Source organism: Vulpes vulpes, chromosome 8, assembly GCF_048418805.1.
Source record: "Vulpes vulpes isolate BD-2025 chromosome 8, VulVul3, whole genome shotgun sequence".
NCBI classification, from domain to species: domain Eukaryota; kingdom Metazoa; phylum Chordata; class Mammalia; order Carnivora; family Canidae; genus Vulpes; species Vulpes vulpes.
Window position 1 is genome coordinate 75747755 of NC_132787.1, and position 288358 is coordinate 76036112.

The following is a 288358-nucleotide window of genomic DNA, read 5'->3' on the forward strand; positions in this document are numbered from 1 at the left end:
TGCTGTGTCATTTTATAGAGATGGAAATTGAAACTTCAAGAGGTTATAGAACTAGTGCAAACCAGACCAAGGAAATGGTCCAGCCAGGCGGAGATACAGATCTATAGGGATCCACTGGGATTTTCGGGCCCCACTTGGGATTTCCAAACACATTCTTGTTTTATAATCTGCAGACACAGAAGTCCTCATTTGACAGAGGCCACATTCCTTTACATTGTAGGAAATGCAATGACAGTGAATCACCATTGGGGGGGAGCTCTGATCTCCCCTTTGTGGCCACCCCTGCTCTGAGGATGTGCTGCCCACTTGTGATGGAGACAGCCTTGAAATTCTCTGTGTCTACGGGAAGGAAGGAGAGGGATTTTGTTTTTCACTTTTGCTGCCATAACTAATTTTATTTAGGAGAGCATTGTGTCTTTGGAGAGAGAATTGTAAACAGCAGGAGAATAAGAGGACTTCAGAATGAGCTTGTGTGTGCTCCAGACTTCCGCCAGCTCATGACAGCTTCCTGACCCCAGCAGACTGGCAGCCCCTGGGCTCATGGGACAGATGTTGGCTAGGAGCCAGTGTCTGAGCAGAATGGCCTGGGCTGGACAGTGATTCTCCCCAGCCAGTGTGGCAATGAGCCCGTTCCTGAGAAGGCGCCTTGGCTTGGAAAAACACACTGTGGGTTAGACATTGGCATTGGGAGCAGGGATCTGAGGCCAGAGACATGGCCAGGCATCCTCTGGGAGGCCCGGCTTTGCTGCTGGGCTAGTGCATGTTCTCAGGAGAACTGGGCCCAACTTAGGAAATGTCCTATCACTCAAGAGGAAATCTGATGCCTAAGAACTGATATAATTGGGAGACTGATAAAAATTAGACTGAGAAGTGGAAGGCCTAAATGAGGAGCCATAATGTTTACTTTTCCTTCAAAATACCTTCCCTCTTGCTTATCTCTGATTGTGAATACAACATATTCATCCAAGAAAACTTGGAGCAGTAAATAGAAATCTCTCATAATCATTTCACTCAGAGATTTCACTTCTATTTTTTTAACTCCTACTTTTTTAAAGACTATATCCTACTAATCATTTTATCAGGAACACGAAATCAGATTAATTAAGACCTCTGATTCAAGACACACTTTTATGATCAATGGCTTTCTTTTTTTGTTTGTTATTTTTAATAATGAGCATTCCCCATCCAAAATGAAAACTAGGTTCTTTCTAATGATCTATAAAACTTTTGGGCTCAATTTTTTCCCTACACATACACATCTCTCTGTCTACATGGCCTTTTTAAACTTTTTTTTTTTTTTTTTTTTTTGCTTACTCAAGTACAAGCTGTACACACACCTTTGTGTGCCTCTCAGGGGGTTTTTGGTGGTGAAATTTCATCACTCAGGTAGTTTTCCACCGTACTGCCCTTTGGATCTCAAAATGGAGTGCCCATTTATCTCTTTCTGTGCAAGGGCAGGCAGGGTTGGGAGAGCCACCGGAATACATCCCCTCATTTATCTCTGGGGCTGTAGCAAAACCACCTCCCCCAAGCTCAGGCAGGTGTCGGGTCAGCTTGTCCTTGAGGATCTTCCATAAAGGAGAGGTTTCAGTGTCTACCGTGGCCTCCATAAACTGCTGTGGTCAGACATGCGTCTTTCCATCTGAACCACCACTGCCCGATTTATGAAATTCACATGGCTTTAAAATTACTTGGTAGAAATTTAAAAAGCTGTTATTCACCATCATGTGCTTCTCAACCTTCTCCAGAATGTACTTTCCTTTCTGTCTTGTTTCTTGTCATTGATTTCATACTTTGGCTATTCTTCCCTCTATTATTTCTCTTTAAGTTTTAGATCAGGACTTTGGGCATGTTCACACCCCAGACCTCACTAGGGAGGCAACTCAGCATCCCCTATGAGCCAATAGAGCTGGTTCACAGCTGTGGGAGAATTTCTCCCTTCGTCCCCACTCCCCATCCTCTTGTTTCCTCTGTTACAGATTTTCCCATCTCTTCCTTCCTCACGTCCCTATGCCTCTCCTTCCAACCAGGGTTTGCGGTAGACAAGTGTCCAATATTGGATGAGTCACATGCTGTATCCTGTGAAAGTCTTGTCTTATGGATGCCAGAAGCTACTGGTGAGTGCAAGAACAACTTTGATGCTCATTTGAGATTGATAGGTATCAGGCAAATAGTAAAAGTTTCATGACTTTGCTGCAAATAAATGATTTTAAAAATCAACAAATGCAAAAACAGAGATTTAAAAAACCCAACATACAAATACCCAAGACAAAATCCTTTCCTATTATGGTTAGTATTTCCGGCAAACTCAACTTGGGCTTTTGACTTTCCAGATGCTCTTGCATAGGGCTCAGTTTTGTTCCTCTTTAATTATGTGCTTTCCTAGTGCCCATCTTTGCACATGTACTAGCCTCATCTGAAACCGGTCCAGATCACCCCTGTACAGGCATGTTAAGGTCAGGCCAGGCCAAGCCTGGACACAGACAAAGGAAGTGAGTGGGAGACCCTGAGGGGAATTTTGTTGGATCTGTGAGCTTGTTGCATCATCCAGGCCCTCTGATATATCCAGAGGAGACAGACCTGAGTTCTGGCCCAGACCTGCCACTTATTAGCTGTGAAAACTTGGGACAGTCAGCCAACCCATCCAAGGCTTTGTTTCACACAGATCAAGTGGATAATGGTTCCCACATTGTCACACTGTCGTGATGGATGAAACATGTATGTCACATGTCACCAGGGTAACTGGCAAAAAGAAATATTTGCTAACCGTTGACCACTGTTCTTATTATCAACAATGATAACAACACTAGAGGAAAGGCTCCACTCACCCCAGCCCCCTAGCCCGGGGCTCACAGGCACCATGTAGCTTGCACAGGCCACCCACCCCATCTGGATGCCAGTCTCCTGGTCTCTTACTCCTGCCCCTGTTCCTGGCCTGCTTTCTCCTTGCCTGAACCTTTGCCTATGAGCTCTCCCACTGCTTGTGCCTTCCCCTCCAAGTTGGCCTCCTAGATGCCTACCCAGAGCTGGCACTTTTCAGCCATTTCCTGACACCTCTATGCAGCTTCATTTCTGGTGACTTATTCTGCTCTGTGCTCCCAGACCCCCAGGGGCATGTCCTAGTCCTTGTACAGATCATGGGTCTAGACAGCAAGGGGATTGAAGACAGGAATTAGGGTGTCCTCATCCCATTCTCCAGTCCCTGGCAGGGATCTGGCTGGAAGGCACGATGCACTGGATGAAAGCAAGGAGAGGAGGTGGATGGGTAGTTCTTTCTTTGTTGAATCCAACTTTAATAAAATGTTCCTTTCTAGTTGCAAGACCAGAGCAACTCATGTCAAACATCTTTTGCATTTTAAAATCTTTGTTTCTCTTAATGATCCCTCAAATCAAGCCAAAAATATGTCTACCTTTTGATAGTTTCATTAATTTCCTTTCAAATCATTTCATTTGGATTCTATGCAATTCAGGTGAACAAATATTTCCACAATACTCATTATATGTTGGGTATTACTATGCACACGTGACTGAGAGGGGATGGTCAGAGTTTCTGCCTGGACAGAATTCACATCCTAAAAGGGAGCGAGATGGTGAGCACAGATCCGTAGCACACAGGGTAATTTAATTTTAATAAGAGCTACCCCAACCACCATTCACCACCACAAAAGAGTCAGAGTAGAATAGCAGGCTGTGAGGGGTGGTGATGTGTGTATGGAGAAGTCCTGAATGGTGAGGGCAGCTGCCCCCTGGGGATCTGGGTAAGAGCATTCTAGAGGAGTGGCAAGCGTGAGGCTGTGGGATCGCAGAGTGTCAGTGTGTTTCAGGGACAGAAAGGAGGCCAGTGGGCCAGAGCACTGAGGAAAGGGGCCAGGGTGAAGAGGTAAACCAGCATCGCGATTGCGAGGACAGCCGCATTTTCCACTGCCCAGTTGGAGGACCCCCTTTGGACTTAGAATGTGGGTGCTGACAGCTACGCTGAATCCCAAAGCCATGAGCATCCATGGCAAAGAGCCATTTCTGGGTGGCATCTCTGTAAACAACACAAAAAAATGAAAAGAATGCCATCGTCCAAATCAGTGAAAATGGATAACAAGTTGAAAGAATTTAAAAGCAAACACTTTGGGGTAGCACTTTTCCTTCAGTAGCCTACTATCATGATGTCTGCACAGCTGCAAAAGGACATTAAAGCTCTGGGAGGGAGCATTGATAGAACTCCTCAAATAAAATGAAAGGAAGCAAAATTGGCACCAACCGTGGGTCTGTTTTTCTGTCGTAGCAGGTTCAGAATGGGCACGTGCGGCTGACAGCGCTGCGCCTCATCCCAGACGTGCTGGATGCTGGACACTCATCTCAGGAAGGCTCCAGACCCCATGTGTACAAACAGAGGAAAGGTTTTAGTTGAGAAGCTACGAGGGACCATGAATGAGATGCTACCTGAACAACAGCAGCAGCAACAGCAAAGACTTGTATTTCATGGAGAAGTCAGACACTTCTAGAAGAGCTGCGGGGAACAAAGACCATGCAGGGAAAACAAGTCCTAAACTTAGAAAGTTCTTTTGTGAAGGGAGAAGACATGGGCGGAAGGCAGAGGCACTGCACTGTCAGCTAAGCAACTGCTTTTTGTAAATCACTCTCTTCTGGAGCTCTGCATTTTTTTTAAATGTAGATAAGCAGCCTAGCATCCAAAGCAAACTCAGCTTAAGCTGAGAATCCAAACAAACCATAAAGATGCTGGTACCCCAGTTCAAATCCAAGTGAAAGCAAAGAACAAAAGGAAGCAATGTTGCTTGTGAGAACATGTTGATTTTAAGCTAGCTTTTTTTTTCTATTTCTTTTTTTAAGATTTTATTTATTTATTCATGAGACAGACACACACACACACACACAGAGAGAGAGAGAGAGAGAGAGAGAGAGAGGCAGAGACATAGGCAGAGGGAGAAGCAGGCTCCATGCACCGGGAGCCCGATGTGGGATTCGATCCCGGGTCTCCAGGATCGCGCCCTGGGCCAAAGGCAGGCGCTAAACCGCTGCGCCACCCAGGATCCCGGGATCCCCGATTTTAAGCTGGCTTTCTAAATTGCCTACACTGACACTTTGGATGGAGTGGCCTGTCGTAGTCAAGGTATTTATTCTTTAGTGTGTGTGGAATAAGGAGGAAATGCACCTAAAAAATGAATTTAAAATGAAGCTTTAGATATCTTCCACACATGATCAAATTATAAAAAATTGAACCAAAAGACCAGCTACAGTTATGACATATTTTTCGGGATGAATTCTAGAAAATTAATGTGGTGTGGGTGAGAGAGCAAGTCTTTGGGTATTAAAAAACCCAGGAACTGAGCAAAAGCACATGTTTATTCCAGAATCGCCCAATACCCTCCAAGTAACAAGTGCTGAATGTTGAATTCAGCTTTAAAAAATGGCAAGGAGAGCAGTACACAGCCCTCTGCACATGCTGAAATACAGGCACATTCTTAATGCTTTTAAATGTGAAATAATTACAAACAAAATGACTTAGAGAAACTATAAGCATCAATGCAAGTTTCTGACTTCAGTTGGGAAAACAGTGCATCTCACCTCAAACAAAAGGCAGACACTGTGCTTTATCCCAAAAAGGAACGGAAGAAAAATGACCTTTATTCCACACTTCCGTGTGGTTCTGATCTAATAGCATGACAGATTGTGGAAGACCACCTAAAACTTTGAGCAAAGACCCTTCCCCATATTCTTCTTAAGAAGCCCAGTGAATATGCACTAGGAACGTGGGTGGTTTACTTTCCATGAGATGCATTGGGATGGGAAGAAATAAAAGAAGAAAATCTGAAGCCCAATGTGAAATCAGACACAAATAAGAGACCTTCTTATCACAGATGAAGGAAAGAGATTAGTAGCTCACCAGTGCATTCCTTGATAGAATGATTTCAATGCAGATAGGAGAAACCAGAATTTTAGGATTTCACAAGCTCTGCTGAAAATAGTTCTACATATGATGTTTTAGATATAAGAAAATTAGAATAGTCTGTTGGCAATATTTTTTTCCTCTTCAGCTTCAGTGTTTGCTGGATGTTAGTTCCAGTCAAAATGAAGTAGTTCCATTCCTCCCAGGTTTCTTCTCTTGCAAACAGAAATATCCTTGGACATAACACAGCAAACAGGAAGTCTCTGAAAGGGGGCAAGAAGGTGGACTGCCCAGAGATGTCAAGACTTGAGGAATGACATGGTGGGGAGTTCAGTTTGTTTATTTTCCTTCTAAATGGGACAAAGTGCTGGAGAAGTTTGTAACTCAGAACCACCAACAGATACAAGCAAGAAAAAAAATAAAAAGCTCCACAAAAAGCCTGCTTCCCCCAGCCAAAAGACTGGGAAGTGAGCAGCACTTCCTAGCAGCACAGAAAATCTTTGCATAGTACCCCACCCAACACCAAACACCTACAGGAAACCTGTCTGCTGTTCCAGGATGAGAGTAGTACTGATCTATAAGTTCCGTGTCCTGTAGGTGGAATCATCACTAGATTCTGATCCCTCTGCTGGGGGGTTGCTCTCCCATCTCCCCACCTGGCAGAAACAGACAGTGCTCTGATTCCCCCACTGCGAAACCGAGTGGGGAACAGATCTTCTACACTTCCACCCAGCAGAAGCAAGTTGTAATGGTTCTTCTTCAATATAATTTTGAAAACTCCTGAGAAGTCTTACCCAGTGTCCTGTTCTTCTTCCTTCTTGAAGTGCTAGACTCCTTCTGTTAACATTTTCTTTCTGTTTAGAGATTCCTTCAGTCATTATTGAAAATTATGCCCCTGAGGACAGATTTTCTCGTGAAGTGTCCTTTCATCTGAGAAGGTCTTGGTTTCCCCTTCATTCCTCTAAGATATTTTTGCTGGGCATATAATTTGGGATTGCCAATTTTAAAGGTTTTGTTTTTGTTTTTGTTTATCAAACTTGAATAATGTGGTGCCACTTCTTTCTAGCTTCCATGATTTCAGAGGAGAAATCACTACTATTCACATTGTTGCTCCCCTGTAGATAATGTCTCATTTTCTTTCTAGCCTCTTTCAAAATTGTTTGTCTTGGGTAATCTGAAGTTTAATTATGATACATATTGACAGATAAGGTCCTCCAGCCAACCAGCCCTCCTTACCATGGGGGTCAGGCAAGTGCCCACTTACGCCTGAATAGCAGGCTTCAGACCCTTGCCAGCCTATGGGATTATTAAAACATGTTAATCACATCATCCCACAGGATACAGTGGTCACCTCATACTCTTGTTACTACAAAGCCTGCCTCCCATGGCCCCTGCTGGTTCACTGTACTCCAGACTATACACTGGAGTCCAGGTGGCCCTGAGTCCTCCTTCCTGGGATGTGAGTGCAAGTTGTTGACAAACTGCTGTTAATTTTATCTGACTTGTGTTGGGTGCTAGGTGTTCCACCATTCCTATAACAGTAGGATGGGGATCTCTCACCATTGGAGTGAAAAGGAGGTGTTCAGCATGGATGGAAATGGAGAGTCTTATGCTGAGTGAAATAAGTCAATCAGAGAAAGACAATTATCATATGGTTTCACTCATATAAGAAATAGTGAAAGGGACTATAAGGGAAAGGAGGGAAAGTGAGTGGGGAAAAATTAGAGAGAAAGACAAGCCATGAGAGACTTCTAACTCTAGGAAACAAAAAAGGGTTGCAGAAGGGGAGATAAGTGGAGGGGATTGGGTAACTGAGTGACAAGCGTTAAGGAAGGAACATGATGTGATGAGCACACTGGGTATTATATGTTGGAAAATTAGGGGAAAAAGTGTTCAAAGCAAGTGTAAATGATCTAAATTCAACAATTAAAAGCCAGAAATTGACAGGATAAAGAGCGATGACAATAACAACATCAAAACTCCCCATGCAGGCGCAGCGGTTTGGCGCCTGCCTTTGGCCCAGGGCGCGATCCTGGAGACCCGGGATCGAATCCCACGTCAGGCTCCCGGTGCATGGAGCCTGCTTCTCCCTCTGCCTGTGTCTCTGCCTCTCTCTCTCTCTCTCTCTGTGACTATCATAAATAAATAAAAAAATTTTGAAAAAAAAAAAAACTCCCCATGCAACAACTTGTCTTATATGTTAATTTATAAGATAAATTTAAAATTTAACCATATAGGTGGATTGAAAGTAAAAGAATGGAAAAAATATACCATGGAAACATTAAGTAAAAAAAGGTGAGTGTGTTAATATCAGATTAAGTAAACTTTATCAGAACAAAAGAATACTGAGGACAAAGAGGGACATTGCTTAGTAAGAAGAGAGTCAGTACACCAAGAACATAGCAATTTTAAACATAAATGCAGGGCAGCCAGGATGGCTCAGCAGTTTAGTGCCACCTTTAGCCCAGGGTGTGATCCTGAAGACCTGGGATCAAGTCCCATGTCAGGCTCCCTGCATGGACCCTGCTTTTCCCTCTGCCTGTGTCTCTGTCTCTGTCTCTGTCTCTCATAAATAAGTAAACTCTTTTTTAAAAAAAATAAAAACATAAATGCACCAAACACCAGAGCTTCAAAATAAATAAAGCCAAGCTGATAAAACTGAAAACACAATTATAGTTGGAGAATTTAATATTCCTCATTCAGCAACTTATAAAGCTACTATAAAGAAATTTGACAAGGGTATAGAAGACCTGAACAATACCATCAACCAACAGGATCTAATTGACATTTACAGAGCATTCCATCCAATGGTAGCAAGATACACAATTTTTTTCAAGCATTCATGGAACATTTACCAAGATAGACCATATTCTGGGTCATAAAACAAACTTTAACATTTGAAGCAATTGGAATCATATAGAGTGTATTCTCTGACCACAATGGAATCCAGCTGGAAATTGGTAACAGACAATTAACAGTGAATTCTCAGAACACTTAGAAATTCATTTGTCAAAGATGTAGTCTCGAGGGAGATTAGAAAGTACTTAATTCTGAATGAAAATGGAAACACAAAATATCTAAATCTCTGGGATGCTACTAAAGCAGCACCAAGAGGGACATTTAGCAGAAAAGATTTCAAATTAGTAATCTAAATTCGTACCCACCAGAGAAAAAGAACAGCAAAATAAACCCAAAGCAGAGCAGAAGGAAGGAAATAATAAAGAACATAAATTAATGAATTTGAGAACAAACAATAGAGAACAATCAATGAAAGAAAAGCAAGCTGGTTCTTTAAAAAGATCAATAAAATTGATAAACTTCTAGCAAAATTGTTGATAAAAAGAGAGAAGGCATATTTTACCAATACCAGAAATAAAATACTGAATTCAACTACAGATCTTGCTGTCATTTAAGAATAACATGGGAATGCTAAAGCAATTTTACACAATTCAACAGCTTCGATGAAATGGACCAAATTCTCTAAAACACAAACACATAATTCTCCAGTATGAAATAGATAACCTGAATATTCCTGTAACTATGAAATAAATTATATCTTTAATTTAAATCTTCCAAAAACGAAAATGTCAGGCCCAGCTGGTTTTACTTGAAATCTCCAGTAAACATGTAAAAAGTGGAACATGGATTTAAACATAAATTTTAAAAATATAGGATATTTAAAAGGAAACATAGGAGAAAATCTTCAGGATCTAAAGCTAGGCAGAGTCTTAGATATAACACCAAAAGCGCCATCCACAAGGAGAAAAAAAAAAACAAACAATACACTGGAATTCATCAAAATTAAAAATTTTTGTTCCCTAAAAGATTCTGTTAGTAAGATAAAAAGACAAGTTGCAACCTGGGAGAAAATATTTTCAGACAGCTATCTGACAAAGGTCTTCTATCTAGAGTATGTAAAAATCTCTCAAATTCAACAGTAACAGATAAAGAATCCAGTTAGAAATGAGGAAAAGGCATACACATACATTTCACCAGATAGGATATAGAGGTGGCAAATCAGCCCATGAGAAGATGTTCAGTATCACTGGCCTTTCGGGAGATGCACATTAAAATCATGATACTAATGCTACACACCTAATGAAATTGCTAAAAACAAAAATAAGGACATATCTAAATGCTGGCAAGACTCTGGAGAACCTGGATCACTCCTGCATTGCTGGTGGAAATGAAAAATGTTATAACTACTCTGGAAAACAATTTGGCAGTTTCTTAAAAAAACTAAACATGCACTTACCATATGTCCTAGGAAATTATATTCCTGGGTATTTATGGCAGAGAAATGAAAATATGTGTTTGCAAAAAAAAACAAAAAACAAAAAACTGTACCATAATGTTTAATGGCAGCTTTATTCACATTAGTCAGAAACTGGAAACAAGCCAGATGTCCATCAATAGGTGAACAGTTCAACAAACAGTAGTACATCCATACCACTAGAGTACCACTCAGCTGTAGAAAGGAGCAAACTGTTGACATACACAACAACCTGAAGGAATCTTCAGAGGATTATGCTAAGTAAAAAACAAAACAAAAGAAAAAACACCACAAAACAAAAAACAACCCTCAAAGGTGACATATCATATTATTGCATTTATATAATATTCTTGAACTGACAAAACAGTGGAAATAGGGAACTGATTATAGGATGTCGGGGGTTAAGGAGTGGGCTGGCAGGGGGGAGCAGAGTGGTGGTGGATGGAACTTGGCAACACAGGGCATCTTGCTGTGATGAGTCTTGTCTCTATCTTGACCGTACCAATGTCAATACACCAGCAGTATATTTGACTACACTTTTACAAGAGGCTACCATTGGGGAAGACTTGGTAGAGAGTACATGGGGTGCCTGCATTATGTTTTACAACTGCACAGGAATCTATACATATTACCTCAAATTAAAAGTTTAACTTTTAAAATGCTGAATAAGAGCAGGCCCTGCCATAGTCTTCCCCCATAGAGCTATTTTTATCTTTTTCAGTTGTATTTCTTTGAGATTGACTTCCATATTTTTCTGGATGTTTTGATTGTTGATCTTTGGTTTATTAATTGAAGACAATTGGAGATCAATCTATAGCTATTGATACTTTATGGTAGTTGAGAACTTAATTATTGTGGCAAATTTTTAATTTAAAATTTAATCGCTGGGGCTTTGAGTGTTCTACTTTCCGCATTGTCTGTTTTCTCTGCGCCTCTGTAGTTCTGTTTGTTTGTTCTGGAGTTCTCACACTGAGACCTTTTCTCAGTGTGGGCTGCCCCTGACTCTGTCTTCTTATTTGTGAATTTACTGCAAGTTTGAATGGCATCCCTGTGTGACTATGGGGTAGGGAAAGGGCAGGTTTGTTGGCAGGTAGGCTTCACTGCAGGAGGTTGGCCTTTAGTTAGTGGACCCCAAGTGTCGGAATTGGACATTCTCCACCCTGCCAGGGGTGAATTTAGGGCAGATGGGATGGCACCTTCTGGCTTCTCAGTGCTGGGCCAGGGTCAGAGAGAGGTTGCGGTGTGTTCATCCATATTCCTCACATCTGATCATGACTGGGCACCGTGGGCCATCTCCTCTCCTGGTGGGATGCCTGGCCTTGTGGGTTAAGGAGGGCATCTAAAGGGTCTGCGGCTCCATATGCAGACTGTCTTCTAGGTCCTATTTCTGGTAGCACCCCCTTTTCCTCAGGAACCTGGCACTCCTGCAGTCTGGAGGGTCTCTACCCTTCCTGTTGGAGCCTTCTCTCTGCAGGCATGTAGGTGACACTTCCTCACTCTCCTTCCCCAAATTTTCCTCCTGTTCTCTTTTCCAGTTAGTGGGTGACACCTCTGTTTGTTTGAATACTATTCATCATTTTGGTGGGGTTTGGGAAAGGAGAGGAGATAAATGTGTGAGTCTATGATCTTTGTCTGTAGTAAGTTGAACAACTGCCACAATTTCCTGTGTTCTAAGATGCCATTGTTCATTCAATCACAGCATATCCAGAGCAAAAGGAACAGTTACCACATCAAATGTTCACATCTATTATGAGATGCATTCTGATTTTAAAACAGCAAAATGTTCTTGAACTTGGGAGAGTGTGGTAAGCTCGAACTTCCCTTCATGCCTGAATTTCCCGTTTATTTTGTCTTCCTTGTAGACTGGGTGAATGCTTCTCTGAGAAGACAAGCAAACAAGAAGAACAGAGAGTTGGGAGGAATAAAGAAGGCAGCAAGGGCTGCTCATACGGCTGCTCCCCTCCCCCTCCACTGTGAAATTCACTGTTTCTTCCTTTTTCCCAGAAACAGCAATCTACCAAACTTGTAGGAATTAAATTTAAATACAAAGAATCTAGAGTCTGAATTGGGCCAAAGCCAAGCGCGCTGACATGCAAGCATGCAGGGTGAAGTGGTGGAGGGATGGCTCTGGGTAGGAGTCATCTAGGGGCTTGGTTGTCTTCAGTCCCCTGAGACCTGATAGTGTGACCCATCCCCCTGCGACCTTGGGCAGTATTGTCTTTGGTTGGATACTAACCAATCCTCAGCCGCCACAAGTGGAATGTTTAACATGTGGAAAATCTTTATATTGAAACTGCACAAAGGGCAAGGGTCATGTGAGGGGAGTAGGGTTAGAGGGCATCCACTAGACGAGATCAGTCAGTGTCTTATTACACCATAAGAGCAAGAGCAAGCCTGAGTCTAAACAGAGAAGGAGATGTGTATTTAAAAGATAAGATGGAGCGTAGGCTGGGATGGCCTGCCTGAAACTTCTGGAGAGGCAGTGATGGTCCATCCTGGAAGGAGGGTGCAGCTTTGTCTATCTTGGTACAGAAGAAAAGTATCTTCAAAGAAGAGAGAGTACATGTTCCTCTTCAGAGTGGAGATCTCTGGGAATATTGATTTCAGTGTATTCTTAGCAGGAATTCTGTGTAGGAGTAGAACTGTGGGTGCCATTTCTTGGCTTCTTTTTTACTTATTTGTAGTTCCCACATATTCTATCATGAGCATGGGATACTTTGGTCACAAAAGAGTAAAGCAATGCAAAAAGAAATTTTGAATCTTGCATATCTTGCCTTGGTTTGGCCCTTGGAGCTCAGTTTTCTTGTTTGTAAAATGGGGATGACGACAATGCTACCAAACTCATAGGCTGAGTGACAGGTGATCATAAGCACTTGGCTCATCGCCTGCCCAGGGCAGAAACTTGTGCTACATTTCACGTTGACATTGGCTGTCCTGGTGACCTGTTCTGAACCATGACATGAACTGTGTGCCTAGGGGCATGTGGGAAAGCAGGAAGTCCACGAAGACAACAATATTGTAAAAGCTTTGTCTTGCCTTTGAGGAAAGAGTGTGGCTAAGTTTCAGAGGGGCATGTCAAGGGATAAAAGAGACTTATTTATAGGGTTTCCAGGTTTAGCAAAAAAAAAACACACAGGACACCTAGTTCAATGTGAATATCAGATAAACAATGAATAATTTTTGGTATAAATATGTCCTATGCAATATATTTTGGACACGTGTATAGCAAGAGGAATTTGTTGTTTATCTGGAATTCAAATTTAACTGGGCATCCGGTATTTTGTCTGGCAGCCCTCCTGTTTCTCAGTGCCATGCATTTACTTGTCTCAGCTACTGCTGTCACCTTCTCTGTGGGCTGCAGGCGCGTCAGGATTTGGGGCTTGCTGACTTTCTGGGGTAATCTAGCTTGGGCCCCTCCTGTGTCCATGAGTCTCACAGTGGACCAAGTGCACAGCTAAGCTTGAGTCAGCCACCAAGCTTCCTGACCCTTCTGGAAGCCTTGTTGTGGATCCTCTTTTGATTGCTGTTGCCCTCAGATCTGGCCCACTTAAAACCTGGGCTCTCCTGGAAGCAAGGGAGAAATGGTCTGTTAGGCAGTTGAGGAGCTTGGGGTCTCCTGGGCACACACTCAGTGTTCCTGCTTCACAAAGGTGGGGAGACCTTGAAGCAAACTTCAGACCCATGACAGCAGGGAGTCAGGGTATAATGCTAGCCACCTCTCTTCCTCATCCTCCTCTTCCCAGGCCTCCCTGCCCTTGACCCCACATTTTCACCCTTTAGAATTTCCAACTGAATCCCTTGCTCAAGGCTAGGAATGTAGCTGATGGTTCTGGTCGGTGGTGAGCCCAGACTCATTGCCTCTTTCTAGGCCTTTCCAGTAGGTTCTGCTATCCCCAACCCCCTCTTCTCTTGTTCTCTGGCTGCTGCCCCTCTAGCACGTTCCCACAGTCAGATGCTTTCATGGCCTGTTGTAGCAACATCCCCGAAATTCCCGAGGGGCCCCTGCCTAGCCAGTGTGTTTCCTTTTCTCAAGTGTACGTGGGAATGAGGGCTGTCTGCTGGGATTAACAGTGCACATGATTTCCTAGACTCTCTCAGCGCCTGCTTCCTGTGGAGGGCCCCTGAGTTCTGAGCCATGTGGGTCCCACGTGCCTGAAGCGTGGGCGTGGAAGAGCCCCGGGGGCCTCCTGGGTGACTGGCCCCGCTGGTGGCCACGCCTCCTCCCGCCTCAGTGGACCCCAGTGCAGAGGTGTATTGCTCTCTGGAGCTGACTGTAAGATCTTCAGGAACACTGTGAGTTGGTTGTTGGCCACAGCCTTTATTAAAAATTATGTAAACTTTCCATTAAATATATCAAAAGCAAAGGTGATGAATGGTAATGAACTCAAATCTTACCATTTCCTAATTATTTTAGTACAGTTTTCCACGATCTATGCTCTCGAGTTATTTTCATCTACGCTCTCCGTACAGGTGGGACTGCTATACAGCACGATGGTATGGGGCCACCCATCTCTTCCCAGTTCTGGGTTCAGTGACGTTATCACATTGGTAGCTTGACATGGACCACTTAGGAATATTTACACCATGGAAGTCACCAAATGCTATAAATTAGTGTTTTATTCTTTGGAAAGCTGATGGTTAAACATTTACCAGCATACCAGGGCTTACGTGCCATTGGTTTGTTTATCGAAAATAAGTGGAATCCTTTAATCACATCGTTTGAGCACTGTGCAAATGGGCGCCAGCCTAGCCGGTGACATCACTGGTTTAAATCTGAGATCCTCTCCTTTCTGCTGTTCCGATGCCTGCAGCTTCTCTGGACCTTGGCTCTCCTCTGCCCATCCCCTTTGCCTCCTCCCCAGCACTCAGCAGCTTGCCCGTCTCCCCACCACAGCTCTCAAGCATTTATTATGTAGCTTCCCTTGGATTTTTAGCCAAGTCCTTCCTTTCTTGCCACTGGGTTGTCTTTGCACATTCTCCTGAGTGCATCACAAAGTGCTAGGGACACAGTGTACTGTGCTCGCAGGACCCTCCCAGGCCATGCTAACAGCACCATTGCCCTTAGCAGAAACAGCAATAGCTGTCTCCACCTGTGCTCATGCTACCTGGACAGCACTCGGGAGTCCCCACAGGCCTGCCTTGTGCATTTCTCCCTTCATCCTGACACCTTTAGGAGAAATGAGAATTCAGGGGTATGACTGAATATTAGCTGGAAGAGAACTTTTCAGGCTGCCCTGAGCAGCATGTGGAACCTACAGATTTTATCTGAGTAGTAAAGGGGAGGGCTTCACCCCTTCAAACTCCAGACTATGCAAAGAGAGACAGTAGTTGAAACTGTGAGCCGTGGGAGGGACAGTTCATCTGGCTTTCCTACTTTTACTAGCTGAGTGAACGTGGGCACTCTCTGCCTCAATTTCCTCATCTAAAAATGCAGATAATATCAGTTCTTGTCTCATAGGGCTTTTGTGAAGTGTAAATGAGTGAATACACATAAAACTCTTAGAACACTGCCTAGCTAATAAATGTTAATCATTGTCATTACTGGAGCTATATGCAAAAATTGTTTTCTTTTCTTTTTTTTATTTTATTTTATTCATGAGAGACACAAAGAGGGAGACAGAGAGAGTTAGAGACACAGGCAGAGGGAGAAGCAGGCTCCATGCAGGGAGCCTGATGTGGGACTCGATCCTAGGTCTCCAGGATCACACCCTGGGCCGAAGTCAGCGCTAAACCACTGAGCCACCCAAGCTGCCCAAAAAATTGTTTTCAATAAAATAGTTCTGATAACAAAGAGATTTAAAATATAATATTATGCAGCCATCAGAAAGGATGAATACCTACTACTTACTTCAATGTGGATGGAGCTGGAGGAAATTATGTGGAGTAAAATAAGCTAATTGGGGAAAGACAATTATATATGGTTTCACTAATATGTGGAATATAATAAATAGTGAAAGGGATTGTAAAGGTAAGGAAGGAAACTGAGTGGGGAAAATTTAGAGAGGAAAATAAGCCATGAGAGGCTCCTAACTCTGGGAAACAAATAACGCATTACAGAAGGCGGGGGAGGAAAGGGGATAAGGTAACTGGGTGACAGGCATTAAGGATGGCAGGTGATGAGATGAGCACTGGGTGTTATACTATATGTTGGCAAATTGAATTTAAATTAAATAAAAATAAATAAAAATATAATACCTTAAAAAAAAGAAAGGGGTTGAAAATTAGTGATGTAGCCTAAAGGCCTTCATTTTATTTTACTTTTTTAAAGTTTTTATTTATTTATTTATTTCTTTATTTGAAAGAGAGAGAGAGAGTGGGGGGAGGGGCAGAAGGAGAGAACTGAAGCAGACCCCCACCCCCACCCCGCTGAGTACAGAGCCCACTATGGGGCTCTATTTCACAACCCTGACCTCAAGATCACGACCTAGGTCAAAAACAAGAATTGGAATCTTAACCAACTGAGCCACCCAGATGCCCCCTAAAGGCTTTTATTTTATACATGAGAAAATGAGGCTTAGCTCTGAGAACTAGGTCTCCACACAGAAGCCAGAGTGGTCAGGGGCGGCCAAAGAGGAGGTCTCTATATAGTTTTACGTATGCCCTCCCTTCTGTATCCCATAATACCCTCAAGCTTATCAGCATGCCACACTGAGAGCTGGACTTGACTTCCAGCCATACTTGGGAGTCTCATTCTATAACTTGTGACAGTCACTTGTAGCACAGGCCATGGGGTTTAGGCGAGCACATGTGTGTCAATGACAGTGATGACACCAGTGGTGACCAATAACGCCACGTGCGGTGGTGCCACCAATAACGCCACCAATAACGCCACCAATAACGTGCGGTGTTTATCTGTGTGAGGGTGTGGAGCTCTGTTGTCACAGAGCTTACATTCTCGTAGGTGAAAGAGATAATAAGTGAACAATCATGATATAATATCAGATGACAAGAAGGAAAGATCACTCGTGGGCAAGGGGGTAGACAGAGGCAGGGTGGCAGACTAGACACCTCTGTAGGCACCCATTTGCCCTGTGAGTTTGTCTACACTGTGTCCAGCGTACTGTGGGTGGGCTGGGGGGCTCATCGGCTGGGGCCTCGACACCCGCTGTACTGTCCTCGGAGCTCCTCTTCTTCCCACAGCCTCATCTGTCTTCCTCGTCTAAGTGGGTCCCAGAGCCTTTTGTCCCCTAGCCCCGAGAGTCTCATTCAGCCCTGCCCATGGCACTCTCCTGGGTGGAAGATTAAATGTCCTTGCAAAATCACAAACCCCTGGGGCCTTGAGCTCCTGGAAAGACAGTTCTCTTGCGTGCCAGCTCCTCCAGCCATGCATGCTCATGAGAGATTCTGAGGGGTGTCCTTCTTGGGATGCATGATTTGCATCTGAGAGACACCATTTCAACCATTTCTTTGAAGTCCAATAATAAAACTCTTAAAGGAAGTATTGATTGATACTATTTCTTTTTGCATTCATTCACTGGTGCTGAGAGATCTTTACGGTGTTATAAAAAAAAATGTGATAACATGGTACTGACAGATAAAAGGATGCACTTTGTAAGTTAGAGGGAGGATTTCAGTATGATTTTGCACACCATATGAGCCATCTCCTATCCCCCACCCTCCAAATGACTCTGACCCTGGGGTTAGGATAGGTTTTATCAGAATGATTCTAGAGTGTGAGAGCTTATGCTGTCAAGGACCTAAGTTGTAGTTGACATCTGATGAAAAGGGACACTTGCCCTGGTGGCTCTGGTTTTCTGCACAGGGACTATTCCTAGGTGTTGGATGGCTCTGATGGATTGTTTGTTGCCCAAACATGGACCCTGCCAAGGACCTCCTCAGGACAATATAAATCACCCAAACTGTGATTTATACTGTCCTCAGCTGCCCACATCCCCCCCTCAGCAGCTGCTTCCTAGACACCCTGCTGCCTCTAGTTCTCAAGTGTTGTCTTTGGAAACCACCTGCCCCACCTTCTCCCTTCATCCCATCCTCATCCCCCACCCTCTCTCTCTGTCTTTCCTCCCACCATGCCCTCCTTCCACCATCACCACCCCTGCCTCCATCCCACCCCAAGCTCCTGCACCTAAACCATATTGCCAGCTCTCCCCCTTCCTCTGCTCCCCCAGAGCTGTCAACAGATCTCTGCAATACAGAGGCATCCCTGGCTTCAGCTTGAGGCAGAGTGAATTTTCAGTGGCTACTGGGACTCTATTTGCACCATGTGTCCCATGTAGTGGAGACTTGGGGGCTGCCGCCAGGGGCTTGCTTCCCACCAGGTTTGATGGAGCAGAGAGCTGCCTCCTAAAGTGGTACAATTTCTCCCAAAGACTTTCTCATAGTCAATAGTTATTTGCAGAAACTTTAATGGAAAGATGCAAATGAAGCTGAGAACATTAATATAAGAGAAAGAATGAATCCCTCATGGTTGGTAGCACATTCCACAGAAACCAAGAGAAGGTTAAGATTGGAGCACGCTTCTGGAGTATGATGGGGAAGGTGCAGGGTAAGAGTGACCCAGGCAGGATCCAGCCTGTAGCTTTTGCCCAGCAGGTATAATAAGGGTAGGCCTGGGAGGCATGTAGGACAATTTTGAGCAGTTTTACTGCCCAGAGTGGTGGATGGTCTCTGAACCAAATGCCTGGTGTGTCCACAGCTAAACCTGGTCATGTGGCAAGTGCAGAACCAGCAGCAAGGTTGCCCTTCTGAGTGCTGGGGAGCAGATGAGGGTGGGGGGTGGCAGGGCTCTGTAGTGATGGTCAAGTTCGCTGGGGCCACCTGACTCCAGACAAGAAGGCTTCACACTTGAAAGTGCTCAGGAGCAGGGCCTCTCCATCGACTGAGGCACATTCTGAACAGGCTGGGTGGGCCCCACAGGGCAGTCTAGCTAAACACTGCTTTCCTTGGGAGGCGTAACTCACATACCCCAGTCCTGTTCAGAGAAGTTCCACTACACTGATCAGAGTAAATTGAGTGTCCTGCTCTGCCCAGACATTGAGGCCTGGCAGCATGTCTGGTCTTTTTGGGCGAGACTGGGAGAACTAGAGTGGAGAGCCCTTATCTAGCATTTGGATTGAGGAAGGGCCCCATGGTGCTGGTGATGATCTTAGCAACAAAAGAGAATACAGTTGTAGCCCCTACTTAACCAGTGTGGCCAATTTTACATGAATTGGAATCAAGGGTATTTGAAACTTTTGAAATAATACAAAGCTTCCCTAGTTGAAAAACAAAAATCACATAACTTCAAAGCAGTGGAGAGATGGGTAAAGGTGGGGAGCGTGAATGGATTGTCTTCAGTTTCAGCCACTGGGCAGGTAGACAGAGGTCTCATTGTTTTCTGGTGCAAACCATGTAGCTCATGTGCTTCATGACTCTTATGGTTTTGTGGATTATTGTGCAGTCATTTGAACTTTTACTGTGTTATAATCTCTAAAACTGAAGCAAGATCATTGAATTATTCAGAGGATGGTTCAGGTTCCATTGTTACAAAAAAATAGACCCATATTCAGTAACTTTGAGATGAAAGTTAGAAGAGATCGGATGTCATAAGGAAGACCTCAAACACCAGGAAATACCAATCTCTGCATTTAGGACAACACCTTAAGAAACAGTGGAGATAATGCAAAAAATAAAAGTAACATTAAAGATCCACAAATAGCCCCTGGCCCCTTACTTTGTAGTCCTTGCAAGGGAAAATGACTCCAGCATAACCTTGGCTTCCGCAGCCCATTCCCCATCTAGAATGTTCCACCCTGCATCCTTAGAGTCACCCATCCCAGAGCAGATCATTTCCTGACAGCTGCAGCTGGATTATACCACTTGGAGCAGTGGCCTCAGAGAAGGGTGTGCACAGTGTCAGCAGCTCCAAGAGAGGGGTCAGTGGATCCATTCCCAGACCCATTTCCATGCCTCTAGGCTTTGCTGCACCCACTGGATGTGCATGAAAAGGTTGAGGAAGTAGGACCCATCACCTGCTGACTGCAGGCACTTGGGCAGCATGGGATTTGGAGATGGTGGAAGGAGTCTAACTTTTTGCCCATGCACCTCTGTAGCTTTTGATTATCGGTAATGAGTAGATACTTACAATTTTTAAAAGTGGCTAATTAAAAACAGTACAGAAAGAGGGATCACTCTGCTGTGGAAATTGGACCTACTTAGAAAGCAAGAAGGTCTGTGAAAAATCCTGATACAAGGAGGCCAAGCATCTGTCTCACTGCCGGCTGTCCTAGTGCTTCTCTGCAAGAAAGTCATCTGGACCAAGGGCAGCTTGTGCCACCCTCACCTCCCCCCACCTCTGCCCCTCCCTGCCACCAGCATGGTCCTCACCTGTGCAGTTCTTGGCCTGGCCACGTGCAGAAGCTCAGGGGAAAAGGCTAGCCAGGGTCTGCAGGAGAAAGAAGGGGACCCCATCCTTGTTCCTAGGAGAGGCTTCTGGAGAGGGCCTAGGCAGATCTCTTGGTGCTGGAATTGCCTGAGAAACAGGATAGTCTTGGCCATCAGACCACTTCCAGGGAAATAACCAGTAGCTGGGAGTGTGGGACCTTTGTGACCCTAAGAGAAAGAGGCACCTGTGGGCATGAGCCAGGGAGGGGTCAGCAGCCTCCAGCCCTTGCCCCATCATTGGGAGAGGCTCCAGAGTGCCAACTCATGGAAAAGAGAGCTAGGAGATGTGTCTGGAGGCTACAAAGTGCACACCAAATGCTCTCTTTGATGGGGAGGTGACCGGGGAATTGACCCAACTCCAGCACGACCACCCCCAGCTGCCCCTCTGAGGCTCCGCATGAACCATATGCTGCGGGGTGTGGGGGTGAGGCTCAGCTACAGCTCCGCTGGGTGCTGCTTTTTGGAGATGGTGTCACCTTAGTGACAGGGAAGGACTGAATATGCAAGCTGAGGGACAGTGAGCACACAGCACATCCTGATTCTGACCAGTTCTTCCCCATCACAAATCCCGTTGAATGTGATTTTCCGAATGGCACTGAGCAGCCCAGGGCAATGCAAAGTAATGGTATTGAAATGCCCAGCAGGCAGCCATCCTGGTCAGAAATGAGCATTTCTGCTGCAGACATTCATGCAGGCGTTCAGAGCAGAATGGGATGCTGGTCCTTTTGCTGTGGTCCACACATTTCCACTCATCGGGACAGCAGACATCGTTAAGAGCTGCAGTGTAACACAAGATTCTTTGCTGTCTTTTTTTTTTTTTTTTTTTTTTTTTTTTTTTGCAGAAGGCATTATAAAACAGAGCTGACCTTGAAACAGAAAAGAGTAACTCTGTTAGCATGCTTTCACAGGTTTTAGCTCCTGTCTGTGGGCAGTTTGCAAGCGTTTCCCTCCTCCTCTCTCCATTCATTTATAAAGAAACCTCCTACATGGTGCCATTAAAATAAAACCTTACTCATATGCTTAGTCAGTCCTAAGAAGCATTTCTTTCATATGTACCCTATGAATGAGTTCTGGAGTAACAGGTCTAGAAAACGAAACTGCTCGTGAAGAATATGAAAACGATTTGAAAAGGTGCCAGAAAAGATTCTGAGTGTGCATGGGGTGGGGTGGGGGGGTATCAGCGTATCAGCTTGTGGGACTGTTCCAAGACCTCTAGGTTGTGACTACAAATGAACACTGAGAAGAGAATAGATAGTCCAGGTTTACAAAATGGGAGACCCGCCCTTCCTGGACACTGTGGGGGCTTCTTCTAGCGAACAAGCCACTTCTAGATGCAAGCACTCGGGGCTGCCTGTTGATGACATGGGTTTTGTGAATGCCCTGGCTTTGGGTGTGGGCTCTGCTGTATATAAGCTGTGTAACCTGGGGCAAGTTGCCTGGCTTGCCTGAGCTTCAGTTTCTTTGCTGTAACAAGCAGATAATAACAGAAGTTACTCCATAGGATACCCCTATCCTGGGACACCTGGGGGGCTCAGTGGTTGAGCATCTGCCTTTGGCTCAGGGCGTGATCCCAGGGTGCTGGGATCGAGTTCTGCATCAGGCTCCCCACAGGGAACCTGCTTCTCCTTCTGCCTATGTCTCTGCCTCTCTCTGTGTGTCTCTCATGAATAAATAAATAAAATCTTAAAAAAAAAAAAAAAGAAAGAAAGAAAGGATTCCCCCATCCCTGTCCATCAGAGCTCAAAATTAGATTAATCACAATCCTTGGTAATAACAGGCTCTACCTCTGATTTATGTGTGGCTTGTCTTTGCCATTTACTATGTAATTAGTTATTTCCAATAGCATAATGAGCTTTCAAGTATCCACCACCCAAAACGAAAGCTCTGACTAGGACAGTAACCTATATCTCCCAATATGGTCCCCAATAAATCATTAACCCCTTCTCTCCACGCCTGAGGTCCACTGGCACTTCGAATCTCATGTTCCTGATACCCCTGCTTTCCCTTATGTGGCTGAATGCTTCTGTATGTATTTTTAGAAAATATGTGTATTTTTATTTTAGTTGTTCTTAACTTTCTAAAAAACAGTATGCTATATGGAACTTCTGGGGACTGGCTTTTGAACTTAATGTTAGATTGCAAAGATCCATCCATAGTATTGTGTGTCACCATAATCCATTTGTTCTGACTGTGGTGGCAAAGGAAATGGACTTCCTGGGGTGTAGTCACCACTCTCCCTTGGAGGGGTGCTAGGAAAGGGAGGTCCCGATCTGTGCTAATTAGAGCAGGACTATTATAATCACACTGTGCACCTCCGCTGGATCCAAGTGTAAGAGCTTCTCCTGCCTTTGAATCTTGAAACGGGATCATGACAGAGAACATAGGAAAGTTCGACTTCAGGAGATATGCCAGACCTTTTTCTAAAAGCTTTGCACCAGGCCACAATGCCACAAACTTTATCTTCTCCAACACTTCATGGCATCAGACATTTTACTTTTTTTTTTTTTTCGCTAATCGAATGGGTAGAAAATATGATCGCATTGTGATCCTTTTTCTTTGTCTTTTCATAAATTTGTTAGCCATATATGGCTTCCTTTTCTGTGAAATACCTCTTGGTCCTCATTTTTACCTGGGGTTGCTTGTGCTCTTTTCTTAAATTGATTTGTAGCATTTTTACATATATTATTGATAATAAATCTTTGTGGTTGATATCATGAATATCTTGTTCCAGTTTTTACCCTGAGTTTTCACTTTTAATTTTTTTTAAGTTTTTTTTTTTTTTTCTTAATTTTTATTTATTTATGATAGTCACAGAGAGAGAGAGGCAGAGACAGGCAGAGGGAGAAGCAGGCTCCATGCACCGGGAGCCCGACGTGGGATTCGATCCCTGGTCTCCAGGATCGCGCCCTGGGCCAAAGGCAGGCGCCAAACCGCTGCGCCACCCAGGAATCCCTTTTTTTAAGTTTTTATTTTAATTCCAGTTGCTTAACATACAGTGTAATATTAGTTTCAGGTGTAGAATTTTAGTGATTCAACAATTCCATCCATTACCCAGGGCTCATCACGACAAGTGCACTCCTTAATCCCCATCTAGTTCACCCACCCCACACCCTCCTCCCCTCTGGTAACCATCAGTTTGTTCTCTATAGTTAAGAGTCTGTTTCTTGGTTTGTCTCTATCTTTCTCTTTTTTTTTCCTCTGCTCATTTGTTTTGTTTCTTAAATTCCACATATGAGTGAAATCATATGGTATTGGTCTTTCTCTGACTTATTTCACCTAGCATAATACTCTCTAGCTCCATCCACGTCATTGCAAATGGAGTTTTCATTTTTTAAAGGTATCTCCTGGTGAATAAAAGTTCTTGATTTTAATATAGTTGAATTTATCTTTTTACCATCAATTTTATGTGTGTGCCTAAGAAAATCTTTAGTGACCAGAAGGTATACAAGACAGCTACTACCTGTATTATCCACTATGAATTTTAAATTTTGTTTTTAACGTTTCATTTTTTAATCTATCTGGGGTTATTTTCTAGGTATGGTTTGAGGGAGATAGCCAAGGCTACCCCTACACACAGGGGTTATCTAATTTTTTCCAGCTCCCTATATTGATCACTCTCCTCTCCTCACTGACCTTGTCGTCTGTCATGGACCAAAATTCTTTATACACATGAGTCTTTTTCTGGGATCTCATTCATAGTCCTTGACAAATTTTTCTGTCCAGCTTCACAGAAGTCCAGGTGTCCTATAAGGTGTCCCCCTCATTTCCTTTACAGAAACATCTTGCTATTTTGGTCCTTTACTCTTTCAAATGAGTTTAGAACCATCTTTTCAGGTCCTGGTAAAGAGACACCATCATGGGAGTTTGGTAGGAATTACCGGGAATGAAATATTATTATTACAATATTAAATCGTATTATCCCTGTATATATATCTCTCCATTTACTTAGGTCTTCTTTAATATGTCTTGATAAAGTTTGGTATTTTGTCTCTTAAAGGTCTTGCATCTATTGCTAGATTTATTCTCAGGGAATAGATACTTTCTGATACTATCCTTAACGGTGTCATTTTCACTATGTTACCCAGTTCTTTGATGTATATATATTTTATATCTTCAAATTTTATTGTTTCCAAGAATTTGTAGATTTTTGGAATTTGCTATGTAATAATTTTGTCTTATGCAAATGACTGCAGTTTTACTTCCTTGATAATGTTATTTTAGAGGTGAACTGGGTCTATGCAAATAAAGCAGCTAGTAAGTGCTCAATAAATGCATGTGTTTATGGACATGGTCATTATTCATCAGTGGAAGAATTTTAGAAATTGCCTTAACCAATTCCCTCAGGTTAAAGAAAGAAACAGAATCGTGGAGTAGTTTAATGATTCACACAGCTGTTCAGTGCCAGGATAGGCCCAGAAAACCCAAGTCTCTGGGCTGCAGAAACAAGCGTCCTTTCTCTTAACCTCTAGTCACACATCAGTGTGTGCCTCTGTCTGGCATGAATGACTCTAATAGGAGTGTTTTTGTGAGTGGAGCTTCCGCACATCCATGACAAGCATTTATTAAACAAGCAGCAAGAATTAAGCTCCTTCTGTGTGCTGGGCTTGCACATTGTGCATGCTTCTAGCAGAGGAAAAATGCACATATTGCAAGTCAGATGTACGGAAAATGGTATTTATTTCATTTTTAAAATCATCTATAGCGGGCAGCCCGGGTAGCTCAGCGGTTTAGCGCCGCCTTCAGCCCAGGGCCTGATCCTGGAGACCCGGGATCGAGTCCCACGTCGGGCTTCCTGCATGGAGCCTGCTTCTCCTTCTGCCTGTGTCTCTGCCTCTCTCTCTCTCTCTGTGTGTGTGTTTCTCATGAATAAATCTTTTAAAAATCTTTAAAATTATCTGTACCAATCTTATCATTTTCTGCTGAAGTCAGGGGATGGAGGTGAACCTGAAAGCAACATAGACTCTTTTGGTTTAACTCACTTTAAAAAAAAAAAAAAATTATTTATTTATTCATGAGAGACACAGAGAGAGAGGCAGAGACATAGAGAGAGAAGCAGGCTCCCTGCAGGGAGCCCATGCAGGACTCCATCCCAGTATCCTGGGATCACAACCCAAGCTAAAGGCAGATGCTCAACCATTGAGCCACCCAGGTGCCCTGGTTTGACTCACTTTCTTTTGGGTATCTATACAGTTAAATCAAGATTCATATTTCCTTCTTAAAAGGCACCTCTTACACAGTCCCTGTCCTAGGTTGGCAGGCAGACGAGAGAGAAGCTTATGGATTCTTATGATGTGAGGTGGGGTCCCTGGACTCCTCCAGGCTTTGGGACATAGCAGGTGTTGATTGGGCTGGGCCTGGTCCAGTCTCTGAGCATCTGTGTACTGCTGGCCCCGGCTGGCTCTCCAGGTACTTTGGTATTCCTATGGGTCAGATCTCTCTGACCTTGCAGATCTCTCAATCTCAGCCTTGTCTGGATCTGTCCCCACCAAGACCCTTTAATGGGGACCTCGGGGAAAGACAACTCACAGCTACACCCAGGTGTTTCCCCTCTGAGGGCACATAAAACATTGGGGCCTTTTTCAGGCCACTTGAAAGCAGAGGGAGCACCAAGCTGGTTTACCTAGATACCCCTGCTCCCTGTGCCTCGGCTGTATGGATGCAAAGCAGCCTGCGAGATAGGATCTTCTCAGACACCAGCTCAGCCTTGACTTCTCTCTCATCTAATCCTCTTGTCTGCCCCTCCACAGGCTGGGTATTTCTACTTCCCACCTCACAGAGGACACAGCAGGACCAGGATGCACCTCTGCCTCTCCTTGCATCTGTCTTCCAGAAAGACACCTACTTACCCTTCTCGCCAGGCTAGGCATCCCTAAACAAGTCTGCCATCTTCTCTTCATTCAGGCTTGTAGCAAACTCCATAGTCAAATTGGCCAGCCTTGACTCTTGAAAGACTAAGGGAGAGTTTTGAAATCTAGAATAATGTGTGTCCTTTCTCAACAAGACCCATTTCCTTATAGCCTCTAAAAGTGTTGGTTTTGACATGCAAATCTCTTCTAAGTATTGTCCTAGTTAGCCGTGGTAATGTTTGGCACCGGGGTGATGAGTAAGACTGCAGTTGTGTGGAACAAGCCCGTTGGTGTGTACAGGTGACTGTCTTTGTGGACGCAGGATCCTGTTCTCCCGTTCCTCAGCCCATCTCTGAACTAATGAAAATCCAATCTGTCTGTCCTCAGTGGTCTGTCCCTTCTTAGTCACTGCCCAGGATTCTGTAACCAAACACACCTCAAAGAATGGCCTCTGACTTCCACCCTGCAAATCCCTGTGCATCATCCACTTGGTCTCCATTCGGCCTTTACTGAGGACTTACTATGGGTACAGCTCCGTGAGAACCTAGAGAGTGTGACAGAAGAGCTGCCTTCCAGTTGCTCAAGGGGATAAATAAAACACATGTGTAAAGGAACTGGTAGCAGGTATGTTTAAGTGGCAAAATGCAATGTAACCAGGAAGAGCAGGTCCAGAGAATCAAGGAAAAGCAAGATGATTGCAGACTTGTTTTCTTGGCCTCTACATATAAGAAGAGCAATATTTACCCCTGATAAAGGCCACTGTGCTTTAGGTAGAGGACACAGCCAAGACTTTGTCTCTGTAGACCACTGTTCCACCAGGGCTGGGTACCGAGTGTGTTTTCCAGCTCTGACTGCATGGCTGCTGTCTATAACAGCAGGCTGCAGTTCCGTTCCTGGTACTGCATCCTCTCATGTGCATTCAGGAAGGCAGGTGACTCAGATGGAATCACTCAAACCATCAGATGTGGCAGGCTTGCTTTCCATTGCCAACAAAAGTTAAATAAATTAAAAGGACTCTATAGGAGCTCTCTGGAAGTTGGTCTGTTGTGAAATGTGAAGTGGGGCCTTCCTCTGGGTGGATGCTAAAAGACATGCAATTCCATTTTCTTTGGCCTTTGATTTTTTTTTAAGATTTTACTTATTTATTCATGAGAGACACACAGAGAGAGGGAGGCGGAGACACAGGCAGAGGGAGAAGCAGGCTCCATGCAGGGAGCCTGACGTGGGACTCGATCCTGGGACTTGAATCCTGGGACTCGATCCTGGGACTCGATCCTGGGACTCCAGGATCACACCCTAGGCTGAAGGCAGCGCTAAACTACTGAGCCACCCAGGGATCCTCCCATTTTCTTTGGCCTTTTGGAGCATCTGCCCAGGCAGCGTTTTTTACTGCCCACATGAGATTTCAGTTGAGAGTAGAATTTCTCGATTCACACTCAAAGTTGCTCTTGTCTTCCTGTGACCTGCAGGGCCTTCGCCTGATGCCAAGTATGTGCTTGTGTGTGTGCGTGCTGTGTGTTCATGTGCATGCATGTGTATGTATGTGCATGTGCCATGTTCATATGTGTGCCTACATGTATGTGTGTGCATGTGTGTGCATGCACATGAGGCTCATTTTGCACACCTCTTACACATACACCCCTCATTGGTCCTCGTGAGTCATTCCTGAGATGTAGGCAAGTGTTTTCTGCTGCTGTTCCTGTGGCTACTTCTAGCTTAATTCCTCCAGGGTTTTTCAGTATGTGTTAGAGATAGCTCGAAAACCATTTAACCAAAGAATTTGGAATTGTTCATCAGTGGACAACAAAAGGGTGTCATTGATGTGGGCAAAGGTGAGGAAGCACAGAAGTGTTTACTGAGGAGGACAATTTTGAATAAGGAAGGATTGCCCATTCTGAAACACATCTTATCATTTCGATGTCCACACATATGTATTGTATTTTTAAAAATTTTTACTAAAAAATATGTGCCAGGGGCACCTGGGTGGCTCAGTGATTGAGCATCTGCCTTCTGCTCAGGTCATTGATCCCAGGGTCCTGGGATTGAGTCCCACATCGGGCTCACTGCAGGGAGCCTGCTTCTCCCTCTGCCTATGTCTTTGACTCTCTCTGTCTCTCATGAATGAATAAATAAAATCTTTAAAAATAAATAAATAAAATTTGCCAGATTGTTCCAATAGAATTTACAGCATCCTATACTTTATATTCATAATTAATGCTTTTTAAAAATTAAAACTTAGGTTTTTAGTGTGGTCAAAGGAAAAAACATCCTGATGAGACAATCACCTTTTTGTAAATTGCAATACCCTTTTCTTGGAGTTTGGTGAGGATGCAAGAACTTGTGTCTGGTGAATAGAGAGGATGTTCAGCAGCCACAGGAACCAAGCATAAGAATGGTGTCAATCAGAAAGCAAGCTATGTGAATTTATCAGTACAAACCCCAGGATGCCAGGTGGCTTTTGTCACCATATATGAATCAGAGAGAAAAGATCTATCTCCTCTTCTGAGAAAATAAATAAATATACAAATAAAGGATTGCCTTCAGGTCTTTTGTGCTGATAAAAATAGCTAACATTTTTGATCACTTATTGCCTGCCTGTGGTTGTTCTAAGGGCCATGTGCATATTTACTCAGTTCTTCTTAAAACACCCCATACAGTCAATGGTTATAGTATTTTCACTTCCATTTGACAGATAAAGCCACAAGCAATACACTAGCTTGCCCAGAGTTACTCAGCTAATAAGCAGCTGAGCTGGGACTCCCACTCAGCAATGCAGCTCCAGGCCTGGCTGCTAACCCCTTCTTCCTTCTTGGCAGCTGCCTTCACAGAGGAATTCAAGAGGTGGGTGGATTTGATGTAATATTTCGTAATGGGCCTCTTTCCATCCATTTTTCCTGGAGTCTTCTAAGATTGGAGCTGGAGAAAATTTCCCTAGCTCTCTCTCTAAGAGTAGGGGCATGTTTCTGGTGGCTTCTTTGGCCAGCTCAGGCTTAACCAGAGTGAGCATGCACCCCTATCCCCCCAACCTTGGTCCACTCTGCCCTTGGAGACTGTGTGGGGCTGCAATAGCAATGGGACTTGAGCAAGTGGGTCATGGGAGGTGGGGTGCCTCACTCTTTATGTCCTGGGACTCTTGATGTGCTTGTCTTCACTGCACTTCACCTCCTTTGAGTTTGTGTAGGAAAAAGGCTTGTGCTTCTAATTTAGCTCCTTTGGAGACTGTCTTGGGTCTGTGATCTGGAGAGGTGTGAACAGAGCTGCAGAGTGTGCAGGGGCACCCAGGAAGTGGAAACAGGAACAGAGCTCCTTGCCATTGGGGCCCCCTCACCCCATTTCCAGGAACAGGCCAGATTTAACCTTGGGATGTTATTTCCAAGGGAAGGGGAAAGCTGATGCCTGATTCTGTGCAGAGACACCTCACATGGAGGGTACTGCCTTATACTAATACTTGTGTGTGTTTTAGTCAGAGAAGTTCAGGTTACCAGACTGTCTTCTTCCCTACACGGTCTCCCCAAATCCACTGACCCCACTGGGCCACCCACCGAGGCCCATTGCCCCAACACTCCCTCTCTCCGGAGACTAAGATAAATGTAGGTACCAGGCTCGTGGAACAGAGACCATGTACTTCTGCTCAATTTTTCTATAAACCTAAAACTACTCAAAAAGTAAATCTGTTAATAAAAAGCCAATTTATGGGCAGCCCCAGTAGCCCAGTGGTTTAGCACAGGCTTCAGCCCAGAGCATGATCCTGGGGACCCGGGGTCAAGTCCTGCGTTGGGCTCCCTGCATGGAGCCTGCTTCTCCCTCTGCCTGTGTCTCTGCCTCTCTCTTTGGGTCTCTCATAAATAAATAAATAAAATCTTTAAAAAAATAAATAAATAAAAATAAAAAGCCAATTTAAAGTGAAAAGAATTAGTTATTTAAAAAAAGAAAGGAAAGGAAAAAGGAAGGGTGGAGGACATTTTTGGTTCCCTAAGGAGTGCTTATGTGGCTTAAACATAGGCTGGGTCTCATCAGGGAGCCGGTCCTGAAAAGGGATCCATTTGTGAGCTCTGAGAGCACTTGACATTGGGGCGGGGTCCGGTGACAGGACACTAGGCTGATGGTAGATTCTCTCTGACTTGTGATGGCAAATAGGATTCCACACACAACCTTGGTTTGGGTGGAAATGGGACCTGTGGTGAAGGGAAATGTATTACCTTGAACAAATCCTTTCTAGGTCACGCTGTGCACCAGGGTGACTCTAGAGGTCCTCTGGCCAAACTCAGCTGCCGGTCACCTTACCACTCGTGCTCCCTTGGATGAGCCTCTGCTTCCAGAGCCAGGGGCACCATTCCTCCTTTGCACAAAGATGCTCAGTGATCTCACATAGCCTGGACAAGGCAAGCAAGCAGAAGAACATCTGAAGTGGTCAGTTCTGGCATGCTCACTGGACTACCCCAAAGTCAGGAGAGAGACTCTTAGCTTATAAAACTAAGAGAATCAAACAGAAAGATCTACTGTCATGTAGAATAAAAAGAGCATTTTATCAACCCAGAAATATTCATTGGGAACCCACCCTGAATAAAGCACTGTCTAAGGTAACTTTAATAAAGAGTTGGCAGGGATGGTCTTTAGCAGTTATGCCTATAGAATCTGGCCCTCATCATTAGCATTTGGCCAGCTGGTTTCTAATAGGTGGTGTTCACTTCAAATGCCCATTGAGTGACTTGTAGCAGGTGGGCATCGTGCTGAGTGGTGAGAACACATGCTGGCTCCAGACCTGGAGAGCTCCCACAGCAGGGAGAGATGGCCCTTCGCACACTTGCTGATACCACTGATAACCGGGGGGGGGGGGGGGGGGGGGGGATAGGCAGGGTGGTACCAGGTGGGGAGTGGGGGGAAGGACACACTTATGGGGAAATGGTTACACTGTCGGCTCAACGAGGTGGAAAGGGTGTGCAAACCCACATCTCTCACATATCACATCATATCCTCATGATGCTTGCTCTGTCCATATTGGCCAGTGCTCACTTGTGGTCTTCTTGGTGATTCATTCATGGCACTCGAATACCTCTAGAATGGATACTTTACATTGCGATCAGATATGAAAAAACAGACTTACTTGCCATTAATAGACCATATTAGATTGAAGCGTGGGAGTGACCTTATATTGATAGCAAAAGACTACACTGAAACAAAGCAGTATTCTTGATTTTCTTGCCTATGGCTTGTTCCCCCTGTGGAAAAGGAAGTTCAGCAGGAATTTGAACCATTTAAAGCAGCCACTCTTTCTCCTTGAGGAGGTCAGAGGGATTCAAAGGAACTGAACAGGACAGCACTGTTTCCCTCCAAGACACAGGGCCCAGTAACAACTAGATCTTCTATGGTGGAGAATGCACGTGGGTGAATCTTGTGTGTGTATTGCCCATTCATTCATCACTGCATTCCTAGAAAGTCCTTAGAGTGTCTAGCATGTGCCAAACATGGGGGGAGCAGATCAATGAGACATGACCTTACGCCCTCCTCCCCCCCCGCCCCATGGTCTAATGTGTGTGGAGTAGAGGCCCTACCAGACCGACCACGCACTGAGCATGAGAGGACACTGGCAAGGAAGAGCGTCCTTCTGTCGGGCTGAGTTAGGTGAGCGAGCTGCTCGCAATGTCCTTAGAGCTGAGCTCAGGAGACTAACTGGGATTCTAGCAGAGGCTTCAAAAGAGAAAGGGAAGTGAAGAATTCAGGGAAATCCGTGTTGCTCAGTTAGATTTTAAGGCCACGAGGATAGGGGCTTCCAGAAGGTGTAAAAAAGGGAGTTTGGGTCAGATTCTGGAGTGTCCCAGATGCCACTGAGGAGCTTAGGGTTTTGGTAGACAAAGGGGAGTCACCGAAAGTGTTTGAGCAGGTGACATGGAGCTGATCTTTTAGGAGATTATGGGTGGTTATGTAGAAGAAGAGCCAGAGCCGGAAAAATGACTCAGGAGGCAGAGTGAAGCTGACAGGGCCAGGGGGTGAGATGCTGTGTTCATGTGGACAGAGGAAGAACACCCATAAATGTTGCAGTGGGGTTGTAGCATACAGCACATGCACCTCATATAACACACGTGCTTGTATATATATTTCATTTACACTTTTGGGAATGAACACACAGAACATAGTGAACTTTCTTCATGTTTGAAAACTCAACATATTGACATTTGAAATTCCAAATAACAATATAGTTATGCTTTGCTGAGCCCTGACCAGATCCCAGGTAGGTTCTCAGCCCTCCAGATGTGTTAATAATTTTTTTAAAGATTTTATTTACTTATTCATGAGACACAGAGAGAGAGAGAGGCAGAGACATAGGCAGAGGAAGAAGCAGGCTCCTGGTTCGGGACTGGATCCCAGGATGTCAGGATGCCCACTGAATCCTTTCCATACAGAAAAGGCAGTTCCCTAAAAACAAATGAACACAGCTGAAAGGAATCTATTAGCTATATTAAGAAGCCAAAGGCAGACACTCAACCATGCAGCCACCCAGGTGTCCCTGTTAATCATTTTTTAAAAATGATCTTACTTATTTATTTGAGAGAGAGAGCAGGAACAGGGCAGGGTGGGGGTCCAGAGGCAGAGGGAGAGGGAGAAACAGGCTCCCCACTGAGCAGGGAGCTCAATGTGGGGCTCAATCCCAGGACCCTGGGATCATGACCTGAGCTGAAGTTCAGCTTAATTTACTGAGCCACCGAGGCGCCCCTAAGTGGGTTAATCATTTAATCCCTACGATAACCCGATAAAGTGAGCACTGTTATTATTACCATTTTATAGTTAGAAAAATTACTACAAATTGAGTAACTTGGCTGAGTTCACACAGATAGCCCCAAAAGTTCTCTAAGATAACTTGCAACAGACTTCCTTTAAATAAAATTCCACCAGGCTATTCAAAATGTAGTGCTTTTTGGCAAAGTGGATCTCACAGTTTTTTCGGGAGGGAGCAGTGTGCACAGTGACTAAGCCCTCGACAGGTAGGGTACCACACTAATGAGACTTTTTCTTCATGGCCCCTGGCCAAGTTCACTTTCACATCAGCCGGTCATTAGCCTTCCTTCCTTGCTTTTATCAGCCACCTTGACTTCTGTTACACTGACCCCGCAGACATTCTTTCTGGCTTTTGGCAGTTTCCTGTCTACCTACCCGGCTATTATAATTGGAACAAATAAACATTAAAAGTGACACCCATCCCGGTCCCAGGGAGTTGCCATCAGCTTCTTTCTAGAAATTTGATCTTTTAGGACTGTTTCATTTTTTAGACTTCTTAATTTAGCTAATAGATTCCTTTCAGCTGTGTTCATTTGTTTTTAGGGAACTGCCTTTTGTGTATGGAAAGGATTCAGTGGGGGATGCAAAGGTGTCTCTCACAGAGAGCCCATGCAGGTCTGCATAACTGGCGGGAGTTCAGTTCTCTTCTGCTCACATTTAGGGCATCTGCTCTGTCCAGACCGGGCCAGTCCTGCCATTGAGGAAGGAGGGACAGTCCAAATGGGCAGGGGGCAAAGATAGGTGGGCTCTTTCTGGGTCTCTCCATAGCACCATGTGTTTTTTCCCATTCAATAATTTGAAAATACTTTGAAGATTGTGAATAGCCAAGCTTTGTGATTGTTACTTTATTTTTTTTTAATTCAGAATTTTAATTATGTACATAAATAGCGACATGAGAACCAGGAGTTCTAATGCTGGACATTATCTCTAGGTAAAAGGATTTCCGATTAGTCCACTGGTAGTATGGTATCACCCAAGATAACAAAGAAGCCTGGTATAGTTTTTCCTGAAGAAGAAAGCCAATTTACTACATTCAGTACTGACTTCTCTGCCATTTTTCTGTAGAAAATGAATGGAGTTTCCAATGTTTACCTATAACTGATTAAAATGGGCAGAGCATGGAGCATTCTACTTATTTCCAGGTGAATTCTTCAAATTTTATGGCTTTTGAAAGTTCTCCTTCCACAAATCTTCTTCAACTATGTATCCTTGTAAAACCCAGTCATATAATTTCTCCCCACTGACCTGGACAAATACGATGGCTTGTTGTGGATAATAAAGAGAGGCAGCTAGTCCCATAAACCCAGGGGGATACACCAGCTTCTATATTTTTGACCCTCTAGCCAAAAGAAGTCCAACAATGCCAGCAAAACCAATAACACCAAGTCTTGGGAAAAAATTCAGGAGGTGCATTTTGGAGATACTCATAGCTGTCTAACCCCCATTGAACCAAGCTCTGCATCTTGGGCTTTGTTTGTGAGTACATTTCCTGACAACTTGTATATGACTCGCAATAATGTCAGAGATGTGAAATGCTTTCTTCAAGCTGGGTCCTTGGCTCCTCCACATAATTAGATTGACCCTCAGGAACCGAGTAGAGTGAAAGCTCATTAACCTTCACAGAAGTTTTGTGAGGTGAGTCCCTTTTAGGTGACACATAGACTTTAAAGGTGAGCAGACTCAGGCTGGCCGGCCCCACAGACCTCCGAATTACCTTGAACATGTTGCTGGCAGAGGTGACTCCGGCAGGGTCTGTGATTGTTTCTTTAAAGGACATTTTCGTAGATGGAGACCAGGCTATTTCATGTGGCACCGTATCCTTGGGCCCATTAGACTGGTACTCAGTGAACAGCAGTTTGGGTGGTGAGGGTGAAGTCACAGGATGTCATGAGTGTGTCTGCTGAATGTGAGGCCTTGTGCCATGCGCCCCATCATCTAGAATCCTTGAGAAGGGAGTAGAGCCAAAAGGAGAGGAGAGGAGAGAATAGGACAGAAGAAGAAGAGTAGGGAATGGAGAGAGCTATAACACTGCGGTTTCTTTTAGGCAAGACAAAAACCATGGGATGTAGATTTAGGCAAACAAATTTAATTTAAAAAATTAGGATCCATGCCCAACATGGGGCTTCAACTCATGACTCTGAAATCAAGGGTTGCATACTCTACTGACTGAGCCAGGTAGGAGCCCTTAGGGAAACAAATTTTAAAAGTGGAAGGAAACTGAGTCTCAAACTAGATAATTATCCCTGAAAAAGACATTCACTATCTCTTATTGAATTTTTAACTTTGTGTTACAGAAAATCTCAAACCTATACAAAATGGAATATTATAATGAACCCCCATATATCCATTACCTGCCTTCAACAGTCATCACCTTAGAGTCCTTTTTGTTTCATCTAAAACCCCATCCACATTCTGGATTTTTTAAAGCAAATACCAAATATTATCATTTTATCTGTAAGTATGTCAGTATGCATCTCTAAAATATAAGAACTCTTGTTTTTCTTAAACATAACCACGATGATTATAATTTTAAGGAATGATTTTGAGAAAAATTCATGAGGTTTAAAAAAGAAATTTCCAGCATGCACACCCTACTTATTACTTTTTGGTTTTAAATGACTCTGTCATTAAAGCCTGCTTTGCACTCTGACTCTGATCCTTCCAGAAGCTGCTCCTCGAGAAGTAGGAGGTGCTATGTGAGAATGAGCCACTGAATTCTGGAAGGAGACCCAGAGTTCTGGACATGGCTTTATAAGTGCACCTGCCCTCTTTCTAGAATTTTGTCCATCTGATCCTCTTCACATATGAACCATCTCTATTCACAGCCACAGAAGTGAAAACAGCCACTGTCAAAAAAAGAGCAGCAGTTGAAGGGCAAGTGTCTGCCAGCACTATCTCTTGGGAAGGGAGAGAAAGAGCTGCCAAAACAGGAGATACGTCTGACATCCAGACAGTGTTAGCCGACTGGTTCCCAAGTAGGAGTTGGCTGTCCACAGAGATGCCCTGTGTAGGTGATATGAATCACAAATACGCTCTGCCTTGATTAATCTCTAACAGTCAGAAAGTCGAAAGCTTCTTGTCATCATGTTCAAGCTTAGGAGTTTGGTTTTCCGTGGGCAGCTGGCTCTAGGAGGATATCACACGACTGTCTAAGGGTCCCCGAGGGATGCTGTAAAAGCTGTCTGTATGTGGGTCCCTGAATTTGAGGTCGTGGGTGTGGAAGGTGATGCACCAGGGAGTTGGCTCTTAGCTTACTGGGTCAGATGTTTCTGAGAACCTTCTTCACCAGAGTTTACAGTTCAGTTTCAGAGGTGAATGAACCGTTTCAGATGATCAAAAAGATATGCTCTCTCATATCTCCCAGAGAAAAATCTTTCCTTCCGCAGTTACTTTGAAACTGAAGTTTGCTGCCAGCGTAGGAGCCAATCCATTATATCATAATCAATGACATGAATGTTTTGCTCAAGTTCAGATGTCTAACAAGAGTCATTTTCTTTCCGAGGGCGTGTTATCAGTCTCATGAATATATGCTCTGCACTTCATTAGCATTCTTCTAGCAAAACACCATTCTGAGTCATTTCTGAAATATCTGCCCTCGCCTGCAAGTCGTTTCTCAGTTTTTACAAAAATTGCCTTTTCTACTTACTGGCAGAAAAGTTTAATACCACACAAGCCTAAAATGGGTATACTGAGAAAAACACAGCACACCTATGGAGTTGTGACCACAGCAGGGCATCGTGCTCTGGCCCACAACCTCCACCGATGGAGGCTCATCCACCTCCAGGCACAGCCTCGCAAGGGAATGCTGGGTGGGAAGTGAAGTTCCATATTATGTGTATTCACCACTATGGCTTTCCCAGACCTTAAGCCAGAAGGAGGTTTAGAGAGCTTATCAGGGAATGTCAAGTGAAAGGGAAAATTGGTGCCCATATGTTAAGAGCTGCTTTATGAGTGACCATCAGAGAGTGTTAGAGCTCCTGCCCCACAGCACTGTAAACACCACTCACCATGGTCAGCTCTGGCCTGGCCTGGTCCCCTGTTTGCTTTCTCTAGAATGAACAAGAAAATATATACTCCAACATATTGGCTAAATGTGTTTCTTTCAACTGGGGTAATATATGTCTCTCCCTCTATCTGATTGTTGTAAAGACAGTCCAGCTTGCCCCTTGGAATCGCACCTACACAGAGTCCCAGTCTGCAGGGATGCCCTCCTGGCTGTTTATCCAAAATGATCCTATCTGGTTTAAGAGCTTGCTTTCAAAGGACCCTCAGGGACAATCACAGTTCCATACCCGACTCCCTTCCAATTCCATGGGGTGTAAACCCTCCATTCCCGTCGAGGACCACCTGCTCTCTGGAGTGCGTGTCTTTGAGATGAAGGGTTTGCTCTCCCTCTGTAAGCAGAACTTTGACAATGCATAGCCACAAGGGACCCCCAAGAGCTTCCAGAAGCTTTTGATTCATGGAAGCCACCTGAACGGGCCTCTGTGTTGCATAGAGTTGTTTTTAGTACTTGTGTCCTTGACCACACACTTCCCTGGTAGGGAGGCTCAGGCTCTTGGGCCCAGGCCAGAGGCAGGATCTGAAGACTGTGTTACAATTCTTTGTTCAGTGAAGTGACTGGCTTCTGGCTCTCCTACCTCCAGACCGGGGCCTCTCAGAACAAAGTGAGGACTGCCAATGGACTGAGGGTACCAGTCCTGGTTGTGGACACTGGGGTTCACAGCCCAAAAAGGATAACGACGGAAATTCCATAGTCAATTCATTTCAACCACACTTTTAAAAAAATTTACACTTATTATAGCTAAGTTGTTTCCAAAATGTTATGGGGGATATGACATGATCAATGGTATCTTCCATTCCTGCTCCCCCAACCCCTGCCCCAGAACATGAAAGTCCAGTAGGAAAGACAAGCCAAGAAGCCAGTTCTAACCAAAGCTAAGTCAGATGCAGACCCTCCTAGACTTTAATATATGCCTTTAACATATGATATATAAATTATATATATGGCCATTAATATACCAGAGCATTTAATAGGAACTAAATTTATTCTTTCATGAACTGGCCAGAGAACTTTTCATGACAGTGCTGCCCCCCAAGCCATCAAAGTTCAGTTTCAGCAACATTCTCCAAGGCATGTGGGTGCAATTTTTTGAATGGCCTATTGCATTTTGCTGCATTTATCTTATCAAAATGAACAGGAAATTGAATGAACCAAAGCTTCACCTCTGTGCATTAATAGAGGGGAGACCAGGTTGAAAATCACAGGAAATACTGAAGGTTTTTGTTCCATCATGCATGTGCTTGCTTAGTAAATATCAGTTGAGTGCCTATGTGTACAAACAACTTTTCCAGGCACAGATCAAGGTCCGGCTGTCACTGAGTTCAGAATCTAGGGAGGGAGGCAGGAATAAACAGGATACATAAAATACAGAGTGTAGACAATGGAAAGGACCAAGGATAAAAAAAAAACAAAGCAGGGAAGGGGTGAGGAAGTCAAATCTGTGGAATACTTTAAAAAGAAGGCCTCACCCAGGACAGGGTGACTTTTAAGTAAAACCTGAAGGAAATAAGAAAATGACACAATCGGATTACCAATAAAAAGAGAAATCTGGGCAGAGAAAGTAGCATGAGCAAAGGTCCTGAGGCTGGTGCTGACAGTGTGGTGATGGTCTTATCCTAGTGTCAGTGGACGTGTCTGAGTCTGGGTTGGTCTCAGGGGAGCAAATGAACACTGACAACAGATACCCATGCAGAATAACTGGAAAATGAGCCATTCCTGAAAAGTGTTGGATGCCCTTAACTCAGTGATGACCCACAGACCAAATGACCAACCTGTCAAAGTTGACAACCAGTGAAATTTATTTAGCAACAAAATGACTGAGGTGATTTCCCTTTCTCCCGTGTTCTTGCTCACTGCTTACTCCCCGGGCCTCAGGTGGTGCCGGCCACATAGCTACAGCTCAGTAAGGGTTTGTTAAATGGATGTTTCAGGAAGCATGTGAGGACCTGCAACGCGGCCCTTGTCAGTGAGCGTCCCGGGCGTTAGATCAGTGCAGGAGCAGGAGCAGCACTGCCTGGAAGCCAGGCTGGGAGACCATGAGCTAGTTACCAGTGGAGGTGGGCTGGGGCTGGTTCTGACAGGACCCGAACACGGAGACAGCAGGAGGCATCACTAGTAGCTTGCGGGTCCCACCAGCCCATCTTGAATGATTGAGGATCCAAAGTGCTCGAAAAATAATTCTTTAGTCCTATATCTCCTGAGCATGCTCAGTACCATGGAGCCTCAGTTTACAAACTTTCCAGGCAAACTGCTGCTCTTTCTCTCATCAACGTGTTAGAGAGAGGACTTGATTCCTCTTGCTGCCAAAAGTGCCCTTGCTTTCAAGTTCAAACCAAAAAGTAGTGTGGTTGTTCTTCAAGCTGATCCGTGCAGAATAACCGCAAATGCCAACCCCGGTGATGGTTTCTAATTGAATGTGACTTTCTTTGTTAACGCCTGTCCTTGCCCCCAGCAGCAAACTGACAACCAGGACTTGCCTTTGTGAGCTGAAATGATGTAGCTGATAACCAACAGCTTGTATTAATTTTTCCTGATAATCTCACGGCACTTTTAATGAGATCGGTGGCAAATGCCGTGTTTCTGGGGCAAATTAATTTGTCCTTGCAAAACAGAGCGTCAGCGATTTTTATTTCCTTTGTGTCTGACATCTAATGGGTTGTGTTTTCAATGGCAATTGATACAACCTTGTATTTCGGCCACACTGCAGGAAGGACAAGATTTTGCCAAGAGCAATAAAATCAGCATAACCTCAATTGAATGTCAGGCAATTGAAGTTTGAAAATGGGTCTGCTGATGTTTTGTCCCTTCATTGTCCATGTGGCAGGACATTGTGACTCGCAAAGGGCCAGAGAGGTGAGCAAGGAAGCCGGCTAGCCACTTGGCCTCCACGCAGCCTGGTCGTGAGAAGGAACGTGGCAGTGAAGTGTGACCCTCTGTCCCTTATGGGCTTCCGCCCGTGAGTCCTGTGTGGTGGTGACCTGCATTTATGTCCTTCCTATTGCTGAGGCCACGAAGGGGCAAACCGCTCTAGTACCCGCCTCTTCCATCTTCTCATTTCCAGGCTGTTATTGCCACCCCCTCCCCAATCAAACCAAATTTTCTATCAGAATTGGAAGGGGTTTGGCCACAGCAGCAATCACTGGTGCCACAGTCTTTGCAGAGGATGGAGTTTTGAACTAGGCAGGTCGTGGAGTAATGTTGAGATTTAACCACATCTTTCTCAAGCTGGATAGGAAAAGTCCAGGGCGCTGAATTCACTGATGCAGTTTTAAAATGTTAACACTCCTAGAATTTTGACTGGGGCCTGTTCTGCTGTGAAGGGTCCCATCCCAGAAGGGGTAGACATGCTGATATTTTCTTTGATAAGCACTGGGGTCCTGAAGACTCTGAGAGACCCATAGATAGAGTGGGGTCTTTCCACAGACACCACCATAAAGAGCAGATGGGTTTGGCACATCTCACTCCATCCTCTCTTTAATTTCCAGAAAGATAAGAGAGGCTGCTCCCAGAGCTCCTCTGTCCTGTTAGGGTTGACCCTGCTTGTTTGGCTGGTGGTGGAGTAGGACACCTCTGCTAAAAACCAGCAACAGACAGTGGTATCGGGTGTCTGCAATACCACATAAGAGGGGCCAGGGACCAACTCTCCTCCCTTCTGACTTAGGATTGACACCTTGGAATGGCCAGTGGGTGACAGATGCCCAGAAGGTGAGCATCTCCCTGGAGCTGAAGTCAGAGTTCTGTTGGTCGTTTATAACTTGAAGTTAAAAGAAACAAGTCATACAAGTAAATTATTATGAGGTAGAGTGGCTTAGAACCCACTATAAGTAAATAAAAGCAGGGTATGAGTAGATATTTTCAAGATGGGCCCGGATGGTAGAGCCATACAACATACAAATCATATATTGATTTGTGACCCCCATGTGGGCACCACTCTTGAAGCTGGCACATCCCAGGCTGGCATGCCTATGTACTAGAGACAGTCATGAGTAATCTTGTCTCTGAAAAAGGTTTTCCTGTTCAAAAATCATGTTCAAGACCAATGCATGGGACAGCTTTTTGGGTCATGAGTCTAACCCAGGAGCTTTGGTTTAAGTGATATGGGGTGGGGGTGGGGGGGAAGTATGGTTCCTCTCAGATGTCCACAGGCCATGTGGATATATAATTAAGTTAATCGTTTGATTAGGCAGGAATACGGACAAACTAAAAGTTTTCAAAGGAGCCTGACAGATCTGTTTCAAGAAGGCCAGAATTCAGATGCAGCCAGAAGCAGTGTTTGGTTCATGGGTGCTTGCCCCTCAGCCTGTCCCAGTTTTAATAATATGGAAACCCTGATTTGCTTGGCCTGACCCTTAGCTCAGGCAGTGTGTTTTCTGTTTTAATGTGAATCTGCCAAGACCACCGATGTTAACATTTACAGCTTGGAACAAAAACTGATTTGTGGTGCTATAAATAGAACAGCATATAATCTTTTTTGTTTGTTTGTTTTTAACCAAAGACTATCAGGTTACTTCACAATTGCATTTACCTTCATATTCAGAGGAAGAATAAATAAACTGCTTCCCCTGCTGCTCAGCAGCTTGGCCATCTGAAAAGCCCAGTATCTGAAGTTAGTTCCCAGTGGGAGAAATGGTGCTTCACCACATCAACCTAAATCAGTCTCTGATGTTCTGGCTCTGACTCAGGATGCCACACTGTAAATGTAGCAGCGACACCGTAAAGGCCAGGGTCTTTCATACCACATGAAGACTGAACTTCTTTTCTGGGGCACATGGAGCCACATAATCCGAAAGACACTGCTTTGAAATAATGACTGTGCTCAGCGGCAAAGAGTAAAGCTTGATATTGCGCAAGAATGGTGTCATTCAACCAATCCCCCAGTGTGTTCATTTGGTGGTTAAGTCTAGCTGTTTTTGGAGTGTCCCCAGCCTCACCCAAGCAAATCATATGCATTCACAGGCACATCAGCATAAAAGCACTTAATATAATAGATACTAATAAATATGTACAAATAAGTATAATGAATATAACATAGCTAACAAGTATACATGTTTTATATAAATGTATTTATTATGAATGTATATTTATAATATAAATATCAATAACACATTGCCAAATGAATGAAGGACTCCTTCCTTAAAACAGTCTAAGTGTCTAACGTTGCCACCATGATTCATTCATCTCCTGTGAGCATTCCCTATGCATATAATCAATACTTATGGCAAAATGATTTTCATTTCACCTCATAAAATGGAAAAATTATTTTCTCATATTTTGGCTATCCTAAATTTAAAATAGGACAACATTGACATTAAAAAAATAGAATGAAAAAAAAATAGAACAGTATTATAATTCTAGGGTTTACAATTTTTTTCCACCCAGGAAATTAGCACTTTCCAAATTTCTGGTGTCTTATTGAAAAACAAAAGAGAAAACATTTATGACAAATAATACCAGATTAATATTCACATTATATTTAAACATAAGATTAGTATTTAAAATAATGTTACTAAAAATCAGTCCCAGATGGATGGCAGATTTAAATGTGAAAGGTAAAACAATTCCACTTTTACAGGAAAATATGGAATATCTTCACAATATTGGCAAAGGCAAAAATTTCTTAATGAGAATACCAAAAGCACCACAGAAGAAAAAAAATGGATAAAATAATGACATTACTGTAATATCGGGTACAGAAGTTAATTTTCTTTACCTGGGTGATAAAGAAGGTTAAAAGAATCAGGAAGAACCAGAGGGGGTGGATGAGCCATTTCCCTTATCCTAGAAAGGGAGGCTCCAGAAGAAAGTGGTAATTTTCAGACAGGTTTGTGTCCGCTCTTTCCCTGCCTCTTTCCTGCAAGGGCTCCTGTGTGGCCACGCGTTCTGTATTGTTTCATTCAGAGTACGAATCAGGTATCTCATAAGAAAAATCACAATGTGAGGTGCCTGGGTGGCTCAGTGGTTGAGTGTCTGCCTTCAGCTCAGGTTGTGATCCCAGGGCCCGGGGATTGAGTCCCACATCAGGCTCCCAGAGAGAAGCCTGCTTCTCCTTCTGCCTATGTCTCTGCCTTTCTCTGTGCATCTCTCATGAATAAGTAAATAAGATCTTTTTAAAAAATCACAATGTAATTTAAATCCTAAACAAAGCAGCTATTCAATGAAATGATGCTGTTAACTATTCTTAACTTATAAATTACATTTTTGTTGCAAGTCCTTTCGGTTTGAAGATCATATGATACAATTGGAGGACAGAGAACAATGAGGACAGCTCCTCCCTGTAAGTTCCAAGGTAATTCAAGGTGATGGTTAACTATTGAGTGATTAGAGAAATGCGTCTTGGGACCTGGCCCAGACTCCATGTCCTTGCAGCTCCTTTCCTCCAAAGTGTCTGGTTCCCTCCAAGTTGCTGGCAGTCAACAGCTGTCAGATTTATGAAGAATGAGATAATCACACTCATTTTGGACTAGGAGCACTTGAGTGCCATGTAGCATGTTGGTATCGATGAAACACACCAATACCCACCTGCTGAGGTTAGTGGTAATTGAGAGACTCGGTGCACATGCCTGGATATCCGAGGGTATTTCAGGTGTTTGCCTCTAAGGGTTAATCCTGTGACCAAGACTCAAAAAGAAACTTCAAGAATTAATGTTCGAACTTCCAGATTGAATGTATCACCCATGTGATGTAGGGTATGAATAAAAATCTGTAGCGCAGGTTTTGAATAGATTCCTTCGGATGTGAGCATGAACGTGTGTGTGTGGTTCATTTAGCCCTTGGCGATCTCAAGGATGTGAGCAGAGCTCTGCTGACACCCCAATTTCTCTCCATGTCCCAAGTTTCAGATCAAAAGCCGGGCCTCAAAAGTCCATTGCTCTCCAAAAGCCCTAGACCCTTGCTACTCAACGTGCAGTCCTTGGACGGGCAGCAGTGCTTCCCCAGGGAGCTTGTAAGAAATGCAGAATCCCAAGCTGCACCCCAGACCTAAACAATCAAGACGTGCATTTCATCAGGATCCTCTGAGGACCCGAATAGCCATGGGTATTTGAGAGGCTGAGAAACACTGCTCTGTAGGACATATGCAGGTGACAGTCTCTTCTCTCTTGAGAGTATTTCTATGCTTCAGATCCTTGTTTTGGTGATTTTATAATTAAACATCCTTAGGGACTGAATATTTTAAAACTTGTTCAGCTTGCTCATGCCTGCTTTGCAACATATCTGTAGTCTGGGGTTTCTTGGTGAGATGTGCTTCTCACCACATTGCTCACCAAGGTCTTGTCTGGAGAGCAGAATTACAGACAGAATGGGATTACAGCAGCCAGAAAACCCCTGGAAGCTCGCAGGACCTGGCCGCACGTGGGGCTGTCTGAGGGATGTCTCCGGGACAGGATGCCATCAGGACTTACGGTCTGGTAGCAGAATATTTGCGACTGATCTACAACCCTGCCTTAATTCCAGTAGTTGCCTACATCATTTGTGATCCTTTTCTCTTTTTTTTTTCTTTATTTATTTATGATAGTCACACACAGAGAGAGAGAGGCAGAGACACAGGCAGAGGGAGAAGCAGGCTCCATGCACCGGGAGCCTGACGTGGGATTCGATCCCGGGTCTCCAGGATTGCGCCCTGGGCCAAAGGCAGGCGCCAAACCACTGCGCCACCCAGGGATCCCCTGTGATCCTTTTCTTGTGTGATACAAAACAGACAATTCCCTCCCCAGTTTAGATTTTAAAAAATTGTTTAAAATGCAATCATGGCATTTTGACTTTTTACATACATGACTAATGAATATAAAAGCCAGGAAGTTTTTAGGATCTCTTTCCTTCTTGGATTTATCTCACTGTTCCCGACTTGAATCCGGTGAGTTTTTTGTAAAATTTGCTCTTTGTGGCTCTGTGTAAATTTGCTGCCAAGATCACTCTCAGGCCCTCTTTCCCTCGCCACCTTTCCCTTCCAGCAGCCTCCATCTCTGGCTGCTCACCCTGACTTGTCCCCAGCCCACTGCGGCCAGATACCCTGTGCCCAGATGTTCCTCACTGGGCCCTCAGTCTCATGTTCTAAAAGGAAAAGCTTGAGCAACTTGACTTCCCTGTTCACCAACAGGAAGGGATCCTGTTGCAGCTCACACCCCTGCTCTGCTGGTTTTATGGCTGCTCATGGAAATGACATATGTAGGGTAGGGTCCCATAAGAAAAAGCTTCATAGGGATCCAGCCATGTTTTTTCAGATCAGATTGTGCCGTGGGAAGCTCAGCCAGGGGGTGTGAAGAAACCCACCCTAGACTCATCAGCCTGAAGACAGGGGACAAGAGAGGGGATTCCAGGGGCTTCAGGCTAAGCTGTGGCTTCCCTGCCCCCTGTGTGGATTGGTGCACCTATTCATGATGTGGACAGTGTGTTCTCAAGCTGCAAGGAAGTCAGTTTTTTGTAAGCCGAATAATATTTTAATTGCGCTGGGGGAGGGCTGTCCTGCAGCATATCATCTGTGTAATGAAGCACCCTCCAGTGATGCACTTAACCTAATAAAAGCCTACAGTGGCATCTCTGAGTTTCTTAAAACAGCACGCACATACCACATGTATGTATAAATACATTTGTAGATACACAGATATAGCAGATAGAGTAATACCAGCTACGATACCAATAAACCCCAACATGCCAGTGGCTTGAGACTTGGGGAACAATCCAGCACTGTTCCTCCTGCTTGCCAGGCCTTCTCCTTTCCCTAGTGATTCAGAGACCCTGGCTCCTTCCATCTCACAGTTCTCCACCATTTTCAGAGACCTTAGAGGCCTCTCCATCCAGCTATTGAAGAGAGTGGAGAAATTCCCTCTGTTTCTCAAAGCCTTGGCCTGGAGGTGACCTATGTTTCTTCCTGTCATCTCCCATTGGTGAGAACAGGACTCATGGCCACAGTAGGCCACAGAGGGGCTGAGCCATGCAGGTTTTTGGCCACAGCTCAGTACAGAAAGGTTGACAAAACGCCTTCTCTGCCACACCTTCTGTGCTTAGTCAAGGGTTTAATAAGCAAATTTCCTCTAACATGTCTATAACGCTTCCTACGTGGAAGGCTGAGTGACGGGTGGTATCTTTAGCATATGGAAAGTGAATTGAGGCCCTAGGGAAATTTATTTGCATTTTGACAGATGTGGGAGGAGAAATGAAGATCCTAGGGGCTTCCTGTGCTTTGCTAAGTCTGCTTTTTTTCATCACTATGATATTGATTTTAATTTAGAAAAAAAAAAGCAAGCAAGTGCAAAAAAAGTTAAATGCACAGAAGCAGCTTTGTGGCCTGTTGTCTCATGAAACAAGGCTCAGGGCTGCAGGGGCCATGGAGCCTGTGCACCCCACCATCTGATTTACTTTGGACCCAGTTCTCTGGGTTCCAGAGGAATCACTAAACCTTTGTAGAACTGACCTAGGACTCAAGCCTGCTTTGTGCTGTTTATACTTCCTTAGACTTCATAACTTTACTGGACTCTGGAAATAGTTTTGTTTTTAGCCTAAAACATAGATGTACCAAGTTCTTGTGACACTATAAGTAATCCAATAACCAAAACACAGCCCCCATCTCATTTGTTCTGAGTGCAAACATCACATTAATAAGAGCTGGGAGGGATAAAGCCTTTTGCCTGGAGACACGGGGCCTTAGAAGGAAAAATCCAGCAGTAGAGTCCCATCGACTCAGGTCTCACCCCGTTCTACCACCTGACACTTTGGGTGAGAACCATAGTTCCTTGCGCCTCAGCTGCCTTATCTATGACATGGAGCAAAATCATGCACTTTGCAGAGTTGCCACGTTGGCTGGAGATACAGGGTATGGGGGCTGCTCCCAAGGGGTGGCGGAGAGATGATTTCCACTGAGTGTGCTCCTTCCCTCTATCTTACCTCCACCTCCTGGGGAGCGATTCCTCCTCAGCCCCCTCCTCACTGCTCTGACCATCATGTGGGGGTAATTGCAGTCTCACTCCCAGACCTGGATCTCTAACTAACCCAGCTTATTTGCCCTGAACCCCATGTTTTCTTGACTTTGCGGCACCTTCTCTGGGTCTCCCTGACTCTGCTGAAACATGTGCCTAACTCCCAACTTCTTTCCCCACAGGGCGTCTCCTCCTGCCTTCTCCTTTCCTATTTCCTTTTGTCACCATTGCTCAGGTGCCTGGGTGGACCCACTTCCCTTTCCCTCTTCTCCCTCCTTCTCCAGTAGTCTCCTTCCTGCCTCCCCACATTCCTCTGCATCCTCGATGGCTCTAGTCCACCCTCCACTTCAAGGCCAGATGCGTCTTCTTACAACTCTTCTGCCCTTAGTAGCCAACGGACGCTGCCTGCTGCTCACCCGGTGAGAGGCTTGCTGATGACCATCCAGCTCTGAGTGTCCTGAGGCTGAAAGAAGCCCTTACTCTGACAGCCAGCATCCTGCAGGCTCATCTCATCCTATTCCTTTAGCTCCCTCTCCTCCCCATGAGCTCACTCCAGTACAATCTGATTGAACGAAAAGTTAGCTAACTGAAGCCACAGATGTTCATGAAAAAAATCTGGCTCTGTCTTCCCTGCTCTGCTTTCCAAACTCACCCCATTCCCTCTCAGACTCCCCTTACCTAGAATACATCTTTCACTCCCCACTCTTTTATTTATTTATTTTTTTAATTTTTATCCGCCCGCCCCCCCCCCCCCCCCCGACCTTCGCAGAATCTCTCACCCACCAGGTGTTGTCGGTGTGCCGACGGGGCAGCATGTGGAAGACAGTGGTGTCCACAGAGAAGAGTGGGTACTGAGTGGGCTTTTACAAGGATGTCAGAAGTAGTATCATATTTTTATTGAAGTACGATCAACATACAGTATTGTATTAGTTTCAGGAGGACAGTATAGTGATTTAACAATTCTATATATTACTCAACGCTCCTCACAACAGGTGCCCTCCTAACTCCCCATCACCTCTTCCGCCACTCCCCACCCGCCTCCCCTCTGGCCACCAGCAGTTTGTCTGTCTTTAACAGTCCTTTTTTTTTTATTTTCCTCCTTTTGTTTGTTTGAGGTTTTTTGTCTTTGTTTCTTAAATTACATATATGAGTGAAATCATATGATATTTGTCTTTCTCTGTCTGACATATTTCGCTTAACATTATACTCTCTACTTCCATCCATGGTGTTGCAAAGGGCAAGATTTCATTCTTTTTTATAGCTGAGTAGTAAATATTCTAGGATGTGTGTTTCTGTACTTATATACACCACATTTTCTTTATCCATTCATCTATGGATAAACACTTGGAGTGCTTACATTTCAATGCTTCAATAAACATAAGGATGCATATTAGTGAATTAGTGTTTTCATTTTCCTTGGGTAATAACTGGTAATGGAAATACTGGATCATAGGGTAGCTGTATTTTTAACCTTTTGAGGAATCTCCATGCTGTTTCCACAGTGGCTGCATCAGTTTGCATTCCCACAACAGTGCACGAGGGTTCCTTTTTTCCTACAATTTTAGAAAGATGTTAGAATTATTAAACTTCCAAAAACCTGGCTTCCTAAAGCTTTAGAATTCAGCTTATAAATTTTATTATTTTACTTAACTATTCTAGCTTTACAACTCATTAATTATATGTCCTAAATATTTTATTTTTATTTTTTTATTTTTAAAGATTTTATTTATTCATGAGAGACACAGAGAGAGAGAGAGAAAGAAAGAGAGAGAGAGAGAGAGAGAGAGAGAGAGGCAGAGACACAGGCAGAGGGAGAAGCAGGCTCCACGCAGGGAGCCCAATGCGGGACTCAATCCCGGGTCTCCAGGATCACGTCCTGGGCTGAAGGCGGTGCTAAACCGCTGAGCCACCGGGGCTGCCCCTAAATATTTTAAACAACATTAAACATCTAACATATTTGATAGTCTTCTTAGGCATTCCCGATGTCTGTGACAAGCAGAACTTTCCAAACATTTAAAATATTTTGTAACTCTGCTGAATGAAACTTACAATGCATGTTCAGTTTATGTACAAACGTAGACAAATCATGTTATACCTTTCAACTTATATCCAGATTCTGAAATCAAACACTTGACTATATGTTTTATAACCACTAGGCTAATCTTTTGGATTTTTAAATCCAAAATATGAAATATTATAAACCCTTAAAAAGGGGAAACACAATAATTGCTCACTAAAATCAGTGTGTTAATTTATGGACTTGTCTTACTCCAGAACTTTTTTTGTCATTCCAAACTGAAGCCTCATACCCATTAAACAATAACTCCCCAGGCCATCTCTATGAATTTGCCAGTTTAGATATTTCATATAAGTTAAAATTGTACAATATTTGTCCTTTAGCATCTGGCTTATGTCACAGCATAATATCCTTGAGCTTTATCCACGTAAGGTGTGTCAAAATTTCGTTTTCTTTTTAAGATTGAATACTGTTCCATTGTGTGCACGTCCCACATTTTGTTCATCCATTCACCTATCGTAAACACTTGCATTGCTTCTACCTTTTGGCTATTGTTAAGAATGCTGCTATGGGTGTACAAATATCCCTTTGAAGCCTTGTTTTCATGTTCTTTCTGATAAATACCCAGAGGAATGGATCATACGGTGATTCTACTTTTAATTATTTTAGGAACTGCAATGTTGTTTCCCATAGAAGCTATACCATTTTACTTTCCTCCAAACAGTGCACAAAGGTTCCAGTTTCTCCACAACCCCCCAACACTGACCATTTTCTAGTGTGCGTGCATGCATATGTGTGTGTGTTTGTGATTTTTTTTTCTTGTAACCACATTTTTCCCCCCGCTGGTTCTCACACAGGCTTCCCTCGCCTCTCTCTTTGGGGACTGGCTGTTTTCCCAGGCACGGCACCTTGGCCTGAGAAAGCCGTGAGAACTGAGTGCCTTTTGAAGGAGCGCTTGGCTTCTGCAGTGGAAGAGAACCTTCATGCATGGGGAGCGTGGGAAGTTCCCCTCTTGCCAGCAAAGGAATGAACTTGTCACATGAAGGGACCAGCAGACCTGAGGAAAGGGACTGTCCTCCTGGCTGGCACTGATGGGCGCAGGGGTGGCTGAGGAGGGTGATGGACCACAGTAAGACTCACTGATAGCCAGGAAGTCGGCAGCCTGTGTGACCGAAGAATTCCTTTTGTCCTGTGTGCCGGTGAGGGCCTTGACAGAGGGATGTCGAGGTCTGCCCCTCTCAGGCAAGCCTGGCTCTCTCAGAACATTCTATCTTCCGACAGGAGGCCTGTTGAAGAGATTTTTTTTTTTAAGAGATTATTTCTCAACATTCATGTTTCCCTTGCATTGATGTTGTGAACATCCCTTCTTCTCCAAGGCCAGTAGTAGAATCCAGTTATGTTTCCAGGATCTTGCTACTTGGAATTAAATTCTTTCTTTTTTTTTTTTTTTAAGATTTTATTTATTTACTCATCAGAGACACACAGAGAAAGGCAAAGACATAGGCAGAGGGAGAAGCAGGCTCCTTGTGGGGAGCCCGATGTGGGACTCGATCCCAGGACCCCAGGATCATGACTTAAGCCAAAGGCAGACACTCAACCACTGAGCCACCTAGATGCCCCAGTTCTTTCTGAGAAACATAGGAGATGTTGCAAAGGATGAGAGCCTTGTTCTGTAGTGCTCTATAGGAGGGAATGAAGGAAGGAGCACTGAGAGCACGGGAAGAATCAAGCTGCTGCCAAAATAAATACCAGAGAAAGCCCCCAGGCTCCTGGATGGAGAGAATTTCCTTGAGCTCTCTGCCAAGACACAAGGGACAACTTAATGCATTGAAGCAAATAGTATAAAAAGCCTGCACAGGTTTCCCTTTGAATTTAAAAACTAGGTTGAATCTAGAGTAAGAAATATTTTCCTTGCCATGTAAATAACTTCTGATGGGGTTGTGTCCCCATTGCATGGAAGTGCTGTAGAACCTGCCTCCTAACCATTTAACTGTATCCTTCCTGCCCTTTCCAGGGTGAGGGTGGAGGGCAAGCTCAAGCCTGGAGCCCCAACCCAGACACCCACTCTGACATTCACCCTTGGCCTTGCCCACACTCTCTTCTACCCGTGGCCATCCCTACCAGCCCACATACTTTCTATCTTGATTTTGCAAAATCCTTTTTCCCTGATCTCTTTTAATATAAAAGTAGAATTTGGCAAACAAGCACCTGTTGGCACAAACCTTTCGAATAACAGACTTACTTTAGACTAAAGCATACAATGGGTCTTATAGTTTGCCTTAGGCCACCATTTAAATGACTTGGATAATGAAATGGAAAACCAGATGGACTAGAATAAGCGTCTTATCTGCACTGAATGGCAAAGAATGATCCTTCTTTGCCTCTCAAACAGCCGCAATCATTGTTTCCATGACCTATGAAGCTGATGCTGAAATCAGCTCTTGCTTCTGCATCAGTTCATAAATTATTAGGGAAATTGGTGAGATTTTGCTTTTGCTGTCAGTCTGTTCATTTGACTTGTAACTTCTGGCCTTAACGCATCACATTAATGTGTACTTTAGTTGAGCACAGTAATAAATAAAACATTTGTTTAATTTTAGACCCAAAGATAAATCTTGGGAGCTGTTAAATACTCTTCTAACTTAATAAGGTCTCCCAGGAAAGAATTTGCCTTCAGTAAATCACAGAACTGGGTCTACAGGCCATCCAAGTAAAATTACCAATGCTCTAAACACGATTGGCTGAGTTGATACAGTTTGTTATTTTTCCCCCCTTGTCTCTACCTGTGTATTTTGTTCAGTATCTATTGAGGCTCAAGGTGCTTTAGAACAGAACAGTAAGAAACAGTGTCTGTTATTCAACCATTCACCCATCTATCCATCTATCCAGTCATTCATCATCTATTGAGTACCTACCATGTGCCAGACTCTGTGTCAGGCATTCTATTCAAGAGCAATATTTCAGTGAGGATGGTGTGGGCAAAGACATACAATAAAAGGCTTAGAGAATAGACACTAACTTGAATATTAATCCAAGAAAATTGTTTGGCAGATGTATTAGTTACCTAAAACAGGTTTAAAGGGGCACCTGGTGGCTCAGTGGTTGAGCGTCTGCCTTTGGCTTGGGTCATGACCCTGGGGTCCTGGGATCAAGTCCTGCATGAGGCTTCCTGCAGGGAGCCTGCTTCTCCCTCTGCCTGTGTCTCTTCCTTTCTCCCCGTGTCCCTCATGAATTAATACATAAAATCTTTAAAAAAAAATAAAGCAGGCTTAAAACAACAAACATTTCCTATCACAGTTATGGTGGGACAAGAACCTAGACACAGCTTAAATGAACATCTTAAGCTCAACATGTCTAATACGGTTGCTGTCAAGTTGTTGGTCAGGGCTGCAGTCTCATCTGAAGGTTCAGCTGGGGCTGGTGGTGTCTGTGTCCAGATTTACTCATGTGGTTGTTGGCAGGCCTTGTTCACTCACGACATGGGCATCGCTATATCGAGGGCTGCCTCGTGACATAAAAGCTAGTGTGAGAGCACACAAAACAAAAGCTACAGTCCTTTTATACCTTAATCTCAGAAGCGCCATTCCATCCCTTCTGCCATATTCTTTGTTAAAAGTGAGTCCAGAAGTCCAGCTCAACCTCAAGGAGATGATTTATACAGAAGTATGAATACCAGGAAGTGACATCTGGCCTTAATACATCATATTAATGTGTAGTCTAGTTGATAAATAACATTAATAAATAAAACTTTTGTTTACTTTTAGACCCAGAAACAGTAAGAAACTGTTAATAAATGCTGGGATCTATCAAGTGGTATTCTAACTTCATCTTACAAATAGTATTCTCCTAGGAGAGATGATGGGCTATCAGGAGATGAGAGCCATCTCAGAGGCTAGCAACTATAGTGTGTCAGTTAGGAATTGGATTTAGCTGCTAAGTGGCTTAAACATATAAGCATTTCTTTTTCTGACATAATGAGAAATTTAGAGGCTGATAATTATGGCCTTTGCTCAGAGGCTAGGGCTTTGTGGCTCTTCTAGTTTTTGCTTATGACCCCAAGATCACTGCTGGAACTCCTGCCTTCATGTGTGCATTCCAAGTAGCAGAAAAGTGGGGGATGAGAGAAGAAGGAAAAAGAATACCAGCCCAGTCTCTTCCTCTTTCATTCCATGAAGTGGAATTCCACTCAACAAACTCAATTCACATTTCCATGACCATCCCTATCTGTTGTAAAGCCTGGGGAATATAACCTTATGAACCATTATCTTGAAGGGCTCATTGCCTCCAGCCTTTTCACCACCTCATGGCTACAGAGACCTGGCTACCTGCTTTACCACCATGCCTGTCCTTTAGGCTGATCTTGTGCCCACCAAGCCTATCATTGCCTTTGTTAGTAGTTGCTTTTGTGTTCTAGGAGTTTGTGTGACCAGGAAGAGGGACTTCAGTCCTGCCCCCACCTGCTCGCACATGCACACTGCCCACTTTAAGCTGACAAGGAAGGCAGCATTAGACTTTTATCATTATGAATGAAGGTACAGAAGTCACAGTGCAGCCTCTTAAGTACAACTTGGGAAGCCTAATTCAGATATCGGAAACCAACTCAGGGAAGTCGATCGTGTGAAATGTACTCAAGAATGAGGTCATTCATATGTCCATTCAACAACTATCTTTTGAGTGTCTGGAGTGTGTATGGCACTGCCTGGGCCCACCAGCATGAATAAGAGAGGCAAGTGTGTGGGCAACTTTGAGAGACATGGTTCTTTTTTTTTTTTTTTTTTTTTTACTTTTTTTTTTTGAGAGACATGGTTCTACCCTGCTTTGCCACGGACTTAAGTCAAAGTCCTTGAATCCTGTCTGCCTCACTTGCATCTTCCCTGTAATAGTGAGTAGTTAAAAGTCAGGGTCCTAGAGCAAGATTATCTAGGTGCAAGTCCCTCCCTGCCACTCCTGCATCCCTTTGGGTGAGCTGTTGAATGTCTCTGGGTCTGTTTCTTCATTTATAAAGTGCCTGCCTTATAAAGCTGTGGGAGGATTACGTGAGAAGATGCATGTTGCTTAGCCCAGGGCTGGGGCACAGTAAAAGCTGTGTACATGTCAACTACATAGATGATAGTGCTGATGAAGATGATGGTAATGGTGACAACAATGATGATGATTGTTTCCATTTTAGAATTTGATTATACTTTCCTCACTTCTGAAGATATGCATTTTGTCTATTTTTCCTATGGGAGAGAGAACACTTTTCCACTACAGATGGACCGCTTTGCCTCCCTGTCTCTCAGGGTAGGGGAGGTTTCAGAACAACTCTTGATTGGTGCATATGCCCATACAATTCTATAGAAAGTAGCTCCTAACTTAGGAGCATACATTTGGTCCAAAATATTCTTTTAAAGTTGTTAACTGTCATTGTATTTTTCCAGAAATAAACAGATATAAATTGCCCGTAGGTCTGCCCACTGAAGATACTTTTAACTCTTAACATGACTTGCATATAGCACTAATACAACCAACCTGAGCTCTCAGTCCTGGGAAGTAGAGGGAGGTAAAGGGATAAGAAACAGGGAAGAAGAGATTGGAGGGCAGGGATGCTGAAGCAATACTTTGAAATAGAGAAGTTTATCAATGATCACCTATACCACTGGTTCTCAACGTGGGGTCCACCTCCCCATCCATCTGCCCTTCTTTTGCTGAAGCCAAGCTCACTTCCCCATGGGGAAAAGGTCAATGAAGGGACAGTGAGCTGAGAAGGCTGACCCATACCCAGTAAGAGTGCTAAGCACGTATGTATCTTTGGAGTCATTGGCTCCTTCCCAAAAAAATGCTTCTGAACTCAAATTGAGTTGTAATTGTCAACATTTAAGGGAGTTTGTAAAAAGTCACTATTCGGTAAACTGTATCAAATGGTACAATATGTGTCAGGCACGTGCTAGGTGCTGGAGATACAGAAGTGATCAAATAGGCAGAACCTGTTCTCATGTTGCTGTGTTTTTGGAAAAAAGATGTTTTGCTTCACAAAAGCCAAATCAGACCCCAGGGAGCCTGGCAGGGGATCCACTCTGGGGTCAATGCCAGAGGCTGCTCAGCTTGCTATAGCTGCTGTCTCCCCTCATCCAAATCCAGAGCTCACTGCAGTCTCAAGGCCACTTGCTGTGCATTCCAGACATGGGTGCAAATGCTGAGTACCTTTGCTGTGAGGTGAGTGTGAGTTGAGACAACTCTTTCTTCTGGAAATTAAAAAGAGCAGTCCCACTATCTCATCTTGCAATTGCTAGCATAGTTTACTATTTTCTTCTTGTGTCTAGATTTTTCCCTGCTGCGGCTCGGGACACATCCCTAGTTCAAAGCTGGTGTGTGTTTCTGCAGGGAAGAACTTCTGGATTGGTAAGGCTGCTTAGCAGGCAAACAACTGGCCCTGCGAGTAGGCAGCTGAACAAGTCTGGGCATGTCCTGCCTTCCGTGACTGTCTTAGTTCTGGTTTCTGTTCAGTGGATGAGGAGCAGACCCACAACTTTGGAGTGAACTTGCCTTTGTGTACTGAAGTTGTGGTGGGACAATCCCACTGAGGACCATGGAAGCTTCAGCCTGAAAGTGGTCCCCACTCTAGGCTCTAGGGAGTTTTACTAATGAGGAAAATACTTACATTGTAATATTAAGTGAAATAAAGCAGTGCACACTTATGTATACAGTGTGAATACATCTATGTAAACAGACTAGAAGATTAAGGGAGAGAGCAGGAATGAGCAGAAGGAAATGCTTCAAAACATTAATAGTGCTTGGCTTTGGAAGTGGGATGAATGGTCTTTACTCCTCTGTATTGTCTAGATTATCCCCAGTGTTTATAACTTTTATAATAAAAACTGTATGAACTTTTTATATAGAAGACATACATGATTTCAAGATCTTAACACTTTCCCTGCAGTTTTAAGAACATCTGATATAAGAGTGGCAGGCACCTGGGTGGCTCAGTTGGTTAAGCATCTGCCTTCGGCTCAGGTCATGATCCTGGAATCCATCCTGTCAGGCTCCCAGCTCAGCAGTCTGCTTCTCCCTCTCTTGCTGCCACTCATCCTGCTTGTTCTCTCTTTCTCTCTTTCTCTCAAATAAATAAATAAAATCTTAAAAAAAAAAAAAAAGAAAAAGAACATCTGATAAAAGAAACCCCGGTTACACTGCCCAGCAGATGCTATCTTGATTAATATGTATTCTTTCACCATTAACCAGATGAATGTTAAACAGAAGCTGGTGGGAGCTGTTGTTAGTTGAGTAATCAGTGGATGAAATCACCTATGAAATGAAAACAAAGCAAAAACAATATAAAAACAAAAATCAACATTACACGAACTACATCAGAAGAGGACTATCCTCCTTGGGGCAGGTTAAGAAGCCTCCTAGGTAAAATGAAAGTATTTCACAATCATTTTTCAAGCACAAACTGAGCAGAAAGATACACAGTCTTCAATGGTGTTTTCCTTTACTGTTTTGCAGATCTGTCTAGAAACTCCAGTGTCCAGGGAGACAGCTCAAGGATGACCATCTTGCTTGAACTTGGCAAGTTCCTTGTTGCAATTTCTAACATGGAATTGTGAAATCATCCTGTTGGAAACTGTGAGTGCCTTGATCAATTTTTTTTAAATCGTCATATTTTAAAATATTTATATGTTTGTTGTAGACAATAGTATTCTCTCTCTCCTTCCTTCCTTTCTTCCTTCCTTCCTTCCTTCCTTCCTTCCTTCCTTCCTTCCTTCCTTCCTTCCTTTCTCTCTCTCTCTTTCTTTTCTTTCTTTCTTTCTTTCTTTCTTCTTTCTTTCTTTCTTTCTTTCTTTCTTTCTTTCTTTCTTTCTTTCTTTCTTCTTTTTCTCTCTCTCTTTCTTTCTTTCTTTCTTCCTTTTTTCTAGTACACTGCTGTTCATTCAGTCATCCAGTGACAAACATTTTGGTCACCTGTAGGAGTGTGTATGTGGGTATGGCAGGATTTTTCCATCAAGACCTTTCAGTCTTGTGGGAGGGGTAAAGGATTATACTAAAATATGAAAGCAAAACAGGGAGCAGTTGGACGCCTCACTCCTGTGCACACCCTGTCCCTTCCCTGGCTCAGTTCCTCTGTGTGCCAATAATATCTTCCATATATGTAGGATTATGCCTCTCCATTTGGAACATGGACCCATTCTTTCCTCATGTCACAGATCAGATGCTATGGAAGGGCATTGATGGCTCATCCTGGACCCATACTGTGGCAGACACTGCTACTTGCCAACTGAGATCCCTTTTCCCTTTCTTGCTTAATTCAAAAACACATTCTATTTCAGGTGACAAAATGTCCAGTGGAAAGACTACATTTCTGAGACTAGATTGTAGCTAGGAGAGGCCCGTGTGACTTAGTTCTACATGTGGAATTCTTATGTAGGATTTTCAGTGAGAATTCATAGTGGTGGGGCTGGGAGTGGTGTTATGCACTTTCCCCATCTTCCATCACTTCTTCCTACTGTTCATCTGGGGAATGTGGACTTGCTGGCTGGAGTTCCAGCAGCCATCTTGGACCCAGAAGTCACGTGGAGGTTGAAAGCCATTCTCCATGGTTAATCAGAAAGATAGGTGCCCACATGCCTAGTGAACTTTGGGGCTGCCACTTCAGCCTGTGGTCCCTGTGCCAGACTCCTTTTACCTGAGACAGAAACAAAGTCCCAACTTAAGCCATTGTTACTTTTTTTAGAAACATGCACCCAGACCAAATCCTAGTTGATGTACTTGCCCAACTGTGTGACAGGTGGTGAGGCACACTAGAATGATAGAACTGCCAGTACCACATGAAAGGGGAAGGGGAGGGTCCACCAGGAAAGGGGGCTGTTAGGTAAAGTGACAGCATATCTACTCCAAAGTGCTGCCACTTGCTGAGTGCTTACTAAAGGCCCAACCAACCCTCTGCTAAGCACCCCACCTGCATCATTATTGAATATACAACCAACATGGTGTGACAAGACTCTCTTATGACCACAGTTATTCTCAGTTTACAAATGAGGGAACAGAAGCCCAGAATGGTCACTTTCTCAATACCACTTAGTTGGGAGGTAGGTTCCAATCTGGGTCTGTTGGACCAAGACACAAACCTTTGAACCCTACACAGACCCCAAGAAGCTGTGTATATGTGGAAGCTGAAGAGTGGGTTAATCAGATCTGTGGCTTTGTCTCATCACAAAAGTGAAAGAAGCAGTTCAGAGAAGGGAGTGGTACATGGCAAGCTGGAGGCAGGAAGACATGGGCAGACCCTGCCATTCCATTGCTCCTGCAGTGTGGGTGGGCAGTGCCTCTGGGTAAGGTTGGGGTGAGGGAGCCTCAGGCCAAAATGCTTTCCATGTCAGTTCTCCCAAGCCTTCACTGGAGTCGATCCCTATTATATATGAGATTTAACTTGGAAGTTTCCATAAAGAGCCATTCTAAATTAAATGAACTTTCTTAAGTTCATGTTTGATTAACAACATTAATGACCCATCCGTGGCCATTAGGAAGTGTGCTCATATTTTTTTCAATACAGTTCAAATTTTCCGATTGACTATCAATTGGAGAAGGACAAACATCATATGGTCTCATTCATTTGGGGAATATAAAAAATAGTGAAAGGGAATAGAGGGGAAGGGAGAAGAAATGGGTGGAAAATATCAGAAAGGGAGACAGAACATGAAAGACTCCTAACTCTGGGAAACGAACTAGGGGTGGTGGAAGGGGAGGAGAGTGGGGGGTGGGGGTGACTGGGTGGTGGGCACTGAGGGGGGCACTTGATGGGATGAGCACTGGGTGTTATTCTGTTTGTTGGCAAATTGAACACCAATAAAAAATAAATTTATTATTTTAAAAAATACAGTTAAAATTTTCGATTATGAGCTTTTTCAAAGGGAAAACTCAGATTGCTTGAGGCATATGTGTCCATGAAGTGAAAATTGAGAAGCTAATACTACTGCTAAAAAAAAAAAAAATCACTGGGCTCCAAATCAAGACGTATAGCAGCAGAATAGGCTCCCCCGATCTCTTGGCAGTTTTCAGCAGACCAAAGAATTATTTGGACATTAAGAATTTTGTTTGGTTTTTGTTTTTCCAGTTATCAAGCCTAAGAAACTTCCCAGTTACACCAAACCATGCAAAATGATGAAGACTATCATCCTCCATTGTTTACAATGGAAAGAAGCCATTCATAAGTTCTTCTTATTAGCCAAGAATGGGAAATTTGATAGCCTTGACTCCTAATAATTTTGCTTTATGTTTTTCTTGTTAACATTTCAATATAGTCTGTCTTCACCAAACCAGAAACAGCTGATGCAGACAATAACTCAGAACATTATTAACGGGTTTGCCAGGACTAAATAATATCATGGGAAGTTGAACACTTACTCATGGATGACGCACTCTTTACAAGCACTCATCTAACCCCAGGCTATAATGCTTTCTCCATTTGAGCACCAATTCTCTTGGTTTTCCTCCAACCTCACTGGCCAAGGATGCTCAGATCCCTTCCTGTGTTTATATGTTCTCTCTCCCTCTCTATCTCTCAGCCAGAGCATATCTTTAACTCCATCTCTAGAACATTAACTTTCAAATCTGCCTCCAGTGTTGACATTTTCCCAGAATTCCAGGCCTACTTGACATCTCCACATGGCTGCCTGATATGCACATCCAAATAAAGGTGACCAAAACAGAACCCATGATTTTATCCTCCCCTAGACTGCCTCCTTTTGCGCCACACAGTCGGTCAAACTAAAAATCTGAGGGTTATGCTTGATTAATATCTCCCTCTCTCTCACTACCCCCAAGCCCAAACCATTCATCAGCATTACGTCTCAAACCTTTTTCTAGTAGGTCCCCACCTCTCCATCCCTGCTGTCATCATCAGACTGCTGTCATCATCAGACCAGACCCAAAGGGACACACTGGACTTCAGTTTCCACCTGGTCCTACATGAGTGATTTACACTTAGCAGTAAGAGTTAGTCTTAGAAAATTCAAATCAGACCATGTCATTCTCCTGTTTAAAACCATCAGTGTAGGGCACCCAGGTGGCTCAGTGGTTGAGGATCTGTGTTTAGCTTGGGCTGTGATCCTGGAGTCCTGGGATTGAGTCCCGCATCAGGTTTCCCACAGGCAGACTGCTTCTCCCTCTGCCTATGTCTCTGCTTCTGTGTTTCTTATGAATGAATAAATAAATAAATAAATAAATAAATAATAAATAAATAAATAAATAAATAAATAAAATCTTTAAAAAATAAAAAATAATAATAAAACTTTCAGTGCCTCCTCATTGCACTTAGCATAACATCTGAGCTCCTTTCCTGCCCCCTCCCTGGCCCATCTTCTCTTCCTGTTGCTGACCAAGCATCAGCCATGCTGGCCTCTTTTGTGTCCTGTGGCACCTCAGACTCCTTTTGGTTTGGGGGGCCTGGGCATTAGCTGATTCTTCATCCCAGAATGCTGCTGGCTGGCTCCTAGCTGTCATACAATTCTTCTCTTCAATGACATCTCTTCAGAGTGACCTATCTAGATGGCCTGCTCCTCTCAAGTAGTTTTCTTTCCCATGCTAATTTTTCACAGTTCATGTCACTAGCTTGTATTTTTCTTGTGCCCTTATTTTCTGTCTTTTTGCATTAGAACATAAGCTTCATGAGAATAAAGCCCTTTCATGTGTCTTTCCCTGTCAGGCCCCAGGGCCTTCCTCAGTGCTTAGCATTTGGAAGGCATTCTTTAAATGTTTGTTGGATGGTTGAGTTCCAAACTTCTTGCATTTTGCTCCATGCAGTCTGCTATCTTCTCTCTTATAGTCTCTTTGTTAAGTGATGTTTTGTAATCCTGCAGCTCATTCAGAGTCACTGAGTTTCATAAGATGCTGCATGTTTAGTATTTGATTCATTCATTTAAAATTCTAGACGTTTGGTTTTTTTAAGATTTTATTTATTTATGAGACACACACACACACAGAGAGAGAGAGAGAGAGAGAGGCAGAGACACAGGAAGAGGGAGAAGCAGGCTCCCTGTGGGGATCCCCATGTGGGACTTGATCCCGGACTCCAGGATCATGCCCTGAGCCAAAGGCAGACACTCAATCTCTGAGCCACCCAGGTGTCCCTAAAATTCTAGACTTTTGATTATATCCCATGACTCAAATATTGTATTGAAAGGAAAACTTTCAAATAATGAACCACACATACCTGGCATTTTACCAAGTCAACGCATTTATGAATAATAGATACTTAGAAATCATCCTGATTATGTAAGCATTTAACATTTATTAACTTTTAATTCTCACGTAGCTCTGTGAAGTTGGAACTGTTTTTGCCTCCATGTGCAAATGGGCTGAGTGTATTAGTTTTCTAATGCTAAGTGAGTGCCTTGAATGGCTCCCCTTTATTAGTTCATAGTTCTGTTGGTCAGAAGTCTGAGTTCTCTGGGTTCTACACACATTTCACCCATTGAATGGCTCCCCTTTATTAGTTCATAGTTCTGTTGGTCAGAAGTCTGAGTTCTCTGGGTTCTACACACATTTCACCCATTGAAATGACGGTGTCATCAGGGCTGAGCTCTTATCTGAAGCCTTTCAGTGAAAATCCACTTCAATGCTCATCCGAGTTGTTGGCAGAGTCCAGTTCCTTGTGGCTGTAGAGCTGAGGTCCCTGTTTCTTTGCTGGATCTCAGCTCAGAAAGACTGCCCTCAGCCTGGGCATTCTTGTGCTTTGAGTCTCTGACTTCTGCTTGCAGCCAAGAAAAATATCTCTGCTTTTAAAGGGCTTACCTAACGGCTCCTGGGTAGCTCAGTTGGTTAAGCATCTGACTTTGGCTCAGGTCATGATCTCAGGGTCCTGGGATTGAGCCCCATGTTGAGCAGGGAACCTGCTGCGTTTGCTCCCCCCGCTTATGCTCTTTTTCTCTCTCTCTGTCAAATAAATAAAATCTTTAAAAATAAAAATAAAAAAGCTTACCTGACAAGGTCAGGCCCACCTTTATCTTATGGTCAATGGACGTGACCTTAATTATATCCCTTCCAGAAGATCTCTTCCCAGAAGTACTTAATGTTGGACTAAATAACCAGGAATAAGAATATTATTACTCTGCAAAAATGAGTTGCCCAAACTGCAATCCATGCTCACAAATGATTTTAATTAGAAAAAGTTCTAGAAATGCCATATCAAGTGTTTAGTTTTTCCTTTTTTTTTTCTTTTTTACCACCTGGCAGTGACAGGAACAGCACTGAGATTGTCAGTTTAAGTCTAAGATGGTGCTTTTTAGGGGTAAAAGATGAGGTGCCAGGACTGACCTTGAGCAGTTGTATGATACAGCTCCTGGCTCTGTTCTCCTGTCGTGGTGTTGGCAGAAGCACATCTTGTTCCAAGTGAATGAATCAGACACATGAGAATATGATTTATTTGAGTTGATGTTTCCAAGAGATGAGTGTCTGTGTCTGAGGAGGACAGCCACTACTCCATACATCTGCCTGAACTTTGCCTCCTTGGAAAGGCCCTGGGTGCCCATACTCCCTGCGGTATAGATCAGAAGTCAGAGCTCCAGTTCCCCATGGCCAGAGTTTCTAGCTGGCATTCAGAAATAGCCCTCTGCACTACATGTAGGCTGCTCTTTCTTAGAAAGCTGGTGCCCACAAGGTTGTTGGTCCATGCCATCAGCCATGATATCCTCAGTTCTGAGGTTCCTTCATATTTTAATTCACAAGAGAAATAGATGCAAACTTGAGAATCTGGATTCTTTTTGCACCTATTATTTACTAATTTGTCAGATGTCACCTCAAGCCATGGTGTGAATCATTGCCAACCATAAGGTTGAAAGTGGAGTATGCTTTTGTTGAGATTATTTGGTCCACCAATTCCAACCCCAACATGCCTGAATACCTGAGGAGTCCAGAATTAGCACAAACAATCTTTGTGTACAAACCATTGCATTGTGTGTATTTTATTGTTCTTAAGAATCATGTGTGGCTTTTATCAGACCCCCAAAGTGGTCTTTGTGCACCCAAAGTTAAGAACAATTGGTCTAATCTAACCCTTTTCAAATGCAGAACTAAGTACCTTCTTGAGGATCCTGAATAAGAGACCAGTTAATCACTGTATGAAAAATTCAAGGGACAAGGACATTCAGGATGTTTGGTGATGGATGGATGCAGCGGTAGGGTGGCTTGTCCCAGCTTGAAAGAGCTAATTTGTGCCTTTCTTCCCAACTAACTTTCAGTCACATCATGTTGGTAGCTTGAAATTAGCACTAGAGGGAGAGTTTATATCAGAGAAGTCAATAAACACTACAAATCAGGGCTTGTTGTATTCATTTATATTTGGAAAGCCTATTAGCACACTGTTAGGTGGACATGGAGGAAGATGGAGGGGATGACAGACAGGAAAGCCCAGGGCTCCTATTTCTATGACTGGAAGCATGAAGGTGCTGGCAGTGCCTATGGGGCCTTGCAGAATGACTATGACAACTGCTTGTGTCAGCCCAGGAGAATGGTCCTGTGGGCTAGGATGTGGGGTCTTTTTTTTTTTTTTAATTGAAGTTTGATTTGCCAACATAGAGTATACACCCAGTGCTCATCCCATCAAGTGCCCTCCTTAGTGCTCACCACCCAGTTACCCCATCCCCCCACCCACCTCCCCTTCCACAACCTTTTGTTCATTTCCCAGAGTTAGGAGTCCCTTAGGTTTGTCTCCCATTCTAATTTTTCCCACTCAGTTCCCCTCCTTTCCCTTATAATCCCTTTCACTATTTCTTATATTTCCCGTATGAGTAAAGCAATATGATGATTGTCCTTCTCTGATTGACTTACTTCACTCAGCATAATACCTTCCAGTTCCATCCATATGGAAGCAAATGGTGGGTATTCGTCCTTTCTAATGGCTGAGTAATATATATATATATATATATATATATATATATATATATATATGCCATATCTTCTTTATCTATTCATCTGTCAAAGGACATTGAGGCTCCTTCCACAGTCTGGCTTTTGTGGACATTGCTGCTATAAACATTGGGGTGCAGGTGTCCCGGCATTTCACTACATCTATATCTTTGGGATAAATACCCCAGTAGTGCAATTGCTGGGTCGTAAGGTAGCTCTATTTTTAACTCTTTGAGGAACCGCCACACTGTTTTCCAGAATGACTGTACCAGTTTGCATTCCCACCAACAGGGCAAGAGGGCTCCCTTTTCTGGATGTGGAGTCTTTTAATGAGACATAGAAGGGGAAATCTGGACAAGGAATCTTGGCAAATAGCCCAGAGCAAAGGCAAAAGGGAGGAGAGAAAAGAATGGCCCGGAAGGAGGATGATTAGCAAACTGGAGGCATTAGGATATAACATTTGGCTCACTGAGCATAATGACATGTCATAAATCCCTTAAAGAGGGGAAGATAGGAGTGAGGGACAATTATGTGCTTCAGCCCACAACCAGCATCCAAATCTTAAGACTAATAGGGTGAGGGCATCAAGTCTCAGTAGCTATCGGTAAATTAACACCTCAAGGATTCTTTAATTTGGGGCCTTATGAAGATGATAAAAGAACTTATTGGGAAAAACCAAAACTAGACTCTAAAATTTCTACCTCATATAGAGGAGACACCAAGCTATAAAAACTATACATGGAGAATTGAACAAATGGGGGAAACATACCATGTTCATAGACTGGAAGACTCAACATAGAAAGGATGCTAATTCTTCCCAAATTGATGTATATTATCAATGGGTTTCTTGCAATTCCGTTTAAAATCCCAACAGGATAGTTTGTGGATACAGAGGGCTTGATTCTAAAATTTATATAGAAAGAAACCAGAATGGCTAAAGAAATTTTGAGAAAGAAGAATAAAGGTGGAGGAATTGTACTACCTGACTTTAAGACTTACTGCATAGCTACAGTAACCAAGACTGTGTGGTATTGGAGAAGGGATGAATACATAGATCAACAGAACAGAACAGAAAGTCCAAATACAGAGACACACAAAGAAGGCCAACTGATACTCTACAAACTTTCAAAAGCAATTCAGTGGAGGAAAGATAGTGTTTTAACCAAGGGTGTTGGAATAATTGGACATCGGGCCAAAAAAAAAAAAAGAAGAACTTTGATCAGGAAACTTGATCTAAACTGTGTACCTTGTAAAAAAAAAAAAAAAACAACTTAAAATTGGTCATAGATCTAAATATAAAATGTAGAACACTAAAACTTTTAGAGGAAAACAAGAAAAAAATATTCAATACCTAGACCTAGCATTAGGCAAAATTTTTTTAGATATGAGACCAAAAGCATAATCCACAAAAGAAAGAAATTAATCAATTGGACTTCATTAAAATGAAGACTTTTTCTCTGTAAAAGATACTATTGAAGAGGATGAAAAGACAAACCACAGACTGGAGAAAATATTTGCAAATCATATATCTGATTTTAAAAATTACATCCATGGGGCGTCTGTATGGCTCAGTCCACTAAGCATCTGACTCTTGATTTCAGCTCAGGTCATGATCTCAGGGTTGTGAGATTGAGCCCTGCATCAGGCTCCGTACTCAGTGGGGAATCTGCTTCTCTTCCTCTTTCTCCCTCTCTCTCTCTCCCTCTTCCCTCTACCCCTCCCCTGCTCACACATTTTCTCTCCCTAAAATAAATAAGTCTTTAAAACAAATAAAACTTGCATCCAAATGTATAACGGAAGGTATAACCTCAACAGTAAGGAAATAAGCAATTCAATTAAAAAGGAGGCAAGTATTTGGACAGACATATCACCAAAAAAGACACACAGTTGGCAAATGAGCACATGAAAAGATGCACAACATCATTTGTCATTACAGAGATGCAGATTAAAGCCCTGAGGAGATCCCATTACACACCCATTAGAATAGCTGATACAAAAAAATGTCTGGCAGTGTCAGCTCAGTCAGTTAAGCGTTGGACTCTTCATTTTGGCTCAGTTCAGGATCTCAGGATCATGAGATCCAGCCCTGAGACAGGCTGCTCACTCAGGGCAGAGCCTGCTTAAGATTCTCTCTCTTGCTCTCCGTTTGCCCCATCCTCCCTCCTTAAAAAATACTGACAATAGCTGTGCTGACAAGGGTGAGAAGCACTGGTCTCTCAGGCATGCGTTGGTGGAAATGCAAAATGGATGGTCCAGCTACTCTGGGAGACAATTCAGCAGTTTCTTATAAAGATATACATACAGTTAACCGTATGAACCAGCAATCCCACTGTTGGGTACTTACCATAGACACATGAAAATTTCTGTCCATGCAAAAACCTGTATGCAAATGTGCACAGAAACTTTATTTGTCATAGCCGAATATGTCTCTCAACAGGTGAATGGATAAATAACCTGTGGTATATCCATACAAAGGAATAACACTTATAAATAAATAAAGGAATAAATATAAGCATGCACAATTTGGATGAATCTTAAGAGCTTGTGTGTGTGTGTGTGTGTGTGTGTGTGTGTGTGTGTGTGTGTGTTGGGGGGTATTTTGAAGCAGAGTGTACCTCTGCATTCCAAGTGCGGCCTCAACGAAGCCCACTTGGCACAGCTGGCCTCCCCCAGCTCTGGGCAAAGAGAGGCTAATCCCCATGGAAGCCAGTCAGTGGGGTCCACCCCCATGACGAGGTACACTCCATTTCATTGATATTTTCACACTAACCTCCTCTTGAGGAAGCTAGGCTTCATCCACCATCCAACCTGTGCCACCGTAGACACTGCTCTCTCGTGTTTTTCTTCCTCTCTTGCAAACACATGCATCTTCTTCTTTTTCCTAAATCCTGCCTCTTCTATCCCTCTCAGCCATCCTCATTACCTTAGTGAAAAACACCACCTCTTCATCAAAGGGGACTTTTAGTTGGATTTGTAGTTGTTTCAGGTTTTTAGTTGAAAGACTGTAATCAGATACTACTTGTCATTACACTTAAAAAATTGATGTCACTTTTGCTACAAATGATGAAAATACCAGACCGTATGGAACATGCCCGTAGTAGTCCCTCCTCGACTGGTTGGTGTCCGGTGCTGTGGAAGGGGAACCCTCCCCAGGGCCAAGGCCTGCCCTTGAGCACTAGGTTCGGTCCCTCTTCCCAATTCCACCAAATTTCCTCTGATCCTCTTCTGTGTCATTAGGATCTCCCTTTGTAGTAAGTGTTTTCTATCAGTAAGTATCCTGGTAAATTGTTATTTCTCTTAAGAACAACAACAAAGGACATTTCTCTGGACCTCATTTCCCTCTCCAGTTCTAGCTATTTCCAGAAAGTGATGTCTCTCCTCACTGTCTTCCACCTGTCTTCCCCTTTTCTCTCTTGTCTCTTTTCAGATCTTCACCAGCTCTTCCCCACATGGACCTCCCTCACCAAATGCAAGATGCTCTCCAGCCACCACCCCCGTGGCCACACAGCCATGCTTGCACGAGTGTTCATTCTCTCCTCTTAAATCATTCGTGTTCACTTGTTTCCTCAGGCACTACACTCTCTCCTTGCTTCCCTCCCACCTCGCTGGTCCCTGGTCCCCTATCCTCCCTCACCATCCCTTTCTGCTGGCTCATTTCACCCCCTAATCTGCTAAAGCCACAGCACCCCAGGCCTCAGTTCTTGCTTGTTTTTCCTATACTCATTCATCTGATGAACTCATCCACCCTCATGGCTATATTCCATCTAACTTAAGATGCACCATCAAGTTCAACTTCCACCACGGAAGGAAAAAAACAACAACACTGCCAATTAAACTCTTACATCCCATCATTCTAATCACAGGTGCTCCTTTGCTCTCAGAATCCCTGGGCTGCCCTGGAGTGAGTAGTAATGCTTCTCTGGGTGGGAAATGCTTCCTCTGTGGGGAAACAGGATTCAGACTCTTCTACTTTTTCCTCCCAGTTCTCTTTACCACCCAGACTGTGGGATCCCTATATGGTCTTGGGGAGGTATCACCTGGTAGGTACTACAATGAGCTCCGCCACATAGGATTGTGCATATCATGGACTATGTAAATTTACTCTCTGGGGTTGCACAGTGTACAACCTATACAACTATATATTGTTGTCTGAGTTCACCCAATTTTCCATATTTTTTTTTCTTTCCTCATAATACCCTTTCCTAAACTTCAGAAACTTCAGAGTAAGACTGAGATTCTTGAGTTTTGGGCATTCTTCCCTGTCATCCCTGAGACAATGGCCATAGTCCTGGGCTTTGCTCCAATTGGGCACCCCTTACCCTATCAATGTGATTAAAAGTAGCCAGGCTGTAGCTGGCATAGATCTGAGAGCCCATCCTGGAACCAGTCATAGTGACAAGGGATGACATTCCCTTGTTTTGCTTAGTCTAATCAAAGCTCTGCCCTGGGTATGGAGTCAACCAAGTGTCAAGACTATGACTAATAGGGGAGGGATAAGATGAACGGGGGGCATCATGGATCTACTCCATGAGGTCAAAGCCAGGGGAGATATGTGGGAGATGGAAGTGACTGGAGCCTGTGTTGAGGCCCATAGACAGGAAAGGAGAGAAGAGGCTTATATTTGATTAAGAACAAAATTCTAGGAAAAAGTGAGGATAGAGTGAACGGTGGTGCTGGATTTGCAAGAAGGGAATAATGGATCCTCTCCTGAGCAAGATGGTAGTGGGGAGACCTGTTTGCTCAAATAATGGAAGGATCATGAAGGACATTCCCTGATGCACTCACTCCCTGATCGAGAATAGTGCTGTCTATCCAGGCATTGGTGGCATGTACTTCTTGGGATGTGCTGGTGGGTAATTCTAACTCGCTCTCTCCATCAGTGGGAACTCTTAATGTTGTAAGGGATAGGTCACTCCAAGGCTCAGATTTTGATTTACCATTCAAACAATTAGAAAACACATCTCCCTTACACACATCTGCAGAATTTGGGAGACTATACCATGATATGAAAGGATGTGTGTGTAAAAAGTATTTGAAAAGCTTTTTGTGGGAATTCCACATGGCCTGAGGGTTAGGAATGTGGGCTCTGACACCAGGCGGCCTGAGTGCACATCTGGGCCCTGCAACCTTAGGCAGGTTCCTGGCTCTCTCTGGGCCTCAGTTTCCTTGCTAGAAAGTGGGGATGACCTTACTCAGATTTTGAGGATCAGAGATTGTGAATACCTGTGCACGTTTAGGAGAATTACTAACATATAACAAATACTCTTCAATGTAAGTCATCAATATTTATGAGAATCTCATGACATGCTAGAATGCACTGTCCTCAGATTGTACATTCTTCTGGAGTGAAACTTGTTTATTGTACTAATTCAATGAAACCTAAATTTTTACAATGCTATTTTCATTGGCAAAAGAACACGTAGACATTTAAAAATTGTTTCCATTTCACCATGTTTAGAGTGTCACCATTGTTTCCTTTCTGATGGAGTATGCAAAAATTAGCCAGTTGATAGAGAATAGACTCTAGAACATTCCATATTAACAATTATGGGAGGCAGTGCTACTGATACACCTTAATGAATGTTTTATTTATGAATATGCTGGGAATGGCCTCCTCCTTCTCACTAATATTCTCTCCCTACTTCCCAGCCCAAATGAGAAGAGCTCTGGATGGAAGTGCAATCAGGAATTAAGAGACAGCATTCATAGGATCATTCAATGCAGCACCAAATAGAACACAGTTCCAGTGACCTTCCAAGGTGACGGCTCAAATTGCTGCTTTAGGAGGAGACCCAGGTTCATGTCTGAGGCCTTGCTCTAGAATATTCCAAAAGGCTCACTGTAACAGTGTTACTGTGGAAGAACCCACGGCTGAAGTGATGAGGCCTCTGGCAGGGTCCTTCCAGCGGGAGGGTGTGGCCACCACGTGGAGCTTACATTTCCCAATTATTTCAAATTTCTTTAATTTATTCCTGGTGATTTTTAAAAATTAATATTTATTTTTTAGTTCCTTCTCAGGGACTAATGAGTTGACTTAATACAAGTCTTCATAAATAAAATAAGGTCTGGCTTTCTATATATAGGACAAAAATCACAGCCTACACCCCTGTGGACTCTTGGCATCGGTGTAGACTTCCCATGGCTGCTGGGTCCCCACCGGGTACAAGATGTCCCTTGGGGATGACATACAGCCTTGCTAAAGCCCTGTTTTCAGGCTGTTCATGAGGCTGGTGTCCCCAAGCCCCATTCTCCCCTAGAGAAAAACACAGCGATGAATTGCACAACAAAGCTATCCCTAAATTCCAGAAAACCAACAGGCTTTCCACTCTCCTGGAGGGAAAGAAATCCCTGCAAGAAATGAGAGTATTTGGCCAGTTGGCACACTGCAGCTTTCAAGGGAAGTCAAAGCACTTGGTCCTGATAGAAAATGCCACGATTGTCTTGTTAAAAGAACCTAATAGAATACTGAACAAGTATTTTTTCCCCTAAGATGAACTTTGCTGTAAATGGAAACTGAGTCTTCTGACCCCTCCGGAGTGAGGCCCACTGCACATTGCACATGTGGCTTGCCTGTGTCTCCTGTCATCCAGCAAAATGTAATTTCCATATTTTCTCTGTATCCTTTAGGGGTATCAGAGTGTGGCCTACCCAGCAGTAGGCATTAAGTCAAAACGTGTTTTTAAGAGCACCAGTGTTCACTCATGGCCTTGTGTGTGTGACCTTCCAGAAACCATGGTTGTCCTGATGCAATCAAGCCACCCTTCTGGGCTTCTGGAGAGGCGGCTGAGCATCAGGCGGATCCTGCTCTCCTCCATAGCCTCTCATAATTGAAAAATGCAGGAAGCTGTGGAAGACTGCCCCACCCCCGGTATCATTCCAAAGAAAAACCGGGTGGCAGAGACTACTCTCTGCTCTTGCCTCTTAACATGCACCGACAATTTTTAAAAGTTCGATTGTTACACCTTCATTTCATTTCTTGGGATTTTAATATTCACGTCTGGCAAATTCTTGCAATCTAAAAGACAGAGAGAAAAGATTTTGTAAGTCACTTAATCCCCAAAGCAGAGCACACACCCTCCTAATAAACAACTTTGAAGAGATCATGATTTTAGAGCCCACGAATTGGTTATGTCAGAGGAAGAGATGCAGAAGAAACCATGCACTGAAACAAGTCTTGCCAGGGCAATGTAGACCCCACCTCCTTAGAGAATAAGGCAATATCCCGTTCTCCTGCCTTCTCTGAAATGCCTTGAAAAGAGCAAGAGTTTCGTAGGAGCAGGAGCGTTGCAACATATTACAAAATGTCAGTGTATATTTGAAATTCAAATGCACATGAGAGTCATGCATTTTATTTTTCTGTGGTTCAGATCTCCTAAATAAAGCATTTCCCCTGTGTAGGCGCTCCCCCCCCCCCACCCTGGGGGGCTCCACATGAGGTCAGCATCTGGGTCGCTTTGCCAGGGTCAGAAGACTGTTCTTCCAGGAAGGGCTGCAGAGACCCTGGGAACGGGACCAGCCCAGCTCACAAGTATGAAGAGAATGTCGGAGAGGAAGTGGTGGCTGTGAGTCAGCATGAGTCATCTCGTTCCAATGAGAACGAAGACTGAGGTGTGCGCGCTTTTTTTTTTTCTGCCTTTTTTTTTTACTCTTTTTTTTTCATTCTTTCTTTTTCCTTCTTTTTTTCTTTTTTCTTTTTTTTTTTTTTTTCATTTTCTTTTTTTTTGGTCTCAGTCATGTGGACATCATTGGGAATGGAGGGAAAGAGTGACTGCATGGCTGGTTGCTTGCTGAGCCCCGGGCTGGTATTCCAGAAGGGCTGTGCCTGAGTCGGTGTCTGCTTCAGACCTTCGGGGCCCCGGCGGCGGGAAGGTGGAGTCAGCCGCTTGTCCCTGGTGAGTACGTCTCTGTCATTTTTACCATCATTTCTGCCGTCTGCCTCAGAGTCTAGATGGGTTAAAGCTGTTGCATCTTGGAGGGGACACTGCATTCGAGACTTTGAGGGTCCCTAATTTTAGAGCAGTTGCTGCGTCTGCCCCCGCCCCATCGCTACTGTCTTTCAGCCTGCTGTCTCAGGGCTTAGCTGGGAGAATGTCCATACTCGTGCTACACTGTCGTCCTGGAAGAGGCAGTGATGCTCGGTTGGAAGCTAAGCGGTTCCAGACTCCGCTCTGGAGCCCCAGTGAAGTTCAGAGATGGAGGTGGGTGAATCGGTGCTCACCCAGGGGGACTGAGGTTGGGCCAGCTTCCGCTTCTCAGAGGTGGAGGGAAGACAGCCCCCGAGAAGTTTCTGGCCGCGTGGTCTGAGCTGCCCAGTTTTTAAGTGCAAGAAATACAATAGAGAGGCAGAATTTTGGCATATGAATGATTCTGGGAACTTACTTTATGTCTTTTCTTTTTGCTTGAGAGTGAATGTCCCAAACTGTAGTGAAATCAGAAAGAAAATATGCAGGGGTCTGGGGGCTGGTGCCTAGGGGCTGGGGTTGGGGAGGGTGAGGGTTGGGTTGTTGAGTCCCTGAGGCCTGATATGACCTTGATAATGTGTTTGTCAGCCTGTTACTATTCTGAAGAGACTTAGCTTTACAGTCAAGTAAAATACAGGAAACTTTTTTTTTTAATGTCATTCTAGTTACTGTAAATGAACGGTTAAAATGTCATAAATACCTTGTGATAAACATTTTTTGAATTTGCTTAAAAACCTGCACATCAGTAGGCAGGGTATGACAGGGAGCTTTTTTCAGTAGAGTCATTTGAGTGTGTGGGCTTTCTGGGTTAATAATGAGTCAGCACCAGATTTCTATAATTGGAGCAGCTCTAAGAGAATAAGCGATCTGCCCCCAAGCACAGCATGGTGGCTGGCTGGCCCTCCAGGAGGATCTGACTGTTTGGTCTTTGTTGAAAATCAACTTTGGGTGCCTCCCTTGTTTGATGACCACCCCCCCCCACTCGCCCCCAGCTTCAGTCCCAGCTCTTCTGTGTCCTTGTGAAGCCCTTTTGCTAAGGGGTCCTTACACCGGACCCTCCCCTTCGGCTGATGTTGACTTTTAGGGTCTGCCTTGACAGAGCTGATTGAGCATACGATTTGTTAAATTAAAAATCCAGAGTGTATGAAGGGTGGGGATAGCCCAGGGTTAAAGCTACATCTAGTGTCCCGCGATGTGACACCTGCGGGAGGCATCAAGTGGGAGCCGGAAGGGTCACAGCTTGAGCTTCAAAGCAGGCGTTATGCATGTAGCATGCATGTAGCATGCAGCGGGGAAGGGGGTAGGGGGTGGGAAGGTGTCACATTAAAATCAGAGAGCTGGATTCCAAGGAAGAAATCCTCCCTTGAACCTTACTCTTATAAACTGAGAAAAATGCCAAGAAAAAAATTAAAACAAAAACAAAAACAAGGGATCCCTGGGTGGCGCAGTGGTTTGGCGCCTGCCTTTGGCCCAGGGCGCGATCCTGGAGACCCGGGATTGAATCCCACGTCGGGCTCCTGGTGCATGGAGCCTGCTTCTCCCTCTGCCTGTGTCTCTGCCTCTCTCTCTCTCTCTGTGACTATCATAAATAAATAAAAATTAAAAAAATATATATATATAAAAAAAAACAAACAAAAACAAAAACAAACCTGGAGTTGTAGGCTGGTGGCTCTAAGGCCAAATGCATCCTATTTGAATCTACCCCCAACCCTCTCAAATTCTGTTGGCCTGCCCAGGATTGGTGTTTGGGTTCTTTTTCTTTTTCTTTTTCTTTTCTTTCTTTCTTTCTTTTTTTTTTTTTTTTTTTTTTTTGTATTCAGATCACTATGATGGGGTCCTATATTCTTTGGATCACGGGCCCCATTGAACCCTAATACTGCAAGGCTCTGTTAGCCTTGGGCTTCTGGACCATGACACTGCCTGCCTTAGGGGGCCACTGGGAGGGCTCAGAGAGTAAACATCTGCCAAGGGCTTCCAACAGCATCTGGACACTGAGGAGCCCCCATTGACGTTAGCTCTATCAGCTTCCCTTCTTACCTGGACTCTCAAGGCATGTGGGCTTGCGGCCCCAGAATTAGTGACATCACTTTCCCAAGCAAGATCTTGTGATTTCAATGTAATCAGTGGCAGTTCCAAGGCTGACCGTCTCCGGATCAAGTCAGGACCTCAGCAAGGCAGACAACAGGGGTTTCCGAGGTGGGAGCCCAGCCCAGTCTGTCTCTCTCGGTGAGTAATCATTGTAAGCGCTCAGAGAAATGCCATCTTCCTGGAGAGAAGAGCCCCAAAAGGCAAAATGCCTTAGGCAGTGTCGTGGTGGCTTATGCACACTAGCATTCTCTCTTGTCCCCATTTCAGAGAACACACCAGGAGTCAATGTGTGTTTGTTACCGGGCGGAGTCTTCAATTCCCCTGGATAAGCGCCATCGGGAAGTAGTTTTGAGGTGGTTGATTTTATTTGAGACCTTGATTGTATTCTTTGATGTAGAATTCAGGCAGTCGTATGAATGCTGGAAGTCAATTTACCGCTTACCCATGAGAAATAAGCCTGTGGTGAACTGACAGAATCACTTTTATAATCAGGAGAGTCATTTAAAAAGGCCAGAAATAAGGCCATGGGCAGGTCTGAATAATAGAGCATTCATTAATATGATGTGCTGCTTTGTCATATTTTCCAACTAAGAAAGATGCTGATTCTAATGAGGATGCAGGCAAAGAGTAAAAAGAGAAACAAACTACAAGAGAAACGGAGCAGATATTTTAAAAGGACACCTGCAGCAAAAAAGAAAATGCTGACAGTTTGATGATATTTGGAAATGGCCTGGTGGCCTGTTGTCATGGCCCCCTGAGCTTCGAGACTGGCCTATTGCTGCTGGCCCCATCTCCCACTCCACACCGTTCATCAGGACCCCTACCTGGGCTTTTATCCCTCTTGCCAAGAGGTTAGCATGGTCCCCACCATCTATTGCCATACGGAGAGCTTGCCCTCATGTTGGGCAAGTTACATAGCTTCTTCTTGTCCCACCTTCCTCACTGTGAAAGGGAGTTAATAATAGTACTGGCCTCTTGGGTCCTCGTAAAGATCTGTGATGATTAGCACAACAGTTATAGTGAGACTTGATAGCTGTTAAATACACGATTACAGATTCAGACATAGACCCAGACTCCTTTCTGTCTCTACCCGGGCCCTGGGCCCTGTGGGCATCCATAAAGAATTGGCTCTGGGTTCCTGAAGTGAGATCCCATCTGTGTTGTGTTCTGCATTTGCAAGATATTTATTGATTAGGTAAACGGGAAATGTTTCATGGTTTTCTCCTGGAAAACCCAGAGTACTAGATGTTGTCACCGTCATCGTGGCCATCATGGTTTCTATTGTCCCCATCATCACAGTGGGGACAGCTCCCCTTGTCTTCAGCCCAACCACGTGGTCGTAAATTTCTGTGCATTTCCTTTACCCCTCAGCCCCCAACACACACACATACCCACCCTGGAAGATAGGAAGGATGGCCAATTACTCAACTTCTTCAAGGTGCAGGAGTCCTAGGCAGGTATATCAGGCTGAGCAGCTGCCTTGAGGAGTGCCTGGCAGAGGGGGGCGGGACCTTCACCTCCATCAGGAGAGGAGAGTCAGGAAAAGCAGGGGACCAGGAGGGTGCTGTCTGTAATCCGGCAGAATGGGACGGCGGGCCAGAGAATCCAGGACCACTGGCCTCGGACCTGCTTCCAGGGTGGAAGCAGCTGGATGCTGTACTCACACTTCCTGTCTAAGGCCAGCTACTGTCAATTTCTGGTTGTTTGCGAATCATCACAGTATATGGGGCTGAGTCATTTTGAAAATATTAAGTAAGGTACACTTAAAACTAAAACCAGGGCGAGCATAACATGTCCTTTCCTTGCCGAATCTGAAGATATCCAAGATCACGCAGTGCCTCAGGAGCTGAATCTTCACACTCATTCTACAGGGATCCAGAAGTAATGCCAGTTGTGTCCCTTGACACAGTCAGCCTTCTGTGGTACTGCCCTGCCAACATAAGGCATCAGGTGCTTCATACATCTCCTTTCTGAAAGTCGAGGCTTTGCATGTGCAGCATGGCTGTATTGTTTGTCTGTTCTAAATGGTGCCACTTTGTGGGCGGTTTTGTTCTGCAACTGCTACCTGTGCCAAAATCCAGAGGACCCTCTCTGCTCGCAGTGCTGAGGCGGGACAGTCGTGTGCTTGGCCCAGTGCTTCAGGGCAGAACTTGGGCTCCTCACAACTTCAACAGGGTTCTGGTTAGACCACAGAGCTCAGGCGAGGGGAAGCCAGCAGTGGATCAGAAGGAAGTTGGGTCCACAGGAAGGAGGAGTGGTTGGGAGGCTTGTTTGGTCTCAGATGATTCCTCTGATTAAAGAAAAGCTAAAAACACCCGGTTTCCTTGCATTTTGTATAATCAAAAAAGCTAACGGTGATGGCAAATGTTATCCATGGCGGTTTTCCCGTGCATCCTTTGTTTTTAGGATCCATTATCCTGCAAGGGAGGGCTTCTCCCCAGAGACTTTTAGCATTAGCCTTTCCCTCCGTGCTGTCCTTTCAAAAGTTTATCATACTTAAAATACTGGAGTTTTTAGTAATGGCATAAATGTATCATTTTAGCTGTTATTCCTGGACATTTACATAGTGTGAGAAGGATGCATGGGTTTCTATCAATTCAGGTAGATATAAAGGAAAGTTTTACAAAATAGCCGTGCTCCCAGCAAGTGTCAGGCTTACTTTCCCTCAGACAGAAAAAGATTAGAAGCGGGCTGTCCAGTGCAAAGGTCAGTGGGCAGCCAGTTCATTCATCTCTCTTCTCTGCATTCCTTAGCATTGGCTTCCTTCCTTAAAGTTGTCTTCTGGTTTTAGTAGAGCTGCTGGAGCTCCAGCCATCACCTGTGCATTCCACACAAGAAGAAAGAGGAAAGTAGGGGACAGAAGGCTAAGCAGCCTAGGTGTCAGGCTCCTTTAAAGAGCTTTCCTAGAACCCGCAACATACCCTTTCTGCCTATATCTTTTATTGGCCACCGTATCTGTAAAGCAGCCTGGGGAATGCAGCTTTTTAATTAGGCACATTGCTGCCCCTGACAACATAGCAGTTGCTGACAACACAGGAAGTAGAGGAGAATGGATGTAGGATAGGCAACAAGCAGTCTCCACAACAGAGTGCTCCTGAAGACAGCTAGATTGATGTTTTACAGCATTCTCAGTCCCATGACTGGAACCAGGACAAGTCGCTTAGCTCGGCTGGGATCAGGGTCTACTTTGTGAAATAACCACGTTGCTCTCATCAGAACTCTCAGGAGGAGACTGTGGCTTCAAGAGCCCTGAACAACTTGGAAAACGGCATTCAAAAGGAGAGAAGCCATTTGTTTGACTTTGGTATTAATAGTCAAATAAGATTTCCTTTCATTCATGCATTAGCAAATACTTCACATTTACCCAATAAAATAATGATAATTCAAACACTGCTTTGTTTACTGAGTGCCTGCTTGGTGCCAGGCACTCTTCTGGATGCTTTTCAAATATGATCTTCTGGAGTCCTCACAGAACTGTGTGACAGATTATCGTCATCGCCCCCCATCATCCGGACAAGGAAGCTGGGGCACAGGGAGCTTAGGGGAGATGGCTAGATCGCAGCGCTAGTAAGGAGAGGAACTTCGTTTTGAACCCGACAGTCTGGTTCTTTGGCCCAGGGACGAGGAGGTGAACCAGCAGACCGGGTCTTTCCTATTTATGTCTTTCTGGTGAAATAGACGTGAGCCCAATACTGCCAGGCCGCTCTCAGCGCCCCAGGGGACGGGTGCAGGGAGGCGGGAGCCCTCACATCCTGTAGCACCTCCTGCCTAGAAGGAGAGCAGTCCAAGCTTAGCGTTCTTCCCCCGCACCCCACCCCGGAGCACAGACCAGGAATCCCAGCTATGTCTGGGTTCATGACTCACGCCCTCCCTTGCAGCCGGCTTTTCCAGAGTCAGCTCCTGAGTCAGGACCGCGCCCTTCCAGCCCTGAGGCTACAGCCTGGGCGTCATCCAGACTGGCCTTCAAAGGTTCGGCAGTGGTCCAGCAAAGAGCAGGATGGCCGAAGTAGAAAAGTTTCAGCTCCAAGGACATGGAGTTTATTCACAGCATTCAGTCCCATCAAGGGCCAGAGAAGGTGGACCTGTCACACCCTCCTTTCCACATGACCCCATCATCTGGTGACACAACCAGGGCCATGAGGATGCATGAGGACAGGGTGGGTTTTTTCAGCAGGGGGTGTTTGCTGTAATTCCACCCTGGACTAAGTCCCCTTCTGTGTGTTCTTTGCTTTGCACCATCTCAGAGCCTCATGGCCTCCCTCCATCTTCCTCCTCCAGCTCCTTTACATTACATGCCGCATTTACGCCATTGCAGACGGAAAATTCAGACAGGCAGGTGGAGTGGCTGATGAAACACATAGGCTGCAACGTGTAGTGGGGATTTGGGGAAAGCTCCCTGAAGGAGCCTGACATCTAAGAGGCTTAATCTTTTGTCCTCTACCTCCCTCTGTCCTCCTGTGTAGAATGCAAAGGTGATGGCTGGACCTCCAGCAGCCTCCTTGGAATCACAAGACAACTTGGAGAAAGAAAGGCAGCACTAAGGAGGGCAGAGCAGACAGATGGCCACAGGGTTTTGGGAGGCTGGAAATGTGAGATGCCTGGAGATGTGACTATTTTGGCAGTGGGTTTACCTGCACGATGCAGAGGGAGGTACGAGAAATCACTGCTGAAATTCAATCTGTAGGTCAACTAGGAGGGGATGTCTGTTCCCTTTGTGTGGAGCGGCCTTTTATGCTTCTGGTATAAGGAGCGAGAGCTCAGGGCTGCATAGTGACCATTACAGGTGCTTTAGCCTTCGTGGCCCTTCCCTCATGTAAGACTGTATTATGACTGTCTTGGTATAAAGATGAATGTTCTCCAAACTGGATTTATTATTACATAGTCATTTTCATTATATTTTGGGTTTTCTTCTGATTTTAAAATAAATGAAAACATTTAATTTTTGAGAGTATTAAGCAGAGGTTGGTGCTGGGAGGGCAAAGAGCAACCACAGAGGGGTCTCCTCATGGAGCACGTAGGCTGGTCCCTGGAGGGGTGCCTCTGGACAGTGGGTGCAGATGGCTTCTTGTGTACTGCTGCTGAGCCTCAATAGCCACGACACTCATGTCACCTCTGGAAATGATGATGAGGATTTTCAGAGCAGATCTGTCCATCCTGTGCAGTTTTTCCATCATCCCTCATCTCCCCTATAATTTCTCTGCTCATCCAACGGATCTGTTTTGTGAGTATGCATTTCAGTCTACAGTGCTAAGGTATCAAAAATATAACACTCCTTTATTCTCTAAATCTCTAAATTATATTAGATCTGCTTTAAGCTCACCCTGCCCCTACATTACCCCCTCAACCTGGCTGAGGGAAAATTCAGATTCTGTCATTATAGGGAATCCTTGTTTGTCCCAGGGCCCCTCCTGTCACCATCCAATCTCAGGGTTCTTGGTGCCAGACAACTGGGGTGGGGCAGTCTGCTCTCTGAGGTGGCTGCCACCCTTACTGTTGGACACCTGAAGATCAGCGTGTGTGGGGTTCCAGAGCTTCTTGGGCTCCTGCTCCAGCCAGAGAGGCCTGCATGCCGTGGTGCTCTGTCCCTGACCATAGGCCCCTCCTGGAAATGTGCCCCGCCCCACACACACAGCTGTGGAGTGTCTGGTGGCCGCATCCTGTCTGCTAACTGCTGTAGGCCTCTCCTAACCTGGTCCCCCATCTTGGCCTGCTTGGGGGGCTAGAAAGAACAGTGATAGCAGAGGAGTCAGAAACATAGCACTCTCGGAGGACCTGTGGAGGTCACATGGTATCTTCTTGTGACTTCCCAAAGCCTCCGGCACACATTCAACAGAACTTTCAGCGATGATAAAACCGTGCTACATCTGTGCCATATGCAGCCACAAGCCACGTGTGGCTACTGAGCACTTGAAAAGTCACTAATGTGACTGAGGAATTGAATAAAACTTACATTTTATTTCAGTTAATTTAAATTTAAAAGTATATAGCCTCACGTGGCTAGTGGCTGTCATTCTAGAGAGCACACATCTAGAGCATGTTTTCCTACTCTGGACAGCTTTGAAAGATGGGCCGTCACCCTGAGGACAGATGTGGCCTTGGGGTGGAGGGGTCAAGTTGAACTTGGCCCTCAGTGCTCAGAAGAATGGAGAGCTTCTGGGCCAGTAGCTTTGGGCCAGGCAGGTGGGGGTCTCACGTCTCTGTCACCAGTGCAAACCTCAGTGTCCCCCTCTCTGGGGACAAAAGCTCAAGGTGCCCAGGGAACCACCCGCCCAGGAGGTGGCCCAGGCTGGGCACCTTACACCAAGACCATTCCCGCCAGTTGTTTGATGGTTTCTTCTGGGTGCGAGAGCCTCAGGCAAGGCCCACACAGACAGACCATCCAGGCTTGTGGTATTTGATCATGAACTTTCCTGTTTGGGGAGAGGCATCCTTATTTTTGTTTGTGTGGAGCCATTCCGGGGACTGACTAGATTGGCTAAGGCACACCTCAGGTCCCTGTCACTGTCATCCTACAAATCCCCCAAGTGTGTTTTTTGACTGTTTTGGCTTTTTTTTTTTTTTTTAAGAGTTTAATTTATTTATTTGAGAGAATTCGTGAGAGAACATGAGCAGGGGAGGGGCAAAGGGAGAGGGAGAAGCAGGCTCCCCCTGGGCACTTGGGCAGAGAGCCCCACATTGGGACTTGATCCCAGGACCCTGGCATCATGACCTGAACCAATGGCAGATGCTTCACCGACTGAGCCTTCAGGAACCGCTACTCTTATGGCTTTTAAGGGAGAAGTGTTAAACCATGTTCAGCCCTAATCGACAGGAAGCACACAAGCAGTGGGGAGATGAGCTGAATGGGCAGCAGGGAGCAAACCCAGGCTCCAGGCCCCAGGGCCCCGCCTCTCCTCTCCTCTGCCCGGTTCCACAGCAGCACGGCAAAATGCTGTCCTCCCACGGGTGCGGGATGCTGCAACACGCCGCCTGCCCTCCCCTGAAGCCACCCACCCAGGGCCGTGCTGCTTGCTCGATTCCGTGGACTGTCTGTCTGGGGAGAGGCCAGGAGGCCTGGCGAGGGAGCCACCTCCGCTCCGCCGGCTCCTGGCTGCACAAGCTCAGTGCCTCCTGGCCTCTGTCTCCTAGCCTGGGAAGTAGGAGTACAGGAGTCAGTGCCCCAGGGGTGGTGCTTTTGAGGATGAAAGGGCTCGCTTTGCAGAGAATTCTTAGCAAAGTGCCACACACAGTAGGTGTTCAATAGTATTGGCTGTTGTCACTGGAATGACTGCCTTTTTGCTGTGTGTTCCTGACCACGGACACCTTTCTCTGGGGGCCCGGATCTCCCCCCAGTCATGGTCCATCCAGTCCAGCTTGGGCACCCGAGGAATCCATCATCCTGCCTCCACATCATTTTCTCCAGGCCCAGGGACAGCGTGAGCCGTACAGCCTAGAGGCTAGGGGAGAGAGATTCAGTTGTCTCTCCCGTCGTTTATTCATTCGATATTCATCAAATGTTTACCTCTGGAGGCAGGTGATAAGCAAATGTAGCTGTTAGAAGGGCTGCTGGGGGGTGGGGTGCAAGTGGTGCAGGGCAAGGGGCCCTGTATATATGGGGTGGTCTCTGAAGGTCCCTCCACTTGAGTGGAGATCTGAAAGTTGGTTTATACATTTTGTGTCTTGCTTTGTTTTCTCTGTATGGATAGGCAGCTAGAGGAGGTTCCTGGCTCCCCCTGGCTAGCTGTGTGACCGTGAGTGAGTCACCAAGCCTCTGATGGTCGGTGCAGCTTGGGGAGTTGACCCAACTTGGGGTCATCACCATTACAAAGACACTCTTCACTTTGGGGACTGCCCCACCACAGCATCCCTCGAGGTGAGCCCCATAAGGGCCGTTCAATCTATACTTAAACCCTTCTCTCCTTCCAGAGACAGCCCAGCCCATCACTGCAAAGCACTGACTGAGAAGATGTTCCATAAATAATCCAAAGCCTGTTTTCTGGCACTTCCACGTTTTGGACCTAGTTCTGCTCCCCCTGAAGCCATTCAGTCATATCCGTGGTCAAAACTATGTTCATAATTCAGCACATTCATTAGCATTCATTGGGCAGTTATTCTGTCCCAGAAACTGCTGAATTACAACACAAGTCCCGGTTTCTTTCACAATGAACCCTTCCAGCTGCATGGCTGTCACCACTTGCTCGAGCTCTTCCTTCTTTGCACAGCTCCTGAAAGTGTGTGCTGAGGTATTCGGCAGCCTTGACCCCCCGTGCTGCCCTTCTGGTCAGGGACTGCTGTTTTCTGATGTCCCCCTCACATGTGCATGGTGACCTGCCTTCTCCTGGATGCTGGGCTGAGGTTTGGGTCCATGCATTGGCAGTGGGTTAACATCCCTGCCTCTTTGCGTGGGGACATGTGCAAAGCCACCTCTCATTTCTTTAGGTACAGACTTTTGGTTTAATCTCCTAGATTTGGCCCATATGTTCTCTAACATAAAATATGAAGCCTGACATCATCTGCAATTTAGGGAGGTGTCCCTCCCTTTTACATCTTCACCAGAAGACCCTTTGGCTCAGCATAAACCAAGAGCAGAGACCTATGGCACTCTACTAGGGACTGTCTCCCAGGTGGCCTGCATCTATCATTCTGGGGCACTCACTGAATACAAACAGCTCCCCTTGCTGCAGGTTTCACTGATGCAGATGAATGCGTGATGGAATACATCATGTAATCAAATGTGTGATGTGACCTCACTGACAAACATGGTAGGTACTGATCATTTAGACACTCAGCCAGATTCCTCCCGATGGGTAGCCATCCTCTTTCTGTCTCATTCTCCTTCCCCCCACCCTCAAATACTTGCAGCATTTGGTGAGGCTAGCTAACCTTTAGGTCCGCTGTTAGATGCTAGCAGTAAGTCACCTTAAACATCTAGAACATTTGAATGCTCAGTTGTTGGGGATTGTTGATTTAGTTGCTTATACATGGTCACATCCTCAGGGTTTGTGGGTTGAAGGCATTTGACTCGCTTCAGATAGACCTTTCCAGTAGGCATCTCTGGGCCCGGCCTGACAGATGGGTGACTGTCTTTGTGCAGCAGTCCCTTTGAAGTCCCCAGAAGAGCTTGCTCTGTGGATGGGAGAGGAGAGATGCAGAATGAGTGCAGACTGCCACCCAGCAGCACAAGAGGTGACTGCAAACCAGAATGCTCCCAGTGAGAACCTGAGCCACCCAGTCACTGTCGCAACCTTCCCAAAGTGAGTAGCACCTGCTCTGTGTGCATCTGCTGAGTCCATCACCAGGGGCACTTGCACAGAACAGGAATGCTCAAGAGGGGCCAGATGGCTGCCTCCCCTGGACACTGCACAGCCGTTAAAGGAGTACAGTCCCCCTCTCAGCTCCTCCCCACCTCCACCTGCCCTCTGGTTGCCAAAATTATCAGAATCTTCCAACTCTCATCTCTCCCACTCTCTGTGGAAAAATGAATAGCCAGTGAGTGGCAAAAGAGATGGACTTCTTATTGAAATGGAAATTATTCTCCAAGTTTCGGGAAGGAGAGAGTTCCAGAACTTTCTGAGCAAACAGCTTCCAAGAATCATTACAGTTACTCAGTGCTCCACTGGTGGAAAAGGGGAGGCCCCCAGGTCTCATGTTGGAGGTTTTAATTTATATCTTGTGCAGGACTTAGGGGAGATTAACCATGCTGCTTAAACAGTATGTAGTAAATCAATTTTGAAAGGGCCTCCTGGCAGCCGTAGGGAATGGAGAAACTAATATTTATGCAGCATTTTCCAGAGGCCCGGTGTGTGCTGGCTGCTTTATATCCATGAACTTGTTCAACCCCCATATCCATCCCATGTGGACTAGGATCTATTAACCCATGTTCCAGACGAGCAGACTAAAGTTCTTAAGAGTTTCAGCGTGCACCGATCAAGGCAGAGCCAGAATTCCCACCAGCCTCATCCTAAAACACCAGTTCGAACCTCCAACCAGCCAAACGTCAGGCTTTGTGCGGAATTCTGTTTTCCAAGACCACAACCAGATTAAAGCTTTTTTGGATCATTCAAATAAATCTTTCCCAAAGGAAGACAACTTTTGCATAACCCCTGCCTGAGCAGCTCTCCAACGACCTCAAGGAATCTTGCTGGAAGCTTTATGATTAGGCATGGGGAGTGCACTCCTGCCAGGGGCACCTGGAAATACTCGCTTGGAAAGGGACCCTCACCGGAGGGTGACTTTCAGCTGATGCTTTTCAGCATCTTTCGAGATGAGCGTACGGGATGTCTCATTTAATCTGCAAATGCGAAGGGGGAATAGAGTTTCCAGCTTTAATTAATTTTTTGAATAAGGTTTGAAAGTGAAAGTAAGTAAGGGGTTGGGTGAAAAGCACACTCTCACCCCTGTCTCCTACCCAGTTCCCATTGACCACCCCTCTGAAACCCTACTCTTTGTTGCTTATCAGTCCCGGGTTTCTTTATGCAAATGTAAGCAGGTATTTGAATGAATCTTTTTCCTTTCTTTCCTACTTTCCGCAAAAACTATCACAATCGTTTTTACTGAGCACTTCTGTGCTGTCGAGAGGACTGGGTTGTGTGTTCCCTCCCTGCATTTGGGGCTGCTGGGCTGGCATCCCCTTTTCTGTCATCCTGAGGCCTAACCTTGTCCAGGCATTCAAAGGACAAGCAGGCACTTGGGGAGGACACGGTGTATGGGCTCCCATCCCCAGAGAAGCCCCAGGCCAGAGCGGGGAGTGCCATCATGAGGGTCCCAGGGGCGGGAGGACTGAGACATGCTCTCATGGCTTGCAACTCCATTGACCCAGGGTGGCGATCTAGCAACTGGTGGAGGACCAGAAAGGTGAACAGTGACTTGGATGCTCCATGGGTTTCATGAGGGTCCAGGACCCCCACAGCAAGCTTGACATCAAATTTTATTTACGAAAGAGATGAATGAAGAGGTGGAGATTGAGAATTGAAAAAAAAAAAAAAAATCCATCTCCAAATTCTTTTAAACAAATGCCCTGGGGCACCTGGGTGGCTCAGTTGGTTGAACATCTGCCTTCAGCTCAGGTCAAGATCTCAGGGTCCTGGGATCAAGTCCTGCGTGGGGCTCTCTGCACAGCTTGGAATCTGCTTCTCTCTCCCTCTGCATGTTGTTCCTACCAGCTTATGCTCTCTCTTTCTCTCTCTCTCTCTCTTTGTCAAATAAATACATAAAATCTTTAAAAAACAAAACAAACAAATCCCCCTAGTGAAAGTTTCTGCTCTGGCTATGTCAGCCAGCACCCCAAATGGCTATGGCTGTCATTTCACAGTGTCTTCTCTGAGCCAGGCACTGTTCCAAGTGTCACCGAATAACCCTCAGTGAGGATCTCCATTTTTCAGGGAGGAAGCTGAGCCTGTAGTCACATAGCTAACAAGTGGGGGAGCCAGAGTTCAGGCCAGACAGCCAGCTGCCCGGCCCCCAGCTGGTTCCTGGGTGGACAGCTACCCTCACAGCAGCCTCCCCAGGGCCAAGGGACTTCCTGGATTTTACCATCAGAGCACCTAAGGGGTTGCAGCACAGAAAGCAACACGGAGCCCAGGGTGGCAGGACATCTGTGCTGAGGCATGACAGCCCTGGGCCCCTCCGGATGGCCCTGCTCCTTCCAGAGGCCCGCTGGCTGGTAGCCTCCCTGAGAGGCACTTCCAGATCAGGACTGTCGGCAGCAGAGTTCTGAGCTGTATGGAATGGCACACTTTATAACAACCTTTAATTTGGCACTGACAAAAAGAAAGCAAATGTGTTTAACAAGAAGGCAGTTTATTTTCAGGGGAAAGAGTTTGGGGGAAGACTCTGCAGAAGAAATGACGGAGAAAGTGAGTGGAAGTCCAGACTTTGTGAGTCATCATTCAAGGCCTCTGTATGTGTTACGGGATGAATCTCGCCTCCCCAGAATTCATATGTTGAAGCCCTACCCGCCGAGTCACTCAGAATGAGACCTTATTTGGAAATGGTGTCATTGTAGACACAATTAAAGATGAGGTCATAGTGGAGTAGCGGGGCCCCTTTTCCAACGCAAGCGGTGTCTTTACGAGACGAGGCCGTTTGGACGCAGACAGGTGTCCAGGGAGAAGGCCAGGTGGAGATGGCAGCGAGGCTGCCGCAACCCAGGGGGGCTGGGAGGGAGGCGGGGGTCAGATCCTTCCCTGGCGCCTCCGGCAGCAGCGTGGCCCCGCCACACCTTGATCTCAGACTCACCCGCAGAGCTATGAGATGATGCGTTTCTGTGGTTTGAGCCCCCTGCTTCTGGTCCTTCGTTACGACAACTCGAGGAAACTAGAACAGTGCACATCCTTCCAGATGCCGAAGGAGGCTGCTCCCAGCGGGCTTCCAGCTCAGCTTGGATTAGCCGCTCAAGAGGCACCTGCTGGCCCCGGGGACCGCCGCGCCTGTGCCCAGGCAGCCCTGCTTTAGTTAAGCAAATAGAACGTTCTCACTTCGTCTTAACTTTTCCCGGACTGCAGAAATGCGGAGGTCAAAAAAGCGGAATTTGGTCTTCACATTAGCTTTTAAAAAGAGGGTGAGGGACAGGGGTGGGGGTGGGGGTGGGGGACAAGAAGCCACTTCATCTTTATATGTGACGGGATCCATGCTCTGGTGGGCCGCACGACGTGACCCGGGCAGGGCTGGCGACTGAGCCACCGCCTCCACGTGAGCGGAGCGCAGTCTGACCTCACGCCAGGACCTTCCCCGGCCATCGGAACTTTCACCCATGTTGTCCTTGGCCCGCTCCTTTCCCTTCCTCCAGCGTTCACACGCATCCCTGCAGATGACACTTACAGGACAAGCAGGGACGCTCCCAAGGACCCGGGAAGTCACGCTTTTCTGTGGGGCTTTTTCTCCGTGTTTCCTAGTTCTTGAGCAAGGGTGACTATGAGCCGAACACAAACATGGCTTTGACAAGCAGTTCAGAAAAACAGGAACCGCCAATTCATGAGAACTTAAAGAAAAAAATAGTTTAAAGAACTGAGAAATTGCCACATTATAATGAAAGAATGTCAGGTTTTGGAAATGACAAGAACGGGCAATCTTCACCTCGAAAACCCGGTGGAGTCGGTTACACAAGACATAAACCACACACAAACACGAGCATTTCTTATAATATAAGGGCATTTACAGTCAAGAGCATTTCATGGAAAGTTATTTTAGTAGCAGGGGTAGCCTTCAGCAATGAGTATTCGTCAAGAGAGCGAAACCTTGACTTCAAAGCCAGGAGGCAAAGGAGCCAGACTCCGCAGGGCGGCTGAGCACGCTCACGCGGTGCAGCAGGGACTGAGGCCTGGGCCCGGCGACAGGCGCCAGCCCGGGGTGCCGAGGCACTGCCTGGGATGCCCTCGTGACAGCAGGGGACACACCCACCTCTGGCTGGCCCGGGACGCTGCAGTTTGCCACAAGCTTCGGCTTGAACTTCTTCAAATAACTCCTTTGTTGTAAAACTGAGGGCGTTATGGGAAGCAAGCAAAACCCTGTGGGCTGTAAACGGCTTGTCACCTTAAGGGAATACCTGAAGCAACTGAAGCAACCCTCAGCGCTCCAGGGTGGAAGGTGTCCGCAGGGTAGCGCTGCTGTGTGACTGCCCCAGGCGCAGGGCTTCGGCCGACCCGACCCGGTGGCAGTGCCTGGTCAGCGTTAGGACACCAGGAGCAGGACTTTAAAAAAAAGCTACTCACCCCCCCTCACACACACCCACACACACACACACTCCCACCACCCTGCAGAGCTAGCTGCTGCTCCCATTCAGGCTTGTTTTCTTCCAGTGTTTTCCCTCTGTATTTATTTAATAATTGCCTGGGCGATCTATCACATAATTCAACCATCTTTATTTATTTATTTATTTTTAGATTTTAAGAATTTATTTATTTATGAGAGACAGAGAGAGAGAGAGAGAGGCAGAGACACAGGCAGAGGAGAGGAGAAGCAGGCTCCGTGCAGGGAGCCTGATGTGGGATTCGATCCCGGGTCTCCAGGATCACGCCCTGGGCTGAAGGCGGCACTAAACTGCTGAGTCACCCGGGCTGCCCAATTCAACCATCTTTAAAATGTAGACTAGTACAGTTCATATAGCACCCTTTGCCCCATTTTTGTGGTCACCTTATTTTGTAGCTACACACAACTGATATCTCTCCAGAAGGCTCTGCATTTGGGGGTAAATAGAAGAGTTGCCCTCCAGGGGCACCTGGGTGGCTCAGTCAGTTAAGCGTCTGCCTTTGGCTCCTCTCAGGTCCTGACGCCAGGGCCCTGGGATTGAGCAACATCCACATGGGGCTCCCTGCTCATCGAGAAGCCTGCTTTTCCGTCTCCCTCTGCTGCACCCCCTGCTTGTACGCTTACTCTTTCTCAAATAAATAAATAAAATCTTTTTTTTTAAGTTGCAACTTTAAAAATTAACTAACTAATTAATTAATTAATTAATTAAAAGTTGCCCTCCCTGGGGCGCCTGGCTGTCTCAGTTGACAGAACATGTGACTCTTGATCTCAGGGTTATAAGCTTGAGCCCCAGGGCACCTGAGTGGTTGAGAGTCTGCCTTGGGCTCAGGGCGTGATCCCAGGTCCTGGGATCGAGTCCCAAATCGGGTTCCCCACAGGGAGCCTGCTTCTCCCTCTACTTATGTCTCTGCCCCTCTCTCTGTGTCTCTCATGGATAAATAAATAAAATCTTAAAAAAAAAAAAAAAAAAAAAAAAAAACAAGCTCAAGCTCCACATTAAGTGTAGAGATTACTTAAAAATAAAATCTTTAAAAAGAAAGTTGCCCTCCCTGAAGAGTTTTAGGATGTAAATCCAATAAACTATGCACTGAAGGGAAATGGAAAGGATTAAACTCAGCTTCCAGAAATACTGACTTTAAAAACAAATACATATATTAGCAGATTGTTCTGGGGGGAGCTTGTTTACAGGAGGACTATGGCCTGTTAATAATGACTCTTTTATAATTTGCCTGCTCATATTCTTTTTTTTTTTTTTTTTAAGTTCAGGAGAGAAAGGCTTCTGTGGGGTTAAGCAGAACCTAGTGGGTGTGTAGGTGCTTCCACATCAAAGCTCCCAGGAGACCCCCCAGGGGGCACTCTTGTGGTTAGGCCAGGCCTATCCTCAACAGCTGGATGGAGGCTCATCCATGGTGTCTATGGCATCCCAGACTTCATGGCAGCAATGGTGTTCTCACTGTCTCAACTTTGGGGTTTTTTTGTTGTTTGTTTTTGAGAGGGAGGGAAAGAGGAGACAGGGAGAGGAAGAGAGAGAGTCTCAAGCAGGCTTTACATCCAGCATGGAACTGGCCATGGGGCTCGATCCCACCAAGATCAGGACCTGAGCCAAAATCAAGAGTCAGGCACCCAACCAAAGGAGCCACCCAGGCACTCCTTTTATTAAAATTTCATTTAATTTTCAATTTTTTATTTAGAAAAAAGTTTATGCATTTCTTTCAGCCTGTTCATATTCTTTGCATCCTCTTCCTCCCCCACTTCTTTCCTTTCTTCCTACCTTCCTTCTTTTCCTTTTTGGTGGAAAAGAGCTATCAGAACACTCCTCATATTTTGGGTTTTAAAACTTTGATATAAGGACACCTGGGTGGCCCAGTGATTGAGCATCTTGCCTTTGACTCAGGTCATGATCCCAGGGTCCTGGGATTGAGCCCCACATCAGGCTCTCCCCGCAGGGAGCCTACTTCTCCCTCTGCCTATGTCTCTGTCTCTCTCTGTATCTCTCATGAATAAATAAATAAAAACTTTTAAAAAATCTTTAATATATATATGGTGCAAATCATTTCTTCCAGTCCATTGCTTGACCTTCTACTTTGTTTACTGTGTCTTTTATTTTATAGAACTATTTAATTTTTATGTACTCCAATCCGTTATGATTTTCTGGAGACCCAGGTTTGGCTTGCTCAGGAAATCTAGATTACAAAAATATTCTTATTTTTCTTTTCTTGAGGTATTTTATAGTTTTTTCTTTCTGGTTCAAAATGCCAAGTTCATGGGGATTTAATTTCATTTACAATTTGAAGAAGAGGTGTCCAATTTTTCTCTAAATGGACAGCTGTTTTTCCTAGTACCATTTATTAAGCAGCCTACTTTTTCCTACTAAAAATATTTTAAGTGTGTGGGTTTTACATTGGCGGAGTTGGAAGGGGTGAAGTAGGCAATTTTGGTTGGAATGTGGAACTTAGTGCTTTAGCATCACATCTCTGAAATTGGGGCTAAGGGACGGAGGGAAGCATATGGCTTTCAGAGAATAAGAGATAGAAATGGAGAGGGGTTGGGATGGATAACCTGAGACAAGTGGATGGTGAACACAGTAGAGAGACAGTAGAGCCATAGCAGAGGGGGATGTGAGTGGAGAGCTAAGAAGCAGCTCGGAATAAATGGACCCAACTGGCAGTCAGCTCATGGAAAGGCCGATGCTCATGCTGGATGCAGGACAGGCTGGGCCAGCCCCCATGCTTGTGAGAATGGGGAGCATCAGGTTTGGATATTTGCATACTGAAAAATTTGATCTCAAGTGTGAAAAATAGACCTGCAATCCAGGTAGAAAAGAAACCTGATTTTTCTGGGGCCAAAGAAACTGGATCAATAAAAATAACCTGAAGAGTAGAATAGGGACCAAGCCTACAAGAAGGAACCCAAACCCACCAAAGCGTGGAGTTGGAGTCAAACCAGAAGACTTAGTGGGGCTCGAGTCTGCTAACAGTTTTAGAGGCTATAAATCTAGAAAGAGCACCTGGATGGCCAGCCTGAAGCCCACCTTTCAAAGAAGTCTTTCCAGGATGCTGTGACTTCAGTCTTGCCACCATGAAGTCCTTAGGGGGAGACCATAAAGCCCCCAGCACCCTCCCTTCCAGGTCCGTGGCAGATACCAGCTAAACCAACCTCATGGGCTTATGGTCTGTGCAATTGTTCACCACTCTGAGCCGTGAACAATTGCACAGACCATAAGCTGCTCTGACTCTGCTGTCACCATCTTGAAATTCTGAATAGTTTTTGAACAAGAGGCCACACGTGTTCATTTTGCACTGGGGTCCAAATGTTCTGTATTCGGGCTAGATATAGGTAATGGGTCCCAGCACTGTTCCTGGGAATCCAGACATTGCTTGCAATCCTCTAGCACAGTGTTTCAGTGAGCCTGGCCAGGAGGCAGAGGCAGCAGGAGCTGAAATGCAGTTGCCTTTTATGACTTGGACTCTTCACTACTGCCTTATGTAGTGCAGGGTCCTGATTTATGAAATGTGGCTTAAAAGCAACTTACAGGAATGAAAGTGTAGGGATAGAATTTTCTGTGAAATTCTGTCACCATTAAAGAACCTCTAGCCACATGACTTGCTACTTGGGCCATGTTCTCTGTACTGGAAAGACCCACAGAGAAAGAAGTCTGCCAGCAGGAGGCCTAGGTGCTCTACTGAACTGATGGCTCAACAGTATGCTTATCCTAAAGGTTCCCAGAACTAGGAGTCAGGGGCCCTGAAACATGAGTTGTAGGAGGCCTCTCTGTCCCGATCTAAGACCAGCTCCATGGTGGGGAGCTATTGGACAACCTTTCCAGTTTAGCCACCGGTCTCTGGGGATTCCCGTAGATTGAAGGAATCTTCTTTTCTCTTTGCGATTCTGCTCTCCTCACCCACTGTGTCCTGCCCCTGCAGGAGCTCCCTAGGCAGAAGTATTAGCTTGGCAGCAGCATTCAAAAACTGAGAAAGCACCAGGCAGAGGCAGACCCACTTCTATCACTACCTACCCATTAGAACCAGGCATTCCCATTTACAGGGAAACTTGAAGCCCAGTTATAAAGAAAGCACCGCAGAACGTGATGCCAACTCAACATCCCTACTGAAATTCTAAACACACAGTTCTCTGGTGAGTTTTCCTTCAGGATTTGACAGATCGGGTTCCAAACAAGGAGAGCCCACTGAAGTCAGGACTTGCTACAGGGTTCTTGGAATCTGGTAGCTCACCCAACATGATGTTTTATGAAATGGAACATCCAGAACATCTGGTAGCAGTTGCCCCCATCGGAAGCAGAAGCTTCAGTAAAACTTCCTATATGCCGTTTTTATGCTCAGGCCACCTATGGGTCCATTATTGATAATGTGGCAATGGAGGTGAGGGGACACCAGTGAGTGGTATAGAACATAATAAATGCTATACACCAAGAAAATCCACAGTCTAGTATAGAATGAGAAACTCCAGGTTGATTCAAAAGAAACTTTTTTTTATTATTGCAGGGCTTTTCAGAGCCTTTGGCCATGCTTTGTAAATGTCTGAAATGTGCTTTGTAAATATCCAAAATGGCATAACATAGACAGTATATGCTAAATGTAGATGGTGATGGAACCTTCCCCCCTTTTTTTTTCTTGGAGAATTTTATAGGACCAGAATTCCAAAGAATGCAGTTTGGGATAAAATATACCAACGTTACAGAAGTTTAGAAGGAATATGTTAGTATGGGTTAAAAGAGAGTGACAGTTGGATCAAAATCTTAAAAATCAGAGAAGACCTTCAGATCTTCTAATATAAGAAGAGTGGCATGGTAAGAGGCAAAGTATAGTGACAAGTGGCAGATCCAGGGCTGGCTGGCTATGGCAATTTGTTAGAGGCAGACCATTAGTGTTGGGCCTTTCATTTGCAGGGAACATTCGTGTGTGTGTGTGTGTGTGTGTGTGTGTCAGTGCTTAAAGGTTTTGAGCAGGGGCTTGGATGATGAATGCACAGCTTCAAAAAAATGATTTTGTGGGAAGAACTAAAGACATCCTGGAGACTTGTAGCCCTCTTGGAAGGCAGCCTAAGCACAGAAGCTGGGCGTGGCCAGGAAGGAACAGACCCAGGTGGCAGGGGCAGCAGATGGACACACAGATCAAGGTAGAAGTGGCAGCAGCGATACAACTGGCTGAATTTTGAAACTCCAGGCCGCCCACGTCATCACTGACATTTCGAAAACTCAGAACAGATGGTAACACCTGAGCCTATACAGATGGGTCAGGAGGATGACTGTGACCATGTGAGGGGTAGGCACGGAGTGGAAATAGTTTCTCCCACCAGGGCATTAAGAATATTACAAAGGGGGTTCCCCCTCTTTCCGTCAAGTGTGTACTGGCTGAGCAGCCACCAAATAGCACATGGGAACACCTGCATGCCAAGAGCACCCTGTGGCCCATCCCTTCAAAAGTTGTCCACGTGGAGAATGGGTCATGACCAGGAGAAGTGCATGAGCAGGCCCTTTCACTGTGACGGACAGCGTACTGTTGCTGGTCAGTAACAACAACCCTGGAGAGTATAGTATTAGGTCACGTGCCTTTAGTAAGGCCTCATCCAACTGGATCTGGCTCTTCTTGCTGTTTGGAACCAACAGAATCCACTGCTCACTAAACTGCTTATCCTGGAATCTCACAAATTTGCACGTTGACTTTGTTAATAAAGGACTAAGTAGATAATTCAAACAAGCCCTGTGGTTTGGAAGTCACAGGTTTTGGCACTTAGTGTGCATGCATAAGACAAAGGGCATTAGAAGAACATTTCCTAGACCAAGGCTTTATGTTTGGATCACATGCAACCACTCTAGACAATCTCCGGAAGAAATTCAGTTGGCTTCTTCTGTCTGTACCTTCCCCTTATCGCCTCATCCCCTGCACATATTTATGTGTGTTCACATTTATGAATGAACATGCACCAGTGTGCCCTCATATGCAGCCTTTGGGTTCCTGCAATTTGAATCCATCCTCAGTCAAGGTACCTAACCAGGATAGACTGATGGAAAGTTTTCAGCACTTGAAATATCAGACATGATAGTCATCTTACATTACAAAGAACACCAAAATATTCTATGAGAAATATTTGTGCATCGTGTGAGGAAGTAGTGAGCTGTGAATGGGGTGAAAAGTCAGTTATTTCAAAAAAAAAAAAAGAAAAGAAAGGTCAGTTATCTCAGTGAGCACAAAGGTACTGATGACGATGCAGCCAAGAATCAGAAAGACATCCTGGTTGAAAGAACTTACAGCCTTGAAGGAGAGAGATCTGAGCAATGAGGCCATCAAGGAGAACACTGGAAAGGGGTTGGAGGATGACCTACCCAGAGGCCCGTGGTGCTTACCGAGGAGGCAGCATCTGGACCAGGCCTTGAGAGGTAGATGGCTTTGGATGTGCAGCGGTGGACGCTGGAGGCCGTCTGGGTGCTAGTCAGCATGGAGGTGGGCATGTCCAGGCTGTGGGTGTGTCCATGCCGTGGGCGTGTCCAGGCTGTGGGCATCCCCGGGGCCATCGTGTGCCTTTGGCTGGTGAATCAACACACAGGTGGAGGGACAGGACTCAGCGGGAGAAGTGAGTTGGTTCCCATCTGGCTACTATGACACAAATACACAAATGAGTACAGCCTCTCACACAAGACCCCTCAGGGCACATGTTTCTGCCAAGGTTGACGTTGCCCAAACCATGGCTGGAATTCCTTTGGGGGGATTACTTTCAGAGCCCATGCAGCAGCCACAGGGAAAAGAACCCTCGTTGCCCCAGCTGGCTCACTTCACCTGACAGTTTCTAAAATCTCGCACACGGAATTTGTCACTCTATCAAGCATCCATAAAATGCACTGTGAGTCTGAAAAGCTTTTCCAAAAGAAGAGCTTGAAAATTGAACCTTGAGCAGCAGAAACTGTGACTTCCAAACCACAGGGCTTGTTTGAATTATCTCTGTGGTCCTTTATTAACAATGTCAATGTGCAAATATGTGAGATTCTAGGACAGGCAGTCTGGGAGCTGTGGGATCCACTGTTCCAAGTAGTAGGAAAATTCTCTTAAGAACCAGATCCATTTGGAAAATTTTTTATTAATCACATATCATAGTGTTAATATAACTCCAGATTGTGGTCTTTCCTTTTGTGATACTGGTAGCAACTTCTTCTATCATCAGAGACTTGTCACAGTTTTCAACCTGAATGTAATTGCTTCTCTCCAACTATTCCAAGCTAACTCTGTGTGTGTGTGTGTGTGTGTGTGTGTGTGTGTCTGTCTGTCTCTCTTTCTCTGTCTGTCTCTGTGTATGTCTGTATGCTTCTACGTTGTTCATTTTGAAGTCCTGGCTCTATACCATTTTCCTTATTATTTAGGATCCTGCTGGAAGGACATTACTAAGTTTTGTGAAATCAAATTTCACATGTTGATTGAGATTATATGCATTGAGGGTCTTTGAAAGCTTGCAGGCTGGGGCTGCCTCAGTGATATGTGATGGCGCAAGATATATAAAGCCTGGACACCTTGCAACTGTTTGTGACCAAGCAGAAAAACCAAAGTGGTTTTCAAACCAAACTGGTTAAAAAATGTGCTTCTTTATTATTATGCCATAGCATAATAAAATACCACAGACTCTGTGGCTTAATCAGCATAAATTTATTTGCTCACACTCCTGGAGGCTGGAAGTCTAAGAGCAAGGTGTTGGCAGGTTTGGTTTCTTTTGAGGCTTCTCTCCTTGGTTTTCAGATGGCCACCTTCTCCCTGTGTCCCCACATGGTCTTTCCTCTGTGCATGTGCTCATCTGTGTCTTAATCTCCTCTTCTGATAAGAATGGTCATATTGGATTAGGCTTACTCATATGACCTCAATTTGCTTTAATTAACTCTGGAAAGACAGTATCTCCAAATATAGTACTATACTGAGGTACTGCAGGTTAGGACTTCAACATCCAAACTTTTGTGGAGCACAGTTCAGCCCATAACAATTTGTTTTAGGTAATGTATTTAAGACTCATTTCCATGGATTTATCTCACGTATGGATGAATTACACAGTCAGCAGCTAGGTGAAATGTCCAGCCAATTAACATCATCATGATCAATTATAAAGACAAAATATGTTCACCTTTGCATTCTTCCTTGCTGGCTCCTGTGCTTTAAATCTGAAAGCTACAAAAATTCAAAATTCTGCTAGAGTGTCAAATCTCTTTCTGGTTTCGAATAGCACATTTTCATCTCTACTAATTTTAACCCCTGGCCACTTGCAAGTAGGTGGGGTATGGTTCTCATGTTTGTGAGACCACAGGGGCCCTAGTTTTCTGAGCAAAACCTTCCATTTCTGTGGCAGAGGGCAGTCTCACCTGCCTAATGGCTTGACTTATCGTTCCCTCTGATGGAGACAGCTCTTGGGGTCAGCTGATTGGCCAGTCGGGGCTCCCCTCACTGAGACCTGGCCATTCCCTGTCATGGCTTCATTCTCCTGCTCCCAACTCAGTTCTGTTGGCACCATGGGAAGGTTTCTATCCTACCCACCTGCCATAGGTCTTTTCCTTACATCTCTCAGGTTCCGATATTGTCCATGATCATCCTCCAAAGCACTGGCTATCTTTGGAGATGCTTTTGGCCTGAATTCTGCCCTGGATTTATGGGCCTTATCTTGCTTTTTAATTTTTGACATTTTCTCCTATGAGTTCCATTCACATAGGAATTGACTAAAGTGAGGACCAAGTGGAGACAAGGTCTCTTTCTCTCAGACTTTTTCTTCTGTTTTATGCTCTTAAACACGATCTACTTGGCCCTTCCCTTAAGAGTGTTGGTTCTTTGATCACTGGAGTCCCACACACCCGGGCTTGAATCTCTAGCCCACTGCTTACTGGTCAGGTGAGTAGGAGAATTCAGTTTGCGTCCCTAGGTCTCAGCATCCTCATCCATAAGGTGAAGGTAAATGATAGCACCTATTTCGAAGGCTGCTGCTAATGTTAAATGTAAAACTCTTAAAGTAGAGTTCAGTACTGAGTAGGTGCACAGGAAATGTCAGCTACATGATTATTTTTACTCATATTTGCACATGTTGTGGCATTTTGCAAAACTATTATTCCTTTCCTAGGCTCACCTCGTACAGACCTGCTCTATCTCTTGACTCTTTGATGTCCCCACAATGACAAATGCTAGACCACCGCCTTCTCTAATGGCTGGAGAATTCTGGTTTTCATTGAACTAGTCTGTTTATTGGAACTTTGGCATCTTCTGATCCCCATTTTGCTCTTTGGTGCAGCACAGTTCACTCTGGCTGTTCTCATGTTCCCCCAAGACAATCCTAGGCCCAAAGTTCCGTAGACTGTTTGACATCTAATAAACAACTCCCTTTGCTATATGGACACTCTCCCCTAAATATTGTCCACTGCTTCCATCCTTCTAAAACTGTGGATCTTAGAAAGAGACAGGATGCTTCAGGTGAGGTCTGGCCAGCCCAGGGCAGAATAGCCCCAAACCATACCAAGCACCCTGGAGCCCTTTCCCTTATATAGTGGCCACATTACACCTTCATCAATATTGTATTTATTGTTAACATAATCCTGTAAGTTTTTTTTTTCTCTTTAATTTCTGCTGCAAAAGACAAGTCTCCTATACTCTAAACTTATGAAGTTAGGGCTTTTTACATGCAAAAGTACTACCTTTATTAAATGTTAGTATGGAATTTTTTTTTTAAGATTTTGTTTTATTTATTCATGAGAGACGCAGAGAGAGAGGCAGAGACACAGGCAGAGGGAGAAGCAGACTCCCTGCGGTGAACCCGATGTGGGACTCGTTCCTAGGGCCCCGGGATCACCCTGAGCTGAAGGCAGACCTTCAACCACTGAACCACCAAGACATCCCTAGTATGGAATATTTAAGCCATGATCCTATCCCATCAAAATCTTTGGGTGTTCTGTTTGTAACGTACTCCCTGGAGGGGATGGGTCATCAGTAGATCTGATGGAGACATGACTATATTGTTGTCATGTCACTGAGAAGTGGAGGACAGGGCAGAGAATGGGGCCTGGAGGGTGGCTGGAGGGAGACAGCCCACCATGTGATGCCAAGTAGAATTCTGGGCTCAGTTAACCAACTGTGAAAACTACTAAACTTGGTCCTGAACATAATTCTCCATGTGGCCTCTACGATTTCTTCCGTGGTGTCTTGCTAAAGCCTAGATAAGCTGCTCACCATATTTCCTTGATTTATCACTCTCAAGCCCCTGCCATAAGAAAATGATCCTGCCTATGACCTGCCTGGCTACTGGGACATGCTATTTCTTTTTCTGAGGTCTTCTAAAGCATCATTTTTGGCATTTTAGAACTTCGCCAAGGGTAAACATAAGGGTCAGAGTTTCTGGAATTACCTTCTTGCCCATTTTGGCTACCAGAACCATTCATGTCTATGAATGCTGGAGCAGCTCACCAGAACATCTGCGCTGGCTGCAAGATGCAGGTCACTGAGGTGGGAGGCAGGACCCCACTTGCATCATCCAGGTACCCATTCACCATTGCCAGCCCCCATCCTGGACCTGTTGGCTCATACGCTGTCTATGGTCCTTGGGATGCTTTATTTGTGTGTGTGTGGCAACCTGGTTATATCACAGTACCCAGAAATTTAGCCAAACATTATTTAGATGTTTCTGTGAGGTTATTACAAGATATGATTAAAATTTAAATCTGTAGGGATAATAAATAGATAGATAGATAGATAGATAGATAGATAGATAAATAAATCGTAGGGATCCCTGGGTGGCTCAGCAGTTAAGTGTCTGCCTTCGGCCCAGGGCGTGATCCTGGAGACCCAAGATCGAGTCCTGCATCAGGCTCCCTGCGAGGAGCCTGCTTCTCCCTCTGCCTGTTTCTCTGCCTGTCTCTCTCTCTCTCTGTCTCTCATGAATAAATAAATAAAATCTTTTTAAAAAGTTATTAAAAATTTTTAAATCTGTAGACATTGAGTAAAGCACATGTCTCCATAACATGGGTGGGCCTCATCTAATCAGTTGAAGACCTACATAGGAAAAAACTGAGGCTCCTTGAAGAAGAGGGAATTCTTCCAGCAGATGACCTTCAGACTCAAACTGCAACTCTTTCCTAGGTCTCCAGCCTGCTGGCCTACCTTTGTAGATTTTGCACTTGTCAAGTCTCCATGATTACATGAGTCACTTATTCAAAATAAATCTTTCTTTCTCTCTCTCTCTTCCTTTTTCTCTCTCTATACATATTCTATTGGTTCTGTTTTTCTGGAGAACTCTGACGACTATGGTCCTCTAGCCAGTATTAGCATTATTTTGACTGACAAAATATTTAAAATAGAAGTGGAAGAGTTCTGCTTTCTATCATGAACGACACTCTTCTGTTTCTCTGTAGCCCATTTTGGTTTGTTCCTTCCTAAAAGTGCTCCACCAGGGCTCTATTGAGTTCCATTTTAAAACATGAACTGAGCACCTACTACATGCAGAGCACTGGCTCCCTTCTGCACCATCGTTCCGTCTTTCACTCATGTCCTTTCCACTTGAACTACACTGGTCATGTGGCTACGACAATCTCCATTGAGCTCCTCTTCTTCATAAGGGACACATCCTGCTCTAGGGGAGAATTAAGCATCTGAGGGCCTCCCAGCCTTCTTGAGCCATCCTTTCCCTAGTCTACACAAGCGTGCATTTTTTTTTTGAGAGCCTGCATTCCTAGAGTCATAGGAACACCTGACTTGTCAGAGCCTTCTCCTTCATCCATCTGAACGCAGCCACAAGAGTAGTTATAAGCCCAGGTCCCAGGCCAGAGAACCCTTGGGCTTAATCTGAAATTTGCTACTTGCTTGCAGTCTGATCTTGGGCAAACTTTTAAACCTTCCTGGGTCTCGGTTTCCTCATTAGTGGAGCGACTTTTCACAGTGCTCACCTCATGTAGTGGTTGTAAGGATTAAGTGAGAAGAGGCAGCTAATTCCTTAGCAGTGTGCCAGGCCCAGGAAGGGTGGCTCCTGGTCTCATCAGGTGCACCCTCGTAGGCCTTCTGAGCTGTTCCTCTCCTCTCTTCACCCATCACACCCTCTGGCAGTCATTGGTATCATTCACAGTTATTCCCTCTCTTTCCTCTTGCACACACAGGGCAAAATTGTAGTTGCTCAGCCTTTGTGAAGTTACACATGGCCATGGGACTTGCTTTGGCAAAAGAAATGAGTGTTGGACATTTTTGTCGAAAAAATACATTTTTCTTCCAACATACATTTGTATGGAATCCAGCATATATTTGTATGGAGGAAATACATTTTTGTTGGGATAAGCTATAGGAGGTAGTGTTTGTTACTGCAGCACAGCCTAGCCTGCTCTGACCGATACCCTCCTTAATCACGACTATCTAAAATCATGTAGCCAATACCATCCTTACCTCTGTAGTATATAAGTAGCATTTGTTATTATGAATGTATTTACATAAATGTATACATGTGGGATGCCTGAGTGGCTCAGTGGTTGAGTGTCTGCCTTTGCCTCTGTATGTGTGTGTCTCTCATGAATAAATAAAATCTTTAAAAAAATGTATATATGAATAGAAACATATTTAGATTCCTAAAGAGTTATTTGAGGGAAATCTTTTCAATGCTCCAGTTTAACTTCTTATTAAAAACAGGGATGTGGGGCAGGCAGTGAAATTGCCTAATCTACTCATATTGGCTATAATTGGAAAATGGCCAGAGAAACACTACGGCCAAGTATCCAGTCTAGGGCTTGACCCTGAGCTGGATTCAAAGCCCCCCTGAGTGCACTGAGAAGAGCATTCACTGCATTTTCCTTACTGTGTTGGAGAAGGTGACATCACACCTGCCTGGCAGAGCCTCTCGAAAACTTCCCTTGGCCACCTTTCTCCTCCTGCACCTCTGCTCTCTGAGGCACCCTTGTCTTTTACCATCTATCCCAGCATACCTCTCTTCTGGTCCACTCTGCTTCACCTCCATGTCTCCCTGTTCCTCACTCCAACTTGGGGTCCTACCCTCTGGACCCCTGTCCCTTTTCCTAGGCAGATGTCTGGGGAGGTGTCTTTGCTTTGCTCCAACTTATTTCTTTCTCATTCCAAAATTTACTGATGGTTACCCCTGACATCTTCAGAATCCACCTTCGTTGGAAGGGATGAGCAGGGGGATTTTATACGACTCAATTTAATTCTTTATGTTTTCAGTGATTGATTTTTTTCCGAAAATCGTTAGTGTGAAATTCTAATATATCTTTCCTACCACAAAGAATGAAGTTCCATTTATTTGATGGGGTTCAGTCTTTCTCTGTTGGATCAATAGCAGTAAGGTCCAGAAGCATCAGAGTTATTTGCTAACTATACCTGAGTTGTTTGATCCTTTCAAACCTCTGTCCCAGTTTACCCTGAGCGGATGGGTTGATGTGAGTCCCCGTGAAGGTGTTTTCTACCTTGAGAACAGGTTGTTGGCCAGGCCCAGGGGAGAGCTATTTGAACCTCAGACACTCTCACAGAAGGCAGGTCCCAGGGAAGGTCCCCAGGGCATCCAGTGAAAGCTTATTCACTCTCCCCTGGGAGCAACTCTGAGACTAGTAGATCTGACCGTCTCGTAACTGTGAACACCAGTTTGTACCATTTCATGCAAGTCAATGTGAGTTCCATTGGTATTTCCGCCAGGGATTCAGAGACCCTTCTCACTTTTCTGCATCGGCCCGCAGCTGCAGAGTGGCACTCTCAAAGCTTCAAAGGAAAGAAGGAAGAGAAGGGAGAGGACAAGAGTCTTTTGTAGAGTGGGAAGGAGACCCAGATTCTCAGACTCCATCCCAGAGTAAGAAAGGGAAAGGGGTTCTCGGCAGGGCAGGACACTGGAGAGACTCCCGTGCCAAGATCAACGACCCCCTCCGACATCAGCTATTTTTATTGACAGTTATGTTGGAGAACATGATTTTGGCGTGTTGAAAGCACAGGGGTCCCTCCTGCCACCCCCCAGAACTAGCCAGCGGTGTCCCTGCAGACCAGGAAGGGCTGGATGACCATCCTTGAGTAAATACCTTTCCGGGGTTGGGCCGAATGTGTACATCTGGTCGTTTTGTTCTCCCATAGATACAATAGTGCAGAAGGGTCAAAACTAAATGCCTTGAGTTCTGGCTTTTTCAGAACCCCAGCCAAGTTACCTAACCTCTCTAAAGCCTGGGGTTTATCACCTAGAAATGGAGACAGAACCCATCTCGGGTTCCATACCTCCTGCGGGGACCAGTGCTCAGGCCAACGCCCCGGGCAGGGAATTAGCCGGCAGCCCCGAGCTACAGCCATAGGCTTCGGCAACCTGGCTTCGTGCCGTGACCTTTCGCGGAGGCACCAGCAGCCTCTGCCTTTGCTCAGAATCCCTCGCAAGGAAGTGTGGGCTTTGTCTGGCCTTACATGTGATTGATCTTACGGTGAAGGCATGAGAACGCCACACTCAAAGGCGGGTCGCTTGAAGTTGGAGTGACAAGTCACTTGAGGATTTCTTACTATTCGGGGCTTTCCGAAAAGCGTCTGTGCTTCAGTAGTTTTGGTCTTATAAAAGTTTCCCACCTGCAGTTTTAGTTTATAATTATTCTAAGAGCTTTTTATACATGAGCTAGATTTCCTTTGCACTCGGGATAATTTACAGAGTCATCAGTCACTTCACTGCAGCTGTGAGCCCTGCCAGAGCCGCGGCGCACCTTGAAAGTGAAACCAGCTACCACTGGGAGCAAGGGAGACGGGCTCTGAGGGAAGAAGTGACTGTCCTGCGAATGGCTCCTGCGTGTCCGGCCATGGGAGCCCAGGCCGCCCTCTAGAAAGACATCCAAAATTTTTCACTAAGCCTCTGTGAACCTCATAAACGAAACCATAATGATTTTGGCGGCAAAGCATTACTCGGTCTAGAAGCCACAGGAGGATGTCCCTAAATAGTTTATGTCACAAGAAGGGCAAAGGAAAGCATGCCTTTGTGGCACCCCTTTGCCCTCCAGATTGGGACAGGGTGTCCCAACCCTGTCTTCTCCGGTTGGGACATTTTGTGTGTGTGCACGGAGGTCAGCTCAGGTCACTTGAGCTAACCTGCGAAATGAACCACACGGAACGCACACGTGTGCTGCCCGAATTCAAAAACGTGACTCGAATGCGAACCAGACATTTGTTTTCCCAAACCTCACGGGATTCTAGAAGCGGGCAGGGGCGCCCAGAAGGGCCAGGGGTTGGGACGCCGGGGTGGCTCAGCGGTTGAGCGTCTGCCTTTGGCTCAGAGCGTGATCCTGGGAACCGGATTGAGTCCCACGTCGGGCTCCTTGCAGGGAGCCTGCCTCTCCCTCTGCCTGTGTTTCTCTCTCTGTGTCTCTCATGAATAAATAAAAAATATAAACAAACACAACAAAAAAGGGATCCCTGGGCGGCTCCGCAGTTGAGCGCCTGCCTTCCGCCCAGGGCGTGATCCTGGAGACCCGGGATCGAGTCCCACGTTAGGCTCCCTGCATGGAGCCTGCTTCTCCCTCTGCCTGGTCTCTGCCTCTCTCTCCCTCTCTCTCGCTCTCCCGCTCTCTCTGTCTCATGAATAAATAAATAACATCTTTAAAACAACAAAAGCAACAACAACAACAAAAAAGAAGGGCCGGGGTGGGGTGGGTAGGGTGGGGGGAGCCCACTCTTGATGGGGGCCTGCCCCCCCACCTTGAACCAACTCTAAGGGGCCAGCACCCCCCCAGCCCCCCTTCCTTCATTTCGTGCGCCCAGGACCGCCCGGGGGGCTCTACTCTCCGACACCCCCACCACCCCCACCAGGAATTCATGACTTCACAGGCCCAGTGGCCCTTGGAGAGGAGAATCTCGGTTCAGAATCGCACCTGGGCATGTTAGGGTTAAGCATGAAGGCAGACACCTCGCGGGCCTCCTGGCCTCCCCCTCCCCGGCGCCTTCACCCTCCGGAGGGGAGAACCGAGCTGTCAGGCTGCCTGGGGGGGCTGGGGAGGGGCTGGGGGCGAGGAGGTGATTTGCATAATGGTGTTTGCCGCCCCGGCGAAACTGAAACCCAGGCTGCGTGGGTGGGGCCTCGTTTCCTAACGTCAGCGCCGCCGCCCACGGACGCCCCCGCGCACATGGCCCTGGGCCGCCCGCAGGGGCGGAGGCGCGGCCAGGCCGGTGCCCGGGGCACCGGGTGTGAAACCCGAGGGACACCTGGAGCGCGCGGCCCTGCCCCCCCAGCCTGGGAGGGGACCCCGCCGCGCTGCCCGAGCGCCCTGGAGCGCGTCTCCCTGGGCTCTCGGCCTGGCAGGCAGGACGCGTCTTGATAAGGGGGAGAAATCATTTTTAAAGACTTTGCTGCTTCTGCTGCTTTTGTTTGTTTGTTTGCTGTTTCCTTCACCACCAACCCCCCCCCCCCCCAGGCAGTTTCTGACTCAGCTTGAGTGTTTGATGCCCGAGGGTCCGTGTGCTCCTGGCCCACCCTTGGCTGGACAGAAGGGCTCAGCACCCCAAGGGCCTCCCTTTAAAGGGGGGGTCTCCCTGGACCTGCAGCTCTGACCGGCTTGATCCCCCTGCGACCCGTTGGGGGTTAGCAGTAACTTGACTGTTAACCCCACCTCACAGTTTCTTTTTTCTTTCTTTCTTTCTTTCTTTCTTTCTTTCTTTCTTTCTTTCTTTCTTTTCTTTTTTTTGTATATTTTTTTATTGGCATTCGGTTTGCCAACATATGGTATAAGACCCAGTGCTCATCCGGTCAAGTGCCCCCCTCAGTGCCCGTCACCCAGTCACCCCATCTTACAGTTGCTGTCGCTCATGCCTCTCAAGTGGCAGAGTGAGTTGGGGGCATAATACCAGAATGTGTTTGATACAGGAGTGATTTACTCTACGTACCAGATTTTCCATGCGAAGATATACATACTCCTTATAGAGTTGTAGGAAGAGAAGGCTTTCCTAGCCGTTTTTCTTTTTGGCTCTGTCTTGAGCAGGTGATTGGCCTGCACCCTTGCTGGTAGATGGAGGAGGGGGTCCCCACCCTGGAGGCCTCGGACCCTGGGATGTTCTCAGGGACTCAAGTCCACCTGCATGTCAGCCATCACAAACAGCGAAATAACAGATGGCTTTGGTGTTATGTGTTCTGTGACAGAGGTGCTCTCTCAATATAAATTATACAAATTCCTTTGTATGTGTACCTAAATTCCTATTTTTTTAATTTCCAGATAATAAAAATATAACTACTATCATGACGTGGGCCATGGGGGATGGTCTAAGTCGGGTGCAGAGCACCAGCATGACAGCCCTTAGATGGGCTTTGGCATGGGCAGGAGGGCTGCAGGGAGGTGGTGGTAACAAGAAAGGTGCTCTCTGGGAACCTTCAGTTATAAATTTAAATCACTGTCCATTTGACCCCAGAACGAACATCATGGTACTAACTTTTCATTCTTTCATAATGGGTATAGCTTTTCCCATGAACTGCTTACTTAAAAGTAATTGGTTTTATGCAACACTGAAAAGAGGATAATACAGGTACATCCAATTCCTGTCGGCATTTGTGGGGTGTTTGCACTGAAACCTTATGGATGAGGCCAAAAGATAAGAGCAGGAGGGCTTTATGTAGCTAACTTACATTTTTAACTGGTTTGTATTAACTCTTCTTGTTACATTTTGGAAGAAGGAGGAAAGAACCATTTTAAAACTGGAATCGGGCTATTTTGTATGCTTATTTCCACAAACATTACCTGAATGATTATTAAGTCCCAGGTACCATGCCACCCTAGCAAATAGTGCTCTTGTCCTTGAGAAGTTCACAGTTTGGAAGGATAGGCAGTTGTGAAAGATAATGTAATATTGATGCTCATGTTTCCCCAGGGCCAAGGCTCTGGACCAGGTTCATGGGGGAATGATCTCATTTCATCCTCACATAATCCATGAGAGAGGTCCTATTTTGATCCTTATTTTAGGGAGGAAGAAAATGAGGCACAGAGAGGTTAAGTAACTTGTCCAAGGTCACACAGCAAGTAGATGGCAGGGCCTGGATTTGAAGCCAAATTGTTGGATCCCAGAGTGCGTAGGATCAATGGCCAAGTCACAAAGCCACACTATGAATGAAGCACTCTGGGAGCAAAGATGCTAATTCTGTGGCTTCTGTCTGCTGGCATCCCCAGCATGTTCGAAAAGGAGTTGATGTTTAGGAAGCCAGGGAGGATTGGGGCTTCAGTGTTGGTTGGTGGCTTCTTCTGCCACTGACAGTAGAAAAATAGTGTAAACCAGGGCCATTTACTCACACCTAAAGACACATCATATTTTGAAGGACCCTGGTTATTTTCAATCTTCTTAGGTCTCATCCAGTGTTATGAGGTCAGCGTTGGTGAGGCTGGCATTCCCTTCCTACATTGTGAGATGTGACTTCTCATGCACACAGTTTGGGGCATAAAGCGGGTAAAAATATAATGCTAAAGAGAATATTTCATCAAGATATGCTGCCTAGGAATTTCACTTATTGGCACTGGAAACCCTTCCCTTAAGTCATGAAAAACGTGCTTTTTGGAATGCTCTGACATAGACAGCAATCACCCGAAAGACGCAGGGACAGGTTGTGGAGAAGCCAGGTGTCCCTCCTGTCCTTTGGTGGTATTTGCAAGTTAGATGGCAGATGCCAGAGAAGAATCTCATCCCATAAGAACTAAGGCTGCAGTGCCTGCAGCGTCCAGCCCTGCGCTGGCTCCTCCTGGGCAGTTCCATGCCTGAAAGGCAGAAAGGAGTGGGCATGGGGAGGAAATTCAGAGCAGTGAAGACTTGGGGGGAAGGCAGTCAGGGCTCCACAGAAAGGAAAGCTGCAGTTGAACCTTAAAAGCCTGAGTAGATGGAGGGAAGTGAGGGAGCTTCAGAGGCTGCCAAGTGAAGGCAGGGGGCTGGGGCAGGTGTGAGCCAGGAGAACGTTGGGCTGACCTCCTGCAGGACCAGGGAGATTCCATCTGCGTGAGAGCAGTGACCATGTGCATCCATCTTTGTCCCCATCTCTGGCCTGTCCTCTCCTTCCCTACCCCATCACTTGCTATCTTGTTGGTGCTGTTATAGGCCAAACTGTGTCCCACTCCAAATTCCTGTGTTGAAGTCCTGACCCACCTCGGAACGCGCCTATATTTGGAGATGGGGGGATCTCTATAGAGGTGATTACATTAAAATGAGATCATTCAGGTGGACGCCAGTCCATTGTGACTGGTGTCCTTATAAGAGAAGGAGGTTGGGACACAAACGCTGGACAAGAAAGACCACGTGAGGATGGAGGGAAAAGGCAGCCATTTGTAAGCCAAGGAGAGAGGCCTCAGAAGAAGCTAAACTTACCAACACTTTGATCTCAGACTTCTAGCCTTCAGAATTGTGAGAACATAAACTTCTGTGTTTAAACCCGCACCCCCACCCTGTGTGTGGTACTTTGTAGTGGCAGCCTGAGCAAACCCATACAAGTGCTCGATGTATATTTGTTGAATTAAAGCAAGGATAGATGGATGGAAGGAAATGTTTCATAGCTAGGGTAAGAGCAAACCAGACAGGTCTTTCTCAACCTGGGCAGAGAATTTAAATTCAGTGTTGGAGGCAGTAGGGCACACTGGAGGTCCTTGAACTGGGGAATCCCACGACCAAACTGACCTTGTAGGAAGACTGGCTTTGGAGCTCTGAGCTAGTGAGAGGAACCAGGCCTGGGAACCACAAGAAGTCTTGACGAGGGGCTAGTGGGTCACTGATGGGCAATGGGGAAATGAAGAGAGTTCTTGCCTTCCTTTTATGTTAGTGCTCTCCCTGGAGGGGCAGACAAGGACCTGTGATGGACCAGAAAATTGGAACTCTACCTGGAGACAAGCCCACAAAGGCTCTGATCGAATTGGACAGAGACCAGCTCCCGTCACTTGTCAAATGAAAGTGAATAAGCTGTCCTCTAAGGAATTCAGAATACTCACCTTCATTTTATCTGTAGGTAAAATTTTAGGTGGATCCAGTGTGTTCCCAGACAGGCTTTTCACTCTGGAAAGCAAAGAGTGGCTGATGTGGGGGGGGGGGTGTATTTATGATCTGAATCCATTCATAGACCAAAGAGGCCACAAAGGGGGAGGTGCATGAGCAGCAAATCCCCTCTCAGCCTGATGGATTCCCTGGCATGGCTTGGCGCCTGGTGTTTTTTTTTTTTTTTTTTCCCAAAGATTTTATTTATTTATTCATGAGAGGCACAGAGAGAGAGAGGCAGAAGCCACAAGCAGAGGGAGAAGCAGACTTCCTGCAAGGAGCCCCATGTGGGACTCAATCCTAGATCCCGGGATCATGCCCTGAGCCGAAGGCTTAGCCGAACTGCTGAGCCACCCAGGTGTCCTGGCCTCTGGTGTTCAAATGCCACTAGCTTTCTTTGGTCTTCAGCCACTGGGGGTGGGAGGCTGGTTGGGGTTCCCTCCCTGGTCCTTAGTTTAGGCAGATCTTGGTTTCACATTAAATTCCTGGTTCAATGTCATGGCACTTTTTGTTTGTAGTCAGAGCTGCACAGTGATGAATGAAGGAAAAATCAGGGCAGATCAAATGTCAAATCTCAGCAGATGCCCTTATAATTAGAGTTGTTTCTACAAAGTGAATCAAAGCTTGTAGTATCAAGAACATTGTTAAAGAGTACACTTTGATCAAAGTTGGATTCATATTTCTTGTTATTTCAGAGTTAGTCTCTGTGAACACCTTTTGAAAGCCCTTGTTATACTGAGCTCTTCTGAATCTAAACAAGAAACCAGTAACGTCAGGAAAACCATAAGCGTTATTTGTTCTAATACGAAAATCAAGAGCCTTTGTATGTTAAGCTCTTCAAACATCATTCTATCCTACTCAGTCAGATTCTACAGCAAAGAATATTGGGAGCCCCAAAATAAAGTCCCTGGGGAAGAGGGAACTGGTGTTTTGTAAAATGGCTGGATGAGAAATAAATTTGAAAATTGGAGGAATTCTAATAATTAAATCATGTAGTCCCCAGTCATTACTTAGTCAACCCACTGTTTAACTTGGGTTTCTGTTATTTTCTGTATGTTTTGACTTCCAATTTCCTTTATAAAAACATAAAAAGGAGTCTCAGAGGGACACACCTGGGAAGCCTGAGGTGACATCTCCCAGAGTAGGATTTGTCATCATGTTAGGATACGAGGCACTCAAAGAGCTGCATTCCATTGGATTTCATTGGATCTCTCAGTATACGCTTCTGTGTTTTTAGTTAAATGAGACAGACTATTGAATAATGCTGAAATACTTCACGAAGGAAGAAGAACTGGTACTTGGAAGCCCTCTGCTTTAAGAGTGGATAGTATTCAACCGCAGAGTCCTTTCTGATTTAATTAAGTCTTTCGGTTAAAAGTGTCAGAAAACCCAACTCAAAGTGGTTGTGGCAAAATCTAGAATTTACCAGCTCACATAAGTAAGGCATCTCAGAGCAGGGTTGGTTGGCATAGGCACTGCTCAAATGAGGTCAGGACATTTGGTCTTCTTTTTCTCCTCTTTTGGCTCAGTTTCCCATGTGTGGGCTCCCTTCTCAAACAGACTCAACTCTCATGGTCTCAGGGTGGTGTCCATTTAACTGTCCTTCAAGATCCAGATGCAACAGGAAAGAGCTTTTGTCCCAGCATCCCCTGCAAAAATGCTATGGTTCCCTCTGATTGGACCAGCTGGCTGGAAGAGGGGCCATGGTCACCTACAAGATAGCCTTTTAATAATTGAGCATCATATCCATTATTCCTAAACCCAGTGTGAAATCAGCGGCAGGACAGTTCCTGTTCACAGACTATTTTCATCATTTCTCCTGCCTCCCTCCCAGCAAACCCCAGCTCCTGGTGCCAGGCGCCTAAGCTCCTTCCTTATTGGCATAAAATGTTGTCTTTGGTGTCTGAGGAGGATTTATTTTATGCATCCACAGTTTTTTGTTTTGTTTATTTCCTGTGAAGAAAACACAGGAGCTTTGTCTTTCTAATTTTTTTCTTTGTGTCATTTAGCTAGAGGCAGTGAGTTGCTTTAAAAGTACTTAGCAATGCTGCTGAAATGTTTTGTCCACTCTTACGGCCAAGGGGCAAGCCCTCCCTTAACAGAAAGTATCACCTAGGAGTTCATCTATGTTTGCTAGTCAAGAACGCCACAGGGATGTTCTTTCCAGCAGCAGCCCCCTTTCCCCGAGGTGACTACTAAGAGTATTGACCAAGGCCCCTGGGCAACAAAACAACCCTGCATTTCGTAGTCATCATGCTCCAGGCATATTCAGTGAGTTCCCAATGATTACCAGCAGCAAGCAGATGCTGACTGCTGTATTATTTGGTAGATTTTACTGTTTAACATGATTATTTACTTCACTTTCAGTCCCTTGCTGCGCTTTTTAGAAAGACACTTACTTGTTCTGCTAGAGCCCTCAGAGTCTGTTTCTGATTAAACTGGTCTTGATCGGTGCTAAGTTCACATTTCAGCCTTGATTTATGCCTTCCCTATCTGCAGATATGTTCCTCGTTACCCCATACAGGAGAGGCCTATTCTCATTTGCTCCTTCTCATTTTCATGTGAACAAGGTAATTGGTATCAGGAATACCTCGCAATGCCACGCATGCTAGTATCACAAGAGAGCAGGATGTGGAGGGTAAATAATAAAATTCCTGATTGCTGGGGCATAGAAAAAAAAATACAGGCAACTCCCTGAGTTGAGAATCCTGATGTTTTGATGTCCTTCTTGAATTGGGAAAACATGATACTGAAACTATTCAAAGTAAATGAGACTCCACGGGGTTTAGGACAAGAGATGTTAAGGAAAATTCCAGGGAAATGGGCCAACACCTGCACACAAAGATAAACTGCTCCCTTCAGGCTGTTTTCAAGAGTAAGGTGGCCATCACGTCAGGTCAACCTCTGGTCATTCATTCTCTGTTCTTTCCATCTCATTGGCCCTGATCCTTGTGTGGACGTGGGCGAGGAAGGGTCCTGAGGAACAATGTGGTGGCCAAATTAAGAGAGAAAGGGAGGATTCACAGAAGTTGCTGATGATTTGGTAATGATCTCAGTCTTAGCTGGAACGACATTTAGCTGGGCCCTGTTCTTACAAGGAGAAATACGGGTGTCTCAGCCCCTCTGTCCATCTCTGAGCCTGCGAACCTCAGAGGAGACCCTGCCATTTGATCACTTGCCCCCATCCTTCTCCCACACATCGAGCTTTGCCACAAAGGTTATAGGAGACATTCATGTGTTCGTTACATTTATGGGTATATCTGGCAAAATGCAAAGTCTTACTGATAAAATGTGGACTTTTCCCACAGAAATGAATACTTGTCATACAGATGTGCAGAAAGCAAGCCCACTTAAAAAAATCTTTAATAATGTATAATTTTTGTAAAATCATGAATTCCATTTATTTCATCTTAATCTTTGTCCTCTGAGATATTTGAAGACTTGATGTGGGTTCAGCTAAAAAAAAGCCAAATGAAACAGCACTTGAAAAGGTGTTTTTTGTGTGTATTGTAAGACTTTATAGTGAACGCTTTTGTTTTCTTTTCCCCCATTTATACAGACTTTTGTTCTGCTCTTAGATAAAATACTAATAAACAGGAAGTTGAAAAAAAATGTGGTGCAATTGTTCTGAATGTTGTTTTTCTAGAGAGGCTTTATGGGCCACGCCACACCGTCCTATTCAAAGCAGTCCCTGTAGGTGGTGGTGTTAATAAAGAAATGAAACAGCCAAGCTTGCTCGGAGCTTGCTCTGCAGCTGAAAGCCTCCCACTGAGGCCTCAGTCTTCAGGACTAATGGGGCTGTTCAGACATTCCAGCAGTTTCCTCTTTATTTGTCCTGAACCAAGTTGCAGAATTTTAAGGAGGTGAAAGTTAGGCCATTCCTATGGGAAAGATATTTTTCTTCTTTACTCATCATGCTGAGTTCATGAGATTTTATTTCCCTTGAATGGTGTGTGTGTGAGTGTGTGTGTGTGTGTGTGTGTGTGTGTGTGTAAAAGCCAGGAACAATACAAAATAAGAATGTGCAACCTTTGTTTATCTTTAAGACAGTTAATTAGCTACAACCCTGGTCTGTTGTCATTTGAACAAGTTGGTAAGAAAACCCGAATCTTGTTCCCTTTTTTAAAAAGAATGACTTTAATACTCATAGCAACAGTTAGTCAGTGGCACGAGCTATGACAGAATTATGGGCAAGAATAGACACCCCTAAGAGTAACTCTCACCTCCCCAAGCCCTCTGCCTGTAGCAAATCCCAGCCTGGGGGACCTGGGCTTGGAAGCTCCAGCCTCCGGAGCCACCAGAAGCCAGACTGGGGAAGCACAGGGATGTGCTCATTGTTGGGGAGCAGTTGTCATTCCCAGTGTAATGCTACCTCGGCTGTTGTAACACTGCACTTGTGGGGTTTTATGTCTCCCTCAGCCTCCCACCTCTGCGTGAGGACTTGTAGACCCAGGCCTGGAATCCTGGACCCTCTAGTCTTTGCCTTTTGCTGCTTACTGGGATGCCATCTCTGGGTTTCCCATGGCTACAGAAGACAGGCAGGAAATGGGGGTGCAGAGTTGCAGGAAGGGAGAGCTAAGGAAATAAGAATTTCAGGGAGGGAGCCAGGGACCCCGACAGGGAGATGGAGACAGAGAGAGCCACCCCTCTCCAGGAGCCCCCAGAACTCTCCTTCCACCAACCTTTGGGTCTTCTCATTTACTCCCACCCGGCCTCATCTAAACTCCCCCACCTGCTCCAGTCAAGCGTGTACAACCTCAGACTGTTGCCTGTCCCTGGCCTGCCCCTCTGTCTTTTTGTTTTTGTGTTTATTATTAAGCAAAACTAATGTTAAAAACTAGAAGAAAAAGGTAGAGATGCCATCCCAGGGGCGGGAGGCCGGGTAGGAACCAAAGGGAGAAACCTGTGGCCAAGTGTTATGGACCTGCCTCCAGAGATCCCACAGCTCTGAGCGACAAGGCCATTTAAAAAAAAAAAAAAATTGTTGTAAAAAAAATTGTTGTTAATGTCAAAAAATAGGAGGGACTAAATAAATGTCTCCTCTGTTACTCTGCACCTGGAGAAAAGCAAACCTCCTGGGCATACTAGGATTTCACCAATCAGACATCCCACGAGCTCATTCCTGAGTTTAGCCCTCTTTGGGGAAGAAGTGGGATCTGTGTAAGTGTGTGAACAGTCACCAAGGTTCTGGGGAAAGGGTCCAGAGGGGAAAGGGTTTCTGTATTGAGTTTTGTGTTTCCAGGACCTTTTATGGCATCGCTGTAAAGAAGCCTGGTTTTTACAGGATTAACCATGCTTCCTTTAGGAGCGCAGCAGCCATTGTTCTGGAGACAGTGAGCGGTGTTTTTTTCATTAGCACATCGCACATTCTAGGGTTGAGGAGGGAGGTATTCAGTACTCTTGTTACTATTTCTGATATTTTATTCTCTGTTCAGAGTCAAGAATTGTACCCACCTAAGTCAGCCCCTGTCAGGAAATGAAAAGGTTCCAGCACTGAAGCATCTAAATAACCCCGCCATGTCTGTGAACAGAAGATATTTGGGCTCAGATTTCATGAATTATTAAGTCTTTTCTTAGATGACTGAGCTCCGTGGTTAGAGAGCAGATAAGTTATTTTTCTCTTTAATGCTGAGTGTTTTCACTGATTTCAGTCTTACTCATTAGAAAATAATCTGCTCACCCACAGATGCCAGGGGTTCCAGAATACAACCGCTCTACCTTCTCCAGTAGACATTTTAGACCTCCCCCCCGGCCCCCCCGCTGTGGCTTTCACAGTCAAATGTGAGTTGACTTGCAGTCATTGGTGAGTGGTATTTTCGGAGCATGTTCATCCCCACTCGGGGTGTGTGTGAGATAAAACATCCACCCCAGAGTCCTGTGAAGGTCACACACCCTTGGATTCTGTCATCGGGACGTGAATGTTTGGACACGATTATTTAAAAAAAAAAAAAAAAAGGCAATGTGACTATACACAAATTCTCCATGGCCCTGCTGTGAATTTGTAGGGATTTCCACAATGAATGCTATTTTAGTCTTTTAAAAACATCAGTGCACTGAGCCTAATCAGCAGATTTGTATTTTTGACATTTTTATATTTTAGGAGGCATTGGACATGAATCTGATCTGTTTCAGTTTGGAATTTCCCCCAAAGGTCATTTTACCAAAGCTCTAGAGCTACGTTGGTAATGCTTTCATTTTACACGTAGCTATTTTCTCTCTGTTCAGTGATCGCTCCTTGCCTGGTGTGTGGTCTAGTGACTCGGTGATTCCAGAATCCTACGGTGCCGCGGACTTGGTTGTGGAGCCTGGGTCAGGTCCGGCGGGGCTGCTCCTTGGGCCGTCGGGCAGCCTGCCCGTGCAGCAGACAGCACGCTCGGCGGGCACGGGGTCCAGACGGTGGAGGCCCCGAGTGGTATAGCCTTAGAGCCTTGGTGTTTGGTGGTTGGTTCCTAAGATCCATTCTGTCCTATAAATATCTATAAATACATACCCTCTCTAACCTCTCCCCCAGATAATTAACAGAGCCTACAATTAACTGTGTCGCATGGAGACTTTGCTTTTCTGCAAGATTCTTCCCTTTTTTTCTAGCAAGCTTGTTAATAAATCTTCGTGGTTATTGTAACAGTTCAGATATCATATATACACACATGCATGATGACACATAAACTACATGAGGCTTTTTTAGAGAGAGTGTGTTTTTTGATGAATCTCAGTTTCTTTTCCATGTCAAAAAAGGCACTGGGTAATAACCCCAGCAGGAGAAGCTTCAGAAGTTAAAACAAGTTGACATGTACCCAGTTCTGAATTAAAATGCAACATTTGGCTTTCATTTTTTTTTTTTTCTGTCAAGCCTTCATAGTTTTTGCATGACGTCAGGCCTTTTCAGATCTAAGGTAAATGTGATTTGGAATTATGCTTCAAATTAGAGCTGTCATATGGCCACTCACATGTTTTGCCATTGTTATGATACAGTAAACAATGCTCTTTAATCAATAATTTACATCCCGGATCAGTGACTTTTATCTCCATCTTCATCTGTATTTCGTGACATTAATATTTCATTGTTTATCTATTAAATTAATGTTTTATATAAGCTTACCTATGAAATTCATACTTCATATTTGCCTGCCTAGGCAATTAGTTTTTCTGCAATGCTGCAGCTCATCTTGTAGTGTATGAATCAAGAAAATTAGCAAGATGCCTGTCGTTCCTTATTGTACAGAACAAATGACACATTCTGCCTTTATCAACAATTTGGTACTAACAGATGAATTTTAAAAATAAAATTTGCCTTTTCTATCAACAAGAGAAACTTCTTTTTCTCTCCTCCCTCTCCTTTTTGTTGGTTCTTTAAAATTTCTAAACATAAAAAAAAAATCTAAACAAATTATCAACCCAGCCTTCCCATCTTTGGGGGAATTACTCACAGAATTTTCTGCTTACAATCAGGTCACAGGGGGCTACTGTCAGAATTCACGATGAGCTTCCTGTTATTTGGCAAAGCTTTCCTCAGTGGTGAGAGTTTGTGTACAGGGTGCTCAGAGTGGGTATGAGATAGCAGCCTGGTTTATTTTACTTCTGAAATGACTTTTAAAATATCAGTTTAAAAGTGTATTTTACCAAACCAAAACAGTGTGTCCCTGATGTTTCTCGCTGGATGTTCTCCCTGCAGGGATGCTTTCTATGCAATTAGATGTTTGGACTCAACTTCCACTTTGCAAATCTGTGAAAGAATTGCTCCTGCCAACAGCCCTAGGGAGGGTCACTCTGTTGTAGTGTAATTTACATGCAGCAGAACATAAAAGAGACGCGGGAGAAAATAATCTCTAACCCTGCTCAGCTCTTATGATGCTGAAGCTGTTTGTGGATATAAAAAGTATTGTTATGATTCCACTCACATGAGATATACCTAGAATTGTAAAACTCAGAATAGACTTGAGGTTAGCCCGGGCTGGGGTAGAAGCCTGGGGGTTAGTGTTTAGGAGGTACAGAGTTTCTGTTTGGGAAGAGAAAAATGTTCTAGAGACAGATAGTGGTAATAGTTGCAAAACCATGTAAATGGGCTTCATACCACTAAGCTGTATGCTTAAAAATGTTTTAAAATTTATGTGTGTTTTGCCACAGTAAAAACAAAACAAAACACATGCAAGGAATGGAAACAAGGTGTTTGAATTACTTTGTATAATAAAAGTAGATGCTAGATGTGATTTGCAAGAAATTACAGGGGGAAAAGATCTCAAGAGGCTCCAGTGAGTCCAGACCTCTAGTTTCACAGGTCTGGGAGCTGAGGCCCTGAGGGACCATGTACCCCAGGCCCTCCCCCGAAGCCAGGCCACGGCTCTTTGCTGACCCTTTGCTGCCTCTCCCTAGACCAGTCATTCCTTCTCATTCTAGCAAACGTGCCATTGATTAGATTAGCTTTGTGATAAAGACCTGCAGCAAGGGTGTTTTAATCCTACAGCCTTTAATCTGGACGGTTCTTGAGTTAGACGGGTGTGTCTCTAGGGGAAGGCTCCCAGACCAGAGGCTGACTCCACGACACCCTGTGACCTCAAAGTGCCATTAGACCAGGGGCTTTTATTTCACAGGAAAATCATGTTTGAAACCAAAGTGGCTCCCTGGTGGCAGCCTTCAGCCCACTGATTCTCCAAGTGGGCAATGTGAGGCTTCTCCCTGCTGTTGCTTTTATGTGAGCTTTGGATTTGACAGGGTATTCCCATGCTTTTACCACCTTAATTCATGCTTAGTTTACAGCTCCTATTCTTAAATGTTCTGTGTTTACTAAAGGAAGTAGGCATGTGAGAACTATTCATGAGATTTTTAGAAGTGGTTTAAATTAGCCAGGGAGCTAAACCCTCATGAAACAAATTTCAATAAATGCTCTATGGCCTTGGAATATACTGTCCCTAGCCTTTTCTATGATATACCTTTATTTTACCTCTTTTTTTAAACTCCAATTTGTATCCCCTACCATCAAAAAAAAAAAAAAAAAAAAAAAAAAGAAAAGAAAAGAAAAAAGAAAAAAAAAAAAAGCTTGAGCCACACTTGATCTCTCTTAAAAATTCCACCTCTGTGGAATGAACACTAATTATATTAGTTCCACTCAAGTCCGAGCTGTAGACGACTTACCTACTTCCTGGCAGCAAATACCCTACCAGCACAGCATTTGATGGTTACACATTTGTGCTTGACATCAGCATTCATAATTCTGGGTGGAGGCTGCAGCAAAATGAAGAAATTGCCTGATCAAGGGACTAGAAAGCATTCATGTGTGAGACAGGCATGATATACTATTTCTTTCCAAGTGAGGCGGTCCTTTTGCTTTTCAAAATGCATCTTGCTGAATAAAATGGTTGGTCAATCTCATCCATTGCTCATGTAAGCGCTGTTCAGAAAAACGAGCACAAAGGATAATCCTTCTGGTGGTTTTATCACTGGAGATCAAGCACCATCCCAATGGGAAGCCTTAAACATCCCTTTCCAGGTCAGGGCTGGTCCAGGCTATTTCTGGGGTTCATTTTGTAATCCCATTAAGTGTGGGAATTTTAGGCTAAGGTCTCTTTCTCTGATAAGTGTTTTTCTGATCCTGAGCTCCTTCAGAAGTGGACCACATGCATTTGGGGACACCGACATGGAGGAATGAGGAAAGCAGAGAATCTGAAGTCACTCACTGAAGGAGAGTTGCCGAGAACAATCTAGTGGCTCCCCAGAATTACACATGTTGAGCTTGTGTGAATGGAGCTTGAGCAGGGAAAGGAATATAACTCTGACATATGTGAAGGTTACTGATACCCGGGAGGTAAAAGAAGTGTTTAGCACGGTACAAAGGGTAACCAGAGTAATGGGGCGAAACCAAGGGAGGACGTCCTGGAATTTAATATGAGAAATAAAGTTCCAAACAGGGGCATGTCCATCAGAGTGTGAAATGGGCTTATCAGAAGAAAAAAAAAAAAAAACCCACAACGACAACAACGGGCAGACTAGTTCCAGTGACATTGCAAAGAAGGTTCGAATAAAAACCTAATGAACAGGAAGCACTAGCAAATGGGGTGTGTATTGGCGGAGCATTTAGGCCCAGCCCAGGCTGCTGGCTCGAGGGACAGTGATGGATTTTTTTTTTTTTTTTTTACATCCAAACAGGCAGATGGTTAGGGGCAGAGGAAGTGACACCCCACAGATCTGCCCCTGATTTGGGAAGACCATGGTTTCCCCACCTAGGCAGTCAGTGTTTCTCTGCAAGCTTCTTTGTTACTATGAGGCAATGATATGGGATTGCACCAGGAAATGCATAGACAGTCATAATGGGTGTGGCTTTTATTTTATTGCATTTTATTTAAAATCTTTTGGCTTTCTACATAAGGTGTGGAATTGTTATTAATACTGAAACAGTGCCCATTAAAACTCTAGTTTATTAACAGGTGCCTAGAGATGCCCCCCGCCACCTCCCGGAGTCAGGATTTGTTCTTCCCCTGCAGGCAAAGAGATTTATTTCCATAGCAGGGGTTTCCAGTGTCATGTTTACAGACTAGCGATACTTCTTGATGGCTTCATGTACTGACTGACCTGTTTTTAAAATAGTCCTATCACGATGCTAGGTAGGCAAAGTCATATTTTTATAACAGCATAAGAGCAACTTTTCCCAATGTGAAAGGACAGTGCTCCATAGAACAGAGAGTGTGTGGTACCCCAATCTCTGTTTCTCCTGAACTTCTACAACTGTTTATTTAAAACTGTGTGGAATGAGTATCTGAATTGAAAAGGAGGCTATTGGGATGCCCAGGGCGGGATCCTGGGGTCCTGGGATTGAGCTCCCTGCATGGAGCCTGCTTCTCCCTCTGCCTGTGTCTCTGCCTCTCTCTCTCTCTGTCTCTCATTAATAAATAAATAAATAAAAATCTTAAAAAAAAAAAAAAAAAGAAAAGAAAAGAAAAGGAGGCTATGGCTTCCTCCAGGCTCTGTCTGGTTAGGGTTAGTCTTCAGGGTGATTTCTTCTCCTTCCTTCTTTCCTTCCTTCCTTCCTTCCTTCCTTCCTTCCTTCTTTCCTTCTTTCCTGCTTCCTTCCTTCCTTTCCAAAATTCTCTTTCTCCTCTGCTTTTCCTCTTGCTTTTCTTTCTGGGTCCCCACCTTCTCTTTTCTCTACTTTTTTTTTTTTTTAAACAATGTACATACATTGCTTTAAAAAACAAGAAAAGACTTATTTTTATATTTTTTCTTAAAGAAAAGAACATGAATTAACAGTGGAACTACTCCTTATTATACTAGTCTACAGAAAGAAAAGAAGGCCAAGGTAAGCAGCAAACAACAGAAACAACGATGATTTTATCATTTTTTTCAGTTGTGGAAGTGACTCGGAGAGGGTTGTACTCCTCCAAGTGGAGGATACATGGTCAGCGTTAGGGTACCCCCAGGAGTGAGGTATATCAGAACACCAGCAGGTGGAAGGAATAAAGAAGCTACAATGCCCAGGGTGGTCTGAGAGGAGGTGCCACCTGGGGCCCACTGGCCTTACTGGTGACAGTAGTTATCTGTTCCCTCCAAGTAGGAGAAGCCTGGTTAAGGAGAAGCCTGGTTAAGGAGAAACAGTCCAAGGGTTCCGCTGGGAGAAGTCTTGTCTGCTGATGGAATGGGCCTATCTGCAAACATCACTTCCCTAACCTCCACCCCCACAGTTTGGCCTGAAATGAAACCTGAAATCCCTCTGTTAGGGTTTTGTGCACACGCTCCCAGCCTCTCCTCTGGGAGTGTGCTAACCATTGGTCCAGAGGCTGAGCTCAGTGACCCAGTGCCCACACTCCACCTCCCCAGTCTTTCCAGGGAATGGCAGAGGCAGGAGGAGGGAAGCAGGGGCGGCAGGGGGATGGTGGCAGACGGGAAAGGAACCACTAGGTAATTTTAGGAGTTGGAGCAGGCGTCGGGTGGGAGGGATCCCTGGGGGAAAACTCAGGGACAAAGGAAATCTAAAGTGGGCTGGACCCAGGCTTGCCTTTATCAGGGAAGGGAAAGTAGGTTCTGTCCTTTTCCCCTTTCCTTCTATTCCTGCTATACAAAGTATTTCACTCTCAGCTTCCAGTTTGTCTGGTTCAGTACTACTGTGATACTGTGGGAGAGGGGGCCCAGAAACCTGATTACCTGTGTGTGTGTGTGTGTGTGTGTGTGTGTTTAAATGGTATGATTTTTATTCATGTGAATTACCCTGCTAATAATTTCCAAATCTTTATGGTGATTGATATTATTTTGGTGTGTCTTTTTTTTTTTTTTTAAAGATTTTATTTATTTATTCATGAGATACACAGAGAGAGAGTCAGAGACATAGGCAGATGGAGAAGCAGGCTCCCTGTGGGGAGCCTGACCTGGGATCACGACCTGTGTGTCTTTAAAATCCATAGGGATACACCATCTTGGGTCCCACTTAGCACACAGGAGTGGTGAATTCAGTTCACACATGTGGAATGCCCATGGCAGGCCAAGCACAGTGCCCAGCTCAGGGACATCTGTTGTGGAACAGACCAGATGCATGAATGGCACCTTGGAGGTAATCAAGACCTAACGCCAGGAACCAGCACCTTGACCCTGAACCAGATTCTGTGCCCACTTCTCCTTCTGCCCTTAGGCCTCTGTGTATTTTACAGGACCAGAGCTCCGCCCAGACTACCCGCACAGCACCACTGTATGGCCATGGTGCACAGATGTGGGAGTCAGGGGGCCTGGCCCTGAGTCTTCTTTTATTTATTTATTTATTTATTTATTTATTTATTTATTTATTTATTATAGTCACACAGAGAGAGAGAGAGAGGCAGAGACACAGGCAGAGGGAGAAGCAGGCTCCATGCACCGGGAGCCCGACGTGGGATTTGATCCTGGGTCTCCAAGGATTGCGCCCTGGGCCAAAGGCAGGAGCCAAACCGCTGCGCCATCAGGGATCCCCCCTGAGTCTTCTTATTGTGATTTGTCTAAGCCGCTTTTTCCCTGGGTCCTTCTGTCTCTAAAAACCAGCATGAGTTAAATAAACAAATGAATAGGCCTGAGTCCATTTGCCCTGCCTGCCTCTCTGTGCAGTTTTGAAGTTCAGATGCAATCATATCTACAAAAGCCCCTGTGAGCAGGGAGCTACTTTGCAAACCCAAAGGGAAAATAAGAGTGGTATTGGAATGATCAACCTAATAAGCTTCTCATCTCTATGAAAGACACCCTGGATCCCTTCCTTGGCACGAAAGCCTATGTTTCCTCCACCACAGCCTGACTGCATGTGGCACAAAGTTATTGTATCTGAGAATAGATGCGGTGTGGAATAGAGAAGCGGTTCCTCCTGCTTTACCGACAGGCACCCTCCCCTCATGTGCGCCCTGACCTCTGCCCATGAGAATTTTTAGCAGAACATTAGATTAGGTATGCCAAACATGTTCTAGCCTTGATTATGAAGATTATACACATACAAACCCCCAAAGATAAATGTTATTTAATTGGATAAACAACCTTTGTGTAGTTTTTCCTCTCTGTTTTATTTCAAGGTACTGCTGACATGGTTAACGGGGCAATTTTTGAGATGATTTTTGAGTCTTCCTCGGTGTGAAAGGCTTCATCCTGGCGCATCCTAATAGTCACCTGGACGGGCTGTGGAATGGGTAAATGAAAGAATGAGTTAATACATGCATATTCAGGGATGACCGTGAAAGGCAAGCCCCCAGGATGATGTTGATTGCAAGGTAGGGTTAGAGAGCCTGGTAGAGGTATAGTCTGATGCTTCAACCAGGGCCATCTTCCCACCCTGCCCCCTTGAGTGAGTCCTCTGCATGACTTTCTAGGAGCAAGTCCCTCTCCTCTCCTGGGTGCACCCTACCACGATGGAACAAGCCTGATCCATCCTCTATTCTCACTATGGGGCAGGTGGACTTGGCCCCTCCATAAAGTGCTCTGTCTTTTTTACAGAGCGAAGCCTGAGGCTCACCAACACGCGTAGTGGAAGTGATGAGCTCTCTCCAGGCCCGCTGATGTTTTGCTTGTAGCATACACTCAAACACGCAGTACTGAACACAGCTTCCTCTTTGCCCCAGAAGATCTCGTGTGCAGGAGATGGCAAGCCACTTCTCTCACACGGGCCCTCCGCCCAGGGGGAGACACATGCTTCTCCACCCAGGGGGCTTGGTGCTGGCCAGACAGGGTCAGCCAGCCACAGAATCTGTCCCGGAGAAGCCTCAGTCCAGCCAGACACATGGAGATACAGACAGAAAGCCTCTGTGGAATGGGCTCCGTGGGTTGCGGGATGGCTCCCGCAAAGACCAAGTCTCCACTGGCATCTGCAGCAGGTTAACCATACCTCTGCCAGCTTGCTTCTCTCTAAACAAAGATAATAAGCCAGATACTCTTCATCTGTCTCTGGGGGTGGGGCGTGGGGTGGGGGGAAATTTTCTAATTGACACAGCACACCCAAGACTGCACCTCGGCAAATGGTAGTTGTCAACTTTCTTCATCTCACTATGCCAGTCATCTTGTGTCAACCCCACGACTGCAGCTGGGTCCTGAGCTCATGCTACCTGACCAGCTACATCCATCCACCACTCGTAAGCCATTCAGGGGTTTCTCACCTGGTGCCAACTCTGCATCAAACGTGCTCTGGGAAGGGACTCAGGGATGCCCTGCCCTCTTGCCCCAAGAGCCTGAAGGAGCCAGTCTAGACACGTGGGACCTGGGAACCACACAAGGGAGGCCTGAAGCCCAGATGCCTACAGGTTGCCTGGTGACAAGGTCCATCCTCCCAAGGAGAAGTAGAAAGAGGTGCTCTCTACCCACAGAGTGACATTTGAACTTCCATTACGTGTGGGGTGGTAGCGGCTAGAGAGAGAACAGCTCTCACCATCTCCACCAACTCCTGAGTCACAGTGGCCAGCAGGGGCCAGACTCTGGCCACCTCCCCAAAAGGCACATAATAAGGTTGGGGAAACCGCATCCCAAGAATCGAGGTGAATCTGGGTCTGAGGACAAGAATATGCTCTTCACTTATCCCTGGCAAAAAAGCAAATCCAGATGCTTGGTACAATCATGATGCTGTGCCTCTAAATGAATTCGAATGAAAAACGGCAATGGATTCCAAGTTACTTCTTGGAAGTAAATTGTGGGCAAATACCATTTGCTAAAGCCTGGAAAGCAAGTTTCCTTTGGTTTGTGTTTTCAAATGCTTTGACAATGTGGTTTGTTTCTCTCCAAGAAAAAAAAAGAAAGAAAGAAAAAAAAAGTAAATAAAGGCTGACAACTGAGTGAGATCACAGCCAAGTATTCTAAGAGCCCACAGTCACCTAGGGCAAGGCGGTTGGTGAGCGAGGACAGAAATCCAATAGGGACATGAGATCCATCCCGAAGGTATCAACTCCAATGCTCGTTCGGATGAAGAAAATCTACATTTCAGAATGGGACGGATGTTGCCATCTTTCTGAGAGGAAATGTAAATGAGGATGTTTTTAAGGATTATTTCCACCAAAGGGAAATGTTGGTGCTTGCTCACTCACTCGCCAAGTGAGGATCGCTGCTGTTGTTCTCCAGGAGGAGCGTTAGGGCTCATCCCCTAGCAACGGGCAGCAGCAGAGAGAAGGTTCTGTGAGGGGTGTCGCCTCACAGACACCATGGGGACTGCGTCAACAGCAAAGGCCGCCACGGAGGGAGAAACTATGGAGGCAGAGCGCGCATTGCCTCACTGGCTCCGTGTCCCTGCCCGTGGCCGTGGGCAGGTGGGAAGGAGGTCCCGGCAAGCTGGGAAGTCCCTTTGATTTGCTGAAATGGAAGACTTCACCTATTAGTTTGCAGGCTAGCCTGGCCATTCTGGAGCAGTTCCATCAGGAGTGCTGGGGCCCTGCATCGTGACTCTTTTTCTCTACTTGTCCTTCTCCAAACCAGCCCCTAAAGCCGTCCCTGGGACCTCTGTGTGCTGGCTCCGAACCTCAGCCTGGTGCTCCAAGAAGCTGATAGAACGGGCCCTTTCAGAATCTAGAAGTGGAGCTCCCTGGCGCCCAAGGGAGAAAGAAACTTCTCCTCCTCGGAGAGCAGCTTTCCTGTTCTTCGTGCCCTCGTTTTTGTGACTTCTCAGATGAATGCCATGGCACAGGCAAGAAGAGAGCTCCCAATAAACGAAATCCAGGGGCTCTGGGTTTATAGAATAAATCGAGGTTGCCTTCTCCCACGAAGAAGACAGTTGCAGAGCAGGGGACAGGTTACAATCATGACCGTCCCCGGCCTGTTCCCCGGGGCCCCTGTGCTGCTTCCTTTTCTAGCTGCTCTGTCAGAGCCCGGGTGGGGATTTCCTCTGGCCTGGCTCTCCTGGGGTTGAACGGCAACCTATGTGGGCAGATTTTAATGCTCCATTTTTTTTTTTGTCATCTTGTTTAATTTTTCTGTCATCACAATAAGTTTGCTGCTTCATTTTTTTTTTTTTAACAAAATGATTCACAATGAAAGAGTTGGGTTTGGGGAGAAACCCTTTTCTTTAAAACAAACTATAGAAAGTAACTTGATGAATAGTGCAGTTTTAGAAAACATTTGTTTCTGTAACCCTCTGAAAACAACGTTGCCAGCTGCACTATCCCAAGATACCCCTTGAGGTCCACAGGGTGTGAATGAAGGTGGAAGCGCGGTAGGGAACAGAGTTTCCCATTTGAATATACATTTTTGTCACATCATACCAACAACCATTTCCCTTTCTGAGAGATCTGCACAGTCCCCTGCATGAGGTTCTGTGGTTCAGGGGTGGTGTTGGCTACAGTGTGGTGATTTCACTTGGGGCTGCTACAGCCTGTCTTCGGCTTCGTTTGTCTTAGGGCTTAATTTCCACTCCCAAAAGATGAGGCAAAATGGAAAGTGACATTCGGAAAGGAGTGGACGAGTGTCTGATACATTCGCCAAACCTCGTTCTTGTGATAGTGAAGTGGTGGTGATTCACTTGCCTATCTCTCGGTAAAACGTAAAGCACCACTTCTTGGTTTGCTAAACCAACAGACCAAATCTACTGACCCCTGGCCCTGGCTGAAGGTACCCGAGGGCGGGTGTTTATCCAAGATCTTGCTCGGCTCCTTTGATATGACTTCTATCGAGGCAGCTAGAATCGTGGTAAAGCGTTCGGTGTCGCTCTGGGTTTTCCTCACCGTTGACAATTTTAAGTGTGAAGGGAAGGAAAGCCCGTCTTATCAGAATGTTCTTTCCAAGACAAGTCTCCGTGAAGAAGTGGGCTAAAGGACTCGGACCCTTCTCTATTTCAGGAAACACTGTGCTTATCAATAACTCTCCCTGGCCGCTCTGTTCACTGTGGTTTGTTCGCCTCTGTCACCATCCTTGTGACGAGGTGTGAAAGTGGGCTTATATTCCACTTGTCACCCGAGGCTCCACTTTCTGTTTAGTAGATCTTAGGTAAGGAAGTGAGAGGACATGAGGAGGATTTGTGTGCAGTAAATAAGCATTAAGTCTTTTCAGATTTCTGGGCTGGAATTTAGCAAAACAAGGTCTGCTCACAAAAGCGGTGACTTCTAAACTAAGTATAGACTAGAGATAAATCTGACAACCCCTGACATCTTTAAATGTCAAATCCACCACACATCACAGATGACATCGTACCTAATGATCGAACTCCCTTTAAAATATATTCATGTAAATACATTTTTGTGAAACCACAAGCTGTTTCTCTCAGTTTTGTTTTCAGCTGGCTTTGATAAAGAGATTGGTTGGCATCCTACAGCTAATTAAACAGCTTTTAAGCCAACATCAATGAAAAGTTTTAGACTCAGAAACATACTCTGCTCTTCATAGTCCAAGGGTATCCACAATGCTTTTTAATTGTGCTAACAGACCCTGTCAGAGGAGAATTCTTTAGCTGTAGCCTGAGTTGACGACCAAAATTATCCTGTTCTCGATGGTCTGTTCTGCCTTTTTGTTCACTCTCTGTGCCAGCAGCACGGTGTACTAGATTCACACTAGCAAGACATGCAATTCCTGTTTCTGTGTTCACTTAGAGACAATGGTGTTTAACATATTTTAGATTTCTTACTCGTGTAACACATTTCAGTTTGTGACTGGAAAGCTATTTGTGTTTGCTTTGTGAAAAACAGAAAATAAAATGTGAGAGACACTTATTTCTAGGTCAAGAATTCTGAGTTACCAGGCTTCTCTCATCCTTGTCTATGTAGCTTTTTCTTTTTCTTCTTCTTCTTCTTCTTTTCCCCAGTTGCAGTTATTTCTAGACTCTGGAAAACTATTACTTACTTTTTAAAAAAATTAAAAGCCTGGTCTTCTAATTTTACAGCTGAACCTTCCCTAACCCTTAAAGCCAGGTTGCTTTACCAAAGTGTCTTCATTTCATACATGATAGATGGCTTCAAATAAAAGGTATATCTAGTAAATGGGGGTGGGGGGGGGTAATGATTTCACTTCCACTTGGGAATGCCTCTGAAGATCATAAGGGTGTTTTAAAATCTTGCTGTTAACAAATGCATTTTGTGAAAAGCAAAAAAAGGAAGAACAGGTTAGCTGATTGCCTGTGCAGTAATTAGGCTGCAAACTATTTTTAATATGGAAGAGTTCACATTTTGATTTATCCACTTGCAAAAACAAAGTGGGGGATTTCTTTCTTTAATGCTGTGATTGTTTCTCCAATGAAAGCTTCTATACGGTGCCCCTCCGCTCTTCAGAAATTCCCGGGTTGCAGAGAGAGTCGAGGGCGAACCTGAATCTGTTCCGTGAGCTCGGCCTTTTTAGTTGTGGTAAAAACAGAGTCAAAATGACAGCCGTCATGAAGAAAGTGCTTCAGGACCATGTCATGTTTCACTCTTTCCAGATGACTAAAATCGCCATCATTTCCCAGGTCTGACATCGGGGGCAGGGGATGCGTGTGGTTTAAAGAGAGTGGGCAAGTATTAGCTAAGGTCAGACTCTTCCTGCCTGTGAGCATTCGATGATGCTGGCTGAGGGTAAGGGCAGAGATTCTAGGGTAAATTCCTCAGACAGAAAAATCTCTTAAGGTCACAGATTCAGGTGCTGGCCCCAGCCTTCTCATTCCCTGTCCCAATTAAATTGTCGTGTTCCCTCAAGGGATCTTGGTTTGTTTGTTCTTAAATGCTCTCGTCTTGCCTCAGTCAGGCTATTTGCTTTAAAGCACCAAGCGCTGAAAGACTTGGAACAGAAAAACATAAAGTGTCAAGTCTGAATCACATGTTTTAGGTCTGGAGTGAAGCGACGTAACCCCTGACCTTGCCAGAAGATATTATTACCCTGATCCTGTCCTGGGTTCAAGCTCCCCAAAAGCAATGCCTGCCTCTCACCAAGAAGCTTATTGTAAAGGGTCCACAAATGTGTCCAGTGATTTAAAATTCCTCATGCTAAACTTTTGCCAGCCAGGGTATAGTCTCAGTGTCCTTCTGAGTTTTGTGATTTCTTCTTTTTAGTTCTTTTTACTGTTTATTTGTTGGTCGATGATTTAGGAAGAAATCCACTTTCAGAAGAAATAATGACTTGCTTTCTGCTGTGGGTGTTTCCTTTCTTTACTACTTAAAGAATTTTCAAGTTTGAAGAGATTGTGAGAATACAAATTGGTGCAAAGAAGGTGGAGAAAAAGAGTGAACTAACTTTTCAGTTGTTTGAAATGAGGGGGATCCGGGGCTCAATCTACTGGTGTTTTTCCAATGGTGTCTCAATTTAATTAGCCAAAGCACTGAGTAGCATTTCTTTCTAATATAGATGTTACAAACAGCTTAGCTTTTTCTAAATATAAATAGCCAGGACTAATGCTCTCAGGATTGCCTGAAAAAATTTAGAAATGTCTGCAGGCTGTTGTGAACAGTTCTGTCTCTTTATGGAGAGTTGTTTGGGCTTTTTAGAAACTCATTAATTTGATTGTAAGCGTCTGAGTGTTATCAGGAAAAGAAGCTTTAGAAAATGGTTTCAGAATGTGTCATTTTCTCCTTGGTTTAATCTGAGATGGTGTGTGGGCATGCTGGTATTTTAAAAGGCTAAAAATGGTGTACATATTGCTGTGCCTTCAAATACGAGGTAGGATTGCAAACAGAAGTTTTCTTCAGTCTTCTCTCTGACATTCTGCTTTTCTTCCAAGTAGTGATTCTCGAATTTTTAGCAAGGGTTCTTTCATTCTTTTTTCATTTTCAATTTGTTGTTGTAAATTAGCAAAAACAAAATTTAAAAAGCCAAGTCAGTTTTCTATTATTTTGATTTCAATATTTAATGTTTCATAAAATTAAAACCCTATGTTTTCATTTTAACTAGTTTCACTATTTTTTTTATGAAATGATTTGTGGTATAAGACTGCCATTTGGTTTCAATATTAATATATAAGATGAACTACGTGGGCGTCATTTATTTTCAGTAGTAAATAACTGCTTAACCGATTATTTTACCTTAGCAAAATTCAATCGATTCCTTTAGGATTTTGCTCTGCATATTCAGACAATATTTGATGTGTGTGTGTGTAAAGTAAAAATGACATGTTGCCTCATTAAAAGCAAGTTTATGGTGTAATGGTGATCAGAATTGGGGAATGTCATGTAGTTGGTTTCAAAATCCAATCAGTGGGTTAATCATTAATTATTCTTTTTTTCCAGGAAAGTCTTATTTGGTTGTTTCAAATTTGGATTTACTAGAATTCTTTTTTTTTTTTTTAATCTTTTATGTGTGTGTCATTTTAACCTTAAAAGGGGTTAATTTAGCAAGAATAGATACCTTTTCTGTTTGTATTGTGGCTTGTTCAATTTCTCATAAACTGTATTTGGTAGCTCAAATGTTGAAAGCAGTTTGGGAACAAAATGTCTGCTTAAACCATGACAAAATTGGCCACAATTTGCCGATTGGGCTGATAACAAAAGCCAGCAACACAAAATAGGTAGAAAAACAGTTTGTTCGGTGATGTGAGACCACTGAAGGTCTTTTTGCATGTTATTTTTTTTTTTTTCATTCTGATGTTTATGTTGTGCTGGAAGTATGTGAAGAGAAGTTTTTGCTCACCCATAGATTTTGATTTAACCATTTCATCTAGTGAATTTCTTTTAAAACCTCAGAAAACAAAGCTTGCTCACCTGGCATCTGAGACACACATCTGAATTGAAATCCAGCTTTTGCCCCTAAACCCCATGTCTCATCCAGGCTCCACCTGGTCATAAATGTCTCAAAGCTGAGAATTTGATCTTTGAAGGCAGCACTTAAATGGCATTGTTTCAGGCCTGCAACATTAAATGGTGAGGCTCTTATTCCTTTTTTTTTTTTTTTGCAAGAGTCAAACAAAAATCACTGTTTGTAATTTAAAAAAAGCTCTCTACCCGAGCATGCAGTTGAGAAAAATTTCAGCCATCAGTTGGACACACAGACTCTCAAATTATCTTCTCAGACTGTACAGAAATGTTAATGTTTGACACGAGACAATACATTTTTTCAAGTGATAAAAGGAGACAGCAGTACAGTCTCTGATCTCCGTTGTTTTGACTTCTGCCTCGACTGTGTGTGTGTGTGGTGGGGGGGTGGTCTTATTTTTTTGTCTTAAAAATCAGATACTCCTGGGCAATAATTAGGATGAGGTTTATGTTTCTACTTATCTAATCTTTGTTTTCACAAATAAATACAAATAACTCAAACTGAAACTTGATGGCTTTGGTGATAATAAAATAGCAGCCACGGGGAAATTTTCTTCATTTTAATGTTCTTTCACAACCCACATTCAGTTTCGGTAGGAAAATTATTAACCTTTCAACAGCCTGCTAAGACATGGGTTCCTAATACACTCTTGAGGATGATTTGCAGGTTTTGGTTCTATTTTGAGATTTTTGTTGTACAGTTTTTTCTTTTTCTTTCTTTCTGTCTTTCTTTTTCTTTTCTTTCTTTCTTCTTCTTCTTCTTTTTTTTTTTTTTTTAAGACCAAGGGCTTTCTTTGACAGCGATAGCAATGACTTGAAATCCTCTTGATTGATATCTTTTCAACGCGTGCATATTTTACAGTGTTTGTATTTATTTTTGATCACGGGGAGGGAGGGCTCCTATTTCCTGTTCTCCTACTGTCTGGTGCTGTGAAAGAGGAAATGTTCTTTAGTGTCACTGGTTTTCCTCCTTCTGATCCTTGAGTGGATACTGTGAGTCCCATACCCCTCTTTTTAAAAATCCACTTGAGCTACGTTTCGGCGAGGGCCGGTGACTCTGGGTTAAGCATCTGGCCTGCCTCCTGCTGCCTGTCTTGGAGTGGCCTCGTGTCAGTGTCCATGGAACCAAAGCAGGTCAGGCCTGTTTGGGCTTGCGGTCCAGAAGGGCTGCACGGCCGCGGGCCGGCTTGTAGGGCCCGGCGTGGGGGCGCCTCTCTAGCTGGCTGCTGCCAGGCTTGCACCTTGGGAGGGGGCGTGCGGGGAGTTGATCGTGACCTGGCAACTCCTGTGTCTTCACCTGAAACACACAGGAGGGCAGAGCGTGGGACAGAAGAGGCAGCCGGTGCGTGGGACAATCTCGAATGGCAGTTTCCATTTTAGGTGTCTCCTCCAAGTCTGGCTGGCGTGGCCACACCTGCAGAGAGGGCCCTGAATGGGACGTGGTCCCACCGCATGCCCTGCCCTGCGTCTGGCGAGGCTGTGCCTCGGCGTGACTCATAGTCCCTTTCTTTACTCTGCCGCCTCCAGCCTTGTAAGTCCTCGCCTCCCCCTCCCCGGGGTCCCCCCTGCTCTTTCCCACCGCCCCTACTACGGGGACAGTGGAAACTGAGGAATGTCGTGGTATCTGTGTGCACCTCCATCTCTGCCACTTTCAGTGTCGTAGCCTGGGTTTGTCTTCCTCCTCCTCCTCCTCTTTCTTCTTCTTTTCTTACTTCCTGTATGAGGTTAGTTTTTTTTTAAATAATAAACCTTTTTAATGTTTTTTTGGGGGGAAGGGTAGCTGGTTGTATGTTGCCGCCTACCTGTCCGCCCGTGGGCCTGGTGCAGGTGCCCACCACCAGCGTGTTGTCAGCGTGAGCAGAGCTCGGAAGCACAGGGGGCTTTGCCCCCACTTCTCCTTCCAGGATGGTGGTGAGGAGGGTCAAGCTGGTGAAAACAGCTCCTACTCTTTTATTGGGGAGAAATGCCACCAGATGTCAGGGCAGGTCAGGGAGCGGGCAGGTTGGCTGGAAGAGAAAAGGATGAGCTGGGGGAGTGACTCAAGCCAATTTAGTATCCCACAGTGCTCAGCCCATGCTGTGCAGATGAGCAGCATCCAGAAAAAGAGATTAAGGGACCCATCATGTCAACATTTCTCCCCAAGTCACCCCAAGAACTTGTTGAAAGTCTCAGATGGCCTCTGCTGGCTCTTTCCTGCCACTGTGGGGACCTCAGGAGAGAACCATCTGGTAAGGGACTTGCAAACAGTTAACTAAACAGAGAACATCAGTATGTGGTCAACCTGTGGTGACCCACAGTCACCAGGGACCAAGCCCATGGCCCCATGTCCAAGAGCTTCACTGGGTCTTCTGAACTTCAGTCACCACTGGTGATTCTTGGGTGTGCACCTGACCCACCTGGGCGCTTATGAAAACAGACATCCCTGGGTGCCACGGCCAGCGTTTCCAGTCTAGAAGATCTGGGAAAGGGCCTGGGAATTTGTATTTCTGACACATTCTCATGTGATGTGATGCTGCTGGCTCAGAGGCCAGTGTTGAAAAGCCCTGGTGAGGGCCATAAGCCATGGGTGATTGCAATACCTAAAGGGCCACGTCTGATGGAACGTGTTGGTTGCATCCATCTTCCCTCTAGTACCTGGTGCCTTCATGTGCCCTGCACAGCTGAGCCATAGCGGGAAATCCAGCCCTTCAGAACTTTGCATCCCTCGGTAACTAAACAACTTTACCTGTAATTTGGAGCTTTCACAGTGCTAACCGGACTATAGGTCTGCTAAAAGTGTTTTGAGGTTTAATTCTTTGAAAAGTGGGTTTTATGTTAAGGCTAGAGAAAGTGGCCAGGGTGAGGGGGCGATGGCCTGACTGCCACAGGCAATAATCCAGTGAGGGCCATCCTTGGGTTGCCCACTCTGGTCTCTCTTCCCACCTTTGGTATGAGTTGGGGGGAGATGTTTAATAGGCACCTCTCTGTACCAGAAGGTGGACAAACTCCCAGGATCCACAGGGGGACAAGGTATGTGAATCACCTGTGAGCTCCTGTTCCTCTCAGAAGAGGGCCAGAACATCTTGATCAGGATGCTAGGTGGGAATCCGGGTGCCACTGTTTACCAACTAGTTGTGGTGCCCTCCCTGGCCTTCCAGGTGGGAGGGATGAGCCTCATGGCACCAACCTGAGAGGCCAATGTCATGCCAAAGGGAGAGAGCACTTCTGGGATGGTGTCTGGCATATGGAATGTGCTTGATAAGTGATGGCCAAGAGAATTTGGGTGTGTTCTGGGGCCGCCCTGGGATAGGCTCATGCTCTGCTGCAGGGGTTTTGAAGGACACAGAGTGTTTCTGAACCACATGTAGGTCTGTAATGATGTGTGGAACACTTTGCGAAAACTGCTGCTCAAGGGAGATCCCCTCAGGAAAGGCTCTAAGTCTGCTCAGAGTTACGAGACTTTAGCTTGAGAAATGGGAGCCCCCCTCAGAAACAAGGGAAGGGGGGCCCCTCAAGAGTAGATTTCTCTCTCCTCTGCCCTGATACGTCTGGCAGCATAGGACCCTAATAATTTACACAAGGGACCCATATCACTTATCTCTGAAATTAGTCTGTGATAAGCAACGAACGTTTCCTGACTGTGCCCTCTCAGTTTTAACTTCTTAAAAAATAAAAACAGTGGGCTTCTGAGAGCTGGACACCTTGGTGCTGTTGAGTACATCCTATCCTCCTGGGTAGCTGTTTCGAAATCTTAAAAAGTTGGCTCCCAACACTGTCAGAATCCACCGTGAGTCAGCATGAACAGGATGTGAGTGCCTGGCTTGTCATTTTCCCAAGCGTTGAAAAGACTTCAGTGTAGAATAATGCGTTTTACACATTGGTGACTGGGGGCACTGGTCTGGCCTTTCAGCAGTGAGGGATTGGCAGTGCCGTGAATGTTACAGCCAGTTGAAGTCTATGGCTTTGCTTCCCCAGCCCTGTGCCCTCATACTTACTGCCTGGGAAAGAGGCCTGGGTGAAGCCATCCAGGGAACCATCCAGTCTGGGAGTGGGTGTCTGAGCTACTGTTTTGTCACTCCTTCTCAGTTTCCCATGTCTAGAGCTGTTCCTCTGCCATTAGGAGCAGAAAGGGCAAGGTTTGGGAGCTAGCTCAGGGAACATCCAGAAAATCAAGTCCCTGATGAGGGCTTGTATTTGCGGTGTGATGTGTCTGACCCTGAGGCCATCCTTTGGATCTGAGGGAGAGGGAAGTTGTGTACACAATGGGGAGAACTAATTGGGGCCCCTTGCATATTAGAGATAGGCAGGAATAGTGTAATTCAGCCAAACGGGGAGTAAGAGCAAAGGGGTAACATGTGACCTGAAGCTCCTCTGGGACTGTCCACCACCGGGCTGGCAGTTTCCACCCACTCCCAGTGGATGCCAGCAAACGGGAAGCCAAATGTGTGATTGGCTCTGAATGAGGGACAAATCTTTTAAAGTTCCTGAATGGGTTATCTTAAGTTTTTTCAATGATAGCTAGACAGCCAGGCCAAAATGGAGTCATTATGGATTTTACTTATCCATGCAAAAGCTCCTAAATGAGCTAGCTCAGGTCTTATAGGAGAAGCTGGAATTCAGAATCTAAGTAGGAGGGACCCCAGGTCTCAGTCCCAGCGGTGTCAGCTTCCAGTGTGACCTTAGGAAGATTGCTGAATTCCTTCATGTGGGTGCTTGTACAATGAAGGTTGACCAGATGATCCTTAAGGCCCGGCCATGTCTCACTCTTTGTGATATAGGTCAAGACCTGCGTGGTTGAGTGTTTGTTGCTAACATCTGCCTGGGCTGTTGTACTTTTTTTTTTTAATCCCTCAAAAGTGGGGAATCACTGGAAGAGAGCGCAAGTTCCTTAGCCACCTCTCTATTTCAATGGTGAAACTAAAGGAACCAGGTTTTCCCTTGTACCCATGCCCATCACTGATGCATTTCTTCATTCCTGTTTCTCTTTGCCCACCCAGAGAGGCACCACATAAGACATCTTATGTCCAGTTTCCAGACTTTAAGTCATGTTAGAAAATGCTAGCTCATAGGACACAAATCAGGAAGCTGGTTTTCCCAGCAGACTCATCTGGGCAGCATTCTTCCTAGAATGTTAGATAACCACAGAGCCAAACTTATCACCTCTCAGAAAGCCCGAATGCCACTGGCAAATGGGGCTCCTGAGGAAAAAACTAAGGCTGCAGGGGTTGATGGGAATAAGCTAACTCACTTGTACAGAAGGTTTAGGGGAAAGATATAAGGAAAAACAATACAGAGTCTCAAGAAATAAATACAGACTATCACAACTGCTATGTGAAGTGTTGGGACAGCAGGAACGAAGAGTGGGTAAGAGAAGCTTTGACCTCTGCCACTCAGCAGAACCCCGCTGGCAAAGGCTGCTAGTGTGAAAAGGGTTCTGCTCCAGATATGTTTGGGAAGCACACAATAAATGAATTTCAACAGCTTTCTTTATTTCCTAAATTCTCAGGGTCTTTTGTATGTGCATTGTGAATGAGTCTCTAGGGGGAGGATGGGGTTGTTCCAAAATCATGTGCCCCTTCCTCCCTTTTTACAGAGAATTTTGTGCCATTAACAAAAGTCAGGAAATGGGGAAGGGCTGCTGGTTTTCCTGGTGAACTCAGGGTTGCATCTTGGGCATGTCGCATGTGGAGGGGACAGCAGTACCCACGGGGGCTTTGAGTAGACAGACAGAGCCTGTTCCTTCCCTAACCAGTGATAAATACTACCTGGTCAGAGAAGATGGCTGGAAAGTGTAGGCAGGTGTGAGGTTTGACCTCCCTCCCATGGCATTTCTGTCTCCTGCCTTGTCTTCCACCCCCACATGTCTGAGCCACAAATGTAAGCACAAAGCTGGCTTGTAGGGCCACCATCTTTGGGGGAGGTGACACTGTCTGTATTTCTGAATTGACCCAGACCTCTGCCTGTCTTTGGAATCATCCTTTCACTTGTTTGGGAACTGAGAATAAGCTTCCACAAACAATGTGCTGCTTAGGAGCCACATCGTACTGGTCTCAAGTAGCAAAGTTGTTTTTATTAGAACCATAGTCCTTAGAGCTGTCTGAGCCATGTCAAGGTTTTTGTTTGGCCAGCCACCCTCCCCACTCCTTTATCTCATCACGAGCTGCCCTTCTCTTTTCTTCCCTCCAACTCACTAAGGCTTCTTGGTGGAAGCCCACCTGTTCACGATGCTTCCATGTACCTGGGAGGCTCATGCTCCTGAGATGGGGAAATAATAGGGGAGTGGAAGTTCAACCACCATCCTCCTGGTCCATCCTCATTGGGCTACAATTCTACAATTCTCTCTCACATCCCTTTGGACCATTGGAGACTGGTGCTCGTGCATCACCTGGACAGACATCGGAGTTGTCCTGAAAGTCCTGTGTGACCCTTTAGGGAGACCAACAGAAACAAGTAGGGGGAAAGCCTCAGTGTGTTCCAGCAGTAGACCCTGACCCGGACGGTCAGAACTAACTTCAATTTTCAGTAAACAGGTAGTGGGCTTCTGGGAACATCTGCCTTTTCAGTCTCTTGTGAATTATTTTTAAACGAATGCCCTGCCCCCCTCCCCATTGCCACCCGCAATTTTCGTTGATTATCACTATTTGAATAGATGCTGATAAATTTGATTCCCCAGCTTACTGTGGCATTTATGATCTGTCTTTCCCTTTTCGGTTTCCATGTACTGGAGTGACTGTCTCTCAATGCGGTTGGCAGTGACCTGTGTTTTTCATGCATGTTTTTGTTTCAGAATAACTGGGAGATGAAACAGGAAGCTGTATGACACAGTTGATCGAAAATGACACAGACACAGAAAAATCAGGACTCGGCCCCCTCCAGTGCCTCTACCTGCTGCCCACAGCCGGAGTGCAGGTGAAGGGTTTCCCCTGGGGCCTGATCCTAACTGCTGTGGACTCCAAGGGCCTCCACATTCACGATGATGTGTTTGTGATGTCGTGGTCACAGTCTCGTCTAGCCAGTTTCCTATTGATCTGACCAGTCCCTGTGTGTCTTAATCCCTTTTCCTTCATTAAAAGCAAAACTCAAGAAAAATGAATTGTTTGCTTATTAGCTATACTCGAGCATTAGCTGGAAGAACAACAAATAGCATTTGAGATTAATTTCTATAGCACCACGGGTAAACCCTGCCGTAACCACCCAGATCACGATGACATCTTTAGAAGAGCGTTCAACTTGAATCTCTTATTACTCAGCCTTGTTTGCCCTGCCTTTTTCTTCCACAGCTCTAGAAGACCTCTCTAGAGTCAGTATTGGCCCGTGTGACATTTGAGGAAAACCCTGGAAGACATTTGGAACTCTCTTTTCACTCATATTCTGATCATGGTCTGCAAATGGTGACCCCAAAACCATCACCAACCTTGAGCTTTCTGCTAGAGGCCTCTGTCTTCTCAGCTGCCTCCTCTGCCCCCACCCATCAGTCACCCATTCATTTCTTCATTCCACAAGGTTTCTTTGGGGCATACTGTGTGCCATGTTCTAGAGATAATTTGGATAGGACCAACTCTACCCTGGTCTTCCCAGTGCCTCTAGCCTAATGTTGGGGCTTTGCTCACAAGGTGTAGGGTGGCATCATGCAGTCATCATGGATGTACAGCCTACTCATTTCATGTAGATGCCCTGGTTTCTTCAATTCACCCTTCAAATCTGAGCCTCTGGGATGGCAACCAAACATTCTATAGAATGGGTGTAAATGTCGAAGCATTCCTTCAGTGGAGTACTACCCTCATCCCCAACCCTTAATGGAACAACTCAGTCCTCCTGGGGACCTGGTCAGAGAGGCCATTGGTAGCTGCCTTCATCGCTTTTGTCAGCCTTCACTTTTAAGCTTAGCGGATGTCCACGAATGATTTAAAATGATGGTGTTGTACTGTTTCATGCTTCTCAGAATTAATTTCTCAGTCAACCACGATGATAATCTCAACCCTCTCTAGAGCATGGTACAGTGTGTCCTGCAATGCCTCCTCCTCAGGGAGGCTCTCTCTGACCACCTGTCCTGAGACAACCCCTTACCCCCGCTATTTCTATTTCATGACCCTATTTTATTTTCCTCATGGAACTTGCCAATAGCAACAATTATCCTGTTTGTTCATTTATTAATTAGCTGTGTTCCTCTCACTTGCCTTCCAAATTTCAGCCCTATGGAGGAAAATTCTAGTCGGTCTTATTTCCCAGTCCATCCCAGCACCTAACACTTTACTCAATAGTTACATATTGACTGGATCCATTGCCTTATCACTTCTCATAGTGACACTGTGATGTTGAATAGTCCAGTATCCAAACCAATGTTTGGTGGATGAGGAAATTGTGAGCCCATTTACCTCTGATGATGTGAGGAGGTAAATGGAGTAGTTAAGGTGAGGACACAGGCTCTCTGTCAATATACTACCCAGCAGGAAAGATTGATCATAAACTGTCTGCTGTCTAAATAATCAGATTCTCACCTGAAACCAAGCTTTGACTTGCTAATCAATGTCCTTAAATTAAATTACATTTGCATATGGTCCTGGAAGATTAAAGGCAACCAAGTAGCAGAGAAATGTGTCCTCAATGATGAGTCTGGAGTATGAGACCCTCATCCTCGCTCTGCCATCTTGCTTGGGTGAATCGCCTAACTTCCCTGGATGCTGCTTTCCTCTGCAGAACACCAAGAAGACTGGATGATCCCAAAGATCTCACCCTGCCCTGCGGTTCTTTTCCCTCCTCTCAGCTGGATCTGTTTCTCAGAGTTCTAGAAGAGGAGGAGGTAGTACAGAAATGTGTCATGGGGAAGCAGAGACAAAGCCCCTGAGAGTACATGGAGCATAGGCCCAGTTGTGGGTTTGTGGATGTGCCTCATGGGTTGCTCACATAGACTTAAGTCAGCCCCTTAAGACACATCCCCCTATCCCAGAACCAGGGGATCTTGTCGGGAAGAAGATCTCCTCTCACCTGTGCTTTTGAGCAGAACTAAATTATACCCTCTGCCCATTTATCAGAAATTAACCCACTAAGGGTATTTATGACCTGGAAAAGGTGGAAGTCACAGGCTCAGGGAGAAGCAGAAATAACTCATGTGGTATTTGCAGGATAATTAGTTCACAAGGATAACAAGAGGAACAAGCAAGAATGGAACCCACAGTTCTCGGCGGCTGGGGCAATGGTTCTGAATTCTGGCCAGACGTTAGAATTACCCAGGAATTTTAATAAATCCAATGCCCAGGCACCCCTAGGACCAATAACAACAGAATTTGGGATGCAAGGGCAGACATTAGTATTTTTTTGAGACTCCCCAGGTAATTCTATCATGTAGCCAAGATTAAGAACTGTTGGTCTGGGGTTGTATTGTCCAATATGGTAGCCACTAGCTACACATGTCTCATGAAAACTTAAAACATGGCTGTGTGACTGAGGAACTACATTTTTAATTCCTTTTTACTGTCGTTAAGTTAAATATAGTATCCACACGTGGCTATGGTTGGCATATTGGGCAGCACAGATATAAAACACATGTATCATCACAGAAAGTCTACCAGACAGCTCTGTCTAGGTGAACTCTGGTGCCTGTAACTGCCAAGTGAAATCACACTGAATGCAAGAGAAGTATAAGGTGGTTATCTCAGTAAGTTAATTTGACCAGGGCCTGCGCTCCTGTGTTTGGCCTGCAGTGTATTTTTCATTTACCTTTTGAGCCAGGGATATGCAGTAGCAAGAGTGACATGCTTTCCAAGGACTGCATGGTAGGATCTGAAAGAACTGAAAATACCTACAAAAGTCCAGCACTCTGACCCAAGTCACTTGGCATTCACTCTGGCTATTTACTCGATTTGCATCTTTGCATCCCTAGCCCTGGAAAGGGAACTGTCTGAATGATGATTTAATTACCAGAGTTTAGGACAGTGGGAAGAACTGTCCAGGAAGAACTTTTGGAAAAGCAGATGGCCAAAGGAGGAGTTTGGAATTTTGTGAGTTCACGATTTGAAATGGGCTCATTGGGGCCACTCCGCAAGCTCAGCCAATCTAGGGTTACAGCTGGAGAAACAGAAGCCAAAGCTGAATCATTTTCTGCTTATCACTCACAGGCTGTCAGAGGTTTTTCTTTTTTTGGAGGGAAAGCACCTTACAACAAATAATAATACTATTTTGAATTTCGGAGCTTTCCCTTTTTCAAAGCACTTTACCACCTCTGACTTATTTTGTCCTCACAACAAGGCCATATCAGAAGTAGGGAAAGGATTTTTAGTGCCTGTCTAACACCCCAAGAAAGAGTTCAATATTATGGAAAGAATTAAAAAGTAAAGGTGAAGACTCTCAAGTGTTCTACTTTGTCATCTCTGGTCACATTCAAGTATGTAGCAGCATAGCTAGAATCGAATTTTGGACTCTTCCAGTGAACTGTGTTTTTTCAGAAAAACCTGGGCTTCACCGTTGCTCCTGTCTCGTTTCATTCCTGCCTTCTCACTCTTGTGAGTTGATGCTGTGAGTTCATTTTGTCCTGAGAGGTTTTTGTGATTTGCACATGTGACCAACTTGCCGTCAGTGTCTCTCTCCAAGTTAGTTTTAAAATGGAATGTGGGACAGGACCCCGTTGGTCTCCATGGAAGCAATATCCCTGCTTCCCTCTAAAGGATGTGACTGGAACTGAAGAAGCTATAGATCCCCTCCTGTCACCTTGGAGCCTTCAACCTTCTCTGTGTAGAGCTGCAGAAAATCATTTCAAACCTCACCTGCCAGTGGGGAGAAAACACTGGCTAGTCTGAGCTGAGATCAAGTGGATGGCTTGGCCAGCCTGGTCATCTCTGGCAGTGGGCATGGGAGTAGGCGTAGCAGGACCAACAGCATGCCATGGCCTGACCTCTTTGGGAAAGTCACCCCCGCCACTGTGAATTGTCCCGGTTATACCATCAACTAGCCCAGCTTGTGTATCTTATGTACATAGGATACAATGAGAGGTTTTCAGATGCTTTACTGAAAGCAAGACACACTTTCTGGGGCATTCCCCTAATCGACTGTTCTGGTGAAGCTCGTCAAAACAGGAAATGAGGTTAGCATGGAATGACTTTCTCTTAGAGAACTCGTGTTGCCTCTTAGAGACCACCACTTTCTTCCCAAATGCTTAAGAGCCTTGTCAAATGCCTCTTCTGGGTTTGTTGGGAAATTAGAGTGAGTCTGCTCTTCTGTAGTTTTTAGAACCCATTCCTCTGGAAAATGGTGATGTTATTTCCCGGCCTTCCAGATCCTCTCCCTTTCACGCCAGTATCTCTAAGATGTTTGCAAGTGGCTCTGAAATTAAGGGTGCGCAGACTTCAAGCCCGGCCAAAACCTGGCCCCGTCCACGGTGCCCGGGGTTAGGTGATCACACATGGATGTGAAGTAGCTACCTTCTCAGGCTTCTTGGCCCACATGGTTCCTTTCCATCAGGTGTGCCAGTAAGAGACACGCATCCAGTGGAGATAAAAACTGAGTGAAAGCAATCCACTTTCCTGCCCTGCTCCACGTGTGGGCACCTGGCTCAGGAAGGCACTATAATCAAAACAGCTGGGCCTGGCTTCCTTCACGTGAATCCCCACATTGGGTTCTTTGATTCAGTTTTCAACAGCAGTGAGGGTTTCATAGTCTGGGCAAGCTGCAACATGCTTGTCTCTCTGCTGAGGCTTTCTGACAAATGGTTCTACTCGAGATTTCTGGATCTAAATGTCTTCTTGTCAGTACTGAGATACTTTTGAGTCACTTTTGCTTTTATCCAACAGAAGAGAGTCAACCTGGGGAATGTCTAGCTTTGACTCATGGTGTCCAGGGAGGACCGATGTCACCAAATAATGAGTTTTGGGTCACCCCTTAAAGATCTGCCTATGCCTTATGCTCTCACTTCTGTAATCATGGCTCTGTCTCCCTTTTTACATAACTTAGCAGGACCTCAAAAGCCATTCTGAGTCCTCATGACTGGAAGGGGACTCCTTCAGCCTAGTGTCCCTGCCTCACTTTCCCCAAATCTACAGGTACTGCATTTCCAGTGATATAAGTATATGGGTTAATAAACGTGTCTTTAGAATAATTCCAGCTACCATCTGAGGATTTCATTTGCTTAGGACACAACTTTTGATGGTTCACATATTACAGTTGACTCTTGAACCAAATGGGGGTTAGGGGCCCCAACTCCTCCCCCCCCACACGCACACAATTGAAAATCTGGGTCTAGCTTTGCCACTCCCCAAACTTAACTACTAATAGACTGCTATTGACCAGAAGTGTTTCCGATAACATGACAGTGGATTCACACATCCTTTATATATTATGTGTATTATACACTCTGTTCTTCCTATAAAGCAAACTAGAGAAAAAAATCTTATTGGGATAATTATAAAGAAGGGAAAACACATTGCAGTAGTGTACCACAGAAAGTCCACATATAAGTGGACCTGCTCCATTCAAACCCATGGGGTCAGCTATATTTCCAGTCCCCGTAACAGGCTCCAGAGATGGGATGATTGTTCTTTGGTTTTGGTTAAGAAAACTGAGTTTCCTGGGAAACAAACAAGGGATGGTGGAAAGGGAGGTGGGCGGGGGTAGGGGGTGACTGGGTGACAGGCACTGAGGGGGCACTTGATGGGATGAGCACTGGGTGTTAGGCTATATGTTGGCAAATTGAACCCCAATAAAAAACAAAAGAAAAGAAAAGAAAACTGAGTTTCCATTTGCTCCAAATCATAAAATTAGTGCATCCTGGATTTAAATCCAGAGTGGTCTGGTCCCCCCCACCCCCCCACTCTCCTACCATGCTGCTTCTCCATATTTTATAAATATGTAAAAGCTAAGCCATTTTCCCTTAAAAAGGAGTGTGACCAGTAAGGGACAATTGGAAGAAAGCACCAGAGCATAACTGAAAACAGAGGGCGACTGGAAGTCAAGTGATCCACGCCTATTCCCAGGGTCCCCTTTACGGCTACCGCACAACTGCGGGCAAATGTGGTCACCTGAGCCCCTACCTCTCTGTAAACACTGGTCCTGTTGGCATTGGCCTGTGCCACAATCATGTGAGGGTCCTTGCAAGAGGCGCCGGGATGTGGGCAGACTTTGTTTCTGAAAACTGTCTACTACACAAAGTGCGGTTGGAGGGTCAAAAAGGTAGAGCCCCCCGCCCCCGGCCCCCCTGGCACCAGAATCTGCATTTGACAAGATCCCAGAAGACTGGTGAGCACAGCTGCTAGCTTTGCTCTCTGGGCCCCTTGAGGTCAGAGCTCTGTGGTAACACCTTTTACCTCCAAAGCCCAACATATGCCTGCCTTACGTAGGTGGTGAGTAAATGTTGGTAAAGTGAATTTGGTCTTTACTCTTCTGAGAAGCTAGTTGGGGGATCCGGAAGGAATCCGTCAGAGGTGCCCAGGGGTCCCAGCTAACAGGGAGGCTGAGAGTCAATGGGTTGGAGAAGGGGATTGGGCTAAGGAAACATGAAAAGAGATACAGCAGTAGCAGGGGTGGTTGCTGCCATTTGAGGAAGAAGAGCAAAAAGGAGGGAAATGTATCATCCCAAACTACTGGTATTCCACCGGCAGCCCTTTAACAATCCTTATTCCATTATTTTTATTTTTGGAACCTCTAGAGGCAGCAGAACACAGCTCTATTAGGTTACCTTGTATCTGCATTTTTATTTCCTCAAGAAGTTACTTCACAAACAGTAACTCCTCCACATACCTGTCATCTATCTCTTTGAGAAGTACAGGTGTTGGCAGTTCATCTATGGTTCTGGCAGGCTGCCCTAGAATTATCAGAGTCAATAACGGGGGTGTGAGAATGAGTGTGTGCACACGCACGTGTGTGTAATAAGGGGGTGTGTGGTATGGTCGTGTGAGTATTGGGTGGGGGTGCATGTGTGCATGTGGGGGATGTGTATATGTGGTATGTGTATCTATGGTGTGTGTGTATGTGTGCTTATGTGTCTGTAGGGCGTGGATGTGAGCGTGGCCATCTCTTGTACATGTGTCTGCCATGTGGGTGTGTGCATGTGAGTGTGGTGTGGGTTGTTGAGTATGTGTCTTGCTGTGTATAGTGTATATGGTAAGTACACGTGTGGTGTGTATGTGACTGGTTGTAGGTATAGCACATGCGTGGTCTGGGTGTAGGTTGTCTATAGCTCGTGTTTGTGTGTGTTCACTGTGTGCATGTGTGGTATGTGTGTGTCATGTGTGACTGGCTGTGGGTATCTGTAGTACATGAGCACCTGCATATCTGCAGGGGTGTGTGTGGTGGGTATCTGTGCAGTGTGCACGTGTGGAGTGGGTTGTGGTGGGGGGGGAAGTCTATGATATGTGTGTACACCTGTGGAGCACATGTGTATACCTGTGGGTGTCCCTGGTGTGTGCAGATAGGTATGTGAGTGTCTGGGATGTGTGCAGGTTGTGGGTGGGTGTGTTTGTGTGTGCAGTGGGTGTGAGGGGTGTGCTTCTTGAGCATGTGAGGAACAGCAAATGTGTGTGCCCCCAGCAGTGATTGGCAGGGTCTCTTCAGACCCACATAGAGCTTCATGACACTAGTAGAAGGGGAGGCCTGTGCCCCCCGAAAGGGGACCCCACTCCCACAGGGGGTGGGTGGAAAGGGGATACCATCTGGGCCTGGTGAGTCCCGGCTCTGAACCACTCATGCCTGGAGCCCCTGAGGACAGGACTAAGCTGGGTGGTTCACACCCAGCTAGTTACTGGGGCGGGGCAGGACCCCAGAAAGGATGGGCCCAGGGCAGAATCACCTGAACAGAAGCCCCTTCCTTCTGCCCTGCTTGCTGACATAGGGGCAGTTGAGGAGTGCTTTGGGCTCCAAGTTTCACCTCTGGGGTCCGTGCTGGTGGACAGATGAGCTGCTTCCAACGCAGTGTCTCCTGCTGGCACCCATAGCAATGCCTTGTCTTGCCCAGATGGCCAAGGCCAACGATGCTGGGGTCCTTGTCTCAGTGACAGCCAGAGCTCTACAGGGATCTGCTGGGCGGCAGAATGATGACAACAGGTGAGGGTGGCTCACTGGTCCCCAGAGCATGGGTACCTGGCCTGCTGCTCACGTGGCCTCTGCTCCAGCCCTCATGTGCCATTCCTCGGGGAGGGCGCTGTTCGTGTTAGGTAAAGACCATCTGCCTTTCCTTGACCTGTCTCTTCTTGAGACAAGAGTGACCCAGGAAAATATTTCTAAGGACATGGTCATTGCTGGGGCCCTTCCTTTAGAGTCAGAGCAATGGAGCCTCCAGAAATAACAGAACCCAGTCAGATGTGCCCCAATTCTGGCCTGCATGGTCTCCAGCAAGCTCTTGAACTTGAAGTTCTTGAAGCTCCCTGAACTTCAGTTTCCAAATTCACCATATCGATGCAAGAGGATATTTGCAATACTGTATGAAAGCACAAAGGACAGATTCAGTAATGGTGACTATCCTCCTTATCTTAACCCGTAAAAGTTGAGGATAGAAAACAAATAAATGTATCAAGGAAATAATAGAAACATGCCATCAGTAAAAACATTCTGGTGGTGTCCTAAAGACCCAAGCTATAACGCGTAAAACATCAAAAGAAAGGAAAGCTCTAAAAAGCTTTAGGGGTAGCCAAGACAGCAGTCTCAGAAAAAGAGAACAGTCTTCAAGGGAAAGAGCCTGAGAAGCGTAGGGCCAGCCTTCCAGAGCTTCCTGTGCTCTCCAAAGCGTGACAGGGCTCGATTCTGAATCTGCAGAGCCAGACACGGTATAGAAACACTGATTTGCTTTAATGTAAATATTTTGATGTCTTTCTTTGCCTGAACTTTTAACCTTGCTGGTAAATAGGGTATGTACAGTAAATGATTGTTTTTCTGAGAACTGACTGTTGAGGAAATAGGGGGGAAAAAGGATTTTTATTAGCTAATTGTCAGTCATGTGCATGATTGAAAACCTCATTATTCTGCTTCTCAAAATCTGCTTCAGGAGATATTTGGCCACTCAGAATTGCTTTACTTTATTTGACAAAAAAGAAAATTTTAAAATGTGTAAATATGCCAATTCAAAAATAGCGAAACATACAAAGACAATGGAGGGAGGGAAGTCATTCTGTGGAAGGTTTCTGAGACAAGAAGAATAATCCAACCAAAGTCCGAGTTGTTTCTAATTAGAAACTTCCCATCCTTCATTTCCCTGTGGACTCTGGTCCTCTTCTCCATTTCCATCTGGTTGTAACCTCCGAGGTCTTGGAATGGAAGTCAACGGACATCTGAGGTCCTGGCCTCAGAGCGAGCCGTAAGATAGATTGGCAATATTCGAGGTGCTACCTTTCTCTCTCCAGGCAGGTGGCTGACAGCTGTTTTGTTTACAAATACTGTCCCTGCCAGTGGATTGCCTAAAAATATTTTGTGATCAATGAGAACAAGGAGAGGGAACCAACCGGAACAAAGAAGACCCGGATTCTAGCACAGGCTTTCCACCTGCAAGTGTCATTCAACCTCTGCCCTGTGATTTCCTTAACTATTAAATGAAGATATAAGACTTTTTGGCTTTCAAGCCCCATGAAGGTGTTGTCAAAACACCAGATCTGATTCAAAGGGATATGCACACCCCGATATTTATAGCAGCATCATCTATAGTAGCCAAGTGTCTATCGATAGATAAATGGATAAAGAAGATGTGGTATATATACACAACAGGATATTATTCAGCCATAAGAAAGAATGAAATCTTGCCATTTCCAATGACATGAAGCTAGAGAGTATAATGCTAAGCAAAATAAGTCAGTCAGAGAAAGATGAATACCATATGATCTCCTCATACGTGGAATTTAAGAAACAAAACAAATGAGTTAAGGGGGAAAAGGAGGCAGAGACAAACCAATAAACAGACTCTTAACAATATAGAGAATAAACTCATGGTTACCAGAGATGGGGGAGAGGGGAGGAGTGAAATAGGTGATGGGATCAAGGAGTGTGCTTGTCGTGATGAGTACTGGATGATGGATGGAATTTCTGAATCGTTATATTGTACACCTGAAACTAATATTACACTGTATGTTAACTACACTGGAATTAAAATTAAAAACTTAATTAAAAAAAAAAAAAAGACCACAAGATCCATAATGTGCTTTGAAGTGGTTAGAGGGAAAAAAGAAACCCCCTCTGTGCCCAGTGGTGATGGGGTCTCACCAACATTGTAACAGATGATGGCACATCTTTTGGATTCCTAAAGACTCAATGGAGACCCAGTCTCGGGGTGACTCTCCCACTCCTTGCCATTTATACCTACAATATTTGTGACTCTTAGTCGAATGCTGTGGAATCTCTTTCCAGTAATACTTCCATTGGAAGGTAAACCGAGGACATTGAGAATAAATGTTGCAAGTCTTCTAAGATAGGGTGGTGCACATAGATAGGACTTTTAAGGAAGTTTCCACCAGACTTCTTAGAAGAAGGATGAAGGGGAGGACAGGGAGGCCGAGAAGAGGAAACGAATGGCCACTTCTTTTTAAAGATGGGATCGAAACAAACCACAAAGTGTGTCTAAGAGAGGCAGCTCGTGGGAAGCCAATTTCTAACGCTCTTCGTCCCCATCTTTCTCCCCTCCTTTTCCTTTCAGAATAAATTAAAGAACCGGCTAAAATCCAAATTATGTGTGTGGTATCTTTATCTGATCAACCTCATACTCTAATCACATCTTATCTTTGCTTGTAAAGCAGCTCCCTTCCTGTTCTCCAGGCACATTACTTCTTTAAATGTTATGAACACACACACATATGAGTCAACTCTGCAGAAAAACAGAACTCAAGGTCTTTGTCCTCTGCAATTCATTTGGAGGTTTAGTTCTGGAAGGCCTGAGCTGGCATTCCCAGCAAACTGTTCCACACATTCCAATAACTCTGCAAACAGCCACTCTCTCAAGGCAAACAGGGTGGGACATCAGGTAAATACTTAAGAATGGAAATGTCATTCATTTCCCCATCTGTATCATTTCTAGTTGACAAGAGCATCAGTCAATGCAAAGTTTGTTGAGACTGGTAAGTTTGAGGATTTGTTGGGAAGGCTGTGTTAATAAGATATTTTTGAGAAATTCAGTTGTGTGTGGTTAACGCTGCCTTTTCTTCCCCTTGATTCATGTCGACTATATAAATTGGAAAGTTGGGGGCTATTTTCAAATGCACTTGAGAGTGTTAAAAAAGTCATTGTGTTGCAGTGGTGCTTGTTGTCACTGTTCTTGTTGGCTGGCTGGTTCTAGTCTCTATGAGGCATCCTCGTCTCTGGGCTCCTAGATAATGATCAGGCCAGTGGTTCTCCAGCCAGACAGTAGAGTAGGTGTTTTTAAGGCAAAGACTGTCTGGGTAGTGTTGCTGAATATAATTCCCGTGCCTCTGTGTGTGTGTGTTTCTACATTGAAAGTTCTTTGCAGGGACACCTAGGTGGCTCAGTGGTTGAGCATCTGCCTTTGGCTCAGGGCGTGATTTGAGGGTCCAGGATCGAGTCCTACATCGGGCTCCCTATGGGGAGCCTGCTTTTCCCTCTGCCTATGTCTCTGCCTCTATGTATCTCTCATGAATAAGTAAATAAGATCTTTAAAAAAAGTTCTTTGCAAAATTTCATAAATCCGTATATGTGAGTTGTGATATCCATGTGAATGTGTCCCATCATAAAAAAGGTAGATTTGAAAGTATCCCTTCTGTCAGTAAATAAATCTTCCCCAGTACTTCATCATTACAACTCCTGGTCACATTTAAAACTACCTCAGTTTCCCTCTTCTCACCACCTCCAACCCCATTAGAAAAGGGCTTCCTTAGTGTAGTTGGCGGGGGGGGGGGGGGGTCGTGTCTTTGAATCTAACTACATGATTTTTTATATTTAGTACATACAGGGAAATTCTAGTGTTTACTGGGAGCCAAAAGTAGCACCTACTTTAAATCTGTTGCACCACACTGGCTTAAATGATGAAACAAGCAAACACCCAAGTACTAGAAAGCCAGAGACCCCAGGAAGGAAAATGTTGTGAAATTGCAGTGTTCACTTTAGGCAGGCTTTCTGATCGTTTATCTAAGGGTAACATGTTGAAGTGTCATGTGGATCCCCTCAGTGCCTGTGTAGTGGATTTTTAGCTTTATGCCAGTATTTGTGACTTTGACATAAAATACAATCTCTAATTCCCACCCCTCACCCTAAATTCAGAAAGAAATGCATCTTTCTATCAGATTGAGACAGGAATCTAATATTTATTGAAAATCTATGAGCATATATTGTCCTACAAAGCTCTTCCATGCACTCATCCATGGCCCTGGGGGACTGTTAATAGCTTTATCTCATTTTAAGGTAGAGAAAGGACGACTCAGAGTGGCCAAGCAACTTGCCCAAAGTGACCCAGTTAGGAAGTGGCCGCCTTGACTCTCCCTTCTCTCAGTGAGAGGCCTCTCGTGCTTTCTGAGATTCAGCACATAGAAAGGAGGTGAAAGCCTGGGAAATGTGAGGTCTCACTCTGCTGAAGTCACTGGCAATCAGCTCCAAGAACTATAACCACAAAGCACCTGAAAGCAACCCCTCAGCAGGGAACCCGGAGATTCTTGCTGGGGATTCTCTGAGTCCCTTGTAGGGCGGCACTGTGCCGGATGCCCCTGATTCAGCATCAGGGCCTGGGTGGGTGGAACTCTGCATAGAACATGTCAGGCCGAGCAATGCAGTCTGAGGGTGCCGTGAGAACCACTTGTCTCACAGACAGCTCATTCCAGTCTGTCCTTCAGCTGAGCTCAGAATGGTGGAGATAAAATACAGAAAGACAGGATTTGCTCTTGTCACCCCTATAGACTGTTTTTTTTTTTTTAAGGCTGTTCACACTCACACAAAAATTGGGAACTTGATCACTGTGGGCTGACGATGTATTTTGAAAAGGAGGAGGGGAAAATCCTCCTTTCCCCGAAAGTTCCCATCCATTGTTGAGTAAACATCATAAATCTATTGCAGAGAGACAGGCTGCATGTACTCAAATTACCTCCTGCTACAATTTTAGCTTCAAGTTTTAATGCCCTAAACATGAATAACGTTGTATCCTAGCACAGGTCTGATTAATGAGGCAACTTTGCCAACTTCAGGGTCGGAGAGGGGGGCCCCACTCCCTTCCTTTTTCTCCTCGTGGCTTAGTAACCACTTCAGCAAATTTCCCCATTAACTATACAAGGCAACTGAGTGCAATAAAAACTAAAGGTTGTGGCAGATAAACACTAGCGTCTCTCCGGGCAGACCTTGGCGGCTGACAGAGAGCAGGTCTGTTCAAGTTTGCCCCCTGGAATCCCAAATGTTTCATCCTGAATCCCAGCGTGAAAGCCATTCGCACCTTGCCATTTGCCCATGGGCCATCTTCAGTCTGTGGGTTACACTTACCAGACCGTCTGCTTCCTGGGTGGTGATGTGGTTTGTACACTAGTGGTGGGATATGTTCTCCTTATACGTGAGATCATCAGTGCCCTCACATGGCATTTGGGAATGGGGCCTACGGTCGCCCTTGGGAGGTGACCCCTATTAGCACCTAACATCCAACCAGGAAAGAAAGGGGATTTTGTCTCCCCCAGATATTGCCTGCCCCCTGAATACTGCACTCTTGAATAATTGCTGGATAAAACTCATATTTGTTGAGCAATTAATGCACATGGGGCACACTTAACCAGGAAGGCTGAGTCCTCTGTGAAGTGGCAGAGGGAGCTCTGCATATACAGTCTCATTCACTGTCCACCACAACCCTGTCCAGCCAAAGACATTATCTCCATGTTTCTCACACATAATCATCCAGGCTTATTGGGTGACATAACTTGCCCAGTGATGGAGCTGGAATCTGAGCCCTGTTCTAAGTCCAAATTCAATATTCTTAAGCAATAAAACTTCTCTTCTTCCTCCACCTCTGTTCCTACTTACATCCTCTTCATTCACACACACACACACACACACACACACACACACACACACCTTTACACTTGAACCCTTGCGTGGGCCACTTACATCAACAACTTAACCACAGAACCTGAACTGGTCCAAATTACAGGGATTTAGAATCTAGAATTTCCATGATGTTTAAGCTTTGTAGTATTAATATTTCAGGTGAGTTTTGATTTTCTTTTCTAAGTGCTTGCTTCAGCAGCACATATACTAAAATTGATTTTTTTTTCTAAGCAAGGGTTCAGCAAACTTCTTCTCTGAAGGGTTAGGTAATAAATATTTTAGGCTTTTTGGGCTTTTAGGGTCTCTATCACAACTATCCACTCTACCACTGTAATGAGAAGTAGCCATAGGCAGTCTGTAAAGGAATGGGAGTGGTTATGTTACATTAAAACTTTACTGACAAAGACAAGCAGTGAGCCAGATTTGGTCCATGGGCCTCAGTTTGCGATCCCATTAGTCTGAACCTAAGCCATGATTAAAAGTGTTACCAACACCTTAGAGTTCTAAACATTGGGTCTGGCTAAACTCTCAGGTGCAAGACTAGGTGTCAAGGCCCTTAACAGTTAGACAGCAGAAGTTCACGTCAGCCTTAATAAGCACTGGGACCAACATTTCTCCTACCCCCAGATGGCCAGGCCAGCAGGTCTCAATATGTGTTCCATAGGGAGATAACATAGTCATTTTGCCAGGAAAAAGTTTTCTGGACTAGTAAGTCTGGGAAATCTTGGGTTCGGTAGTGGAACTATTTCTATGACTACAGGGGCACACTTAACCTTCTCAGGGTTCATCCTAAGGCTTCTCAGGATGTTTAATATGCTGATGAACATTCTTAATCTCAAGCCTTCCAAGCTTGTTGGGCTTTTATGTGCAATCCTTAGTTGTGTAGAGAGGGCAGCAGGAAAAAAGATGTGACTTTAGGTTGGGACTCATTTCCATTTGAACAGATGGGTGAGTTGGCTAAAAATGTCAGATTTGTTGAGCTGTTGCTATTGTTCCCTTTTGTTTTGCTGTTGTTGTTTCAATGGCCTTCTGAGTTTCCTAGTAGTGATTATGAAGAAAACTCCTAAACTGAATCAAAACATCAATGACAAAGCAAAACACAAAGAACCGAATCCCCACCAGCACAATTCAGACCCTCTTGGCGAGGGTTGGTTTTCCACAGGCTGTGTTTATTTCAAAATGCACCTGCTTCCTTTTTTCTCTCTCATTTCCCAAGTGCCACTGAGAATCCCTCCTTCTTGTCTAGGGACCCAAAAGGACCCCTTGGGGCAGGACCCACACTAGTCTTGGGCAGTACATTTACGCAGAACTGCCACCCTTCTTGCCCCTTGCCCCCATTCGGGGCTGAAAGACCCTTCCCCACTTCCCCTCCACTCAGGCGTCTGCCTGGTCCTGAAGCCAGGTTTTAGTGAAAGCCTTTCATGGCTTTTCCCTCATCCAGGAAACCTCAATCTTTCAGATGAGATTCTTTGGCGGGCAAACTGACCCCTTTCTTTGTGGGACTCAGTCCACACGGGGGACATTGGCCCATCCGTGGGGCTCCTGTATTTAGAGATCACCGCCCCTGTGGGAGATTGGTTCTAATCCTTCCCTCTCCACCATCTTGCCTCTCCAGCCCTGACTTGCAAAAGAGACCAGAGAGAGCTTCCTGGCCTCTCCCTGACACAGCCAGGGGAGGTGAGTATGGCCTCCTCTTACCACAGTGAGTCAGGCAGAAGAACGGGGCAGGTAAGAGCCAGACAGGAGCGAGTTCAAACCCCAGCCCTGACCCCCCCCACCACCAGCTGCATGATCCAAAGCAACTCGTCCAACCCTCTCTGAGCCTGTGTCCCCATTTGTAAAAGAGTGGACCTCGCCCCGTGGGGTTGTTGTAGGGAAAGTGAATCAATGCCTGCCTAGGGCCTAGTGCTGGTGCCCAGTAAAGGGGCTTCCAAGCGGGGCCTGACAGCTCATCAGGAAAGGCTAGCTGCCTGTCCATCCCGGGGCGGCTATGCCAGATCAGAGGGAAGCTCAGCAAGCCACTTGAAAGGGACCTTGACTCATTTTGTGGTAACCGAATGTGCAGTTCAGGAAGTGCTTCGCAAGAGCAAACTGGGCTTCAGCCACCCCCTCGTCCCCCTGCCCTCTGCACAGAATCCATGGTGCCATGACGTTGCTCCCAGCAGCCTCCCCATCTGACGTCAGCTGGTGCGTGTCAGCATTGTGGACAGCAAGGCCCATGTGTGTGCCCCCATGGTCCACTGAAGGCTGATGGGTATGGGGGGCCTTGGGTCAGCGGACAGACTGCCCAACCACGTGGGCTCACATTTTGCTCCATCCCTCAGGCCAGGGGCTCAGCTCTCTGAGCCTCTTTTCCTCATCTGTACCTGGCACTCCCTTGTTTCAGGCCAGCACCGAGCACCTGACAGGCCCTATATCCTCACAAAGAGCTTTACAAGAAAGTCCTAAACTTCTCACCATTTAAGGATGGGGAAACCAAGGCACCCAGAAGTTGTGAAACGCTCTAGCACATGAAAGTTGAGTCCTGGAGCTGGGATGTGAACCTTGGGGGTTGTCCTCCAGAGCCTGCCTCCTACCAACTCACATCTAGAACCTGTCACATGGTAGATCTCAGCACTTCCTAATCAGAGTCCAGAGCAGCCAGAGTCCACTGGCCATACATGAGATGTTGTGAGTGTGGAGGGGAAGTTCATGTGTGGGGCATCTTCAGCCCCTCTGCTGCTTCGCTGGCAGCAAGGGAGTGCTTTTGAGTGTAGGGGAAACTCAGACTCCATGGCAGGGCTCCTCTGGCTCCTCTGGCTCCCTATGGGATGCCCCCAAAGCCCTGGGAGTACACCTGGCCACTGCTCCCGCTTGGACCCTCCAGCTCCCCAGAGCCCCTGACTGAATGCTCCAGTGCAGTGGCAGGAGGAGCAGGAGCCCAAGGGTGCAGGGTGCAAAGAGAAGCTGGGGGTCTCAAGGAGATGAGGCAAGTGCTAAATAGGGCAGGGGAGGTCTGGAGGAGGAGACCACCCTGGTTATTAGCCCCATCTCCCATTCCCTCTGCCAGTCTCCACACACCGGCCACACAGTTGGGTGGGGAGCCCAGTGACACAGGAAAGTGAGCAGGGCCCCTGCCACAGTGGCACAGAATTGCTGAGCTGGCTCACAGGTCCTGAGACCTGCTTCTCGGGCCAGTGGGGAAAGAAAACACTGCGGGCTGAGCCATCCCCTGCTGGGAAATCAGGGCTTGTCCTAGTTCCTCATTCAAGGCACACTCTCCTTCCCAAAGCAGTTTCAAAGCCTGGCATTGCCCAACCCAGGCAGGGAAAGCTGGGCGCACCGGGTGCCGCATGCCCTCGCATCCTCGGCGGTGGCCACCAGGGCACGTCCGTCTGGCCTCCAAGGCCGGACAGTAACCTACTCCCTGTGTCCTGGAGCCCACGTGGCGAGGAGGAAGCTGCCATTCTGATGGCCCAGAAACATCTGTTCCCCATTCGTCATTGTCAAGCTCTGATGTCCTTTGGGACTTCGTTTGAAGGACAGTTTTTACTGTTGTAACCAAAAAAGCAAAAGGAAGCAAACAATTGCAGGTCCCTTTATTTCGGGACTTTTTCTGTGTCAGAAGAAAGCCATTTCAGTAAATAGGGACTCTGCCCAAACTACCTGCCCCCACAGTGAGTGACTCCAGCATTTCCCCTCCCCCTCTCCACACCCCGCTGTGCTGAGAAATGTTGAGGTCAATACACTGGGGCTGAGGCCCGGATGAAATGAGCCAGCAGGAAACCTTTGGTTTTCACCTGGGTCTGCTTGTGCATCTTTTGAAAGATCCCCGTGGCCCAGCCCGGTGTCCCTGATGCTCTGTGATCCACCGGCCGGAGCACAGGGGCAGCTGAGAGGGCAGTGCTGCCGAGCCTCCTCCTCGGATCGGATGTTGCCAATACGTGCACGCTGGGACGATGGATAAGCCGTCCAGGCTCAGGGGCTCGCGCCCCGCTCCATCCGGAGGCCGAGCCGCCGGCTGGGATTCGGACGGGTCATCGGGTGCCCTGCCCGCGGGAGGGCAGGCTGGAGGCCCGGGGCGGCCGGGAACCACTTGGAGCCCATGAGGGATCACAGCTGGTCCCAGCGTTCTGCTGAATCCCGGAGGACCTGGTGCTTCCTTCCTGAGGATTTTAGGGAGGTATTTGGGGCGGAGGCCAGGAAGGTGTTTCCCGGCAGGGAGGCAGAGGTCTGGGGGCCTGGATGTGACAAGTCAGCCCTATGGTCCCTCTCCGTCCTCCTGCTCCCTGCCCCCCTCCCAAAGTGTTCTGGTTTCTATTTTTTTTTTTTTTTAGATTTATTTATTTATTTATTTATTTATTTATTTATTTATTCATGAGAGACACAGAGAGAGAGGCAGAGACAGGCAGAGGGAGAAGCAGGTTCCCTGAGGGGGGCCCGATGTGGGACTGGATCCCAGGACCCCAGGATCAAGTCCAGAGCGGAAGACGGTTGCTTAACCACTGAGCTACCCAGGCGTCCCTGTGTTCTAGTTTCTTACAGCTGCCGAAACACCCTTCGTAGCTTAAAACAACACAAATGTATTTTCCAACAGTTCTGGAGGCCAGAAGCCCAAAATCAGTGTCGCTGGGCTCAAGCCCAAGGGTGGTTCTTCTTGGAGGCTCTGGGGCCATTTCGGCTGCTCCAGCTTCTGGAGGTCTCCGGGGTTCCACGCCTTGTGGCCTCCTCCTCTGTCTGAAAATATGTCACTCTGATATCTGTCACCCATCATCCATGGCCTTCTCTCCTTTGACCTTCTTGCCTCACTCTTAAAAGGACCCTAATAATTACTCTCAGGGTCCATTCAGATAATCCGGGGGGGAGCTCCCAGCTCAAGATCTTTAATCCTGTCGACAAAGTCCTTTTCGCCATACAGAGTAACATTCAGAATGTCTAAGGATTAGCCCATGGGTATTTGGGGGAGGCCATTACTCAACATAGCACAGAAAGTGGAGGTGAAGACCCGTGAGCGGCTGCCCGCATTTCTGAGGAGTGCTTGGAGAAGCCTGGTCACAAAGCAACAGTGAGGGCAGCCCTGGTGGCCCAGAGGTTAGCGCCGCCTTCAGCCCAGGGTGTGATCCTGGAGACCTGGGATCGAGTCCCACGTCGGGCTCCCTGCATGGAGCCTGCTTCTCCCTCTGCCTCTCTCTCTCTCTGTGTGTGTCTGTCATGAATAAATAAATAAAATCTTAAAAAAAAAAAAAAACAAACAAAGCAACAGTGAAACCTTGGGAAGAGAGCTGCAGCATGCTGGGGGCCACTTAGCACTTTTTGCCCATCTCTGCAACTCCCAGCTTCCTCTGGAGCTGTGCGCCTTCCTTTCATTGCGTGATATCATGGGGAGGAGTGGATACATGGGGGTCAGGGGTGCCAGCTCTTCCTCTCTTGTCTTGGTGGTGCAGCCACGGGTGGACACGCCACCAAGCTCTGCCCTTGAGTGCTGTTGCTTGAGACTTGAAACCACATTGTTGTTCGGCCCAGCAGTGACCCCCTGACCATGTTACTCCTGCTCTGTGCCTCTTTCTGCCATTCCTAGTCTCTGACCCCACCAGGCAGGCCTTGGGGCCCACCCCTCCCCAAACCGGATGACCTAGCCTTCCCCAGGAGCTGGTGGACTGTCATTCTCTTGGCCCTTTGTGATAGAATTCGCAGATGCAGATTCTGGTGCTTGCGCTCAGATCGGTGACTCTGGGATTGTCTGCTGTGCCAAACGAATGGAAGACTTGAAGATTCTTTTTTTTTTTTTTTTAATGCCATCTTACAAATGGGCTGGTGTCTTGGTAACACAGTCCTGGCATCAAAACCCTGTCTTCTGTCACTGAGGGGTGTGCCTGCGGTGTATTGGGGGAAGGGGGGTAATAAAGAACGGTGTTGGGTTCACCAATTTCTGCCCCCAGTTGTCCATCTCACAACAGCCTCTTCTATGAGAGCCATGAGATGGCATTGTTACTGCCAGAGCCCTGATGGGGTTCAAGACACACCATCCCAAAATATGGCACTTTGCTTGACATTCTGAATATTTTAAGCTGATGAGGTTTGAGAAAATGGCAGCTGGAAGACGACTCAGACTTCTTCCCCCATTTGCCCTTATTCCCTGAAACTGGTTATGAAACACAAGTGGGAGAGGTGCACCCCCCACAATCAGAGGAAAGGAGCATTCGAATCTCCAGAGACAAATAGATGTCAAGAAGATTCCTACAAACAGGCCTTGCTACATCCCCTTCTACCCCCACCACGTTCACAGCTCTTGCCTCAGACCCCTTAATCTATCATACCCCTCAACTCTTTATCAAACATAGCACAAAACACTCAGGTCCAACTGTTCCTTTGGTTCCTCATCTCCTTATGGAGGCTCCTGTGTCATGTGGAAGTTAGATCACACCAGTTACTATGCTTTTTTCCTGTTCATCAATCTTAGTTTAATGTTCAGACCCAGCCAAGGACCCCAAGATGGTTGAGGGAAAAAAAGTGTTTCCTTCCCTACAGCCCTATAGTTGCTCATGTTTGCAGGACATGGAGGGGACGAAACTGGGCACGAGTTGTTGAATGAATGAATGAATGAATGAATGCCACAGTCTGCATTATCCTTCCTGCTGGTGGCCCGACAAGTCCACCTAGAGCTGTGGCCACACCTCAGAGCTGGGAGACAGGCCTCTGAACACAGCTGAAGAGCAGCAAGCACTCCTCATTTTCTTCTCTCTGTTACTATGTTCCATCTTGCCAGGATTCACGGCATCCAAATACAAAACAAAAACTCCAGTCCCCAAACTGGGCTTTTACTCGAGCATAGGAGCACTCAAAACAGTATTGTGAGCATTGGTGCCATATAATTTTAAAGCATTTTGGAATTACATAGCTCTAAATAAAACAACAACAACAAATGAAAGACAAAAGACTTTTTATCATCAGACTTGGTAGCGAGGTAAATGTATGGATAAACCACAGGTGTTTAAAAAGAAAAAAAACCTTTCTAAACTCTGGGTCCTCTTGAGAACTACAATGGCATCGCTGGATGAGACTGCCAAGAAGAGCCAAGACAGACAGGTTGTAGCTAAGATCCAAGGAGGTGTGGAGTGGCATGGGGTCGATAACAAAAGAACTCAAAGCCAGGAGAATAGGCTGCAAAGAGGGCACAGATGAAAGCATCAGCCTCAGGAAGCCTTTCAAACAGAAGTCTCTGGGACAGGAGGCAGCTCTGCGTGGGGGAGAGCCCCTAATCCACAACTCTTGACCTTCTGGTGGGGTGACCAAAGCATTATTTGCATGGAACTGAGAAATATCCTACTATGTGGGACTTCAATATCAAAGCTGGGATAGTACCGAGCAAATGAGGAAGCTTGGTCACTCAAGTTCCAACCTGTCTCTAGAATTTTCTAGTGATGAAAGAATCTCAGTCCCGAGGCCACTGAGATACCCCTCTCATCCACTGGTTATGCCTGCGTGTGGCAGGTATGGAGGATGCAGGAAAAGATCCTCCCACCATTCCCTCCTGGAGGAGAAGCAAGGTTTTTTCCAGAACTTTGGACTCTGAAGTGGAAGGTGGACACTTAAATACCTTTAGGATTTCATGAGAACTCTAAGATTTTATTTCAACAATCAATTTTCATATTTGACAAAATGCAGACCTGTTTCTTAGAGTTGGTACTGAGTCAGTGTGGAAAATATTCTTTCTCTAGAAGAGAAACTGCCCTGGCGTTCATTTAAATCTCAAAGGAACAACAGTTTATTTTAAGGTAACACAGCTCAGTGAAGCCCATTCTAGCATGTTCTATGACTGGGGTAGTGCAAAGGAACCCCGAAATCGAGATTTGGAGTCCCTGCGGTGTCGGGCCACAGTTTTTAGATCCTCTAGAAATACACGAATAGCTCAACTGTGTGTCAGAAGTGGGAAAAAATACAACTTACATATTTTTTTAAAAATATATCTAATCTCATCTTAAACTAAAGGCCCCTTTCCTATTGGTAGCAACAAAATATTTCACTCTACTCACTGGAGATTTATCGATTTCTATTGTTTTAAAATTTAGACTGCATGTGGTCTAGGTTTCTGATGCTGTCCTAGGTTTCTTTTCCCCTTTTCCTTTTCCAAGATGCAGGCCAGGTGCCAAAAGTGGAGCAATATGCCCTGTGGCATTCAGAGAAGAGGTCTAGCTTCACAAGGAAGCACAGTTCCTCTCTCCTACTCTTCCTGTGTTGACCTCTGGCTTCACCGTGTTCCCCCAGCTGTGGTGTCTCTGTCTAGGCTTATTCTCAGCCCATCCTCACCATGGCTCCTGCATTAAGGTCTGCTGTGACTTGTGTCTGTCCTCAGATTGGCTGAGAAGTAACCAACAGGACAATGGTTATACAAAACTTTGTGCATTCATTCACCTGTTCATGGCCATTTGAGTTTTTTCCAATTTTGGAGTATTATGAATAAAGCTGGGAAGAGCATGCACATGTCATTTTGTGGACAAATGTTTTTTCTCTTGGAAAATTACCTAGGAGAAAGATGGCCAGGTCATACTGTAAGTGAATATTGACTTTATAAGTAGCTGCCAAATAGCTTTTTGAGGTAATAGTGAGTTCCCACCAGCAAAGTATGAGAGTTGCAACTGCTTCATGTCTGCTGACATTTGGTGCGGTCAGTCCTGAAAAAATTTTAAGCTTTCTAGTGCATGAGAATCATATCTCATTGTGGTTTTAATTTGTGTTTCTCTAATTACTAATTATGTTGAGCACTTTTACATGTGCTTATTGGCTACTTGTAGTGTCCATTTTTGTCTTTAGCCTATTTTTTATACCAGACTCTGTGTCTTTTATTATGGATATATAGGAATTCTTTATATATTCTGGATACAAGTCCTGTGCCAGATAAATGGGTTGTGAATGTTTTCTGCCAGTCTCTGGCTTGTCTCGTGGTCACTTTCATTTCCTTTCCATCAGAGAGAAGAATTTTATGAAGACCAATTTATCATTTTTAAATGTTATGAGTAGGGCTTTTCATGTCCTACGAGATCCTTGCCTACCCCCAAGGTTGCAAAGACCTTCTGTTTTCTTCCATGGGATTTACAATTGTAGGGTTTAATCTTTAAGTTTACAGTTGAAAAGCCTGCGTATGTGTGGCTAAATTTTTATTTGAAGATTTTCTAGATATTTTGTTGATTTCTCCTATCTATGGGGTCAGAGATAAGCTCTGCATGATGTCATATAAACTACAAAATTGCAAAAGCAATTGGCAGTTATCTTTTAAATAAATTACGCAGAACCAAAAAAAAAAAAAAAGTCGTCTTTATTTTGCCTGTGTATTTGCCACTTGGGATATCTTCTTCCCATGTTGAAGGCACCAGTGTCCATCAGATATAATTTTTCTTCACCCTGAATAACTTCCTTTCACATTTCCTGAGGAAGAATTCTCTCAGCTTCCTTCAACTGACAATGTCTATGTCACCTTCATTTTTTGGAGGATGTGTTTTACCGGATGTAGAATTTCAGCATTTATTATTCCATGAGCTTCTCTCATAATTTCTCATTGCTTCTGAAAAACAGTCAGGGGTAATTCATATCATTCGTCTCTTATTATTTGTGTTATTTTCCTCTCTGGCTGCTCTAGGATTCTCTTTATTCTCTTTATTTATTCTCTTTATTTTTCAATAGTTTACCTATGATCTTGCTTTTCGGGTGTGTATACATGTTCATCTTCCTTGGAGTTTTTTGTGATTCTTGGGTTTATATGTAATGTTCTTTTATCAAATTTAGGACATTTTCATGGACAGCCCGGGTGGCTCAGTGGTTTAGTGCCACCATCACCCCTGGGCCTGATCCTAGAGACCCGGGATCAAGTCCCATGTCAGGCTCCCTGCATGGAGCTTGCTTCTCCCTCTGCCTGTGTCTCTGCCTCTGTGTGTGTGTGTGTGTGTGTGTGTGTGTGTCTTTCATGAATAAATAAATAAAATCTTTAAAAAAAAACAAATTTAGGACATTTTCAGCCATATTCTTTCAAATAGTTTTATTCTGCCCACTCTCACCCTCTTCTCCTTCTGAGAGTCCAATTACACATATATTAAAATGTTGGATATTCTACCAAATGTCACTGAAGCTCTCTCATTTTTAAAAATCTTTTTCAGGGGGATCCCTGGGTGGCTCAGTGGTTTACCACATGCCTTCGGCCCAGGGCATGATCCTGGAATCCCAGGATCAAGTCCCACATTGGGCTCCCTGCATGGAGCCTGCTTCTCCCTCTGCCTGTGTCTCTGTCTCTGTCTCTCTCGCTCTGTCTCTCATGAATGAATAAATAAAATCTATAAATAAATAAATAAATAAATAAATAAATAAATAAATAAATGTATGTCTTTTTCATCCTGTGTTCTTAAGATTAGATAATTTACATTGGCCTGTCTTCTAGTTCACTGACCCTTTCTTCTGTTGCCCGCAACTTGATCTTAGACCTATCTAATAAATTTTTCACTTCTTTTTTTTTTAAGATTTTATTTATTTATTCATGAGAGACACACAGAGAGAGGCAGAGACACAGGCAGAGGGAGAAGCAGGCTCCCTGTGGGGATCCTGATGCGGGACTCAATTCCAGGACTCCAGGATCATGACCTGAGTCGAAGGCAGATGCTCTACCACTGAGCCATCCACACACCCCAAATTTTTCATTTCTGAGTCTTGTCAGTTCTACAACTCCCACTTGATTCACCTATTCGTTCATTTTGGCAATGTTTTCCTTTAAGGCCTTGAATGTATTTACAATAGCTACTATGAAGTTTTCCTCTGCTAACTCCAACATGTGGGTTCCCTGGGAGTGTGTCTATTGAATGATTTCTTTTCTTGAGTAAAGTCACATTTTTGCTTCCTTGCATGTCTAGGAATTTTTTATTTGTATACTGATCTCTGTGGACAATAGGTTTAGAGATTCTGTATTCTGTTATCTTCCTTTAACAACAGCAGGCAATTAATTCTGGCATATTACTTTGACATTTTAGAAGCTTGCTTTTATACTGTTTAAGATGGGTCTGTTTTGATTTTTCTTTAACCTGAGGGCAGTCTTTAATCCTGATACATAGTCTCTGCTCCTAGGTAGGATCCCCCCTCCCCAAGCTCAGGATTTCTATGGAATGCCCAAGGTATTTATGAAATGTCTCTTGGAAAAAGTGGCATGATTCAAACTCCAAACTCTGTCTCTCAGTAAATGGGCAGCACTTTAACTCTCTGCTCAGTTTTTTAAACTTTTAGCTCCTTTCAGGATCTATTCCCTCCATTTCCCACCACTCTGGTAGCCCTGAACTCTGTCCTCAGACACCTCGAGCAATAAGCTTTCTGCCTGGCTGGCTGAGGAAAGCCCTCAGCAGAAAACTGTCTAAAGATAGATTTCACTCAGTGTGGTTCCTTCTTTCAAAGGTCAAAGTCTCTCCAGTGTCTGTTTCTGTTTGCTCCCCAATACTTAAAAATAGTTGGCTTTTAAACATTTTGTTCAGAGTTTATCATTGTTATCTGCAGGAAGGTTGACCCAGTAGGAGCTACTCTTCCATCATCAGAACTAGAATTTCCTCTATACCTAGTTTAAGGTTTTTAAAACATATTGCAAAATTGACCTCCACAAAGACTATACCAAGTTACATTCTCACTGGCAGCAGATGAGAGTCCTTGATATTCTTCCCATTTTGCAATCAGAATTTTTAAGCTAAATGTCCTGGAATTCCAGAACCTTAGAGACTGCCAGAGACAGTAATTCTCATTTAAAGTCCCTGGATTCCAAAACGATTCATGAAGGTTGTAACGGGTTGAAGGGCAATCTCTAGAAGTTATAAACACTGTTTCCAAACTTAAAATATACAAGTACCCATAACTAAACCCTTAACTGCTATTACTTTGGATTAGAATTACAATGTATTTTTTTTTTTAATTTTTATTTATTTATGATAGTCACAGAGAGAGAGAGAGAGGCAGAGACACAGGCAGAGGGAGAAGCAGGCTCCATGCACCGGGAGCCCGACGTGGGATTCGATCCCGGGTCTCCAGGATCGCGCCCTGGGCCAAAGGCAGGCGCCAAACCGCTGCGCCACCCAGGGATCCCTACAATGTATTTTTCATGGAGACATTGGTGTCTCTTGGTGGTCAGGACTTCCGCTTGAGAGTTAAGCATGTTTTTGGCCAACCCAAAGTGGCAAAATACATTATTATTGATAAATGAAGTGTGGCTTTTAAGACATGGCAACCTAGGGGAGAAATTTAATCAGAGGAAATATTGGTGGCCGTGGGCCCTGGGTACAGTGATGGGAGTTTCTCACAGATGAATTTGTTCTTCATCATTGGATTTATCTTCGTTCATATAGCTTTGTCAGTGATGGTGTTAGCCCCTTTATTTACTGAGGCCCAAAGAGATGAAAGAACTTGCCTGGAGTCACACAGACTTACTCCCACTGTGGGTACAGAGATCAAAACCCAAGATCAGACTTTGTTCCAAACACAGCAGCATATTTTAACTGGGAAGGAGTAATTCTGATATCTACTATGGTTCAGACTTCGTTCTGAACACAGCAGCATATTTTAACTGGGAAGGAATAATTCTGATATCTACTATGGTTCAGAGAGAAAAATATAAAAGACAAAACCTAGAGAAGAGTATTTGAGAGAGCTATCCTGGGAGCATGTTAACGATTGGGTGGATAGTCATGTTCCTTGCAGTGCCTGGGATTTCCAAGTCATTAACTTTCAGAGGCAAAGAAGAACCAAACACAATCCAGGTGAATGGATTTTAGCTGAATGCAGATCTGTTGTCTATTGCCAGGTTTTCCTTTGTCTATGAGATTTGTTTCTTATATTTTGATGCTAGATCTGGAGTCATGTGTACAGATTCATATCTCCTCAATTTCCAAAGCCAAAGCTTCCCACTTTTTATAGTCATGTAGAAATGACCAGAGTAAGGTAAACACACAGACTGCTTTTTAAAAAAAATAACTTCTCCAGTACCCAGGCCACTGCTACATATTCCTTAATATATATTTTCTGCAAAACTTAAGTTTATTCTACCACATTTTTTCCAGAAAAGTCAGGGTTCTTATTTCAGGCAGCGATCATGACACCATGGAGACTTTAGCAAAGCCTTATTGTTTGAAGGAACTTAGGTCAACATTTAATTACCTCCACCTGGAGACACTTGCTGTCTTGCTGTGTGTGTACGTGAGATTGAGTGTGTGAGTGTGCAAGGGCCCATGTGTGCATTCATGAAGTTAGCTACCTAAGAGGGAACATGCGTGTATGAGTTGGCCATGTATCTCCTCCACCTCCTCTCCAACATTTCACTTCTAATTGTGCTCTAGAAGGCTGACCGGCCATGCAGGGCACACCCACCTGGGGTCTGCATGCAGCTTGTCTCAGGAAGCCAGGACACAGTTCAGATTTGTTCAGACTCATCTCAGAGGTCTGAGATTGGGAGGACCAGCTCCTTTACGAGGCAAGGCAGCTGCCACATGGGAAGGAGAAGCCAGTCAACCCCTGGGGAGTGCAGAGGCCTCTAACCTCCAGGACAGTCCATAGGCTTTTTTCCCCTCTTCTCAAGAGAAAACCCCTTCCTACTCTTTTTCCATCCAGTCAGTCTGGCAGCTTAGCAGAGAGGGAAGACCTCAAGGATCCCACATCCTGGCAGCACAGCCAGGACTCTTGTACAAAAAGACACCAGGAACGGTGTGGTGACAGGACACAGCAAAGAGAAAACAGTTCTGCAGAGACTGGCTTACAGAAGGAGGTGGCAGGAAAGGCTCTCCTGAGGGGCTGAAAGGGGAGGCTTAGCCATCTTTGATGGAAAGCCCAGCACACACAGTGGGGAGCAGACCTGGCCAGGCCAGGGTCTCCTCCAGTTATGCCTGGCTAATCTCGGGGCAAGGCCAGGCTGAGATAAACACGGAATACTGCTTCTTGCAGATAAGATGTGAAAAGGGGTCTGTTCCTCCTCCAGACCCTGCAGCACTCTTAGCAAAGCTGAATGCTTCCAGCTGGGAACCTTAGATCCCATCACTCCATCTGATTCTCCTTCTTGCCCCTTCACAGCTTTTCTGAAGCTTGACCTGAGGGGAATCTCGCTTTTTGCCCCTGCTTTGTCCTTGTCACCATTTGTGACAATTGAAGGAATTCTGTGTGGTGAGAACATGACCATGGGACACTTTAGGCTTCAAGCCTGTCCATTTGGATCTGTGAGTTGTATTTTCTCTCCTCGTCAAATAAAAGGATTTGAGAAGCTGAATGCTTTGGACATATAGTGTGGAAATGTAGAGGTATGTGTGGACTCTGACACTAGACCACCAGTATGACCCTAGCTCCAACAGGTACTAGCTGTCTGACCTTGGGCAAGTTACTTCCTGGGCCTTTATTTCTTCAAATAGAGACAATGATCGTACCTACACTATAATGATAGTGTTGTTATTCAGATTATATTAACTATTACACATGAAATTCTTAAACAACTCCTGGCATATAGGAAGTACTATTTAAGTGTGATGTATCACTGTTTTTATAACTCTTATTTTGCTTCATTTCCTTCTCTTAATTTCACATGACTAATTTCTAAAAGACATCTCAATTGCTTTATTATTCAAGTGGAAGGAAAGCCTAGCTACCTCTCACCTCCCCAGCCCTGGCCTGTTCACACCCCTCGCCCTTGTTTTTACTGGCTGGGGCCAAAGACACACACAGTTCTTGTCCCTGTGCCCAACTAGGGGTGTTGAAGCAGAGAAGGTATATTTACTAGACTGTGGTTTGGGCCCTGTCTTGTCTTTCAACTTAAGAAAGTATCTGTGTAATTTTTTTCATCATCATTAACAAGAGTTGCTTTTGTCATAACTTTTTTACAATTGATGTATGCCCATGGTAAGAAAAAAGATATGTGCACATTGTAAAAAACTTCAAGTACGAAAAGGCCCCAACTCTTGCTGAAGGTTGATTTCCTTCCCTCGAGGTAATTGCTACTAAGAGTTTCCTAATATACTTCCAGGCTTCTTCTAGAACAGCCCTTATTTTTTCAATGCCTTCTCTGACTTTCCAATAGACACCTTTGGTTCAGCTGTGTGAATGAATCTGTGTGCATAGGCCTGAGTGAGAATGGCCTCTGAGTTAAGGCCATCAGGTCACCAAGGCTGCAAACCCCAGAGCTGGGCCTTTCTTCACCCAAAGGAATTCAAGAGCCCACTCAGTGGGTTGAAAGTCCTGACATCAAGGTCATTTTTCCATAGGGCCCAGGCTGACCTTGTAGCATGGTTCTAAAAACCACCCTCACCCTTTGGTCTGATACTCCAGGCCTGGTGTCTGAATCCCTCCAGACTCTTTCTATGAGCCTGGCTCTTTGACCCAAGACTTTTTTTTTTTTTTTTTTTTTAAGATTTTATTTATTTATTTGACAGAGAGAGAGAGAGAGAGAGAGAAAGAAAGCACAAGCAGGGGGAGCAGCAGGCAGAGGGAGAGGGAGAAGCAGACACCCCTACTGAGCAGTGAGACCATGCGGGGCTCGATCCCAGAACCCTGGGATCATGACCTGCCCAACAGGGTCACCCAGGTGCCGCAACCTGAGACTTTTTGCAGGAGTTCTCCCTTTTACCTCCAGGCCTGCCAAGAACTGGGCTCCCCAGAAACCCACATAAGACTCCAGGGCTGACCCTATGCAGCCCCAGCCTGGCCCCATGTGTCTGGTCTCCCTTGTCTCTCGGATCACTGGGCTCCTCAGCCAGCACCCTTGCTGGACCCACTGACGTGACCCCATCTCCTGCCTCTGATTCTGTGGGCTTCACACTCTGCCCAGGAAGACTCCCTCTCCCTGGCAACAGCTGGTGAGGCAGCATGACCCTATGCTATCTGTGGCCTCTGCAGATGATTGCCAGGTGACTGTGGGCCTCCCTATGGACCCTGGCCTTGGTCTCCTCATTTGAAAAATGGGGAAGGAGGGGGTTCACCTGCATCTTCTTCAGAGTTCTTTTTTTTACTCAGAATCCATCTCAGTAAACATATTTTAAATACCTATGGGTATAAATGTACAGCAGTGTGCGCATGGCTATAGTAGAAGCAGGGATATGGGTAAACAAAAACCCATCTAGCCCCACGGAGCTCATATCCAGTAGAAGAGGAATAGATGGCAGGTTTGGGAAAGGCACTCCGGATCTGTCCCTTGTCTACCTCACATCTAGTGGTTTCCCTTGCCCCTGGTGGCAGGTGCCCTTTCGGTCCTGTGAAGGGTCAGTGCCAAGGCAGGCCCTGAACTAATTGGAAGGGAGGCCAGTGGCCACCCAGAGCTGCTTTTCAGCTTCCAACCAACTGCCACGTCTGGAAAGCTGTGCCAAGCCTCCAGAGATGATTCTCTATCCAAAAACTGAAACAAGGACTCAATATAGCTATTTTCATTTTGATAGGAAAAAAAAAGTCACTCAAAAGCACTTTATTGTTTTCTAAGTGATCTCAGGCAGGAAGACCTGGCTCAGCCCTGTCGTAAGGCAAGGGTTACTTCCTGTCCGCGATCTGCAACAGCATATCGATGATGATGATGATGATGATGATGATGATGATGGCGACGGAACCAAAAAAAGTATCAGTAATAAGAGTTGCCTCCCTGCAAACTTCGAATTATGTTTGCAGATATCTGAGGCTCACTGCTGTCTGAAAAGTGGTCCCTAGGGACCCCCACAGCTACGGGTAGCTCAGTGACAAGGATCCTGCCTTATTGTGTCTGTATCTCTAGAAATTCAGGTCTAGCCACCACGGTCACGGATTAGAGGGTGTCTGCATCAGGACCAAACATCACCACAAACTTCATGTAACTTGGGGGTAGCATAGCAAAGCTTAGCGCATCCATGATCTCTGCAAAGAGACCATCCATGTTGAGACGGGCAATCAAATCTTACTGCTTCTTTTGGGTGGTAAAACCCTGAGGGTTCCCCCACTTCTCTCTTCCTCCAACCCTCATTTTGTAAACATCTGGTTGCTCCTTTGAGCTACGCAGGATTCCGATGCACAGGATTGCTCTCTCCATGTTCGGCTCTCTCCCCAAGGAACCGGGTCACTGTGCCCCCCTGGGCTACTTTGGGGGGTGGTTCTCCCCTCCCAGCCTATTTTCAACACCCAAGCTTTCCCTATGATTTTCTTCTTTACAAACTGCATCTTGCCAAAGATTGGGAAATAACATCAGGATGAGAGATACGTGTGGTTAGGTCAAAGGATGATGGTCAGCTTTAATCTTTTTGTTTTCTGTATTTCCAAAATTTCTACAATGAACGCCTATTGCGTGTGTAATCAGGAAAACGGTCCACTAAAAGGGAATGGGGGCCTCGAGGTTGAATATTCTGATCCAATGTTGGTTAAGGATTTGACTTCCCTGGCATGCCTGGGTGACTCAGTCGTTGAGCATCTGCCTTTGGCTCAGGTCATGATCCCGGGGTTCTGGGATTGAGTCCCACATCAGGCTCCCTGCATGGAGCCTGCTTCTCCCTCTGCCTATGTCTCTGCCTCTCTCTGTGTGTCTCTCATGAATAAATAAATAAAATATTTAAAAAAAAAAAAAAAAAAGAGGGATCTGACTTCCTGAAGGTTTGCTTAAAGCCCTTTCCCCCTCCTTACCCAGTCCCCCAGGTCCTGGAATGCAGAGGATTATCTTGTCCGGAGCTGTGGCTCCTGCACGGGCCTGGCTCTCGTGCTTTGGAGACTTGATGTTTCTCTGGCTTCCCTGACAGCTGTAGTTGCAGTGTTCCCTGGGGTCCAGGCCCCTGGCCAGCCCGCACCCATGCACACAGTCTCATACCCAGTGGGCTGGCCACTGTGCCTCGCAGAAGCCATGGGTGCTGCCACCTAGTCTTCAGAGAAGACAACCCCAGAATGGATGGCTTGCCTCCCCTCAAGCAGCCAGAACGGTTCCTCCTGGGCATTTTTTTCTGGGTGGTGTGTTTTTCTTTCTTTGGTAGCTCATAAAATCCCCCCGCCTGAACTGGGCCTCTTAGTCTTTAATCTCCAACCTCTCCTGGAGCGGTCCCTATTTCTTTTTAATTGTGCCTCCTTTTTTTTTTTTTTTTTTTATGGAAGTTGCCTATTGAATTTTTATGACAATGTAGAAACGTGGATAGACTCCAACAAAAATGAAATCTTTATGGAATAGTCATTTCTCTCCTGGAGTCTCCTGACAAATGCTCCTCTGTGGATATATATACATATCTATATATTGGCGAGGAGTGGGGGCAGCCCCTCTCGTCTTGGCTGGGGCTCAGCAGGCGGAGTGGCGGCCGCTGAGCTGGTTATTATTGCAATGTTATGACCGCCGGGGGAGTGGGGGCAGCATGAGATAGGGAAGAGGAGATGTAAATCTTCCTCAGGTACAATCCCTTTGCCTTCGTGTCAGCTGAATTAGCACCATTCCATAATCGCAAGCAACCCACCTATGTGACTGCGCCTACATGGGTAGTGGCCCACTGGGTTGCCCCCTCTCCAGTGCTTCCCATCCTGGCTCCCCAGCCTAGGCTCAAAAGCCTGTATTCTTGGGCCCTGCACCATGTGTGACCATCTGAGGTCACTGGCACATTTCTCTTGGGTGAGCTTCACCAAGTGTGGTCTGGGGATGGCTTTTCAGGGGTTGGGAGCAAATGGTTTTCCAGGGGTCAGGAGCCATGGTTGCTTTTTCAGGGCTTGAGTACTTGTGCCAAGATGGAAATGAATGATTATTCATTTACAAATAGATATTGGGAACCACCCAAACCTTATGCCCAACCCAGATCTGGACACCAGGGATTTCAGAGTCATGGTCCCTTGTCCCATGGAGCTGATGTTCTTCAAGGAGGAAACAGTCAAAAATCAAGTAAACTTGTAAATGAATGTGAAGATTTCAGATTGTGGACAGAGAAAAGAGGACTGCTAAGGGAGACGAAGTCCCTCCTCCTTAGACTATGGTCAGGAAAGGCTGCGTGCTAAGATGATACTGGAGTCAGGGCAAGAAGATGGGAGGCCAGCATGCTCAGTTCAGGGAAGAGCATTCCAGCCAGAGACTAGCAAGTGCAAAGGCCCTGAGGCCAAATGCACTCAAGTTGTTGAGAAACCGAAAGAAAGTAAGTGTGGTTGAGTGGTGTGATCCACCAGGGGAGCAGAAAAAGATAAGGCTGGAACAGGTCTGGAGGCTTTGTGAGCTTTTTTTTCCTTTTTTTAAAGATTTTATCTATTCATTCATGAGAGACACAGAGAGGCGGTGGGGGGTGGGGGCAGAAACACAGGCAGAGGGAGACGCAGGCTCCATGCAGGGAGCCCGATATGGGACTCGGTCCCAGGACTCCAGGATCATGCCCTGGGTCAAAGGCAGGCACCAAACTGCTGAGCCACCCAGGGAGCCCTTTGTGAGCTTTTCTAATTAATAGCTCCTAGTTCAAGTGTAAGTGAGCCACTGAGTGGATTTAGGAAGTCGAGGCCTGACAGGAACTGATTTTCCTTTTAAAGACATTTTGACTCCTGTGTAGAAAAACAGACTATAGAATTGTATTAAAAAAGTACCCAGCATTTGGAGCCTCAGAAAGGCGGCAGGAAGCTTCAACTCCCAAGGAGATTTGGGAGAAGGGACAAAGTGGGATTGCTGTTTCTTTCAGGTTGTTGGATCAAGAGCTGTTTCCTCAAGCTGCAAGGCCTCCTACATACCTTTTCTGCAGCCCAAGACCTAAGGAGAACTGAAAAGTGATAGTTGGGTTTGCCTCCCTGCAGAGAATAAACTTTTAGGCAAGAACAAGGCTGTGTAGATCTCACATGTGAATTAAGGAATGGAGTCTTCTGTATGAATGTGTCAATTATTTATTCAGTAGGAGGGACAGCCATAAACATCCTAATAAGGAAAAAAATTAATGTATTTTAGCACCCGCCACGTGGCTGTCACTGTCCCATGTGTTAAATCCTATTACTGCCACAGTTGTCCTGAAAAGTACTATTAAACATGAGACCTGGGATGCCTGGGTGGCTCAGTTGGTTGAGAGACACCTTTGATCAGGTCATGATCTCAGGGTTCTGGGATCATGGCAGGATGAGACTGGGGTACCTTCAGGAGAACCTGGTGCCTTCAAGTTCCTTCCAGCCATCGGCCCACAGGCCTGCCAGAGGTCTGAAGCTTTCCAAAAATACTATGTTTGACATTTGAACAAAAAATTAACTCTAAAATATAAGAAGAAAGCTATAAAACCACAACTGATAATTTAAATCAATTAAGGCCAAGAAAAACGAAAGATTTTATTTTATTTTCATTTCTTCCTTCTCCAACACTCATCCCTGCTTTATGCAGACCCGAGTTCTACCTGAAAAATTTCTTGTCACATGTTCTACAGGGCAGATATCTGGCAATGAATACCATCTGATTTTGTTTGAGAAAATTGTTACTTCTCCTTCACTTTTTTCATTTAAACTTTTTGAGATCTTTGTAAAGTCAGAGGTGGTGTAAGAAATAAATCAAAGAAATCCTGTGTGCCCTTTACTCAGTTTCCTTTGAAAGTGACATCTGGCAGAACCATGATATAATGTCATAGCCAGAATATTGACACTGATAACTTTTATGTATACCCATTAGTGTCTATGTGTGTGTGTGTGTGTGTGTGTGTGTGCATTCCATCACATGCAGTTTTACCCAAGGTGTAGATTTGGTGTCCATCACCATAGTCAAGATATGGTTTGCCTCTGGGGCACCTGGGTGGCTCAGATGGTTAAATGTTCAACTCAGGTCATGATCTTAGGGTCCTGAGATCAAGCCCCGAGTAGGGCTCCCTGTTCAGTGGAGAGTCTGCTTCAGGTTCTCTCTCTCTCTCCCCCTCCTCTTCCCTTGACTCATGTGCACATGCTCTCTCTCTAAAATAAGTAAATAAATCTTAAAAAGAAAAAGATATACTTGACTTCTGCGACTGACAGGATCTCTCATGTTGCCATTTTATGGCCGTCCCTCTGTCCTTTCCACTTTTTCCCCTTCCAAACTCCTGGCAACCAATAGTCTGTTCTCTGTTTTCATAATTTTGTCATTTTAAGAATAATATATAAATGGAATCATAGCATGTATACATTTTTTGCTCAGTATGACTGTCCTGAGATTCATCCATTCATGCACCCCGTGTATGGAGACCCAACGTCCTCTTGATTGCTGAGTAGCACCCAAGGCTTAAATGTGCCTTGGTTTGTTTGCTTCACCATTCATCACTGAACAACATTTGGGCAGTTCTAGCTGGGGGTGGGGAGATCCGGGAGAAAGTGGTCCAAGAAGGGATGGAATGGGAGTCTGAGAGAGAGAAAGAGAGAGACAGAGAGAGCAAGCCTGTGCAGAGAAGGAAGGTGGAGAGAAGGACAGGGCACAGGGGACAGGTGCCTCTGGGAGAGAACACTGGGGAAGAAGAGAGAACCAAAAAAATGGGAAGATTATAAAGTATATAATCATACCCCACAGATTGCTTACTATATTCTTGGACAAAAAGTTTTTTAGTGGACTCTTCTTTTGGGAAGAGGCAGCATAACTTGCTGCAGATCCCCGGCCATGCATGCACACCTGCGTGCTCACACGCTCCCCTGCTTGCTCCTGCACAGATACTTCTGCACGGGTGTACATACACGCGTGTGCAGGAGTCAGTCCCAGGGTGCCAGTGCTGTGAGGGACTCCATTGCCTCCTCTCCTAATGCAGGGGTGGTCTTTTCTTGTAGGCCTAACCATAGCTCCTGGTCACCAGCCCCCTTGCCCACTGGTGCTTCGTCAGGGGATGAGGAGAGAAAAGCCATCTATTCTTGGCTTCTTGAATTAAAACTTGGAATTTACTGCCCACTAGAAATAGCTCATGGGGCACAGAGCTTTAGGATTAAGTCTTTTGTGGAACATCCCAAAACATGTGTCTATGGGAAAATGCACCTTGAGTTCTGTCTTGTAAATGAATTTTTATGGGTTTGGGATTTATGTAAATTCTTCATAGTGTCCTAATGACAAATGTTAATTTTTTAAAAAACAAACTTAGAGGATAAAGAAGAAAGCAAACATTACCCATGATTTTGTACTGCTTTTATTTTTTTCTTATAAAAATATTATCATATTGCACATACTATTTTGTGTAATTTCTAGTTTTATTTGCTAATTGTATAAGGCCGAATTCAAAATATGCCCCCTCAGGATTCTGTGCCTAATCCCCAGAACACAGGATTATGATGAGCTATCTTGCCCATGAATATGTTATCTTCCATGGCAAAAAGAACTTGGTAGATTTAATTAAACTTATTAGTTAGTTGACTGTAATTCAGAAAGATTACCTTTGATTATCTGGATTGGCCTAAGGGAATCCTGTGAGCCCTAAAAGGGAGTCGAGAAGCATAAAAGGGATTTGGTGTACCATAGCTGTCTTTGAAGATGGGTCCACAAGCCGAGGAAACGCAAGAAGCCTCTGGATGCTGAGAATGATGCCTGGCTGACAGCCAGCAAGGAGATGGGGTTTTCCACCCTACAATCAGGGAACTGACTTCTGCCAACAATTTTAATGAAACTGCAAGTGGACCCTCACCCAGAGCCTCTAGAGCATAAAACTAGCTGCCACCTGATTTCAGCCTATGAGACTCCAAGCAGATACTCAGCGGAGCCTACCTGGACTCCTGACTTCCAAACTGTATTTTAAGCTGCTGAAGTCTGTGCTAAATTGTTATGCAGCATTAGATAATGAGTACAGTAATAAACCACAAGCGTTTTCATGCCAGTGAACTTACTTGACGTCTGTTTCAGTGGCTGCAGAGTATTGTACTCCAAAGATGTCCATACTTTGGTGAACATCCTTTAGTGATGCACACAAAATCATTGGGTCTAGCATGCTCATTTGCAGATGAGGCTCCCAAAACACGTCCTCATATATCTTATCATTTACTGGGGAAGTGTTCTAAGAATTACCCTCTGTATTCATGGGCAACAGTGAGAGCAGACTACTCTCATTATTTCCCATGTATATGGGGCTCTGTGACATTGTGCCCTAATGGTGATTCTACTATCACCTTAGTAGATACACTTTCTAAAAGCAAATCCTTCAAGCTTCCATTACAGTCAAATGGGTAGAGAGACTAGATTTAGTCTCTCACATGAAACAAACAGAAATGGCAAAAATACATGAATGTATAATAAGCCACTAAAAGGAATCAGTGAGATTAGAAGGGTGCAAATAGGATCAATACAGGAAAATCACCCGCATGTCTGTGTACGAGCAATGGGTAATCCGAAATTGAAATTTAAAAAAATACTATTTCTAGTAACCTAAAACTCAGAACTACTTAGGGACAGATAAATCTGACAAAGATGAGAAAGGTCTGCATACTGAAAACTATCAAATATTGCTGAGAGGAATTGATTTAAACATAAGTAAATAGAAAGACATACCTTGTTTTGAGCCAGAAGACTCTACATTGTTAATTTTCTCCAAATTGATATGTAGCTTCAACACAATGCCAGTCAAAAAACCCTAAACCAGGATGCTTGGGTGGCTCAGCAGTTGAGCATCTGCCTTTGGCTTGGGATGTGATCCTGAGGTTCTGGGATCGAGTCCCCCATCAAGCTCCCTGCATGGAGCCTGCTTCTCCCTCTGCCTGTGTCTCTCTTTTTCTCTGTGTCTCTCATGAATGGATGAATAAAACCTTTAAAAAAAAAAAACAAACACCCTAAACCCTTTTGTGTTTGTCAAAATCAATAAACTGACCCTAAGATTCAAAAGAAAACAATAGATCTGGGAGAGCCAAGAGGATTCTGAAAAAGAAGAACAACTTTGAGGACCAGCACTAACCGATTTCAGGTCTTATATTAAAGTTATTGGAATGAAGCAGGGTATGTTGGCATACACATGGGCAAACAGATGAATAGAACAAAATATATATTTCAGAAATAGACCAACATATGTATATGGACAACTGATCTTCAGAGAAGATTCAAAGACATCTCCATAGGGAATAAAATACTCTTTCAGTAAATGCTAGGGGAACAACTGAATATTTATCAGCATGAAAAACTGGACTTTGATGAACACCTCACACCATATACAAAAATTAACTCAAAATGGATCACAGGGACCCATTTTTAAAACCTATAACTGGGTGTCCCTGGGTGGCTCAGCGGTTTAGCGCCTACCTTCAGCCTGGGGTGTGATCTGAGAGTCCTGGGATCGAATTCCACATTGGGCTCCCTGCATGGAGCCAGCTTCTCCCTCTGCCTGTGTCTCTGTCTCTCTCTCTCTGTCTGTGTCTCTCATGAACGAATAAATAAAATCTTAAATTAAAAAAAAAAGCCTATAATGGTATAAGCCCAACATGAAAATACAGAAGAAAATTCTAAGCAGATGGGCAAATCCAAGAGACTCGGAAACTGAATCTGCAACTCCGAGTTAGGGAAAGACTTTTAGATGAGACAGCAAAAGCATGGCATATAAAAAGTTTGATAGAACTTCATAGATGTTTAGAACTTTTGCTCTATGGAGGACACCATAGAGGGGAATAGATAAGCCACAGACTAGGAGAAATCTGCAGATCACATAGGTGATAACAGACTTGAACGCAGAATATTTTTTTAAAAAATCTCAAAATCAATAAGGAGAAAGCACACAACCCAGTTTTATAAGTGGGGAAAGGAATTGGGCATGTATTTCACAAGAACAGCAGTAGGAATGGTAAATAAACACAAAGCCATTAGTAATTAGGGAAATGCAAATGGAAACAACAGTGAGATAGCAGCAAACACCGACTGAAATGTCTAAAATTAAAAATACTAACCATGCTGAAATAGGCAAGAACTAGAACCTTATACAATGTGGTGGGAATGTAACATGGTACAACCATCCTGAAAAATGGATGGGCAGTTTCTCCAAAGTAAAGCATGCACTTACCATATGACCCAGACATTCATTCCTAGGTATATATGCAAGAGAAGTGAAAGCATATGTCCACAAAAAGACTCCCACATGAATGCTAATAGCAGCTTTATAACTCAAAACTGGAAGGAATCTAGAGGTGCAGTGCAGGTAAATAGATGGTAGCACATCCATATAATGGAATACTATGGAGCAATAAAGGACAGACTATTAACACATGTAAGAACATGAATGAATCTGAAATAATTATGTGGAGTGAAAAAAGTCAGAGGGGAAAAAACCCCACAAATTGCATGAATCTATTCACATAAAAAATTTTAGAAATACTCACTAATCCATAATGACAGAACACAGACTAGTGGAAATTTATAGTGTTGAATGCATATATTTGGAAAAAAAGACAAATCTGGGGCACCTGGGTGGCTCAATCAATAAGTAATCGACTCTTGATTTTGGCTCAGGTCTTGATCTCAGAGTCGTGAGATTGAGCCCTGCTTTGTGCTCTGCATCAGGCATGGGGCCTGCTTAAGACTCTGTCTCTCCCTCTGCTTCCGCTGCCCTCCTTTTCTTAAAAAAAAAAAAAAAAAGGTAGGAAGAAAAGAAGTATCTAAAATTAATCATCTATGTTTTCATCTTAGGAAATTTTCAGATGTATACAAATTTTTAAATATTATTCAAAAGGTTGGGGGATTCTGGGATGGAACGCTGAATCTGACACACACACAAAAATCTAACTGTATTACAAATGTAGATAATCAGGAGTACTGAATAATCAGGAGTACTGGTCAGGCATTTTGTAGAATGAATGGGGTGGGCATAAAAGGTGCTGACCCAAGTAGTACTGGAAATAAGTGAAAATTGTTAAGAGCAAAAGCAAAAGGAATCATACATAACACTGTATTCTCGTTGATAAAGTTGTCTCCCATGGGATATGAGTTGATGATTCCGAAGCCACCCATCATGAATTTTGGAACTGAAAAGTTCAGTAAGTGGATGACAGGTGGTGGGAGCCAAGTTTCCTACGGTTGGAGTGAGAAGTTACAGACAAGCAGAAGAGGAATGCTAGAATGATTCATGTGGTAGTGGATTAGCATTGGAGACATCAGTAAGAACTTATGTTTAAAGAGACGCACACAAAATATTTGTAGATATGGGTTGGCATAAACACATATATTTCCTTGCTCTGTCAGCTAAGAGGGTCCGAAATAAATGACATCCCAGCAACAATGAGCACATCTGGTGCCCAGATTTCAGATTTTAGTATCATTCTCCAATAAAAGAAACTAGGACTTCTGAAGAAATGGCTGATTTTAGGATGGGCAGGGAATATACGAGATGATCCTGGAGCATCATATAATGTCAGAAAATGAGAAAGTGCTGAGAAAAACAAACAACAACACACAGTGGTGGGGATGTGTCAAAGGGAAGGCAATAGCCATATGAAAGAGCTCTCAATGGCCCAAACTAGAATAATCTGAGCAATAAAGTATTATTGGATGATAAGTAATACAAGTATAAAATAACTATGCATGACTTACACTGATATATATGATCATGAAATATTCCATACTGATAATATGAATACATGAATAGGGGAGAATAGACAAATCTCCCATGAAGCACAACTTCAAATAATTGATGTAGCTACTCTGCCCCCAAGAAGGTAGACCAGAACTCCCCACTCCTTAAGTGTGGAGTGTACATCGTGACTCCCTTTCAAAGAGTACAGTGTGAGAAGGGAGAAGAAGAAACTCAACAAACACTACCTCAGCCAGATGTCAAGGTCAACTCAAGAGTAATAAGTCATGTGGAATACATGCGCACTTGAAAATGAGGTGATGAGAATTACACTTTACCTCTGTGTCTTCCTTCCAGAAACCCATAATTCCACCCTAATCATGAGGAAGCACCAGACAAATCCCAGTGTAGGGACATTCTACAAAATGCCTGACCAGTACTCCTGAAAACTGGCAAGATCATCAAAAGCAAGGAAAATCTGAGAAACAGCCCCAGCCAGGAGGAGCGTAGAGGGGACCTGACAGCTAAATGTATCCTGGACAGAATCCTAGAGCAGAAGGACATTAGGTAAAAATAAAAAAATGTGAATAAAGTATAAACTTTAGTGGATAATAACATTGATATTGGTTACTAAATACCATAGATGATCCATACTGATACAAGACACTAACGACGGGAGAAGCTGGGTGTGATGTATGTGGGAACTCTCTGGACTATTTTTTCAATTTTTCTGGAAACTTAAAACTATTTGAAAATTTCCAAAAATTTTATTTATTTATTTTTTCAAAAATTTTAAATTAAGGCTAATCCCTTCCCCCTTGCTTCTCATCCCCTCCCTCTTTTTTCCCTCCTGTAAGAACAACAGCAGCATCACACATGTTTTCAGCACCTTGTCATTTCCAGCTGTCTTCCTGGATCTTTCTCCAAGAGCCTTGCCACGACCCTGTGCTGTGTGCAGCCTGCTCCAACTTACCGACAGGCAGACAGGGCCAGGGAGACCAGCAAGCCATCCGAGGTAGCAGAGTGCAGGCCGTGCCCCCCAGGACTCGTACTGGGCTCTCCAGGTCCCACCCCATCCCCCTGCCACTCTGCTTTCAGACCCTCTGATTGCAGACCATTTGGGGCACAGCCTAAGTGGTATTCTTTTATGCCAACTTGGCTTGCCTGGACACAACCTGCAGGATGGAGGCATCATCTTGCTGCTCCTTCCCCTTAGAAATGATCACTCAAGAAGAAGATGGCCAGGAGCTGGTATGGGTGCTGGAATTCCTTCCTGTCCACGAAACTACTCCTCATCTCTCTGTGCCAAGCACTTTTAGGGGTAATGATCTCATTGGGTGAACTCCAAAAATATCATTATCCCCAATTTACAATTGAGAGCACCGAGGCTAGAAACAAGGATGATAAGTGAATAAAAACCCTTCCCCTTTCTCCTGATCATATGTTGTCCCTGACTCTGGTCCAGGCCAGCACCCATCTGCCCAGAGTCCCAGGTAGAAGCTGCTCATCCCCCCCACTTCTGCCCCCCAGTGTGAGCTCATAATACCCATCACCACCCATGGCTTGATGTGGCCTCCATAGCAAACACGTATCACCTGTTCTCTGCAAGTGAATGTGCCTTAGAGAACCCATCAAATCCCCAAGGAGAAATTGCATCCTCTATGGAAAACATCTGCAGTGAGGTGACTCCTGTTTCCTTTCTCTGTCCTTCTGGACCACGGCCGAGTCCCTAAGCATGCACCTGAGAGTGTGGGCAGAAGCACTTCTGCTGAGTGGGATGAAACGTCATAAGAGCTCTGAGGGTTGAAACTTTGAAGAGGTTGAGATCTTTAAGAGCTGAAGAACCTTTGAATCTCCCTTTAGCTCCCCCTACCCCGACCACAAGCCCTCTCTTGATGTAAAACATGTGTTCAGATTGAAAACAATGAGGCATATGTCTATGCCGACAGGACTATTTTGCTTTATGCTTCCTCAGTGGTTGGAAACAGACCTACCTCTGACATCTGTGTGACACTGTAAATGGAAGGTGCTCCCTGTTGGTCTTATCTGTGGATTTGCGAGATAGAACAGGAGACAGTGTCTCTGCTGCTAGGATGGGAGTCTGTGTGCCCACATGCAACCCCTGTGGAGCAGATATGACAGAGGTGTCTGGACTTACTTGGAAGCCATTAAAGTTAAGCTGAAATGCCCAGGGACCAACAGAGAGAACCTTCCAGAACAGATATGATGTGACCCCCCCACCCCCACCCCACCCCCACCCTACACCAGCCATGCAGATGATGTCTTCATCCACATGATGAACGGCCTTGCATCAAACCAGGACATCTGGCTTCCAGGCTCTCTTCTGCCACTTACCCCGCCATTTGACCCTAGACAAGTCACATGGCCTCTTATTAAAAAAACCGACTGAATACTTTCTAAAGAACCTTCTGGCTCTGAAAGTTTATGAGCTCTTTTGCTCTGAGTTGATGAGAAATCAGCTACAGTGAGCACTCCTGTACTTTTGGTCTAAGTTAGGAGATACCAACATCCCTGGATGAACAGACCGAATTCTGAAGTGGGAGGCACATGGGGACCAAATGAGGAAAGGATTTGGGACCAAAACAGGTAACAAGAGTAAATGAACGTAAGAAATTCAGGTTGAATCAACCTTCCACAAATCTGTACTGAGTAACTCCTATGTGCAAGTCACTCAAGTGTGGGAGGGGGGAAGGATGGAAGCATGAGACTCAAAATCCCGCATTCTAATTGATGCACTCAGAAATTCTCGGTGGAAAAAAAAATAACTTGTATAAACAATAGGACGCTGTGGGGGAACAGTAAGGCTAAAAGAGGTATTTGGCAGGCAGATGTAGAGCAGGGGGCCGGATTCAGGAACAAAGCAACAAAAGCAAAGGAGAAAGGGGGAGCATTCGAAGATCAAGTCTAATAAGCCTTACTTTGTGGTCCATGTTAGCACTCCAGAATGTAGCCCCGGGAATCACCATGCCCAGAGCTCCAGCACTAGGGGAGCTGCCAGGATTCCGGGGATGGTGACATGCTCTGGGCGGACTTTCTTAGTCTGGGAGGATGTTGGCGTCACTGGGCTCCACGCCACCAGGGGAGGGAGGCCGAGACCTGATGCAAAAGCACAAGGGGAGCTGGTGTGGTCACGCCAGGAGGAATTCCTGTCGAGCAGGGATGTGTCACAGTGAGGATGACATAACTGGTCGGGCAGAAGGCAGAGTGCCCGTCAATGCTCGGCCCAATCCCTTACCTGGGCAAGCTAGCGCTTCAAGCTCCTGACCGTCGTTAACCATTTTAGTCACGTGAATGAGTTTCCAGGTCTTCTCCTGAGCACTGGTTGGGATGACTGGGAAGTGAGCAAGACGCCGGGCCCTGCGCTTGGTTGGATATGAGGGGTTCTATTATGTTATAACTTGCAGAAGGTCTTACTTGTGCCCAGAAGGGGATGAGGGGCTTGTCTTGCCCTGGAGTCATTTGGGGAGAATTATGCAGAATGTGATTTCTGTTCAGAACAAAGTAGGGTTCGGATTTCGAGAAGAAGGAGGTAGCATGTTCGAGCAGAGAAGTCATGGACTGTGCTTGCAGTGGTACCGTTTTACTCTTTGTTCTGGCAACGAAACAGGATAAAAGTCCGCAGAGCAGAGCTGGAAGGGGCTTCAAAGTCGGTTTTCAAGGTAAACTCACCACCGATACCGTGGCCTTCTCATCTGTATTTGCTAGGGCTGCCGTAACAAACTATCAACAACGGTGCCTTAGAACAGAAACGTACTGTCTCACAGCTCTGGTGGCCCGAGATTCGAGGGCAGGGGTGTCAGCAGGGCTGGTCCCTCCCGAGGGTTGCGAGGGAAAATCCATTCCAGGCCTCTCTCCCAGCTTCTGGTGCTTGGTGGCAATCTGTGGTGTTCTGTGGCTTGTAGACGCAACACCCCGGTCTCTGCCTTCCTGTGCGCGTGGTGTTCTCCCTGTGTGCACGTGTCTATGCCCAAATTTCCCCTTTGGTATTTTTATAAAGACACCAGTCGTGCGGGATTAGGGGCCCATCATAATCCAGTATGACCTCATACAACTAATTATATCTATGATAAACTTATCGCCAAGCAAGATCACATTCTGAGGTTTAGGGGGCGGAGGTTCAGACTTCAACATATAAAATTTAGGAGGACAGAACTCAACATCTTACAGCATCATTTCTACACAGGAAGCCAAGACGGTGGAGCCATCAAGTCACAGGCAGGGAAAGAGATGCAGTGCTGGGTGCCTCTGTGGTTGGAACAGCTGCAGACACACTTGCCCCATCGTCCCTGTGTCAGATGGAGACTGGGCTGGGATCCATGGCAGAACCCAGTGTGAACCGAGATCACTGGATACCCCCCTGCCGGGGGCTGGCGCTGGGCCAGGGCACCCAGTCCCGCCTCAAGGAGAATGGGTCACACAGGTGGAGGATGACCCCAAGCTGCTGGCACATGCTCAGACGTGAGAACTACTGCTCTGTGCGGCAGGGACCAGCTCCTTAGGTACGCCTCCCAGGAAGGCCAGCGTAAGGGGCTGCTCTCTGAACCAAGCAAGAGGTGGCCTCACCATGCATCCCCTCCTTCCCCTGCAAAGTGGCAGTAATGCTCTGCCCTGCCCACCTAGGGTCAGGTGAAGCCCAAGTAGGGCAGCACATGGCACGGCTTTGAAAAGACCCGCATAGTTGGCGACACAGGGAGTAGCATTATGATTACTGATGTTCTGTGCAGCCCGAGATGACAAGTGCCAGCCGGCGGCTGTCTCGTCTCCTCAGGGAGTCCCAAGCGCCTGCTGGCAGCGACAATGTCTGATGACTAAAACATATCTAACCCTCCCTGTGCCCGCTTTGCATGCGCCAAGGCTCGGCCAGTCCCGCTGGCAGCCTGCCTGCCTGGCCTGTCGGGCTGCTCCGTGCAGAGGCTGAAACCCACCCGGGTTGCATTTCATAAGTCCCGGCCCCCCCACTCCCCGACTCAGGGAGCTTTGGGGGGAGCAGACCTGCAGGCTGGGTTCTGGCCAGGTGAACTGGCCTGGAGGAGGAAGGGGGGCTCCTGGCATGCACCTGTGGCTTAGGTTTCTCCCTTGCTGGCGGGCTGGGCGGGGGGGGGGGGGGGGGGGGGGGGCGGGGGGGGGCTCCCCTTTCTCTCCGCTGGCTTTTTCCAGAGCTCCTTCATCCTCTGAGACTGACAGCTTACTCCGGGTTGGGAAGAGAGTGTAGGAAGTCGGCTTGTCGAGCTTCCCCTGCAGCTCCGCCTGCCCAAACCCCTGCCACTGGCCACTGTCACGGTGCCTTATTTACCCTGGCCACCAGGTCTCTCCCGCTGCCCTAAGAAAACAGATTACTGTCCAGAGCTAAGTCCTTGCGTGTTTCCTCTCTGGAGATGGATCAAGTTTGGAAAGAAAGGTTTCCTGCAGCCCGTGACACCGTTTGGGTTTGTTTTATCTGTCTCCACCTGTGGGGCAGGGCATTAACCTGTTGCCCAGGGCCGGGCCAGCAAATGACTGAAAGGAAAGCAGATCTCACCGGTGTGCTTTTCGACAACACACCGTGGTCTTGTTCTCCTCTGCTGAGCTTTGTGCGGGTGAGGCCCAGGCCCACATCTGAATAGGACTCTGCGTAACTTGATATGTTTTCTTTCTTTGCTGTAGTCTCTGTGTGCCAAATTTAACTATGCCCCAATCTGTGGTCTGTATGTATAGTGTTGTTGCAGGAGGGGGGGGTGGGGGGGCTGCCTGCCGGCGGGGGTGGGGAGGGGGGAGTGGATATCCATGTGGTTTTTTTTTCTTTTTTTTCCTCTCTCTCTCTCTCTTGCCTGCTTTGCTCACTGTTTGCTATATATAACTTGCCATGACTGTCCTCACTCTTTGGTCATTTAACCCTTTGGAGATAACCACCCTGCTTGGTGTCTCCCATAATGCGTTTTCACAAATGTCCTCAAGCGCCCTGTTAGGGAAGCACTGGCGCTGTCAGAGTTAACGCAGGCCTTTGGAAATTCGAACTTCCCCCAGAAGTGCTTGTGCAGCAATTAGCAGAGCCCCACTCAGATACAGAAAACTATCCCCAGCCCCCCTTTGCAAACAAGCAGTGAAGGCACTTGCTCAGAGCCAAGAGTCACCATGGTGTCAGAGGCTTGTGGCGGGCGCCTTCTCTCCAAAAGGCTTGCATCCTATACCTTCCAGAAATGTGAGAAAAGTGTCAGCTTCATGTTGCAGCAGGGTTCCCTGGGGGAAGTAGGGATCTGTTGTTCAATTCCAACTCACCGGGTGAGCCTCAGTCCTGAGATGCTGGGGTGAACCAACCCAAGGGTGGAAGAAAGCTACTCATTTCCGGCCTGGGTGGTGGGTGGCCCTTCCTGGGTGGACAGAAGCTTGTTTCACTTTGCTGGAGGAAGAGGGCTGGCAAAATATTTTCGTACCTACTGAACGTTGGGCTCCAAAAAGAGCCCCTCACCCCGGACAGGCTCTCCTCTCAAGAGGGAATCAGACATGGCTCCTTAGGACCCAGGATCCATGGGATCCAGGGACAGAGGGTAGAACCTCAGATCTCACTGCTCACTTCTTCAGAAGTCACAGAAATGCCGGAAAATACAGAACCTCGAACCTCCTTGGGAGGGGAAGATGTCTTGGGTCATCTCGGGCTATATTTAGAATGGAAAATTTGCTGGCTCAGAAAAAACTGGTCATGTGTCCTCCTCCAAGCTGCACCCTGAGCAGAGAGCCTGGCGCCATGGGCCCCTCCTCCCATCCTTCACGCAGCCCTGGGGCCCCTCCTCCTCCAGGGAGCCTTCCCAGCCCTAGCAAGACCCCATGGGGTCTGGCCAGTTTCCCCGTTAATAAACTTCACAAGCGTAAGGACTGTGAGGTTCTAGGCACTGTGTGCTCAGCTTGGTGTGAGCTCGGAGGTGAGTGTTTGACCTGAAAGTGGGAACTCTGCTCCGTTCACCCACTCCCCACCCCTGCCCCACCAGGTATGAGTGCCAGAGATGGACACGGGGATCCTGGCCCAAAGGACAGTCACTGGTGGGCCTCACCTGCTGTGCTCTGGGAAGGAATGTGACCCCAGGAATGTTGGGCTTCATGATGGTGATAATTCAGCTCCCTGGGGATCCCTGGGTGGCTCAGCGGTTTAGCGCCTGCCTTCGGCCCAGGGTGTGATCCTGGAGTCCTGGGATCGAGTCCCACATCAGGCTCCCTGCATGGAGCCTGCTTCTCCCTCTGCCCGTGTCTCTGCCTCTCTCTCTCTCTCTCTCTCTCTGGGTCTCTCATGAATAAATAAATAAAATATTTTTAAAAAAATAATAATAATTCGGTTTCCTGTTAACTTTCTTTTGGTAAACATCAAAATGTTTTTTAAGAACATGGAAGTTGGGGCGCCTGAGTAGCTCAGTTGGTTGAGCAGCTGCCTTTGGCTCAGGTCATGACCCTGGGGTCTTGGGATGGAGCCCCATGTCTGGCTCCCGGCTCAGCAGAGTCTCCTTCTCCCTCTCCCTCCATCTCTCCCCATGCTTGTGCGCTCTCTCTCAAATAAATAAAATCTTAAAAAAAAAGATTAAGAAAAAAAAAGAACATGGAAGTTTATTGCATCACCATTTCGCTTGGGGATCCGCACATGATTTCTCAGAAGAAAAGCAATCCAAACCCGCCCTGTTGCCCATTCTAGCCCAGGTCCTACTTCCCACTTTACTGAGGACGAGGGTCAGAAAGCAGCATTGCTAAAGAGGGCTGTCTGCTGTCTGTGCTTGTGGGAACAAAGGGGACCATGGGAAGGCAGCCTTGGGTACTCGCTGGGGCTCATGCACCATTTTGAACCTTTACAACCTCTCTGAGAGATGGGGATTATTGAGACTTTTCCCAATGAGGAGACCAGGGGCTAGATGTCCCTTCCACAGACCCCTCCCTCACCTTCCCCACCAGCTCCTCACCAGGCTTTCCTACCCGTGAAAGACACCCCCTTAGTCTCCTATCCCATCGCCTCCCACCTGGCCCACAGCCCAGACTCTACTCCAGACAGAAGCCAGCATAATCTTTAGGAAATGTAAAACCATGCCATGTGCTCCTCCTGCTTGAAACAGGACAGTGGCTTCTTGGTGCTCTTAGAACAGAATTTAGCCTCTTCCCTGTGCCTGGCCAGCACCTCCCCGATGTCATACCTGTGGCTCACTCTGTCTGCACCAGCCCCATCAGTACTAGAACCTTTGTATTTGCTATTCCGTGGGCGCTGGCCCCTGAAGGACACTAGTCTCTTCCTCAGGGAAGGTCAAGGGCCAGTTCTGGCTGGTGGTTGACTCTGCAGTCTGCTCCTGCACACCTGTTCTCTTGGGAGGAAGTAGACACTCAAGCTCCCTTGGCCCTAAGGCCCATGCTTCTCCCAGCAACCTGAGGCAGGCTCCCAGACACAGGGCAGCTGCTTCCTTCTTGCACATGCTGTGGTGGAGGTGATTTCTTTTACTGCAGGGCAGATCTCAGAGCTCTGTGATTGGGGCAAATGGCTATTCTTTCATGGGGCTGCAGGTCTTGAACTGACACATAATGTCCTAGAAGCCCACCCAGAGAGGAAGCTGACGCCCTCTGCCTGCTTCGGTCCGCCTTTCTGAAACCCAATACATCGACATCCTTTCGGCATGTGGATTCTCCTACTCAATGATCACATCATCTCAAAAGAAAACTCTCTTGTAATTGGTGAAACTTAGGTTGGGTTGAACATCCAATGGCCTGTCCTACAGCATTTAATGTGTTACTTCAGGATAATTCATTCCTAGTTATCAGGTCTGCTAAGATGATCTTAAACCAATCACCTGGAAGCAAGCTCCAAGTTGCAGGCTCAGAAACACTAGCTCCTTCAAAGGGGCTTTTCTAGGGTTGCGCCAGGGCGGTAGCCACTTTGAGGAGGCCCTTTAGAACAACAACCCATCCGTGGCACAAGATGATGTGAGAGGCTCCCAAAGGGCAAGTAAGGCTCCACCTCCTCGAACCCTCCTCTGGCCCCACCAACCTTCCCATCTGAAATCTGCGGAGCTTGGAGTCTGTTCCCACTAGTTTGACACTGAGAGTTTTAAATGGAAAACAGAGAGAAAGAAGACAAAAATATGAAGTAACATCAAAAAGATCACATCAAAAAAAAAAAAAAGAAAGAAAAGATCACATCAAATAGGCAATCTGACAACCATAAGCTGCCTTCCTGATTTCTTTTATAGCCCTAGTGTCACACCGTCCTTGTCATCAATTTAGCATGTAACATTTTTTTAATTAAAATCCAGTATCATTGAACAGGTTGTAGAGCATGAGCAACATTCTCTTTGTTCTAAAAATCCACATGTAATGAAGCTGCCATTCACAATTGTTTTCCACTGGGCTGCTTATTAAAAAAAAATGATTTTCAATGAACAGAAATAGGTGCATCTTCACAGCGTGAGGTCCATCAGGAATGCAGACCTTACCAATCACAGCCCAGCCCCTGGCAGTGTGGTGGGGGGATGTTGTCAGATGTCGATTTGAGCTGATTGTTTCTGAGGCCATGTGACTGCTACTCTTGTGTCCTGTGGTGCGTTTTATAGACTGATGTCATCTTTTTGAGATAAATTATTAGATAAATGTTTATAGGTGCATGCATGTTCACAGTGTGCTGGAGTCAAGGGAGGAGTCCCATGGAGTTACCAGGAAAGGCTTTATTTAGGAGGGACACAGGGACTGAGACATTGAGCTGTGGTACCCTTGCCTCTGACAGAGGCCTCCAGCACCAGCAGACAAGAATCCAGATAGTCAGATCCCCAGGTGTCCACTTGGAGGGGAAGCAAAGCAAATGCAGGCTCTGCCTCCCACCTCTGGAGGTACCAAAGACCTCAAACCACAGTGGGATTGCAAACCACAGCAGGGTCTGGGTTTTTCTGTTTGACTTCAGTACTTGAGCCAACATGCAAAAACTGGTGATTTCTGTCTCTCTTTACCCAATCTGGGCCATCTGCACCACAGATACCTGCATCCTTTCCCCTGCTCCAGTATCAATCTGCTAAAGCTGCTCATTAGCTGCACACGGCCCCTAACCCTAACTCCTTCCATTTCTGAAGGCCCCTGTGGGTATCTCTGAGCTCTGGCCTTGCCCCCCTGGGACATTTATTTAGATGGAAGGAAAACTCTTTGTTCCTTTTCAGCACCTCACTCCTTATTGTCACTGTGGTCCTGGGCAAACCATCCTATGCCCTCAGTTTTCTCATCTGTATAAAGGGATGACCTCAAAAAGTGGTTCTGGTGCTCCTTGAGAAAGAGCCCAGCACTTGCACACACTCCCTCCCTGCTGCCTGCATGTCCTCAGGGGCCTGGGGTGTCCGACCAGGGAAGGTAACTGGCCATTCAATGTGTGAACAGCCTGCCCACCTTCTTCCTCCTGAACATACCTGTGCGGGGAGTGAGGACAGAATTACTCAGAAACAAGTGATTTCCCAGCTGTGGTCTCCACGCTGGATAACAAAGGACTAGGCCCTGATTGATTGATCGGAGGAGGGGAGGCGGGAATTGTGTGCCGCAGAAAGGCCTGCGGGACATCTTGAGTTTGTTTGTAACTAATCTTGAATAATATAGATCTTTTTAATTTGCAGCAAATCCAATTCCCTCAACAACATCTGTCATAAAATGTTAGGAGTGTGCGTGGAGACTGAATGTGGAGGGGTTTTTTTTCCCCCACCACCAAATCCAGAGTTACCCTCCAAATTGTAATCTTATCAGATTTAACTGGTTCCACATAAACAGATCTATGTATATTTCCAGTAGTTTCAGCTGAAACCGGTTAGGAACAGATGTGCAAAGGGTTGCCCGGCACTGATCCATTTAAATGTATTTTTCCGTGAACGGCCTTTTCTCTCTGTCTTTCCTCCAAGGAGGGGAAAACCAGAAAGTGGAACCGTCATTAAAGTGGATATTACACGCTTCTGAGTTCTCTGCAACCAGTGTTTGCTGTCGGTTTCCAAACAGCAATTTGGCACACTGGGCTGTGAGCACAGGGTATGCGCTTGATGGGCAGTGTTTGCCGCTAGTCCACGTGGCTGGGAGGATGGGCCCCGAGACACATGTGGCCCCTGCTCCCTGCTCGAAGGCAAGAGCAAGTAAGATACCCAGATCTTTGATCCTTTAGGTGTTTTTTTTTTTTCAGCTAAATGCATAAAAAGAAGGGGGATTAAAAAAAAAAACCCCAACAAGTCAACGACAACAAATCTGATTTTAAAAGGAGGAAAGGATTTGAACAGACATCTCTTCAAAGAAGATATACAAATGGCTAACGAGCATAGGGAAAGAGAGTTACTGTTGCTAAGAATTAGGGAAACGCAAAGGAAAACTATGAGGAGACACCACTTGTTCCCATTCAGAGGGCGTATGTGCGGATATGTATCAGCAGGCCATGGCAAGGGTTGGGCAGGACATGGAGAGATGGGAGCCCTCCTGCATTGCCAGTGGGAATGTAAAAGCATGAAGCTGCTGTGAAAAACAGTATGGGGTTCCTCAAAAAATTAAAAATAGAATTACCATATGATCCAGCAATTCCTCTTCTGAGTATAGGCCCAAAAGAATTGAAAGCAAGTTCTCAGAAGAATGTTTGCACACTCACGTTCATAGTGGCATCATTCACAAGAGCCAGAAGGCGGAAGCAACCCGAGTGTCCTTCAACAGATGAATAGGTAAGCAAGAGGTGGTCTCTACACACAGTGGAATATTACAGTGGAATATTATTTACTTGCCTAAAAAGGAAGGTAAATCTGCCACATGCCACAAGATACATGAAATTTGAAGACATTGTACTGAGTGAAACAAGCCAGTCATAAAAGTGCAAGTCTTATGTGATTCCACTTCATTGGGCGTACTAGGAGTCACCAAAGTCACCGAGACCTAAAGTAGATGGCTGGGGAGAGTACACTGTTTAATGGGTAGCATTTCAGTTTTGCAAAATGTAAAAGATTGAAGGCCTGTTGTAAAACAACGTTCGTGTACTTAACTTACAACGGTTAAGACAGTAAAAACAAAAGTGGGGTGGGGGGCGGCCTAACCCTGGTGCTGATCTCACAGATGGGAAGAGGATCCAAGGAGATAACACACACATCAGCAGGACTTTGGGCCTGTGGGCTGTGGAGATTAAACTTAAGACAGAACGAGATAACATGGGTGATGTTTTCCCAGGTTTGAATTTCTGTTCTCAAGAGCACTTTTTCTCTCCACTCTCCCATTTCCACCACAGTCTGCAGCCATGTCCAGGAATGCCCCATTGGGCATTGGGCCTCTTTCTCAGTGCATGCCCCTGAAGCAGAGCTCTGTCCCAATGGCCTGTGCTTCCCCTGTGGCTGGCATGGGGTGTGGGAGGCGCCTGTCCCACCTTCAGTGGTCTTTGAGTGGACCACGGAGCTCCTGTTGCTTCCATTCTGCAGACTTCCATCACACTGACTTTGCCCCGGCCTTGGGGAGAGGGAGGGAGGTCTTGGTCTTGGGGTGTCAGAGCAAGATGAGCCTCAAGCGCTCAATGCCAGCTGTGAGAAGCAGCATCCCTTCCGGTTCAATTTCTGCCACCACTGTGCACCCAGAGTGTTACCAGTAAGAGAAGGGTGAGGACAAGTTGGCTTCATACTCTCTCAAAATCCCAGATCTCGGACGGGAGCTCTGTCTTCCTGGGGTTCTGTCCAGCCTGATTGCCTCTACGGGGCCAGTGTCCCAGAACCCCAACATGGCTATGTTGCTTGCTATCTAACAGGACATTCTGGGTTGAGTTACTACAAGCACCGTTGTGTTTTTGTATGAGCAGGGACCTGGTGGTGAGCATCCTGGGCTCTGACTGCAGTGTGCCCTGCCAGAGTGATCGCCTGTCACCTGACAGGAGGTGACCCCCTTGCAGGGCTTCCAGTTGGCCTTATCAGGAAGATGGGCAGCTGGCTTGGGAGGGGAGATCAGATTTTTTTCAGGGCAAAGCAGAAGCCCATTTGTCTTACTGAACAGGAAAGAACAAAATCAAAGCGTTCATTAACACTTCAGAGAGGTTAAAGGAGCACATTTGGTTCCCAATTAGTATCCCTCCTGGCCTTGCAAGCATCAGGTGGAGAATCCCATTGTCCTAATCCAGGGGAAAGATGCCACGGCCTTTTCTTACTGGCTTAGAATTGGGGGGGTGGGGTACGCTCCCTGCCCCAGATGGGGGGCACTGCTTCCAGGATCACCAGCCCCTTGCAGACCTCTGGTCTGTTGAAGAGACAGCTTGATCCATTCTTGTTTGTGACAACCTTCATCTTCTCCAAGCTTCTCATATTTCCCTCCTGTTTTTCTTTCACCTGATTATTTTCTTGCCTGCTGTTTTTGTTATATTTTTGCCTATCCAGAGGTGAACATTCAAAGGCCTTGATTTCTATAACCAATTCCAGACTTTACAGAAGCAAAAAATCAGCAGGTTCAAAACTTGGCTCTTTTATTCACTTGACTCAAACTGGTTTAGGGCACACCTCTGAGCGCAAGCCAGAAACCTCCAAAAAGAGAGCTATTGTCTGGAATCTTGTCAGTCATCCAGAAGACCTGAGAACACTAAGCAAGTGAGTGAGATGCTTCTGCCCGGCTCAGGAAGATTCCAATCCATCTCTGACCCTGACAAATAGAGACCAAGGCGAGACAGATCAGATTCCCCAATTCTGTCTCCATCTTCTCCAGAATGCTTCTGGATTCCCTTCATTTATTCATGCTCCTACCCCCAATTCACCAGTTTTTCAGAACCTACGCCCATCCATCACCCTGATTTCCAAAGCATTATAATCAGTGATAATTATCAATTATCATAATCAATGATAATTATCATTATCAATAGAGTGGTTTCCCTAAAATGACTGACAGTACAGCCCATGACCTTTCTTTTCAGCCACAAACAAAAGGGAACTTAACAGATGTGTGTGTACGTGAGCGCACGCACAGGAATGCACGCACCCGTGCATGGGCGCTTGAGCGCATGCCTGCCTAATGCACAAACTCTTAATGAAAAACAGGATAAATTACAGAGAATGGCAACCTAATGATTATAAAAAGGTATATGAGGCATAACCCATTAGTGAGCTGCATTTTGTTCAAAACTGAGGTACTCAGAATAACACGCCTTTGTGCCGGAATGCACTCAGCTGTAGCAATGACTAATAATATAGCTGAGGATCTGCTCACATTTTTCCCCTTTTGTGCCTATTTTCATAAGTTAATAACTCAAGCATGAAATTATTTCAGGCTGAAGACTGGTGGTAAGAGCAGGGCAAATGTGTGGGAAACAACTTTTTGTTGTTGTTGTTACTTAATTTAGTTTGGCTGTTTTTAAGTTAGAGGAGTAGAGATGTCAATGTCCATTTTCTCCAGCAACGGGTTCTTGCTAAGCCCAAGAAAGCTGGGATTTTATTAGACAAAGCAAATGTTTAATGAGTGAGGATAGGAGTTGCTTTTCATACAGGTATATGCTTCTGTTTGGTGTAGGTTGGGGTTGTTGGGGGGGGGGGGCAGTTGGATGATATTGAATCAGAACCTTGAAGTGACACCATCCTGAATTTAGTGCCTTCAACTAGAAAATGTCTATCCATGGGCAAATCAAACAGCCTGGTGAACAGCTAGCTGCCTTACACAGCGGGAAGTGGGGGTGAGGGTATCAGTAAATTCCTAGGGCAGTGGACAGAACAGAAACAAGATGAATAATATTAATGCCTCTCCTTAGAGTCTCAGGACTCTGGGGTTTAAACGAGCATTTTCCTGCACATGGAACCAGAGAAAGTCCAACTGGAGGAGACCAGATTTCATGCGAGTCTTTTAAAAAATTTTTCTTTCCTCTTCTTTTTTAGTGGGGCATGAGACTTTGAAAGATAGAAATACAGGTGTTTGATCTAACAAACACCTGAGTAACTACATTCCAGAATGTGGTCACTATTTTGTAACGATGGCTCTGACTTTTTTTTTTTTTTTCAAGTATAGTAACCTAGTCATTACTGCTAAATTTGTACCCTTTTCTTTACTTCACAGATGTGCAAAGTAAGGAGCAAAGGGGGAAAAGACTTGGTTGTGGTGTGTGGCTGCCGGGAGCTTTCTCATCCTTTATGAGCTGGATCTGTAAAGGAGATTGTCAGGCAGGTAAGACCAGCACCGTGCCACTTTACAGAAGACCAGCTAGGGGTCCCCAGTGGATGTGAATGAGAGCCTCCCGGTGCTCGTCCTGTGCCGGGCTCCCCAGACAGAACAGAAGACAAAGCCCAAGGCTGCGCACACCGCAGCCCCCAGGGAGGGGCGCACAGACCACCCGCGTGAAGAAGCAGGAATTCCCCGCGGCCAGGGTCCGCTTCCCCGCGGGTAATTCAGGAGCAAGTCAGCAAATACTTAGGGAGACATTCCGTAGAAATACATGTACCTCGTAGGGTATATTGTAATCGGTAGCTAAATCCTGGATCGTTGCCAAAGAAAAGCAAAATATGCTGGCATCGTGTGAAACCACGTGATGGGTTTTGTTTTTATGAGTAGATTGCCCCATTTATAAGTCTTTGATAAATCCTCCCCCTCCCCTTCCCCAAATGGGATCTGAACTTGTTGAGAGTCAGGGCTATTATTATTATTATTGAAGGTGAAATGGGACAAGGGTTTCTCCGTGCCCTGCGCTGTCCCGGAGCTTGTCGGGCTCCAGGCGGCACCAGCTAAGCCCACCTTGGACTTGCAGCAGGTTCCGCGGAGCCACGCGCGCAGGGCGCGCCGCAGGAGCCGGCTGGGGGGGGGGGGGGGGGGCGGCGGGGTCCAGCAGCCCTCCCGGAGAGAAGGCTCTGCAGACTCCGCTGGGCTCCCGGGCAGGGGGGCTTCTAGACGGACAGCTCCCTTTACACTCCAACAATGACAAAAAAAAAAACTAAAAAAACAAAAACAACCCAATCCGCACGTCTCCGCGTGGATTGATTTGAGCTCCGGAGAGTTTCGCTGGCCGCTTTCAGAGGGCTGAAATCCCCAGGATTGTTTTAGGAAGAGTAAAAGGCAGCAACGAGGAGCAGGAGCAAGCATCGTCGGGGCTGGGCTCCGGCGGCCGCGGGCCCGCGAGGCAGCGCCCCAGCTCGGGGAGGTCAGACGCCAAGGCACCAGCGCGGGGGCCGCGGGGCCGCAGGCGCTCCCCTCTCCCATCCCGCCGCCCACCCCCAGCTCCCCAGGCGGCCTCCTTCCGCCCCTCCCCAGGGGACGAGGGGTGGGAACTGACCGAGCTCGACAGTTCGCACATCGAAGGGAGAAAGCGGCGCGCGGCGCACCTGACCCGGAGCGCACAGCGCTGGGTGCGCGGGGAGGGGGGTTGTGCAGACCGCTCCCTTGGGCCAAGCCAGACCTGGGCTTTGCGGAGAAGGTACCTCCTCCGAGAGAGTGTCCTCTCCTCCCAGGCCTCACCCGGAGAACTTCCAGAGACAGAAAAACCACAGGGTTCCTGGCACGGGGGCTTTGGCTTTATCAGCGGAGAGCAGGTCCTTCCTGGCCTGAACCCCGGGCCCTTCCTCTGACTGCAGAGGCAAGAGAGACACGAGCAGACAGAAACACACTTCTCACGAGCTGACTCACACCCAGAGTTCTACTCAGTTATCAAAAAAATTGTCTACAAGAGATCGTTGAGAGTCGTGGTGCCGTCTGCCTCCCTCTTGTCCCTTGAATCCGGCCCTGGGTCACCTGTCAAGACACCTCAAATCCACAAGAAGCAGACCTAAGGAGGGCTGGGCAGTCTTGAACACAGCACCCTACTTCCCAGTCTAGTGCAGTAACTTAAAAAAAAAAAACAAAAACAGAACAGAACAGCAAGAGTGTTTCTAAACTAGGTGGACTCCAGTTTGGTTGAAAGGAGAAGCTTGTGAATGCTGGCGGTGACCTTGTGTGACACTGGAAAACTGGCTTTACAGTGGCTCTGTGCAAAACAAATCGGGCAGGGAAGAATTTATGCTGTGATTCTTTGCGTGGGGTTTGGCAGGATTTAGTTAATGACAGCCCCGTCATTTCTACAAAGCCCTTAGCAGTGTGTGAGTGCCAGTCGCTCCACATCCTCAGAACGCTTCTTCTTGTGGTCAGTCTCTTTTATTGTAGTCATCCTAAGAGTTGCGTGGTGATAGCTCGTGATAATAATTGACATCACCTATTTCTAGTTCATAGATCTTTGGTGATCCGTTTAAGCTAGTTTGTCTATTTCCTTTTTTTTTTTTTTTAATTTTGTCCATTTCTTAATTGGGTTGTTTGATTTCTTATTATTGAGTTTTGGGAGTTCTTTGTATAGAGTGGATTCAAGCCCCTTATTAAAGAAAGATATGACTTGTGCATATTTTCTCCCAGTTTGTAGCTCATGTTTTCATTTTCTGTTGTTTTTCACTGTGAAGGAGTCCAATATATCCATTTTTTTCTTTTATATATTATGCTTTTGATATATCTAAGAAATCTTTGCCTTGCCCAAAGTCACAAAGATTTTCTTCTGTTATCTTCTGGAAGCTGTGGATATTTCAACCTGTGATGATCCATTTTGAGTTAATTTTTGGACACGGTATGAGGTGTGGGTTGAAGTTCACTTTTTTGCCTACAGGTATCCCCGCATTCCCCCCACATTTGTTTAAAAAGACTACCATTTCTCCCTCCCTGCACTGCTTTGCACTTTTGTCAAAAATTAGTTGTTCATACATGAATGGGTCTGCTTAGTCTTGAGTCTGAAGTTCCACGGATGTTTGTGCTCATGTTTACTCCACCAGCTTGATTATTGTCACTTTATAATAAGTGTTGAAGTCACACAGTGTTAGTTCTCCAACTTTGTTCCTCCTTTGCAAAGTTGTTTTGACTATTCTAAGTCTTTTGCATTTCCACATGAGTTTTAGAAGAAGTTTGTCAATTTCTACAAAAGTCCCTGCTGAGATTTTGCCCAGAATTGCACTGACATTGTAGATCAATTTGGTGAGAATTTATACCTTAAAATATTGAGCCTTCTATGAACACAGTATCTCTCTCTTTACTTAGGTTCTCTTTCATTTCTCTCAGCAATGTTTTATAATTTTTAATTCGTAGACCTTGTCCATCATTTGCCAGACTTGCTCTAATTATTTTATACTTTTCGATACTATTATAAATAGTACTTTTAAATTTTTTATTTCTAATGTTTCACTGCAAATATACAGAAATGCAAGTGATTTTTGTGAATTCATCTTGGATCCTGTATCTTTGCTAAAGTCAGTTTTTAATTCTAGTGCTTTTTAGTGCTATAGGATTTTCTATGTAGACTTCTCTTGTGTCATCTGCCAATAAAACAGCTTTCCTTTTTAATTTCCAACCCGGATCTCTGGATTTCTTGCCATATTACACTGGATAGAAACTTTAGGACAGTGTGGAATAGAGGCTGTGAGAATTTCTGATCTCAGGAAGGAAAGTATTCAGTCTTTCATCATTAGGAATGATGTTAACAGGGCACCTGGGTGGCTCAGTTGGTTGAGCGCCCAACTCTTGGTTTCAGCTCAGGTCATGATCTCATGGGTTTTGAGATCAAGCTCAGCATTCGGGTCTGTACTCAGCCGGAGTCTGCTTGAAAGAGTCTCTCCTTCTGCCTATGCACTCTTTCTCAAATAAATAAATAAATCTTAAAACACACACACACACACACACACACACGAAAAGGATGATGGTAACTATAGGAACTATAGAGGCACCTGGTTGACTCAGTTGGCAGAGCATCTGACTCTTGATCTCTGGGTTGTGAATTCAAGCCTCAAACTGGGCATGGAGACTACTTAAAAAAAAAAAAAGAATGATGTTAGCATAAACTTTTGGTAGATTTCTCTTATCAGGTTGAGGAAGTTCCCATCTCTTCTTAGTCGACTAAGAGTTTTTATCAGGAATATTTGTTGGATTTTATCAAATGGTTTTTCTGCATTTATTGAGACTTACCACAGTTTTCTAGTGTCATCATTTGACAAGTTTGAGTGAAGTGCGGAACATTTACTTCTCTTTATGTCACTTTACTCTCTCTGTTTATAATATTCAGTTATCTCAAATATTTCTTCTACATATTTTTAGAATCACATTAGACAGTGTTAACAGTTTTTGCCTCAATCATCAACACAATTTTGAAAACTCAAGAGGAAAATGAAAGTCTCTTGTAATGATCAATATTATCCATGTTGTTGCTTATTACATTCTTTCTTCCTTACTGATGCTCCAATAGTCTTTCTTTTATTATTTATCTTTCTGTTTAGAAAAATTCTTTTAGTGGGGCACCTGGGTGGCTCAATTAAGTGTCTGACTTCAGCTCAGGTCATGATCTCAGGGTCCTGGGATCAAGCCCTACTTCGGGCTCCCTGATCAGCAGGGAGTCTGCTTCTCCCTCTCCCTCTGCAGCGCCTCCCTACCCCAACTCATGCTCTCTCTCTCTCTCTCTCTCTCTCTCTCTCAAATAAATCAACAAAATCTTTTTAAAAATTAAATAAATCTTTTTTAAAAAGAATGAAAAATTCTTTTAGCCATTCTTATTCTGTATGTCTGCTGGTGACAAATATTTAGTTTTTCTGAGAATGCCTTGGTTTCCCTTTTATTCCTGAAGGATCTTTTCACTAGAAAGGACTTTTTAGCTGGGTGTAGGCCACTTCTTCAACACTTTTTCAACACTCTGGCCTCCGTGGTTCCTCATAACAATTTTCTATCATTCAAATTTGTTTTTCCCCCTAGAGGTGGAGTGTCATTTCTCTGTGTTTTCAACATATATTTTTTCCTCTTTGTTTTTCAGAAGCTTGACTGTGATGTGCCTTATATGGATTTCTTTGGGTTTATCCTGTTTGAGATTTGCTTGGCTTCTAAAATCTGTGGCTTTATGGTTTTTGCCACATTTGGGAAGTTTGAAGCTATTACTTAATGGAGCATTTTTTTCAGTTCTGCCCTCATTTCTTCTCCTTCCAGAACTCCAATGTCATGGAAGTTAGATCTTTTGTTACAGCACCACAAATCCCGAAAGCTCTGTTCCTTTTTTCTCCAGCGCATTTTCTTCTCTCTGTTGTTGGGAATGGATGTGTAACAGTGTCCTATCTTTGAGTTCACTGTTTCCCATGATTCTGCTGGTGAGTGACCCCATTCAGGCAGGGCTTTTATTGTTGTTTTGGTTGCCATGTTTTTCAGTTCTAAAACTTCTATTGGGTTCTTCTTTATATTTTAACTTTCTTGCCTGGGATCTCCTAAATTTTCATTTGTTTCAGGAGTATTTGTTGTTACTCTTTGAAGCATTTTTATGGTAGTTCTAACTACCATCATTCTAACATCTCTGCCACCCTGGGATTAGCATTTATTGATTGTTTTCATTCAATATGAGATCATACTCATTCTTGGTATGATTAGTGATTTTTTTAACTGAAAACTTGGCATTTCAAATATTGTTAAGAGATGCTGGATATTATTTGAATCATCTGTGATAAGGGTCTTCCTCTGACACCAGCCACTTTCTGGTGGGACAGTGAGCTGCACTGTTACTGCCAGCCAGGGGTGGAAGGCCAGGTTCCCCATTTGGCATCTGTTGACAGAGGTAAAAGTAAAAGAGGTCTCTACCTTACTGCTGGGTAAGGATAAAAGCTCTGGCTCCCCGCAGGGGCTCCACTAACAGCTCTCTCAAATGAGGGTCAGAGTGCCCTGTTGTGATTCCCCACATGGCCTTGTTTTCACTGAGAGGTGGAGAGAACCTCCTTTGATATTCCCCTTGTGGACAAGTGGAGGAGAGCCTGGGCTCTGCTAGGTGGGGGTGCAAGTCCAGGCTCCCCTCATGACCTCCGCTGATGGTGGAGAGAAGCTTGTTAACTTTGCAGATGAATGTCTCAACCCCTCTACTTGGCCTTCTCAGACACAATCCTGGGGTGGGAGAAGTCAAGATGGGGAAGGAATGAAACTTGGTGGTGGGACATCTGCCTACATATCCTCCTCACCTTATCACACTTATCACCACACACGCACTCGCCCTTGGCAGAGCTGTGCAAACAAACACTGGCCAGGGAGCTGGTTGTGTTTTTTCTCATTTATCTCTCACACCCGCCCTGTGAGATAGGCAGCAATTTAGTGCTCCCTATTCTTATAGACAGGAGGGATTTGGAGGCAGGGAGTCTGAGTAATATGACACAGGTTAGCATGAGTCTACACCAGAATTCTAAGCCAGGTCTGTCTGATTCTAATGTCCTGCTTTGTAGCCACCATGTTTTATTGTTCCCTAAATTCTTAATAGAGGGGAATGAGTGCCCCTTGGGGATATGAGTTTGCAGAGATCAGAAGGAAGGACCTAGAAAAAAGGTTAGAGAGTGTTTCCAGGGGTTGCAGTGGACCTGCGCCCTTCCAAGAGAAGAAACCTTCTGCAGAAAGAACGGAGGAGTTGCATGGACAGAGCTTGGGATTCCAGATTTGGAAAAACCTGGGTTCAAACCACACTCCACAGTAATCCCCCTGACAGCAGGAGTTTGGGCAAGTTGTTCAAGCCCCCCAAGCTTCTCTTTTCACATTTGTACAATGGTATGATGATGGTGTCTCCTTCAAAGTTTCCCAGAGGGTAAAATGAGGCAATGCATGTATAACACTTAGGCAGTACCAGGCCACAGTAATTGCCAAATAGGTGCTGACTGTTGGTTTTATTTGCTATTGCTCTGGAAAGTGGCAGGTGCTATAGGCCCTGAAGCTTGAGCTGACTGGAAGGACAATGTTACTGTGCTATAGGGTAGGGGCGGCCCAGAGCTTGTCCAGAAGTGGGGAGGCCTAGCAGAACCCAGGACCTCATAGGAGACACTTTGCAGGGACCCAGGCTCCCTGCATTGGTGGGACTGAGTGCCTTGCGACCTGGAGAGGTCATTCCCAATCTTTGCTCTGGTAGCAGTGATGGCTTCAGCAAGGGAGGGAGTGGTGGTTTCTGTTGGCTCTCAGACATGCCAGCTGTCTTCTTTGGGAATGTGTTTCTCCTCCCCAGAGGGAAGTAGATGACTGAGAAAGGAGGTGAGCAGGTGAATCGGGCTTTGCAAACACTGGCCTGTTAGCTCCTGTGTGCTTGCCACGGACACCAAGCCGAGGCCAGCATCACAGCAGGTTATGGTGCACTGCACGCTCACTGCACCAATGAGATGTATTTGCAAACATATTATAAACAGATTACATTTCTTATCCTAATGTGGCTGTTGGCTACCTGCCTGCGAATTTTAGCCTCCAGGAGAAAAACAATTGCTTCAGCTGAACAGTTCACTACTTTTACTTTCCATCCACTGCTCAGGGCTCCTTCTGGTTCTCCTTCACTTCCAACACACACAGACACATGTATGTACACATGCATACATGCAACCACACACATGCCTTCACAGGGACGTGCCAGCCGTGTGCCTGCTGGCCCCCTTTCTGCTGGCTGCAGGTGCTCTTCTGACCCACATGTGTATTATGGGGAGCGGATTGCCTGCTAATATGACTGTGGAGATATTTTGGCTTTTCAGGAAAAATCCTCTGCATGTCACCATACCCTTTCACATTTAATAAACACACTCTGGCTTCTGCTTCCAGACTCTTCTTTCCCTCCATAGATAAACACTTTAACAACCCACTTTAGGAGCGCCTGGGTGGCTCAGCAGTTGAGCACCTGCTTTTGGCTTAAGTCATGATCCTGGGGTCCTGGGATCGAGTCCTGCACTGGGCTCCCCACAGGGAGCCTGCTTCTCCCTCTGCCTGTGCCTCTGCCTCTCTGTGTCTCTCATGAATAAATAAATAAAATCTTTTTTAAAAAAAATACCCCCCTTTATTGGTTAACATCCAACATGCCTTTTCCACAGGGCTGTGAGGCCCAGGGAAGGGAGGGGATTTCACTGAGGTCCCTTGTAGGTTAGCGAGTGACAGAGGTTCTCCAGATCCACCACACACACTGACACCATCGCGGGGAGGACCCTTTTAGCCACCCCGACAGTTTCCTTGAGGCTGACCAGAAAGGATTATTGGAGATCCTAAGATCCAGCCAAACCAGACACAGAGGAGCCCAGGGCAGTGGGACTTGAGCTAATTCCCATCAACCTGTGTGCAAGTGATTTCGTAAGAGAAAGTCAGGTGGAGGCTTGCACACGATTGCCTCCTGGCCTCTCCACAATCCCGTCATGCTTCCTTCCCCCTCCTCTCCATGTTTATACTTCCTCCCTCCCTCCCGCTCTGTCTCTGTCTCTCCTTCATCCTTCCAGAAAGTCCTCCCTCACCTTTCCCTTTCCTCAAGCCAAGCTTATGCCCCACACGGGCCTACGGACTTCTTTCCTCCAGGGCCAGGGAAGTGGACACAGAACGACGTCCAGGCTGCGCTCCTTGGGAGTCTCACATCAGAGACGCAGGGAACAACTATTTCCCTGTCCACGGACAAGTCAGTGGCACGTCTCTCCAGGCAATGTCTCTGCCCAGGGGAACAGCCCTGGGTGCCCCCACAGGAGTCCAGATGTTCAGATCCTGCAGGGCCCCTGGCCAACTTCTATGGCCCTTTCTTTGTGTGAGAAGCCTGATAAGCAGACCAGGTTAGGAAGGGGATCCTACACGGACCGTGGAACCGCCTGCATCTGTCCGGTGTCTGTGCGTTCAAGGTCCGCACATGGGCACACTCTCACGTGTACACTCACACGTCCACATTCATGGCACATGTGCCCATGCTCACACTCATATGTGCACGCACACGCAGGTACGCTCATCCACAGCCGAGTGGCTCTAGGCCTCTCGCTCAGCACGTCGTTAGCTCAAAACGGTCTCTGCCTGGCAGCCAGTAAAAGTTACCAGTTTCCGCTCAGGTTCCCTCTGTTTGCACCTACCTGACAGTCAGCCTCTTGTCAGGCCTGGGGAGGCCCTAGGAGAGACACAAACCCTTCCAGAGGGGCCAGGACAGTCGTCAGCTCTTGTGCCCAGGGAGTCATTCCAAACATCCATGGGGCGGCCAGCCAGGCCCTTTGGTGCCAAGATGACACCTGTCTTTCACAGAGTGACAGCTGGGAGCTTGCTCCTGCCAGCCCCTCTGTGACATGAGAAATGAGTCTGTTGTCCGCTGGGGGCCTTATCCCAGGAGCCAAGGGGCTTAGTGCCAAGCTGAGCATACCAGGGGCTTGGCACGAGGGTGTCACCCACAACTGCTGTGATTCCAAAGACAGACTCTGAGGTCAGAAACTTGAGTGTGGGACGCCTGGGTGGCTCAGCAGTTGAGCATCTGCCTTCAGCTCAGGGCACGATCCCCGTGTCCCGGGATCGAATCCCACATCAGGCTCCCTGCATGGAATGGAGCCTGCTTCTCCCTCTGCCTGTGTCTGCCTCTCACTGTGTGTCTCTCGTGAATAAATAAATAAAATCTTAAAAAAAAAAATGAATGAATGAATGAAACTTGAGTGTGCTGACACTGCGACAGAGTGCAAAGCCACAGCACTATGTCACTGGGAGAAGCAATGGGCACCTGCAGTGGGTGCCCCCCCCCTTCTCAAGGTGCAGTGTCAGGAGAGTTTGTTTTTAATTAGGGTAGGGCAAGAAGGGAGAATTATGGTGTGTTTTTTTTTTTTTAAGATTTTATTTATTTATCCGTGAGAAACACAGAGAGAGAGGCAGAGACACAGGCAGAGGGAGAAGCAGGCTCCCTACAGGGAGCCCGATGTGGGACTCGATCCTGCGACTCCAGGATCACACCTTGAGCCAAAGGCAGATGCTCAACTGCTGAGCCACCCCGGCGTCCCTATGGGGTTTTATTTTAAACCTGTCCAGAGAATGGACCCTGGGCATATCTTAGCTCACCATCAGCCCCTCATGTACCTAACGGGCACAAGCAACTGCAAATTTTTAGTTATTTAAAATTTAAAACGTGTTCTTCTCTACCTCCAAAAGGAGTTTGAGATGCTATAAGATTCAGCATGAATGTGTGCTAATTAATGCACAATGGGACAAAAGCTTCAGGGCAGAGGAGTGGCTAAGCCCAGGCCTCAGACTCGAGGTGAAGGCTGCACATGAGTGAGGAACATACCTCCATATCACAGGCAGCTGAGCCAGCGGGGACCCCTTTCCCTTCACTCCACTGTCTTCATACCTTAGACACTAGGCCAAGCAGCAGTGACCCAGGCAGGGGATGGCGTTGAGTGGGGGAGTGACATCCACCTGGGCATCTACCTGCTGTATCTGGCTGTCCCTAGGATGTAAGAAGAACAGGGATACTTCACTTTTTCAAGTTTAGAAAGTATTTTTAATAGTTAATCTTTGGGGGTGCCTGGGTGGCTCAGTCAGTTAAGCATCTACCTTTGACTCAGGTTGTGATCTCAGGGTCCTGGGATCAAGCCCTGCGTCGAGCTCCCTGCTCACTGGGGAGTCTGCTTCTCCCTCTCCCTCTGCCCCTCCCCTACTCATTCTCTCTCACTCTCTCTCTCAAATAGATAAAATATTTTTAAAAAATATAAAAGGTCTAGAGGATCCCCGGGTGGCTCAGTGGTTTAGCACCTGCCTTCGGCCCAGGGCGTGATCCTGGAGACCCAGGATCTAGTCCCACATCGGGCTTCTGCATGAAGCCTGCTCCTCTCTCTGCCTGTATCTCTGCCTCTCTCTCTCTCTCTCTCTCTGTCTCTCACAAATAAATAAATAAGATCTTTAAAAAAAAAAAAAAAAAAATATATATATATATATATATATATATATATATATATATATATATATATATAAAAGGTCTAAACCAGAGTGTGGGGCGGCCCAGGTGGCCCAGGGTGGCCCGGGTGGCTCAGCGCTTAGTGCCACCTTCGGCCCAGGGCGTGATCCTGGAGACCTGGGATCGAGTCCCATGTCGGGCTCCCTGCATGGAGCCTGCTTCTCCCACTGCCTGTGTCTCTGCCTCTCTCTTTCTCTGGGTGTGTGTGTCTCTCATGAATAAATAAAATCTTTTAAAAAAATAAAACAAAATAAACCAGAGTGTGAAGAAGAACCCCTCTGGCCCCTACCCCTCAGGACCCCCGATTCCTTCCCCAGAGGCAACCACCATTACCAGATCCCTAGGGATCCATTCCAGGCTACTTGCCACACACATGAGTGTGACATGGAGGATAGCATACTGTCCTAGTTTATTTAACCAGTTGCAGAATGTTAGATGTTTGGATTGTGTCATCTTTGGCAAACACAGGCAACACTGCCTAGGAACCGTTACAGGTGCGCATGGCTCACAAGCCGGAGAGTATGCCCAGATGAATGCTCAGGGCTGCAGTTCCCAGGGAAAGCGCTAAGTACATTCGCAGTTTGGAGAGATATTGCCAAATGGCACTCCACCAAAACTGTCCCATTTTACAAATATCTAGGATGCATTAGAGCTCCTGTCATGTTTTTTGAACGTGGCATGTGATCGAAATGTGACAGCCTGAAGAATGATGAATGGTATCTGGGTGTAAACATAAGTTGCATTTCTCTTCTCACAGGCAATGCCGAGTATTTCCTCAGATGCTTCGGAGCCATGTGCATCCCCATCTCTACAGCTCATCAATTCTCACCCCTTGCCCATTTGCCTATTTGTTGCCCTCTCAGTAATGTGTAGGAGTCTGTATATATTAGGGATAGTTGCACTTTGCGATATTAGTCAAGAGTTTTCCCTTTTGGGTTTGTTTATGGTAGGGTTGGCCTTAGAGAGAAAACTTGATTTTTATATAATCATTTTCACTCATTCTTCTCGTTGGGGGTTTTATCCTTTATGTTTATCCTAATAAGGCATTCCTCCTTCTGATATGAAAAAGTAAAAATTATTATTTTATTTTAAAACTTTGATGGTTTCTTTCTTTTTTTCATTTTGATAGTTGGTTTACATAGATTTTATTTGGATATATCATTGAAGTATGGATTCACCTTTTTTTTTTTTTCAGATGGCTCCCCCAGCTAGTCATCCCAGTACTATTTCTGGAACGAGCCACCTTTCCCCACTGATCAGAAGTGCCTCCTTTCTCATCTCACAGAGGCCTTGTTGCACTTGCCTCTCCTCTGGGCTTTCCACTCTGAGGAAGAGAGATGCTTTTAAGTGAGTGTAATGCAGAGGCTCAGAATCCCAGGCCAGAAAATATCCGAAAAGGCCTTCCTTTTGATCTGTGGTTTAAAATACAGAGAAAAAATATTCTTCACTTGAGAAAATACAATCCTTTCTGGGTTCTTAAAAAATTTTTTTAAAGATTTTATTTATTTATTCATGAGAGACAGAGAGAGAGGCAGAGACACAGGCAGAGGGAGAAGCAGGCTCCCTATAGAGAGCCTGATGTGGGACTCGATCCCTGGACCCTGGGATCACCTGAGCTGAAGGTAGATGATCAACCACTGAACCATCCAGGTGCCCCACAACCTTTTCTGTTTGCTTTAACTTGTCATCCTATCATACTTAAACCCTTCTCCACTACCCTTCTCTTGCAGGCAGGCACCTGGGGTAGTTTGAAGGGAGCATTCATATTTCTTGCGCTGCATAAAAGTCCAGACATTTGCTCTGTGAGGGAAAGAACCTAACTTAAAGTAGCTGGGAAAGAAATTTATTGGTCAACACCTGAAAAGTCCAGGACTGGCTTGACTCAGTGTTGTCAACAAGACCGATCTCAGTCACTCTGGCTGTCTTGAGTAGGCTTTCTGCTAGAGGTGGCTGTGAGTTGGCTGCCAGAAGCTAAGCTCAAAGACTGTCCTCTCAGTAGCCCAAGGTAACAGACACGAGAATGGTATGATGGGACATCCATCCTGGACTGATCGCTAGAACTGGGACACGGTATGTGCTGGTTCGTGGTTCCGGGTCACAGGTCTGCCTCTGGACCAGGCAGTCCAGCAAAACGGTGTGGGCTGGTCCTAGAAGGATGCTGGTATGCCGCACTGCCCAAGAAGGGGGATCAGATCCTGAGAGGTGGTCACAGCAGGTGTGCCCCATGCCCCGTTCTTTCCCTGACCTTCTACATCTTTGTTCTTCTTTCCTGGAAGTGCAAGATGCAGCTGTTACCCTGCTGAACTTGCCACCCTGGTCAAGTGACTTCACTTATCCAAGCCTCAGATGAGGATGATGAGAGAATTAACCAAAATAACAGACCTCAAGTATCTGGCACCTGGAGCCCAGCAACTCTCTGCTCATTGGCTCAACTGCATTAAAAGGTTTGGATCCCAGTGCTCCAGGACAGAAACAGTCCTCCCTCTGCAGCTCTAGGTGTGACTTAGCAGCAGTAAGGGGAGAAAAAGAGGAGGAGGAAGAGGAGAGACGGAGGGGGAAGAAGAAGAAGAAAACGGGCAGCAGGTGAAAGGCCGACAGGAAGAGCAAATAAGAGGCCAAATTAGATCTTCATAAGACACCTTGATGCCCCAAGGACAGCCTACTATTATAGGCTGCAGCCTCTCTGGGAAAAGAAACTGAGGCCTCTGCCACCCTAGCTGGAGGAGCTGCAAACGGAGACCAGACCCTTTAAACATTAAATCCTCTTACCTTGGGGCACCTGGGTGGCTCAGCGGTTGAGTGTCTGCCTTCGGCCCAGGGCTTGATCCCGGGATCCTGGGATCGAGCCCCACATTGGGCTCCCTTCGACAAGCCTGCTTCTCCCTCTGCCTGTGTCTCTGCCTCTCTCTCTGTGTGTCTCTCATGAACAAATAAATAAAATCTTAAAAAAAGAAAAAGAAAGAAAAGAAATCCTCTTACTTTGCCCAGTGTCTATGAGAATTCTCATTGAAAATATCCCTGAAATAAGTTTTGATTGCATGTGTGTGTCTAATGCAAAGACACTCACATTTGCAGGGTTTTTTCTTTAAATTTATTTATTCATGAAAGACACACAGAGAGAGGCAGAGACATAGGCAGAGGGAAAAGCAGGCTCCCTGCGGGGAATCCAATGTGGGACTCCATCCCTGGACCTGGGATCACGCCCTGAGCTGAAGGCAGATGTTCAACCACTGAACCACCCAGGCATCCCTGCAGGTTTGTTTTTTTGTTTGTTTCTGAATAATATTTTACCAGTGAACCTCTCTTATGCCATTAGGCTATTTCTGTGTTCCCATTTACTAATTTTATCCAGACATAAGGTGTCCAACTAAGAGACTACATTTTCCAGGCTCCTTTGCAGTTCGCTGTGGCCATATGACTAATTTCTAGCCAGTGAGATACGAGCAGAAGTATGGGATTTATAGTAAGTTAAAAGGAACTGACTCAGTTGTGCAGATACTCTCTTCCTCCTCCATTGGGACATAGATGTGAGAGCAGGAACTCCTGCAAGCTCTTTGTAACATTGAGAGTAGAAACCAGGGCTAGCATAGTGGAACAGAAAGACAAGAAGAATCAAGCTCTGTAAGACTTTTCTATGGGTATATAAACACTCGTGTTTGTGCTTCTGTCTTTTGGCGTTTTCTGCTAAATGCAGCTAAATACAATCCTAACTTGAAACATATGATTCAACCCTTAGCAGCTCTTGGCTGATCTTCACCTTCTGGAGGAGTAGAAATGTGTGTGTGCCAGTATCCTAATAGCCTTGGCCTCTTTAGGACCTGAGAAGAGTTCTCATGGAATTTGGACCCCATGAGGGCCTTAGAGAGATGTATTCCTGTCTGGGCTACTTCCCTCTGGTGAAACAAAGGCACTTTCTCTTTGCCCTAGGGAAGGATTTAAGATTCACTGATCTACATGATCAAATCTTACAATTTGTGTGGTTTGTTTCTCAGTGCTGGGCCCTGTTTGGTAAAACTGAACCACAATCATTTTACTAGATCTTTAAAGAAAACTTTTGTCAAACGGTAACTTACACCAGATGTCTGATTCTGCTTGTAATAGTTTACAGTTGACCAATCCCTTTCTGTGCATTATCACCACACACACACACACACACGCACACACACACACCCTTCAATAGAATGGGATGGCTATACTAGCTGCAACAGAACCTGGAGCTCACACACTCCAGGATCAGCAGAATGGTCCTGCCCTGGGTCAGACCAGGGTATGGGGACCAAATTTTTATAGAAATCCTTCCTAGAGTGTTCATGTTTTTAGAATCAAGTACTGAAAATACTGTCTTGACGGTAAAGTAAAAGCAGATTTTTATCTTAAGCTGCTGGTTGGTGGCTGCCAACAGCAGAGACACAACAATTTGGTCTTCTAAACGAGAATGTAAGTGTCCTATTCAGTATTGTACCCATTAGCAGGGTATAGGACAAATGACAGGAAACTCCGCTCAAGCTAACTTAATAAAGTCAAGGAATGTACTGGCCCAGGAAACTGAAAACTCCGGCAGAAACTCTGATCTTGGGCAAGGCAGGAAGCCTCCTGTTTTGTACCTTCTCCCCATGTCTGCTTTTCTATATAAGGTACAATATTCCTTTTTTTAAAAGATTTTATTTATTTATTCCTGTGAGACACACACACACAGAGAAGCAAAGACATAAGCAGAGGGAGAAGCAGACTCCCCGTAGGAAGCCCAATGTGGGACGTGATCCCGGATCATGACCTGAGCTGAAGGCAGACGCTCAACCACTGAACCACCCACGTGCCCCTAAGGTACAATATTCCTGAAGATAATGTCAAAGTACCCCTTCTTCCATACCCTCAGTCTGCCAGTGGTTGCACTGGCTCCCTCTCTTTGTCCTCAATTAATCTACAGCTTTCCATCTTAAAGCGAAAACAAGAAATTATCAAATCCAAACCCCATGCGAAGCAGGAGACCTCTCCACGGACCCCCACAAGAGGCCCATGTCTGCTCTCCTGGCCCAGATGCCCATCAGCATCTAAGGGAGTCCCAAAGGGCCTGAGTGTGGTTCCAAGTTACTTACATTAGAGTCATAATCTTCTTTAGATTGTACAGTTGTTGAGAGGCAGGTGATTGTGTGGTTCCAGAGGGCAAAATCGGGACACACCCTGATGACACATCCGTCGGATTTGTACAGACAGATGTCATGAACCCCACAAAACCTTATCTCCTTCAGGCCACACAACATAATCATCTTCTCCAACTATTTCATGTAATTTGAGGTCTCCGGCAAGCTAAACATGCCAGTTGACATTCTCGAGACATAGTATAGGATATTTTACTTTGTTCTTTGTTTAGTCTCAATAACATTTTTCACTTTTTTTTTTTTTTTTTTTTTTTGGTCCTTATGGCTTTTTTTTCCCTAAAAAAAAAAAATAATAATAATTCACCTGTAAGCCCATCACTTAGAGATAGCCACTTGAAGGGAAAGCTCAACTTTACCCAACTTTTTTCTGCATATAAAAAAAATGCATGTATTTTCCTTTACAGTGTTAGGCTCATAGTATCTATTTTCATTAGGAAATCATCTTTTACAATACACTTCATGTCTGTGTACAATTTCATCTCATAAATGTATCATGATTTATTTAGCCATACCCTGCTTGCTTAGCTCTAATTAGAAAAGATTCCTTGAAGTGTCACCACTGGGGTGAAGTAATCTCAGCCGCTCCTCCTGACAGCCCCATCAGACAGGAATTATGATTATATTCAGTTTACGGTGTGGAAGGTTAAATAAACTAGTGTGTGAGTGCCAGCAGAGAGAGTCTAATTAGCACTCCCACCTACATTGTCGCCCTTGTCCCTGGATCCTTGTATAAATTGTCCAAATTGTCCTTTTTTTTTTTTACTGTCTTGAAAGAGAAATGTTAGCTTACTGCTTTTTTTATTTGCATTTCTTTGGTTGTTTGCAAGTTTGAACATCTCTTGATTTCTTACAAACCACTTGCATTTATTTTCCTTCAAACTGCATCGTCATGTTTCTAGCCATTTTTCTGTTAGTCTTATGCTAAGTCCACACATAAACATTCATGCAATTTATCCACTATGTGTCATGTATGTTCCCCAGGCATTTTCTTGCCTTTTAATTTTGTTATGGTGACTCAGGACTGAAAAATTTTCTTATTTTTATATTTGCCAATATTTTCCTCAGTGGCAGTTCCCATTAATTTCACCCATAGGCAGTTTTCATCTCTCTCAGGTGCAAATAATTGTGTATTCCTATTTTCTTTTACAATGAGTTCATTCTCTATATTTAACTCTTCTGTCTCTCTGGAGATTATTGTTAATTTTCTTCTCAAAAGGTCAATCCAGCAGTATCAGCCTGTGTGGGGTAGCCAGACCCATGACCTGTTCCGTCATACTTGGTACCTGGTCAGGACTGTCACTCGTAGCACCTGGATGAGCCCCTGCAGGCAGCGCATCTGGACATTATACTTGGTTAGTACAACTAAAATCACGTTGCTTTTAGCCCTCACATCCTTTACTGACATTAATCCCATGGCAACTAAAGCTGCCAGACTTTTCTTTGTTCTGGAAGTGAGGGTACAAGTTTTAGAGAAACACCTCTACACTTGCTACAAATTTGCATGTGACACTTTTATAGAACTGTGTCCCTCATGTAAGTGTCATTTGGTCTTGGCTTTTCATCTTGTCACTTAATTGCCATCTATATGGGCAGGTGTTAGAACATACGGACTGCCTTGAGAGCCCTATACCATTCCCGGGCCACTGCGATGCTGACATCTGGGCTCTTCCTCGGATCTTATTTTCATGGAGGCAGCTGATTAAATAGCCATGTTCCTACCTGGCACACTCTTCTGTGTTGCATTTTTAATTCTCAGTATTTGTATTGATATCTATTCTGGTTCAATTTGCATGAATGTTACTGGTTTTGTGTCCTATTCCCTCCGGTTGAAATGACTTTGTGTCATTCATGATTTGGTTATTTATGTGTATTTGGGGTGGACTCTGTTCCTATCCCTATTGTATGGACAAGAAAGATATTGTACCTTCAAGAGAGGAAGTGAGTTGCCTAGGGCATGCAGGGAGCAGTTGGTAGGTCAGAATTGGCATGAGTTCACAGCACTGATACTCTTGCCTGAGATGCTCCTCTACTCCTGCATAATCAGTGGCAGCAAAGACACTTCAAGACACCAACTGGCTTTGCTGACATTATTTTAGGTATAGAGTGTCTACCAGACGCACCTGTTTAACCTCAAGAGATTCCTAGTTTGGGGGGGCACTAGAACCCGTGTGGTCCCTCACATTCTTTTGGAAATACTTTCAACCCACATGGTCTATAGTTCTAGACATTCCCCCCAGGAATTGCCATGAAGCAATCTATCCTTTTACAATTTTAAAAGTGTACAGTTTGTGTCCGGCCTAGCTTCCCAGTGTTTAATCACTGTGCTTCTTAGAGGCCATCTGAGAACTTTCATCTTTGCCTGGGCTGAAGACTAACTCTCTTAGTGTATCTGAGTGCTGTCTTGTCTTCTCATTGGTCCTGGGTTCTACCTTTTTCAAGAATATTCTGAAAGGGCGATTCCGGGGTGGCTCAGCGGTTTAGTCCCTGCCTTATCCTGGAGTCCTGGGATCGAGTCCCACATCAGGCTCCCTGCATGGAGCCTGCTTCTCCCTCTGCCTGTGTCTCTGCTTCTCTCTCTCTCTCTCTGTGTCTCTCATGAATGAATAAATAAAATATTTAAAAAAAAAAAAAAAAGAATATTCTGAAAAACTAGAAAAGTGGGAAGCTCAATTGAAATTGCTTTCTCTGGGCAGCCTGGGTGGCTCAGCGGTTTAGCACCACCTTCGGCCCAGGTTGTGATCCTGGAGACCCGGAATGGAGTCCCACATCGGGCTCCCGGCATGGAGCCTGCTTCTCCCTTTGCCTGTGTCTCTGCCTCTCTCTCTCTGTCTTTCATGAATAAATAAAATCTTTTTAAAAAATTAAAAAATAAGTAAAAAATAAAGAAATTGCTTTGTCTCTTTTTTTGTCAAGTCTTTAAATTTGAGCATTTTTTCCATGCATAGCTCTATCCTTTCCTTGTTGTATTCTTCAGGTAGCTTTAGAAACCCTTGTGAAACCATGGCCCATTAGTGTGTCCCTGCTTATTCTAGGCATTATCCTTCTCAATGCTGTTGTCATAAGGGCAGTTCCCTCAGACGTATTATCTTTGATTCTGTGCCCCTTTTTCACATTTTACGTAAACTTTTCTAAAGATCTGAGATCACCAATAACCACCCTTCGTGGCCACATTGGATTTTTTTCTAGGCATTTCCTCTCTTTTTTGTTCATCACTGGTATTTGTCACATATATGCACAGAATTGGGGTTTTTTTCCCTCAATCTCTTTCTTCACTGTGGATGCATTTCAACATGTGAGCCTTCAGGTTAAGATTGTGTGGTACTAGGGAATTTTATCCAGTCTTTCCATGCCTTGGTTTCTTGGGTATGATAACAGCATCAACCTCCTGGAGTTTGGAGGCCTGGGTGGCTCAGCGGTTTAGTGCCTGCCTTCGGCCCAGGGCATCATCCTGGGGTCCCAGGATTGAGTCCGGCATCGGGCTCCCTGCATGGAGCCTGCTTCTCCTCTGCCTCTCTCTCTCTGTGTCTCTCATGAATAAATAAATAAAATCTTAAAAAAAATAATTTATTAAAAAAACCTCCTGGAGTTGTTGTAAAGGAAATATTGCATAGTTGTTATCAGTGTTAGCGTTATTATCTACCTATTGTTGAAACCTACCTATTGTTGAAATCTTTTGTGGTTACAAGTGACAGAAACTGGCTTAGATACAAAAAGAAAATCTATTGGCTCAGAGAATGTTCCTCCAGGATTTGCCATTAAGCAAAATCCAAAAGTCCCCCCCCCAGCTCCAGACATAGCTGAGTTCAGAGCTCTGTGAATGTCACTAGGACCCGAATGTCTCCATTTGGCTCTGCTGCTGCTTCACGTGAAAGCAAGATGGCAGTGGCAGCACCAGGCCCCTGTCTCCCTTGGCCCCCAGCCTGGCAGGACCACAGTGAGGAGTAGGACCACAGAGTTTGGACTTGGCTCCTATTCCTGGGAACTGGCACCATGCCCAGAAAAGGGGGAGCCAAACCCTGAATTTGGGAGATTTGCTTTCCCAAGAGGGAAAGCTCAGGAGCCTTCCTGACTGCAAGTGATTTCGCTGACACTCCTGGGCACCCCCTCCACCCTGAAGCTAACGACATTTGGACATTTTGAAGCAGCCCTTTTGGCAAGACAGATCCCGCCAGAGTGGAAAAAGATGACCCTGAGCCCTGGCCACAGGTCCCCACTTCTTCTCCCTCCTTTCACTTGCCTGGACGTTTCTGGCACTGGCCTGCACCTCTGATATCTGCTAGACTCTTTCCTGGGCTCCACAAAGCTTGGTCCTGATGGCTGCTAATTATTTACTTTGTCTTTATCCTTTTGATGTAGGAAAAGACGTTAGGGTTCCAAGGCGATGGCCAAGAAAGAATTCTTGAGAAGTCTTTGGTGCAAAAAATAGTTTTTATTAAAGCACGGTGGCGAGGGGGGGCGGTCAGGAGACAGGCATCGAGGTGGCTCAATGGTTGAGGGTCTGCCTTCAGTTCAGGGTGATCTTGGGTCGTGGGATTGAGTTTTGCATCAGGCTCCTCGAGGGGATCGTGCTTCTCCCTCTGCCTATGTCTCTGCCTCTCTCTCTGTGTCTCTCATGAATAAATAAATAAAATCTTAAAAAAAAAAAAAAAGCACAGGGACAGGACCTGTGGGCAGAAAGAGATGCACTGGGGTCATGAGGAGTGACTCATTATATACTTTCAAGTTGGGAGGGGTTTAGAGACAGCATAAGTCTCTAAGGGATTTTGGAAGTAAGGTTTCCGGGACCCTGAGGGGGCTAGCTATTGTTGAAGAACCGTCATTTATTGCTGTCGAATAAAATCTGAGTCATGAGACTCTTCAGATGTGTATCAGTGGGTCATATGCTTGGGGGATGATTGCCAAAATATATCTTGGGGGGGTAGATTAGAGATAAAGGAAGTTTCCAAAGGAATTTCTATATGTTAAAGTAGACTTACAGGGTCCTAGAGGTTGGGCTAAGATTTCCTTTTGCCCTTAGCAAAGTATCATCGTTGAGGCAGCTGAGTCCCTAGAGGAAGGTCACTGCCTGTTTCAGGGACTGGTCAATGGGCTGTTAGTAGTAAGGACGTTTAATAATTTTTCTTCTGCCTTTGTTCCCTGCATCACTTTGACTCAGCTGGTTTTCTGTGCCTGGTCCATGACCTCGGAGTCACCCTCCTAAGACATGCCTGGTCACTCAGTGTGTTTATGGTATGACACTTCTGTCACATACGATGATGAGTACCACTGTTTCTTTAACTTTGAATCCACGTCTCCTTCTTTTGCACAATTCAGTATTCCTTCATGGGCAGTCTTAGTGGGTGGGGGACTCCAGGTGCTGTGCACCCTGCAGGAAAGGACAAAGGTGTCCACAGTGTTGTCCCCGGTGGCCTTCCCCACCCCAGAGCAGTCCTGAGCTGAGCTAAGCAGCCTCAGAGGGAGTGACAGCAGCCCATTCATGCCCCGCAGAGGCACCTGACACACTTGAGTTCCTCTCTTGGCCTGAACCCCATTCTCGGCTCAGAACCCATCTTTCCTGTTGACTCTCAGAGCCTCTCGATAACGTCCAATACATTCCCCTTTTGCTTGAGTCAGCAAGAGTAGTTTCCTTTCAAGAACCCAAGCTGATATTCTTGTGCTGGGCTTCATCTTCTCTGGTTTTATAGATTTATTTGGGCTTTTTTTTTTTTTTTTTAATTTTTATTTCTCCCTCTGAAGTTTCTGTTTAAACTCTTTCTGGTCACCCTGGCAGGCCTCCTGCAGCATGTTCTTCTCAGATTTTGGTTAGTACATCCTGCTTCCTGCCAGGACCCCGCTGTTCTGGGGTGGATCTGGGCTGCGGTCCAGCAGACACAATTCTCCACTCTGACACCATCTACATGCCCAGATGTTCCCTCCGTACACTTCCTCCCTCCTCCTTTCACTTCCAAAGTCACGAACTTCAAGCAAAGGAAGAAATGAAAACACCACCTGCAACACCATCCCTTCAGTTTCCTCCCCAGGACTTCAAAGTGCAGAGAAACATGCCGGATTGAGACTCAAAGGTTCACAGGCTATCACCCTTGAAGGAAACGTAGAAACCATCACAGGTCTTGACTCAAGTACCACCTCTGGGTGCCTGGCTGGGCTGACTGGGGCTGAAGTGCTGAAGGGGTTTGCAAGGCCTACGTGGATGGGGTAAGGGAAGGCGAGGCATATGAGTGATGATTTTTCTTCCACCAGAAACCCCCTCTGCACTTTACGAATGAGGAAACTGAGGCACGGATGTATCAAGTGGTCTAAAGCTACAGCGGAAGCTAGGGCAGGTCTAGGGGTAGATTCTAGGTTGTCAGGCCTTTCCTCAATGACAATGATGTCTCTTTCATGCTGAAGTTAATCGCATCTGAAGCCATCGAGATCCAACTTGCTGATCGCCTGTTGTGTGTTCTATACGCAGCCACATCTGGACATCCTGGCAGGGGCCGGCCGTGCTTGTGGACCAGGGGGTAATACTAGAGAACTTTGGGAATCCTGGTTCTGATTCCCTGGGGTCAGCAGGTGGTGCAGCACACGGGATCTCCAGGGTTAGGAGGGCATCCTGAGAGCACGCCCACTGGTTAGGACATTTTATTAGGCTGCAGCTAGAAAAGTTTAGGATCTACTCTCGCCACAGAAACATACTCCAGTTTGTTCCAAGTGGGGAGAAAACAATTAGGCAGGTGAATCTCGCCAAAGTGCTTTCATCCCACCTAAGATGGTAAGTCGGGTCCAACCAAATCCAGACCTGGCATGACTCATGAGAGCTGTTGTGGGATGATGGGCACAAAATATCTTCATCCTTCCTGTGAAAGCCAGCTCCTGATTTATTTTTTTAAGCTTTTATTTATTTATTTATTCATGAGAGACACAGAGAGAGGCAGAGACATAGGCAGAGGGAGAAGCAAGCTCCATGCAGGGAGCCCGATGTGGGCCCCATCGCAGGACCGCAGGATCACAACCTGAGCCAAAGGCAGACACTCAACCACTGAGCCACCCAGGCGTCCTGCGAGCTCCTAATTTAAAAGTCCATCTTGTTTAACTATCAAGGTGAGAGCCTTCATAAAAGCCAAGACGGGGGCACCCAGGGAGCTCAGTGGTCCAGGGTCCTGCCTTCTGCTCAGGTCATGATCCCGGGATCCGTGGATGGAGTTCCGCATGGGGTTCCCCCCAGGGAGCCCGCTTCTCCCTCTGCCTGTGTCTCTGCCTCTTTGTGGGTGTCTCTCATGAATATACAAATAAAATCTTTATAAATAAATAGATGCCAAAATGCCCTCCTAGAAGTAACAGAGGGGTGCGTTCGCAGATGGTGAAATGCTTGCAGAAGCAGCCAGCTCAGGGAATGGGGTGCCTCAGCAATCCCCTGGGACAGGGGCTTTTCTTCTGGGCCAGGAGCTCCAGGGTGGAGTCTCCCGATAAGGAAGAGAGAACTGCTTTGGGGGGAAGGAGTTCACAGGGACGGGGACCCACTGGCGGGGTAGTGCTCGGCGGCCTGAGCATGGGTGAGCATCCTGTTTTATTAAAAGCCCGTTGCTGGCAGGGAAAGCTGTCTGCCTGCTGTGCGGGCAGGGGCCCAATATCGCTGCGGGCAATTCCAAGCCAGTACTTCAAGCTGAAATCAAACCAGGAAAGAACAGGACTGTTTTTTAGCTGATGAAGCAGTACTTTTTTCTTTCTTTCTTCTCTTTTTTTACCAGTTCTCTTGCCTGGCTCCACTGTGTACATTTTGTGTGTGCGGGCATGCATGTGACATTCTTTCCCTGGAGGCAGCCGGGGTTCGCTCCTGGAGGAGCCCACCCCCACTTGCCCCTCCCTCCTGCCCTCCTCCCCCTCCCCCTCGCCTCACCCCTGTGTCCCGGGCGGCCCAGCCCCCAGCCCCCGGTAGAGGCGAGGAGCCGAGGGAGGCCCAGACTGTGGCCTGAGGTTATTTACAGGGTGGGGGTGGGGGAGGGGGAGGGAAGAGAAATTCACTGCTTTGTTTATCTTCTGAGTCTGGAAACTCGACAGCATTCATCCATTTCCAAGGAAGCCAGCATTTGTAGGCTCCCAAAAATAAAAAATAAAAGGAGATTCACTTCAAAAGAGACTAAGCGAAAAGCTGTTCTCCTTGTGAACTGATTTGTTTATTATTATTATATATTTTTAACATTAGGTTTGGAGCAAGTAGGAAAAAGGAGTCCCCCTTTTTTCCCCCATATTTTCATTACATTCTTATTCTCATCTCCTGTTGCCTTATCAGTGAGGAAGGCAAATAATATTTTAAGAGGTTGATACAAATATGTTCTCAGCACTGCTCCTTTCACACGTGTCTGTGAGAAATCGAGGTTCTGTGTAAACTTTTATAATCGCCTTTACTGCCGAGGTTATAGGTGTCTCTGGGAGTCTTCCATTCATGTTTAAATTAAACTCATTCAAATTGAGTTTTTTTAATTTTTGCAAATTAAAAAGAATTAAATGTGCTTCAACACAGATTTCTTTAAATAATTTTTTTAAGATAATAAGAAATTTTAATAGGCTGCTTAGTTGTCTGTACGTGATTTCTCTGGGTCTTTTGAAAATTTGGAGTCAACGGTGCCCATATCAAATATAGCATGTTAATTTACTGGCCTTTTTTTAACCCTGCACTCAAACAATAAACTTTTCATGTGGTGCCAAAAAATGGTAAATGTTTTGGGAAAAAAAAATGTTTTAAAGATAGAGTCAGTGAAGAAAAGGACATTTCAGAAAAAAAGCATAAAATGTACTTGAAAATGTGTTACTTCAAATGTGAACATTCGATTTCATCTTAAGGATATAAATATTTGATTTTTAAAGTTTCTGTTATTTACCACATTATATGAATCACTGTACTGATGTAAGCCTAAAATCATGTAAACTTGCAAGTATTGCTATATATTTTAATATTTTATGGACTCATTTTATAGGAGTTTCAAAATCTTGAGAAGAGGTAATCTATGGCACAAAAAAAGAGTGACATAAATCATGTTGAGTCTGGTCTACTTTTTCCTAAACTCTGTCTTTGAGGTAAAAGATACTCAACAAATTGGATTTTGTTTTTCCTCCACTCTCTGGTTACTTAAAAGAAACTAGAGGATTATCTTTATGATAAGGAAAAGGGTATAGAAAGCAGTGTGGGGTTTTTTTCCTTTTTTTTTTTTTTTTAAGGAGAGGGAAGGCTCAGTGTTCTGCCTATTGTGCCTTTGGTGGTAAATTTAAAACATTAACTCCAAGCTTTAAGACTGCTTTCCCATGAGTCAATGCACTGGGCCAAAAGCCTCCTATATTGTCAGGCAAAGGTCCAAGATGAGAAGTAAGTAAAGCACAGATATAAGAAGTCTTTGTTAGTGCAGCTAAACAGTTGTAATTAAGAAAGCTTCGTTCCTTCCATGGTAATCTCTTTCTAGATAAATGTCGTTAAAGCCTTTCAGTGCCAAAGGAAAAACTCTGCATTCAAGACCCCCGGTGAGGAACGGGAAAACTCAAAGAAAACCATTTTCTGTGCTACAGACAAGTATTTACATTACTGGTCAACATTCGGTCCAGGAAAGAAGTGATTACCTGTTTAGGCTTTTGAAAGGAATTCAATATCCTGTTGACTAAATACAGAGCAGGCTCAGAGAAATGTGACAATTGAATAATGCAATTGATCCCTTCCAAGAACCAGAATGAAGGTGTAGTTTTAACCATAGGAAGCACTATTGATGATATTTGTTCTGCTTTCTGGAAAACCAACCAGGAAAGAAAATTATGTCTGAAACGTTTAGAAAATAGGCTGTCCTGCCTTCTGGTTCTGGAACAAGATGGCATAGGATCACTTTCCCCTACTCCATTTCTCTTAATACAACGGAACACCCTGAAAACGATTCAACAATGATCAAAGAACTGTGAAAGCTGGGGGAAAAAAAAAAAAACACCACCACCACAGTGGACTGGCAAAAAAAAAAAACCCTCAAGACTTGAGAAACAACTTTTTTAGTTCCCTGGGCTTTCTTTTTATTTCCCATATGCCTCCCGGGCACAGGAGAGGCTCACAACCTGGAATCACCAACAGGCACAGACAAGAAAACAAAAACAGAAAACTAAACCCAATAGTATCCTGCTCTCTCTGGCCAAAGTCCAGGAAGGGCAAATCCAATAGAGGCCCAGTAAGAAGTTCCAGCCCCTACTCCAATGCAGATCTTTGTAGACAATCTAATCCATTGGCAGTGGAGTTGAGGGCAGCAGCAGCAAAGCCCCAAACACTTCTGGCCCCTGGTCTGCAACTGAGATGTCAGGGGGTGGCGTGACCCACCCACAGCAGCGGCACTGAAGCCCCATGTCTCCCTGGCCTTTACCCAATGGCATAAGGAGACCCAGGCCCAGCAGCTTCTTCCCCACTCCCAATGGTTGCCCAGCAACAGAGTCTCCTAACATAATAATCACTAAGAAACCAACACAAAGTGATATACTAAAAAACCATAATAATTAAATCAAAACGGGACTCTAAAAAATGTTCAAGCAACCCGCAGAAAGTCAAGAACAAAGAAACAAAAGAATGAGAAACAGAACAAACAGAAAACGAATAATACAACGCCAGATTTAACCCTAATAGATCAATAATGTAATATAACCTGAAATGTAAGTACTCTCAATACACCAGCTAAACAGTAGAGATTAGAATGGATTACAAAACATGACTCAACTATACGTTGTTTACAAGAAACTCACTGCAGATTTAATGACATGAGAGCAAAAGAAAGGAAAAAGATATTCCATTCAAGCATTAAGCAAAAGCATGGATTAGACCAAGTAGACATCAGAGCAAAGAAAGTTACCATGGACAAAAGGATTATTCCATTAAGAAAATATAGCTACTCTGTGAATCAAAACAGTTTCAAAATATCTGAAGCAAAACCCAAGGCAGTTGGAAGAAAGAATTAAACAAATCTGCAATCACCATTGGGAGCTTCTCATCCCCACCTCCCTAACCCCACCCCCCACCCCCGCTCAGGACCTTTTGGACCACTAAAGAGAAAATCAGCAAGAATACAGAACTCCAGGCCACCACCAACTGAAAAGATCTAATTGGCATTTATAGGAGGTTCTGTGAACAACCACAGAATATCCATCCTTTTAAAGGGCCCATGAAACATTTACCAAGGTAGACCGTATCTTAGATCATAAAACAACAAACCTTAACAAATTCAAAAGAATTAAAATCATACAGAGTATGTTGTCTGGCCAATGGAATCAAGCTACAAATCAAAACAGCAAGTCAACAGGAAAATTTCCAAACACTTGAAAAACTAAACAATAAGCTTCTAAATAATTCATGGGTCAAAGAGACCATCTCAAAGGAAACTTTAGAAATAAAAGAACTGCGGGTGTGATCCCAGGGTAGACCTGCATTGGGGCGCACATCAAGACCCACATCGAGGCCCACATTGGGGTCCTTCTCCCTCTGCCTCTGTCTCTGCCTCTCCTTCTCTGTGTCTCTCATGAATAAATAAATAAAATCTTTAAATACAAATAGTAGAACTGAATGAAAGTGAAAATAAACATATTAAAATTTGTGAGATGCAGCTAAAGCAACCCTGAAAGGGAAAGTTATGGCACTAAATGCTTGCCTTAGAAGAGGAAATATCTCAAATGGCTAATCTAAGTTCCTACATCAAGAAATTTTTTTTTTTTTTAAAGAACAGAATAGGCAGCCCGGGGGGCTCAGCGGTTTAGTGCCGCCTTCAGCCCAGGGCCTGATCCTGGAGATCCCAGATAGAGTCCCACGTCAGGCTCCCTGCATGGAGCCTGCTTCTGTCTTTGCCTCTCTCTCTCTCTGTGTGTTTCTCATGAATAAATAAATAAATAAAACCTTAAAAAAAAAGAAAAAAAGAAAGAAATAGATCATACTATTAAAAAAAAAAAAAAGAACAGAATAATTTTTAAAAGAACAGGGATCCCTGGGTGGCTCAGTGGTTTAGCGCCTGCCTTTGGCCCAGGGCGTGATCCTGGAGACCCGGGATCAAGTCCCATATCGGGCTCCCTGCATGAAGCCTGCTTCTCCTCTGCCTGTGTCTCTGCCTTTCTCTCTCTGTATCTCTCATGAATAAATAAATAAAATATTAAAAAAAAAAAAAAAGAACAGAAGAAGGACATAAGAGCAGAAATCAACAAAATCGAATGCTGGAAAACAATAGTAGAAATAATTGAAATGGAAAGATGGCTCTTCAAAAAAGATTAATAAAATTAGCAACCTCTAGAAAGATTGGCAAAGATAAAAAGAAGACATAAATCCCCAATATCAGGATGGCAGGAGATACCACAATAAATTCTGTAACCATTATAATGATAATAAAAAATACTACAAACAACTTTATGCTCATAAATTCAACAACTTAGAAGAAATGAGCCAATTCCTCAAAAACCACAAACTACCAAAACTTAGCCAAGATAAAATAGATGATCTACTCAGATCCTTAACTATTAAAGAAATGGAATTTGTAATTAAAATGCTCCATAAAAAGAAATCTTTAGGCCCAGATGGTTTCACTGGAAAATTTTACCATTCAAAGAATAATTAATGTTATTTCTAGTCAATCTCTTCCAGAAAATAGGAAAGGATAAATCAGTTCCCAGTTCTATATATGAGGCCATCATTACTCTGATACCAAAACCAACCAAAGACAGTGCCCTCCCCGCAAAAAACTAAAGACCATTATCTCTGATGAACTTAGATGCAAAAATCACCAACCAGGGGACGTCTGGGTGGTTCAGCATTTTAGCACCGGCCTTGGGCCCAGGGCATGATCCTGGAGTACCAGAAGTGCGTCCCGCATTGGAGTCCCTGCGTGGAGCCTGCTTCTCCCTCTGCCTGTGTCTCTGCCTCTCTCTCTCTGTGTGTCTCTCATGAACAAATAAATAAAATCTTAAAAATCATCAACCAAATTTAATCAAATCTAACGATGTATAAAAATAGTGAAACACTATGACCAAAAAGGATTTATGCCAGGTGGGTAAGACTGATAAAATATTTGAAAATCAATCAATATAATCTACTATATTGACAGGCTAAAGAAGAAAAATATGATCATATCAGTTTATGCAGAAAAATCATTTAACAAAATTCAATACCCATTAATAATGAAAAAACCTCTCAGTGCACTAGGAACAGCAGGGAACTTTTTCAGCCTCATAAAGAACATCTTCTAAATATTACATCAAACATTGTATTTAATGGTGAAAAACTGAATGCGTCTCCTCTAGAATCTGGAACTAAGCAAAGTTGTCTGCTCTTACCTCTTACTCAACACAGTATTAGAAGTCCTAACCACTGTAATAAGGCAGGAAAAAGAAATAAAAGTCATTCAGATTGGAAAAGAATCAATAAAACTATTTCTTGTTACAAGCAACATGACTGCCTACATAGAAAATCTCAAGGATAGGGCGCCTGGGTGGCTCAGTTGATTAAACGTCTGCTTTGACTCAGGTCATGATATTGGGGTCCTGGGATGGAGCCCTGCTCAGTGAGGAATCTACTTCTTCCTTTCCCTCTGACGTTCCCCCCCCCTTCTGCTTTTGTGCTCTCTCTCTCTCTCTCTCTCAAATGAATAAACTGAAAAATTAAAGGAAAGAAAGAAAATCCCAAGGAATCTGTGACAAATAGGTTGTCTTCCTTTGACTGGCTGCATTGATCAAGCAAGTGCTTGCAGTTGTTCTTGGCTCTGTGCCACTGGACACCTTCCTTGATCTCTCTGAACTTTGGTCCCTCATCCGAAGCAGGGTTTTATGATAGCGCCCAGATCCTGTGGTTGTTGTATTAAATGAGGGCAAGTGTGCAGACAACCGATCATTCTGTATTTGCTTCTGGTCCTGCTAGTGTTGCTGCTACTGTTATGTGCTAGTGCAGTCTGCTGGGCTGCCCTCAGCCACTGTCTCTGGAACCAAGAGACCTGAATTCCCTTGTTAGTAGTCCTGTGACTTGTTAACTCACCCAGTCATTCTAAACCCTACTGCTTTCGTTTATAGAGTGGGGATAATAACCCCTCTCTCATAGGTCTCGTGTTAAGACCAAACAGAACAACACAAAGAGGTGTTTTGAGCACTCAATAATAATAATAGCCAAGGGATCCCTGGGTGGCGCAGCGGTTTGGCGCCTGCCTTTGGCCCGGGGCGTGATCCTGGAGACCCGGAATCGAATCCCACATTGGGGTCCCGGTGCATGGAGCCTGCTTCTCCCTCTGCCTGTGTCTCTGCCTCTCTCTCTCTCTCTGTGTGTGACTATCATAAATAAACATTAAAATAATAATAATAATAATAGCCAAACTTTGTTGAGCACTCCCTACCGCCAGCACCACAGATTGCTTTTTACCTTCAACCTTTTATTTAATCCTTGTAACCATGAATTATTAGTCTATGTACATTGGAAGACTAAGGCCCCAAGAAGTAATTTGCCCAAAGACATAGCTTATAAGCAATAGAATCCAGATTCAGACTCCCAGAAACTGGCTGTGCTCTCATGCTTTCCAGAGAAAGTCACCTAGTGAGGGCAAGAATAGCCTGGCATGGGGGCTCACTTCCACTGGCAAGATGGGTATAACCCATCGTGAGAGGCTCAGAGTGCAGTTTGTGACAAGCGGTGGGGAAACCACAAGTCATCCTTGGCAGTGGCAACTGGCTCCAAACCAACAAACTGTCTGAGAAATAAGGTGCCCTTTGGTAGGACACCAGGTGGGACATTAATGAGAGAGTCATCCCCCCTCCCCCGCCCCATTTCCTTGAAGGATCCAACAATTAGGCCGAGACAAACTACGTGCCCAGGTCTAAAAATAACTCCATCACTTCCAATAAGGACTCAGTCTGGGCTGATGTCATTCTTTCAGGTGCCACAAAGGAATGCTTGACTGTGCGTCATGAACTTAAAATAGGAGTGGGGTCAGAGGGCCAGCTGGAGCTCACGGATGCCAAGTGGGCAGTTTCTCAGCTGGTGTTTTCTAATATTTCCTGCTCTCAACAGCAGGTTTCTGCCTCCTTTTTTGAGTTGAGAGGGGGTGAAAATGCGTGTTTAAAACGTTCATTTGCTTTGTTTTCTCTCTTCTCCATGTTGTATTCTTTCCACCCATAATTTGCATTCATCTCTACTGGCTGTTCATGCATTGTCCTGAAATACACTAGTTACAGAAATTAAAATAGACAACCCCACCTCTTTCTCCCATCATGGATGGGTCCATGATATTTTCCTTGAATATCCCTGCCAGGAGTGCCATAGGGAAGCCACTAGCTGGATAATTCCCATGATCCCATGGTATGGTGGAAGTGGGCTATCCATATGTCAGGGTGCTCTATGGAAAGGTGTCTCTTTTGTGAAGGAGAGTGGAATAGAGTCTGTGATTTATTTCCTTTTTATAGCCTTGCTATATTTAAGGCAATGAATATATTCAAGATAGAATCATCACTGATTCAATCAATGAATTCTTTTTATTCAAAAGTTATTGAAAGGACTTCCGGTCCAGACAAGCTAGCATAAACTCATTTCTCCCTTTTCTCCTCCCAGCTAGGTCCAATGATGAACTCTGAAAATAATGCAAGAGACCACCAAAGGAAAACCCTAAAAGGGGAATAAGCTAGAGATCCTAGGACTGCAGGAACAACATAGCAGTAGGGTATCTTACTACCCCTGCATCCAACAGGAGAGGTGACTAAGCCTGGCATTTCCCACTGCCCCACCTGGCACCAGAAGACAACCAACATAGATTCACTCTTACCTCTTTCTGGGGGTGGTGAGATACTCGTCTCTCACTGATAGGCGTCTCTCACTGATAGGCATCTGACCTGGAGTGCCCAGGTGGGTCGGATGACAGGGATTACCATATAACAAGCAGCCTCGCCTGGAAAGAAGCACACTTTGTCTCCACGGACCCAAGAGTCCTTCCCTTATCTAGAGGCACCAGCCTGAGGAATTTCCTTCAGGCCCCTCAGGTAGCAGCAGGAAGGACAAGTGGGAGCCCCAGGAGGCTGTAATAATATGACAAAGGCTCTGAAAATTAAGTTGCCATTGGAACCGCAGCCCACTAAACCAGGCCAGGATCTGCTTGCTAACCTGACTAGGTAAAAGAAAAGGAGGGGGGCACCTGGGTGACTCAATGGTTGAGTGTCTGCCTTTGGCTCAAGTTGTGATCCTGGGGTATTGGGATCAAGTCCCACATCATTGTCCCCGCTGAGAGCCTGCTTCTCCCTCTGCCTATGTCTCTGCCTCTCTCTGTGTGTCTCTCATGAATAAATAAATAAAATCTTAAAAAAAAAAAAAAAAAGCTTCAAATAGGACCCAGAGTCTCCTGGTATGAAATGCATGATGTCCAGATATAATTTTAAAATACACATCGGGGATCCCTGGGTGGCTCAGCGGTTTAGTGCTTGCCTTCAGCCCAGGGCATGATCCCTGGAGACCTGGGTTGGAGTCCCACATCGGGCTCCCTGTATGGAGCCTGCTTCTCCCTCTGGCTGTGTCTGTGCCTCTGTGTGTGTGTGTGTGTGTGTGTGTCTTCATAAATAAATAAAATCTTTTAAAAAATAAAGAAAGACAAGAAAAGAAAATACACATCATATGAAGAACCAGGAAAATAGATGAGAAAAGACAACAGCTGACATCACCACTGAGATGAACCAGGTGATAGAAGTATCTGACAAAGATTTTAAAGCTGCTGCCATAAAGATGCTTCAGCAAGGAATTGCAAATTCTCTTGAAACAAATGAAGGAAGAGAAAAACCTCAACAAAGAAATAGAGGTTATAAAAAAGGAACCAAATGGAAATTATAGAACTAAAATATATGATGATGGAAATTTTAAAAACTCACCAGATAGGTTCAATGGTAGAATGGAGACAGGAAAAGATAGAATCAATAAAATTGAGGAGAGAACAATAGAAACCACCCAATCTGAATAGCACAGAGAAAATATGCTGAAAAAGTTCTCTACTGTGAACAATGACCTTGATTCACAAATTAGTAGCATTGAGTACACTGCAGAGGGGTTGTTTAATCAACTTAAGAGAACTAATAGTTTTAAAAAGTGAGAAAAAATAACTGGAAAATAACAAATTTTAAATTACACCATTTACAACAGCACCCAAAATGCAGGGAATGGTTAGGGCACAGAGAATTTTTAGGGCAGTGAAAATATTTTGTATGGTGGATACATATCATTATAAATTTGTACAAATCCATTGAATGTACAAAACCAAGAGTAAACCATACTGTAAACCATGGACTTTGGGTGATAGATGGGCCAATGTATGTTTATGAATTGTAACAAATGTATTGTTCTGGTGGGAGATGTTGATTGTGGGGGAAGAAGTGTATAGGAAATCTCTACCTCTCTCTTAGTTTTCCTGTGAACCTAAAACTCTTCTTTAAAAAAGGTTTAAAACATACAGAGAAATAGGGGCACCTGGTGGCTCAGTAGGTTGAGTGTCCAACTCATGATTTCAGCTCAGATCATGATCTCAGGGATGTGGGATTGAGTCCTTCATTGGGCTCCATGCTCAGTGGGGAGCCTGCTTGAGATTATCTCCCTCTGCCCCCCCTTCCACTCCTGTGCACACAGGCTCTCTCTCACTCTCTCAAATGAATATCTTTAAACTTTTTAAAAAGATTTTTATTCATCTGTTTATTTGAGCAAGAGAATGAGAGAAAGCAAGCACAGATGGAGAGGAAGAAGCAGACTCTCTGCTCAGCAGGGAGCCGGATGGCAGACTGATCCCAGACCCTGACTGAGGTCATGACCTGAGCCGAAGGCAGACACTTAACTCACTGAGCCATCCAGGTGCCCCAAATAAATCTTTAAAATTAAAAAAGCAAAAATAAAATAAATAAATGTGAAAGGTATAAAATGACAAAATTTCTAAAAGATAATAATATCAGAGAATAATCTCATGGTTTTGGACAGGAAAAATTTTCTCAAATATAGTTCACAAAAAAGCACTAAACACAAAGGAGAAGATCACTAAATTGGACTTCATTAAACCAAGAACTTCTGTTCATCAAAAGATACCATTAAGAGAGTGAAAAAACAAGCCACAGAGTGAGAAAAGATATTTGTATGTCTTAAACTTGATTTAAAAAAAACAACTTGTAGCCAAAATATATTAAACATTTCCATAAACCATTAGTAAGTAATCCAGTAGGAAAAATGAGCAAAAGACTTGCACAGGCACTTCACAGAAGAGGCTAGACAATTTATCAGAACATATGGCAGGGGGTACAGAGTGCATTCACAGGGTGACACCCCACACACCCACCAGAATGGCTAAAAATGAACAGACTGATGATACTAAGTGCTGGAGAGGATGTGGGGCAAATGCAACTGCCATCCACTGACTAGGTGGGATGTAAACTGCTACAATCACTTTGGAAAATTGTTTGGCAGGATTTCCTACACCTGAGCAAGTTATATCCTATGTCTTAGCAATTCTACTCCAATACAGCCAATTAAAACACATACAGATGTGTGCCGAAGACGTGTATGAAATTGCTCAGAACTATCTGGTTAAGTAGCTGAAGACCAAAAATGTGAAAATTAGTAAGAAGAAACCATGCCAAAATGGAGTTGAGAGTCCAGAATGGGGTGGGGCAGGGGTTCTCATGCTCCACCACTCCTGGCCAAGAGCAGACCCAACAGAGAGAGACACACCTTGCAAGGTGATACTCCTTTAGCTACTACTTTTCCACCCTAGAAGAGGAAGGAAGATTTTCTTCCCTACCCCACTCCCCATCCCCAGCAACACCCAGCTACTGAGAGACCTTTGTAATTCAGTCAATGAAAGCCACTATACTTTGAATCCCCAGTTTAGGGACGCCTGGGTGGCTCAGTAGTTGAGTATCTGCCTTCTGCTCAGGGCGTGATCCTGGAGTTCTGGGCCTGCCTGGGTTCTCCCTCTGCCTCTCTCTCTATGTCTCTCATGAATAAATAAATAAATCTTTAAAAAAAAAAAAAACCCACAACAGTGAATCCCCAGTTTACCCCAATGGACTTTTTGTTTGTAACAGACCTCACAACTTCCCTGTGTAAAAGAGCATTCCTCTCTTTCAATCTGTGGACTGGAGAGGCGGGCCAAGATGGTGGAAAAGTAGGGTCCCCAAGTCACCTGTCCCCACCAAATTACCTAGATAACCTTCAAATCATCCTCAATCTGTGGACTTGCCTCTGTTTTGGCCATAAACCTACTTTTCTATCCAGAGAAAGAGCAATTCTCTGCTCTTTCTGAGTAAGCCCATTTTTTACTGGTAGAGTAACTGGCAGTTTTATTTTTAAGGTTAATAGAAACAACCAAAATTTCCATCAACAGAGGAAAGGATAAATATACGTGGTGTCCTTAGCAATGAAATTGAACAATAATACAACACAAGGTAATACAGAACTGAAATCTTCATGTTCAGTGAAGAAAGCCAGACAACCAAGAAGGTACAACAGAAAGATTCTATTTCCAAGAAGCTCAACTGGGCACCTGGGTGGCTCAGTGGTTGAGCATCTGCCTTTGGCTCAGATCATGATCCTGGAGTCCTGGGATCGAGTCCCATGGGGAGCCTGCTTCTCCTTCTGCCTTTGTCTCTGCCTCTCTCTCTGTGTGTCTCTGATGAATAAATAATAAATAAAATCTTTAAGAAAAAAAAAAGAAACTCAAGAAGAGACAAAGCTGATCAGTGGGGATAGAAATCAAGGTGGTATTTGGGGGATGTGACTGGAAATTTTGGGGGATGTGACTCAAGGTGGCTATTGGGGTGTGATAATATCCAATTTCTTTTTTTTTTCTTTCTTTTTTTTTCATTATCTGTGCTTATTTTTTTCTACTGAAGTATAATTAACATACAGTGTTACATTAGTTTCAGATGTACAATATAATGATTCAACAATGTCCTGTTCCTTAATCTGGTCATGATTCCATAGGTTTGGATCCTTTGTGAAAAGTCGTCAAGCTCGTAGGCATATCATTTGTGCATTTTTGTCTATGTATGTTCTACTTCAGTAGAGAGTTTACTTAAAACACTATACTTGAGTTTGCAAAGTTCCAAACAGCCACATGAATCTTCATTGCTTCACCAAGTGTATTTGATAGGATGTCCAAAACTTTAGAAACCAAGATGCTATTTTCTCACTCTGAGCCAAAAAACAAGCTGATAGAAAAGTCAGTGTGTTCACAAATGACTTATTTGTAGACAGTCTACACTGATTGTCCTAATATCTTCCATCCAGAGACAAGCCAGCCTTCCTTTCAGCAGAGTGGCCTCCTCGCCTATCAGCTTCTCTGAGTCCAGAGAGTTTGGTTAAGCCCAACTCTAGTTCTCCAGCTCTCATACTAGTCCTCCTAACTGCTTACCTGATGCCATGACCAGGGCCTGTCTGTGGCCTAACCTGCTGTGTCAGTATGGAGCTCACCTGTGACCCATATTTTTTTTATCCCATGCTGATGCCCCCTGACATAGATAACTGGGGACAGAATTCTTTGGGAATTTCCTCTCTAAAACAATCTAGAAAACTCTTGTTGAGATGCTGAAGATAATAAGGAGCCTTTGCTGAAATACTTGGCTAAAATCACCCTGGCATTTTTATGAGAAAAGGGGTTTTCATTTGGAAGATATATCTGCTGAATGATAGGGCCATTAAACACAAAAGGGCTGGTTTATTTCCTTCTAGAATGCTCTCCAATTACCTACTCCCATCAACCAACAGGACGAGAGGTGTTGGCATAACCAGCTGGACGATTTTTACAAACCATCTTTGCACAGCCTGTCATCTTCCCTCCCCAGTAGGTAGCTGAAGTTATGCCAGAGTAAGTGGGTCTTTGAGAACACCTAGCATAGCCCCCTGGTTTGCCAAGGACTATGCCAAGGCTGGAGGAGGGAAAGAGATTTGCAAGTCGAGTGGTAAGAACACGGGTCTCCTGGGACACCTTTCAGTGACCCTATCATGGGGATTTGAGAACAAAGCAAGGTCTTGTTGAGCCAAAAGTAGCTGTCTCCTCCTTCCCTTGGTTTCTTTTCTTTGTTTCCTACCATCAAAATCAGGTTCCAAGGGGCTCCTGGGTGGCTCAATGATTGAGCATCTGCTTTTGGCTCAGGGTGTGATCCTGGGGACCTGGGATCAAGTCCTGTATCAGGCTTCCCACAGGGAGCCTGCTTCTTCCTCTGCCTATGTCTCTGCCTCTCTCTCTGTGTGTGTGTCTATCATGAATAAAGAAATAAAATCTTAAAAAAAAAAACAGGTTCCAAGAGCCTCCCTAGAAGGGACCAGAAGCTGTCTATGCCTCCTGCTAGGAGCAAATAGCCTCAAGATGTCCTCATCTGGGATGAGCTGAAGAAGAGAGGCATCTGTATAGAAATTAAGCCCAGGAAAACACAAGTCTGTGAGGGGCTTGCAGAGGATGTAGTGAAGAGTAAAATTCTTGGCCTCTAGAATTGCACATCATGGGTTCAAATCCCACCTCCACCTCTTAACCTCTTCACACTTCAGTTTCCCGACCTGGGGAGCAGGCATGCTGGTAATATCTACTTTGTCAGGTTGCTATGAAACAAGAATAGTGCATAAAGTGCTCAGAACAGTGCTGGGATACCAAGGCACAACATGTGGTGAAGGTGGTCGAGCACCGGAAAAAGCAAGGGGCCATGCTTCCTGTGTCCTTGGTGAATAAAAAAAGGTAGAGACAGCTTTCAGTCATGGAGGTAGAGCCTGTTCATTGCTCAAGCTAACTGCTGTCCTGCCTGGCCTTAGTGAAACCCTCCCCTCTAGTAGGACCAACTGGTTGGGCCAGTGACTACATGATGTGTGGCACCAGAGACAGCAAAGGGAGTATCTGATCAGTGGAGCCCTGGTTGTGACTGGAAAAGATGCCAGAGGCAAACCAAAGTCACCTCCTCAACTGGTGGGCCTCTCTGTGGAATGGGTAAGGGCAGCCTAAGGCACTCTGAGAGATGGGAAAATCTTCCTCCTGGAAAACATTCCCTCCTGGGATCTGTCAGTTGATGGCTGACTGTCCACTCTTAGAGAGCCATTCCTTTGGCCTAAGAAACGGTTCTCTGCCAAAAGGCAGAGCCCTTACTAGCAAAGGAGGGATTAGCCTTGATTCCTAACTCTGCTAGTTGTATGCATGTGGGTTAAAGGAGGTAGGGACAAAAAAGCTTTAAGGATGCCCCGTGTCTGCAGGGAAAAAACAAAGACGACAGAGTTTACAGAGACCCCACCATTTTCTGAGCTGCCCCAGTTTCAGACGTGCTGTGTTCAGGTGGTTCTTCACGTTTTATACAAAGCCTCCTTTTCCGTGTCTCCCGAGAACCTCTGAACAATCCTGTGAACAGTATCACCTCCATTTTACAGATAAGGCAACTGAGGGCCACTCCCAGCCCGTGGTGACAGAGAGCAGAGCAGCCAATGCTGGGAAATGGGGGGCTCCTGGGCCCAGTGTTTCCTATCTTAGCACTGCCTCGTATGGTCGGGGCAGGCCTGGAGGGAAAGGAAGGGGCCACTGATGACAAAGTCCCTGTGAGTGTGGCAAGGGCCTGCCCACCCAAGAGAGCTGGGGCAGGGTACACTGCATTCAGGCTGGCGGGGTTAAACACGGTTAATTAACAGCTGAAACCGTCTTATCTATGAGGGGTCTCCTGCATTGGAGCCTCATTTTTACTTCTCTCTGCCTGGAGTGCTCAGCCCGATACCATGTTCCTCCGATCCCTTAGGCCTCTGCGGTCACTCCCCCAGTGCTTCGGATGGTTGCTTCTCTGCGATCTGTCCCCCGTCACTAGCAGGCCGACTTGTTCTTTGTCTCGGTGTCACAGCATCCTAGCAGCTGAAGCAGTGCCGGGCACTGGGCAGGTGTTCAGTAGGTAACTGATGAATGAATGAACAGGTGGATGATAAATGAACCGAACACTTCCCCTGTCACACCCAACACCGTGCACGCTGCTGCCACCCGGCCAATTAACCCTCACAAAGCAGAGTAGCTGCTTTCCCTCTAAGGCCTGCTTTCCCTTTATAGAAGGGGGCCCTTCTATAGAGGCTCCAGGGCAAACCGTGCTGTATGCACGGGACATAGATGCGGCGAACAAACTCGTCCGTGTGAATGGGAGGCTGTTCTGAGGATTGTGTTTTGCTGCATTTTCATGAAAGTGACATTTCAGATTCCCAATTCGCTTTCATCTGCTACATTTCTGTGTTTGCTTCTAGGATTTAGTGTGATTTTTTTTTTTTTTAAACAGGAGAGGAAAGGTAGCAGAAGCAGTTTCTAGACTCATGATAAAACCAGCACCGATGGCAATAGCTAATGGCGATGAAGTACTTGCAACCTGCTGAGCACCATCCCAGGAACCTGACTCCAGTGCTCTCATTTAATCCCTGAAGCAGTGCCTGGGGCGCAGATTAGAACGCTAAAGCCTCAACCAGGCTTTGTGGTAGCTCAGAGCCGGCAATGGACACGCCTGGGCGTCCTTGGGTAGAGTGCCAAGTCACCTTATTTTGCTTTTTTTTAGGACATGAGGGTCATCCTGTAAAATGGGAAGGCAGTGGGGCCTGTCGCCCTTGGAAGTTCCGCCTCATTTCCTGGCACCGGGGGAGTGATCCCAGTGTGCTGTGGCCCAGCCCTGGGTTAGCCCCATTAGCAAATCAGGTGCAGAGAAGGCCCAGCCTTCCAGCAGCAGCCTCCCTGCTTCATCACATTCCCTCCCTCAGCGACGCCTGCAAGGGCTGGTTTCCACACCTGTCAGGTAGGCTGCCTGCCAGAGGGTTTTCATGAGATGTCCTGGAATCAGTAGCTGAAGACTCAGTGCCTGACAGGGCAGACACTAAGAAACTGCAGTTGCCCTGAAATATGTTCCTGTAACTGATTTGTTTTTTGGTCTCACTTATGCTCCTCTGTGGGGCCGTATTCCAGACATGCTGTGCCCCAGCCTCTAATGTGACAAGGTCCCTCCCAGGAGTAAAGATACAATGAGAGGAGCCCCTGGCCTGCACGCTGCCACAGGGCAAACACAGGCGCAGCTCCCCATGGAGGACGGTCGGGCCTCCTGGGAGCCTATTTGGCAGGATAAGGACCCTCCAGGCTCATCTCAGCACTGTGTGGACAGAGCCCCCCAGGGAACCCCACACAGGAGAGCTGGATCCTGTTCCCGTCTGGCCCTGAGGTTTATTCCCTAGATGACTGTGAGAACATGGGGAGAGAATAGTCAGCTCGTTCTAACCTCAGAAGCGAGAGGACCGACTTTCTCTCCACTTGAGAGCAGTCATCAGGAGCTGGGAATTCGCATCCGTCCTCTGCTAATTCACTTATGTGGCCTTAGGCAAGTCACTTAGCTCAGTTTCCTCTCCTGCAGGAGAGCAGTGGCCTGACTTGACTGAGGTCTGCCCATTATAGCCAGCTGGGGACAGTTTTGTCAGCCAGACTCCATTCCAGGCCTATTACATGAGAATCTGTGGGAGGCAGTCCCAGGTGATTCCCAGGCCCTTGGGGCGAAGGCTGGGGGTTGGGGATCCTGGAGGGGATGGCTCCTCCCTTCTCTCTTAGCTCTGACATCTGTGAAGTCCCAAGGCTCGCCACCTCCGACTCCCCACGCCCATCCTGTCAGCCACAGATTCTTTTTCTGACTCAAGGGTGGACGTGTTTAAGCTCTAAGCCCCCGAGAAGGAAATGTCTAGTCATTCTCTCATCCTGCTTCCATGGGTGTCTTCCAGGGACAGGCCCTGTGGGTGCAGATGGCTGTGGTGCCTCCCTTGGGTGCTGTGGGCCTCCAGGACGGTGTGGACAGGCCCTGAGGACATCCGAAGGCCTCTCAAGAGATGGTGATGGCAAAACTCTGTACTTAAGAGTTTTCAAAAGGGAGAATTCCTGCCAGGCATAAATTTTCCCCTCTGACACTAATGACCTTTCTGTTGTTAGAGATGATTGTCTGCATACAGGCATGAAACATGGCCCCGCTGTTCCCTCTTCCCTGGCTGAGAAGCAGGACACCTGCCAGCGCCCAAGTCCCCTCGCCTCGGTAGGAGTAGGGAATGGCACTGCTCTTCTTATTTCTTCATCCTTGCTGCTTTTCTTCTTTTGTTCCTTATCACTTCTGAGGCATTTTCATCTTCCTTCCTGCTCTTCTCTTCATTCTTCACACAATAATGTTTATTTAATTTTCAGTGTTCTCTTCCAGTCCAAAACGGGCTTGGTCCAGACCAAATGGAAATAAACACGATTAAGTCTGTTCTAGGCTGAGACGGATGGAGACAAAAATGGGTGCCAGATATTGTTGCGATGAGGCCGTCTGGGGGCGGGCAGAGGGCACGAGGAAGCGAGTGGCCGAGCTCCCAGGGAGGCCCTGCTCCCTCTCGTTGGCACACGCGACCCCGAGGGAGGCAGAGACGTGATGATGTCCCAACAACCTCCAGTACGGCGCTTCTCGGACTGTGGCTCCTGGGCTGGCAGTGTCAGCATTGCAGGGGGAGCTGTTAGGCAAGTTTTCGGGGCACCTGGGTGGCTGAATGGCTTAGCGTCTGCTTTGGCTCAGGATGTGATCCCCGGGTCCTGGGATCGAGTCCTGCAGGGAGCCTGCTTCTCCCTCTGCTTCTCCTTCTGCCTCTCCTTCTCCTTCCTTCTGTCTCTGCCTCTATGTCTCTCATGAATAAATAAAATCTTTTAAAAAAAAAAGAAAAGAAAAGAAAAAGAGAATTCCTGAGTTCCATGCCCGGACCTACTGAGTCTGAAACTCTGTGGGTAGGGCCTGGGAATCTGCTTTCACAAGCTCCTGGTGATTCCAAAGCAGCATGATTTGAGATCCATGGTGTTCTGGTGCCTGGACAGCTTGCTGTCTATCATTAAGTGAAAGATTTGCTCAGTGCTCTGGACATGGGAGGCAGGGGGCCCAGATGTCCGAGGAAGACCGTGTGGAAGCAAGGAGGAGGGGAGGCAGGAGATGCGGAAGTGTTTCCACAAGGACTGGCAGGGGGACGGAGGAGGCCGAACTAGGGAGCTAGGAAACGGGAAGAATTTATTCAGAAGAGAATCCTTGTTCCCAAGTATGATCTCTATACCATCTTAATAGAAGAACTCTACATAACTCGGCTAGGTTCTATTGCAAATGCTAAGTGGAGTAAGAACCACTTGGTTCCTAAATCGTTTCTGGGAAATTGAGAACACTGTTTCTTCCCCAAAAGCTCCAGGGGGTACCATAACAAACACACCTAATGGTGACAAAAGTTAGCACTCAGTAAATGATGGCATCTTACTGTGGTGGCTTCAGATCTTTTTAAAGAAGATGTGGCTTAATTCCATCATGGCGCCCACCCTCACCCCCGTCCTCCACCCCCACCCACCCACGCAAATCCTACTGTTTACTGGGCTTTACACCTTAACATAAATGGAGTCATTCTGCTGTTTGCTTTCTTCTCTCTGTGTTGTTTGGGTCTTTGTTGCCACCTGTGGATGCAGCTCACTCTCATTGCTGGGTGGTAGGTGCTCCGTCCTATGGTTCTCATCTACTGTGCATTTAAGTGAAGATCCCATTCAGTGTTTCCATGTGCTCAGGTGGGTGAAGGAATATCAGGAGTGGGAAGTCACCTTTAAATATATAAAAGGAGGGCTCCCTGGGTGGCTCAGCGGTTTAGCGCCTGCCTTCAGCCCAGGGCATGACCCTGGGGTCCTAGGATCAAGTCCCGCATCAGGCTTCCTGCATGGAGCCTGCTTCTCCCTCTGCCTGTGTCTCTGCCTCTCTCTCTGTGTGTGCTTCTCGTGAATAAATAAATAAAATCCTTTTTAAAAAACATATAAAATCATAAATATATAAAAGGAGAGTTTTGGGGTTTTTTTCCTAATTTGTATGCAAACATCTCCAGATATACAGCTGGGGCTACCTTGTCAGTTTTCCAAGAAAAGATTTCTTTGTCCATGAGCTCATTCTTTGCTTCTTTCACTCACCCAACCAACCATGGCTGAGCAGCTACCTTGGGTCACTGGGTGCTGGGAAGCAATGTGAGCCAAATCCCGGAGGTTTGTAGAGAATGCAGGGTTGGAGGTGCCTCGGTGCTCTGCTTTTGTGTAGATGGGACGTGAGGGCTGCTCAGATGATTTTGCCTCATGGAGATGGTAGAGTGGGGGTCACCTGAATATTCTGGCCTTGGCGACTCCAATCTGGAAAAATGAAAGAGTCCGTCACATTCTGTCCACCTGTTTATAGTTGACCTAAAATCTGAGTGGCTCTACTAAAACAGACCCACCACCACCACCAAAAATTGTCCCAAGTGTTAGAACTGACCAGGTCTGTGGATTCAGAGGACCTGTGCTTCCCATGGTGCTGGCCCCTGCCTGCCAACTGCTCTGTAGTGAACTACTGCTTCTGTCCAGTCAGAGGCTCCAACTCAGTAACCCGAGGGTATTGCCACGTGATGAGTATTCTGAGGGGTCCACTATCACCAGACTCTGTGGGGGGCACTAAGAATACATCAGTGGCTCAGACAGACCCTGCCTCTGCCCAGGGAAGACCCACAAGAGGAATACCACAATGCAGTGATGGGACCAGGGGGGAGGACCCTGGGGTCATCTGAGAGGCCCCAACCCAGTCGTGGAGGGACAGGAGAAACCCCAGACTGGGATGGGAAAGAGGAAGGAGTAGACCAGCCAGGATAGTTAAGTTCATGTGTCAACTTAACTAGGCTAAGGGATAGATGCCCAGATAGCTGGTGAAAACATAACCTCTGAGTATGTCTGGCAGGTGTTTCTGGAAGATGTTAGCATTGCATTTGAATTGGTGGACTGGGCAGAGCTGATGGCCCTCCCCAGTATGCATAGGCATCGCCCCCTGCCCCCCACCATGGGTACCCAGATAGAATAAAAAGGCAGAGGAGGGGGGGATTCATTCTCTCTTTGCTTGAGCTGCCATCCGTCTTCTCCCTCCCTCAGACATAGCTCCTGGTTCTTGGTATTTCCAACTCAGACTGGGCCTTACACCAAGTCCTATACTAAATGTCCTTTTAGGGCAGCCCCGGTGGCTCAGTGGTTTGGTGCTGCCTTCGACCCAGGGTGTGATCCTGGAGATCTGGGATCGAGTCCCATGTTGGGTGGGCTCCCTGCCTGGGACCTGCTTCTCCCTCTGCCTGTGTCTCTGCCTCTCTCTCTGTGTCTCTCATGAATAAATAAATAAAATCTTTAAAAAAAAATGTCCTCAAAAAAAAAAAATGTCCTCTTAGACATATCCTTTTAGTTCTGTTTCTCTGGAGAACTGTGACTACTACACGGGCCAAGGTGAAGGACAAGGAGTCCCAGCATGAGCAAAGAGTCAGGGCAAGGGAGATCCTGGCCCAAGGATCTGAAAATATATCAGGGGTAAGGACCAAAGGAATAAGGGCTGAAGCTGTCCCAAGCCTCATCCCAAACTCTGGTCTCAGTTTGAGGCAGAAGAGTCCAAGAAAGGCAGACAAGGCAAGAAGTGGCATGAACCAATTTTCAGCTCATCCCCCGTGCTTACAGTTCCCTCTTAGGTGCTGTGATGGGATACAGGGGACTCATGCTGGGTTGCCTCTTGCATCTTTCAAATCTCTCTCCCCAATGACAGGAGCCAGGGGTTGGCTGGTGCGTGGAGTACCCCCACCGGCTCCCAGGCGGAGACAGCCAGTGCTCAGCAAATGCATACCTCCAGACCTCAACACCCAAGCTTATTTATTAGGCCATCTCAGATTTGGTGACCCATTTGGTGACCTGACACCAAGCCTGTCTTTCTGCCTAGCTGGCAGGGGACTGATGGGCAGATGTGGCGGCAGACTCCGGACTGCAGACAATGGAGCCTTCAATCCCATGAACAGGTTTGACGCCAAGTCTGGAATAAAAGGATGACTCTACTCAACTCACACCCTCACCCAACAAACCAGTGGGATGGCAAGCTGTCTGGGCACCTCCGATGCCTTGGCGTCCGTCCCCTCCAGTATTTGATGCAGGTACTGGAGGCCACAGGTAGCAGTAGTCAACTTTGCACTTCATTTGAAGCCCTTTCCTGGCTATGTTAGTGGCTCCAATGCCATCCATACTCACACTGGCTTTAAAACTATTGCACATCTCTGTTGCCCTTGCAGTGTGCCTGTGAACGAAAAAAACAGAGTGGTTTCAACATCAGGACACAAGTTATCACATAAGGTAAAACTGCCACCATAATTGTACAAAGTCCTGCTGGATAAAATAATCAAAGCTTCCAGGAAACAGCTTTTCTCCCCGAGGACAAAAGAGCCCGTGGTCCATAGTGAGGCTTGGTGAAAGGCTCAGCTGCCAACTCAAAGAAATGGTTCCCTGCTGACTGCGAGTTTTGATCTTACTTATTGTTCTGTTCAGAAGCCTGGGTAGACAGAAGGAAGTTGCAGAAATGCCTTCGAACCCTCGGGGCCTGGGGAGGGGAATCTGTCCACCTGCACTGTAAACCCCACCTCGGCCCTGCCCAAAGATGGAATAAGAACCACCTCCAGGGGTGCTTGTACTTACTGACGCCGGTTGACATTTACTGGCCTCTCTCGCCGCCAAGATCCCCTTCCTCCACCTGCAAGACCAAAGTTTCCTCTTCCTTACCTTCTCCCCTGGGCTGCCCCAGATGGAATGCAAAATGGGGAGTGATAGCAGAGGGGAAACCCGGTCCCCTGGCCAGAAGCCTCTGCCGGCTTCCAGGTATTATCATCCAGATGAAATGCCTTCTCTTTCTTTGGGAAGTTCCCATTTCATGAAGTGAAGGGGGCCAAAGATTGTTCTGGATGGCACTGTGACCCCAAAGCTGGAGCCTGGGATGTGCAGGACCCCAAATCCAATACATAGAGGGGACTATGTGACAGGTATGACTCTGGGGGGGAATCGAAAAGGGGTGAGGGTGAGGGCAAGACCACAAGGCCACCTGGACAGCCTTCCATCACAAGTACAGGGGCTGGCACTCCATTCATGATGACCACGCAGGGATACACACCCAGAATAGACTAGACTAGTGGCAGTAGGAAGGGGACAGAGGGGATCCCCGGGTGGCTCAGTGGTTTAGCACCTGCCTTCAGCCCAGGGCATGATCCTGGAGTCCTGGGATCAGGTCCTGCTTCGGGCTCCCTGCATGGAGCCTGCTTCTCCCTCTGCCTGTGTCTCTGCCTCTCTCTCTGTGTGTGTATGTCTCTCGTGAATGAATAAATAAAATCTTTTTTAAAAATAATAATAAAATTCAAAAAAAATTTTTAAAAAGGAAGGGGACAGAAAGGAGGCTGATGATTGCCATTGGAATCAGCACTGGCGTAGCTCTAACTTCCTGGTAAGGGAAGAAAAAAAAAAAGGAAAACAGTGTGGTATGCAGCCCTTATTGTCTAATAAAAGAAAATATTCTTCAGGGATTTTTTTTTTCCTGGCAACAAGTTCTTGGAAGAATTTATGTGACAGAATGCTCCAGGGGAACATCCTTGTGTTGGGAGGCAGGCCACCTAGTCTGGAGGGCCTTGGAAATTCCAGTCATGCACTTGGGAGGGGGACTGGGCTGTCTTGCTGGTCCAGTGTTGGAAGGCCCATCACAGGATGTTGCTCAGAATGAGGGAGGGAGCTGGGAAGACGACCCCCAGGGATTTGAGGTGGAGGCCGGGCGGTGACAAAGACCATATATACCTCATGACTTCACCATCTGTTCCATCATGCCTCAGTGAGAGGTCCGGTGTCTATCCTGAGAGACAAGAACGTGTGGGTTTGCTCCCTGGAACTTTCTAGTCTCTTTAGGTTCTGGGTCAAGGCTGAAAGAGTGGTGCTTTAAGGGAAGAGAAAGAGAAGGAGAGGGGGGGAAAGAGGGGAAAGAGAGGGGGAGGGAGAGGCAGAAATCTGGGAGGATAGAGAACAGGACAGAGGTCAATGAAATGTGTGTCAGGCCAAGGCTGCGATTAGGAGATCTGCTTTCTCTGCTGTCTGGTTTAGGGCCTCATAAAGTAAAAAACTGACCACCAGGGCGGTCATGGAAAATTGGCTAAATGGGATCTTGGGAGCTGGCCTCCGTGACACTGACGGTCCACGGAGTTCCAGGTTGCCATGTTGGTAGAGTGAGGCAAGACAAAGCGTTGTGGCCAAGTATTCCCTAAGGGCGTCTGTGAAGGGCTGGAGGCACCGCTTGGGCTGAGGTGAGATTTGTGACAGCTAAGTGTGATTCTGTGTGTGACTTGCCCTTGTTTCCTAAACAAAGCCACCGCCACACACAGAGTAAAGTCTGACAAATCTGTGGGGAGGAGAGGAGAGAAAGCTCAGGGGTCAAAGAGCAAGTTAAGTGTCTGTCTATCCCACGAATGAGAGAGGAGGGGGCTGGATCTCAAGGTGGCACCCTGAAGGCTGAAGTAAGGAACCTACGTGCAGCCTCTACCTGGCCGGGATGTCTGAGGACAGAAAGGTCAGCTTGGCTTCTCTGTTCTCCGACTTCTCTAGCCACCAGTGAAGCTCAAGGGTGCTCCCCAGCAAGGCTCCCCTGTGCTCCAAGGGTCTTGGTCCCTGAGTGGGGCCTCCTGCCTGGGCATTGGATGGGTGCGGAGTGGAGGAGCTGTCTGCACAACTTGAAGTGAGCCCACCTTCCACCTCACGCTCACACCTCCAGAGCTGTGAGTCAGCCCCCTGCACCAGGGGCGAGCATACTATTAAATCCAGCAGCCTCCACAGAGCCCCCGCTCTACCATGTCAGCACAACCCAACCAGCTGCCCAGGACTGGACAGGACTCAGCGTGGCTGAGGAGACAGCACCCTGGAAGAAACAAAGATGCTTTAGAAAACAGAAAAGGTATCTTAAAAGATGCCTAACTTGTCTCTTTTGAGATTTTAGAAAGATGCTCTGTCCAAAACCAACCAACCAACCAACTTGCAAGAGTCAACATCTTCACAGACACTGAAAGAATAGATACTTTGGTCACACTTACAATGAGTTATAAAATCTCTTATGCTGGGTCTTCCCTGCTCTTGTGTACCCTCCTCCTTCTGGACTGAACTTATAAAAATATATAAATTTGAAAGTTGATTTAAAATGTTCCATATATTGGGCAGCCTGGGTGACTCAGCAGTTTAGCGCCGCCTTTGGCCCAGGGCATGATCCTGGAGACCCGGGATCGAGTCCCATGTCCGGCTCCCTGCATGAAGCCTGCTTCTCCCTCTGCCTGTCTCTGCCCTCCCCCCCACCCCCGTGTGTGTGTTTCTCATGAATAAATAAATAAAATCTTTCCAAAAAATAAAAATATTTTAAAATAAATAAAAAAATAAATGTTCAATATATGAACCACTGCCTGTTACGTTAGCATGAGTAGGGAATTAATTTTTCTGTATTTTCATTTTTGAAGTTTTACAGACGATTGCAAGTGTTGTAGAAAAAAAATGTTTTAGTTCTCCTCGAGATAACGTCTTATAGAAACTTCTGAATTTTCACCAGACAATATGCCCCAGGGTTTGGGCTTGCTGTTGGTCTCTACGGCTGAGCCTTGTCCTTGAAGTAGCCATGACTCAGCTTTATTCAAAATAAATTTTAATGTAGTTCTCCTCTTCAAAGATTCAAAACTCACCCTCAGCACACACTCTGTGACTGTTGTGTCACCTCCGTAACATCTGCTCAGTGATGTCCCAATTCTACTGACTCATGGGGGAACCACAGGCTGCAAATGGCCACAGAACTCGCACACGTGGGGTGGGCTGCACGTCACCTGCACTGTGACTCAGCAGCCAACAGATGCCATCATGGGAGAGCAGAAAAAAAACAAAAGGGCAGCCTGTCCATGACAAGACACAATGATATGTTTGCTTTATGATTCTAGTGCATGCTACTGGTCAGGTGTGAATTGTAGGACTCTCCAATCAAGTCAGGTAAAATGGAAATAGTTGCTTCTTGGGGCAGGCAGAGGTCCTGGTTAGTCTGGGAAAGGCAGAAGCAGCTGCATGTTCTAGAGTTCTTGGCCAGGACCCGCATGCTCTCTGGGGGTCTTGTTGGCCCAGAGAAGACCCTCCTCCACACACGTGCTGAGCAACCCCATGGTTGTGTCTGCACCTACCCACCAGAGTTCCTCCTGCCACAAGCACCAGGATCACTTGAGACTGTGCCAAAAGGGAAGTCTCAGCCAGGAACCTAACTGTTCTGTGCCCCTTCTCAGGCTTTCCCAGGATCCTGCTCTGCCAATAGTCCTCTTTCCTGCTTAGAAAACAAACAGCCCATAAGGTGAGGGAACTGGGAGTCTGCCATCTCAAGCCATGGCAAAGCAGAATTGACTAGAAGTCTGAGCTCTGGTATATCTTGAAGACCAGGGCGATCTGAGTTCCAGGGAATCCTGTCTGTGTGTCATCATGACCACAGTTAGGGGAGGAAGAACATTTGGCAGTTTATCTTTTGAATACACCCAGAGGTGACCATGCCCTTGTAACTGATGTGGTGGCCCAGTCTTTCAGTGGATCACCTTCCAAGAATGAGGGGGTTGGCCTTTGGGGAAGGGTAGAAAGCCCGGACATCTGTTATGTGCCATGCCCAGCAGACTCTCTGGCAGCTCTGAAGAATGCCTGGTCTGGAGAGAGAGTAAGAGGCTCAGGGGCTCAGGGACAGGTGACAGGCGGCGTTTCCCAGCAAGGCTGGGAAATCAGGCCCTGCCCTCCGGATGTAAGCTTTCTCTTTCTTTTTTTTCTTTCAGATTTATTTATTTATTTGACAGAAAGAGCATCCGCACACAAGCAGAGGGAGCAGCAGAGGGAGAGAGAAGCAGACTCCCCATTGAGCAGGGAACCCAATGCAAGGCTTGACCCAGGATCTGACCCTGAGATCATGACCTGAGCCAAAGGCAGATGCCACCAAAGCACTCCTGGATGTAAGCTTTTTCTTTTTTAAAAAAGATTTTATTTATTTATTTATTTATTTATTTATTTATTTATTTATGAGACAGAAAGAGCACATGAGTGGTGGGGAGAGGCAGAGGGAGAAGCAGACTCCTCGCTGAGCATGGATCCCTAAGCCTGGCTCTATTCTAGAATCCTGGGATCAGGACCTGAGTCAAGGCAGATGCTTAAACGACTGAGCCACCCAGATGCCCCTGGAAATGAGCTTTTGCACTAAGCTTTGAAAGTTGACTCTGAAGCTTCCCAGATTGAATCATTTTCCTTCTGTCTTTCCCTCAATTTCAGGGTTTCTTTACCTGGTCCTTCAGCAGCCCAGGCACTCAATACTATTCTCTGATATCTAAAACTTCTTGTTCTCTGTACCACCTGGACCTCCCTCCTTTGCAGCATCTCTATGTCTCCCTCTAGAGCAACATCCCGCGTCTCCACACTAAGAGAACTTGCCTTCTAGGGCCCCCACTGCTTAGTTATTGGGGTCATGACTTCTAAGAATCAGATGACTGTCGTCTCTGGAAAAATGCGCTAAAATAAAAACAAAACAAATATACAATTTTAGAACAATGAAGGCATCTTGAATCTAGGTTAAGAACCTCTGGATGCATTAGCCTCTGGCCTGTGTACATAATACTAATTCTCCACATCCACATGGAGCTTCCTAGCAACAAGTGGGAATGAGCCCTCTGATCAGTCCCTCATTAGGAAGGATCTTTCTTGAGCTTGACCTACTTTTTTGAGAATCTAATGAGAGCCATGGATTTCCCACCCCCCCCCCCCCCCCCCCGCCCCATAAAATGCATCTAAATGCAATCTCCTGGGGCATCTGGGTGGCTCAGTGGTTGAACCTCTGCCTTTGGCTCAGGTCCTGATCCTGGGATCCTAGGATCAAGTCCCATGTCAGGCTCCTTGCAGAAAGCCTGCTTCTCCCTCTGTCTATGTCTCTGTCTCTCTATGTCTCTCATGAATGAATAATAAAATATTTTTTTAAATAAATAAATAAATAAATAAATAAATGCAATCTCCTAATACATCTAAAATCTAGCATTCATTTCTTAGAAGTTTCAGATTCCTCCTGAAACTCATTCATAAATATCCAACTCTGCTTCTGTTGACATTCAATTAATTGTGAGTCTAAGCACCCCATACTCTGATCCCTCTATTTAAATGGTTCCTCCTCGGGACACCTGGGTGGCTCAGTGGTTGAGCGTCTGCCTTAGGCTCAAGGCATGATCCCGGAGTCCCGGGATCGAGTCCCACATCAGGCTTCCTGCATGGAGCCTGCTTCTCCCTCTGCCTGTGTCTCTGCTCTCTCTCTCTCTCGCTCTCTCTGTGTGTCTCTTATGAATAAATAAAATCTTTTAAAAAAATAAAATAAAATAAATGGTTCCTCCTCCACAGGGTCTTCCCTAAACCTCCAGCTAGAAATCCCTTTCTTTTCACTGGGTCTCTCTCCTCACTCTGTGAGGTCAAGCCATGGGTTCCCAGTACTCCTTGCCATAGTACCTGGAGATAGGGTCAACATTATGAGTCTGTTCAGTACACTGGACATTTGGGTCTCTCCCACCCAAGTGTTAAAGCAGGTTGAGCAGTACATGAGTTGGTTGAGTATAAGTTTGCTTATTGGATCAGAAATGTAATAGAACCTTAAGAGAAGGGAAACTAATAAAATCCCATGTGAGGGGTACCTAAAAGAGTGAGAGTTTTTAATCAGTGAAAATAGTGCCTGAGAGGACATATGTATATATAATACCAAGGAAATCATGAACGTTTATCAATAGCACACACTGGGATTTGCTTACCAAAACTGAAAATACTGAAATTAAGAAAGCCTGAAAAAATTGAGAGAGACAGCATGTTCTATTGGCTTTAACACTAATTTATGTAGTGGGTAAGGGAAACATATGGCCCTCATTATCCTGAGAGGTTATGTAAGTCACAGACACAAATAGGTTCAAGAAAGGTTTAGAGATTGCTGAAAGGAATTAAAGAAGCCCTAAATAAATGTAAAGGCATGCTGTGTTCACTCATGGGTTAGACTTAATGTTGTTAAAATGGCAATACTACCTAAAACAATCTACAGATTCAATGCAGTACCTACCAAAATGTCAACAACCCTCTTTTTGTAGAAATGAAGAACCCTATTCCCAAAATCATAGAGAATGTCAAAGGGCCTCACATATCCAAAGCAATCTTGAAAAATAAAAACAAAGTCTCCTTATTTACAGCCAACATATGGATGCAGTCCACATGTCCAATGATAAATAAATGGATAAAGAAGGCATGGTATACATATACAATGGACTATTACTCAGCCATAAAAAAGAATGAAATCTTGCCATTTATAACACCATGGATAAACCTAGAGGGTATTATGCTGAGCGAAATATGTCAGAGAAAAACAGATATTGTAGGATTTCATTTATATGTAGGATTTCATTTATATTATGCTGAGCGAAATATGTCAGAGAAAAACAGATATTGTAGGATTTCATTTATTTTTCATTTATATATATTTATTTGTTCTAAAAAACAAAACAAATGTACAAATGAAACAAACTGGAAACAGATTCAGAAGCCAGAAACAAACTGGTGGTTACCAGGGAGGGGACGATTTGGCGGATGAGTGAAGGGGATTCAGAGGCACCAAACTTTCAGTTATAAAATAAGTCCTAAGGAAAATTATAATGTACAGCATAGGGAATATAGCCAATAATATTATAAAAACCTTGACAGAGTTTTATGGGAATCATTTTTTGGTGTGTAAAAATATCAAATCACTGATATATACCTGAAACTAATAGGAAACTACATATCATTTATACTTTAAATAAATGAATAGAAAAACAAAATCAGAGAACTTGCACTTCTTGATTTCAAAACTTACTACAAAGCTACAGTAATCCAAATGGTATGGTACTGGCATATGAATAGACACATAGGTCGACAAAACAGAACTGAGAGTCCAGAAATAAACCCACACATCTATGGCCAATTGACTTTTGACAAGACTGCCAAATCCGTTCAGTGGGGAAAATATAATCTCTTCCATAAATGGTGCTGGGACAAGTAGATTTCCACAGGCAAAAGAACAAAGTTGAACCTCTACTTTATACCATATGCAGAAATTAACTCAAAATGGATCAATGACTTTAATATAAAAGCTAAAACCATAAAATCCTTAGAAGAAAACACAGACATAAACCTTCATGATGTCGTATTTGGCAACAGATTATTGGATTTGACAACAAAGGCATAAACAACAAAAGAGAAATATGGTTAGATTGGACTTCATCAAAATTAAAAACTTTTGTGCATTGAAGGACATAATTTTTTTTAAGATTTTATTTTTAAGCAATCTCTACACCCAACGTGGGGTTTGAACTCAACCCAGATCAAGAGCCACATGCTCCACCGACTGAGTCAGCCCCAGGGGCCCCAAAGGCATGATTAAGAAAGTAAAAAGACAACCAAGAGAATAAGAGAAAATATTTAACAAATCACATATATGATAAGGATTTAATAACCAGAATATATAAACTACTCCAACTCAACAACAAAAAGGCAAACTCAGTTTAAAAATGTACAAAGTGTCGGGGATCCCTGGGTGGCTCAGTGGTTTAGTGCCTGCCTTCAGCCCAGGGCCTGATCCTGGAGTCCGCGGATTAAGTCCCACATCAGGCTTCTTGCATGGAGCCTGCTTCTCACTCTGCCTGTGCCTTTGGTTCTCTCTCTCTCTCTCTCTCTCTCTGTCTATCATGAATAAATAAATAACATCTTTTTTTAAAAAAATGTACAAAAGGTCTGAATAGACATTTCTCAAAAAAAGATATACAAATGGCCACTAAGCACCTGAAAAGATGTTCACCATCATTAGTTAGGGAAATGCAAATCAAAACCACAGTGACAAAGGGTTTGGCCTTGGCAACCACAGCCTGGCCCAATGTGGTTCGAGATGCTACCCGGGATCGACGTCATGGCCATGTGCTTGCTCATCCCCAGCATAGCGACTGCACATATCTACAGATTCACTAATGGGGGCAAGGAAAAAAGATTTGCCAATTACTCATGTCAGTGGAGTTTGATGGAAAGTGGTGCGTCTGTGGAGTTAATCGTTACCATGTGTCAAGGGGTTTGGAGAATATCGATCAAAGAAGCATTTTCCTGATTGATGAAAAATAACTCGGTTATGCTCATCTACCCCTTCTGGAAGGTTATGCACTGTATTAATGTACTGCATAATAAAACCAACAAAAAAAGTAAAAACCAAACCAAACAAGAACCACAGTGACATGCTACTTCATCCCCAAGTGTTAGAAACGATGTACTGACATTTGAACTCTTGTGTACCGCTGATGGGAAGGTAAAATGAGGCAGCTGCTGTGGAAAACAGTTTGGTGATCCCTCAAAATGCGAAGCATGAAGTTACCATATGACTCAGCAAATTCCAGTCCGAGGCATAAATCCAAAAGAATTGAAAACAGAGGCTCAAACGGATACTTGTACACCACTGTTCCTTGAGGCATTATTCGCAATAGCTAAAACGTGGGCCCCCCCGAGATGTCCATCAGCAGATGTCTAGAGGAAGAAAGCGTGGTCTCTACACGCCGTGGAATATCATGCAGCCGTACAAAGGGATGAAGCGCTGGCACAGGCTACGGCGTGACCGGGCCTCAGGCACACGGTGCTAATTGAAACAGACACCAGAGGACAGACACTGTGTGCTTCCCCTCAGCTGGGGCGCCCCGCCCAGGAAAGTCCTGAGAGACAAAGTAGAATGGTGGTCACCGGGGCTGGGGGTGGGGGGGCAGTGGGGAGCTATTGTTAATGGGGACAGAGTTTCCGTTTGAGGTGATGAAGACACTTTGGAAATAGATAAGGCGATGGTTGCACCACGTTGTGAAAGTGCTGAAAGCCACTGAGGTGTGTACACTTTTTTTTTTTTTTAAATAAGAACGATAGAGGGGCACTTGGGGCTCAGTGAAGCTACCTCTGCCTCAGGGCATGATCTCAGGGTCCTGAGATGGAGTCCCCCCACCCCCACCCCCACCCCCACCCCCGCATGGGGCTCCTGCTTCTCCCTCTGCCTGTGTCTCTGCCTCTCTCTCTATGTCTCTCATGAATAAATGAATAAAATCTTAAAAAAAAAAAAAAGATGGAGAGAAACATATGTGGGTTATAGTCTCATCACAGATCATCAGGAACATAATGGGATGAACCACGGGGTTCACCGACTGTCCCAGAGCCTCATTCCTCACCTTGTGGGACGTGGTGTTCCCGAGTGGAGGGCCCTCTCCTCGGCCGTGGAGGCGCCCCTGCGATCCATACGACGAGGGTGACGGTGAGCCTTGGGCTCTGCGGGGACGGGTCCGGGGCGCCAACAGCATGGCAGCTGGAGACATTCCTCAGCAAAACAGAAAGGCCACGCCCGGTCTGGCCAATCCAGAGCTGCTGGCCACGGGTGTGCTTTGGGGCAGCAGGTGTCTCTCAGGGAGGCGGTATCCTCCAGGCATAAAATATTCACCCTTTCAGAGGAGCAACAGCAACAAAAGAAACCACAGTCTATTAATTGACTAGTAAGAAAGAAACACTCTTACACACACACACACACACACACACGCACACACAGAGCCTTGCCCAAAAGAGACAACACTTACAGGCACTAGCAATGACTCCCCGCTCCCGAAGGAGCAGCCCTTTGGCTTGCTTACAGTCCAGAGCCCCTCGTCTCTTTCTCCACTGACACAAACACCCTGGCTGCCATCAGGGACTCCTTGGAGTTTTAAGGTAGCTCACCCGAAGCTAGGCAGTGTCCACCCTGGTAGTATCAGGACTTCATCATGGCAAGAAAGAGACTCGAGCTAGCTCAAATGAGAAAATGCAGTGGATGGGGACGATGAGGGGCTCCAGGAGTCAGGGGCTGTGGGGGGCCAGGCCTGCTCCAGGGGGTGCTGGGACAGCAGGAAGTACAGCCTGGCTTGGCGGAGGGGGCCGTCTGTCCCATGTGTCAGCTGGCTCTGCCGACCCTTCTTCCTGCTTTACTCATTGTAGATGCCACCCCTGAGGAGGGCCTTCAAACCAGGATTAGGTCACATCCCGTTCTGTGACCAGCCCAGGGCGAGGAGAGCAAGGTTCTTCTGCCCAGACTTCCCCGGTGGAGGGTGGCGCATAAGATCATTCTCTCACTGATACCAAACCCCCTGGGGAAAAGTCATCCCCAAAAGGGAACAGATGAGGCACAGCCTAAGGGTCTAAAGCCTCATACGTATGTGAAATCCGTGCCCCTCCTGGATGAACGTCCAAACCCCACTGGACTAAGAATCAAGGGTCAGGACCCACACAAGGCTTTGTAAACATTTCCTCTCTACAAATCTTTGGGGTATGTCTGTGCATCTGGAGTGGCTGGTGCCTGATAGAAAATTCATGGGCTTTTAATTTTGGCAGCACAGCCTAAGCTCCCTCTGCTTTCCCACAAATAAAATGATGACCCCACTGCCCTCCTCTCAAGATCTTGGCCACTCTGACTGCAGACCCTCCAGAAAGCAGCTCTAGGCCTCTCAGTCGGGGTGTTGGGAGATGTGTCCCCAGGGCAAATGTGCAGAGGGACACCCCCTCTCCGCCCCCTGCCCCGGGATAGACTCTGAAGTCTGGTGACACCACACCCTTCTTCCCATGCAGCTGATCATTGGGACATAGGACTCTCCTGCAATGAGTGACAAGAGCGACCTGTTCCTGATCTCAGCAATCTGCAACATTGGTACTGGTGCCAGGTCACAGGCAGGGCGGGAGGCCAAGAGGAGGGGCAGGGTCCAGCCGGCAGAGGAGGACGCAGGGGACCAGGGTGGGTGGGTGTGGGAAGCAGGCCAGGGTCAGGCCAGGCCGGCGATCTGGAGAGGGAAAAGAAGTAGGCTGACTCCATGCCAGGCCTGTCACCAGCGGAAACATGCCAACCCTAGGACATTTCCCATTTAACAGATGAGAAAGCGGGCAGGGCACTTATCTGCCCTAAGGCGGGACATGCAGCTGGTGAGCTGAAGGGCCAGGGACTCAGCCCCAGTCACTCCTGGTCAGATGGAACCAGCAAGGAGGATGCAATGCGGCTGGGTGGGAGATTAGCTTACGGTGGAGAGGCCTTCCTGGGAATTTGGAATGGCCACTAGGTATTGCTGCCCCCGGGGAGAGGAGGGTAGCTTCAGGGCCCTGAGTATCTCATCTTCCTACCTCCTTCTACAATTACTGAATGTCAACCACTTCAAAGTGACATTTGAACTTTGACCCCATGGCAGCAGGTGTCACCTCAGTGAACTCTGCAGAGGTGATTAGACTAGAAAGCCAGTTCACAGCTTGACACAGTTCCTCAGGCTGGACGGTGGCTCTCACAGTGCTTTCACATGAGCAAGAAAGTTTGTCCACGTGGACTGGACCTCAGGAAATTTTTTTTTTTTTAAGATTTTACTTATTTATTCATGAGAGACACAGAGAGAGAGAGAGAGAGAGAGGCAGAGACACAGGCAGAGGGAGAAGCAGGCTTCATGCAGGGAGCCTCAGGAAAGTTTCTGATAAGGCCTACATGGCCAGTGTTCAATGCCACCCCTTCCACCATAGACTTGCTTTTTTGGGTTCCTGGACCCAAACCCGGTGTATTGGTGGGGGCGGGGGGGGGGGGCGTGGCAAGGTGCTTCCTACACAACACCAAGCAATTCTCAGACAACACCAGGATGTTCCACAAGATTCCCCCTTACACACACACACACACACACACACACACACACACAAACACACACGCAAGCACACGCTCCAGATGTGGAGGCAGGGCTGGGAGCCTCCATGCTCTCTCCAGGTGTACCAATCAACCCATTTCCACCCCCTGGGAAACCCTCTGAACCCGGTCCTCTTGGGAATTTTATGAAAGCTTCATTATATAGCCATGATTGATTAAATTGTTGGCCATCAGCGATTGATTCAAACTCCAGCCCCTCTCCCCTCCTTGGAGGGGGCGCAGAGACACCAAGAGCTCCAACTCTCTGATCACCTGGTTGGTTCTCCTGGCAACCAGCCCCTTTTGTTGGGTTACCTAATGGCTTTCCAGTAGACCTTTTTTTTTCAGTAGATATCTTATTAACATAACAAAGACACCTTTGTCACTCTTATCTTGGGAAATTCCATGGGTTTAGAGCTCTATGTCAGGAATAGGGTCTAAGAGGAAAATATATTTATTACAAATCACAACAGCACCCCCCTCCCAGCAAGTCCCCTGCCCTCCAGCTGTGCCCACCCAGTGGGTGAAGGCAGGCAGGGAATGGTAGGCCTCGGCCTAGGATTGGTCCTGCTGCCCCTTGCCAGCACCTGAGTCAGGAGTGGGACCATCTGAGCCTGTCTTCTGCAGAAACACTCACTGCAATTTGCAGAGAATATTTTACTGTGTTCTCCAAACGGGCCTGGATTCCTGTTTTCTCTTGTGCATGGATGCTCCCCTTTCCCCCTGATAACTGAGGTCATGCAAAGATGAAGGTAATTCTGAATGATGTGGTACAGGATCTGAGGCCAGATTGGAGTAGACCAACATCTCTTAAAGTTCAATCCGTATCTCCTCTCTTGCCTTCTCAACCCAGAGTCTAAAACAAGAACTGAATTAGAACAAAAAAGTTGGGGGCATCTGGGTGGCTCAGTGGTTAAGCATCTGCCTTTGGCTCAGAGTGTGATCCTGAGGTCCTGGGATCGAGTTCCGCATCAGGCTCCCCTCAGAGAGACTGCTTCTCTCTCTGCCTATATCTCTGCCTCTCTCTCTGTGTCTCTCATGAATATATAAATAAAATCTTAAAAAAAAAAAAAAGAACAAAATAGTTGATACAGTAGCTACGAATAAGAATTACTTTGGGGCGCCTGGCTGGCTCAGTCAGTAGAGCCTGCGACTCTTGGTCTTGAGGTCATGAGTTTGAGCCTTGCATTGGGCTGAGAGCTCTCTTAAACAAGCAAACAAACAAACAAACAAACAAAATGATATCCTATGCTGGGGACCATGCTGAACTCTTCCCAGGACTATTCTGGGAGTCTCATCATGACCTTACAAGGAAGGTTGTTACTGATCCCATTTAACAGATGAGTAAACTAAGCCTCAGAAAGGGAAGATGAGGGCAGCCCGGGTGGCTCAGCAGTTTGGTGCCGCCTTCAGCCCAGGGTGGGATCCTGGAGACCCGGGATCGAGTCCCACGTCAGGCTCCCTGCATGGAGCCTGCTTCTCCCTCTGCCTGTGTCTCTGCCTCTCTTTCTCTCTCTGTGTCTCTTGTGAATAAATAAATAAAAATCTAAAAAAACAAACAAACAAAAAGAAAAGAAAGGGAAGATGAGCAGCACAGGGCAATGAATCTGCAGTGTTGGATCCCCAGTGCATTCTCTATTTTCACTTGCATGCAATTGCTACCACCTCCCTTCAGCATCACGCCCCAATCCCGCCTCTGATCCTGGTGATTTCTCAAACTAGGAAAGAGTTTTCAAATGAGAATAATCAACATTACTGAGGATAAATTTAACTGTCAGACTCCATCCTTGCCCATAATATCCTATTATTCCCAAAGCTCCCAGCATTGCAGACCCGCGCTCTGTTGGTGTTAGATAAATGAGTGTGGCAACTATTGCCTTCTGGACGATCTTCCAAAAAGGGTTAGGATTAGTTTAACTGGTTCTCAGTTGGTTAAGTGGTTAAAAATTGTGAACACCAAATACATATTTGCTGTGTTTTCACTGAGCAGCCTTACTTGGAGTGAGATGGGAGGGGGGGAGACACTGAAAAAGTTAAAGTGAAAACCCAGCTCCACACTGTCAATTTCAAGATGAGGCTCTAAAGGGAAACATCCTGGGGAGGGGGGATCACCTCTGATATTGGATGATGTTACAAATGGATCATCATCCATATGAACATTCAGCAAGTGTGTAGCTGTCCGCAGGGGGTAGGGTGCTCCCTACAACCTGCAGCTGCCGGGCTGTGTCCAATTTTTGGTTTTAACCACTAATTAAGCTCAGTTTATTGAGAACAGACTGCCTTCCTGACCAGGAGAAAGAGACTCCAGGCTTGTGGGAAAAGAGGCCCTGCTTGCTTGTCCAGGACCCCTTGATTTTTGCACTTTGCTGGCAGCCAGGCACTGCTTTGGTGCTCAGCTCTTCTGGACAAGCCTAGTCTCCATCCTACCCAAACCAGGTCAGATTTAAGGATTAAAATGTCCATGTTTTTGCCCTATTAGCACAGTTAAATAATTATAATAATGAATATAAAACAACCAACCAACATCAGAAGACCTAAATGTGAACTATGCTAAGGGAAGCTGGCCTTTGATAATGGCACAGAGGGAGTGTGGGGGGGTCATGCATTGAGCACTAGGTCTCAGGACGGACCCTGGTTGTCCTCTGAGTTGACTGTAGTCTGGGATCTGACAGTGACCTAGGAGCTCCTCCATAGGTGGAGAACCCAGACTCTGAGCCTCCATGTGCACTTGAGGATGGTCCTCAGAATTCCCTGGGGTAGGATTGGGACACTCCGCTGCTGCTGCTAGTGCGGGGGAGTGCACCCCAGACTTAGGAGCTGGCTGGAGCTGACAGTGGCTAGGCATCTGCTTGGCAGAGGTGGGAGGGGAGGCCTGGCCAGGCCCCATAAACCCCCACCACCACCACCGACTCAGATGGAGAATGGAGTGCCTTGTCCAGAGCTGACTGCATGTCCCAAGTCACTTTTATTAAAAACCCAAATCTGGTTGCCTCTGCCCCCCAGCTGCTACAATCCTTAGGAACACTGGAAAGACCCTCCCACTCCTTCCTCTGCCTGTAGGAAGGTAAGCGCCCCCACCCCCGCCCCGCACTTGACCCAGTGTCCCTCCCAGCTCCAGAGGAGGGTCCCGCTGCCCGATGGCCCCCATCACACACTGCCCCAGGGACCTCAAGTAGAAAGCTGACTTTTTTGCCTGTTTGGGTGCATTTGGGATCATTTTTAATACATTCCTTTTTGCTCTTCATCAACTTCAAATGTATCAAGATGTCCTGAGGGCAAAAGAACCGATTTAACTCTCTGATTAGAAGGAATGCTCTTGGCCTAACGCCTCACTCATTTTGAAATACTGACATTAACGGGGAAAATCACTCAAGCTCTCTTGTTACTTCCTGTGCTTAATTAAGTGGCTCTGCAGGTGACTCAACCCTTTTATTTTTCAGAATGACATCAGACTTATTTTCCATTTTAATAGCCTGGTTACTTCATTGATTTTTTAAAATCCAATTTCACTTTCTAGTGCAATTTTTTATCAAATTTTTCCCCCTCCACCCCGGGAAATGCTAACTCCCATAGTGGCTAAACTCCAACTATTACAAATGCCTCCATTTTTATATGTTTGGGGTTTTGTGTGTGTGTGTGTGTTTGAATCCGAGATCCAAAATCAGAATTTGAAGGAATTAGAGGTATCATCCTTACATGCAAATTACCTAAATAATCTCACAAAGTGTTGGAGTTTTTAATATGATGAACTATCTAGTGTTATTCCCCTCAGAGGGGTCCCGGTGTCCTGGAGGTGGTTTTGGGGTCCCTGCAAAAAGCCCCATCTGCAGAGGCCACATCTGGCTCTCAGGTCTCTCCTTGCTCCCTGGACTCATCACTCTTGTCATGTCCTCCTGTCAATTCAAGGAGATGATTCCAGCCTCATAAACTTGTTTTGAGCTCATTTAATATTTATCGGATGACTGTTTAACATTTATTAATCTGGAGGCTAATTGTCATTGCTGTTTGTTGAAGTCTGTTGTTTGGGGGTAGACATGAGGATTTCTCATCCTAACAACGTAAGATGGTTTGGACTCACAGTCTCAAGAAAAAGCAGATGTCGATGTTTTACACAGCATGTGACATTTATTTATTGTTTGTTTATCTTTCAAATGGGATTTTGTTTGTTGGTCTGGTGCTTGGACGAGCTGAGTGAATTTCATGTTCTGCCCCTGCTGAGGGGTTTTCCTCTGTTTAAACGTCATGTCCTGACTCAATTTCCCAAAAGGAGCCACCCTGGCCAGGACCGGGAAAGCACTTATCTGGGCCCAGCCCTGCTCATTACTCAGCATTACATCAGGACAAGGTGCACAGACCCAGTAACAGCAGCCCACCATGACCCCAGCCTTCCCTCTGGACAGGAAAGGAACCAGAAGTGAGCCAGAGGTGAATCCTGTTCTGCCCAGAGGGCTTCTTCCCCTTCCCCAAGGTTCGATTACAACCAGAGAACTTCCAGGGCTGGGAGCATTGCTAGACCTCAGTGATACCTTTTTTTTTTTTTTAAGACCTTATTTATTTATTCGTAAGAGACAGAGAGAGAGGCCAGAGACACAGGTAGAGGGAGAAGCAGGCTCCCTGCAGGGAGCTGGATGTGGGACACGATCCCAGGACCCTGGGATCATGACCTGAGCCAAAGGCAGATGCTCAACCACTGAGCCACCCAGGCATTACCCCCCCCCCCTTTTTTTAATCCCAGGGAGGAGTCAAAGTTATAATGCAGGCAGTAGGCACTCATTATGTGTTAATTTTCTTCCCACTTTAATATTTGCATAATGAGGGACACCTGGGTGGCTCAGCGGTTGAGCATCTGCCTTTGGCCCAGGGCATGATCACAGGATCTGGGATCCAGTCCTACATTAGCTTCCTTGCAGGGAGCCTGCTTCTTCCTCAGCCTATGTCTCTGTCTCTGTCTCTGTCTCTCTCTCTCTCACAAATAAATTAAAATCTTTTAAAAATATTTACATAATGATAATTGAGGGAATTAACTGGCTGTACAAATAGAAGAATACAGACTGATAATTCTTTTCCGCCTAAGAAAGATGTCAACTATTTGCTGCCTACCTTCTTCCTCTTGTCCTCCTTCCTCTAAAGAACTGAGGGGATTGATTCTAAACTAACGTCCCATTTGAAGCAAAGCTGCATCATGATGTCATGGTCAGTCTCTTCCAAAAGGTCTTTCTAATCCATTGACCGTGATTAAAAATTATACCAGGCACAAGGTGGGGTAAAGAAATCTGAGCTGGATCTTTGTGCTTGGGTAGCTAATGATCACCCGGAAAGGCAGCCAGTCCAGAGAGACACACATGACAAGAACTGATGGCTGGTAGGGTGCCAAGGAGAGAGGAGCCCAGGTGGTAGGGAATAACCTCTGGAGGAGAACACCTCAAACTGCTGTCAACTTTCAGAGCTCCAAGCTCTTGCTTCCACCAGGTTCCATGCATGGATGGTCTCCCATATTCCCAGGGTTTCAAATCCGGAGACAAATGCCAGCCCCTTTCCCAAGGTCCCATAAAAACTCTTCAAAAAGACATTTGTGTATGTAACAGACTTTACTGAATGGTGCATGGGGACACCTGGCTCACAGAAGGTATTCAACAAATGTTTATCAGAAGAATTAGTCCAAGGACTCCAAATTGAACATTAATGTAGACATCGTTGCTCTTAGAAGTCTCCAGCCCTCATCCTTGAGGATCTTTCTCTGGGGGCTGCCGCACAGCTCTCCTTGCTGGTGCCACAATATGAGCTGGGTTGACTCCTTACTGGTTTCAATAAATCCTGGCGCTCTTCCAGTCCTGCCAGCTGAGACAATGCACTCAATCATCCCGTTCCTCCATCCCAAATCCTCCGGGGCTGTGTCTTCGTTGGGAGCCACCTCTGCCCCTCGCCTCATCACCAGGGCATGAGGGGATGAAGTGGCTGCATGGGAAGGAGGTGGTGGGTTTCTCAGAACACTGCTCCCCCTTGGATTGCATCGCCTGGGTTTCTCTGCTGGAGGTGATGTTCTGACCGAAGGGGCTGCCTTTTGGCCCAGCTCCCAGGACACCAGGTCCTTATCAGGGAAGCTGAGGCCAGCCTCTGATGCATCTGATCTTCCCGGGGCTTCTGTCTCCGGGGCCATGTTGCTTTTCCTTCACCCAGCTAGGTTTGTGCTTGCTACTCACTTCCTCAAAACTAAGCATATTTTTAGGGATCGTACCTAAATAGTAAACTTGTAAAGTTTACTTATAATAGAGTGGCTAACATTAAAGTCAGGAGGGCCGCTACCTCTGGTGGAGGGAAGGAAGAAGGGGGCTAGGGGCCACAGAACTTTTCTGTAAGATGCTGTTACTATTTTCAACCTTGGGTGTGGACATTCAAGTGTTCATTTATGATTATTCCTTAAACCGCTCCAATATATTTTCTGCACTCTTGTGAAAATGTGATACATTTCCTAAAGTGAGTGGTGTGTTCCACAATAAATACCACCCTTAAGAAGCCCTTCTGCCCTGGCTACCTCTCCCTGGCCATTTTGCCAGATCCAGTGCTGGGAGGACCCCCATCTGCCAGAGCTGCTACCTTCCTTACGATCCACTGCGACCCAAACCACATCCTGACCTGGTTCCCAAAACCTGTGACCACTGTCCGATGGCCACACTATGGACACTCTGGGCGGCTTCTACTTTCCCACCCATTCTGCGCAGCATAGAAACTATAAGCAAGAACGTGTTGCAGAGAGCTCTGCTCTGCTGGAGCTCGGCTCCACCTCCACCCTGAGCTCTGCTGGTGGATCTGTTCAGGAAGGCACTGGTGCTTTCTGATCCAGGCCATGTGTTGCAGGGGACTGAGTGACATGGAAGAGCCAGAGAGCTGAGCTGTCCTACCAGTCCCATCCCCAGTGATTCTTCCTCCCCAGGCCCCTAGCTGGGCTTCGTTGCTCTTGTCACTCCTCCACCACCTGTCAGCTGTGGCTTCCCTGGACTATCTGTCCTGCGCTGTCACCTGCTTGTGTACCTCCCTAGCTTTGCCTTGCTCCCACAAGTTAGCTTAGTGAATCCATCTTGACAGTCTGTGGAGTCTCCTCTGCAAACATCACTGCCCAGGGAAAGCCTTGGGGAATGCACATCAACCTACTGTCTCCAACTTCGCACAACTGGCCATGGAGCCGGTACTTCTCTCCCCGCCCTTTGGATTCAGAAGCTGCTTTTGATTCTACGGGCCAGACACATGCCTTCCCTTTGAAGTGTCGGTCTGCACGGTAGGCATATTGAGCCAAAACGAACGTGTGGGCTATCCGGAGGGGGGCAATGAATATTTGTTGGTTGCAGCAAGTGCTTACTTTGGCAAACATTTGAAGACATTTTAACTAGCATAGCTGCCCCGTGTGTCTGAAGATCTGTAGTGGGGATCCCAAGTCGGTCAGGACAGGGCACCACATTGCCATTCAGACTTGCTCTCCCAGACCATCCTTATCCCTTCCTGCATGCGAGGCAGCACAGTGGGAACGCTGCAGACGGGCCTGGATGCATCTCCCCCTGGTACTTTCTAGCTATGTGCTCTTAGGCGAGGTCCTTCGTCTGTCTGAGCCTCAGTTTTCTCAAGCATTGGAAGGAGTGATGATTTCTTCCTGATGGGGTTGACAGAGGCTTAAATGAGATAATGGAGGTAAGCCACTAGCATGGGGCATGGCACTTCCATGGCTCTCAGTACTTGCTACTTCCTTTCTCCTTTCTTCTATCTTCCTTTGCTTCAGGGAGTACTAACTCTGGAAAGTAATATTAGGCTACCTCAAAGAACAGCCTGTATTGGCCAGTGTCTCTCTTGATCCCTGGAACCAGGTAGTCCTTGGCCCAGGACCCAATCCAGCCCCTCGCTCAGCCACCCCAGTGGGCTCTCAGGGAACTCCTCCATCTGAGGGAGCCCTACCCTAGGGCCCAGCTAGGTTTGTGCTTGCTACTCACCACTGAAACCACAGCAGGTGGGAGTCAGGGGCCTAGCCCAGCCTGAGCCCTGCATTTTGCAGAGGGGGAAACAGACCAGAGAGGGCAGCACAACTGCCCTGGGTTGCTCAGCTTGTCAGCAAGGGTACCCAGGACAGAAGCCACGTAGCTCCACCTTTCACCACACTGCATCTCCTGCCCAACATCCTTTCCTTTTGGTTATTTCCTTTGAGAAGCTCACTGAGCTCCTAAGACAAGCCAAGTAAACTTCAGAATCTTAGAAAAGAAAATGCCAGACTGGGAAGAAAAGACTGAGGAGGGAGCCTGTTGGTGAGAAAGTCAAGGGGTCCCACGAAGGTGCTGGCCGGGCTTGTCGAGGTGGCCACCAAGCTGGCTGCGTGTGGTGCAGGGCATGGGTGAAACATGCCTTCACCCCACCCACCCATGGGTGCAGGTTCTCTTCCCCACCAAGAAACAGCCAGAGATGTGATTGTTTGGTCATGGTTTTCTACAAAGCTTGAGAGATGGGGAAATGTTCTCTTGCCTCAGAGTCCTCAAGGAGATGGATAAAATTTATGCAGGAACCACATCCCGACGTGAGGGTGCTTGGGGCAGGCTGGGCTGCCGTGGTCATGTCTGTGGGCTGCAGGGACAGGTGTCTCCCGTCCTCACACCGGCCGCTGGCTGCCGCTGCTTTACTACCTCAGCCTTGGGCATCTGGTGTACTTCCCAGGACTCTGGAACACTTCCCTCTGGTGACCTCCATAGCCAGTGAGGCCACCACCATTTGGAAGACAACAGCCACCTCCAGGGAGGCTGGAGACAGAGAGAATCACTTGAATTTAGACTCGTGCCGGAGGCCACCTGACCCAGGGCTGCCCAGTGCGGCATCCCTGGAGCCTGGCGCCCTGCCTGGTACACAGTGGGGCTGTCTCTCTTTGGGTAGCTGGCTGAGAGTGTCACAGCTGGAAGACATGTAGGCTTGCTCAGATTTTATGAGGCTAAGAAAGGATTAGTAAATTGCCCAAGGTCACACAGCTAGTTAGGGACAACTGCTCACAGCGGTGCAGGAGAGACCCAGCATTCAGTCAACTCTTTACTGAGCATATATTATGTGCCAGGCACTGTGTTGGAGCTAAAGGTACAGTCAAGCATAAAATAGCCATTCCCTTTCCCTTCTAGAGCACAACAATCTATTACTGTTGCAACAAAGATTAAACAAATAAATAGGAATTGAACTATATACATGGGTGAGAGAACAGGTGCCTGGTTCAGGGGAGGGTTCTCCCAGGAGGCGGTGAGGAGTGCTGGCCACTGGGGCAGGGAGCAGAGCGGGCCTGGGGAGGGAACAGCTTGCACAAAGGCCCTGAGGGGGGCCACATGATGAAGTGTCACCAGGGTGTCTCTATTGGCTGGGAAGGAGTTTGCATTTTACATGATGTGTGTCGGGCACCACTGAAGGGTCTGGTGATTGGGGAACATGGTCTGACCTGCATTTTGTAAAGCGCACCCAGGGTTACTGGGCTGACTGGAGGGAGAGAGGGGAAGCTGGCAGTCTCACAGCAGTGGCTTGAAGAGGCCGGCAGGGTGGTGCCTACGGCCCAGCAGCCAAGCAGCCGGCTCCTCCAGCCTCTCAGTCCTCCATGTGACAGTCCCCTCCCAGCACTGCTGTGCGGGAGATACGGTGACAAGGGGCCTGAGGGAGCGCCCAGTTCTTTCCCACGAGACCCGCCTTCTCATTTTTCATAGGAATTACTAAGACCCAGGAAACTCAGACTTTCGACATTGCCTTTCCTCTTTGTATTAAGATAGAAAGCAACCCAGGAAACTTAGACTTTCGACATTTCCTTTCCTCTGGATTAAGATAGAAAGAAGTCCTCCACTTTAATGTGCTCAAGTGTACCCATCTTTTGTCCTTTGGCTTATATTTCTTAAGAAATCCATCCTTCCTCATTATGAGGTCTTAAAGATATTTCTGTTACAGTTGGAAAGTTTCATTTCTTACATTTAGGTCTTTAATTCATGTGGAATGTGCACCTGGCTCCGTGTGAAGCCCAGCTCCCTACTGCTTGCCTGTGTGATTCAGAGCAAATTGGGTCCCCAGTGTCCCCCACCTGGCCACTGAGAAGGTTACATTAGGTCATCTCTGAGGCTTCAACCTGTGACCAGCAATACTTCTGTCAATGTGGTGATGAAATCATTCCACGGAGTTCCATGTGCCCTGCAAAAATGCAGCCATGTCGACGTGTTGTTGACTGCCCTGCCTACTCTGCTTTTCTCTCCTCCAGAAGTAAAACAAAGCACCTCAAGGCAGATTTCCCGACCCACTTTCTGGCCAGAACTTCACTTTAAATCATTCCTCTTTGACGTTTTAATTATATCACACGTACCAGGGCAAGGATTGAAGGAGAAGCCTCCATAACTAGAGTTGTTATCAGAACCGTACATCTAACTACACTGGCATCTCTGGAAACTCCAACCCACAGGATGGTTAAGTCTGTGAAAATCTTTCAAACCTGCCTTGAAGGAGTCTCCGAGAGGTGCCACCACATGGCAGGTCAATTGGCATCAGGTGGAAACGTATCTCCAGGAGTGAATGGCTGGTTATAAAAACAAACATACACACAAAAAATCACCCAGTCTGAAGTTTTCAGATTGTTATAACAATACAGAGGGTGGGAGAGTCTGTGTCAGGCCAGTTTGTTGGGACTGACTCTTTGTTGGGACTGACCCTGTCAGGCCAGTTTGTTGGGACATGGTAACAACATGTAGGAGGAGTACCTGAAGACCCTACAGCGGATGGAGGCTCTGAGAGAGAGGAGGTGATGTTCACAGGGGGTGGTGCATGTAGGGTGTGCCCAAGCTCATTTAAGGCGAAAGGTGTGCAGATGGTCGTCATACAGGGGTAGGCAGATGTGGTGTCTTACAGGATACAAGAGTGGAAGAAACTGGGAGGATGTCAGGGAAAAAAACCTTCTATCCATTGGGCCCCAACTCTTGCAAGGCATAACCCAGCTGTCTGACCCCATTGGCAAACTCCTCAGAAGAGAGAATCTGATCGGCTTGAGGTCTGCAATGGTTAGTCTTTTGTCAACTGGACTGGGCCATGGGCTGCCCAGATATTTGGTCAAACATTATTCTGTGTAAGGTGTTTCTGTAGGGGCATTTTTGGGTGAGTTTAACATTTAAGGTGATAGACTGAATAAGACGCATTGTTCTTCCTAAGGTGGTGGGCCTCATCCAATCAATTGAAGGCATGGATAGAACAAAAGGGCTGACCTTTTCTTGAATAAGAGGGAATTCTTCTTACTTGATTGCCTTTGAGCTGGGATGTTGGTCTTTTCCTGCCTTCACACTCTAGCTGAAACATCAACCCTTCTTGGGTCTCGAGGATGCTGGCTTTCACACTGGAACTCATACCATCAACTCTCTTGGTCCTCAGGCTTTCTGATTCGAGATTGGAACAACACCTTAGGCTCTCCTGGGTCTCCAGCTTGCCACCTGCAGTTCTTGGGACTTCCCAACCTTCATAATTATATGAGCCACTTCATGTGTATGTGGGGTGTGTGTGTATGTGTATCCTATTGGCTCTGTTTTCCTGGAGAACCTGACAAATGCAAGATCCCAGGGAACACATGTGGCTATGGAGGCTTCTCTATGAGAGAAGAGGCAATTCCCAGGCAAGGGGACCCTGTGAAGCCAGTGGACACTCAAATAGGTCTACAATGGCCACTTCACACCACGAGTAGCAGGAGATTTCCTCTGTGTTCCAGAAGCATGCTGCCCACATATCCATGTAACCGTGTGTGTGTGTGTGTGTGTACAATCTCTACACTCCATAAGACTAGTGGTACATCCCTTGGACAGCCCTTAAGCCTTTATGTGTTGAGGCCTGGCCCAAGGCTTGCCTGTGGACAATGCTCAAGCATGGCTTTTGAATTAGTTGGACTCAAGTGGCAGCCAGCACATGGAGAAAGAATATCTCAAGCCATTCTGACTAGTAATGCCGGAAAGGGCCTGCACTGCAGATATCCCCACCTCAGTACACCTGCAAAAGCCACACCATTCCCTCCTGCTTTGAGTTAAAGCATTTCAGTGTCCCCAGGTTCCTGGGCAGCTTGTGTGGCACTGGGAGGGGGCTACCCAACTGGGCAGCACAAGACTCCAAGGCAGGCTTCCTCTGAGCCTGGCATCAGGGCATATGGTTGCCACTTCCAAATGGTTTTAAAACTTGTAGGAACCAAGGGGCCACGGCAGGACTGTGATGTTCCCTTTCATGCAAGATTGACCTGTGGATGAGGAACACCAGCTGAACCCCAGGGCAGCATCCGTCAGCAGTGGGCGTACCCCAGCGAGCCACTGCTCATCCTACACGGTCCCTGCCTGGACTGCGGCATTCCCTCTATTCCCTGATTTCTAGAACTCCTTGTTCAGAGCCCAGCACCATCCTAACTGCAGTAGGATGTGGTATCAGCAGGAAACAAGTTTGTCCCTCAGAAGGCAGTGACAGCTATATGTTGGCAAATTGAACTCCAATAAAAAAAAAAAAAAAGAAGAAGGCAGTGACAGGTGTCCTCAGCCCAGTGTCCTGCTGTGGGGCTTTCCCTCATTCTGCTTCTTCTTATGGAACCCTGCCTCTTTCTCCCATCAGCGTGTCTCCACCTTCAGTGAATTACTGAGTGGTGAACAGCTAGGTGTGGACCCTGGGGGTAGCCAGATCATGCATTTGCTGTCTCTGATCTTACAGTTCTGGATAGTTTCAGGCTCCATCCACTTCAGTTGCATTGCCATAGAGTTTTAAAGCCCGGAAGTCATCTGGTGATGTCTGAGCTCCTCCCTTGACAAACGTAGAAAGTTCTAGAGGAACATGCACAGAGCCAGCAGTGAAGGGCCAGAGACACTTGAATCATCCCCAGCATCTCCTCACCTCGGGGTTTCTCCCCCACCGACCTGTCTCTCATGACCAGGACCCAGTCATCCTCAGGTCCTTTCCCAGCACTGCCATGAGTAACACGCTCATGCACAGCCCAATTGTCAGTACAGGGGTGAATAGTGTCTTCCCAAATCCACTTCCCCTAGAACCTCAGAATGCAATCTTTCTTGGAAATAAGGTCTTTGCAGATATAATTAGTCAAGATGAGGCCATATTAGAGTAGTGTGAACCTTAATTCAACGACTGGATTCTCTAGGAGAAAACAGACCTGGAAATACACACACACACACACACACACACACACAGAGTCATTGAGGACAGAAGCAGAGACTGGCAGTGTGGTCATAAGGCAAGGACTGCTGGAGACCACCAAAAACTGGAAGAGGCAAAGGAGGATCCTTCAGAGACAAATCACAGCCTCACCAACATCCCGTTTCACACTTCTGGCCTCCAGAATAGTGAGAGAATACATTTCTGTTGTTCTAGTCACTCGGGTTTTGATTATTTGTGTGATGGCCCTGGTGTGCTCACACACACAGCTTACGTCTTAGCACCGCTTCTGCCTCTCACAGGCCTCCCTTCAGTCTGTACCACCCTGGCCAGGGGACTCTCAGAGCTGCCTCTAGAAACCAGCCTAACATCTGCTTCTGGTCACTCAAGACTAGTGTCAGGACCCATTTCCAGTGTTGCATATGAAATTCTTCTCATATTCATGTCCCAGCTGTGGTGTTTCCCAGAGCATGGTGGGTACAGTACACTGGCAAGATGGCAGCAGGTGGTGTGTGTGTGATTATAATAGTCATACATCATTTTATTTTATTTTTATTTTTTTAAAGATTTTATTTATTTATTCATGAGAGACAGAGAGAGAGACAGAGAGTGAGAGAGGCAGAGACACAGGCTGAAGGAGAAGCAGGCTCCATGCAGGGAGCCTGACGTGGGACTCGATCCTGGGTCTCCAGGATGATGCCCTGGGCCGAAGGCAGGCACTAAACTGCTGAGCCACCCAGGGATCCCCCAGTCATACATCATGTTAATGAGATTTGGAAAAAGTATAACTTTAACAACAAATTCATTATTTCATGAATATTATTGCTTAGGATAAGGCTAAGGAAAGATGGAGTTAAAGTTGACATAAAGAGAGTAGTAAGTAAATATGGTACCTGTTGGTATGTGAATTGCTGAAATTTGGGCAATATTGCAGTGGAAGAAACAGCACCATTTGGGGGGCCTGACAATTCTGGGTTCAAATTCTGTTTTTCCCTACTGGTGTGGAGATCCCATGGCAATTGTTGAATCTTTGACCTCAGCACATGAGGATACTCAGCGAACGAGCTATTCCCTCCATGGGTCCTGCCATAATCCTGTAAGGGCCCTCCTGCAGTGCCCAGCAGGGCTCCCACTCATGGTCCACACGACTCCCATCTTTATCTGCCCAGAACCCTGTCTGGATAGACAGAAGCACAGGCTTGTCCTGGTGGGAATGCAGAGGTCCTGTCATGTGGCCTGGGAACAAGAGGAAGGCATTTGGGTACCTTGTGATGAAGGACAGCTCTGCTTAGCCCTGGTCACCTTTATTCCTGGAGGCATCACATTAAAACCATCCTTTCACTGTTGAAGCATTGGGATAAATGCATCTTGGGTCACCCCGGGAGAGAGCAGGGCAGAGGGACACCTGTTGCTTTTATAAGATTGTGCTGGATCATGCTGTCTGGGAAATTCTGGGAAGAAGGCAGGTAGGCCTCTTGTCTAGACAGTGCTAGAAAGGTCCTCCTCCAGACATCTCCCCATGATGAATGCCTTGTCCAGAGGCCCGAGTGCAGCGTCCACAGCGCAGCCCGCTTGCCGTTGGTGCAGTAACATATAGCTGCTCCATTCCAGAGCCACGGGGCACTATTGCATCTCACCTGGACACATCTCAGATTCTCAGGCCCACTCCCGAGGTCTCTTCCAAATGGAAATGCTAGACTCAGGTACACATTATAGGGACCCCTGCAGGATCCCCCTTGTCCCCATGGTACCTCCTATGCTATCAATTACTAAAGTTTTTTCAACAGATTTTTTTTTTTAGGAATTTATTTATTTATTCATGAGAGACACACAGAGAAAAGCAGAGACACAGGCAGAGGGAGAAGTAGGCTCCATGCAGGGAGCCTGATGTAGAGCCAGGATTACACCCTGAGATGAAGGCAGATGCTCAACCACCGAGCCACCCAGGCATCCCTCTTTAACTGATTTTAAATTAATTCACTTTTTTCCCCATAACTTTGGCTATCCAAGTAATACCATCATTAAAACAATAGGTTTTGTGGGGCATCCAGGTGGCTTAGTTAAAAGTCTGACTCTTGATCTCAGGGTCACGAGTTTGAGCCCCTCATTGAGCTCCATGCTGGGGATGGACACTGCTTTAAAAAAAAAAACAACTAAGGGCTTTGTTTGATGTAATATTTGGGTGACAAGTGTCTCATATTAATTTACGTGCTACATATTTTGATACAATATCCAAGTGATATGATTAACCACACTGACCATTTTTAAGTGCACGTTTTATGGTCCACAATTTCTAGTTAATTTTCTTTCATTTTTTAATGTTTATTTATTTACCTTTTTGGTAACCTCTACACCAAACATGGGGCTCAAACTCACAACCCCACAATCAAGAGTTGCATGCTCCTCCAGCAGAGCCAGCCAGGTCCCCGGCTAGTTAATTTTAAAATGCTATGGGATGCCTGGGTAGCTCAGCTGTTGAGCATCTGCCTTCGGCTCAGGGCATGACCCCGGAATCCTGGGATCGAGTCCCACAGTGGGCTCCCTGCATGGAGCTGCTTCTCCCTCTGCCTGTGTCTCTACCTCTCTCTTTCTGCATGTCTCTCATGAATAAATAAATAAAACCTTTTTAAAGATAAAATAAAATAAAATGCTGATATTGAGTAAGGCTTGGATAGATTGGGAAAATTTACCTCTGCTTACAGGGATTTTAAGGGGATGGACAGAGACTTGAACCCAGGCTGCCTGATTCCAAAGTGGTATTTGTCATAAGGGCAGTAATAACCAGAGGAAGAAGAGCAACGATGATAGTTAATATTTATAGAGCCTTTACTATGTGCCCAGCATTGTTCTACTTGAAACATTATCTGTATTTGACATCTCATGGCCAAATACACACTCGAATAGATAGGATTCATTGACAGTGATACATGTAATGTCATATATGTGGATGTGTATGTATGTCTATGTACGCACAGAAAACCTCATTTAATCTTTAGGTCAATCTGTGAGGTAGCACTGTTTTCATCCCCATTTCACACGTGAGGAAACAGGCCCAGAGAGCTAAGCTGCCCAAGGCCAGGTGCCAATTTGAGGAGCTGGGCATGTAGCTCAGACTCTTTGGCTCAGGGCTGTACTGTGGCCACTCTTCCCACCCTCTGCTGCGGGTTAAGGAGGGTGGACAGCTGGAGGCCTCTCCTGAGGCCCTGCTATGGCACTCACCCCAAACAGGGAGGCAAAAAGAATGGTCACAGCGTGTCATGCGAATGACTGTAGTCCCTGTCACCTCACGGGAAATTTGGGGCAAATGTATCTTGGCCTGGGCCTGGGCCAGTGGGCCAGGCAGACAGGGGGGTACACATGCCTCTAGAGGTCCTGGCTGCCCCCTGGGCGACAGACAGTGTGAGTCTGCAACACCTGGTATGTATAGAAGGACAACCAGTGACCATGACCTGGAGGAGAAAATGGCCCCTTGAGGATTGACCCTGTGACCCAAGCCCATTGTCACCGAAGTGCTTCCCAAAGATGGGCCCTCATGTAAATTAAGAATGAGTCAAACACTTGGAAGGAGCAGATCCGTGGGTGGCCTGGGAGGGGTGAGAGATGGCCGGATCCCAGGTACTTCCTTTCTCTGAAAGGAGGAAGAAGGCAGTGGGCAGGACCAGGCTGGCCTGCAGCGAGCACTGCACACATGGCCCTCTGTGAGCTAGTGGCCGCTTGTGACTGTGCCTCTGGAGGTGGGCCTGGGAGTAGGGTGCATTTCTGGATGGTTCTGGAGAGCCTCCTTCTCGGTAAGGCCCATATCTGTTACCTTTCAGCCACATCAGCACATGAGGTTTCTGATTTTATGTATTTATTCTCTGGTTCTGGCTCTTGGCCTGCATCTCTCTGCACACAAAAAAAGCTAGGGTGCTGCGTTGCTAGAGCCATGTGCTTGGCAGCATTAAGGAGAATAAAATTAGAGCCTCGTAGCAGGTTATGTGTGCTTGTAGCTTGCTCCTGTGGCATGGAGGGACAGTCTGACATGGTTGGGCAGTCCCACGGCATTGCCTTTCCCCCTGAATACAATGTTGCAATCATTTGGGGGCAATTTGTGCTGCTTTTACAAAAACCTTCTATTTTAGTTGGCCTTTAAAAAAAAAAAAAAGATGGTATTTATTTACTTGAGAGAGAGCTCGTGAAGGGAGAAGCAGAGAGGGAGGGAGAGGAACAAGCAGACTCTGAGCTGAGCACAGGGCTCAATGCAGGGCTCCACGTGGGGTTCGATCCCAGCACCCTGAAATCCCGACATGAGCTGAAACCAAGAGTCAGATGCTTAGTTGACTGAGCCACCTGGGTGTCCCTGAGTTGGACCTTCTAAGAGAACTGGACATGGTCAACTTTTTTCTTTGTTCTCTGTAATGCCTGGCAAGACACACAAGAGGTAGTGATTGATTCTGCCTTTATTTCTCTGTCGTGTCCATGCTGTCCCCTCACTCCCGACCACCCTGAAGATGCCTTTCATCATTATGTGGCCAACAGGGAAGGAGATGGGCATGAAGACGAAGCAGAAGGCACCCTCTCTGCTCCCCCCGGCTCCAGGCTCCACTCGAAGAGCAGAGCACAAGGGCCAGAAGACTCTCACCCTATCTGCTATAAAGGGGACACACACATGGAGCCATAGAGAAATGGAAAGGGGGGAGCACCTGGGTGGCTCAGTGGTTGAGCAATGCCTTTGGCTCAGGTCGTGATCCCAGGGTCCTGGGATCGAGTCCCATGTTGGGCTCCCTGCATGGAGCCTGCTTCTCCTTCTGCCTGTGTCTCTGCCTCACTCGCTCTCTCTCTGTGTCTCTCATGAATAAATAAAATCTTTGAAAAAGAAAAAAAGAGAGAAGAAACGGAGAGGACTCCACATTTCCTAGGTTACAGAGGGTGAGAAACCATTGGCCCTGACGACACCAGACATTGGTCCCGTAAGGCCGTGTGTCCAGGGGACCCCAGCAGGCTAGCATGGGTAGGCATGGAGCAAGTGCAGACCCTGCGGGTCCAAGTCCAGTTCGGACCTGAACTGGGTTGCACACTGTGGGGAATTCAGCCTCATGCTTAGGGGTCCCCATCGCCATGCCTATAAAATGGGTTAATGGTGCCAGCCTCTGCAGGATGGTTGGGGGATTCAGATTCATAATGCACAGTGATGGGGCTCAGCCTGGGGCCACAGCCACCTGGAAGGGAGCTGAATTTCGGCTCTGAAACATGGTCCTCATTCTACCAATTTAACAGCCCCTGAGAGCCCAGAACAGCCCAACATCCTACAATCTTAGTGGAGAGACAATGGCTGCCCCTGTGCTAGGGACATGGGGTGTGGGGGCCCCAGCCCACAACAAGCTCAAGTCTCCTGGAACTGAGCCAGAACTGAACCACCTCTCACCCCAGCCACACACCTACATGTAAACATACACAGACCCATCCACAGATGTATGCACACCCACACACCTATTCACATACATACACAGAGACACCCATGTACACACTCTCATGCACATATACAGAAACTCATAGTTGTGTACAGACACACATATAAAGGCACACACATTCTTTTTTTTTTTTTTTTTAAGATTTTGTTTATTATTTGAGAGAGAAAGATTAAGAGCGGGGAGGGGCAGAGGAAGAGGGAAAAGCAGACTCCCTGCTGAGCAGGAAGCAGGACTCCGGGCTTGATCCCCCGACCCTGAGATCAATGATCTGAGCAGATGCTTAACCAACTGAGCCACCCAGGCGCCCTGGCACACACATTCTTATACACGTTCACTCATGTACACACATGAATATATACACGTACACACGGGCATGCATTTATACAAACATACATTCATACACATATATGTACACACCAACACTCAGACATGGACACACATATATAGGCATAAACAGACACTCAGGGAGCACCTGGGTGGCTCAGTTGGCTAAGCATCCAACTTTTGGTTTCAGCTCAGGTCATGATCTCAGGGTCATGAGGTGAGGCCCACATCAGGTTCTGCTCAGCGGGGAGTCTACTTGAGATTCTCTACCCCTTTCTCTCTCCCTCTTCCCACCTTTTGCTCATGCATGCTCGCTCTCTCTCAAATAAATAAATCTTAAAAAAAAAAAAAAAAACAAGACACACTCACTGTGTACACACACATACATACATATACTCACACACCACCAGTACTTGGCCAATACCAAGGGTTGGCCTTGCTAAGAGAAACAGATCATTGTCCATCATCCCTTCTTGTTCCCATTTGACACCAAGGGCCATGGCTCAGCACAGCCTTAGAACAACAGAATCCTAGGCAGGTGATTTTCCCGGGCAGGAGCTCAGCCATCGAGGACTGCCTGCTTATACCTGCTGGCATAGGGCCCTTCATTGTGTAGACTCGGCACACTGCAGTGAATGCTCTGGCAAGGCACATCCATCTGTCCATCTGTGTGGAAGCCACTTGTCCTCCCTGATTTCCCTGACCTGACACCTCTGGCCATAGGAGGACTCTGACTCAGACTGGCATTCTGAGAGCCTCACTCTCCGGGCTCCAGGACCTGACATGAGTTAGGCTGAGACCCAGAGAAAAGACCTGTGATGAATCTGTGGCCCACAGGAAAGAACAATGAAATACTGAGCACAGGTCACCCACTGGAACTTGTCGTGGGCCATCTTCTCCAGAGCCACCAGCCACGGGGCTCCAGCTGTGGGAGCCAATGGACTGTCCCTCTGGAGCCCACAGCAGGTGAGGGGACCAGTGCCCACCCCTGCTGTCCCACAGGCCACTGTGCAAGGCAGATTTCTAGTGAGGAAAGGTCACTAGCCCTTCCCAGGTCCCGGGTTCTCTGTCTTGTCCCCTCCCCAACCCCCCAAACACACACCTATGCCAGGTCCTGCCCCAGGAGAAAGAGGCTCTGGGATAGTCCACCCTCAGGCAGGTCCTCCTGTGTGGCCAGAGGTACTGGGTCAGTTACTGGAAAAGGCGCAAGAAAAACCAGTAACTTCCCCACTCTCCCTGGTTGTCCTCCCTCTGGTGCCAGCCTGCCCCTGTGCTGAGGACCACCTCCCTCGCTCCCTCCCGAGCTCCTAGCCCCCACGCTCAATTCTGATCCATGGAAGGCAGAGCTCCAGGCCTTCCTGTCCATCTCCCCAAATGCACTAAGGTGTTCTGCTGAACAAAGGGAGCCTCCCACCTTAGCTATTATTAAAAAGGGAAAAAGAGACAGATGCATGCTTTTTCTTGTTTTGCTTTGTTGTTTTTTTTCTTTAATATTTTTCAGATCAAAGTCTTAATTAAGCAAGACTTCTTCTATCCTTGGCCAGAGAGAATCCCAAGGGTAATTTTTAAGTCTTTAAATGAGGTTAAAACTAGAGGTTACTGGTATTCACTGGAGTTGAGAATGAAAGATACCTGGCAGGGGCGACAGAATGAAGGTCTGAGGTGTGACCACTGGTCAGGTGAGCTCAAATTAAGTGGGTCTGTCTTAAGAATTCTAGAATCGGGGGAGCCTGGGTGGTTCAGTCAGTTAGGCATCTGCCTTTGGCTCAGGCCATGATCCTGTTATCCTGGGATTAAGCCCTGCATCAGGCTATCTGCCGAGAGGAGAGCCTGCTTCTCCCTCTGCCTCTACTGTTCCCCTTGCTTGTGCTCTCTCTCTCTGTCAAATATATAAATATAATATTTTTTTAAAAAACGGAATTATAGAATCAGGAACACCTGGGTGGCTCAGCTGGTTAAGTATCGGATTCCTGACTTCAGCTCAGATCATGATATCAGGGCAGTGAGATCGAGCAGTGAGTTGGCCTCTGGTGCTGAGCGTACAGCCTGCTTAAGATTCTCTCGCCCTTCCCCTCACTCTCGATCTCTTGCTTGCTTGCTCTCAAAAAAAATTAAAAAAAAAAGAACTATAGAATCAAATGGCAATTCCTGGTTTTCCTGCTGCTGCTTCTCAAAGAATTGCTTCTGGTTTGGTCTTTGGCAATCCTGCAGCTGAATTGTCAGGGGGAAAATGTCTACATCTGTTGGAAACATTTCTGTTCCTGATGAAAGGGGCCTCTATTGGCCCCTATAATGAACAGGGGCCAGGGGCACTCCCCGGTTCAGACCCCAATCTCTCTACATTGAGGCCTTCTTCTGGTTCTGTCTGGGAATGAGGCCCTGGCCCCAGCTTCCCAGTTCAGGCCTGGGCTCATCTGGGGGATTAGGAAGATTTCAAAGATTTCAAAGGGGCATGTATCTGAGACCAGGGCCTTGACAGTTGTTGGCCAGGCCTGACAACAGCACCCACACACCAAGCTACAGCACTCAAACTTGGGAGCCCTTCAAATGCCATGTTATCCATCATAGGTGGGCTACTGCTTCTAAAGGTTCCTATAAGGTTAGGCCCTGGTTAGGAGCTGAACCAAAGAAGAAACAAGGCAAAACAAGGACACTGGGGATGACGAAAGGCAGGCTCATTCAGTGTAGAAGGTTCCTTCCCTACCCTCCCACTACAGCTGTGCTGAGCCTGCTTCTCTCTTCTTTCCATGGCTCCAACCCAGCACCCTGTCATCAGTTGGCTTGATGGGGTGGCCTTTACCAAATGGCTGTTTCACTTTTAATCCGATAAAGCCTGTCCATGAAAGTCATTACCTGCTGAAGGACAAAGAGCAACAGGGCAAAATACACATACACTCATGTGCATACACACATGCAAGCACACACAGGATCAGCGGTGCGTGGTGGGAGGGCATTCATACCAGTGAAGGACATGAGATCCACTAGCTGGAGAGCCAGCCAGTCACTGGCATACCATTCCCATCACAGAAAAAACAGAGACCTGTTCTGAAGTTGAATCACAGGGTGCATTTTATGTTATACAGAAATCATCATGGAGGGCCATTGGTGCCAACTCTGTAGATTCTTTCTAGATGGTATAGAACATGAGAGAATAAAACAACTTTTCTTTAGTTCAGGACCACAATGTGGAAAATAGCCTACCGAGCTGGAAAGGGAAAGAGGGCATTGTCAGGAGCCAAGGAAATCTCTTTAAGAACAACAACAAAAAATAGTAAGCCTTTTTACTTTTCCCCCAAAGTGACAAATTTGACTTGTCAGATGCAAGTTCAACTTGTGGACAATCCACTCACGACTGATAATCTCCATAGCAACTGCTGTGTCACGTGATGACACAGAAGCGGTAGAGACAGAGGCAGAGCTGCTTTCCAGACTGCTTTTCTTCTGGTAGATTCCATGAGGTCAGACTAATTAACAGGACCAGAATTGAGACCTTGGTTTAAGTCATTGGCAGATGTTCTTAAGGAAGAATGAAGATACTTTAGCACCTTCTCTTCCCATCCCTGTGCCAGGATGGGGAGGAGGCTCCAGTGTAGTGTCTCCCTTTCCCCCCTCTCCTAATTTGCTGAGCTACAAACAGCGCTTCTAAATGCTCTCTTTGTAGAGTTATGTCTGGAGGAAAAACTAATTCTTCTGAACCTTTTAAAATATCAGACACTGGTGAGAGAGGGAGCCAGGAATACAAGCCAAGTTCTCTTTTTAATTAGTATTATAAATTTCTAGTTCTTTAATTTCCAACTGCCTCTCCCTGCAAAATGCAGGTACAATGTAATTAAAGCCCTCCATCCATGACATTTGTTCTTAGACTAGAAAATTCTGTCCCCTTCCCAAAGTGTATCTCTTTTAGTTGGGCCTAATGTAGGTCTGGTGACTTGTTGAGGGTGGAAAGTTCATTCATTTTCTTAGATTCAAAGAATGAGATGCTTGTTGCCTTCCTGACATATTCTGGTGGCGAAGAGGTGACAGGGATGCCTGTGTGTGGGTCCCGCCCACCTCGTTCAGTGGCCACTGTGGCCCTCTCCACTGACAGCATTGCTGTGGGGACCTGTGCCCAGTCCACTCAAGCAGCTCTGCTTGGCAAAGTCTAGAGCATTTTGCTTTGTCTGCCACAAGACAATTGCTCCATTGTCTCCAGGTTAATGAAGTTTTTGGTCAAAACACAATGATTTCAAACATCCCTTGGACCTCTTTACCCTACATCTGGACAGACAAGTCCACCAATCCCTTCAGAATTGCTTCCTCCTCCGAGTCTGTTCTGCAGAGGAGTTGGTGTGTATATGGAGATGTATTTTAAGCCACCATGTTGACCGTTGGGCCTGACTAGGGGCAACCCCAAATTCCAACCAAACTGTGTGTGTGAATGTGTGTGAGCTCTGGAAAGGAGCAAATCACCCAGTGAGAATGAGCAAAGGCTATTTATTTGGAGCTTGCTCTAGCAAGGGAATCAACCACCATCAGCAGAAATGGGTAGGGTGAGGCATGGGAGAGTGTTGATGGAAAAGAAGGAAGGCTCCAGGTGTGCCCTGGTTGGAGGCTGTTGGCGGGAGAAGCTGTAGTAGGCTAGTGTGTATGAATGGCGACCTATGTCATTGATTAGGGGTGTACATATTTGGCTTTCTCTTGTGGATCCTAAGTTGGAAGTAGGGACAAGAATTAGGAAAACTATCAGCTATTAATCTATTAATCAAGTCTTAACGATTTGGAGTCAAGTTGCTATAGGAGCTGTTGTTTGGCTTCCTGTGCTGGTTTCTGCAAATTGTGGGTCTTATATATGGTCTGGCCATTATCCATCTGTATATTCAGTTGCTTAGAGTGTATATGAGACTCTTTTCCCAGAATTGACCTGAAATCAATAAGTTGAACAGGTGAGAGTCGGGGAGAGAAAGTCATTGTTGTACAAAAAGCCACAGATGGAAATTCAGCATGCTTTTAAAAGACCTGAATTTGAGGAGTTCTGCATCAACTGCTCCTTTGGGCCAGCTGAAGTCTCCATCAAGGCTTGCTGATCTTTCTCAGGCATTACAGGGAATTGGGGATCCTGTTTTGGAGGCCAATTTTGGGTACCAGGTGGGCCAGAATGGCATCCATGAAGTAGGCCACATTAGCTTCCGGATGTACCCAACCTCAACTTCCCTATCCTCCCCGCTCCATCCAGGGAGCCATCTTGCCACCATACCCACTCACTGAACTTATTTCAAGGACTTGTCTTCAGGCTTATTGTTTTTTACCAAGCAAAGAATTATTGAGAAGGCAGTCAAGATTAATCTATTTTTAACCAGGAGATAATGCCCAAAGAAGAGCTAAGTCCCTAGGTATGGAATGTCAGATACCTTGCAGCAGGTGGTGGTTCCAAGAGGCCATAGTCCAGATGGCAGCTGATTCCACCCACATGTCAGGCGAGCGAGAGCATTTCCAGACGTACTTCGTGTTTCTGCCCCCAGTAACATGCCCCAAGCAATAAAATGATTCTAGATCTTTCCAGAGGTTACAGCCTGGAGGCTTGTGGGCCACATTCAGTCTGGAGCTGTGTTTTGCTTGGCACACATGCATTTTCAGTTTTTTTCATTATTTGCCAAGATTTTAAAATCAGGAGCTCGCCTTTCACATAAAAAATCCGTACGTTCCAAGTTCTCTTGGAAATGGGATGATCTGGCAACACTGGGTCATCTTCCCACCTGAGGCGGCTGAGCAGAATAGCAGCCACCCTCACTGAAAGGGGGGGACATGGTCTCTTCTTTGCCATAGTCTCCATTTGGCTAGCCATTTTCTTCTGGGTGTCACTATTATGGACTAAATGTTTACTTCCCCAACCCCTAAATTCATATGTCGAAACACTAATCCCCGTGGGATGGTGTCAGGAAGTGGGCCCTCTGGGAGATGATTATGTCAGGCAGGTAGAACCCTCATGAATGGTATTACTGCCCTTAGAAGAGCCCTCTTGCCCTCCCTCTGCCATGAGGACATGATAAGATAGCAGTCTGCAACCCGGAGGAAGGTCCTCACAGAACCTGACCACACTGACATGCTGATCTTGGACTTAAAGCCTCCAGAATGGTGAGAAATAAATTTCTTTCTTTTTTTTTTTTTTTTTTTTTTTAATGATAGTCACACACAGAGAGAGAGAGAGAGAGGCAGAGACACAGGCAGAGGGAGAAGCAAGCAGGCTCCATGCACGGGGCGCCCGACGTGGGATTCGATCCCGGGTCTCCAGGATTGCGCCCTGGGCCAAAGGCAGGCGCTAAACCGCTGTGCCACCCAGGGATCCCCTGAGAAATAAATTTCTGTTGTTTATAAGCCACTCAGCCTGTGGAGTGGTGAGTGTTTGAGGTGGCAGTTTCAGGGTCAGCTATGTGACTTCCTCTCTCAAGGCATCCGCTTCCTGGTCTGTCAGATGGAATAGGACTCCTAGCCGCCATGTTTATGAGGCTTCGCTGGACATATGTAAAATGTGGCTGTTAGAAAGTAGGGCTGGCTGTCAACTGTATCCATCAGGATAGACTGGTAATCAAAAAACCCAAAACTCATTGTCTAGCATCAGCCCAGGTTTATCTGTTTGTGGCACGTGCCACTTGCCTGTCTTGGATCAGCAAGGCTTTGCTCAATGTCACCATCATTCAGGGGAGCAGGATGATGGAAGATCCCCCCAGGAGTGCCATCAGTCTCTGTGACAGGAAGGAGGGAACATGGTAAGTCAAGTTCTGGACTTACAGGCCTCTTCTCAGGAGAGACACTCATGGGACGCTGGGTGGTTCAGTTGGTTAAGCATCTGCCTTCAACTCAGGTCGTGGTCCCTGTGTCCGGGGATTGAGCCCCACAGGGGGCTTCATGCTCAGTGGGAAGCCTGCTTCTCTCTCTCCTTCTGCTGCTCCCCTTGCTTGCACTCTCTTACATGCTCTTTCTCTTTCTCTCAAATAAATAAATAAAATCTTAAAAATAATAATAATAATAATAAGAGACGCCCATTACCTCAGCTCCTATTTCTTTGGCAACATTAAGTCACATCTCATTTCAAAGAATGGCCCCAAGCCTAATGCCTCCTAGGGCCACACTGTTCCCTCAGAGCACAGCTGGCTCCCCACCCCGTGCCATTGCTCACTCCCAAGAAGATCTTCTGGGGAGGGGGTTGCCCGAAGAGATGGTATATACTTCCTTCCTCAAATTTTAGAGCTAACCACAAAGTCATAATGACACATTGCAATAAAAACCTCTTAAAGACAAGACACACCTCTTTTGCTTCTGCATATAAATCCATCTTCTTCACACCTGACCAGAACTTCTCATGGGCTTTTCAGTCTGTGAGCATCTGGCTGTATTCAGTTTGCTGACACCGTGCCCCCATTAATAGTTTGGCTCTGACCCAAACAGCAGCCCTATGCTAAGGGCTGAGGCAGGGCCCCATTCAACTCCAGATTCCCCTCAGATTAAAGATAATTCTCACATTGACTTAAGACTATTAAATATACAGAGAATGTTATTGAATACTTCTTCCAGGTCTCACAAGAATGAGTAGTGTAAAGACCTCTTCATTGTAGTGTTGAAGACCTCCCTGCAGGATAATACACAGGGGTTCTTGGGGTGTTACAGAGAACTCTGGAAAAGTGCAACTGCCACCCACAGCCCTCTGTCTGCTCCCCAACAGACAGCAGCTAGTGCTGTCTTTCCCCTGCCCAGAGTCCCTGGGAAGTGTCAGCAGACACGGAAGGCCTCTCAGACATCCACCCCTCGGATCCAACAAAGCTTTGTCCCTTTGTCCCGAGGCCATTCTAGAGGAGGCCAGAGAGCCGGCTAGGAAGGCTGCACTGTGAAAATGGAACAAAAAAGATGCATGCCCCCATCGTGCCTGGTGGCTACTGCAACATTCTTTGATTTAAAAAAAGAAGAAGAAGAAAGAAAGAAAAGGAAACATAATTTTGAAAATGATTTTGGAAATGCTCCCCCAGATGGCACGGAGCCCCTGGATGGCTGAGACTCACCCTGGCCTGGGTGCTGGCTCTGTGCTTTATGCGCAGTACTTCATTTCATTTCCACAATAGCCCTCTTAGGTAATTGCTAATATTATTTTATTTCTGTTTTACAGATAGGAATTATTCTTAGCTCAGAGTGGTCTGAATCTTACAAAACACCCCTGAGAACTCCATTGGCTCCCAAAAAGCCCCACTTTGGGCTATATATGCAATGAAACAAAAGCACCCTCTCTCCCCACCTCCAGTCTTCCAGAGGGAAGTGACCACTTCCCCCTCTCCTCCTGGGGGAGCTGGTGTCCTCACCGTCCCCTGCGCCCCCCCCCACCCCCATCGGGATTCAGCAAAGATACGCACCTCTGCCCCTCCTCCTCTCCTCAAATAAAATCATTTAAAGAGGTCAAACTGCACAGAGCTAGTCACGGCAAAACTGAGATTCAAACTGAGCAGCCCAAGCTTTGAGCCACTAAACTATGCTGCCTTCTATGATTATATTATAACCCAAATTCAAAAGACCACCCACTGCTTTCTTTATTGGATCCTTCCAATAAACTGGTCATGCTGGTAGCACAATTCCCTAAGGAAACAGAAAATGACTATTCTAAAATAAATCTGGTGGACACACCCAGCCACAAAGTGGGAGGTGCTTTATACAAATACAACCACGGCCTTCTCTCCAGCGAGCCTTCCCTCAGGGTTAAGAGTCCAGAACTCAGCCACCAGGGGCGGGGAGCTAGAGGCCAGGAGAGAGACAAGAGATGCCAGCCAGCTGCAAGAAGCTGTACAGAAAGAAGAGAGATTTGAAAAGCAAATGGGAGAATTCTGACAGTGGGGTGGGAGGCCAGGTCTGCCTTTGGGAAGGGCATTGGGGTCGTTGGGCAGGGTTCATTTGCATTACACTTCAGGTAGAGGTGGAGGTAGAGGTACATCAGCTGCCCTGCTTCAAATTGGACCTAAGTCCCCCCAAATCCCTTCCATCATGGGGCACTGTTTCTAAAAGCAGGAAACATGTAGCTTTAGAAATATAGTCACTAAAAATGCTAGAAGAATAACATGCTTCATGTACTTTAAGGTACCCCCTGATGATTGAGCTACCCAGAAGTTGGGCCTCCAGGAAACACTTGTTGACTTACTTGCAAGGAAAAATGAGGCATGATCTCTGCATGTGCAGAGACAGGGAAGAGAGGAAGATTAACATTTTATTCACAGTCCTTAGGATTCATTTGGAAAGCACCTTGGGGAATATTTCCAACCTGAGTCCTCTGCCTTTGTGTGGCCAACACAGCCTGGGAGGGAGGCATAGTAACCCCACCCTGCAGGTGAGGTGGTGGAAAGAGCTGTCCTTCCCAGCCTAGGAGAGGAGACTCCCCACCAGAGCCTGTGTCCCCCAGGGCCTCTGCAGCCCCTCCATTCTGGATGCAGTTGCTCTGATTAACATCACTTGTGTGTGTTGGGGGTGGGGGAGTTGGCAAGGAAGGGAGACAACACACTGCATGTGGCAGAAAAGGGGAAAAATAGAAATGCAAGAGGAGAATCTGAGGGGAAGCTGGGAGGGAAGATGGAGAGAAGTCCCTGCCAAGGCACTGAAGTCAGGGGAGAGCTGAGCCCGCACAGAAGAGGGAAGACCTGGTGTGGCTGGGTCAGAACTGCAACCCTTGCTAACAAGGACTTAGCAAAAGAAACCTGCACAGTCCCGGAGGACTTCCAGAAGCTTCCTTCCCCACGTCGGGCACAGAGCCCGGCCTCCCCTCCACCCTGCCCCCGTCTCTTATTCGGCAAGACTCTCCTGTCATCAGCTCCTCGGTACCTCGGGTCCCTCTAGGCACTAGAAACTGTAAGTGAACCCAGCGGTCACACAGGATTCTAAGAATTACTTCTTCCCAGTTTCCTGAACTGGCTTTCAAAGTCCCCTCGCAAGCGTGTTTAAAAACCACGCTCCCCGCAATCAGGAGCTCTGCTCAACACAAACTCAACAAACGGTTTCAGGCAGGAGCCACTCTGGCAAGTTTTGACAGTTGTGAGAGACTACCTGTCAGGCAGGTTTTCTGCGGTTCTTAAGCCTGTGTGGAGACAGAGAATCCACCGGAGAAGGCCTCCTCTCTGCGGCGTGCGCCCGCGGGCAAGGAGCGCGCCGATCCCGATCCCCGCTCAGCGTTTCTAACTGTGCTCTTCTAACCCGGGCTGTGGCACCTCTGCGCCCAAATGCTAATGCCGAGGGAGCCTTTCCCCAGACTTAGTTTTAGAAAACCATAAACCACAAGAGACATTTCTACCGGCATCTAAATGTGGGGTTTAACCTTCTATCATTTATAAAAGTTTTAAGAACATACGAAAGTTTGGCAAGTGTCATATCTCAAACCTTTATTAATTTTTTAAGATTTTATTTATTTACTCATGAGAGACGCAGAGAGGCAGAGACACAGGCAGAGGGAGAAGCAGGCTCCCTATGGGGAGCCCAGTGCGGGACTCGATCCCAGGACCCGGGGATCACACCCTGAGCTGAAGGGAGATGCTCAACTACTGAGCCACCCAGGTGCCCCTCAAACCTTTATTTTAAAAAACAAAAGTGGTATACTTGGTCAATATTATACCAAATAAGGAAGAACATTAAGACTAGGAGGCCAGGAGGGAGTCAGCCCTGAGGCGCTATGTTAATGAGGCAGCAGCAGAGTCCCTGAGGTGAGGACTGTGGCCTGGATCTCAAATAAGAAGTCACACCACGATCCCATGTATCTTTTCATTGGCAGAAGTTTTCACGTTACCTTGTCTAATGTTCTAAGCTCAGGGGTGTAGATGAGATCCTCTCCATTTGCAGACGAGAAAACTGAAGCCCAGAAGAATAAGGGGCAGAGCAAGGGTTCTCACCTTTAGGTCTTCTGACCCTACCTCCTGTTGTTCATTATGTCACACCGTGCCTTCCAGGAACAATGTTGTCCTCCCGGCATGTTTACACGGGGAAGAAATGTAATGCCACAACGTAATTTCAGTGGAGCTGGTCTGCACATTCAAGGGTGAAATGACAAGCTCTGCTTTAACCCTAAAGGAAGAGGCATTTATTTCTTCCACTACGTCAGGATCTGTAGGGCATCTTGACATTCCCACATCGCATGCTCAGCATGAAGTCCGCTTGGAATCTCTCCCTCCCTGTGGCCCTCCCCCTGCTCCCATACTCTCGCTCAAATAAATCTTTAAAAATTAATTAATTAATTAAAATCTTTTTTAAAATTAAAAATCCTCAGAAGAAGGGTTGACCAGAAAAGGTACCAAGAGATTTGGGGGGCAGGAGGAGAGACACCCTGTTGACCTGTCAGAGGTGGGAGTGTATACCCCTAAAAGAGAGAGGTAGATGCATATCCATGTCCCCCTGCAGAATAGCTAAGTAGTCCACATACATGAAACTTCAAAAGTAGTGGCCCAGGAGTACAATGGCCTGTGAATGCCAAGTGGGATTTGAAATCAGAATCTCAAAGGTGGCTGGGTAGAGGAAAAGTGGTAAATTCTCAGATTCTAAGAGCCATGTTCTTAAAGTCACAGCTGTGTTCAGGTTTGCTTTCTGCTATGTATTTCCACTGCAGAAAGGGAGGCAACTTTTTCTGCTGGTGGATGGTTTCCTTTGGGGAGCCTGGCCAAGAAAGGTCATGTCTCAAGTGGTCACTCTCAGAAGTGCTGGAAAAGCAGGGCAGACAAATGCCCTAGTTTTCCAATGAGCAGACTGGGTAAACCATAGGAGGGTACCTCTCTGGCAGATTCTCAAAGGAGTTGGCAAATAATGACTGGGGAGAAGGCAAAACTTTGTTTAAGGATCAACCTCTGGACTGACTCAGGTTACCTGCCACTCCCCACCCAGGCAGGGTAGGGGAGACCCCAAAATAAGCAGCAAACAGTAACCTTTTCCAGGAATTAGAAGAGAAGAAGTTCTGGACTCCCTGCAGCAAAAACAACCTCAAAATTCCCCTGAAGGGAGACCCTTGAGATCTGGGGATGAGGTGGCCTTTCCCATCGTGGAGGAAGGGATGGTCAACAAATGTGCTGGGGCATTTGGCTGCCCACTGAAGAAAGACTGAAGAATCAAAACATAGAGAGGACAATGTGTTTATGACCCAGGAGTCAGAGTGTGCAAGGCTTCAACTCAAGCAAGACACAAAACCACAAGGGCACACCGAGGGAGAATGATGTCAGCTTCATCGAAATGTGGAACTTCTGTTTCAAAATCAGAAATCACTAGAAGCTGAGATACAACAAAACTGAGAACAAGGCTGAGATGCAGCACAATGGGAGAAGATATTTGTAACATAATATAAATTGTTTGTGTGTGTGTGTGTGTGTGTGTGTGTATGGACACATACATCTGCATATATACAGAAATATATTCACATATACATAAATTCTGGATTATTATCCTGGCTCTATCAAGTACTCTATCAATCTGTAAAGAAAACAGATGAAAACCAAAAACCTTACGGAAAAGCAGATAAGGAGATGACCCACCAATTCACAACAAAACCCAAGTAGAAAGGGGAGATCCAGAGTTCTTGCTTTATCTCTATAGTGCAAATTGTTTCCAATGAGAGCTTATTCTTACATACATTTCATAAAGAAAAACAAAGACAAAATTACCTGAAGATGAAACCCACGCATTGTGATTTTTTTTAAAAAGACTTTATTAATTTATTTGAGAGAGAGAGAGAGAGCATGAGCATGGGGCGGGGCAGAGGGACAACAGACTCCCCGCTGAGCAGGGAGCCAGACAGGAGCCAGGACCCTGGGACCATGACCTCAGCCAAAGGCAGATGCTTAATGACTGAGCCACCCAGGTGCCCCAAGCAATGTGATTTATTAGTCTGCCAACACATAGGAAAGGAGCTCTTGGTCTATAAAATATGAGCCTTTTTGTGTGAACCTAAGCAACCACAGGGCAGCAAAGCCAGAGTGCCATGCAGACGAGGCAGGGAAGCTGTAGGCAACAGGGTTCAAGAGGGAGACCAGCTCCTGGTGGGTCTGTGCCTGGGAGCCTGCCCAGGGCTTACCTGTGCCCAGGGTGCTGGGAAAGACGACTCCAAATGTAAGACCCTCTGATCACCATTCTACCATACATGCCTCAGTAGATGGGGGCGAGCCTTAAAAAAACTGAAAGCATTTTATTACTCCCTTCCAATGTACAATTTTAAACCCACATTTGAATTATCAGTGTTGAAGTTCCACTTAGAAAGAGGCTAGAGGGGATCCCTGGGTGGCGCAGCGGTTTGGCACCTGCCTTTGGCCCAGGGCGCGATCCTGGAGACCCGGGATCGAATCCCACATCAGGCTCCTGGTGCATGGAGCCTGCTTCTCCCTCTGCCTGTGTCTCTGCCCCTCTCTCTCTCTGTGACTATCATAAATAAATAAAGCAGTGCTCTTTAAAAAAAAAAAAAAAAAAAGAGGCTAGAATGAGCTGAGTGACTCAGCTTTCAAACTCAAAAAGCTTCAGCCATAAAAAAAAAAAAAAGAGGCTAGAATGAGCTGACTCAGCTTTCAAACCCAAAAACTTCAGCCATAAAAAAAAAAAAAAAAAGCTTCAGCCATAATCCTAGTCTCACCCCCCTTTTTGCTCTTTGATTTTTTCCATTCACCCATCTTTTCCATCCTTCCCGCCATTCACCTATTTAACAGTTCTTTAAATAAAGAGTTGTGTGCATCCTCCAAGACTTGTGCTGTGCTGGCTTCCAGGAGACAGTGGCCACCTTGTCCCTGATTTCAGGACTCAGCAGAGGGGAGGCTCTGAGCTAGGGATGTAAGGGACACTGGGAGGATGACACCGGCAGATACTGGGGTCTTCTAGGAAAGGGTGCTGAGCTGCCCTAGAGGCCCCAGAGCAGCTGCAGAGTCCATATCATGCAGGCTCTGGGATCCTTGCAAAAGCAAACTCTGATCCTTGACCAATTGAGGTAACTTGGAAGGCTCTGGGGCTTCTCTGGAAGGAAATAAACACTCTGAGCCCTGCTCTGTGCTGAGAACTGTCTTACTATAAATACCAACCCCTCCCCTGCCTCCCATATCAATCCAGTCCCCTTCCCCTCCGTGACATACTCCATCTCCAGGGCTCTATTAAGAGATGCGTTTTCTCTTTTACAATAAAGCACATACTATGGGAGGTCTACAAAGGAGCCCACATGAGAAAACAGTCCTGTCACTCCCCAAAGCTTAGAAATGGGACTTGCCAGCAATGACACAGCATGTGCTATCAAGCAGCAGTGTTCTTTCCAGTGGAGAGGCCACCTTTGGCATAGGTTTCAAGAGTTACTAGGAGTAAGCTCATCTATCATTCCAGAAAAACAAGAATCACATTTAAAATTCAATTTGGGGGATACCAGGGGGCACAGTCAGTTCAACTCTTGGTTTAGAGCCCTGAACCAAGTGTTCAACTCTTGGTTTCTGCTCAAGTCATGATCATAGGGTCCTGAGATCAAGGCCCACATCAGGCTCTGTGCTTAGGGGGGAGTCTGCTTGGGATTCTCTCTCCCTCTGCCCCTCCCACTCACTTGTGCTCTCACTCTCTCAAATGAATAAATAAATCTTTTTTAAAAATCTGGTTTGGGCTTTCTTCCCATATCTGTAAAATGTAGAAATGTGTGGCCCTTAGATCTTAGCTTCTCCTTTTTTTTTTTTTTTTTTTTTTTTTTTAATTTTCACTTACTGGAAGTTGGGGTCCTGGGCACCATCCTATCAATAAGGCTCAGTACCTATGCACAGCTGCCTCACCTGTTCTCAGGAGTCCAAGGACCTGGGATGGATCAAGAACAGAGCAGTGTTTTGACTGATCCTCTTGTCTCCATTTCTGCTCCTCCACTTCCTGCCTTAGAGGGTGTCATGTTAGTCTCCCTGTCTTCTCCTGAGATCCCTTTAGCCTCTGAATTCAAAGTGAATGTCAGATTCCCCTGCACTCTCTGAGCTGCCCTCACTCTGGGGTCTCTCTCTCTCTCTCTCTCCATTTCTCTCTCTCAAAATTTCTCTCTCTCTCTCTCTTTAATTCTCCAGTGCCACCTCTTTGGTTCTCAATAGTCCAAGACTTTCCAATCTGGTAGTAACACCCACACCACGATAAACTCGTGGGCCTATTGGCCCACCCACCCGCAGTTCCCAGATCCTGCCCCTGCTCCCCGCCTCCAGCCCATTATCTTCCCAGCAGGGCACCCTTACAAATACAAGTACTCTCTGCTACTTAAATCGTTTGGTGCCAAGGGCTCTGCTTGGTGTGTGTGCTGGGGTCAGGAGGAGGGGGGAGGCTTCCGGGGAGAGAAGGCCCAGGAGACTGCAAGCCCACAGAGGCCCTCTCAGAGGAGCAGGGTTGTGTTGGAGCCTGACAGAAGCTAGAGGGCTGAGAGGGTATGTTCTGAGTGGGGCAGAGCGCCAGCTCCCTGGAGCATGGGGACACGAGGCTTGGAGCAGCTAGAAGGCGCAGGCCCCGGCCCGGGCGGTAGTCAGAAAAAGCTTGGAAAAGCACTGGAGGAGCTGCAGGCTGTGGGGCTTCTGGAAAGCTTGCCTGAGGGGCTTGGTTTGGACCTTCCCCAGTGGCCATGTGTGCCTCCGAGGAGGACTTAGAACAGGAATCCTTTTCACTGTAATTTATGATTATTTTTTCTCCCATCTTTGGGAATAAAAATTGCACAACGACTCCTCTATGAAAAGCTTCTCCATATTCTTTAAGCATACTACCACCCTCCTTTTCCTGGCCTTACTTATGCTCCGGCCTTTCTGTGAAAGCTGTTTCTCTACCCACCCCCACCCCATCCCCCCAGTGTTCTCTGGTGGCCTCTCCTGGCATCCAAGCCACCGGGTCCTGTTCCAGCCAAAACCGGGAGGTGGGATTGGGGCATGCCCACAGGCTTCAGCTGAGGCTCTGCAGCGTGCATGCTACCCCAGGGGGGCTCAGGACTTGAATGCAGGATCAGGACCTCCCGGTTCAGGGGTGGGGGGGTGGGGGGTGTCGGTGCCTGCGCCCCGGGGTGGGGATGGGGACCTCGCTCTCCCCCACGGCTCTCGATGAGCCACTACAGTATCCAGTATTTGCTTTACACCTCAGGGCAAACGAGAATAACTCGTTAAATGTTAATGTCAAACACGGCTCGAATTGTGCCCCATTTTCGTGTTATCCACGGGAAGGTCTCCTGATGCTACACCTGGAGGGCCAGAGCGAGCGAGCGCCCCGCCTCCGAACACAGGCACTTCTATTTTGCAACTCCTGTCTCCCTCCTGAACGTCTGGTTTTCTGTTTGGGAGTCTCCCGGGTGATGGTGCCACCAGATAAAGGCGGTAATGAAAGGGGGGGGGGGGGGGAGCGGGGGTCCGGGAGAAGGCGGGGCGCGCAGTAGGTCGGCAGAGGCTCCACTCCCGAGCCGGCTTTTGTCTGCGGTCGGGGGAGCGCTGGGGGCGGGCGCGGGACCCGCCGGACCGGTCCGGGGACTAGGGAGCGCTGAGCACCTCCCCGGCCCGGGCCGCCTCAGGTGGATGAAGTCATCAATATTTTCGGGCGGCCTAATCTGTGATTAACTTTTATCTCTGCTGCAGAAGAACAGCTCCTTTTCAGCCGGCTAACAATTAGGAGCCGGCTCCCCAGGGGGCTGCTGCAGGCGGGGCTCCGACCCCGGGGCGGGGGGGGGGGGACCCCGGAATGGGGGCGTGGGGAGGGGTCCCCCCAGCCCAGGCCCTCGGTATTCCAGGATACCCGGCCCTCTGACCTCCACCCAGGCCACCGCCTCCTGCTTAAGGACCCCACCCCCACCCCCCAGTTGATGGAGAAACCCTGGTAACACCATCCAGTGATTCCTGAGGCCTGGCCCCTCAGCCCGGTGCTGGACCCCTCCGGGAGCCCAGCGACCCCTCAGAAGGCCTTCCATCGCCCTCACCTTCGCACGAGCCTTCTGATTTCTCAGCCCACACCAGGTGGCCGACCTCGCAAGCCAGGGGTTCCCTGAAAGGCCTATTTGTTCCAATTGCTCTTCAGACTATAGGCCCTGCCCAGTCCGGCTGAGGACTTAGGGTCCCAAAATCAAGACGCTGGGGGATGTAAGACGGAGATCAAGACAGGGGAAGCCCCGGGCTCTTTTGATCTCTATTTTGTTTCCTCGATTTTTTTTATTATTTTCTTTCTTTCTTTCTTTCTTTCTTTCTTTCTTTCTTTCTTTCTTTCTTTCTTATTTTCTTTCTTTCTTTCTTTCTTTTCTTTTCTTTCTTTCTTTCTTTCTTTTCTTTCTTTCTTTCTTTTTCTCTTTCTCTCTTTCTTTCTTTCTTTCTTTCTTTCTTTCTTTCTTTCTTCTTTTTTGGTATTTCAATTACTCCTGTCTCTCTTTTGACTTGCGAGTATTTGCTTTATTTATTCATATTTTAATTCCAGTGCAGTTAGCATACCCATCATATTAATTTCAGGTGTACAATCCGGTGATTCAACACTTCCATATGTAACTCAGCATTCATCAAGAGAAGTATAGTTTTTGTTTGCTCAATTTTGACGGCGACAAACATACCAGAAAGTCTACTTTCCCCTTCACTCTAGTGGTAGAACAACACAGCAAGCACAGTGTGACCATTTCCACACAGCCTCCTTGTTGGGGAGACTGTAGGGAGTGGTGGGGACCAGAGCTAGGACTAAGGGCAAGGCCAGCAAGGTGCCCCACCCCAGCATATTTTAAGGAGGAACTCACTCTCAGAGTCCTGTAAGTACAGGGTCAGCTCATTAAAGTGAATGCCTCCTTAACTTTTACTTCTCCAGCTTCATCTGCCTCACCCTCCTCTGAACCTTTTGGGGACAGTGGTGAATTGGAGCATGGATCCACCCAAAGGGATGGCTGCCAATCAGCTTCAGGCAGTGGTTGTCAAAAGGCAACACAGTGGTCCCACTGCTGCTGGCCGGCACAGCCTAGGTGCTCAGTAATGTCAAGTGACAAAATAGACTTTAGAAATAAAATTATGGATATGGAGCCAGGAAGAGTTTTGAATTGACATCATTCTTTATTCAAGGAGTAAGTATTAACAGCAGGCAGCTCAGCTGCTCTCAACCCAGGGAGAGGGTAGGCTGTCCTGGTGTGCCAGATGTATGATTACAAAACCCCCCAGACATACTCTTCTTCATGGAGCTTCACTCCACTACTCATTAGGCAGCAGAATAATAGAAAGGCAGGAAAGACGAAATAAAAAATGTTTTAAAAAGTACACAAAACACATAATAGTAAAATAATAGTACTTTGAAATATATCAGTACAACTGCTATAAATAGACCTAAACTTACCCTACTCCAAGAGAGAAATAATTAAATTGGATTTCTAAAATATCCAGCTATATCCTATTTCTGAGAGACCATGTAGGACAAAACGACACAGAAAGGCTAAAAATAGAGGGATGAAAAAATATACACCATGTAAATGCTAGCAATAATACACAAATTCTAATACAAGGAGAGAACCACATAATAATCAAGACTCCAATTCTCTCAGAAGCCAGCATAGTTCTAAATGTATATGTGTCTAACATGCACACCTCAAAATACAGGAAGCAAACTAACAGAATTCTAAGCCAAAGATTTTGACTCATCTAATTTTATCAGACATTGATAAACCAAGCACCTGAAATAAAATATTAGGATATGAAAGATTTGGGAAAATAAAAATTAACAGGCATTATCAATTGGTTGTGTATGTGTGTGTATGTAAAAGCATTCAACTAAAGATAGTCATCATTTTCTTTGGAGATACATAGATCATTTAAAAATTTGACTGGAGGGCAGCCTGGATGGCTCAGCAGTTTAGTGCTCCCTTCAGTCCAGGGTGTGATCCTGGGGACCTGGGATTGAGGCTAACGTCACGTTCCCTGCATGGAGCCTGCTTCTCCCTCCGCCTGTGTCTCTGCCTCTCTCTCTCTCTGTCTCTCATGAATAAATAAATAAAATCTTAAAAAAAAAAAAAAAAAGAAAATTTGACCAGGGACACTGAGATGGCTCAGTCAGTTAAGTGTCCAACTTTTGTTTTCTCAGTGTCCTGAGTAGGGACCAGAGCCCCTGTGTGGGGCTCTGAGTTCAGTGGGGAGTCTGCTTATCCCTCTCCCTCTGCTCCTGCTCTCTCCCTCTCTCTCTCAAATTATTATTATTATTATTATTATTATTATTATTAATATTTTATTTCTTTAGACAGAGAGAGAGCAAGAAGCAGAGACACAGGCAGAGACACAGGCAGAGGGAGAAGCAGGCTCCATGCAGGGATCCCGATGTGGGACTTGATCCTGGGACTCCAGGGTCAAGCCCTGGGCCAAAGGCAGGTGCTAAACCACTGAGCCACCCAGGGATCCCCTCTCTCCCAAATTAATAAATGAATTACAATCTTTAAAAATATGACCACATAGTAGGTCACAAAGAAAGACTCAACAAATGTCTAGAATTCACCAAAATCACACAGATCAAAATTTTTTTTTAAATTTTATTTATTTATTTATTTGACAGAGAGAGTGAGCAAGCAAGTAGGGGCAGAGATAGGCAGAGGGAGAGAGAAGCAGGCTCCTCCCAGAGCAGGGAGCCTGATGCAGGGCTCAATCCCAGGACCCAGGGATCATGACCTGAGCCAAAGGCTGACGCTCAAGCAACTGAGCCACCCAGGCGCCCTCAGATCATATTTCTAAGTACAAACTAATTAAATTAGAAATCAATAATTCAATAATCAATAACCACATTCATATGTTTGGGAACTCAAATTATTCATACTTCTTTTTTTTTTAAAAGATTTTATTTATTCATCATAGACATAGAGAGAGGCAGAGGCACAGGCAGAGGGAGAAGCAGGCTCCATGCACTGGGAGCCCGACGTGGGACTCGACCCCGGGTCTCCAGGATCGTGCCCTGGGCCAAAGGCAGGCGCCAAACCGCTGAGCCACCCAGGGATCCCTTATTCATACTTTAAAGAGGAAATTACAATTGAAATTTCTTTGAGATAGACGGATAATAAAATTGTGATATATCAAAGTTGTGGATAGCAACTAAAAGGATTTTTAAGGTTAATTTAAAAAATAGATGAATGTGGGCAGCCCAGTTGGCTCAGCGGTTTAGTGCCGCCTTCAGCCCAGCGTGTGATCCTGGAGACCTGGGATTGAGCCCCATGTCAGGCTCCCTGCGTGGAGCCTGCTTCTCCCTCTGCCTGTGTCTCTGCCTCTCTTTCTCTCTGTGTGTCTCATGAATAAATAAGTAAAATTTTTAAAAACAAAATGAACTTACTTTTAAAATGTAGGCAAATTAAAGTAAATAAGCTTAGTATTCAAAATAAAAATAATTATAAGGAACATCCTTAATGTGATCAGAAATATCTACCAAAAATGTAAATATTCTAATTAATGTTAAGACTTTGGAAGCATACAGATCAACATCAGGAACAAGACAAGGATGTGTATTATTGATGTACCAATATCCTGGGAGCTATACTGAAGGCAACAAAACAAAAAGAAATAAGAGTGAGAACTGACCAAAAAAAAAAGCAAAAATGTCCTTCTTTCCAGAAGTGTGATCACTGCATAGAAAATTCAAGAGAATTTTCAAATAAACTATTCAAATGGAAAGAGATGTGCTAGATGTAATACTTATGCATACAAATTAGTACCATTTATGTTGTTAACTAAACCAACTAGAAAATATAATAGGAAAAAAGATCTCATGTAGAGTAACAACTAAAGCTATAAGATCCCTCTGTGTACATTTCACAGAAGATGTACAAGTTGTTTTGGTTTTGATTTGGTTTGTGGGGGGGCCTTTTTTTTGGAGAAAATTTTGAGGTGCTGTTAAGGGCATAAAAGAAAATATGAGTAAGTGGAGTGATTTA

At 45.9% G+C, this 288358-nt stretch overlaps 3 long non-coding RNA genes and 2 pseudogenes across 4 annotated transcripts; 4 read left to right on the top strand and 1 right to left on the bottom strand.

Annotated features, from left to right (window-relative positions):
• Positions 1-2030: 2030 nt before the first annotated feature.
• Positions 2031-6324, top strand: LOC140599844 (uncharacterized). Its single transcript, XR_012002827.1, has 2 exons — positions 2031-2117; positions 4280-6324. It is a non-coding gene; the product is annotated as an uncharacterized lncRNA (long non-coding RNA).
• A 27788-nt stretch (positions 6325-34112) lies between these two features.
• Positions 34113-34907, bottom strand: LOC112916796 (MICOS complex subunit MIC26 pseudogene; annotated as a pseudogene).
• Positions 34908-55481: 20574 nt separating this feature from the next.
• Positions 55482-60323, top strand: LOC140599845 (uncharacterized). Its single transcript, XR_012002828.1, has 4 exons — positions 55482-55544; positions 56385-56555; positions 56649-56768; positions 59254-60323. It is a non-coding gene; the product is annotated as an uncharacterized lncRNA (long non-coding RNA).
• Positions 60324-71796: 11473 nt separating this feature from the next.
• Positions 71797-223290, top strand: LOC140599998 (uncharacterized). 2 transcript variants are annotated; one of them, XR_012003138.1, is made up of 4 exons: positions 71797-71935; positions 135646-135767; positions 191171-191278; positions 222534-223290. It is a non-coding gene; the product is annotated as an uncharacterized lncRNA (long non-coding RNA). The 2 variants fall into 2 exon arrangements; XR_012003139.1 differs by lacking the exon at positions 222534-223290 and adding an exon at positions 204092-206639.
• Positions 223291-244569: 21279 nt separating this feature from the next.
• LOC112916795 (NADH dehydrogenase [ubiquinone] 1 alpha subcomplex subunit 1 pseudogene) lies at positions 244570-245855 on the top strand (annotated as a pseudogene).
• The last annotated feature ends 42503 nt before the right edge of the window (positions 245856-288358 follow it).